The sequence below is a fragment of the Artemia sp. Qi Xiang Cuo genome, chromosome 4 (genome assembly GCF_049724085.1).
Source record: "Artemia sp. Qi Xiang Cuo chromosome 4, ASM4972408v1, whole genome shotgun sequence".
In the NCBI taxonomy this organism is placed as follows: domain Eukaryota; kingdom Metazoa; phylum Arthropoda; class Branchiopoda; order Anostraca; family Artemiidae; genus Artemia; species Artemia sp. Qi Xiang Cuo.
Window position 1 is genome coordinate 40,282,345 of NC_142797.1, and position 288,358 is coordinate 40,570,702.

General features: G+C 35.5%; 2 protein-coding genes across 4 annotated transcripts in view; both read left to right on the forward strand.

The window, feature by feature from the left end:
* The first annotated feature begins 18,959 nt into the window (after positions 1 to 18,959).
* Positions 18,960 to 159,932, forward strand: LOC148953107 (fibroblast growth factor receptor 4-like). The gene is given in 17 exon segments (XM_089087869.1): positions 18,960 to 19,089; positions 41,943 to 42,045; positions 93,401 to 93,628; positions 102,502 to 102,690; positions 105,818 to 106,026; positions 107,788 to 107,800; positions 111,664 to 111,836; positions 129,710 to 129,845; positions 132,832 to 132,964; positions 140,264 to 140,372; positions 141,444 to 141,660; positions 144,686 to 144,863; positions 145,866 to 146,025; positions 149,116 to 149,309; positions 150,890 to 151,030; positions 157,455 to 157,779; positions 159,837 to 159,932. Coding segments are annotated over 16 exon segments (2,580 nt in total). The 5' UTR covers positions 18,960 to 19,089; positions 41,943 to 41,966.
* A 33,076-nt stretch (positions 159,933 to 193,008) lies between these two features.
* LOC148953108 (uncharacterized) overlaps positions 193,009 to 288,358 on the forward strand; it is a 270,457-nt gene continuing 175,107 nt past the window's right edge. For all 3 annotated transcript variants that reach the window (XM_089087532.1, XM_089087531.1, XM_089087533.1), the window contains exon 1: positions 193,009 to 193,143. The gene's annotated coding sequence lies outside the window, so the exon portion shown is untranslated. The remainder of the gene's footprint in view (positions 193,144 to 288,358) is intronic.

Consider the following 288,358-nt stretch of genomic DNA (forward strand, 5'->3'; position numbering starts at 1 on the left):
ATTTTTTGGTTGGAAGATAGAAAAAGTAATACCCTACTTGTGAATATTTTCATGGAAGATAAAAAGTTCTAGTTCAATTTAAAATTTTCTCAACGAAGTCAAGGAAAATTCAAGTTCTCTTCTGAATTTTACCAAAGAACAAACTTCAATTCTAATTTCGCCAGAGAAAACAAAAATCTTCCACTTGAGTTGTTTATGTCACAAAGACATAAAGAAATTTAAAGTTCAATTCTAAATTTTTTTCGATGGAAGATAGAAAAAGCAATACCATACTTATGATTATTTTCACGGAAAATAAAAAGTTCTAGTTTAATTTAAAATCTTCTCAACGAAGTGAAGAAAAGTTAAATTTCTCTTCTGAACTTTACCAAAGAACACGCTTAAATTCTAATTTCACCCAGAGAAAAAATAAAACTTCCAATCCATTTTTAATTTCACCAAGACATGAAAAATTTAAAGTTCAATTCTAATTTTTCGGTGTCAGATAGGAAAAGTTATGCTATGATTTTGACTATTTTCTATGAAGGTAAAAAGCTCTAGTTCATTTTAAATTTTCTCAACGAAGTGAAGAAAAGTTCAAGTTCTCTTCTGAATTTTACCAAAGAACACACTTTAATTCTAATTTCTCAGAGACAGCAAAAATCTTCAGCTTCAGGTGTTTATTTCACAAAGACATAAAGAAATTTAATGTTCAATTCTAAATTTTTCGATGGTAGATAGGAAAAGCAATACCGTACTCGTGAAATATTTTCACTGAAGATAAAAAGTTCTAGTTCAATTTAAAATTTTCTCAACGAAGTCAAGAAAAGTTCAAGTTTTCTCTTCTGAATTTTACGAAATAACACGCTACAATTCTAATTTCTCCAGAGAAAACAAATATCTTCCACTTCAGTTCTTTATTTCACAAAGACATAGAGAAATTTAAAGCTCAATTATAATTTTTCGCTGGTAGATAGGAAAAGCAATACCATACTTGTGAATATTTTCATGGAAGATAAAAAGTTCCAATTCAATTTAAAATTTTCTCAACGAAGTCAAGGAAAGTTCAAGTTCTCTTCGGAATTTTACCAAATAACACACTACAATTCTAATTTCTCAAGAGAAAACAAAATCTTCCACTTCAGTTCTTTATTTCACAAAGACATAAAGAAATTTAAAGTTCAATTCTAATTTTTCGGTTGGAAGATAGAAAAAGCAATACCATACTTGTGAATATTTTCATGAAAAATAAAAATTTCTAGTTTAATTTAAAATTTTCTCAACAAAGTGAAGAAAAATTCAAGTTCTCTTCTGAATTTTACCAAAGAACGCATTTCAATTCTAATTTCGACAGAGAAAACATAAATCTTCCACGTCATTTTTTAAGTTCACCAAGAGATAAAGAAATTTAAAGTTCAATTCTAATTTTTAGGTGACAGATAGGAAAAGTTATAATATGATTTTGATTATTTTCTATGAAGGTAAAAAGTTCTAGTCCATTTTTTTAATTTTCTCAACGAAGTGAAGAAAAGTTCAAGTTCTCTTCGGAATTTTACCAAAGAACACACTTTAATTCTAATTTATCCAGAGAAAACAAAAATCTTCCGCTTCAGTTGTTTATTTCACAAAGACATAAAGAAATTTAAAGTTCAATTCTAAATTTTTCAGTGGTAGATAGGAAAAGCAATACCATACTTGTGAAATATTTTCACGGAAGATAAAAAGTTCTAGTTCAATTTAAAATTTTCTCAATGAAGTCATGGAAAGTTCAAGTTTTCTACTGAATTTTACCAAAGAACACAATACAACTCTAATTTCTCCAGAGAAAATAAAAATCTTCCACATAAGTTCTTTATTTCACAATGACATAAAGAAATTTAAATTTCAATTCTAAATTTTTCGGTGGCAGATGGAAAAAGTAATACCACACTTGTGAATATTTTCACGGAAGATAAGAAGTTCTAGTTCAATATAAAATTTTCTCAACGAAGTGAAGAAAAATTCAAGTTCTCTTCTGAATTTTACCAAAGAACACAATTCATTTCTAATTTAGCCAGAGAAAATAAAAATCAACCAATTCAGTTCTTGATTTCACAAAGAAATAAAGAGATTTAAAGTTCTCGTATAAATTATTCGGTGGATGATAGAAACAGTAATACCATACTTGTTAATATTTTCCCGGAAGATAAAAAGTTATGGTTAAATTTAAAATTTTCTCAACGAAGTGACGAAAAGTTAAAGTTCTACTCTGAATTCTACCAAAGAACACCCCTCAATTCTAATTTCTCCAGAGAAAACAAAATCTTCCATTTCAGTTCTTTACTTCACAAAGGCATAAAGAAATTTAAAGTTCAATTCTAAATTTTTCGGTGAGAGATAGGAAAATTAATATCATACTCGTGAATATTTTCACAGAAGATAAATACCATACAGGTGAATATTTCCCCAGAAGATAAAAAGTTCAAGTTCAATTTTAAATTTGCTCAACGAAGTCAAGGAAAGTTCAAGTTCTCTACTGAATTTTACCAAAGAACACGCTTCAATTCCAATTCCACCAGAGAAAACAAAAATCTTCCACTTCAGTTCTTTATTTCACAAAGACATAAAGAAATTTAAAGTTCAATTCTAATTTTTCGGTGGAATATAGAAAAAGTAATACCATACTTGTGAATATTTTCATAGAAGATAAATACCATACATGTAAATATTTTCCCGGAAGATAAAAAATTCTAGTTCAATTTTAAATTTTCACAACGAAGTGAAGAAAAGCTCAAGTTCTCTTCTGAATTTTCTTAAAGAAGTGAAAAAGTTTGCCCAATTCTGAATTTTACCAATGAAAATGAAAAAGCTCCCACTTCAGTTCTTAATTTCTCAAACTATGTTAAGTTAGGTTAGGTTAGCCCACGTACGCGTCACTTAGGTTAGCTTAGGTTAGGTGAGAGACAGGCAAAAAGTTAGGTGTATGATTAGGTTAGGTTAGGTTAGATTAAGTTAGCTTAGGTTAGATTTAGTTAGGTTAGGTTAAGTTAGGTTAGGCTAGTTTAACCTACGTACGCGCGCGTACGTAGGCTAACCTAGCCTAACCTAACTTAACCTAACCTAACTTAATCTAACCTAAGCTAACTTAATATAACCTAATCTAACCTAATCAAACACCTAACTGTTTGCCTGTCTCTCACCTAACCTAAGCTAACCTAAGTGACACGTACGTGGGCTAACCTAACCTAACTTAACCTAGTTTGAGAAATTAAGAACTGAAGTGGGAGCTTTTTCATTTTCATTGGTAAAATTCAGAATTGGGCAAACTTTTTTCACTTCTGTAAGAAAATTCAGAAGAGAACTTGAGCTTTTCTTCACTTCGTTGTGAAAATTTAAAATTGAACTAGAAATTTTTATCTTCCGAGAAAATATTTACATGTATGGTATTTATCTTCTGTGAAAATATTCGCAAGTATGGTATTACTTTTTCTATATTAAACCGAAAAATTAGAATTGAACTTTAAATTTCTTTATGTCTTTGTGAAATAAAGAACTGAAGTGGAATATTTTTGTTTTATCTGGGGAAATTAGAATTGAAGCGTGTTATTTGGTAAAATTCAGTAGAGAACTTGAACTTTCCTTGACTTCGTTGAGCAAATTTAAAATTGAACTAGAACTTTTTATCTTCCGGGAAAATATTCACCTGTATGGTATTTATCTTCTTTGAAAATATTCACGAGTATGATATTAATTTTTCTATCTCTCACCGAAAAATTTAGAATTGAACTTTAAATTTCTTTATGCCTTTGTGAAATAAAGAACTGAAGTGGTTGATTTTGTTTTCTCTGGAGAACTTAGAATTGAAGTGTGTTCTTTGGTAGATTTCAGAGGAGAACTTGAACTTTTCTTCACTTCGTTGAGAAAATTTTAAATTGAACTATAACTTTTTATCTTCCGTGAAAATATTCACAAGTGTGGTATTACTTTTTCTATCTTCCACAGAAAAATTTATAATTGAACTTTAAATTTCTTTATGTCTTTGTTAAATAAAGAAGTGAAGTTGTAGATTTTTTTTGTCTCTGGCGAAATTAGACTTGAATTGCGTTCTTTTTTGAAATTCAGACGAGAACTTTAATTTTTCTTCATTTCGTTGAGAAAATTTTAAATTGAACTAGAACTTTTTATCTTCTGGGAAATTTTTAACACGTGTGGTATCACTTTTTCTATCTGCCACCGAAAAATATAGAATTGAACTTTAAATTTCTTTATGTCATTGTGAAATAAAGAACTTATGTGGAAGATTTTTATTTTCTCTGGAGAAATTAGAGTTGTAGTGTGTTCTTTGGTAAAATTCAGTAGAAAACTTGAACTTTCCATGACTTCATTGAGAAAATTTTAAATTGAACTAGAACTTTTTATCGTCCGTGAAAATATTTAACAAGTATGGTATTGCTTATCCTATCTACCACTGAAAAATTTAGAATTGAACTTTAAATTTCTTTATGTCTTTGTGAAATAAACAACTGAAGCGGAAGATTTTTGTTTTCTCTTGATAAATTAGAATTAAAGTGTGTTATTATGTAAAATTCAGAAGAGAAATTGAACATTTATTAACTTATTTGATAAAATTACAAAATGAACTATAATTTTTTACCTTCATAGAAAATAATAAAAATCATAGTATAACTTTTCCTATCTGCCACCACAAAATTAGAATTGAACTTTAAATTTCTTTATCTCTTGGTGAACTTAAAAATGACATGGAAGATTTATGTTTTCTCTGTCGAAATTAGAATTGAAATGCGTTCTTTGGTAAAATTCAGAAGAGAACTTGAATTTTTCTTCACTTTGTTGAGAAAATTTTAAATTAAACTAGAAATTTTTATTTTCCGTGAAAATATTCACAAGTATGGTATTGCTTTTTCTATCTTCCAACCGATAAATTAGAATTGAACTTTAAATTTCTTTATGTCTTTGTGAAATAAATAACTGAAGTGGAAGATTTTTGTTTTCTCTGGAGACATTATAATTGTAGTGTGTTCTTTGGTAAAATTCAGAAGAGAACTTGAACTTTACTTGACTTCGTTGAGAAAATTTTAAATTGAATTGGAACTTTTTATCTTCCATGAAAATATTCACAAGTATGGTATTGCTTTTCCTAACTCCCAGCGAAAAATTAGAATTGAGCTTTAAATTTCTCTATGTCTTTGTGAAATAAAGAACTGAAGTGGAAGATTTTTGTTTTCTCTGGAGAAATTAGAATTGTAGCGTGTTATTTCGTAAATTTCAGAAGAGAAAACTCGAACTTTTCTTGACTTAGTTGAGAAAATTTTAAATTGAACTAGAACTTTTTATCTTCCATGAAAATATTTCACAAGTAAGTTATTGCTTTTCCTATCTACCACCGAAAAATTTAGAATTGAACTTTAAATTTCTTTATGTCTTTGTGAAATAAACAACTGAAGAGGAAGATTTTTGTTTTCTCTGGAGAAATTAGAATTAAAGTGTGTTCTTTTGTAAAATTCAGAAGAGAACTTGAACTTTTCTTCACTTCGTTGAGAAAATTAAAAATGAACTAGAACTTTTTACCTTCATAGAAAATAGTCATAATCATAGCATAACTTTTCCTATCTGTCACCGAAAAATTAGAATTGAACTTTAAATTTTTCATGTCTTGGTGACCTTAAAAATGACGTGGAAGATTTATGTGTTCTCTGGGGGAAATGAGAATTGAAGCGTGTTCTTTGGTAAAGTTCAGAAGAGAACTTGAACTTTTCTTCACTTCGTTGAGAAAATTTTAAATTAAACTAAAACTTTTTATTTTCCGTGAAAATAATCATAAGTATGGTATTGCTTTTTTTATCTTCCATCTAAAAAAATTTAGAATTGAACTTTAAATTTCTTTATGTCTTTGTGAAATAAACAACTCAAGTGGAAGATTTTTGTTTTCTCTGGCGAAATTAGAATTGAAGTTTGTTCTTTGGTAAAATTCAGAAGAGAACTTGAATTTTCCTTCACTTTGTTGAGAAAATTTTAAATTGAACTAGAACTTTTTATCTTCCGTGAAAATATTCACAAGTATGGTATTACTTTTTCTATCTTCCAACCGAAAAATTAGAATAGAACTTTAAATTTCTTTATGTCTTTGTGAAATAAAGAACTGAAGTGAAAGATTTTTGTTTTCTCTGGAGAAATTAGATTTGTAGCGTGTTCTTTGGTAAAATTCAAAAGAGAACTTGAACTTTTCTTGACTTCGTTGAGAAAATTTTAAATTGAACTAGAGCTTTTTATCTTCCATGAAAATATTCACAAGTAGGGTATTGCTTTTCCTATCTACCACCGAAAAATTTAGAATTGAACTTTAAATTTCTTTATGTCTTTGTGAAATAAAGAACTGAAGTGGAAGATTTTTGTTTTCACTGTCGAAATTAGAATTGAAGTGCATTCATTGGTAAAATTCAGAAGAGAACTGGAATTTTTCTTCACTTTGTTGAGAAAATTTTAAATTGAATTAGAACTTTTTATCTTCCATGAAAATATTCACAAGGATGGTATTACTTTTTCTATCTTCCAACCAAAAAATTAGAATAGAACTTTAAATTTCTTTATGTCTTTGTGAAATAAAGAACTGAAGTGAAAGATTTTTGTTTTCTCTGGAGAAATTAGAATTGTAGCGTGTTCTTTGGTAAAATTCCGAAGAGAACTTGAACTTTCCTTGACTTCGTTGAGAAAATTTTAAATTGAACTAGAACTTTTTATCTTCCATGAAAATATTCACAAGTAGGGTATTGCTTTTCCTATCTACCACCGAAAAATTAGAATAGAACTTTAAATTTCTTTATGTCTTTGTGAAATAAAGAACTGAAGTGGAAGATTTTTGTTTTCTCTGTCGAAATTAGAATTGAAGTACGTTCTTTGGTAGAATTCAGAAGAGAACTGGAATTTTTCTTCACTTTGTTGAGAAAATTTTAAATTGAATTAGAACTTTTTATCTTCCATGAAAATATTCATAAGTATGGTATTACTTTTTCTATCTTCCAACCGAAAAATTAGAATTGTACTTTAAATTTATTTATCTCTTTGTGAAATAAAGAACTGAAGTGGAAGATTTTAGCTTTCTCTGTAGAAATTAGAATTAAAGTGTGTTCTTTGGTAAAATTCCGAAGAGAACTTGAAGTTTTCTTCACTTCGTTGAGAAAATTTAAAAATGAACTAGAACTTTTTACCTTCATAGAAAATAATCAAACTCATAGCATAACTTTTCCTATCTGACACCGAAAAATTAGAATTGAACTTTAAATTTCTTTATGTCTTTGTGAAATAAAGAACTGAAGTGGAAGATTTTTGTTTTCTCTGTGGAAATTAGAATTGAAGCGTGTTCTTTGGTAAAGTTCAGAACAGAACTTGAACTTTTCTTCACTTCGTTGAGAAAATTTTAAATTGAACTAGAACTTTTTATCTTCCATGAAAATATTCACAAGTATGGTATTACTTTTTCTATCTTCCACCGAAAAATTTAGAATTGAACTTTAAATTTCTTTATGTCTTTGTGAAATAAAGAACTGAAGTGTAAGATTTTTATTTTCTCTGTAGAAATTAGAAATGAAGTGTGTTCTTTGATAAAATTCCGACGAGAACTTGAACTTTTTTATCTTCCGTGAAAAATTGAGTCTGCTAGTAGCATCTCTATCTCTAAAAATTCTTTTTCTTTCATCTCTGACCTTTTTAATAGATATTCTGAACGTTAACTTTCTACCAAACCCTAAAAATAATGAATACTTAACAAAATAATGTATAAAATATTTTTAATGAAATGATGACATGTAGAATATTAATATAAAAATAAGTTAAATACATTATTACACATTATTAGTACACTTGTGCTTCACTTTCAGTCAATTCATCTTTATATTCATTGATGATATTGTCTGCTAATGTCCTTTTTATTCTGCCTGCGATTTCACTGTCTATTGTCACATTATTTTTACATAGCTGGCAGTTTTGACACATTGACAAGATATGATTTATGATGATGGTGCAGGAGTATGCTTGTCTTCTTCTTGTTCTCTTTAAAATACTAATACCGGAAAGATGATGATAGGATTTAACAACAGGTAATGTGTTACCAGAAGCCGTAGCAAGGAGTTGTCCCCGATCATCGACAATTATTTTTAAGTTTGCATTCTCTTTGAGCACTAATTTCTCTGGTAATGATACTCTTGAATATCCACCGTTTACACGATTGAAATTCTTGGGGACTCCAAAGAAATCTAACTTCTCGCTGTCATGACAACGCATGCATACATCTCCAATAGTGTTACCGCTTGCACTCGTTTCATAGTTCAGGTATTTCTCCTTGTCAGCATTCAATACGACAATGATTTTTTCATGTGCACATACGTTCGTCGAATAATTCATCCTCACTTTTTTACAGATATGAATTGTGTGTTTATCCTTACACTGCGTAAAAAATACTGATTTAATGCATGCAATAAACTAGGTAGTGTCGATAACCTGCCATAGAGTACCAGTGGGAAAGCCAAGTCGTGTCCATGAACAAGCGCAGAGTATGATTGGTAGAGCCGTAAGCATATTTCATGTCATTTTAAGATACGTAAACATAAAATAAATCGAACAACACACATATCCATCCATGAAAACAACCATAAATGCGACAAAATTCATGTTTTTCCAAGTGAGAAAATTCCTGTTTTTTCATTCTCAGTGAGAAAACCATAAACCACGTGGTCATGTCACGAGCTCATGACCCCTCTCTACTTCCATTTTATTAAACGTAGTTTTAAGTTTGGGAAATTAGTTCTTTGAGGATGAAAACTTCCTCCAACCCCTCAGGGCAAGGGTTGTAATTTAAGGATTTTCCGAATACTTCATATTATTTCTTATGGAAGGGATGCTTGTATAAACTTCAGAGAAGGCTCATTTGATTGGAAATTGAAAGTTCTTGTTCACTTTTTAAGAGTCAAAAGAGACTCTTTTACAATGTTTTATTATTTATTTATTTTTTTTCCCCAGAGGCACTTCATATGGAAGGGGTCGTCGTAGAAACTTCAAAGGGGGCTCATTTAATTGGAAATTGAGAGTTCTAGTGCCCTTTTTAATAGTCAAAAATGATTGGAGGGCAACTAGCCCCCCCCCCATGCTCGTATAAACTTTAGAGAGGGCTCATTTGATTTGAAATTGAAAGTTCTTGTTCACTTTTTAAGAGTCAAAAGAGATTGGAGGGTGACTAGCCCCCCCCCTCCTCCCCGCCCTAAATGCATCAGATAAAAATTTTGAGATAGACATTTTGTTAAAATAGTTCAAAGTCAATGATAGTAAAAAACTCCGGTGTCGACACAGCCCACCAGGGCCCGAGGGTAGGCGTTGTAAGTTATGCCCTGGGGGTATATAAAGAATCAAACAATCATTAAATAAACAATCAATGCAAACAAAAATACAATAGATATTAATGTAAATTAATAAATATATTTAGTGCTGATATTAATGTAAATTAATAAATAAATTTTTGCTGGGTGGAATTTAACGCGGGGGAATTATCAACATGAAAAGAAAATGTTCTTTGAGGGGGGAGGAATTTCCCAGGGGTGGGTTTTCCAAATGTGAATTCTTCAGGGAGAGACGCCTAAATCCATTCGATAATATTCTAAATTTGACATCTGAAAGTAACGGGAATAAAGAATCAACGGAAATGTCAGAGATAACACTTCAGGTTCCTTTAGACGATTTTGTTCGTATCTTTTGAAAAAAGACATTTTCAAAAGATATTTTCAGCTGTATTATTTTCTCTCTGACTTCTCAATTACGCATATGAGGGGAGAGACTTCCCCCACCACTGTTTACGCTAAAGTTCCAGTTTTTATCACAAGGCTTAAAAATGAACGCAATGCGATAAAAGTATACGTCAAAATAACTCCCATAAAATAATATATGCATATATCAAGGAGCAATTAATCAAAATTGCATATTATGTGTTGAGGCACACCCAAATGATGGCCCAGACGGCTCACCATTCCACAATCTATGAAATCAATCCTGCAGTAACTGAAAATATAAAGTATTTTTGAGTATTTTAACGTCTTCCACAACTCAAACGGTCCAACATTCTACAGTCAAATGAATCTGTCTAATCTCCTAAATCGGAAACGGAGAAGATAAGTGAAGTTCCGCCCGGTATTGGATGAGTCTCCAACCTCACCCTCACCCTCTCCTACTGTCTAGGCTAAAGTTTTCTTCTTTATGCCAAGTACGACGCCCCCACCCCAAAGACTTTAATAAGGTAAAGTTTTGTATGGGAAGAACACATAGTGAATCTATTATAATTATCCAATTATAAGGTTAAAATGTATACTCTGTGATAGATGCAAAAATGCTTTGGCACACAAATCCTATTAATGTCAATTCCAAACAGTCGTGATCCCTTTGTGTCAGCAAGTGAAATGGTGTAAAACTGTAAACCCCCTTATTGGAGTTATTTTTTCAATCCATTCATTTTTGTCAATCGCTGTCCACAAGTTATGCAAGCTGTCTATTGTTCATATATAACGTTTTTATCAAAGAGGTAATCGTATAGACTTTGATAAAAGCCTCATTCGATTTAAATTGAAAGTTCTAGATCCCGTTTTTAAAGTCAACAATAATGGGACAGTAAGCAAACCCCCACCCCCCATGCTATAAAAACTTGAAAGTTTTTGCAATCAAAAATGAACAAAATTTAATTAAAAAAACTTTCCGAAAAATAAGTTTTTCAAAGATAAGTAAAGGCCATATTAAACTTAAGATCAGTAGGTATAAATACATGTTAAAATTCAAGCTCAAAACGACCAGTAAGTACCATTAAAGAATAAATGAAACATAAAACGAACAGAAATTAAATAAACAATCATAGCAAAGAACATACAACAAGTAATAATATAAATGAATAAATAGATCTTAAAGCGAGTAATGTTTAGATTGAATTTGAAAATCAAGCTTAAAACAAAAAAATTATTTTGCTATTAAAGTATAAATGAAACTTAAAACAAACAGAAATTAAATAAACAATCAATGTGAACGAACATACAATATATATAATCATGTAAATGAATAAATAAATCTTAAAACGAGTGAAACTTAAATTGAATATGCAAATTAAGTTTGAATCGAATAAAAATAACTACAAACAAGAGTTTGGGTATCACCTCACTGCAGAAGCCTACAACATACTGCGTCATTGGCGCTTTACTGAAAACGAATTTTACTACAAATATTTTCTTTTGTACTTAATATTGAATATAAATATTAAAGTTACAGTAAAATTTTGAACTGATGAGTCTTCAGCAATTAATATCATTATACATCAAATATTCAGTTTAATTTATTAGTTCTTTCCAAGATTGGTCAAGACAAATATAGTTTCACCACAAACAAAATTTGGATACTGCCCCCTTCTTTAGCTGTAAAAACCTAAAGCCTTCTGCGCCATTGGCGCTTCAGTGAAAACGAAATATTTGTATATTACAAATTTATTATTTTCCAATTCTTACAGCATTTAAAATGAATATGAAAATTCTAGTGAAAAAAAATCTTTAACTGATGGATCTTTCAACAATTAATATCATTATATATCTAATATTCAACTTGATTTTGTTTATACTTTCCAAGACTGTTCAAGACTCATATAGTTTCCAGTAAGGCGCCAATGACGCAGTAGGTTTTAGGCTTCTGCAGTGAGGCGATACTCAAACTCTTGTTTGTAGTTATTTTTATTCGATTCGAATTTGGTTTGCATATTCAATTTAAGTTTTACTTGTTTTAAGATTTATTTACTCATTTACATTAATATATATTGTATGTTTGTTCGCATTGTTTGTTTATTTAATTTCTGTTCGTTTTAAGTTTCATTTATACTTCAATAGCAAAACATTTTTTTTTGTTTTAAGCTTGATTTTCATAATCAATCTAAGCATTACTCGCTTTAAGATCTATTTATTCATTTATATTATTACTTGTTATATGTTTTTTGCTATGATTGTTTATTTAATTTCTGTTAGTTTTTGGTTTCATTTGTTCTTTAATAGTAATTTCTGGTCATTTTTAGTTTGAATTTTAACAGGTATTTGTATCTCCTGAGCTTAAGTTTAAAATGGCCTTTACTTTTCTTCGAAAAACTTATTTTTCGGAAAGTTTTTTTTTTAATTAATTAAGAAAAAAATCCAGTTCTTCCGGGTACTAAAATTTTTTAATTAATTTTGTATAAATCGTTAAAACTTCCATTTGAAATTCTAAAATACCATTAAAAAAAATTTTGTTTGCTCGAAAATTTGATTTTCTTTTTCAAAGTAATAGAACGTTACTATTATTCTATTATTCAACGTTACTATAAATAACTCTACTGATGATGATGACCGACTGTGTCATCGAAATATTTAGAGTCTTTGTTTTATATTTTCGTTTCACTGTCTAATAAAAGGACCTATCCCTATTTGGAATTCTTATTGTTTTCGTCAAAGTAATACAAAAAGGTAGATTAGAAAAACATCGAACAAATCAACTTTTTTTTCTGTGAAAAAGTCCTGCTTGAACCAAATATTTAGTGCTTGAGCAAAAAATTTATTTTATTCTCAGGAATAAAAAAAAATGTGTTTCCTTTTCTTTTTTCTTATATTACTAATTACCTTTTGATGGCCATAAGTCCTAAATTTATCGCATTCAACCATAGTTTCTTCAGTAAAAAAATTTAAATAAATCGAATGGCGGATGTAGGATCGTAACTTTTTTCCGAATGATAGTATTTCTTCTGAAGAGAATTTCCGCTTAGAGAAGACATTCGTTTTTCAGGGGCTCAAATTGCCCAAAAAAGATCCATGAGGATCTAAAAAATTCCCTAGAATACAGACCATACAAGACTTTGAGATTTCAAAGAAAGCCAGATGATACAGCTAAAAAAGTTTGCTTAAATTTTGTGGACCAGCGGCGCTACGTGTGTTGAGCATAGAGCAAACTTTACCGACGAATACAATCTCGCACGCAGGGTAGAGAGTGGTAGTCGGATAAAGAGTATTCCTCCTTTTCAAACATTTGCTGAAAATACCAAAAATAGTTTTATTTTATTTTACTTATTTGTACCATTCATGTAAAAGAAATTGCAAATTGGGGCTCAGGCCAGTTCTGGAAAAATCTGGCTATATTAAAAGTGAATCTAAACTGGTAGTGTAAAAATAATACAAAGGTTTCAAAACTTTTAAATTGTTTGATGAACACATTAATTTTTCTGAAAACTATGTAGTATTAATCAAATTGATTAAAACAAAATTTTTTTTTTCATTAAGATGCCTAATATGTTGTAAGGTTCCTTCCTGATTTAAATTATGTGAATAGTTTAACCTAGCTGTCAATATTTTTGTTACAACTTCCGCTTGTCACGGAATCCAAAGGTTTTCCTTGAATATGTGTTTAACCAGAATAATGTGAAAAGTGATTAGATTCCTAGAAAATATTCATAAACCGATAGTAAGATACGTATATATTGGTGTGTTGAGCCTTTGGAGGGGGAGAGTCGAACGTATGCATTGTACGTGATAAGTATCTATGGCTTTGATATAAATAAAGACTGTTTATTTGAAACATCTATGGACTTGAATATCTAGCTCTGCAAAATGGTATATTAGTTTGTAAGCACCATTGAATGGACTCGCCCAACTCTTTAACATTAAAGATAAAGCTTACAACATGGTGTCAGAAGTGCTGTAATTTTTCGAGCCCAGTCCATCCACAGCAGAGCCAGTCCGATGCCATACTGGCCAGTCATATTGTTACACAGGGTCGTCTCAACTTCCAAATGTTTCTCAAACACCGCAGTTTTTTTTATCAACCGAAGGTGACCGAAGCTTACCAATCTACGCACATCTCCTGTCGTGAAATCTCCAGCCATCGAAGAAGAACCCTTGGAGGGATCGGCATCCAGTGAAAAACAAAGAGTAAGTGTGAGCCCTAAAGTTTTGTGCGCATAGGAAACAGTTAGGAGTGCTTAGGCTAGCTATTTTCTTGTATCAATTTTTAGTTGTTTTTTTTAACTATGAATATCCCAGAATTAAATCCTGAAAGTGATAATTTTGATGAGGTAAAAGCGAAAGCCTTCGTTGCACAGCAAGAATTACGAAACATAGAAATACCCCCTACCTTTGACCCAAGTAGCGATGATTATGACGCAGAAATAGTCACTAAGTTTTATTCTGAGATAAGTCTCTGGGAAGCAGCGGCAATGGCCCATTATCTACAAATTTCATCTAACCCCAAAAGTAAAAATTCACAGCAACCGCATCCAACAAATAATCCACCGTCGAGTGATAACCTTTCAATCAGAGCAACAACAGATTTAGCTTCCTTAATAGCACCATTAACAGAAGTCTCACAAATAAATGAATTTATTAGCCAACTAAAAAGAATTCAGGATACCTTAACTTGGTCGGAAAAGCAAGCTGTTGCCACAGCAGGGATGTTAATGAAAGGGGAATTTTCCTTTTTTTTTGATGATTTAAATAAGGTGAATTTAACACTTGATACATTGCGGAAAAATCTGTTGAAGGCTTTTGTTCCTCAACGCAGCCCCGGGCAAATCTTACAGGATCTTGTGGGATGTAAACAATTTCCGGATGAAACAGTATATCAGTTCTTAAAACGAGTTGAAAGAGCCGCTAAGTCTTACTCGAATTCAATGGGCTATTGGGATGGGCTAAGAAACCCGGCAGTTCAACCATTGGCACTAAACACTTTTAGGGAAGGTGCACGCATAACTTTTAAAAGGGTACTGATGGAACAAGAGGATCAAATAACTAACCTAGAAGATGCTTTTAAAGTTGCGACCAAGTATGAAAAAATTGAAATTGCGACAAAACCGGCGGATGAGTTTTTTTCGGCTGCCGTGTCAATTGAAAATAGGTTCCGCCTCCCCCAGAGAAAGACATGCTACGTTTGCGGTAACCGAAACCACGATAGTTCCGAATACTGGTATAGAAAAGACCCAGACTCTGAACAAGTATCGGAAAACTAAATAGCCAGTCTAGACAGAGGGCTACGACTGGTACAGAAAAAGAAAACCCTCAATCTGAAACTAAGTATATTAGCATTAACAGTAACAAGGGAGAAGATAGAGTATCATTAGTACTAAAAGACAGGGATGAGATGCCGGGTGAAAATTTGAAAGTGCTGGACATTTCTATGAGATACCACACAAAGTGTACCTGTGTTGAAGAGGCATCTACAGAATTAGCCTCACGTGATGGTAAGTGGGCCAGGTACGGAGATGCCCAGCAGTTCGTTCCGCAAAGTGCAATGAGATCTGCTAATCCGGGGGACGTAGCTCGGTTTTATGTGGAACGGTTAAAGGAATACAGGGACGGGGCGATAGACGGGGCCTTGGAAGTTGCATGTATATGTAGATATATATTACGTAAAGAAGTGTGTGATGATGAGAAATCGGAATACAACATTCCTGTTTTTAATAGATATTCTATTTTTTACAAAGGCGAGTTTGAGAAGTTGGTGGGGATTGACGAACACGAGATATCTGTGTTGCAGGATTACTTTCGTACCAACACGCGTCCTAGTAGCGGGTGTAAAACGGCTAAGACGGGTCGGATAGGAGCGACAGGACTTGCGCCAACCAAGGGGAAGGTCCCATCAAAGAAACCTAAAGAGACAGTCCCTTCGATGTCTGAAGAGGAGAGGAAGCAGCGTGTTGCAAAACGGAAAGCAGCTATACGCAGGATTAAAGAGAAGTTAGCTAAAACCGCTAACTCATATGGGTTATTACCTGCATCGGGTTTTTTCCTGCAACAACCTTCATCGTCGATAGTTAACCAGATGATGGAAAAAACGTGTACTGCGTCCGCTCGAGCTTTGGATGCTAACTCTTCTAGTCTGTTGGACTGGTTGCTGTATTGTCGTAGGGTGGGGTTATCGAAAAAACGGGCATTGTGGGTAACATTGCATTATATCATAGCGGACGTGGACTTATCCGCATTACCCGACAGTTGCTGGGTGAGAAGCCTAGTGGACGACGGAGACGTAGAGTATAACCCTGGGCCTATTTGCAATTATATGGTTGTTGTTCGTTGGGCTTTGCCGCGCGGTTTTGTGCCAAAAAAAAAAAAAAAAAGGATCAATCCCACCATTTTGGAATATTTCAGCAGGGATTTAAAATTACTAATATAAAGACATACTTATGAAGTAACCAAAATTCAGATCTTAAAATATTTTAAGTTTAAGCCGTGTGTATAAATATTTTACTAAACATTCAATGTAATTTTTTTTAATATCCCCTAAAAATAGTGCATTAATTTGGTTAATAGAAATTATATATATATGGGTAACATTGCTGCTGTTACCAAGATTTTTCTCTCAATAAGGAGAGTAATCATAATAAAAATTATGTTTAATTTTATAGCAGATTTTTTAAAGAAAATTGGAATTATGTCCAATCCTCATTTCTAATTTTCCTTTTCTCCTCGCAAAGATAGGCTTTCGCTACGTTAAAACGCGATAAGATTTATTGATAAGTATATGTTTATATGTTTACGTGTAGGGGAAATAGTGACTGCGCACCTAGTGAACAAAAAGGCTTTCACGTATAAACAGTGTCAACATTGCCAGTTTTGTGGCCGAGAAGGGAAGCAGAGTTTAAAGACTTATCCTGCCAAAGTGATTCCCCGTCAAAACATAACACTTTTATTTTCAGTGTATTTTTTTAAGTGCACACTTTAATTTAGTATTTGCTGTTTGTTCTTTTATTTTTTTTTTTTGTTTAATTTTTACGTTATGGTAGGAAATTTTTTTTAAAATAACGCAAAAATCTGAAGGAAAATAATAAAAACTTTGGTTCTCTTTAAGAGGGGGGTGGATTGTAAAGTTCCTTCCTGATTTAAATTATGTGAATAGTTTAACCTAGCTGTCAATATTTATGTTACAACTTCCGCTTGTCACGGAATCCAAAGGATTTCCTTGAATATGTGTTTAACCAGAATAATGTGAAAAGTGATTAGATTCCTAGAAAATATTCATAAACCGATAGTAAGATACGTATATATTGGTGTGTTGACCCTTTGGAGAGAGAGAGTCGAACGTATGCATTGTACGTGATAAGTATCTATGGCTTTGATATAAATAAAGACTGTTTATTTGAAACATCTATGGACTTGAATATCTAGCTCTGCAAAATGGTATATTAGTTTGTAAGCACCATTGAATGGACTCGCCCAACTCTTTAACATTAAAGATAAAGCTTACAATGTAGTGTTTTTAAGGAACTCTAAATATCTCTGAAGTGATGCAATCCAGTGGCGGATCCAGGATTTTTTACGAGGGGGGTAAAATAGGTTGATCCGATAAACTTGCGTTAAGAGCAAGTTTAATAACCGCAAACTTGCGTTAATTAAGTAAATTACACTGCTTTACACTATGTTAGGGGGCGCGTGCCTCCTCGCCCCCTGGACCCGCCACTGATGCACTGATGCAATCTTGATTGAATTCTAATCAAAACAGTTGAAAGGTCCTAAACATGATCCCTCGCGAGTGACAAAATACGTTTTACCTTAAAGAGACATAACAAGTTTAGCCCTAAAGATAAGGGCCCCAAACTACACAAATGGCCTGCATGAAACAAGTGCTTCATTAGCACATTCTAAATGAAAACAAAAATAGACATGTTGCACATATCTGAAATCAGAGTTATGCAACAACTATTAATCCTAAAGATCGAAACCATGGAACATAATTGAGGCTGGAAATGGGAGGAGGGTGTACGGACCCTTTTGTCTGAATTTAGGCCCTTTAACTCTTCAAAATATATATATATATATATATATATATATATATATATATATATATATATATATATATATATATATATATATATATATATATATATATATATATATATATATATAACTATAAACAAGCTCGTTACTTTTGAGTTTAACACTGCACGTTGACTAGTCGGATCTTTCAACCCTCTGACCATTCCCTAAAAAAAAAAATCTGGCTAGGCTACTTCTATGGCTGTTGAACTCAGTTGCGCAGGGAGGGCGGGAGGACTTCTAGCCTCCCCCACCTGTTAACCAACTCAAATATATAAATTTCCCATTCCCACCTAAGTTAGATGGGAATTAGATGCCGTGTTGCATCAAATATTCTATTTTGCATGGGATCTATTTCGTTTAGAGGGGGGAGGAGGCTCGATCGAAAGAAATTTCTTTATATAGCCATTATAATTTTGGTAATTGCTTGAAATTCGGTCCAAATATTGGTGAGTCTCCACATATATATGGCTTCAAGGGTATGTACCTACGGCGCTCAAGTACATATCTTGGTACTTGTTAATTATACGACACACCCAAGAAGTGAAGTTGGGTTAGTCCTAATGAAAAATACCAAAACTTGATAATATAATACTTAAGAAAAAAACTATGGAAACTACGACAAAGAATTATGGAAAGCAGACCGCGCAGAAAACATTGTATTAAATACCTAACCTTATTCAACCTAACCTAGCCCCTTACCACCTCTATATGTTAAAAATTTGATAAAAATATATCTATATCGTAGTTTTTCTTACTAAAAATAAGCAAATCATACCCGACTGCAGAGAGACAAACTGGTTTTTGTCAGATCTTAGAGAGCAAAATTCTTCAGTGTGTTTTGAATAATTAACAAGGACCCATATCTTAAGCTCAGACCTGACTTCATCATTATCAAATAAATTTTATTATTTCGACATTAATTACTCGAGAGTCGTTATATTTAAAATTTTATAAATGATCTTGAGTTTTGTCGTCTTTGGAATGAAACATCCTATTTTTTTAATAATGATTAACCTGAGCTAATCAAAAAATTCAAGCCTAAAGCAAGCTAAAGAATCTTAACTCCGAGCGCGGCAATTATTGGATGCAAGAATCTTTCTGTGCGGTGAACAACGTAAACGTGTGTGTTTCTATCTGTGTGTGAGAAATTCTTATCAGTTTAAATCGGAATTTTGTTCAGAGAAGAGTGCTCAAATCTGGTAGAGTTAATTCCCTCAAAAGTGTAGTTGGATTATAAGCGCTAGGAGGAGATATTGATGAAATTACAGGATTAAAGGTATTTTTCTTCGTCTCAATGAATGGAATGCTATATTTTAAATTTAAAAAATAACTACGCACGCTTTCAATCTACTCAAAGCCTCTCTCTTTACACCTTCCCAGGAAGTTCCCAGTTCCGTATATATATATATATATAAAATACGGAATACCTCTATAACCAGCCATTTAATAATGGTTGGTTATATCTAATGGTTGGAATAACTCTAATATATATATATATATATATATATATATATATATATATATATATATATATATATATATATATATATACCTATTACCCCCCCCCCTATATATACCTAACCCTGAATTGGCATATATAGGGGGGGGGGCTGAAATTCATTTCCGACAGAAATGATTATTATATTCGTAATCAGTATAAAAAAAGGCATCAAATGGTGTAGGCTATTCACTTTTGGGTAAAATTCTACTTTAGCTACTTTTGGCTATCTTGGAAAGGGGTTATGTTATGAAAATGAAACTTTCAGGGATGGGTCTACAGGCTAAAGTATGTCCCGGGAAGGTATTTTGAAGTACCTATCTCTACTCCTTCTCCCTCTTGAGGGCCCTGAAATTTGCCTACACGACATGTCTATATCTTTGGAAATTTTTACAAAACAGCATTTTACCTTAATTTTCAGTTATCAGTTTCTGTTTCTCTAGGTTTAGTTCTGAAAATGCAATTCCTGTTACTTGAGTAGAATTTTAAGCCATATGATTTTTTTTTTTTTTTCACAATTTAGGAAATGTATTTGCATATCTTTAAAACCTTATAAATTAGGATTGATAAAAGTTGTGGTGCTGAAAACAATTCTGTTGCAATTTATTTAAGCAGAAAAGCTATTTTACAAGGCTTCACTTTCACAACACACAAATTTTGAATGCTTATCAATGGTCAGGACCTTCTAGAGGGAGAAGGAGTTGAGGTAGGTACTTCAAAATACATTCCCAGGACATACTTTAGACTGTAGACCCATCCCTGAAAGTTTCATTTTCCTAACCTAACCCCTTTCCAAGATAACCAAAAGTAGCAATAGTAGAATTTTACCCACTTTTGTCCTAACTCAATAATATGATTTGGTAGAACTTTACCCAATCATTTCTATCGGAAATGAATTTTAGCCCCCCCCCACCTATATATGTCAATTCAAGATAGGCTATATATTTGCACATATGGGGGTGGGGGTAAATATTTACCAAATCATATTATTGAGTTATGACTAAAGTGAGTATACCACTCGATGCCTTTTTTTATGCTCTTTACAAATATAATAATAATTTTTGTCGGAAATGAATTTTAGCCCCCATCCCTATATATACCAATTCAGGGTATGTATAGGCGGGGGGGGGGGGGGGCTGAAATTCATTTCCGATAGAAATAATTATTATATTCGTAAACAGCATAAAAAAGGCATCGAATGGTGTATTCACTTTATTCCTAACTCAATAATATGATTTGGTAAAAATTTACCGACTTATAAATAAAGTAAACATACCACTCGATGCCTTTTTTATGCTCTTTCCAAATATAATAATCATTTTTGTCGGAAAAGAAATTTTACACCCTACCCCTATATATACCAATTCAGGGTATATATTTGCAAATTAGCGGGGGTGAGGGTGGGCGGGGTAAAGTTTAAACTTAACTCTCATTTACAGCAGAAATTAAATTTACCCCCACCCCCTAATGTGCAAACATATACCCTGAATTGGTGTATATAGGGGTGGGGGTAAAATGCATTTCCGACAAATATGATTATTATATTTTGAAAGAGCATAACAAAACATCGAGTGGTATATTTACTTTATTTATAAGTCAATAGTATGAATAACGAAAAATTTACCCTAAGCTCTCCTTTTCTATGATAGTTAATGGAAACAATCATTAAATTGATTAGATAGTCGTTCTTAACTGTCTTTCACAACAATATTCATTTTTGTTCTGATCAGTTTCTAAGTATATAGCTTTATGTAAGTTTGCTTTGACATTTAAGTTTTAGTGTTCATAAATAGGTAATAATTTCAATGAAGTCAACTGACGCCGAAATTTGGATCTAAAATCTAATTAATTTCTAGTATTCATAACTTTTGACAGTATAAGATGTTTATAGGGAGGTTTCATGTAGCGTGATAGTTTAAAGTGAAGACCTGTATAACAAAAGATCCATTATAAGGTTTCGATGATAATTAAGTGCTAGGATATGTAAAGGATAGACCCAAAGACCTTAATCTCAGCGAGACCAATCTCAGTTGTGGGACTATGAAAGCGAATTGGAGGAGTGCCATAGGAACTAACCCCCCCCCCTTCTCTCTGTTGCCTAATTACGACTTTTCTGTAATGTTGGATTACCACAGGGAATTTCTCAGCTCTTAGCTCCGTAAGCACTAGCGTGGCAAGGGGATCTAACCTGGCTTAACTTGAGCAGCAATTTCTGTAGACGGTTGTATTTGAACTCCTTTCCCCCTAAAATAATCGAAGTTAATCAGCTATAAAAAATAATTAACCCTAAAATGTGTCGTTTTGGCTCAAAAATGCGCCTTTTTTATGCAGGGACCCTAGTGTCCGTGATGAATTTTACAACAAAGTATGAGCTAACGCAAATCTGAATACAAACACGGTGTTACTATTAAAAAAAATAGTCTGCGTGTATATGATATTGAGCAAAAGGGCCTATAAGTCTGGATAAAAAGATAAAAAGAAAGGAACGAGTGAATAAAGAACCTACTTGTAAGAATTGAGAGAAAAAAGTGAAAACCTATCCAGTGTGTCACTGATAGCCTACTACTACGAACAACTCACTGCAGCACTAAGCCGCCTGAGGCCAGCACAGTTGAGCACGCTCCTCCTCCAGCCCAAATTATTCAAAGCTCCTCTCTTTTAATCTTCCCAAGAAGGTCCAATTTCTTTTTAATCCTTCCATATTGACTCCCCCCGTCCCATTTGGGGGCGAGCTGTTTTTCGCAAAAATTACAATAATTTGCTGAAAAGTCTTTGACATATCTGTCATCATTCATCTGTAAAATGTGTCCTAGCCATTACCACTTTTTTATCATTATAGCCCTTGAAAGCGGGAACCACATTTTTCGTTTAATTTGTTGTTTGACATACAGTCAGTCAAACGTTACCTAGAACACGTACTCGTTTTAACGAGTATCTAGACAATTCCTCTGGAAAACATTTATTAAATCTTCCTGTACCTTTCGAAGCGCCCACATTTCAGAACCCTACCCTATCACCGTAATTACCGTAGCTTCCAATATTCTAATACCTTGTTCTCAACCTTGTCCTCCTATTCTTCCAAACTTTTTTCGACTGCGAGAAAAGACTCCGAGCCTTAATTATTCTACTTTTTATATCTTCACTGCATTCACCATCTTCTCTAACAACACTACCCAGATAAGTGAAACTATCCACTTGATCAATCTTCTTGTTACCCAACATCATCTCTTCGCCTTTATTTATTCCTAGTCTAAGCGGCTTAGCCTTCTTAACATTAATTTTCAAGCCTATTCTTGCACCCTGAACTTTCAAAACCTCCAAAAATTCATTTATTTGTCTAACATTTTTATGTGTGACACTCAAATCATCTACTCAGGGCTGTATCTAGGTTTTTTTCGGGGGGGGGGGGGGGTACAAATTTTTTTTTAAAAACGGATAAAAAATTAGTTTATATCCATTTTTGTTACGTTTTTATTAGTCCGACAAATATTTGGGGGGCGGGGTTCACCCCCCCCCCCCGGAGACGGCTTTGTATCTACATAATCTAAGTCTAGGAGAGTTTTACCTTCCCGTTTGATTCCATGCTCTCCCATAGCATTCGCTGTGTTTAGGGCAAAGCCCTTCATAATCTCCAATATGATCGAGGATAGGATACAACCCTACTGAACCCCTTATTCAACACCAAACTCACTACTAGCCTTACTTACTACCTTAACTGCAGCGATATTGTTCTTGTACATAGCTCTAATCATTTTGATATACTCACACAAGGACATTATCACTAATTTAGGCACCGTTTATATTTTTCACTGGAACAAGTCGAGACTGACTTCTTCCTCTTAATTTGTTAATATGCCAAAACAATATTTTACAGTTATGTCGTCTGGTCGCATCTTCCATATCCTTGGCAATTTGATCTATGGCCTCCATTTCCCAACTCCTTAGTTAATATTTTCATACATTCTCAACATCCCTTACCATATTCTCGTATTATTTATCAGTCAAAAACCTTCTGTGCAAAAACCCTCCTCTTTTCTACAGCGTTTTTGGTTTAAAGCGATTTTGGTAATATTCCTAGCTGCATTTCTAACGCTCCTTCCCAATGCACCTTCTTCCACTTCACAAACTATTTTTCTAAAATGATTTCATCCATCAATCTTCTAAATTGCCAAATTTGAAACACTCTAGTTTCATATTCAACTGTTCCTGGAAAGCTCCACCCAAGTTCACATCTGGAGTCTACCAACGTCGTAACTTCCCGGAAGGTAATTACCCTCCCTAAGTTTTTCGTTTTTAGATTAATTTTAGACACATGGTGACATGACTTTTAACATCATTAGCATCATTCTTTTATGTCCTAGTGTCTTGCATTGATCCTGGCAGTCTTTGATTTACAATAACACAATCAATAAGGTTGGCCGTCCTACCGCCGTGTGGGTACCATATTAAGTTATGGGCCATTTTATGACAAAACACCGTATCGGTTATAACTAGATTGTTTCACCTACAGAATGGCAGCATTCTATAAAGTTGCAATTTTCATATTGTTTAAATCATTAAAATTATAATGGCCTCAAGTTGTGTTGTGAGGTCATTGTCTGATTTGCTAATCGTTGGATTTGTGATGTCTACTAACTGCAATGCCAGTCAAATCTAACTTTCAGGCTGCTTAAAAGGCTGTCAGAATCTGAAGGTTCCCGTTTACGATTCTCGTATTTCATTGCCAGACACAAAAAACATATCTCTTTAAATTCTAAAACCGTTGAATGATATCCGATATCCTTCCTCATCTATAGGCGATAATCATAATGAGGGAAAAGAGCTTACTTGGGTAGTTTTAAGTACTAAACCCAGCTTTCTTTTGTAGCTAAGAACTTCCCGTGTTGAATGTTCAAATCTGACAAATTGTGCTGCATGGGTGAGAAAAGTTTAAACTTAATGGACAATTATGCGATTCAATTCTGGGCTCGAATAAAAAAGGATTCAATTCACTTTACTCTAAAGAAAAAAAAAACTACAATGCGGAAACTTTCAAAAAAAAAAAAATTTTTAATTGTTTGATGATTTTGACCAAAAAAATGAAACTAACACATTACTTTACGAGCTTAGTGTTTTCAGGAGTCCTTTTTTCTTGTAAAAGCTAATGGCATACGGATAATGGCTCTAGTATTTTTTTAAGGACAGTAGCATTCTTTCTTTAGATGTTCCCCAAAACTACCAAATCCAACTTTTTCCATGGGTTACACTTGCCTATGTGCATTGTCAAAAGTGTTAAAATTCGATTTATTTTTCTCCGTGGCGTTAATAATCGGGAACTGGGTTAGACTGTAGGAGGACATTGAAGTTTTACTTATCGGTTCGCAAGAAAAATCAAAACAACGAATTCTACTTTGAAAAAAAACAAAAACAAACAGACAAATCAAAACTTCCCTGGCGGGAACCTTTCAAAAATCTCAAAACCTGCTTGATAATTTAGTGAAAAAAGCCAAATGAAGACAAAGCTTTGGTTTGCTCGCATTGTTGTTTATCTTTTCTTTTGCCTGATGGTTCTTGGAGTACGTCTTCTTGAGCAAGAGATAACCATGTTCTAGACCTTTCCCAAGACTAATCCAAAGCTAAAGTTTGATCTCTGTATTGTCTTCCTTTGCTAAAATCGTATAATGCTTCTCTACCAACTTTTCTAGAACGTTCGTCCACAGAACAAGGGATCAAGATGTTTTAGATTTAGAAGAGAGTCAGAGACCGTATGCCCAATTCCTCTAATAATTTCTTTGAACACCCCCGTGGTAACCATTCTCTCTATTTCTTTTTTTTTTTTTTCATTGCCGCAAAAGATCACTTACCTGCCAGTATTCTGGTTTGACAGTATTCATTAACACGTGAAACAGCAAGTTTCGTTTGGTCTTAGCGCCGTAGCGGTGAAATCCACGCTATAATTATCATAGTAATGTTAATCAGCTATTTTTGATTGTTCAAATTTTAGCTATCCTACCCCATGGCCATTTCCCACGTTTAAAGACTGGCACAGTAAAGGAATGGTGTGTATGTGTGCATATTTAATTATTGTCAGTCGTATTTTATATATGATTATTGCGCCTCCTATAAGACTTATGCAAGGGTGCTAACACTCGAGTATTGTTTCTTAGTGCATGCTTTGATATTACCTACGCGACATCTGTTAGCTTGTTTTTTTAATTCATTTTTCGAGGTTATAAATCACACACCTGGAAGAAATGATCTTCTGAAGCTTAAAGCAACAATTAGCAGTGGAATAAAAGGTCTTGCACAGTTGTTGCGTCCTTCTATTTTATGAATACATCATACATCTACATTATGTATACAAAATATGAATACATTTTATGAGCACACAGCTGGGAGGATTGGGTTGAATACTCCTTCATTGAAGACTTGATAGCGAAGTTGGGGCAAAAGAGGGAACGTACGCTAGGGGGGGGTCAATCTTACCCCTGAGGTGTTTTGATTCTTAGACTGGCTCATATAATTCACCTGTGTTCGAGGTTTGATGCCCTTCATCCCCTCCTCCGAGATAAACTTCATAGTGCATGTCTTTTGAAAAACCTTCAAACGGGTTTTCCCCTAGTCTTTTACTCTATAGCTGGTGACTACACAGGTATAATGTTTAATGTTACACAGGTAAAAAAATATAAATGTTTTTACTTTTATAACTTTAATAAATTTTATGGGTTTTTCTCAGTAAAGTGCAAATTATGTTCTGGCCTTGGGAAGGCTTACGGGTTTTGAGCCCTACTCATGTTAATTTCTGCTCTTTTTGAGTTTGACTCGGTTATTTATTGTAATTTCTGTTCTTTTTGGGTTTCATTTATTAATTGATGCTGAGTTGTGGTAGTTTCACGCTTGGTAGATTATTTGATTTTATTTTTGCTCATTTTTGGTTTAATGGAGTTCTTTACTTTTCTTTGAAAAACTTATATTGCGGAAAAAGTTGTTTTAATTAAATTTCTGTTCGTTTTATATTGACATGGTCTTTTCAGGGAAAAAGAAAATTAAAGTTTAAATATTTTCTTTTTTAAAGACTTTATAGTTTAGCCTGCTATTTGTATGCCGGAGAAAATTTTTCAGCAATTTTTAACAACATACACCCTTTTAAAGATCTGGACACAAATAATAGTGTTTAATTTAGTTTCATACCTCCTCTAGTTGACCTGAAATAGAAAACTTTATGCTATTCGCAAAAAATCTGTTTACTTTCTTTGATAGCTTGGATACACTTACGCTATTTTGATTTGGTTAAAATTTAAGAGCAGAAGTAGCCTCGAAAGTTTGAACATAATACCCTCAGTCGTTCTTGGGATACTGCTGAGATGCCTTATTGGGAATTAGCATTAACACAGTACATTTTTATTTGATCTTAAGGCAACTATTAAAAAGGGCATAAGCCCTTTCTATTTTGAATCGAATGCACCCTTTTTGAAGTTTCTGCGACAACTCCTTCGATACGAAGTGCCCTGGTCTAAACAAAAAACATAATAATACATTGTACCCATATAGGTTTTTACTATAATAATGTCAAGCCTTCCAATCACTTTCGACTGTGAAAAAGGGCACTAGCCCTCTCAGTTTCCAATCGAATGAGCCCATTTTGAGTTTCTACGTCAACGCTTTCTACAAAAACTTTATATGCCCCCAGGGCACAAATTACAACCCTTGCCTTGAGGGCTGGGGCGGGTTTCATCCTCAAAGACCTAATTTCCAGAACTTCTCTACTACGTTAAACAAAATTGCTATCTCAAAATTTTGATTGGATATGTTTGGGGAAATAGTGGGCGTGAGAGCGTGTTAGTTGCCCTCCAATCACTTCCTATTATCCAAACGGGCACTGGCCCTTTCAATTTCCAATCGAATGAGCCCTTATTGAAGTTTCTACGACAATGCTTTCTATAAAAACCTTATATGCCCCCAGGGCATAACTTACAACCCCTGACCTGAGGGCTGTGTGAGAGTTGTCATCCCCGAAGACCTAATTTTCGGACCCTGCAATTACATTGAAAAAAATTGATGTCGCATAATGTTGTTAGGATGTCTTCAGGGAACTGGTGGGCGTGGGAGGGGGGTTAGGTACCCTCCAATCACTTTCGACTATTAAAAAGGGCACTAGCCCTTACAATTTTCAATTGAATGAGCCCTTTTTGAACTTTTTATGACAGTGCTTTCTATATAAAAACCTTATATGCCCCCAGGGCATAACTTCCAACCCTTGCCCTGAGGGCTGTGGTGGGACTGTCATCCTCAAAAACATAATTTCTGGACTTCTTAATTACTTCGAACAAAATGGCTATCTCAAAATTTTGATTGGATGTGTTTGGGGAAATGGTGGGTGTGAGAGGGGTGTTACTTATCACTTTCGACTATAATTTCCAATCGAATGAGCCTCTTTTCAAGTTTTTACGACAACGCTTCCTATAAAAACCTTATGTGTCCCCAGGGCGTAACTTACAACCCTTGCCCTGAAGACTGGGGGGGATTGTCCAGATCAAAGATATAATTTCTGGACCATTCAACTGCGTTGAACAAAATGGCTATCTCAAAATTTTTACTGGATGTGTTTTGGGAAATGGTGGGCGTGGAAGGAGTGTTAGTTGCCTTCCAATCACTTTCTACTATTAAAAAGGGCACTAGCCATTTCAATTTTCAATCGAATAAGCCTTTTTTGAAGTTTCTACGACAACACTTTCTATATAAACCTTATATACCCCCAGGGCATAACTTACAACCCTTGCCCTGAGGGCTGCGAGGGGGGTTGTTATCCTCAATGACCTAGTTTTCAGAACTTTCAACTAGGTGAACGAAATGGCTATCTCAAAATTTTGATTGGGTGTGTTTGGGGAAAAGGTGGTGATGAGAGGGGATTTAGTTGCTCTCAAATCACTTTCGACTATTAGAAAGGGCACTAGCCCTTTGAATTTCCTGCCGAATGAGCCTTTTTGAAGTTTCTACGACAACGGTTTCTATAAAAATCTTATATGCCCCCTGAGCATAACTTACAACCCTTGCCCTGAGGGCTGTGGGGGAGTATCCTCCTCAAAAACATAGGTTCTATCTGGACATCAACTACGCTAAACAAAGTGGCTGTCCCAAAATTTGGATTGGATATTTTTGGGGGAAATAGTGGGCGTGGAAGGGGTGTTAGTTGCCAATCAATCACTTTCGACTATTAAAAAGGGCACGAGCCATTCCAATTTCCAATCGAATCAGCCCTTTTCGAAGTTTCTACGACAATTCCGTGATTGCACTGCCTATGATTAACTGTGCTGTAAGTCTGTATGGTAAATGCTTCGAGCTTTCTTCCTCTTAGCCTATCAAAATCGAAAGTTTGTTTCACTAATATGCAATGGCGTCGTTTAGAAGGCAAGGGGGGCAGTTACCCCCCCCCCCCATTATTTCGGAGAAAAAAATTTAATTTAGCCAATACACCTTAGCTATTCGGATGTAAACCCCTCTTGCCCTCCCCCTCTCCCCAATAAAAACGCTGGAGCTACACCACTGCTAATAGGAACTAAAACCACACCGATAAATCAATTGAAAAATAGCTGTGAAATGCACCTTTACGGGTTTTAACCCTTTCCGTTTCTAGGACAACTTCGAACCCCTCCTCCCTCTTAGGATTGGTTTACCCATTATATGTTAATGATATACGAAGTCTCATGTATGTTGTCAATACTGGGTAGTCTTCAATGTTAAGTGGTGTCAAGGATATATATCCTTAAATGAAAAATAACATATTTTTTTATGGCGGCTGGTTCATTCAGAAGTAACAAAGCTTCGTGTTTTAGCTTAAACAGACGTTTTGAAACTTTTATTTTTAAAAGCCTTTGTGAACTACAATACAAAAGGCGGTGTTTATGATCATTACAACTTCTTGTGGAATCCGATAAAAAGTCTGCTATTTGATGGACGAGCTTCTGTGCAGTTTCTGTGCGAGCTTCTTATAAATTTTCCAAAAAAAGAATAAATGTTTTTACTTTTTTAACTTTAATAAATCAAATAATATTAACATTTTGATTACTAAATATTAGTATATGTATATTAAACTGACAATGCACATTCATTTGTATTTTTTCAGTCAGTGCAAATTATGTTCTGGCCTTGGGAAGGCATAGGGGTTTTGTGCCCAACTTATGTTAATTTGTGCTCGTTTTGAGTTTGACTCGGTTAATTATTGTAATTTCTGTTCGTTTTGTGTTTCATTTTTATATCGATACTGATTTGTGGTAGTTTCACGCTTGATTGATCATTTAATTGTAATTCAGTTAATTTTTGTTTAACGGAATTCTTTACTTTTCTTTGAAAAACTTATTTTGCGGAAAAAGTTTTTATAATTAATTTCTGTTCGTTTTATATTGACATAATCTTTTCAGAGAAAAAGCAAATAATACTTTAAATCTTTTCGTTTTTTAAGACTTTATCGTTTGGCCTGCTATTTGTATGCTGGAGAAAAATTTTCAGCAATTTTTAAAAACATACACCCTTTTAAAAATCTGGACATAAATAGTACTGTTTAATTTAGTTTCATACCTCCTCTAGTTGACCTGAAATGGAAAACTTGATACCATTCGCAAAAAAAAATCTGTTTACTTTCTTTGATAGCTTGGATACACTTACACTATTTTGATTTGGTTAAATTTTAAGAGCAGAAATGGGAGGGTTGGCGTGGGAGTATGGGAGTGGAAGGGGAATTAGTTGCCCTGAAATCACTTTCGACTATTAAATTGGGCATTAGCCCTTTCTATTTTCAATCGAATGAGCCCTTTTAGAAGTTCCCACGACAACTCCTTCGATACGAAGTGCCGTGGTCTAAACAACAACAACAACAAAAAATAATACATTATGCCCACTTCGATCTTTGCTATAAAAATATCAAGCCTTCCAATCATTTTCGAATATTAAAAAGGGCACTAGGCCTTACAATTTCTAATTGAATGAGCCCTTTTGGAACCGACAACGCTTTCTATAAACACTTTATATGCCCCCAGGGCATAAATTACAACCCTTACCCTAAGGTCTGTTAGGGTGGTCATCCTCTAAGACCGAATTTCCAGAACTTTCAACTACGTTAAACAACATGGCTATCTCAAAATTTTAATTGGATGTGTTTGGGGAAATGGTGGGCGTGAGAGGGGTGTTAGTCGCCTTCCAATCACTTTCGACTATTAAAAAGGGCACAAGCCACTCCAATTTCCAATTGAATGAGCGCTTTTCGAAGTTTCTACGACAACTTCGATACGAAGTTCCCTGCTTTAAAGGAAAAAATTAATAAATAACACATTGTGCCAACATCGTTCTTATGTGCCCCCATGGCATAACTTAAAACCCTTGCCCTGAGGGTTGTGGGGGTGTCTCCTCCTCTTTACTTAGTCCCCGTTTCTTGTCTCGTTCACGAGTGTCCCCGTTCTTTACTTAGGCAGCGCGATTATGCTGCTTATGATTTATGCTACAACTTTCTATATAAACCTTATATGCCCCCAGGGCATAACTTACAACCTTTGCACTGAGGGCTTTGAGGGGACTATCATCCTACAATACACAAGTTTCGGAACGTTCAACTACGTTGAACAAAATGGATATATCAAACTTTAGATTGGATGTGTTTTGGAAAATGGTGGGTGTGAGGAGGCGTTAGTTGCTATCCAATCACTTTCAACTATTAAAAAAGGCACTAGCCCTTTCAATTTCCAATTGAATGAGCCCTTTTGAATTTTATACGACAACGCTTTCAATAAAACTTTATATGACCCAGGGCATAACTTACAACCCTTGCCCTGAGGTCTGTGGGGGGAGGGGGTGTCATCCTTAAAGACCTAATTTCCAAAACTTTCAACTACATTGAATAAAATGGCTATCTAAAAATTTGGATTGGATGTGTTTGGGGAAACGGTGGGCGTGAGAGGGGGATTAGTTGCCCTCAAATTACTTTCAACTATCAACGAGAGTATTAGACGTTTGAATTTCAATTCAAATGAGCCCTTTTTCAAGTTTCTACGACCAACATTTTAATAAAAAAAACCTTATATGCCCCCCAGGACGTAAATTATAATCCTTACTCTGTGGGTTGTGGGGGAGTGTCCTCCTCAAAAATATATTTTCTATCTGGAAAACAACTACGCTGAAACAAATGGCTATCTCCAAATTTGTATTGGATGTGTTTGGGGGAATGCTGGGCGGGGGGGGGGGCTAGTTTCCCTCCAATCACTTTCGACTATTAAAAAGGGCACTAGCCATTCCAATTTGCAATCGAATGAGCTTTTTCGAAGTTTCTACGACAACGCCTTCTTTAAAAACTTTATATGCCCCCAGGGCATAACTTAAAACCCTTGCCCTGAGGGCTGTGGGGGAGTGTCTTCCTCAAAAACATATTTTCTATCTGCAAATCAACTACGCTGAACAAAATTGCTATCTCAAAATTTTTATTGGATGTGTTTGGGGGAATGATGGGCGTGGGGGGGGGCCTAGTTGCCCTCCAATCACTTTCGACTATTAAAAAGGGCACTAGCCCTTTGAATTTCCAATCGAATGAGCCTGTTTTGAAGTTTCTAGGACAGCGCCTTCATTAAAAACCTTATATGCCCCCAGGGCATAACTTAAAACCCTTGCCCTGAGGGTTGTGGGGGAGTGTCCTCCTCAAAAATATATTTTCTATCTGGAAATAAGCTACGCTGAACAAAATGGCTATTTAAAAATTTGATTGGATGTGTTTGTGCGAATGATGGGCGTGGGTGGGGGGGGGGGCTAGTTGCCCTCCAATCACTTTCGACTATTAAAAAGGGCACTAGCTCCTCGAATTTCCAATCGAATGAGCCTGTTTTGAAGTTTCTACGACCACGCCTTCTATAAAGACCTTATATGCCCCCAGGGCATAACTTAAAACCCTTTCCCTGAGGGTCGTTGGGTAGTGTCCTCCGCAAAAACAGATTTCTATCTGGAAATCAACTACACTGAGCAAAATGGTTATCTCAAGATTTTGATTGGATGTGTTTGGGGGAATGATAGGCGTGAGGGGCTAGTTGCCCTCCAATCACTTTCGACTATTAAAAAGGGCACTAGAACTCTCAATTTCGAATCGAATGAGCCCCTTCTGAAGTTTCTGTGATGACCCCTTCCAAAGGAAGTGCCCTGCTCTAAAAGAAAAAAAATAATACATAGCACATTGTGCCAACATCGTTCTTATATGCCCTCAGGGCATAACTTAAAACCCTTGCCCCGAGGGTTGTGGGGGAGTTTTCTCCTCAAAAACATATTTTCTATCTAGAAATCAACTACGCTGAACAAAATGGCTATCTCAAAATTTTGATTGTATGTGTTTTGGGGAATGATAGGCGTGGGGGGGGGTGGCAGTTGCCCTCCAATCACTTTCGACTATTAAAAAGGGCATTAACCACTCAAATTTCCAATCGAATGAGCCCTTTTAGAAGTTTCTACGACAACTCCTTCGATACGAAGTGCCCGGCTGAAGAAAAAAAAACACATTTTGCCCACATCGTTCTTTACTTAGGCAGCGCTAGCGCGCTGCCTATTATCTTAGTTCTAAGTTGTTGCGCTTCATAATACCAGCAGATAAGCAATGAAGGTACTTTTTCGTAAAAAGAAATATTTCTGCTTGTTTAATATATCTTAGGTCTTCTAATCTTAGGTCTTCTAAAGTATGAAGGTAACCCTGGCTTTTCTTGAACTTAAAACCGAGTCTTGGCAGGGCCATCCTTCTGGCTGGGAAGTATGAACGTGCTTAAGGGAGGGGGGGGTTAAGAAGGCACCTACTCCCTTTCTCGTTCCCTGTCCCATATTCACATTTCTGAAATGTTTTTATTTACACCAGTCAGGTTTCCACTTTTTTGTGAGGCTCGGCGGACGGAAAAAAATCCATGTTTTAGAGAGAATTTTATCTGCATTTCTTCAAACATATATATATATATAATATAATATATATATATATATAATATATATATATATATATAATATATATATATATATAATATATATATATAAACATATATATATGTTTATATATATGTTTCACCCGCCCACGAAGTTCCAATTTCCTTTAAATCTTTCTTTATGACGTCCTCCCACCCCAGACGGGGACGACCTGCTTTCCGTTTAGCCCTAGATGGTTGGCCGAAAAGAACAATCTTCGGCAATCTGTCATCCTTCATCCGTACAACGTGCCCTAACCGCCTCAACCTTTCTTTCATTATAGCCCTAGAGAGCGGTATTGAATCACATTTTTCGTATAGCCTATTGTTTGAAATACGGTCAGTTAGCCGGCTATCCAGAACAATCCTTAAGTAATTTCTCTGGTAAACATCTGGAAAATCTTCATCCACTTGTCGGAGCGTCCATGCTTCAGAGCCATATTTTACCACTGTCATCAATGTAGCTTCTAATATTCTAATCTTGGTTTGCAGACGTATCTTCCTATTCTTCCAGACTTTTTTTTAACTGTGAAAAAACACCCTGAGCCTTGGCTATTCTATTTTTAACATCTTCACTGCTCCCACCATCTTTACTACTAATGCTATCAAGGTAAGTGAAGCTGCCCACCTGATCAATCTTTTCATTACCCAACGTCACCTTTTCATCTTCACTTATTCCTAGCCTTAGTGGCTTAGTCCTCCTAACATTAATTTTCAAACCAATTCTAGCACCCTGAACTTGCAAAACCTCTAAACCGTCATTCATTTTGCTCACACTTTCATCTAGGATGCTTAAATCATCAGCATAATCCAAGTCCAGGAGGCTTTTTCCTCCCCATTTGATTCCGTGGTGCATCTTACACATCTTGGAGATCAAGATGAAACTTGTAGAGTAATTGGAGGACGCAAAGGAACTTCAACTTTTGGCCAAAAAAGTAACAAAAAAAAAAAAAAATATCGTCAGAAGACGGATCTTTTTTTGTCAGGATATGGTTAGGAATTCGGTAGATCTCTCGAAAAATCGGTATAAGTGGAAGCACTTGTTCAAGATTTTGAAAAAAAAACGCGGATGTGGTAAAAAAAAATATTGTGTTAACCGCGTTGTTTTCACATTTACTCAACATCGTCAGGCATTCTTTTCAAATGTTGCCTGAGTTGCGTCAAATGCCTTTTGTAAGTCAGTTTTCCGTTTTTTTGGATTTTTTCAAATGGCTTATTTAATGAAAAACTTAATGCGGGGAACCTAAATAACATAATTTAGATATTCAAAGAGCTTCACTTGGAGTTTCTTGCTTGTCCTAAAACTAATGAAAATTTTGTTATTGAATATACAACAGTGGATTAGGCATTCAGATGGACATTTATATGTGAAAATTTACACGCATTAAAGCATAGTGATCGGTAAGTATCAAGATTATCGAAAGAAAGAAAATTTAGTGTTGAAACGGATGCTTTTCAAAATATGCTTTTCGATAATTTTCTAGTGCTACTTCTAAGACTGCATTTTTTTTTTGCAATACCCCTAAAAACAGAATTTCTAGATTCACAATCTCAATCGTAGATTATTGAATTTTTTAAAAAGTTTTTTTTATGAAAACTTGCCTTCATTTGTGACTACTTTCACAATTCAGTGCCCCAAAACGCAAGGTTAGCAGTTGAACATTTTCTCCTTTCAAAATGAATTGCCTACAGACATATAAGTACAGATTCAAATTTAGATAGATTCATGTCAACTTTAAGGATAACCTGTCGCACTGGTGCTTAAATTAATAAAAATGTAAACTTGTTTCTGATTGGTGGATTGTTTGTATCTCAACAATCATTGATCACTTTACATAGTCCATAATGTAAGATACTTAACGGAAGAGGGAATTTGAAACCTCTATTACAAATTAGATATATAAATCAATTACACAAGCAAGAACATATACTAAATACATAGACTCTATACCATGCTTGGCTTCCAGAAAGAAAAGTGATTCGTTGGAGTACCAAAAAAGTGAGATAATTTTTTTGAAAGCCTTGAACTCTATTTTTTAAAAATATATTATTGATAGCCCGCTACTGGTAAGCTTTCTGAAATTGGTTCTGCTGTTCCTGCATCACCGACATTAGTTTTCTCAGTGTGTCTTCGCTTTTTTAGATTAATACCAGCTGGGAGTAAATGGAAATCAATAGTAATTGAGGTTCACCCAATGCTCACTCAAGGAGCGAGTCTTAAGCTCCATTCGTAATTGAAACTGTAATTAAATATTATGAATAGTTTCTTGGCATGAGTGAAATTCAAATAAGTTTTGTTAAGGAGACTAGATTTGCCACACCCTAATATAAATTTGCTTCTGAAATTTTTATTGGTGTCAGATTGTGTGCTGGTGACGACAAAAACAGTTTGATTTCTTTTCATTTTCTTTTTTTTTACGAAGCTTTAAATTGAGAACTGTAACAATAAATTTACCTAAACAAGGGTGGTTGCAGCTTTTTTCCCCTGTGGGTGCAAAAAAGAGGCTTTATTGAAGCGTAAAATTTAAGTTATAACAGCCTATTGCAGAAATTTGCTTGGTTCCATGTGACAGCGTTTGATCTTGCGCGATACCTAATGAGGCCAGTTGATCGCGTGTTCAAGTCAAGAAATCTTCTATATTGTCGTCAGTGCTACATTATATATATTGAATTTGCTTGAATTTTAAGGAGTGCATCTCTGATTAAGGGTGTTTGACTATGGCGGTCTCCATGATAAACTTTTTTTCCATCAAACGCCATTTTCTGATTTCGGACTTCTGTTTGAAATAGTTGGAAATTTATTTTTCTGTTTTAAGAAGTTATTAGAAGTATTGGTTTCCATTTTCAACAGGTAATATTGTTATTAAGATATCGTTAAAACACCATCTCTAAATAAATTTGATTAGATATTTGTTCTCAACTGACCAAAAACACATATTTTTTTTTACACAATTGACCCTGGTTTGCTCTTTACTGGGCTGCAGCTACAGGGTGGCTATCTGAAAGCAAGGAACCATTGACAAAAAATGAAGAACTGCCATAAAATTATGAAAAAATTGATGCTGATTTACCAAAAAAAAATCACTATTTCATCAGGATAGTAGTTCAAGTTGAAGAGTAGCTGTCCAGTTTCTTGAATAGTGGTTCCAGTGCCACTTTGTAGAGAATAGTGATCCCAAATAGTGAGAAGGATGTGTTACGCAAGAGAGTGGTATGGACCACGTTGGCTAGCCTGAGCTATCGCCGCAGCCGTAATGATAACCTTTATATTTTGATTGTTCTTTTTTCCCATCAATTAATTCCATGAAAACAAACAAACAAGAAAGATTTGGTTAAGAACATATCCAGATTTCTGCATGTGCTTGCTTAAGCGTTTTAACAGCTTATTGACATACATGGTCACACATCCAACCCCAAGTTCTCTGTCATTAGTTTTGTATTTTTTATTCAGGGACGGGGTTCTTTGGACCATTCTTGAAGTTAAGAGTCAGTTTCTTCCTCTGTGTGCAGTATATGAATGATGTATTTTTACTCTAAAAACAGAGTTTCGATAATACATCGAAAGAGTCGAGTTTTTATGCTAATTCAAAATATATAAAGTTCATTAGGTTTAATATTACTTATCAAAAGTTACGAGCCTGAGAAGTATCGTACGATAATTCTTTTTATTTGTCTAACTTTGTCTTTGGTGAGTAAATTTAACATGTGGAGATGTTCCAGGGGAAATTTTCAGCTGGTTTTGATTTGTCTGGAGGATTTTTCCGTGGAGGGGGGATTCTCCTCTCGAGAAATTTTCTATCCGATGGAGAAACTTTACACTGGGAGTGGGGGTGATTTCCGGGAAAAATGTTCCTCGTTGGGTGGATTTCCGACATGATTTGGAAAACGGAATTTAAGTTTTTTGTCAAATGAAAGTATGCTAAGGAGAGTTTTTCAAGCGGAATCGTCCGTAAGAAATTTTCCTGGGGGATTTTCAGCGAGGGTAGCATTGTCTGAAGGGGGAGGTATTTTACGTGGGAGGAACTTTGCTTCGAGGACTTTCCTCTGATGGGAGGGAATTCTCCATAGAGCTGGAGTTCCCGGCATTTTTTGAAAAATGATCAGAAATTAAATAAAAAAAACAAGTTTTTTAAACTGAAAGTAAGGAGCAAAATTAAAACTTAAAACGAAATTTTTTTTTTGTAAATGAGAGGGTTTACCCCCTCCTCAATACCTCGCTCTTTACTCAAAAGTTTGACTTTTTGTCCTAACTCTTTAAGAACGGCTCCTGAAATGCAACACAGTGACCGTTTAACTAGCATAAGAAGCTTTTTTAAAATTTCTAAAATACTTTAGCGTAAAGAGCCAGGTACTGAGGAGGGAGCAACCCTCTCATATACAGAAAAATTACTGTTCGTTTTGTCTTATTTAACAATACACCCAGACGAAGTGGTGTTCTATAAAAGAAAGATAATGACGGATTTTTTTTGTCCTTCAGGAGGCTAATGTTGATTTTTATGTAGTATTTTTTTTTTTTGAACAAACACTGTTATTAGACAATCTAGTGCTTTGATGCTCAAAAGGCAGAAATCCAATTCGCAAAGAATCTAAAGAATAAGAATTTGTTAAAGATGATATAGCTAACCACATTATGATTATTATTTTTTTTTTTTTGAAAATAGGTATCGGTACCACTTCAACTTATTCAGTGCTCAAGCTTAATAGAAAGTATTTTTCATAGAAACATGTACCCAAATGGGAGAGGAGTGTTGGTATCCCCCTGAGATTGATTCGAGGGGCCTCTGGAAAAAGATGAAAATTAGCCACTTAAAGATGCACTTTTTTGTAAATAAATAAAAGGGGAGTAAATCATTTCGACTCGCTAAAGGCTAAATTATTAAATTTAAGACACGGAGAAAACTTATTTTATAAGTAATCTATTAATAATGGTCAGGGACTTGGCTTTATGCCTTTTGAAGACCTTTTTGGAAATCCACTAGATGATCGCAAAGGTTAGGAGTTTTACTTGTATAATATTTCTCGTCTCAAACTGTTTTATTTTCTAACCGTTTTTTATTTCGGCGCAATTTCTGTTTTCCATGTCACTGTAGACCATTGGGTTCTTGCAAGATGTAAATATGTTTGTCTGCTCAATGCGAGTTAGCAGAAACCGCCCTCGAGGGGTATAATATATCTTTTGGAATTTTCCCAGAGGGTAACTTCCAGGATGACAATTTCCAGATGATAGCCGATTTTCTGTAGCATGTGGTTGAAATATTTCACAAAGGTTCCTTGTTTCTAGCTCAATCCAAGGTCAATCTTAGAAGAGAGCTTCTAAGATTGGCCTAGTTGCGACGAGAATTCTGATATCGTAATAATAGTTTAAGCCTACCCGTGCGAAATAATCAGAGGCTTCAATTGGGGGGGGGGGTTGTGGATTTTCACCCTTCTTAGATTTAACTCTTGATATTGAAAAATACCTTTTTTATAGTATTTTTATTGGAAAAAAAATTGACACAAAACGCACACCCCCCCCCCCTCGATTTTGAGAAGCACATTCCCCATTCCTACATTTGCGCGAATTTGCTGCTTGACGTAGTACTTCGCTCAAGAATATTGCTTTGTGCTTCTGAAGCAAATTTCTACGTTTAATTATACGACCAGAATTATTCTATCGTCAATAGTTAGCGTAGTAACTTTCATTTTGTTTCTTTTCCCCTAAAAATCCGGGTGTTTTGCAATAAAATGTAGCTTTCAGTTGTTTAGGAAATGTTTTCAATATAATTCTATTTGGTTCATAAATAATTCATAAACATACAAACTCAATAAATTCATGTATTTGGGGACCAAAAAACAAAAAGAATTCGAGACATAGGCTAATTGCCGGAAAATTTGGGACTACAAGGAATCAGATTACGCATTTAAATTTATTATTCAAAACCGACTTGGATATTTCCATAAACACCACAAAAACAAAGAAAGAGAAAAACGAATAGCACAAAGTTGAGAAAAAAAAACGCTTGCAAATATTTATTCAGAAAGAAGAAAAGGGGACAATGATAAAATAATGATTGTATAATCGAACCAGCTTTGAAGGTTCTGTTTGATTCAAATGTTTTAGTTGTTGAGAAAAAAAAACACTCAAGTTTTTTTTTCGTCAATAATCTTCATATATGGAAACCTGAAAGGAAAAACTTAAATTTTCGAAGCGTGTGCTAACGATAGAATGATTTAGCAGAGTATCCTTTCTCATGCCTTCACTGTTGACTCGTCTCCTTCAACTTCAGATTTTATTTGTTTTACATTGCTTTACATGGAAAAATAAAACAATTGTTTGTGATGCGAATTAGACTGTCGGAATCTTGATACTTTCTATCGCACAGCTGAATCACTGAACAATAAGGTAAGGCAACAGTTGCTAGAGAAAGTGACAAATTTCCTCCTTTAAAGTGACCCTTTTCCAACTGGTACAACTTCAATTTATACAGTCAAGCCATCGTTTCTTTGCGAATACAAAACCAAATGTTTTCTTTAACCCAGTTTTGGTTGAACTCCAAGCAGTCGTCAACGCTATTCTAAATTTATATTGTTTGTAGTGATATTTAGTTCATGTTTTGTTAATTAATTTAAGTTGTGTGGTGACGTAAAATGTGACTTGAGCTTTTGTGTATCCTGCGATAATCGCTTTTAAATAAAATGTTATCTCTCACATTACTTCAGGTTTATTTTTTAAGATAAGACCATGAAAAATATAGTACATGACATTGTACATTGTCACTTATTTAGGAGACAAAATCCCTCGGTTTATGGACTCATCCTGGGAGGGGAAAAAAGGACTCCTTTATTCAAAGCCACTGGCTCCTTTTCCCTTGTGCATCTGTTTCCGGAGCCATGCCTGGACTCATCCTGGGAGGGGGAAAAAGGACTCCTTTATTCAAAGCCACTGGCTCCTTTTCCCTTGTGCATCTGTTTCCGGAATTGCCATGCCTGGAATTGCCTTTTCATTCAAAATTTTCGTTTATCCCTGGAAAACGCATTATTTCATTAGTTTTGTTGAAAAGTGTTTCATTCAAGAATCTTCGCCATGGTCTCCTAGTTAAAAAAAAATATGCAATTAGTTCTTTGTGATTATGTTTTTTTTGTGTTTGATTTTAGCATCATATTTTGGTCAGAAAGCTGAAATTTGTCTGGGTTTTGGACTATTAAACTTTAGGTACTACCTTCTGATTTGTTTCCTAATCTTCAAAATCTATCTAGCCTATCTTAAGAGCTTAATTCAATCTAGCCATGACCAGATATTGACAAGCCAGTAACTGACATTAAAAGTTCTAAAGCGGTTTTTAACTTTTTAGTGGTAAAATTTGTTTTTGTAGTCTTGAAAGAATCCCTAAAACGCAGACATAGCTCACTGACAGCAAGCAAATTGTGGAACATAGGGTCAGGAGCTTTTTTTGTCCTGGGTATACAAAATGTTGTGCAACTTGTTTTGTATCCGCCTAAGCCGCTGACCCTGGGTGGTATGACCAGAAATCCCAGTCCTAAAAATTTGAATGTCGTGACCTCTTTCCCAATAATTTCCAGGTATTTTACTATATCTCGCCTGTTTTTGTTGTATTTAACAAATTTGTTTCTCACCCCGTGTAATCTAGAACTCCTACTTAAAATCATATGTGCATACAAGTAGGCTACCGACTTGTTTTGACTCCAAAACATTTTATTGGACGAATTGCTTGCTTTTCTTAATTCCCTTTTCGCGTCTCTAAGAAACTGTATTAAATTTTGAAACAGAAAATTTTTAAAATGAAGACTTAAAACATGCAAAAATTATTGCTCTGCAGCCTATTCAACATAGATCTTGTGCAAATTGACAAAATACTGAAACCATAAAATAATATAGGATTTTTTGTACCGTAGAACACATAAGTGCTTTTGAATGTTTATACGGTATAGAATTAGAGCATTCTTGTTTCTAATGCGAGGGTTTTGTGTTTTCAGTAAAGCGCTAGTTTGGCGCTATCCTACGAAGATAGGAAATATCCTCATGCGGTTTGTTTGCATAGTTTTTGATATGATTATGTTGCGTAGGCTGCAAAGTAGTAATTTTTGTTCATTTTGTGTTTAATTTTCGCTCTTTACCACCGCCATAAAAACTAGTGTAAAAATTATCTGATTATAAAGGGAACAGTGGAGGGGTTAATGGAAAATTGTTCAACCATGTGGTGGGGTTAGATGATTATGTTAGGAGGTAAGGGGCTAAACAATTAAAAGGGGCAAATATTCTTTAAATTTTTCTTGGATACTCTTTCGGACCAGTCTTGAGGTCATGTCCTTTAGTCGTTCTCCCTTTGTGTAAGGTATGGTAAATGAGCTATTGAAATTATGAATAAACTCAATAATATTCCAGAATTTAAGTTAGGTCTTAAAATCTTAAATATTATAGGTACACAAGAGGTTTTATTGGCGCACCTTGCTCCTCCTCACGAGTAAATATTCATATCCCTTCTTTATGTTTTGGCTATGCTTATTGATAGGAGCTGTACATATTATTTTTTGACTCGACACGCTTTAAGTCAATACCTTTTAAATTGCTTATTTTAAAAGACCCACACTTATGGAGTGAATAAAAATTAAATATCTGAGTGATTGATTTTGACTAGCCATTTTTCATTCTTTGTCGCTCTATGATTGAAATATTGCTTATTTCAGGTGGTTGATATTTTCACGTCAAAAATGCGTCCAAGGTCTATATTATTCTTGGTCATGTTGCTGATGATATCGAGAAACATTTCTGCCGCCAAAAAGCATAAAGGTGAGTTAAGTGTTTTCGTAAATTGTAAGAATAATATGTTTACACTGGGGAACAGAGATTTTACCGGAGGGACAGCTGAGTTCGGAGACAAATTAGACAAGGTTACCATTGGTCACTATTTTGGTACAAAATATAGACTTCTATTCTTAGCTTTAAAAATATTTAATTTCATATTGCAAGAAATATGGTTTCAAGTTAGGTTTTCAAATATAACCTGGGTTTACGAATTTGATAATGCATAAACAGAATTTAACTTCTTGACATTTAGGTGGATATTTTTTGGTGAAATTTAAAACAGTTTTGTAGAACATTTTCTATACATTTTATATTTTACATTTGCATTTGAATTCATTTTAAATTAAAGTTCGTTTAAGTGTACTTGCTATTTGTGTTCCCAAGTGTTAAAGGCCATGAGCCTTTTGCAAGAAGGGTTAAAAGAATTTATTTGTTGAAATAAAACAATGTTGAACATGAGTGAATTTGCAAAGTGAGGAAGTTTTCATTGTAAAAACCTTTAATATTTGATTACCATTCTTGTGTCCCTACAAAATTTCAATGAATATTGGCTACTAATAAAAAATTAAATGTTATAAGGATTTAATAGGAACTTAGCATATTAAGAACGTGATAATCTAGATAACAATATAAAAACATATTAAGAAAGTACTAGTTCTAGTTTATTTATTTAATTTTGATATTTTACAATATCACCTGAAACTGTTTATAGTTTGAAGTTGTGTGCATTTTTGCTGTTCTGATACGTTCATATTATATCGAAGACTTTATACCAATACCTTAAAATGGTATTGGGAGAAAGTGTTCTGTAAAAAATTTAATTACTGTTAGTTTTTATTAGCAAAAAGTTAGATATTTTCGTAAATATCTTATCAACTAAAATTTTACTATGACAACACTCCAAATATTTCAGTAAGTACGAAGTCCTCATGTGAGATCGATTTTGCCGTATATACGCTCGAGATCTTTGCAAATCTTTCCAGATGTATTGCTCTTCCAGGCTCTATACACACAAATAAAAGAAGGAAAAGCATGGATCGACGTCTTCCGCGAAAGATGCTTTGAACCAATTTTAATTGGAACATCCTTGGCAGCGTTTTTACTTTAGAGTAAGGGGCTCCATAGTGCTGCAAGAAATCCTACGGTTTCTTGGCGGTTCAAAAACTTGTCATTTGTTTGAGAACGTAAGGATGGTGCTTTCCTTCCTAGAGTATTTCTTTAATCGAACCAAAGGGAGACTGTATCTCTTTGTTCAGTAGATTTATCTATTTTGCACTGTTTGTTGCATCTACTTCTTGAATAAATTTCATTCTCATTTTTCCATCTGTGGACTACATGTGTAGCAAATCCTGCATAGCAAAACTAATAATGATATTTTCTGTTTGGCTTAAACACAAATCAAAAGTTTGATGATATTTAGGTAAGTATCTAGGGCTTTTGATGGGATTGTAACCAAGGCACTGGCTATTTCTTTTGTTCGATGGCCTGCTTCGGACTGACTAAACACAAAAGAAGATATCATTGGTTGGACACATCTATTCATGATTTGGCAACTCTCTATGTTTGAATTTACAGATTGACATTGTTCCATGGTCTGTACGCTTCTCCTGGTACAACTTATACATTTTCGCTACCCTTAGACGGGGTCCAAGGGCATTCCATTTAGTTCTAGCCGTGCAATAATGCCACCTAATATAAGAAAATGATTCCATACGCTTTTTCAAAGCATCAAGGGCCTTCGTGCTTGTCTTTTCGGATGGTTACTATGTAGAAAAATAGAACTGAGCTCTGGAAGCTCAGTGGTCTTTTCCTTTTTGAGTGGATAATATACGACGCTTTAAGAAATGTCAAGAGTACCAATGAAGTCTGTTTGCACACTGTAAACTTCGGTTCAACACTAACGTAATAACAGTTTGTGGTCCGTCGTTTTGCTTGCTGTTTTTGTTGATGTTACGCTTTGTTGGAAGACTTTGTAAACTTCAGGACATCCTCTTTCCTTCTTTAGTTAATGATCGATAACTCTTTTGGACTAGTCCTCTCTTTTCTTAGGTCATATTTATTTCATGCTTGTGAATACAATCCTCGTCATAGATACAATCATTTGTTTACTTTTGCGTTCTTTACCATGAGTCTTACCAGCTATAGGATTCACCGAAATTGCACATGATGTAACTTTGACTTATGCCCTAGACACCCTCGTGGGTCACGTTGGGGCCATCTTCGGATGTTCATGGACGAGTCAGATGTTCATCTTTATAAGATGCTCGGTTGTCAGCTCGTTTGAGAAGGCATAGAAGGTCACCTCCAAAGTTGTCACGCCACCTCTTCCCAGGTCTTGCAGGTGGACGGCTACCGTAGACCCTTCCTTCAAAGGTAACTTTTGGTAGGCGTTATTTTCCCATTTCGCGCATATGACCCAGCTGCCTAAGTTGCTGTAATCATAGTTTCTGGGGAATTGTAGTTTCCCGCTTTAATCGCCTTCGGAGGTCTTCGTTGTAGATTCTATCTTTGATAAGTCACGCCTATACACAGCTATACGACCTATAGTCACAGCTATATGGCGGAGACATTTCGTTTCGAAACCCGAAAGTCTGCGTTCGGAGGCTTGTTCGGAAGTTCGGAGGTTTGGCCCTGTAGGCTTGTTTATGCTCGTTGTCAGAAACAACGTCCTCGGCATAAGCTAGGTTGTTGATGTTAACACCGTTATTGGTTAATCTTACATCGTTCTCAGAGACAGCATGCCATGCAAGAAGAGCTTAAAAAGTTGTGGAGAATGAGTGCAGCTTTGCAGAACGCCTGCAGTTGTTGCAAGCTCTTTTCTTCGGTCTTCTCGGGTCCTAACGTAGCTATGGTAATTTCTGTACACGTTTTTATTATGCTGACTATATTTTCAGGAACATCGTAGTGGGCCAATGTATGCCATTGTCCATCTCGCCATACTACATCGACGGCCTGCTTGAAATCAAGGAATAGCTAGAGGATTTCTTTACCTAATTCAAGGTACTTTTCAGCGACTTGCCTTACCACAAAAATCAGGTCAATGGTAGACCGCCCAGGGCAGAAACCACCTGGATAATCATAGATGATCTGACCTGTTATGGCTCTGACTCGGTTCAGGAGAATCCTTACTATGATTTTAACTGGGTGACTTCTAAAGCTTATGGGCCAATTGTTTTCGAAATCATTTTAAGGGCTTTTCTTATGGAGCGGGACAATGACTGCCTTCTCCCACGTTTTTGGGAAATGGCCTGTCTACCACACGGCAGCATCTCCCTTGTGTATTATATCCACTTGTAGAGGGGACCCAACTTTGAGCAGGTCATCTAGGTCAACAGGGTTTGGAGATTGCGAATGGCCTATTTTACATCAATTATTAAAGGCGGGGAGCAGGGGTCGCTTTTCAGCTTGGGGATCTTGGTATCACAGTAGGGTTGCAGGTAACTAGCTGATTCAATTTTTCTTCGAAGTGTTTTTTCCATCTTTCTTTAATAGCCTCGCTGTCACTCGGGGGCCTACCACCCTTGTCCAAGACGTAAGTGGCGGCGGTGGTCTTTTTTTGTGGAGAGTTCGTTGAATGTTTAATGCAGCTTGTGACTGTTTCCTGATTTAAAGTCATTCTCGGAGGATTCGCACTTCTCCCTGTTGTGTTCTCTGAGGGGTATTTGGATATTTTTCTTCACCATCCGTTGTATCCACTTATACATGTCACAACTGTCCCGCTTTCGACGTATTCTTTCTAAGAAACTACACCAGATATGATAAAATCCCTCTCACATGGCGTAAAACTTCGTTTCGACCTTTTTTAAAGTTTGAAAAACTGTCGATTCACTACTTTGGGATTGGGCAACCAAATAGAACCCAAGATTTTCATAAGAATAACCAATCAAAATTGTCTTCGCTCTGGAAGAAACAGAGGCACTTTCCCATTACATGGTCACCTCGGCTATAGACAGTCGAATGAATGCAGTGATGGAGACTCGTAAAGCAGGTAATTGTTATCTAAATTGATCGAAGAGCGTGGTTTCTCATTGAATTTACAATATTTAAACTGTTGTTTTTTGGAGTTTAGGGAGAGAAAAGGTACCAAGGTTAGGTTACGTATTTAATATATGCAATGTTTTGCCCCCACCCCTACTGTGCAAATATATAGCCCAAATTTGTTTATAAATTATTATATATTCATCCTATTTTATTTCATTAGCATTAACCAAACTTGACTTTTTAGAAGTGCCCATATAATGGGAAAGTACCGAAACAGATTTATAAGAACAATTAAGTCGATTGAACAAGTCTGTCTCGCTTCAGCAGCTCTTTGTTCAACACGTGCGATGTTCAAAATGTTAAGGGGGCAAGAGTTACACGCCTATCGAGGGTAACAAAGCTCCAAACTACCTGAATAGTTTTGCCTGACACCTTTTTAAATCTTTAGGAGGAAGGTAATCATAACGCAGGTACAAAGGTATCTCTAAACTAATTTGCTGTCCCACTATTTGCTTCCATTCACCGGTATGTATAGACGAAAGGTTTGAAAGATGTATGTTAGGATTTTTGTTTTGTTTTGTTTAATTTCGAACTTTTTTTTATCTATTGTTCGTAACCTATACCAGAACTAGTTTTGTCAAATAGCAGAATTTATTAATTGTAATTCAAGTGTTGGAAATAAATATAAAAATCAAAGATCCTATTGCATAAACAAGTGTACAAAATCAATACCATGCAGGCACACAGAGATGAGACCGGATGAGGAGGCCTCACCTTAAAGGAATTCAAACTTTTGACCGAAAGTTTTAAAAAAAAAACTTGGAAAATAGTATTCTTAAGTCAGAAATATTTTAATTCCCAGAGACTGATTGGCAATTTCTAGCATGAATCTTAAAGTTTTGTCTGGTCTATTAGATATTATCGAGGAACCTGCTGGGGCTAGAGTATCTGCTGTTTTTTATCGAGGGGGGCCTAAAAAGAATATGTGCACACTAGGTAAAGTGCCCCACGTGTGGTAGAAGTGCCTTGTATGACATAACGAGGCGCAACGTGGCGAAATGTATTTTGTGTGGCCGAATACGTTCCGCTTTGATGTGTACACCAGGCGACAGAGAGTAGATGACCCCTCAGTTTTATAACGCAATACAGACATCGAAATTGCATCGAACAACTCCCAGGAAGAAACCCAAGCATAATAAATCGCATATGGTTTGGTCAGTCTCTATACAACTAGAAATTAGGCTGCACATAGAAACAAGTATAGGTTTAAGAACTTGGAGGTTGGATCCTTTTTTCATACGGAAATCCAATTGCATTTCTATTTTTGAATGCCAGACATCTGAACTTAATTTAGTAAAAGCTGGTTTCAACCCGCCAGTTCCCCCTTACTGGTTCGTGGTCATTCAGGACGGACCTGACTAAATTAAGAAATGTATGCTTTTTTCCAATTACGGTGCCGTGAGTCATGAAAGCTAATTAGACTCATTCTATCATTAAATTTTGAACCCTGGCCTTTTGTGGATATGAAGGTAAAGATGCAGTCCGCATTACAAGATTATACCCATTTCTCTTTAGCCACGCTCTTTTAATTTATGAGCAGAGCGTTTTGCAAGGTACATTTTCTCGGTATGCCGTTTATTATTTGACGAACAGATATGGATATTCCTAGATGCAAAAGGAACCTTGCGTAGGCCAAAAGGGTTAAGTTGATTTTACTTGAATCCTTGGCTTTGCCCCCGAAGTAATTAACTAAAGCTTATTTTTCTATCACGCATTTCTAATGTTTTTTTTGTCACTAGTGGGGGCCAACTATGACATTTCTATCTGTTTCTAGACATTCCCTGTAAAATTGTTTGAATTTTATTTATTTTTCTATTATTTGAGTATGTACGGCATTTCTGTGCATAGGATGTTCAAAAAAAAAGAGACAGACAGAAGAAAAAAAGAAGCCATAAAGCTGCCAGGAAAAGGAAGGTAGAAATATATATATATATATATATATATATATATATATATATATATATATATATATATATATATATATATATATATATATATATATATATATATATATATATATATATATATATATATATACAGAGGTGTACTCAAGGTGGGCTAGGGGATAGAAGCCCTCCTCCCCCTTAAGAGTTGTCGTGTTAAAAAAAAAAATATCATGAATGTTACTGAAAATTCTGTATTTTGATAAACTTAATTGTCTATTTTGTCAAGAAAAGTTTGGAATAACTGCAAATTTACGCGTTTAAACTACGTGTTTGAGTAGCTACTGTGAATTTAAAGAAATTTTTTTTGGCACTTTCGTGGAAAAGTCCCCTCTCTTAAGAAATAATAGAGTTCAAAGTTTATTTTAGTTTATGAACGGTATTAACAAATCTTTACTTAGTGACGAATAGAGAGTCAAGGCCCTTCCCCTAGATAATTCCTCTATATATATATGTACGTCTATATATACACATAGATACTTACCCTGAGGGAAGTTACCCAGAAAAAAAATAAAAAAGAGAAGAAATAGTGTACTAATTTCGGCGACCCGCCTTTGAGCATACCAACAAACTTTGAATTTACAAGTGCATACCCATACACGGCAGTGTTGATGAATCACCCAACTTCTAATTAATGGTTAATAGAAGTAAGCACAGTCATTTTTATTTTGATTGTTAATTTATGTTAATGCCGAGAAAAGGGCCGAATGTTCAATAACTGAAAGCTTAGCTAGGGCTTAACTGCAGACAATGCTTCTTTATCTTATTGGGGGCGGATGCTGCATAGACGCGTACGAAGAAATATCTTTCTGGAGGGGGCAAAAACTATGTATTCTATAAAGATTTTAAGAAACTATGGTTACAAGAAGTAATAATCTCAAAATTTTGCTTATAAATGCTGATTTCACCCTTTACTTTTGTCAGACTTTTTTTTTTGGTGTTAATCAGCAACAGGGCCACACACAGGTTTTCTGTTTAAGAGAGGGATGTCAAATAAAGAAAAATACATGTTTTGTTCTTTATCGGCAATTCTTTAGTTGAGTCTAGGCTATTATATTATTTCCAACAGTTTAATTAGGGGGAGGAGTGGATACGATACCCCTAGGTATGTCTATGAACATAAAAAACTATCTAAATAGTGGATTTGGTACTTACGTGTTATAGCGACCACACCTTGTTCTTCAACTTTTTATATTATTATTATTATTATTAATTTAGGATGCCTTTAGGATTGTTTATATAGTTAATCACTACGTGTTAGCAAAATGTAAATTTGTCCCTAGCGTAGTGATTTCGATCTGTAATAAATAAAAAAAACAAGTTTTTTAAACTGAAAGTAAGGAGCGACATTAAAACTTAAAACGAACAGAAATTATTCCGTATATGAAAGGGGCTGTCCCCTCCTCAACGCCTCGCTCTTTATTCCGTATATGAAAGGGGCTGTTCCCTCCTCAACGCTTGGCTCTTTAAGTTAAAGTTTGACTGTCTCACAACTTTTTTTTTAAACAATAAAAAACTTTAGCGGAAAGAGCGAGGCGTTCAGGACGGGACAGCCCCTTTCATATACGGAATAAAGAGCGAGGCGTTGAGGAGGGGACAGCCCCTTTCATATACGGAATAATTTCTGTTCGTTTTAAGTTTTAATGTCGCTCCTTACTTTCAGTTTAAAAAACTTGTTTTTTTTATTTAATTTCTGATCGTTTTTTAGTTAATGCAGCTTTTATTTGCATAAAAATTTTACTTTTCTTTTGCTAAATGAATGTCTTTACAAATTAACTTACGTAACTAACTTCTATATTCGTATATTTTTCTTCTGGCAAAAATTCAAAGTTGCAGATTTTTGCAGATATGAGCTTGAAACCTATGTAATAGGGTTTTCTGATACGCTGAATCTGACGTTGTGATTTTCATTAAAATTCTTTCACTTGTAGGGGATTTTTCCCCCCTCTTTAAAAAATCGAGTAAATTTCCTCAGGCTTGTAGCCTTTGATGAGTAATACTAAACTTAATAAAATTTATATATTTAGAATCAACATTATAAACCCAGTCTTTTGATACATTAATTGACATCAAAATTCCGTTTTTAAAAGTTTCGATTACTATTGAGCCGTATCACTTGTTTTTTTTATTGTTTTTTTATTATGTATATGTTATTACGTATATGAGGGGGTTGTGCCCGTAGTGAATAACACGCTGGTTTAGTTAAAAGTTAAAAAAAAAATTGATTAAAAAAACCCTGAATCACAAAAGCCGTTTAATTAGAATAGATAGCTTTTTTGAAAGCACTAAAAAAAACTGTAGCGTAAAGAGCGAGATATTGACTTGGGGCAGAACCCCCTCACATACGTTATAATTTCTGTTCGTTTTAAGTTCTAATATTCGTTCTTACATTTCATTTGAGAAAACTTGTTTTTTTTTTATTTAATTTCTGATCGTTTTTTAAATAATGCTTGGAAATCCGGCGCCCCCTTCATAGAAATGTCCCTTACCCCAAAGAAACATCCTCCACGGAAATATTCTCCAGAGTAACTCCCTCCTCTAGCCCCCCTCCAGAAAAAATCCTTCCTGAAAATGGTTGTATACTTCCCAATAACCAATAAATAATGCTGGCAAGTCCGGCGCCCCCTTCATGGCGATTTCCCTTCCCCCATGAAAACTTCCTTCATGAACAGATCCTCCAACATAACCCTCGACCCACCCTTCCCTCCCACTAGCAGAAAAAAACCTCCTGAAAACTTCTGTATACTTCCGAATAACCAATACTATATGTTAACATTGGGTAAAGTTCATATCTTTTAGCCCTCCCTCTGGGTACTTCGGGGGATTAAGTCATCCCAAAAGACATATTTATAATATTTTCGACCATGCTGAACAAAATGGCTATCTCAAAATTTTGATCGGGGGACTTTGGAAAAAAAATAAGCGTGGGAGGGGGCCTAGTTGCCCTCGATTTTTTTTGGTCACTTAAAAAGGGCACTAGAACTTTTAATTCCCGTTCAAATAAGCCCTCCCACGATATTCTAGGTCCACTGGGTCGATACGATCACCCCTGGGGAAAAAAAAAACAACAAACAAACAAACAAACAAAAACACGCATCCGTGATCTTTCTTCTGGCAAAAAATGCAAAATTCCACATTTTTGTAGATAGGAGCTTGAAACCTCTACAGTAGGGTTCTCTGATACGCTGAATATGATGGTGTGATTTTCATTAAGGTTCTATAACTTTTAGGGGGTCTTTCCCCCTTTTTTTGAAAATCATTCAAATTTTCTCAGGCGCGTAACTTTTGATGGGTAGCTCTAAACTTGATGAAAGTTATATATTTGAAATCAGCATTGAAATCTGATTCTTTTGATATATCTATTGGTATCAGAAACCCGTTTTCTAGAGTTTTGGTTACCATTGAGCCGGGTCGCTTCTTACTTACAGTTCGTTACCACGAACTGTTTGATAGTTTATATTTTTGTGTATTACGTAAATAGAAGTAAAAATAAGTCAAATCAGTAATGAAACCGGTTTTATGTATCCACTCGGAGGTACTCAGCTTTGCCTGAGCGAGATAAAATACTATGCAGGTATATTTCAATTAAATATCGTGTTTAATAAATAGAGGTGGTTAGGTTATGTATTTAATATAATGCGTTCTGGGTAGCCTGCTTTCCATAATTCTCTGTTGTAGTTTCCATAAGTTTGTTACTAAAGCATTATATTTTCCGAACCTGTAATCTATTTTGCAAGAATCACTTCTTAAAGAGATGTAAACTTTGTGATGTTGTCTAAATCTGTCCTTGGCGACGCCAGATCATGATCAAGTTATCCACCGGACCATATTTCAAACTTTCAGCCTTGTCACTTAAACGATACAAATTATGCGGAATAATTTCCTAAGGACCGACTTCTTCTTGGATGAGTGCTTCACGTCATATCTTTTCAGATTATGTTTGAAAAATATATTTCGTTTGTTGGGTATCAACAGGCTATGTCTCACTACTTTAAATTTTGCTGCAGAGAAAATCATTTTTTATATACTCCTGAAGTGCTTATTTGTGTAGATGACTTGACACAGATATGAGTTATTTTGTAGATGCCCAATTATTTTTTTGCAAAGAATAAATTTAAGAAAATAGTGAAGTTGTAAAATAATGTGAAGAAAAAGCTCATAAATATCCTATTCGCTTTTTTGGACTGTTGAGTATTTTCGAAGTTATAAGCTTACGAAAATTTCGGAGATTCTGTACACTTGTAACTAGGAATCCATTTTCTTGGTTCTCAACAGATACGGAATTTACAATCGCGATGGCAATTTCACATTAAGCTGCCAAATTGCCACCAATCTTTATAAAATTTTATCGTACGCAATGAATTTTCTCATGCTGTAAAAGAGTTTTCAACTCTTTTACAGCATATTTTATAGGATTATAAAGTTGAGGATCTACTTTTGAAAAATTCGGAAAAGCAAGCCTTTAGTTTCTCAGGCAAAACACAGATCTATTCTTCCATCCGAATTAATTTGTTAGTAAAAAAATAGTTGCTTCTAAAAATTAATAGAAGTGTAAAAATCGGGTGGAGTGTTTATTTCGAACTTCAAACAAGTATAAAATGCGGAAGCGTAAAGCACAGATGTTTTCCACAACTATTTCTTAAATGAAGAAATTTTCAAATTTTATTTCTGTTCTTGGGATATTCTGGATTTGCGGATAAAATCCATTTGTAATATATTCCGATAAGGTTTGAGTTGTTAGAGAATTCCACTAAACACTGTTAGTAACAATTTTCTTTTAGGTCCCTCACACCTTAATTGTTAATAAAAGCATTTTAAAGAAATTTTAGGGTTGCTGAAGCATGCCTTAAAAGAATTAAATTTTTTTTCTTAGGGTAGCTGAATCATGCCTTATATGACATCTTATGCTAAATGCAAAAAATGTAGAGTTGAAGCATAAAACGCTTTCGGACGTGTTTTACGGTATAACAATAAAACATTTATGCGTGATTTTTTTTTTTAGTAAAGAACTAGTTTTGTATTATCCTACTAACATGGAGAAATATTATCATTTAGTTAATTTACGCTGGTTTTATATGTATGTGTTGCATAGGCTGCGAAGCAATAATTTTTGTTCGTTTCGAGTTTCAACTTTGCTGTTTACCTTCATTAGAAAAAGTTTGATTTAATTTTAAAAAAAAGAACGATGTAGAAATTTCAAAATGTCATGATTATAACTGCTATACCCCGTATTTGCGCTTTTGATAAGTATTTAGATTCATTAATAAAGAGTTGGAATGTTATCTGTACGAAGCGAAACGTAGCCAAGGACAACGAAGAGATTTACACTCCAATTTTATACTCTTGTAGAGCAGAAAGAATAATCAGTTTTCGAGGAATCTGTTTATTTATGAATAATAAAGATTTTAGATCCCTATAAATCTGAAAATACCAGCCAGCCCCAAAAACTGAATATACAGTTTTAAAGGTTTTCTATTTAATATTTTGAATTTTCATATATAATGAAAATATCAAAATATTTTGAATATTTTGAATTTTCATATACATATATATATATATATATATATATATATATATATATATATATATATATATATATATATATATATATACAAACAGCAATAAACCGGTCATTGTCTAATTTTATAGATCCAAATTCTCGAGTGTGTCCTGGCTAAGAGATAAGTACCCTTATTGCCTCAAACCCATCCTTTTATCACACTTCCTGTATCTTCTAGTAGAGTGCTACGTCAAAATACTTTGTAATCTACATTCCTGCTTTACAAACAAAGTTGCTTGGTGTATGCCCTCTTGGCTCAAAGTTCCCTCCCTTTATTTCTCTTTTCATATTTAAAAATCAGGGTTCCAGTTGCTAGCCTATTGTTTTTTTCTGTTGGGTGCTATCAATATAATATTTATTTTGCATTAGCAAAAAGCAGGGTTTTCCCGCTTTTCTATGCAGAAACACCACTTGACAAGCCTTTGGTCGCCTCAAATATGCTCACTACGACCGGCAGGTGGAGTCCCTTACATGGTGTCATTCTAAGTTGAGTTTTCTTTAACAGTTCAGGGATTTTTTATTATTATTATTTTTTTTAATTTCTTTGGATTAGGCTACAACCATTCTCATGGACCAAAGACAAATTGCCAAGACAAATACTATATTTTAGAGATCACACTTCAGTGTGAAATATGGCAAGTCATACAAGCATAAGCAACTGGTTCCATAATCTTCCGACCTAGAAATCAAAAGTTTTTCCTTAAAAAAACATTTTTCAGAGAAAAGTAAAGAGCAATATCCAACAGTTTGTGGCAATGAACTGTAGGTAAAAAGTGACCAGTGCCGATAGAAACAGAAACTTACAAAAGGAGAATATCATGACAAATACATCAAAGAATATACTTTTCATGGTGACTCTAAATATGTACAATTCGTTAAGTTTAAAGTGACTCATAAAGTTATTAGCATAAGAAAATTGGCACAATCTTAGTAAAAGAACGAAGTAGGGTATCCACAAAAGGGTAAGTGATCTTGCTGAAAATTGCACTATAGAATTCAGAATATCAGAGAACCTTTAGCTAAGCTTTCAAGTCCCTTTCTACCAAAATATGAATTTTAGTGATTTTCTTGCGAAGCTCGTGCTTATTTAATGCTATTCGACAAGGGCGTATTCAATATTTTTGTTGGGGGGGTTATTTTTTGGGAGGGGGGAAGGGGGTAAAAATGTTTAAAATGTTTCAAAAATTTGTTTATATGCATTTTTGTCACGTTTTTACGAGTCGGACAAAAATTTCATGGGGGGGGGGGTCAAATCCGGTACCCCCTCCCCCTGGGTACAGCCTTGCTATCCGAACGCACCGTTTCCAAATGTATGGCCGAACACTAAAACTCTAAAAAAGTAACCCGTTGTAACTATTTTCTGTTTCCAGCAAAGCAAAAATGACAAATGACATTTGCTATTCAGCAAAAAGTCACGTTTCTAGATTTAAAAGTTTGACAGTTCATTCGTTCTTCATTCAGTGCAAGGACACACAAATGCTTAGGCTAATGCTACGAGTAAGAGCTTTGCTTTGCCCGCTCTTTAGCTAGTGCATTGTTGTCTCGCTCCTCTCGTTCTCCTCGTGACGGGCTCTCTCTTACGTTTGCTAACATAACTTGATATTTTAAGGGTTTTTTTTAGATCTCTGGGCGTATATATTTCCGGTTTTATATCGTCAGTTTGGTATCAAAAGGACTTATCTCAATAATTGTAAATTTTCAGAGGAGTAGAAAAAAAACCTCACCACTTTTATCTTTACCCTCTGATAACCGTAAAATAAAAACAGAGTGATTTGATTGATTTTACATATCGATCTGTTTTTTGTTTCACGACTATCAGAGGGGAAATAAAAAAAAGTTGTGAGGTTTTTTTCCTCTTCTGAAAATTTACAATTATGTAGATACGTCCTTTTGATACCCGACTGACGATATATTGCCTTTTTCGTAGCTTTGCAAAAGATTTCACGTTTCTAGCTGGACATAGGCCTATATGTAGATAAAGTCATCGGATGTCAGTTCAAGTATAGACAAACCTGAGGGCGGAAATCTGGATTTTTGTTCCACTAATTGATCCTGAGACATGTAGACTTTCATTCTGAAGAAGATTAAAAGCAATATCTGTAGGATGTCACTTTGATTTCCTTGCAGCTGGTCAACATTCCAAATTTTAATCATGGTCATCTGTGTCTTCAACAAAAGGGACCAAAAGTCCAGTCTCTGGACTCTAATTTAAAATTCCATCCGCTCCTCTTCTGTATCAAATTTCTTCTTGAAATATCTGTTCTGTCTTAGCGGGCTTTTTGAGGCAACATGACAAGTTCAGAAATAATCCCACATTTTGACTATGATCAAGGGACTTTGTACTACATATTTAAGTTACACATTTGTTTCAGCTGTGTTTGAAGCACAGTTTATAGAATTAGCAGTATGATCATTCTCTATCTCTCCCATTATAAAAACCCGGACAGGGGTGCGAGTGCTCCGGAGAACGTTTTTGCAGATAGAAACATAGGCGTTATCAGATCTTTTCGCGGGTAGACAAGTCAGATTTCTCTTGGACACGAAACAAGTGGAAACCCTCTATTACGAATAATACACTTGGTAACCATTTCTCGGTGATTGACGATAACAAACTAATCCGCTAAGGCAGAAACAAGTGGGAGGAGCTATTTGTTCGCACCGAGACCGAAGACCAGAAATTATCTGCGATAAGCTTACTGTCTATAAACTGTGGTTTCAAGATTGTTTAAATCATTCGCGTTATATCTTTTAATTTACTCCTCTAAAGTAAATTCCGAAATTGCTAGAGATGTTTCCTAAACTGTTTGCAGATTCACACCCAAATGTGTTTCAGTGTTTCATTTTGCCCTGTCCCCCCCCAAGAATAATCTATTAGCTTTTAAGCTGAATTTCTTTCTATTGTGTATATTTAGGTTGGTACTTGTGCATTATAACTAAACCAGCGCTATATACGAAAACGCTATATATATGAATATATAATAGTTTAGAAACAAATCTGGGCTATATGTTTGCACATTAGGGGGTTGGGTTGGGGAAAAAAATGGCATATATTAAATAAGTAACCTAACCTAGCCTAGGTACCTCCCCCCCTAAACCCCAAAAAACAATCGTTTAAATGTTGTAAACTCAATGAGAAACCACGCTTTGCCATGAATTTATCTAGCAAATACCCGTTTGTCTGATATCGTGTCTGGTTTCCTTGCACAGTCTATAGCGCTGGTTTAGTTATAAAGCACAAGTACCTATATTTTCTTATGAAACATACAAAAATTCCTAGTTTCGAAGCTTGAGCTTCGAACCTTCATTCTAATATTCTTAGATATGTCATACTTGATGGGGTTATTTTCATTCAAGATGGTTCTACTACTGAAAACGTTTCCTCTTTTTTTTTAAATTTGCGCTAATTTTCTCATTTTAATGACTTTTGATGTGTAACACTAAACTTACTGCCTTCTGCGTATTGAAATCAACGTAAAAAATTCTTTAAGTGTATGCTTCTATCAATTATAGTTACGGTTGTCAAACAGTTCGTGGTAACAAACTGTAAGTAAGAAGCGAGCAGGGCCAATAGTAACCGACACTCTAAAAAAGGGATTTCGATAACAATTTATAAATCAAAAGAACCGATTTTTATGAGAATTGCAAATGCATAAAATTCATTATGTTTAAGGATACCCATCCTAAACTACAAGCCTGGGACAATTCGTCTGATTTTTGAAAGAGAGGGGGAGCACCCCTAAAAGTTAAACGATCTTAATGAAAATCACACCTTCATCAAATCACACCTTAATGAAAATCACACCTTCATCGTATCAGAGAACCCTGTTGTAGAAGTTTCAAGCTCCAATGTACAAAAATGTGCAATCTGGATTTTTTTTTTTTTTTCTCAGAAGAAAGATCACGTGTTTGATTGTTGTTTTTTCTAGGGGTGATTGTATCAAACTAAGAGTCCTAAAAAATCGGGAGATGGGTCATTTGAGCAGAAATTTAAAGTTCTAGTTCCCTTTTGAAGTGACCAAAAAGACTGTGCCGCGGGAAAGTGGCGTTTTCTGCCAGTTTGTGGCATCAACCTTAGATTTTGTCCCAAAGAGGAAAAAGTTGCTTTTAATTGAAAATTCTTAGACGGACAATCGATTTAAAGTATAAAAAAAAACTTTGGACTGGGCTTCCCATTTGCAGATGAAGTAATACCGCATGGTGGCGCATTTTTCCTGAAAAGTGACATAGTCTATATAAAATAAATGGTTAATGTGGATAATTATCTTGATTAAATAAGAATAAGTTTGGCAACTTAGTAAGGAGCAACATTGAAACTTAAACGAGCAGAAGTTATTCCGTATATGAGGGAGGCTACCTTCCTCAATCCTCGCTCTTTACGCTAAAATCTTGAAGTTCTTTAAAAATACTTCTCATTCAAATTCGACGGTCTTTGTGTTTGAGCAGTCTTTCTTAAAGAATTGGGACAAAAAGTCAAGGTTTAGATGGATTTGTCTCCAAATCCATCTAAAATGTCCGTGAAAAGATCACGTCATTAAATTTGATCAAATTTAAAGTAAAAGCAGGTTACTTCAACAATATAAAGTGGAATAAAACCGCGTTTAAGAATTGGCCAAACTACTGCTTCTAAGAACTTCTACACATGGTTAAGCATCCCTGCAATCAGGGCCAGATTTCAAGCTTTGACGCTCCTAGGCCCAAGCGTTTTTGCCGCTTTGTTTTTGCGATATTTTCGGAAAGGCCCTCAAAAATTCGGAGATAGTGGAAGCAGTGAACGGAATGCCACTGATGAGCCAAAGGTAATGAAAGAGAGGTGTTACCGAACAATATTGTGTCATATTATCATATTGTATCTCAGTATTCATTACTGGGATAAATAGGACATTTCACAAGTGGCCACGGAAGTCCTGTGTTGTTTTAAAGTCACTTTTCTGTGAAAAGGCTGCGAGGTGGCGGAGTGCACCTGGCACTTTGACGATAAATCACATTGGTCCAGTTTTGTTAAGAAAAAAATCAGTCAGTGATTTTTTGCGCCCCACGGCAGGTCCGGGCCTAGTGGGCCTATTGGTATATCGTGTAATAAAATCTTATCACACAAATGCGGATTGGAACTTTTGAACGGTTCTCTAAACAATAACTTTAAGAAGGATTGGGGTTAGCTTTGGAATGCAAGAAAGTTAGGTTCGTTGCAGCCAATTTTGAAATTTCAATTCTCGTTGCGTAAATATGCTTAGAATGGCGATGACGAAGAGATTATAAAACGTAAGAAGTGAGTGATTATTACTTAAAATTACCGTGGAAAAGCAATTTTATCACACGGCCTCGTGGCAAAACCTGTCCCCCTCCCTAGTGACGAAAGCATGGCAAGCTACAACCCATATTCACATAGATTACGGGTCCAAACTTTGTGCCTACGAAAAGAGCCAGCCAAGACTGGGGTATAAAGGAAGGAGATTTTTTGGACGCTCTACAACCGCATAGAAAACTTAATTGAGGATAAACAGGAGGTTCTGCAATTAGAAACTTGGAAGCGTTATTTTAGAAAAAAGAGAAGACAAAACTGTGACTCAAGCAGTTACATCACTGGTGGGGTTCTTCAGGTCTGAGCTCCCCATCCCCAATTCTTAGGATTTTTACGATTTCCTGGGGAAATTATTTGTTAATCTCCATATGATTTACTTATTTTTTCCCTATTTTCGAAGTTTTGCCCCCTCTCCTGGAAAAAATGCATACGCGCGTACTGTAACTATACATAGCTAATCACCAAAATCTAGGTTATTGGACTACAGACCTTTAGGTTAGGTTGGTAGGCTAGCCAACAAATAGAAATAAATGTTCGATAGGGTCCGTGTCAGAGACAGGGGTAGAGGTTCCAAAACCCTGCGTGTGGTAAAGGGAAACAAAGAGATGTAACAACACCAGGAAAGCACCTAAAGACGTAACCAAACTTTGGCCCAAATTTGAAAACAATCTAGTACTACTTTCAAAAAAGTACCATTTTCCGCTGTAGAAAGAATATTAACAATAGCTGCAATATACAAGTGTTTGGAAAGAACGTGTATACCAATTTAGGAAAAATACTTTCCAGCGGTAAAAGTAATTTCTATTTAATTGTATACGGGTTCTAATCCTGGGCTGAGCACTTTATTCGAGTCGCCCAGCCTAAATTATACATAGCAAATTACAAATATAAAATGGAAAAAACAGTTCGGTTGATAGGATAATTACAAGAGGATCGAGTCAGATGATTAGAGACCTTTCGAGATTAGAATGGCGCCAAACCAGAAAAGGGCAGGGTTAGCACCCAAAATTAATGAGAAGTTTCTTTTTTTTTTTATAGCACAATGTCTTCCACGCAGAGACACATAAAAAATTCACTCATGAAGCATACCAGTGCGCCCTCTGCTCAAAACTTAACTGTTTTTCATCCGACATCCTGAATCGGTTTACTTTTAAAAATATATTTCTAGGAAAAAATGACCTAGATGGCCTTATCAGAAATCATTATATATCTTGAAGTAGGGCTTCATAGGAAGGGTGGTCTTGGCTCTCAGCCAGAGGTAAATACCCCTCCCCCAGGAATTTTATAAGCGATTTCTGGAGTTGGCTTTGGAAATATGTAGGCTATCTAGAATAAGCAAATAGAACAGATAACCTAAAGGTAGGCTACTTGTGCTTTATAACTAAACCAGCGCTACAGACTGTACAAGGAAACCTGACACGAAAGCAGACAAACGGGTATTTGCTAAATAAATTGATGGCAAAGCGTGGTTTCTCATTGAGTTTACAATTTTTAAACGATTGTTTTTTGGGGGTTTGGGGGCGATAAGCTACCTAGGTTAGGTTATGTATTTAATATATGCTCTGCTTTACCCCCCCCCCCTCTCTAATGTACAAATATATAGCCCAAATTTGTTTCTAAACTATTATATATTCATCCTATATTATTTTATTTCATTAGCATTAGCCAAACTTGACTTCTTTCGTATATAGCGCTGGTTTAGCTATAATGCACAAGTAACAAAATATATTCTCCCCTGTTTTACTGTTAATGTTTCATTAGTTTTTTTTTACCAGGGGTGACTCTGTCGAACCAGTGGCTGTGGAGTATTCCTAGAAAGCTGATTTGCATGGATATTTAAAATTCTAGTGCCCTTTTCAAGGAACGAAGACCTTGTGTCACATAAGAAGTGCTGATTAATGTCGTTTTGCGCGGCAAAACAATAATTATGGCCGAAATTAGGTTAAAATGCTATCAAACAAAAATTCGTAGATAGTCAATCGTTTTAGAACTCGGGAAAAATAATTATCCAACTTTCTAGTTCGTGGATAGGTAGGGTTCCCAACCTTTTTTTAATTGTGACCACTTTTAGATTTTTAAAAGATGTTTGCTTTTTTTTATCCGCAATAATTGATCAATAAAATACAAAATAAATGATTTGACAATATATTTCTGGACTGAACAAACGTGGCGATATAATCAACTATTAATGTGACAATTGAGCTTGTTTATGCTCAGCAAGTGTTGTAATTCTTGGTTGAGTTTTTGTCAAGGCTAGTGCCATGTCATCTTGAACATGGGTTTAGTCTCGATCTACAAAGGAGTTAAAAAATCTACTTTCACAGAGGTGATACGAAGCAAATGGGACCAATATTCGAAAATAAAACATGGAGATATTACAATATGACTGGAGCACTCAGTGCTTCCATTTCTATTATATTTTAGAGAAGACTACTTAATTTTGAATGTTTCTCGTCTAATATTTTTAGACCTACTTTATTACTTTATTTCTACTTTAATTTTGGATTTTCCACTTTTTTCCTTGCCGAGCCTATGGATTTTTGTTACGGAAATAAGAATTTTGGATACAACGGCGGGATTTCGGCAAAAACGATTGACAAACGTTTTAGTTTTTGTCGGACTTGGATAGACCTGCAAAATTTGAAACAAAATAACCAACTGGGAAGGACTGAAGGTTTGATTTTTGGAATCGGGTGGCATCCATCAAGACTCCAAGTGGAGTTCTAAAGTTCATTAGGGTTCTTCATGTCATTCGGTTTACTTTTGGACTTCCCTGCTCAAATGTCATTTTGGAAAGACTTCATCATTCTGAAAACAGTAAAAAATAAAAAGAGGAATGGGCTCAAAAACGTAACTTTGGCTGCGACGATTTCTGTCAAGTATGGGATGAAGCGTGAAGGGGCCCCCCTACGTTCACCAAATAAAAAAATGAAGTCCGTGAAATCCGATGCTACTGCGTCCGAATGCGTCGCTTTTTTAAGTATTGGGAAAGACGATGGGGATGGCGGCGACAACGCTGACTCGGGGTATGATCTTAGTATTTGGGGTCTGGGACCCAGGTAGCAGTCTACACTAGTTAAAATCGAATAATTCAAAAGATCAAAGCTGTCCTTGAATCAAACTTTATGCGATTTGTTTTTGCTAATATTCTCTGCTTCAAATTAAAAACTCAATATAAAAAAAGTCAAAACAAAAATAATGCTTCAAAAAGCGAACGGTTGTATATCGTTCATGCCAATCCTTCAAACCAATTCAAATAAAAACGAGGGTGTTGCAAAAGAAGTAATAGAGAAGGAAAAAATAATGGCAAAGAAAAACAAATAAATAAATATATTCCTATGGTCTAGAATCTGAGATCTGGACCCGGAATCTGTAAATCAAAATTGAACTTAACTAGTCGATAAATACAGAGCATTGTTTTAAACCTCAAAAGAAGATATTTTGGTGCACGTAAAAGGTCTTGAGTTGCAAAATAAGTCATCTTGAACAAATTCTATTATAAGTCAGCCTAATAGGTCTTTACTTCTAACTTGGAAAGAAGTCTGAAAATGGAGGAACTCTGAGGGATTTTGGTATTGGAAATAGGGATTTTCCACCAGCCTTTAAGGGATTGAAAAAATTTTAAGTTAAAACACTGGTAATACAGCGTTAGAATCAATTTTGTTAACGTTCCTGTTCAAATAGTAAGCATAATAGGATAGTTACTTCCTGGTTGTGTCCTACTATAATTCTACTCTTTTTTTGACACTTAAATACTTTATTCCCACATTAGTGGAATGGAAGCACTGGGAGTACTGCTTACAATTATTTGTTGACTGAGCGTATTTCAAACAGTAGGGTCTACGAAAATTGTGGTTCAATACAACTTTCTAGGGTTTTCGGTTGAGATGAGAGAAAGGTTGAGGTGGCCAGGCCACGTTCTGAGGATGAAGGATGACAGATTGCCAAGGATTGTCCTTTTCAGCCAACTTTCTAGGGCTAAACAGAAAGTAGGTCGTACAGGGTGGTCCTCCCACCCCAAACAGGTTGGGGTGGGAGGATGTCGTAAAGAAAGACTTAAGGGAAATGGGAACTTCCTGGGAAGGTGTAAACAGGGAGGCTTTGAACATATCGGGATGGAGGAGGGGTGTTCGTAGCTTTGTTGGCCTCAAGTGGCTTGGTACTGCGGTGAGTTGCTACTAGTAGTAGTAGTATTTTTCCTTCGTCATGTATATCACACGTTGAGAAGGCAATGTGTTTTTGTTCCTGTACTTCAATTAGAAATCCTCATGTACTTAATGAGGAATATAGGCAACATCCGAGGATACATTAAACGGCTTTCGAACTAAAGCAGTTTCTTATTCAGAGCTTCAAGGGCTCAAAAGCGATTCCAGGGCTTAGAGGGTGGTTACTGATTTCCTCCCTTAGATTATCTACGATTTCTTGTTTTAATTCATCTCAGTTTCTGTGTAAATATGTTCAATCAAGTTAAAGTTTCCGAGATTTGCTCTGCGGCATGAATTTTGTAGCTTTAACATGAAAGTCAGGAAATTATCTTTGTAGTAAATAATGGAATGTTTTAAACGTTGTAGTTTTAAACATAAAGAAAAGAGAAGAGCTTCATGATCAGAGCGCTATATTTTACATTATTGACATGTGTCAACAAAGGGTCAAGTCAGTGTCAAATCCCATGAATGAGTAATGCTGAGCTGGCATCCCCCCAGAAATTCCCCTCTCCCCCGCGGAAAATTCACCCGGATAATTCTCCCATACGGGAAATTGAGCAGCCACAGAGAAAGTACAAAATAGGTACCTCAGAATGTCGATCAGATATCCTAATGGATAACAAATAGATCAGATATCAAAAACAGTTTTAGGACAAGGACTGGTTAGTCTCCAATCACTTTCGGCTTATAAAAAAGGACTAGAAGTTTCAATTTCCGGTGGAATGGACATCCTTCAAAGTTTCTACGACCACGAGGGGGAGGCTGGGGATGAGGAAGGAGCAGCCCCCTCCTATACGGAATAAATTCTGCTAATTTTCGGGTCTAATATTACTCTTTACTTTCATAACAGCGTAAACTAGAAATATTCCCAGAAATCAAGTGGGATTAAATATCCATTTCTTACTCCCCCTCCCTCTTCCTTCTGTATTTAACTTTATTTAACTAATTCTGTATTTAACTGAAGGCTCAGTGAGAGTTAGGATGTTTTAGCATTAAGTTGCACCCTTTGTGGCATCTGTCCCCTCCCTATTAAGAGTGCAAAAAGGCGTGGGAGGGGATGGTTGCCCTCTGAGCACTTTTGGAACTTGAAAAGGGCACTGGAACTTTGGATATCCGATTTCCAATTGAATCAGCCTCCTCAAAAGTTTATACGACCACCCTTCCCATAAAAACCTTATATCTTAACAATGGACTACTTGCATAGCTTACAGCCATTGCCCCGGGGGCTCGAACATTCAGTTAAACTTTACGTTAAAAGGACACCTTTTGGTAAAAAAAATTCCTTTTGATTCAAACATTTCATTCAAACATGTAGAAAATTGATACCTGGCTAAAATTTTAAAACGAACATCGCGTATGTGCCGCATAGTTTTGCCACACTTGGCACCATCCCCATGAGGCTCGATACAGTTTCGCCACGCTTGGCACAGATCAGCCACGCTTCGCATGCTTGGAATGTACCGCGTGGTGTAAGTGATTTCTGAAAGCTGGTGACTCCTAGGACAGATCAATAAATGATCTAACAACTGATTTTGTTTACATTTAAAAGAACTTCTTTAAAAGGTAGAAAATGTGGATAAAAATTCACAGCACATAAGGCTAATGAAAATAGATTGATTGTTCAAAATTGATCGGAAAGTATTAATATCGGGAAGTCTTGTCAATTTTTGGTGTTTCAATGCTGTAATTATTTTTTGAACCCTGACATGCCTTATGGTATCATTTTATTGTTTTGTTGATATTACGAAAAATAGAAAACAACACAGTGATCATAGCGCAAATTGTCTTCAATGCAGCGCATATCACGCTCTAGCCTTTAAGGAGTTTCGAGGGGCGGGGTGTGTAATTTAGTTTCTGTCCGTTTTATATTGCATATATTCATCCATTGCAGTGTCTTATATTTATATTTGATGTGATTATTCATTTAATTTCTGTCTATTCTGGGTTTCAATTATTCTGTCAGAATAATTTCTGTTCGTTTTATTATGTGACTATTTCTGCTCTTTGTGGTTTTAATTTGGCTTTTAACTTTTCTGTGAAAAATGAATTTTTTGTAAAATATTTCTTTAAAATTGATCGAATGAAGAGGCACAATATTTTAAGCAGTATGGGGCTCAACGAAACTAGTTTTTGCCAATTCTACTAATGGTAATAATTCAATGCAGCACGGAGCCACCCAAGGCAGAGATATAGTATTGCAAAGGTGAAATAGGGGAAAAGCCTAAAAACTACATTGAATTCACTAAGCCGTCATACATTAGCCATTCAAACCTTCAAAAAGTACAAACATGATAATGTTCGTACCTAAAATTTTACATGGACGACCCTGCTATCTAGATAATACAATCAATTCATCTACATCCCAGTCAAAGAAGTCAGAGCTATGCAAAACAGCCTAGTATCGTCAACCGATCTGATTTGATGCATTATTAGAAGCAGGAGCTTCATTTAAGATTCTATCTAAACCTTTGCCACTTTCACTGTCCGTGCCACCACCATAGTTCTACCCATGGTTCTGCAAGAAAAGGGTTATCAATATTTAATTACCAGCATGGGTTTCTGCATAAATACACCAGCCTCTGTGAGCACCCATGAAGAGTTGGCAATTTTTGTCGTTGCTGGAGGGTGGCCAGCACTATAAAAAGCAGTCAGCTCAAATTCTTGTTTGGAATTATTAACGAATGGCCAGCTTGGGCTTATCCTAGTATTGTTTTGACTTGCTAATTTTTCATCAGTCTCTAAATTTATTTTGCGGCTATATAAATCTTACGAGCAGGAGGTTGTTTCCTGCTGCGATTTCTTAACAAAGACTTTCATCTGAACTTTATATAATAAAATCTTGCTACAATTAGTCCTGAATTTGAATTCAAGGTCTATTTGCACAGACACTTTAGGACAAAATTTACCAAAGGTAATACCTCTAAGAACGTGTTTACAAACACAGCAATAACACATCCCAATGATCCTTAGAGCTTCGACAATCTTTGAGCTGAGATCGAAGCAACAATCAACATGCTAAAATCTTAAAAGATTGGCTACTTTCAGGCTTCATCCCACATCACCCCCTTCCAGTTATTTGATATATTGATCAATTTCCTCACAACCCGAAATATATTCATGCGTATAATCATTTAGGGTATTATTATTATATAATCTTTGTAAGAACGTTTCACGAGTACTTTCCTTTAAGCAGTTTAGTGCCGAAGAAATACAAGTCAGCTGGCAATCGCAAGCCCGTTGTTGAATTTACTTTTTTTTTTTTTTTTTTTAATACAAATATTTAACGACTATGATTTTTTACGGTTATTCTTAATAATTTTTCGAAATTTTCTGACATGTTTTTGTTCGCTTTCATTTTTCAGCAGTTAGAAAGGTTAGTGTAAAAATGATCGAATTAGAGGTTTAAAATGGAAATGAAAAACCTTGTGTATGATAAAGTACATTGTTGTGTGAATTAAGGTTGAGACGAGGTTTTGCATTGGGGTGAGCTTTTGGTATTAGTGAGTTAATTGGAGGCTACTGAATTTGAGGTGAACAGAGAGATTTGGAAGCAAAAAGGTAAATTTGTTGAATTTTGTAATTTTGGTTTAAGCGTGAAAGGGTGCTTTATGACGTATGGGCATCCTGCAAAACAGCTGGGCAGGTTTCGGATATGGGTAACTAATGGTAGAATGCTCCAAACTTAATCTGTTTAATTTCAACCGGTTGATTTTAATAATTCATTGAATTGGTAATACTTTTAATTTTATTCCTATTTTTAGTTGGAAGATAAATGCAGTTATTAGTTTTGTAAAATACAGGTGCTAGTACCAATGAAATGAGAGGAGATGGAATAAAAAAAAAGAGCTGAATATTTTATTGCTTCAAGCAAATGCCGAATCCCGTCATTACCGAAACATTATGGTTATAAATTTGATCCTTTTTTTACAATGTCCTTGTGTTGGATCATTCATTCTCGAAACGTTAGAATTTAACTTAGGGCAAAGATCGGTTGCTTGGAGAGGAACGTAAACCCCTCACATGTAGGCGAATTTTTGCTTGTTTCCATATTTTAGCGTTTTTTCGTACTTTGTTTAGAGAAAATTGTTGTTTTTGATTTTTTTTAATTCAGCAGTATCGAAAATATGCACCAGGCTCCTACCCTCATTAAGGCCCTAATCTTTACGCAAAGGTATAATGTTTCATCCCATTACTTCGACAAAAAAAAAAAAAAAATCCATTGAAAATTATCGTTTCCACAATAACAGGAGGTCTCCCACCCTTTAGCACCCATTTGCACGCTTAATCCAAATACTTTCCTCCACATGAACGGAGGTTAGGGGAGAATTTATCCTCCACATATACCTGTAAACTTTGGAAGGGGGTGTTTCTGGGTTGAAACTTATAATTAAAATTCCTAGTATATGCCAAAAGGTACATTTCCTAGTCAAATCCCATTTCCTTGATAACTAAATTAATTCTGAATATTTGCTGTAATTCCTAGAAGTTGACAGATTAAAACTAGAGCAGTTCCGTCAAATGTCCGGATGTATTATTTTTCTTCAAAAATTCCTTGTCCTCACTAAGGTAACTTGGAATTAATACAGCCGAAATTAATTTCAAATTTTGGTTTTTATAAGTAAGGTTTGAATTCTTTAAATAAAATCGTGTTTCAAACGCTTACTGTATCGCTTTTTTTTGAATGGCCAAGACTTAAGACTGAAAGTCGGGAATAACTTGAGTTTTTCATCGTTAGGTAAAAATTCAAATTATCGCTGCCTGACGTTATCTTATTTCTGCACCGTTGTAGAATTTTATAGCTTTCATTGAAGTAAAGAACAAACTTGTTCAAGAACAAGTCATACTTGACCATACACACGATATCACAGTTTATATAATTAGCAGTATGATCTTTCCATATCTCACCCATTATAAAAACCCGGACCGAGGTGCGAGTGCTCCAGAGAACGTATAAATATAAGCGACATTAGATCTTTTCACGGGTAGACAAAGTATAATCACCTACGGAACAAGTACTGACAAAACCACTTGGCCGGCTCACCAATAAGTGCGCAAATAAGTGGGAGGAGCTTTTTGTTCGCATCGAGAATGAAGAGCCAGAAATCATCTGCGGTAAACTTACTGCTAATTATATAAACTGTGCACGATGTATTGTGTTGGGTTATCGGCTATAAAACAGAAATAAATAAAAAACAAATTACGCTGTTTTCTGACGTCAAGAATCAACACAACGCGATTCTTTCGTTTTTGTCTGCATTATGGCTCTTTTGGCCAAGTCTGTCGTAACTTTAAAGCCAATCAGAAACTAATTTGTGGTTTTCCAGACCTGCGTTCCCAATAAAAGTTTTGTCCTGTTTTGGGCCCCACGCTGCCCAACGCATTTATCTGTGTATTACGTTCTCCTTGGTCCAGGGGCTTACCGATGAATGTTTCAGACTGATCAAGGACAACAAGTTTTTCCCCATTTCTGGAGCCCGTTGCGCACTTTCCCCTCCCAACAAATATATGTGGTCCCCGAAGCCCAACAAAGATCCTCGAAATTTCCAAGCCAATCGAACTAATCTTTTTATCTTTTTTGGATTCTATTCTAGAGGTGGGACCTGGCCCCCAAACTAAAATTATTCTTTTACATTGGGGTCCACTTGGCCTTGGGATAGTTTTTAAATTTCAATCTGTTGAGAAAAAAAAGAGATAGTTGGCCCTTTGTAAGGTCAATTTTCAGGCGAACTAGTATTTTTCTTTTTTTTTTGTGAATCTGGTTCTTCATGGCCTAAGAAATTTGATAAATATAAATGTCAAGCCAATAAAAAAGTTTTTTTGCTCATTTTTAGGCTCACCGTGCCTCCGGCCCATTTTTAATATTAGGACCCCCTCGGCCCGTTCGGGGAAAAAAGTTTTAGCCCTTTTCGGGAGAACCCTTTTTTCTATTAGTTCATGTACATTGAAGTTCTCTTGGCTTGAGGACTTATGAATATACGTTTTGAGCTGATCAAGCTAAACATTTTTGGCCTTTTCGGACCCCGCTTTTAGGGGGACTTTGCCCCTAGACTAAAGTCCTCTTGGCTTGAGGACTTACGGATATAAGTTTTGAGCTGATCAGGCAAAACATTTTCGGCCCTTTTTGGACCCCGATTTTAGAGGGACTATGCCCCTAAACTTAATTTATATATTAGGTTACTCTTGGGCCGAGGGCTAGCGACTGCAATTTTCAAACTTTTCAGGACAGTAGAGTGTTTGGCCCTTTGCCAGGCTCTCTCAACATCCTTTATTCTCCCAGAAAAATATTCGGTTTCCATAGTTAAGTTTCCTTGAAAGTTTTAAGCCCATTGATAAAAAAAAAAGTTTTTAGGCTTGACCCAAAAACTTACTGACTGTAGTTTCAAACCGTTGGCAGTTCTAAACGAATATTTTTTCTCTCTTTTTTTTCTTGTGCGAAGGGGTCCTCTCGACCCAAGAACCATAGGATATAAATTTTCAGCCTAGCAGAAAAAACGCTTGACTCTTTTGGACTCCATTTGGTCCCCCAAGTTATTTTCTCACATTAGGTCCCGCTTGGTCAGGGGAAATACGGAGTTAAGTTTTAAAATGATCAGCTGTTGCAAGTTTTTTGGCCCAATTCTGGGCCCTCCAGCATCCTTGTCCCTCCCAAGTAAGTGTCTGGTCCCCCTAGCCCGGGTAACAATATTGAAAGTTTCAATCCAATCGAAAAATAAAGTCTGTTGAGCCGGTTTCGGCCTCGTATTTGGGTAATTTGTGTCCCAACTAAAAAAGTTTATGGCTCTTTTCGGGGCTCCTGTTTGAGTTTAATCGAATTTTCTTTTTCTATTGGGGTCCCCATGTCATAAGTTCCTAAGGATATAATTTTGAAGGCAATCGGAAAAAAACCTTTTCGGCACTCTTTTTTCTTGAGGTGGGGGGGGGGGGTCTAAATCGCCAAACTAAATTATTTAGTGCCATAGGGCCTCTCGGCCCAGAAACTGGCGGTTTTGAGTTTCAAGCTGTCAAAAGAAAGTTTTTATGCCTCTTTTGGGCCTTTTGTTTTCTTTGAAACGAATATGTTTTTCTCTTTTCCCGTCTGCATTGGGGTTCTCCAAGGACTTCATGATGCAAGTTTCGAGCCACTCAGAAAAGAAATGTATTTGTCTGTTTTTAACCCCATTTTCAAGGGTCGTGCCCCCAAACATTTTTTGGTATATTAGGTTTCTCTTGGTCCAAGGACATGCTGCTGTAAGTTTCAAAAGAATCAGGGTCAATAATATTTCGGCCCATATCTGGGCTCCCTAACACCCTACCTAAAAAAAAAAACAAAAAAAAACTGATCTATTTGACCGAAAGAACGCTTTCCCTGAAAATCTCAGGGTAAGTGGACGCTCAAGATCAAACATGCAACACAATTCCACTATGAAATCTATCTGTAAACCAGAGGTGGTTTTAGGGGGAGACAGAGGGGGGCACTTTCCTGGGTGCTGAAATTTCGGGGGTGACCAATTTCAAATAAATAATCTAACGGTTATTATCATTTTGCAATTTTTGGAATTTTATTTTTATTAGAATAAAGTAGAGGGTGGAGTTAATAAATTAAAATGATTAATTAATGGATAAAATAAAATTTAAAAAAAAAACAAAAATTGATTAAGAAATAGAAATAATCCAGTAATAAAAAATAATACTTTAATAATAACTGAGATAATTAAATTAAAATAATAATTAAATAATCTAAATAATGAATTGAAGAATAGATTATTAGTTAATTAATAAATAGAAAATAAGTCTGTTAATAAGTTAAAATTTTGTTAAGATTTGGCTTGAAAATTTTGCGGGAGATAGAGGAGGTTCTAATCAAAATTTTCTCCGATCAACCCTTCCACAGAAGTGGTTGAATAAAAAAAGATAATAATAATAATGCATTGGCAATTGTATTAGTTCTATTCGAACACAAGTTACTATGGGAATAAGTTGTATTCTCCTTCTTTTTATGTCATGTTTAATGTTTTTTTCCAAAGTCAAATGTTCTCTCAAGATCTGGCCTTTTGTTAAATCCGAGCATTTATTAAAAAGGGATATTTGACTCAAAAATCTAGTGTTATGAAATTTCGAAACACTCTTGTCCTCGGACACTTTAACCCCCGATTTTTCTGTTAATTTTAAGTCTGAGCGTCGTTATTTGGTTTAATTTGAAGGAAATGGTTTAGAATCTAAATTTCTGTTCGTTTTGATTTGAATTCCAGTTCTTCCCAAACGTTGATAAGTAACTTGTATAAAAACTAGAGAAGATCATGGGGAAGTGTATAAATAATGAAATATTTGAGTTGTCCCCCCCCCCTCATCCAATGAACATGCTTTTATTTAAGATAAAACAAGCTAGTTTCAAACTTTTAGTTCTACATGTTTTTTCTCCTTAAGTTCACGTATTAAAAAAAATATTGCAACTTTTAAGCAATCTATTTAGTCAAAAAGCCGGCATGTATGTATTTCGTCGGAATTAGCCCAAAAATACACTTAAAACTACCTCTTAAACTAGCCGACCTTACTTTGCCGCACGGATTATCCTTGTTGAACTGGACACTGGAGAGCAAAGGTATGGATTTTCAATTTTCCAAAAGAACCATCCTTTTCGCAGACCTAAAGCAGAAAATTACCCTCAAAGGCTACTGTGCAATATGAATAACTTGGCTTCATTTTGTTATATTTTACATTATATTATGTTTGGTGATCTTAGAGCTTGATATGATTTTAAATAGTATCTTATACCACACCTCCTTTCTATTTATAATTAAAATTAAATAAATGGTATAATAATCGATAAATCTTTTAGTTTAAATCATGAATATTGAAAAAAATATTTATGCCAAAAGCTTGAATATTTAGACTTCTTGTCCAGAAGCCGTTATTAACGAAATAACATCTTTTTTTCATTGACGTGAAGCGGAAACGCTCAGTTTTATACATATTTGTCCGTATTAATTAAACGTTTTACCCATTATTATATATTTTATTTTACCTTATTATTTACCCATTATTTTACCCATTATTATATATTATATATTTTTGTCTCATTTTGATTAAATTTCGAGATATTGAGATATCTTTTGTCCTTATCATCTCCTTTCTCACATACCTCCTATAAAATAGATAATATCCCTCTGCAAATGCAACCAATGGACAAAAAATACACCGGAGGATTCTTCTTGAATTCTAGCTCATGCTTGAAGAATTTTTAAGATGCGCTCTTTCATCTTGGGTGCGACTATATATTTTAAAGCCTCAATATACGAAGCGAGTTTAAAAGCTTAAAAGCCAGCTCGTAAACATCGACGAGTCTGCGAGGGCACTAATAGTCGAGCACATGCAAATTTCCCACTTGCTCAGTAGTCAACGAGGGTTGCCACCCCCTACTGATTTTTCACTATTTCTAGTGAATTTTTATATCGTCAAAAAACAAAAATCACCAAGTGAGCATATAAATCACTAGATTATTGAAGAAAATCACTAAATGAACCAAACAATGACTAAAATCTAGGGATTTTTCTTCACCGAGTGGCAACCCTGTGGCCAACTAACTGGCGCGTGGAAACCACGTCTTGTTGTCTGCTGCTAAGGCTAATGTCCCTAAATCCAATGTTTCTAGCCACTTGTGCGCAAGCTAACGTGAGTGCACGTGGCTAGTGTACAAGCTAACTCATTCAAAGGCCGGTTGTGTTTTAAGTCACCTGAATTTTGACTTTTTGCAGTGTTTTTCACAAGCAGCTAACGGAGCGAGTGTATCAATCACACTTAGTCCGATACCGAGTGCATCGGACTAGTTTTTGATCTGTTTGTGAAAAAGCCGGCTCGTAGCTTTTAAACTCGCCTCGTATACTTTACACTTAGTGACAATTCATTTGGCATCATCGGAACTTCTGATTGCTAATATCTTACAGCAAATTGTGTCTGCTGTAACCGAAATGGTAGCTTTGATCAAACTCGCAAAAATTAAATATCTTTTGAAACAATTATTGAAACGACTGAAATTTACCCTGGATATTATACTCTCTGTTACTTAATAAATCGTGTTTTTCTTCATGACATTCTGTATAATTCGTTTTTTTTTTTTTTTTATTGCAAAGCTACTAACCCATGAGTATATTAAATTGAGAAATTAATAGGAGAATATTAAATCGCAGTTCACGTCATACAGGTGCGCTGAAGGTATGTTACAAGTTGTCAGCATTGGGAAGGAACGTTGTGAAATAATTTTCGCTCACATAACAATTCATTCATTTAGCCTTTGAAGTTATCAGGTGGGTTCTAGCAATTGAAATTCAGATCAAGGCCTTTTTCGATCGATATAATTCGTTAAATTTATGATTAAGGCTCATTTAAAGTATTTGGACAGTTTGAAGTTATAAAACAATTCTTACTTTATAATATGCAGAATAATTGTACCTAACACATTTTGCATGCAGACCCACTGTACTTTACCCCTCCCCCCTAATGTGCAAATATATAGCCCGAATTTGTTTCTAACATATCATATTTTTATCATATTTTGTGATATTTCATTAAGATTGAGCGTCAAAGAAAAAGGTTCTAATTAAATGAAGCACTTGAGTGGCGTATAATACACAAGTACCATTAGCTTATACATTTCCAAAGCTGTATCCAAGATTTTTTTTCGGGGGGGGGGGGGGTACAATAAAACTAAACAATGTATCAAAACTTTGTTTTGCCAGAAGAAATCACGGGTGCGTTTTTTTTTTTTTAAGATGTGATTGTATCGAACCAGTAACCTCTAGAAGATCGGGAAAAGGCTCATTTGATCGAAAATCAAAAGTTCTAGTGGCCTTTTTAAGTTAAAAAAAGATTGGACAGCAGCTAACCCCCCCCCCCCCCACGTTCCTTTTTTCCCCAGAGTCGTCCGATCGAAGTGTTGAGATAGCCATTTTGTCCAGCATAGTTGAAAAGGTCCTATGCCGAATTTGTTTCTAACATATCATATTTTTATCATATTTTGTGATATTTCATTAAGATTGAGCGTCAAAGAAACAGGTTCTAGTCAAATGAAGCACTTGAGTGGCATATAATACACAAGTACCATTAGCTTATACATTTCCAAAGCTGTATCCAGGATTTTTTTTCGGGGGGGGGGGGTACAATAAAACTAAACAATGCATCAAAACTTTGTTTTGCCAGAAGAAATCACGGGTGCGTTTTTTTTTTTTTAAGATGTGATTGTATCGAACCAGTAACCTCTAGAAGATCGGGAAAAGGCTCATTTGATCGAAAATCAAAAGTTCTAGTGGCCTTTTTAAGTGACAAAAAGATTGGACAGCAGCTAACCCCCCCCCCCCCCACGTTCCTTTTTTCCCCAGAGTCGTCCGATCGAAGTGTTGAGATAGCCATTTTGTCCAGCATAGTTGAAAAGGTCCTATGCTGTGCAAAGTTTGTCCCATTTCTATAAGAACGACTCCTGAAACACAAGGGTCGTCGTTTAATTAGAATAAGAAGCTTTCTAAAAGTTATAAAGAGCAAGGTATTGAGGAGGGGGACAAACCCCCTTATACTGCCTTATGTTGCTCCTTACTTTTAGTTGAAATAACTTGTTTTTTTTTTATTTAATAAATACCAGAAATTCATGATTTAATGTAACCAATTTATTTTCTGTGCGTTTGTACAAATGGATCTAAGAATAACAAAACATAAATGAAAACTTACTCTTTTTCAGTTTATCGGTGTTAGATTAGTTTTACAAATATATTGATATCGAAATAAAAGAACTTCTGAAAGTTTAAGCAGTAATTAATTGTTTAATGTTATATTAAAAAAAACTTTGTATAGGAAGTTTCTCTAAAAAAACTTATTCCTAAATTTGTGGCGCCAGGTATAATTAAATATTTAATTTGCTGCTAGTCTTTTATTGGGGTTTTAGATGACTGTTGAATATTATATAAGGTTAAAAAAGCATATATTGCTTTCAGTAAAGCACAGATGAAACTACCATTCGGTGGGTTTAAGGAGTGATTACAACTTCATACACTTTTAACACTGGGAAAGGGGGATAGAAATAAAATAGAAAGGCAAATTTCAAATTATTTTCCAAGTTCTTGAATTGTGGAATTTATTGCATCTTATGTACAAAATAGTTTTGCTCAAAATTATGTTCGTTTGGGGGTGGGGAATAGGGACTAACGATTGAAAGATACATCTTTCGGTGTATTTTTTGGAAAAAGTCAGTCAGTTTTTTTTTGGAAAAAGTCAGTTCAGTTTTGTCGAACTGTTTGTATTTACGAAAAAGATTTTGATCCTTAAAATATTTGAGGTCACTATTTCCCAGTTTCTGCTACTCCTAAAAAGATCAAAGTAATTAAATGCTTATTCAAAAATAAACCTAAAATTAGAAATAAGCAAGTTCAGTGGTGCAGCTGGATTTGGTTGCGCTATCCTGCTGCTGTAGCCTGTACGTTGTGTCCCGTTTCCTGGTACCGAAATTTTAGATTATAAATCTTTTCTTACCCTTCTAGTTACTGAGTCTTGATTCGCTACATCCACCGCTATATTTAGAACAAATACAGTGTCTTTTCAAGTTAGTCTTCTTGCAAGCAGGCACGTACGCAAGAATTAATTCTAGGGAGAAGAATAACTTCGAAAAAAGGCAAATTATATATATATATATATATATATATATATATATATATATATATATATATATATATATATATATATATATATATATATATATATATATATATATATAAATGTGTGTGTGTAAATATGGGAAAGTTGCAAAAATATCGAAATTCAAAGGGGACCCACTGTCTACGTGTCTCCTTGCAAGATGAGACTGTTAGATGTTAGAATTGTAATGTTCTAATCATGCATATACACAAGGGGCTGGACTCAGGACCCGACTCTCCTTAAATCTAAAACATTTCCGAATTTCTTGGCCCTCCTTATTCACATTGTCAAATAATTTTTTTTTTTTTTTAAGAGTTGGTCCCCATGACAAAAAACTCCGCCTGGTTCTAATAAAAAAAAAGTGTAATGTTTGAATAATTAGATTTATCTCTGCTTTCGTTTAGAGAGTAATCTAAGAAAATCCGAATGCCACAAATGTGTACTAGTGGGAACAGACGACCTCGAATCGACTTATTAATGATGTTTAGTAATACTTATCCATTCCGCTCAAGTGCCCTCCTTTAACAAATAAATATTCACATCTTTGATATCACGTTTCTGTTCAAATATAAAACATTAGACAGAAATAGTCAGTGCCCGAACATATCAAGTCTACTGATAGATACATTTAAATTTATTTGGCGCCACCTATGTTTAACTTTTCAGTTGAGAGTTTCAATGGATTAGCAAAAGTAAACACGAAAGGGTTTTTAATGTTTATTCTAAGATGGTCTAAAGTTCTTGTGTATTTATGGTTCTCCATCCACTATGCCAACAGAAGGAGTTCATGGCGTATCAGCTAGTCACACCTGCAAAAGGGTTGCTTGAATAAAATAAAAAGATTAAGGAGTTGGTGCCAAGAATAACGAAGGGTGATGCTTTCTGTAGATAGGCTTTGGTTGGCGTTTGTTGGATAACACTTTATTAGTATTAGATTAAAAAAAAGTGTTTCTGATTTTCTAATTTAACTTACAGGGCTTGTTGTTGCAGAAGAGTCACAATATCCTTTATTTTCGCGTTGTAAAAATAACCAAAAAATCTAGTTTTGTAGAAATATAAACGGATTTTGACACGAGTTTTTTCGCCTGACAAGGAATTATTTTTCAAACAATTCATTGCCGAAGTCTCCTTTAAATAAATGGTAATATTATTTGTATGTATCGTGATTTTTGGCCGGAAGTTTTGCTTAGAAGAAAAATTTCCTGTGTACAAAAAATCTCCAGTGCATTGGAAGTCTAGTGCATTCACTCCAAGTTTTAAGCGGATGAAAAACTGGTGTATCGCCAAAAGCATAATTCATTCTAAAAATTGTCGTTTGACGTTGCTACTAATATGCCAGGCTTTCTTTGATATAGAACCATTCAAGGATTAAAAAATATACATAATCGTTTCCAAAACCAAAGGACTTATCTCATCCACGTGCATACAAATCCATTAAAGTAATGGGACAAAAAAAAAAAAAAAAAAACGGAACAAGCAGATCGTATGGAAAATTTGTTAAGGATTTGCAGGAATTTTAGGAATTGGATTTAAAAGCCTTGCCCCTACCTAACTGTATGATATATCCCACGTTTTCTTAGTGTTACAGGAAAGTATAATATAATATAAAATATACTATCATATAAAATACTTTTTTAAATATAAATTATTATATTTTAGTATTATTTTATTATATTTTGTATTATAATTATACATTAATTTATTGTTTTATAAAAGTTTGACTTTGTCAGGGTCGTATCCAGGGGGGTAGGGGGTTTGACCCCCGAAATGTTTGTCCGACTCGTGAAAAACGTAACAAAAATGAATATAAACAAATTTGTTATGCGTTGTTTGAAGTTTTTGTACCCCCTCCTCCAAAAAAATCCTTTTGTAACCTCCCCCCCCCCCCTAAAAAAGTTTTGGATACAGCCCTGTTGTTTAAAATAAAAGCTTGACTGTTTGTCAGGACCGTATCCAGGGGGTAGGGGGTTTGACCCCCCCCCCCAAATGTTTGTATTACTCATAAAAACATAACACAAATGAATATAAACAAATTTTTATGTGTTTTTTTTAAGTTTTTTGTATTCCCCCCCCCCGCCTCTCGCCCAAAAATAAAATCCTGGATACGGCCCTGCGGTTTGCCCCAATTTTTTATGAACGACTACTGAATTTTTCTTTTTTTTTAATTAGAACAGGAAGCTTTTTTAAGAAGTGCTAACAGCTTCAGCGTAAAGAGCAAGGTATTGAGGAGGGGGCAACCCTTCATATACGTAATAATTTATTAAATAATTAAATAAATTCATTATTTGAAAAATAAAAAAATAAATTACGTTTTGGGGTTTTATGGGAACAGTTTGTTTGCTGGTGAATTTAATAAAAGTTTTTTTTAGTATTTGTAACAAGTAGCTTAAAAGCGCGGCTTCAATGTGGTATATAGTACATAATATCCTGCACACATGGAAAGGAAGAGTGAAGTAAAAGGGAATCCCACCCTGATATCGGTCTCATGGATCCCTTTCCCGGAAAAATTTATGACGGGAAATTTTGTTGTTTGTGTTTGATTCTAAGAAATAATCCTCTGGCACAATCTCTTTTAAGGACGAACCTGTGGTCACCTATGGTACTAAAATGGTGTTTGGTATTGTCGAAGGGTTCTAGGCGTTTGCCCCCCCCCCCGCGTGAATACCCCGGAAAATACCCCCCCCCACCCCCGCGGAAAGTATTCGCCGGGGGGGGGGGGTAAACACCGGCCACCTGTCTAAGCTAGATGTGCTAAAAATATATTTTCCATAATCACGGCGGGTATCCCCTGCCTTCCAATGAATGATTAAAAGGGGATTAAAACTCTTTAGAGTAATCTAAGTTAGTAAAAAAAAGGTTGTTTTGGCCATGAAGATACGAACTTTTGTCATTTCGTTAGACCGGGATTCAGAGTATTAGGTTGTATATAGTGGCTGCATTGTTTATGGTAAAACTAAACGCTCAAATATGTAATTTTAGTCGCAGAGTATGCTAATTTTGTTAATGATTGGGTGAGGAAAGTTTTCCATAAACTGTTTGATTCAATCTATTCTTTTTTCTTACTGCTAATTTTTAGTGTACATATTGTGCCACAGGGGTACTTGGTGGACGCTTGTGTATACTGGAACCATGAGGCAATGAGAAATACATGTTGCAGGACTGGATACTGGATGGCGATATAGGACGTTTTAATAAGGATTGGGCTAAGAACATTGCCTAATCTAAAACTTCCCTTCCTTTTAATTTTAAAATTACACAAACACAATTCCACTCGCCCTAAACACGTGAAAGAATAAGAATTAACAGAAAATATAAAGAATAGAAAAAAGAGGATGAATAAGAGGAGATACAAAAAAGGACATTTCTAAATAAATAAGAATAAACTTACGAATGTTGCTATTAATGCCAAAAGTAATGTTTATTATTTAAAGAAATCACTAGCGTCATTCTAGAACTGGGTTTAAACTAATAGGCACGATGTTAGAATTGAATTCCACGACTGAAGTACTTTATAGATTAGAGAAAAAAAGTGACCTTGCAGCGAATCAATTTGTGCATAATAATTTGCCATACTATATCGCTCGAAAAATGAATTTTGATCAAGTAAAAGAAACATCTTAGCCAACCTGCTATGGGATTGCGTCTACTGAGGACTCGTGTTAATAACACGAAATCGTGTTATTGGAGTGGACCCTCTTATTCTGCGGAAACCCATGTGACACCATTAACCATGATTATTCATAATACACTTTACGGTTGATATTATCACATACTATAGTCTGGAAGAATCAAACCTCCGAATGATATCTTCTTAGCTGCCATTTAACATTAAAGGTTAGATCAGATTAAATGAAATAAGCTGTGGAAAGTTTTGGGAAATTATGTTCTAGCCTACTGAAAAGAATAATGAAGTTTCTTGATAATGCTTATCACAATTTGCACGAACTTTAAATGATATCAAATGAATGCAGAGAGGTATAGGGGGCACGGAGGCTGGGTATGAGGCACAGTGACTTGCACACCTTGTGGCAACGGTGATTACCTCCTAGGATTAAACTTATAATTCTCCCTGAGAATGGAAGGCCCCTCGGGATGACACTGGGGCGAGAGAATGGGTCTTGGTTTTAGGCCCCCTAAAATATCGAGATGGTTATTATATTATGTATGTAAGTTTTTTGTTTCGGTGGTTTACTGCTCTGCGTGAATTACCCCCCCCCCTCACCCACAAAAAAGTCCCTGTGCTAGTGTCTTGTATTACGTTAATTTAAAGGGGAAACAATTCTGATGGAATTAAGGATTGAAGATTAAACTTAAAAAGAACAAAAATGATTGCTTCGCAACGTATGCAGTGTTGATCTGGTACTTTAGTAGTAGCCGGGCAACAAGTGAGATGTTATGCAGGGAAGATGCTTAAGAAACTAGTCAAACGGGTTTCTTTCAACAGAGAATTGGATTGCAAACCTTGGTTTGTCACTGCGTTTACAATATTTAAACTATTGTTTTTTGGGGTTTAGGGGGGGGGAGGTACCTAGGTTAGGTTCCGTATTTAATATATGCTATGCTTTACCCCCCCCCCCCCCACCCCGTAGTTTGCAAATATATAGCCGAAATTTGTTTCTATTCTATTATATTTTCATCATAGTTTGTTTTATAATTCATTAGTATTAACCAAACTTCACTCATCGCATGTTGCCCGGCTACCACTATAGTACCGTTTGTCTACCTATAAATCTACCTATAAGTAGATTTATATAACTACCTATAAATCTAGATAAAATAAAGTGACTCCTAATACTTACCTATATTTGTGGAATCTTGAAAAGAATTGCTTTAAAGAAAAAAGAATTATGTGATTTGACTTTGCGTAGTTTATCCAAAGCTTAATTTGCTTTGCTACCAGTGCAAAAATGAGATAATCCTTGTTCTTCAAAATGGAGGAATGTAATATCAAGTGAATGGTCATCGACATAATGAAGTTTTCAGTGGTGTACTTTTATTTCAATTGTCATGTTTGGACGTTTGAGATTCTTTCAAAGTTCTCAAAAACTTCTTCTCCTTATTACAAGTTACTGTTCGGCTGATTCTCAATGAAAATTAGGTACTTGTATGATATAGCCTACCCACTACCTAATATTCTTCGAATGTTTCTTGAACGCTCAGTCCTAGTGAAATATACCAAAGTAAGATAACAATATAATACTTTAACCCTTTCCGGCACGAATTATGAAATCGTCAGAAAATTCCCCTTTTTTGCGTTTCCTATGTCCCTGGACTTCGAAACCGACAAATACTGAAGTAAAAAAAATATTATTCCAACCATGAAATGAAATATAAGGTAGTCTCTGGTAGATACCACTTTGACACATGTCAAGAAAAAACCTCACTTCTGGTGAAAAGAACTAAAGCAGTTCTTCGTGTAGTTCATGGACAATGGAACTTTGCAAACTGAACATTGCCATTTTGTGCAATCTTTGTACAATATTGAGCATGTCTTCTTGAAGTACCCTGAACAGGTAAGTGTTTTGATTGATCCAATCTCTTTTCTTGAGGATCTTAAGGCTTGAATTTGGGATTACTTCCGATTTTCTGGATGGCTAACCTCTCTCACCCGTGCACGAATAACTTCAAACGAAACCAGTGACAATATGACATCTAAAGTCCTTCAACGTCATCCTGTTAGCATCTGGTATAGTGGACAACCTGACCAAGACAAAGGCATTGACCACTGTAATGTTGATGAAGTACCACAGTATGCAGTACCACTCCTTTCTGCTTTTCCTGTCTATCGCATAGAGACTTGAACATATCAGCTTTATTCATGCAGCCCGTGAACTTGTTGTACTCGACGACCAAGATTGGGCATGTAACTTGAGTAACAGATCCATCTTTGTCCTTCCTAATGATCTGTGTCACTTCTCCTGCTTTATGAATCGTCGAATAAAGCTGTATACATCGTTTGTCCTTTCAGCGTAAACAGTGGATTCCATCTGACCTCACAGCATAGTCTGAATCACCTTGTCTCAGCTCTTTTTCGGCTTTGAGTTTGGGTAGACCTTTACGGTTGGCACGAACTGTACCACAACAGTAGAGCTCGTTGTTCTTCATTTTTTCTATGAGGTTTCTTTGACTTCAAATGCCTTACTCTACTTCTTCTCTATGACTCGAAGGGGAAGATAATCTTTGTCGTTACTTGATTCTGGCTTGTCGTTTGCTGGTTACTCAAGTGGTTACTCCGTCCATTTGATTAGCGGTTTCGTCGTCACTTGATGATAGCTCTCCAGCCAGTAAGTTGCTCAGTGATTCAGCATTTTAAACTGGAAGGTCCGGCAACCAATCATCAGCATTATCGTCTCATGACATGTCAAGTTCTGATTTTAGATCTGAGGGTATCTCATCAAATAACTTTGAGATATCCTGTGTCTGCAAAGGACGGCCTGCCATAACGATTTAGCTGAAAAAGAGCAAATTTAATTTGAGATTTTAGATACTAGACTCAGTCTTTTGGAAATTGCCTGAGTTTAATTTTGTTGTTGTTGTTGAGCTGGTGAAGTGGTCTCGAGCTCAAATTGCTCCAAAAAAAAAACAAGAAACAACTTTTTAGCATATGCTGCAAGGTGGTCTTCGGGGATGACCAGCCTCTCATGTCCAATATCTTCTTATCAGGCTTTTTTCTGAAACTGTGATGCTACTAACTAGTACTCTATTGCTCAAACAACAAATTGGCAGGAAAACAATATTAAAGATATTACAATTACCAGGTATATTGAACTTTCTTACTTTTTGTTAAAAAAACAGCATGTGGTCCCATCGAGTTACTGAGCTATGCCTCACTAGGTGTCAATTAGGATGCCCATAAAATTTTGCATGTCAGATAGCGTTGCTAGGCATATGCTAGATCAAAGGTTTGTTATTCTAACCACCTATGGTTTATGGCAAAAAAAAAATATGAAAAGGTGGTTTCATTGAGGAATCACTTCGTCAGAAAGGGTTAAAAATAAATTTGGGCTATATATTTGCAAATTGGGGGGGGATAAAGTATAGCGGGTCTGAATGCCTAATGTGTTAGGTACAATTATTCTGCATATTGTGTAATAAGAATTGCTTTCTAACTTCACACTGTCCAAATACTTCACCCCCGACCCTAATGTGCAAACATATAGCCCATATATATATTTTTCATCTATTTCCATCTATTTTCCATCACTTCTCTTGGTCTTCTCTCATGCTAAGCTGAAAGAAACTAACGAAAAAACCGGTTCTATAATGCGTCAATGAATGAGAAACTTGAGCGGTAGTGGGTTTATCATACATATGCCGAAAATTACTATTTCAAACTAATGTTACCCAGAAAATATTTGCCAGTAGACCCTGTTTTTGAATTTGGGCTATGCAGTTACTGCTGCACTCGTTTTCAGTATTATCTTCAAGGGAAATTGTGCGCCTTCTTGCCTCGTTCTGTGTGATTGTAGGAGCCTTCCAAGTCTTTTTTCCCCCTTTTTATATACTAATTTTATTGTTTTTCAAGCTCAAAACTACTCTCTTTTGATATTGTTTGCTACTGGTTCGAATCCAGAGTCGCTTCTAAAAATTCGCGTTCAAATTTATTTGCATGTCAAAAATTAGATCCATAAACAATCTATAATATTTTTTTCTGACCTTAGTTATGGCACTTGAAGTCTAAATATTGCAAATAAATATAATCGTTCCCAGGCTGAGAAATGACGAAGGACATTGCGCTTGCTATATTTAGATGAGAAGCGAGACATCCCTTTGACCTGCGAGTGTGTCTGGATACATGATCGATGCGGAGCTTCCAGCCTAGGCACGGGTTATATACTCTGTTGGGCTTAATGCTTAGTGGGCTATCTATATTTTAATTCGGTAATATAGACCGTTTCCTGGTCGTCAAACTACTAAAATATACTAACCTGGTGACAAAATACTGATTTTATGCTCATAAGAGGACAAACAAACTCTAGTACCGTATTTTGAATTTAATCATATCTGCACCAAAAGAGAGGGGCTTTATAGGGCAATTCCCTCCTGGGGTGGATCCAAATGATACCTTACTCCTGGAATAATTGAAAACGGTAACGTAAGATGTACCTTTTTTATTTTTGCCCCCGCTCCCAATTTATCCAATATGCCTTATCCTCCCCGACTAAGGGGTGGATCTGTGTACACCAATGCCTATGGTAATCAAAGTTCTGTCTTGTCTGATCCTATTAGTAATGTGTTTGATGGGAGTATCATCAGATTCCTCGTCCAGATCCTTTTCTATTTCCGAAAAATATAAGAAGTAGGAATCAAACAGTTCGTTGTAACGAACAGCAAGTAAGGAGCGACCCGGCTCATTAGTAACCAAAACTCCAAAAAACCGAACTTTGATACCAATAGATACCTCAATCGAATCAGATTTTTATGCTTTTATTTTCAAATATATGAGTTTCATCAAGTTTAGTTTTACCCTTCAAAAGTTACGTGCCTGAGAAACTTTGCCTTATTTTTGAAAAAGAAGGGAAACACCCCATAAAAGTCATAGAACTTTAATGAAAATCACATCATCAGATACAGCGTATCAGAGAACCCTACTATTGTAGTTTCAAGGTCATATCTGCAAAAATGTGGAATTTGTATTTTTTGCCAGAAGAAAGATCACGGATATTTTTTTCCCCAGGGGCGATCGTATAGACACAGTGGTCCTAAAATATCGCGAGAGGGCTCATTTGAATGGAAATTAAAAGTTCTAGTGCCCTTTTTAAGTGATCAAGAAAAATGGAGGGCAACTAGGCCCCCTCCTACGCTCATTCTTTTCCCCAGTCACTCGATCAAAATTTTAAGATAGCCATTTTGTTCAGCATGGTTGAAAAATACAATAATTATTTCTTTGAGGATGACTTAATCCTCCAGTCCCAGGGGGAAGGTCTACAAGTTATGAACTTTGCCCAATGTTTACAAATAGTATTGGTTATTGGGAAGTATACAGAAGTTTTCAGGGGGTATTTTTTCTGGTAGTTGGGAGGGGGCGGGTCTGTCGGGTTTTACGTGGGAGGATCTTTCCTTGGAGGAAGTTTTCATGGGGGAAGGAACATGGGGCAAGAGCTACACCTCTTGCCTTCTACATCGTGTATTAATTTAATTCAATCTTGAATATTTGGTAGTCGTTATTGTTTTTTTTTCTACTGGACAAAATCTACTATTCGACTAATAGGTATTATCCCGAGTTCAGATTTTTTTTTTTTTTTTTTTTTTTTTGCAATGTAGAAAGCATATGTTTTTGAGGAGACGTCCAACTGCTCTTTGGCTAGGTTTTACGAACCCTTCTTTAGGCTCTCAATCTATTTCCTTGTCACGTTGTGACATTTTCAATCCATCATTTTCGAGTGTCATTTGATCAATTGTCGAAGCAAGATATCTCTCCAGGCGCCATGCCATGTGCCATATGCCAGCAATGAGATTAGAGCGCACGAAGTAGCAATCACACTTGAATTTTTTATTATTGCAATAATAAGGATATTAAGACAACTGTTCTTATGAATAATTCCATTTATGTCAGTAATCGGTCGTGTTTTTGGTCAGCTCGTAATAAGTTCAAATTAATAAAAAGGTCAAATTTTCAACTTGTCTGAATATGCGCATGTCTATGTTACGATGAAAGATCCGATATCTGGTGAATGTTGACATTCACTGACATTCCCTTTTCTCTGCTTGGATTTAGTCAGCTTTGTCAATCTTGTGCAAGGTTCGATGGTGAAAGTTAAAGGTACTAACCGGTCACCATCAAACCTAAACTAACTGGCAAAGCTGACTAAATCCAACAGAAAAAAGGAATTTCGGACGTTCACCAGATTTCGGTCTTTTACGGTAACATCTGTACTCCGTTTAATAATGGGATCTACTGCTTTATTCTCCCATGTATTTCAGCTACAAGGCCATAATGTATGATTATTTCACAACAAAGCCTTCGAGGTCCCTGTCTTTTTTTTGTTTTAAATAATTAAAAGTGGAACAATATTCTTGAATATATTGGCTGAAATAATTCTAAAGGTACTATGCAGCCTTTTTCTGTCGAACTATGGTTTATGCCCTTGCCCCAATATATTTTTCCATACCTGCTTCGCAAGCTAAAGGAGTATGTTCTTTTTTGAAAATGTACTTTTTTGATTATTAAATGGCTGTATAAATAGCCGGTCTTTTGTTTGACACCCCTTTCCTACCACCTACCGAAAATGAATTATGGCTACGCCCGTGTCTTGGCTAACTAATCATGTTACGCTAAAGGAATTTGAGAAAGAAAAAAATCAATCCGTGCCTTTGACATATTTAAACACATCTAGTAATGGTGTTATTTTCCCCTCCTAATTTTTTTTTTGAAGATTTTTCTATTTATTCAAGTTTTTGCATTCTCGCAATGTTTTGAAGATTAACGACTTTCAATATTTCGTTATCCATCAGATCCTGACAAGAAAAAATTGATTAACTGACTGGTTTGATCATCTTCAGCAACGTACGGCATATGTCAGCTATTCTTTTCTACTTTAGGTTTACTCTTTATGAATCTTTGAAAAACTTCGTTTTTAAATGTAATTCCTAGGAAGTGGTAGACCATAGCGTGAAAAGACAAAAAAAAGCTCAAGAGCTAGACAGCTAGGAAAGAAACATATGGTTAAGTTTCGCTATGCCATGCACTACTTGGCAGAATGTATCGACTGGCCAGTTTCATTTCCGGTACTTAATCTTTGATTCTAAGTTCTAAGACTGAAGATCATGTTTTTAAGAGAAGCCTTGAATTGGCACGAACTTGTTCCCAGCAAATCATAAACAAAGAATTTGATTGGCTGTACATTTTTTGGGTAGGCTACTTAGTAAGCTCGTTTTGCGTCTCTGAACTAAAATCGCTGGAAAACGGATATCCGTTCCAAATTTAAAACTTGGCTTCTATATCCTAAGTAAATATTTACATCCAGGCCGAAAAAAAAAATCCAAAACAAAGACTAGTAACATAACTCTTTTTGAATTTAAAGCCGTATTTGGAGTTACCGTGGTACTAAATTCAACTCGTGGAGAACTAGGATCTAAATTAATACCCATAATTAAACTTGTAAATAATTTACTTTTCTTATTTACTTTGAGGGAATAAAGCTTTGGTTTATAAAGGTGGCAATTTACTGGTCTTCGTTTTTTCGAAATTCTAGAAATGATTAGCTTTGGTAACTATTTTAACGTATAAAAAAAGATGAATAAAAAAAAGTTTTATTGGTGAAAGTAAAGAGTAAAGATTGGTGAAAACTTAAAACGAAAAAAAATTTAGCTACTTCGCAGTTTATGCTATACATTTTTGAAAAAAAAAACTGTTTCAAATACTGTCAAGTGATATTTCCCAATATTTGTAGAATTGTGAAAAACTTGCGTTTTTCTGAAAACTAAGCTTTCCCTAGTTTTTTAGAGAGTTTAAATTGTGTCGTAAAAGTTATTAATTTCGTGGCCAGTAAAAGACTTATGAGAGCTTTATGAATTATTCTTTCATTTTCTGTATACCACTTATGGATGTTTCCCTTTCTAGTCCATTGTTGTTCGGTCGGTTTTGTGTTTCCAGGTGTTACCAAGTCAAATTTACAAAAAGTGATTAGATATAAAAAAAAAAATTAGCTTTCAAATGAGCCCTTAAACATCTCTATGATGTTACTGTGTCCCGCCAGTGGCGAAGAAAAAAAAAAGAGGGTCCATCAGTGCTACCTATGCAAAAATGTGATTCTCCTTGTTGTTCAATATGGGGGCTGTAATTTTCCAGTATAGGGGTTTCGACAATGACAATTCTAATGGTATACTTTTCATTTTGATGCCGTTTATGAAAGTTTTCAAGCTCTATTGAAATTTCTGTAAATGTGTTGTTAAAACACGTTTTTAAATTTCTTGTTACTATGGGGCGGGGTTCGCTCTGTACTAGGTTACAGCTATTGCTGCAAGAATGAAATAGCAAAAGGTTTCAAGAATTAAATTAAGGAAATCTTTTCCTTTCGTCAGACATATCACAAGTTAAAACAAATTTTCCAATACCAGTTAAATTTTATTAGTTGATTTTTGATATGTCGCCCTTTTTTATTTTTTGCTTTTTTGTGTCTTATCTTCTTGTTATCTCATCAATAATTACGTGATTTTCTTTTTACAATGTAACATGCAAAAAAAAACATGCTGGTGAAAAACTGTTTAAATAAAATGAATATAAAATCATATTCCTCGCTGTCTTACATGAAAAATTGTAGCTATGTTTTGTAATATCTTTTTAAGCGTAAAAAAAAAACAAAAAAAAATACATGTTAAAAACTGACGTAAGATCAGCCCATTAGGATACTTTTTCCGGGCACCTATATTTATATGCTTGAATATGATACAATGACAACATTGTATTTGTCTTGCCATATTGCAAACACCTTTATTATATGCTATCCTATGGTTATGTATAATGTTTCGCAATTTTCCGCTGCGATTTGACTTTCTTATCTTCTTTTCAAGTCCAACTATATTTGCTTGTTTATAACTTCGCTGATATCATTGCGCACTCTCAGACGACGAATTATTATATCCTACGAGTGTTTATACTGGCAGTAAAATGAACAAATAAACTACCATACCAACATGCGATTCGAGAACATAAAAAGCGAAGAAAAAGTTTATTGCAACTTTTTGTGTTTTTATCTTTCCTATTTTCCGTGTAATGTATCTGTGTAGTGGCGTAATCTTGTCAAAATCCCGAGGGGAGTGGGGCAAAGTTTTAGCCAATTTTCCCAAGTCAAGTGAAAATGACGGTGAAAAATGAAAAAGAGCCAAATAGTACCATAAAAGCAAAGGTATACTAATGAAAACGGATCTGTTTCTGTGGGTGCTTGAATTATGTAGGCCTAGCTTTGTTCATGACAAGATTTTTTAAGACACTAAATTTCAGCTGGAGATACAAACTGGGGTCTAGGGGGGGCATTACTCCGTCCCATAACAAATTACTTCCCCGTTTTTTCTGACTTTCGGTTAATATCTTTCAACTATAGTTTTATTTTTTTTTTGTGTATGGCAAATTAACTGGGCGTTGAGAGAGTGAAGGTGTTGCATGAACTGTTCAGGCCACTCGTTCCTTGTGGGGTTGACAAAAATTGATCCAAAAAGGCTGTTTTTCATGTTTACTTGTCAGGCTGTTATCTTCACAAAAGGTTGCTTTCAAAATTGTTTTATTACCATGTCCTTTTTTTTTAACATGACTCACAGGGGAAATAGCTTGAATTAGCTATTTCTTTTTAATACACATCTTTTAATAAATAATTAATGACTTTACCACATATAAAGATCGTAGAGAATTATTATAATACTGATCTTATAATAATATGAATGGGACTACTATGTTTAAAAATATTGTATTTTGGTTATACTCTATTTCGTATTTAGTTATTTACGTTAAAATTTTTACATGCCAATTTTTTTAAAACGCACAATTCTTTTCCTTTCGTTTCTTTGTTTCCATAATGTGTACACTATAAATGATTTTTGTTAATTCTATGTTTAACAGTTTTGGAGAAAAGATCTTCAAAAAAGGGGATACAAATTGAAATTCCACCCGGGTGTCAGAAGATTTTTTTTTACGCCACTGCCTGAACAAGTTATGCTATTTGTAATGAGAGTAAGTATGTTAGTTGACACAAAGGTGGAAATCCGATTTTCAGCTTGTGAAAAGTCAAATTTCTCAAACTGACTGCTTTGGTTTTGACTAACTAACCATATCCTTCAGTAACTATATTATATCCTTGAAATTAAGTTTCCAAATCCTTAAGTAACCCTTCCTCTGATCCCTTCCAAAAAAAATCGTATTCTCGTAGAAGGCATCGATCCTTACGACGGTTCGTGCCTTCACTGTCAGACATAAATAAGAAAAAACAAGTTTTTTAAACTGAAAGTAAGGAGCGACATTAAAACTTAAAACGAACAGAAATTATTCCGTATATGAAAGGGGCTGTCCCCTCTTCAACGCCTCGCTCTTTACGCTAAAGTTGTTTATTGTTTAAAAAAAATAGACTTGTGAGAGAGTCAAACTTTAGCGTAAAGAGTGAAGCTTTGAGGAGGGGAAACCCCCTTTCATATACGCAATAATTTCTGTTCGTTTTAAGTTTTAATGACGCTCCTAACTTTCAGTTTAAAAAACTTGTTTTTTTTATTTAATTTCCGATTATTTTTTAGTTAATCCAGCTTTTATTTTGGCTCACCGTCATTGAATAAGTAAACAAAATTTGCATAAAAATTTTGCTTTTCTTTTGCTAAATGGATGTCTCTAAATTTGGTTATGACGTAATTTACAAATTAACTTACGTAACTAACTTCTGTATTCGTAAATTTTTCTTTTGGCAAAAAATACAAAAATTCAGATTTTTGTAGATATGAGCTGGAAACCTATGTAATAGGGTTTTCTGATACGGTGAATCTGACGATGTGATTTTCATTAAAATTCTTTCACTTGTAGGGGATGTTTCTGCCCTCTTTAAAAAATCAGGTAAATTTTCTCAGGCTCGTAGCCTTTGATGAGTAATACTAAACTTAATAAAATATATATATTTAGAATCAGCATTATAAACATATTCTTTTGATACATTTATTGACATCAAATTCCGTTTTTAAAAGTTTCGATTACTATTGAGCCGTATCGCTTGTTTTTTTTATTGTTTTTTTTTATTACGTATATGAGGGGGTTCTCCCCTTAGTCAATACCACGCTCTTCACGTTAAAAGTTAAAAAAAAATTGATTAACAAACCACTTAATCACAAAGGCCTTTTAATTATAATATATAGATATTTTTAAAGAAAAAAAAAAATATTTAGCTTAAAGCCCGTGTTTTTGAGTTGGGGGACAACCCCCTCACATACGTTATAATTTCTGTTCGTTTTAAGTTCTAATGTTGCTTCTGTATACTTCCCAATAACCAATACTTTATGTTAACATTGGGTAAAGATCATAACTTTTAGCCCTCCCCTGGGGACTTCGGGGGATTAAGTCATCCTAAAAGACATATTTATCATATTTCCGACCATGTTGAACAAAATGGCTATCTCAAAATTTTGATCGGGTGACTTTGGGAAAAAAATAAGCGTGGGAGGGGGCCTAGTTGCCCTGCATTTATTTTGGTCACTTAAGAAGGGCACCCCACCCCCCACTCCCCGAAAAAATTCCCCCTGAAATCAGCTGTTTTCTTCTCAATAACCAACACTATATGTTAACATTGGGTCAGGTTCACATCTGTAAGCCCCCCCCCGGCGGGCTTTGAGGGATTAATTCATCCTAAAAGACATAGTTGTCATATTTTCGACCATGCTGAACAAAATGGCCATCTCAAAGTTTTGATCGGTTGACTTTGGGAAAAAAATGAGCGTCGGAAGGGGCCTAGTTGCCCTCCATTTCTTTTTGTCACTTAAGAAGGGCTCTAGAACTTTTAATTTCCGTTCCAATGAACCCTCCCACGATATTCTAGGACCACTGGGTTGATATGATCACCCCTGGGATAAAGAAAAAAAAAAACAAATAAACACGCATTCGTGATCGTTCTTCTGGCAAAAAATGTAAAATTCCACATTTTTGTAGATAGGAGCTTGAAGCTACTACATTAGGGTTCTCTGATACGCTGAATACGATGGTGGGATTTTCATTAAGGTTCTATAACTTTTATGGGGTCTTTCCCCTTTTTTTCGAAAATAAGCCAAATTTTCCCAGGCGCGTAACTTTTGATATGTAGGACTAAACTTGATGAAAGTTATATATTTGAAATCAGCATTAAAATCTGATTCTTTTTATGTATCTATTGGTATCAAATTGGTATCCTTTTTCTAGAGTTTCGGTTACCATTGAGCCGGATCGCTCCTTACCTACAGTTCGTTACCACGAACTGTTTGAAATGACTTTTACTGGCGAGGTTTTTATTGCAGTGTATGTTAAAAATTATACCCGAAAGTTTTAAAGGGTTTTCTTAGACAACATTTAAATTCTATATTGGAGAGGGCCAAATGTCAATCATCTTCTTAGCGGGATGGAAGCAGAAATCAATTTTTGTAGCCTATTTACTGAAAATCCCATTTTAAATTGGATTGTTATGTTTTTGAGCAATAGGGACAGGAACGTCCCTGACCCTGCGTTGATGAAATTATCGTCCAGTTTGCCACTTGATATCGTTGTAAAAGGATATACAAAATAGAACACAACGTAAAAGTATCATAGAAAAAGGAACAGAAAGAAAACATTTCTTCATTGACAGAATCGACATGAACAATAGCTTTGCTTGTTTTCATTATCTAACATCAGTGTCACGTTGACAGCAAAATGCCAAGGTGGTTCCCTGGTGAAAATGAACTGGCAGATATGCTTGTTCTACGCAATTTGACCCTGGCAATATTCAAAAGATCTAAACATTTCGAACCAAGGACTGGTCTGTAGCTATCATTAAAAGCACATGAAAGATGAAGAAAAAGAAATAAACATTGCCTATTGGCAGGTATCTGCCAAACGTTTTCCGACAGCGCCTGCAAGGTGTCTGTTCATTTTCTTCTATTTTTTTTTTTATAATCCTTAAAGTAAAAGGATTTATAAAATAGGACTAAGATTATGATTTTTGAAAGCACATGTATATTTTGGGATTGCATTTTGTCTCTTCTTTCATTCACACAATTTATTCTTTTGAGTTTTTTTTTTTGTTAGGATCAAATAAATTTTTGAAATGGATGATCCGAATTTCATTTTCACGGGGAAAAAGTATGGATAAAGAGAGATATGTGAGAGGTGGTGGGTCCGATACAAAAAAAGCATTGTCACAACCAAACATTTATTGATAGATTTTTGGAAGTTTTAGTGGGCACGTTCGACCAATGTTCAATGGGAAGAGAAGCTTCCTTTTAACCGAGAAAAAAAAGAAGAAATTTGTGAGAGGAGCTGGGTTCGACATAAAAAAAAGAAGAAAAAATGTATTCTCACAACCAATATCAATTGATAGATATTTGGAAGTTTCGCATGGATATTGGACGAAGGTTGAATATGAAGACTGTGTCCCCGCCCCCGTAGTGTATAGATATCATGATTTACTTAAATGTGTCTTTGACATCTTATTTTTTTCTCTTTTGGTTTATATGCTCTTAGGGGCGAATATAGAGCAAAATCTTGGGGGAGGCCCAATGTGACAAGGGCGCCAATGAGCAAAATATTGGGGGGGGGTGTGACAGAGATGCCAATAATTGACCAAATTTACAAATTTATACTAAAAAAAAGTAAAAAAAGAAAAAAAAACAGGAAAAGAGGGCGGTATAAAAAATCCGGGGGGGCCAGAGTCCCCCCGCCCCCTGGATCCACCAGTGTATGCACTAATCAATTAGCTTGGTATATTTGTTGCAGATTATTCTCTGATGCAGCTACCAATTATTTTATCTGGCTAGCTTATTACTTCTAGTTTTTGAATCTCAAATTGGTAAGTTTCTGGTTTGAGATGGGATAGTGAAATATAAAGAACCTGTGTCATATAAATCTGGCAGTAAATGCTAAAAGTCATTACCATCTTGTCTTCAATTACCTTCAGTAAAATTTAAAAGTAAAATATGTAGAAATATTAATTAATTGAATTTTCAGGGAAACACAAGAAGCTATCATCCCTTTCAGTTTCTTCACACCCAGAAGCATTAACAGACCTAGGATATGTCAGCGATGCGGACTATGAAGAAGAAGACGCATTAGAGGCAACGAACGGGAAACATTTTGGAACTCCGCCAACTTTCAGAAATATTGCTAAAATGAAAAGCAAGATTTTGAATGTCTTGCCTGCAGGAAATTATGTTCATTTTAATTGTCCAGCTCAAGGTAAGTTTTAATGCTATTATCCAACAAATGAGCTCTTTCAGAGTCAATTAAAATAATTTATAATATGTTCCAGAGTAAAAAATGTTGTCAACCTCTTCTTTGGGTGTATTAAAAAGAGAGTTTACTAATGAAACTAACATCCTCAAGCTTATTGGCCTTCACAAATTTGGCAGTATTTCAAAAAGTTGTATGGCTAGTAAGTAATAAGATGAAACAATGTTATATATTACAAACTCGTTCCACGGAAAGGAAAGTAATTGGCTGTGACCAGGGGTCACTTTTGCCCTACGTATGTGTAAAAAATAAAAAGGTCGTAGTCTTCTTCTTTGACATTATGCAGACATTGGCGAAAACTATATACTTGGGCAGGGAGGACAAGGGAGTTGCTCCTGGGGATGGGTCCGATAGTAATAATATCTATTAGACCCCACGTTTTGGATATTAAAAAATCATCCCATAAAAGCAATTTTTTTGTTCAGGGGTTGGAGTTTATACATTAGGGATAATCCTCCCTATTTTTTTAGTTTTTTAGGGTCAGTCCACGCATAGTCATCCAATCGGGTCAGCGTGTAAAATTCTGATTTTGTTTGAAAAATTGTAAGCCGTTTTCTACCTTGGAAGTTCACGCTGATATTTGTTTCAGATTCTTTTTTGTAGCCAGTTTTTTTTTTTTTTTTTTTTTTTTTTTGTAACAGTTCTCACAGTGTCAAAAAAGCAAACAACTAGTTTTTTCAAGAAAATCAAAGAGTATAGATTTTATTTTGACATTGTGACCAAGTGTTCTACTCAGGGCTTTGTCCAGGATTCTTTTTTTTTTGGGGGGGGGGGGCTGGTACACAAGAACTTTAAAAACGCATCAAAATTTGTTTATTTGCATTTTCTTGGGTTTTTTTACGAGTTGGAAAAATATTTGTGAAAACAACTTGAGAAAAAAACCCATCTAAAACATATAATTAAGATAGTCTGATATTCCGAAAAGACGTGATAGGCCCATTAAACTTTGAGAATTCAGCGCATTTTGTCCTGTTACTTTTAATTTTGGAGTTTTTTATATTATATGCTATTTAGATAAATTGTACTTATTTGGATGTATTATATTATACAGATATCACACTGCCTGATTTTAATAGTCAATATTTGTGCTCAGCGGTATTATGGATCACACCCAAATTAAAGACTGCACATTTTTATTGTCGTACCTTAAACGAAATATAAGTATTTTTTTTCCTTCGAAAAAGGTTTGAATTAAGTTCAAACCTATTTCGAAATAGGAAAATTTCCCATTGGGTCGTAATTTGCCAGTATTATTTCCTGAAAGGTGTTTACTCCATATAAAGTATTGTCCGGCCATATATGATTGGGGCAAAAATACTTCAGTAGCTCTAGCTCAAAGACTTCCTAACATAATATTTTCAAACATTTGTGTTTAAGCTCCATTAGGTAGCTACATACTGTAATTTGTAAAAATTTTCTAATTTAAATCTTTGAACAAAAATTATTATCGTACAAAGCTCAAACACTTTATTTTCGCACTGAAGGAAAATTATGAAAAGGTGAAATCAGGGTTGCTAGCTGTAGCACGAAAGTTCTATTTTATTACCATTTTAATACTATCATAGACAGTTTTTTGACTGTGACACTAAAAATCGCTGTGTAGCAGGCAAATTAGGGCAATTGTAGCACTTTTGGAACTGACTGTGGTGGCAACCATGCATGAGATGCGTCCTTTCATTTTTAGATTGAGGATATCCTAGAAAAACATATGCTCTCTTTTAACACAAGGTTTAATTAAGTAAACACAGATTAACACAGGCATACAGTAAACACAGGCATAGGGGGCCAAGGAATTTTCCTTTGTGGGGTAGGTCAAAAGACGAAAGAGTGTGTCCAATCTGGGATTTGTAGATGTGTTAAAAGAAATCCTCGAATAAGACCCGAAGAGAGAACCTCGTAGACTCATTTTGAAAAAAAGTAAATATGGACATCTGAATGCAAGGCTGCACAGGGGGAGGGTTTGAGATTGACACCCCCAAATGTGAAAATTGCACAAAATGAACTGTCGGGTTTTGAAACAGCAAAAAAAAAAAAAAAAAAAAAAAAAAAAAAAAAAAAAAAACGTGGTCAACCATCTTCCTCCGAACCAAATTTCTCGGCTATGACGCTCAATAAAAACCAACCCCCTTTTTTTAACAGGCTACTAGACTCGTCATAAAAATTTTTTGATCCCCCAAAGATTTGGTTTCTATGCATGGCTGTTAATAACTACGTGGATAACTGGCAGTTTAAGATAAGATAACGTTTATTGAAAGCCAGAAAAGAGGCCATGTACACAAAGACTTTAGGAATCCAATGTGGCAATGAATTAACAACGGCATCTTCACTATACTATGATTAGAACAACAACCTTAAACTGACGAGCGAAGATTTTCTTTGAACAAGCACATGTTCTTGATATTTCTCTAAAGGACACCCTAGACGGGTCAGTCATTTTGATAAAAAGCTTCCGTCAATCAATTGATTAAAGCATGTTTGGCCGTCTAGGAACCGATTCAGTCGTTCAAACTTTCTATCAATCACCGCCAGAGCTTGACTCAAGCACCAAACAGATTCCTAGATGGTCAATCATGCTTTAATCAATTGATTGACGGAACCTTTTGATCAAAATGATTGACTGTCTAGGGTGTCCTTAATGTTCAAATGAATTGTTCTAACGAACTTTTTTTTTAATATCTGACAGTAGCCACTCAGTATTTCTTAAAATACTTTCCTTTAATGTAGAATTTTATTCTCTCCAAATTGCTTTCAAATTTACAAACATCAAATGCAATTTGATGCAATACCCTTTTCCATTGGTATATATATATATATATATATATATATATATATATATATATATATATATATATATATATATATATATATATATATATATATATATATATATATATATATATATATATATATATGAATTGAAAATGGTAGTTTCCGAATTCGATGTATTTGACGCGTTTCAATTCAAGATTTTCAGTTCTATTACCCCCGTCTGTGTAATAATTTTTAGAGATTTCTAATTGGGACTTTTTTTTAATTACTCTGAGCCGTATAAACGAAGAGGGTTTGAATTTTACAACCCAACTCAGATGCCAAGCCAAGGTTTATTTTCGGCTTTAGTATGTGGATGGACACGCCATATTACAGTGTCACTGTTGTTTTTTCTCAGACGGGTGTTGCAACAACTCCTGACTTTCAACTAAGGCAAATAAAGTCAAAGTCTAAAATTTATTCGCTAAGTTTTACTCCGGCTTTGTAGAATTATACTAATTTCATCCTTGCTTATTGCGATTTTGGTACTGGTGCATTATAACGACACTTCTAAAGAAGGCAACTTTGGTTAATGCTAATGAAATAAAATAGGATGTATATATAATAGTTTAGAAACAAATTTGGGCCATATATATTTGCACATTGGAGGGGGGGGGGTAAAGCCTAGCATATATATTGAATACGTAACCTAACCTAGGTTCCCCCCCCCTAAACCCCAAAAACAACTATTTAAATATCGTAAGCGCAATGAAAACTACGCTTTGCATTCCATTTCTCAATAGCGGTCTCCTGAAAATAACCCGTATGGCGGGTTTTGTCTCTCATTAGTATATAGAAGTGTCGTTATTATGCATCAGTACCGTGATTTTTATATTCTTGTCTTTACAAATTTGTAGGTACTATCCAATTATAATGTATTAGTAACAAAAATAAATTTACTCTGCTTTTCCGAAATTTGTTTATTTTAAACATTTTTTTTTCAAATCAGAACTAGAGCGCCCACAATATTTACATTGGAGGACTAGGAACAGTCTTAGAAGCGCTTCTCATGAATATTTATTTTGAAGGTAGCCTACGCCTAGGTAGTTTGATTTGAAATAAATTTCGAATTCGATTGCTCACGATTGCTCATATTGTTTTAATGTACTAATGTTTAGTCTCCTAAACTGTTTTCTTCAAACAAGATCGATTTTTCAACTAATACAAGTAAATCTCGTCTTTGATCATATTTCTCGATTTTATTAGTTGTGTTTAATGCTTGAATAGGGATTATCGGGAAAAAGTAAAGAAGATTAACAGAAATTAATCTGCATTTCGGCACTGATCTGGAATATAGGCTAGCCAATTTAGGCAGCTTGTATTAAATTATTTTTTCCAGTTTTTTGGTTTAATTTGACAGAAAATGGTAAATTTTCAGAATAGCGGCTCTCTAGAAGGAGAGATGCTAAAACAAAAGGAGAGGCAGTTTCAGATTGCTACTTTTATGCTCTATCTTATGGTTAAAGTCGCGTTTGTGACAATTCATCCCCTTAACCCTTATGGTCCCGTATATTGCCTTAGGATATACGGGCAATCAAAAAATGAATAAATACTAAGGCAATGCAATTTTTATTTTCTTAATCCTGTTTCCTTTTATTATCATTCTCATTTTTAACTAATTTATATTAGTGCTTTATCTAATACTAAACACTATCACTTAGTCTAAAGTGGATATCTAAAGTCTACGCAGAGTAACCGTTTTTCATAACGGATCCAACAATGGATAGAAAAACAAACAAATATATTATTAGGGCTATATATGGGTCTATAAGGGGGGAGGGTGCGTTTTCAGGGTAATGACTATTATGTCGAAAATGAGCATACAGTAAGGAATCCAATGGCACCATTTTTCATTTTATATTAGTTTCGTTTATAGCTCAGTGCGTGCTATATACGGAGTCATCAGGGGGATGGGGTCAATTGTCACAAACACGACTTTAACCATAAAAAGAGCATAAAATTATCCAGATAAAAATGGCTCTGGTTTTGTTCCGCAACATCACATTTTCACCTTAGCTTATCCCTAGTCTTCGCGACTTATTCGAATTAACATAAATTTTAAAACCTATTCTCGCACCCTGAACTCGCAAAACCTCTAAAAATTCAGTCATTTTGATTGAATTCCATCTAGGATGCTTAAATAATCAGCATAATCTAAGTCAAGGAAAGTCTTAGTTCCCCATTCGATTCTGTGTTCTCCCATTGCCTTTGCCGTGCTCCTTAGACCTTAGGACGAAGTCTGACAAAATAATCTACATAAATGGGGATAGAGCGCAACCTGACTCAACTCCTGATTTAATACGAAAACAGTTACTAACCCAATTTCCTAACTTAAACCGCAGCAACGTTATTCTCGTACATTGCACTAGTCGCTTTAATGCATTGAATAAAAAAAATGTTCAACTGAAAGTAAGGAGCAACATCAAATTTTAAAACGAATAAAACATAATTTCGTATATGAGGGGGACTGCCCCCTCATCAATACCTCTCTTTACGCTAAAGTTTTTTTTTTAGAACTTTTAAAAAAGCTTATTGTTCTAATTAAACGGCTTTTGTGTTTCAGGAGTCGTTCTTAAAGAATTGGGACAAAAAGTCAAACTTTAGCGTAAAGAGTGAGGCATTGAGGAGGGGAAATCGACCTCATATACGAAATAATTTCTGTTCGTTTTAAGTTTTGATGTTGCTTCTTACTTTCAGTAGGAAAAACTTGTTTTTTTTTACTTAATTTCTGAAGGTTTTATTATAGTGTCGGGAAATCAGGCTCTCCCTCCGTGAAAAATTCCTTCTCCCCACGGAACATCCCTCCATGGAAAGTTATTCTCACGTAAAATACCCCCCCCCCACACACACACACACACTAGGAAAATTTGGTACTTATATAGAATCGGGTGGTCACGCGAGAAGTGTAGTTTCATTAATGCTGAAGAAATAAAACAAAATATGATGAAAATATAATAGTTTAGAAAGAAATTTGGGCTCTATATTTGCACATTAGGGGGGGGGGGTAAAGCATAGCATACATTAAATACGTAACCTAACCCAACCTAGGTACCTTTTAGTCCCCCTAAACCCCAAAAAACTAAAGTTTAAATCTTTGTCACGGAGTCAGCAACACCTCACAAGCCAGAGAAAACCTGTTTTTCATGTAACATCTCGGTCTTTCTCGATGTGGTCTTTCTTGAGTGACTACCGGATTCTAAATAAGTGCCGAAAATTCTTCCCAGACAATTTCATTCTGGTTGAAAATTCCCTCCGAAAAATTGTTTGGTGAAAATTTTTTCTTAGCGCACTTTTGCTTGGAAAGATTGTTTTTTAAAATCATGCCGGAAATCCCATCCTCTGTGGAAAAGCTTTCCCGTAAATACCCCGCCCCCTAGTAGAAAGTTGCCCCCGCAGAAAATTTCCTCTGGAAAAATTGTTCCGTTGAAAAATTTCCCACGGAGAATTTCGGCCGTGAAAAGCCCCCCCCCCCCGACGGCAAGATACTCTAGATAGCTCCAACCCGGTAAAAATCGTCACCCCTCGGACAATTACCCTTAACGTCTCCACGGAAAAAATTGAGTCGGCAAAGAGAAAGTAAGACTAATAAAACGAAATTCGTCTAGGAATTCTGGCAAATTCCCTTTGTTTAAATTTTTCCCTGGAAAATTCATCCCCGGAAACTTCCCTCTCCATGGAAAATTCTCCCGTTGAAAACCCCAAGCAGAAAATTCGCACACGCTCTCTCCCACCCGAAAAACGTATGCATATTTCCCAATAAGAAATACTACACGTAAACACTGGACAAATTTTATAACTTAAAGACCTTTCCCCAGGGCTGTGGAGGGCCATGCTATCTCCAAAGGCATAATTATTGGGCCTTTCAATTATGCTGAACAAAATGGCAACATAAAAATTTTGATCGGACGATTTTCAGGAAAAAAGGGGGCTCTGAGTTGCCCTCCAATCTTTTTGGTGACTTAATAGGGCACTAGAACTTTTAATTTCCGTTCAAATGAGCCCCTTTGCGATATTCTCGGACTAGTGGTTCGATGCGATCACCCCAGGAAAAACAAACAAACAAGTAAATACGCGTCCGTAATCTTTCTTCTGGCAAAAAATACAAAATTCCACATTTTTGCAGATGGGAGCTTGAAACTTTTACAATAGGGTTCCCGGATACGCTGAATCTGATGATGTGATTTTCATTAAGATCTCTTGACTTTTAGGGGGTGTTTCCCCTCTTTTTTGAAAATCAGGCAAATTTCCTTAGGCTCATAGGTTTTGATTAATAACACTAAATTTAGTGAACCTTGTATTTTGGAATCAGCATAACAAGCCGACTCTTTTGATGTATCTACTGATATCAAAATTCCGTTTTTTAGAGTTTCGGTTACTATCGAGCCGCGTCGCTCCTTACTTTCAGTTCGTTACCACGAACTGTTTGATTTATCTGATATACCCTAGAAGTATAAGACCTTCGATAATGCTGTCCTATCAGCTGAAGTAAACACTTGCTCTTGATTGATAAAACTGAGGACTGCAGGCGTTTGATGGGTCAGGCACTTCTCAATTATTAATCTAAGAGTAAAATGTTGGCTGGCACATCCTCTACCCTGCCTAAAACTACATTATTCTTCTCTTAAAACTTTATCTACAGCATCTCTAAGTAAAAAAAAGTATCATCATGCTAAGTAATTTGCTTCCTACAGAAACCAGGCTAATGCCTCCATCATTACCACAGTCACTCTTATCACCTCTCTTATAGAGGGGTTTAATTAAAGTTTTCCTAAAATTTCTAGGTACTTCCGCTTATTAAAAAAAAATTATGTTCATAATCTTTAGTAACTTATCTCTAACATCATAGCCACCACATTGAAAAAAAAACTCATCCACCATACTATCAGCACCTGGGGACTTATTATTTTTTAATCCTTTCAGTACTGTCACTAATTCTTCCTCACAAAACAAATCGTCCTGTTCCTTCACAGCCAAAGTGTTACAAACTTTTTCATTCTTTTCTATATCTCTTCCTGTAACTCCATCACGGTATGGCAATTCTCAAAATGTTCTGCCCATCTCTCTTTAACTCTTCCCTTATCACTATTAATTGCGACCCCGTTTCTATCTTTAACTGGTACAGGTTCAGATCGACTATTCCCTCTCAATTTATTAACATACCAGTACAATATTTTACTATTATGCCCTCTGGCTGCATCTTCAAGATCTTCAGCAATTTTGTCCATGGACTCCACCTCACACCTCCTCAATTCACATTTTAATGCTTTCTCCGCTTTCTTTCCATTCCTCTTATTTTCATATGATCTACCATTCAAATAATTCTTGTATGAGCCATCCTCCTCTCTATTTAAATATGGACGTTATTCAATTTTGTTCTTTATCACTTTCATAAAAGAACCATCTTTGGATGCATTTGCTAGCTCTCTAAAAAGCTTGAAGTACTAAGGCAAGCGACAATGAAATCTGATTTCCTGAATTGGTAATGTCAAAATTTACGCAACCATTTAATTCTCAAAAATAAGAAAAGTCAGGATTACAATTTTTGATGAAAAATGTCTCCATTTGCAGTTAAGGAGCTTTCAGTTTGAGCGGACGTCAAATTTAAAAACGAAACATGAGCGAAACACCGCCGAATAATGAGGTATAAACTTATGGCACGAAACAGCTGAAGAAGGTGTTACTTTCCTTTGAAGTTGTCTCAGCAATCGAAAGATTACTGTTTGAATTGTTTCGAAACAAAGTGTTGTCAAATAAGCAAAACGGATTTGGCTTTGCTTATGTTTTTCACGGATCAATGCGGCAACACTGGCATAAATGTAATACTGCCCTAAAAATTACATAATTTTGAAACAACCAAAGAAAAATCGTAGAAAGTTGTGTTTTTCAGGTATGTATAGACCTAAGAGAGGCTCAGGGGGGAGGGGCAAATATTGTTTTTATTTTGATGTCCTTGGTACATTAAGAATTTATTTTCATTATTTTGTTTTATAGAAAGAATGATCTCATTTCAGGAGATCCAAAGCCGCAGATAACCTGGACAAAAGATGGCGGCAACATAATTCGCCAACTAGCCACTGCTATCACATCCAAATGGCATTTGAAGATGTCGGATTTGATTGAATCTGACTCCGGAAATTATACTTGTACTGTTTTCAATGAGCATGGATCAATTAACTTTACCTACCAGTTAAGTGTCAAAGGTTAGTCCAGAAGTTCTTTCGTTTTTGCTTGAAATTTTGTGCATGTTTTGGGTTAAGCCACTTTTTTTAATTATTACTTTCGCATGTTTGAATAAAATCAGATACTTTATAGACTAGACTATCTATCAAAGTTTTTTTTTCTCCAAATGGATCGTATTGCTCGTTACTCCAAATTTTAGCTAAGGTTGTTTCATCTCCACATTTTATGGCTCGGTACAAACGTTAAGTTTATTCGTATTTTCAATAGCCTAACTTTGGAGAGAAATTATCCTCGTAGAAACGAAATACGTGATGAATTGTTCAGAAAAACCGTAAATGTAAAGTGTATCATGCGTAAACTTCTTTTTACTAAGGTTTAAAAAGCTGTGTTTCATGTTTTATGGAAATAGTCTACTAACCAAGTTGCTTAATAGGTACTATGGAAGCAATTCGTCACTACGTAGAAAAAACTGAAAAAAAATAAAATAAAGAAATAACGAATTTGATTTAACTTAAAGTACCGTATTGAAGACCATGGATAACTGCAAAAGGACATCTGCATTCTACTCCTTTGAAGATCATAAACATTTTGTGGCAAAAAAGAAACTTTTCTCAACCCTCTTGCGCCCCCCCCCCAAGAAACTGTGACGACTACTGTTGCTTAAATGTATCAAATCTTATCTTTATGGTAAACTTCAGAGTAAACTGCATTGATTTTTACTCTTTTTTATCTTGCTAAAGTGGGTGAGTTTTATTTGAACTTTATTGAGACAAGAAAGCCTGCGTCCTATGCCCAAAGAACATTCTGATATATATGAAACAAAGCTTTAGTCTATGAAGTATTTTTTAAACAAGTTGGTAGTCGTAAGCTGAACATTGATAACAGAGGTTTCTCTGTACAAGGGAAAAGTTTGACAGACCAGAACCGCTTTGAGTTCCGCCAAATTAAAGACGCCATTTTTTTGCGCGTAATCCCTGTCCAATAGACTGTCTTTGATTTGTTCCAGAGATATAGACGCAATGTCAGTCAATATTTTTTTTTCTATTTTTTTTTTTTTTTTAGGTAAAACTACAGAATCATTTAGCTATTTAGGAAAAGAATTACTTGCTTTAATTCCTTTCAAAAATACATAAGAGTTATTTTGTGTGCTATGGCCATTATACAGCCGCATGTCTCGAATTCCGTTGAAATAAGTATAGGATAGTTCAGCGTTAGTAACAGTGGAGTGAATTTCTAAAAAGAAAGGGAAATATGAAAGAAGTAAAAAATAAACCAAATCATTTACAGGTAAAAGTAAATTTTTGAGTAGGAGACGACCTTTGACCCCCAAGAAACTGTGACGACTACTGTTGCTTAAATGTATCAAATCTTATCTTTATGGTAAACTTCAGAGTAAACTGCATTGATTTTTACTCTTTTTTATCTTGCTAAAGTGGGTGAGTTTTATTTGAACTTTATTGAGACAAGAAAGCCTGCGTCATATGTCCAAAGAACATTCTGATATATATGAAACAAAGCTTTAGTCTATGAAGTATTTTTTAAACAATGTGGTAGTCGTAAGCTGAACATTGATAACAGAGGTTTCTTTGTACAAGGGAAAAGTTTGACAGACCAGAACCGCTTTGAGTTCCGCCAAATTAAAGACGCCATCTTTTTGCTCGTAATCCCTGTCCAATAGACTGTCTTTGATTTGTTCCAGAGATATAGACGCAATGTCAGTCAATATTTTTTTTTCTATTTTTTTTTTTTATAGGTAAAACTACAGAATCATTTAGCTATTTAGGAAAAGAATTACTTGCTTTAATTCCTTTCAAAAATACATAAAGAGTTATTTTGTGAGCTATGGCCGTTATACAGCCGTATGTCTCGAATTCCGTTGAAATAAGTATAGGATAGTTCAGCGTTAGTAACAGTGGAGTGAATTTCTAAAAAGAAAGGGAAATATGAAAGAAGTAAAAAATAAACCAAATCATTTACAGGTAAAAGTAAATTTTTGAGTAGGAGACGGGGGCTAATTCGGTGTGCTGGTGAACTTCGATAAGTATGTTCAATATGCATGTGTATCTTGATGGCAAATTGATTTTATCTTAGTTTTTTTTTGTTTTTTTGTCTTATATTTGAGAAAATATGATAGCCTACTTTGACCCACAAGATTCAACCCAATATTGGTGCAAAGTATCCCCCTCCCCGGCACCCAGAAAAATAAGCTGACAAGTGGCCTAAGCCTAAAAACTGTGGAAATCTTTGTTGTTGTTTTTTGCGGATGTTGTGGGAAAGGTAAGGAAAACATCTTTTTAGGCTCAAATATTATTTTTTTGCATTTTCAACTCATATACATTTTTGATTATAGAGAACGAATTGTATAGCGCTTCCCGTCTTCTAGTTCTTTTTGTATGGGAGTTTGTTTCAACATCAGCTTTCAGATTTAAATAATTAAAATCTTTCTCAGGAATATATAAAGAGATAAATTTATCTATCTCTTCGTTTTCACGAAAAAGGAAGAAAAGGTTTAAACTTAATCGTCAATGAGTTATGTACTTCAATATGTAGCTAAATTATATATTTGAAGTGTCGTGGAATTGTTGAAATAACAAAAATGCCATAATGACGATCAAAGATGTGCGCATCCTTCTGCATAAGATGTGCCGTGGCATTTCTATGTTAAATATTTACTCTTTTACCCGGTAGTAGGTTTCTATTTGCATTTCTAGCCGTATTGCATGATTAGTAACTTGGTTTATGCTGTAAGTCCAGTTTTGAAAATTTCCGAGATTCTGGCAACCACTTCATCGATTCATAATTTTCTGAAATCATAGAAATTGTCTAAATCCTTTAATATAAATTTAAATAAGTTTAATCAAGTGATTAATTAATTTAAATAGTTTCATCTAATTAATTAAAATAAAATAAACGGCACTGAACTTTGGTAGCTGAGTTCTAAGTAATATTTTTGTGACCCAATTTGGAAAGCTTTTGTTAGAATGTACTAAATTCAATTGTCTTGTCAATGTCTGTGATTTTTCTACCCAGAGAACATAAACTCCTACTAAATATCTGCAGTCAAGTGGCCGACCGTAACGTAAGTATTCTTGCATCTTGTTCTGTTTTTGCATGGTTTTGATCTGCATGATTTTCTTGGCTTTTTAGAACGTTACCCGCATCGTCCTTTGATAGATGCCTATTCGATGCAAAATCGTACAGTGCTCATTGGGCAAGAAGCTAGGTTCCAGTGTTCATACGGGTCCGACTACGCTGCTTATCACGTGTTTGTTAAAGTTGACTTAGATAAGCTCAATATCAGTGATTTTAGTAATGTTACAAATGATGAACATTTTGAGACTCTTCAGGAATTACAGGTAGGTGCAACAATAAGACAGTGCTTTGAATAACAAATATGATTTTCAGATTCCACGGTTGGTTAGACTTTTATGGTGAAATAAGTTCAATTTGCTTTTGTATTTCCTTCAGGGCTACTATTTCATTTGGGAAGCCGCGACCAGAAAGGTCACTTAAAGAAAAATGTACCAATGTGTTTTGAGCAGTCGGTAAAAAAAATATATTAATCTCTAAAGTTGAGAGGCAAAATGCTTTAACTGCAATCTTACTAAGTCTCGACATTGATTGGTAAATAGGTACTTACGTATTGTATCGACCACGCACAAGAAGTAAAGTTAGGTTAGTCATAAGGAAGTATACCAAAATACGATGAAAAAATGATACTTTAGTAATAAAATTATGGAAGCTACAACGGAGAATTATGGAAAGCAGGCAGGGCGCCCAGAATGCGTTATATTAAATACCTAACCTAAATAACCAACTCTATATATTAAAAGCTAATTGAAATATACCTACACCGTAGTTTATCCTACTCAGGCTAAGCTGATTATCTCCGAGTGCACACAGAGAAACCGGTTTTACAACAGATCAATGACAACAGCGTGGTCGTTATAATACCTAAATGCCGGCAAATGTAATGGTTCTAACGTCTGAAAAGGACTAAGAATATTCTCACTATGTTTAAAAAATCAGATGTACAAAATCTATGTCTTGGATTTTCAGGATATATCCACCCCAAATATCTAGGCATGCAGTGTCGGACTTGATCCCTTGTTTCGGAAGATTGGCTGTAAAACATTTGAAAAAAAGTTGTGTTAGAAAATATGTTGTCAGTTTGGTTCCGGTTAATTCAAATATGTTATGATACGGATTATACTGGGGTGAAAAGTTAATAAAAAGAATAGTTTTTTTTCTAAGAATCCAACCGTTTGCTTGAACCAGTTTTTTTTCTAAAATTTATCCAAGCAAGAAAGGTCGACAGTTTTTTGCATGAAAAATAAAAAAAAATCTTCACAGTATCTTTTAAATCTTTAGACCTAAAAGAGATAGTCAAAAAACAAATCGAGTCCGTAGATCTGGTCCCCAGCCCCCCATTGTTCTGATCCCCAGGCCCCCATTGCACTTCCTGGCTGAAGGGCCACGAAACGGAGATCAGCACCGCCGGTTTGGACCTTAAGGGTCTAGTGCCGCATCCTTTACCTTTTTTTTTTTTACTCATTTAATAAGATAATGGCATTTTAGCCTTATTTTGTCTAACAATGTCACACGCTGTCTTTTCAGACACTGCAGCCAAACTTCATATACTTTAGGATTTATGTGCTTTAGTCTAATCTTTTTAACAACGCTTAAAATTGGGAATTTTCATTTATGTTCAGTTTTCAGCTCTCCGAGCATTTTGTTTTAGTTTGTGCATTGTATCTTAGCAGTGTACCTAAAAAAAATAAATAGTGAATAGAAACCGAAACGTAGTTATTTTGCTTCCTTTGATTTTTTTTTGTAAAGTCAGTTAAGAGAACTGAAGCCAAAACTTTATTTAAAAGTTTTTTTTAAGTTGAGTACTTGGCAAGTGGTGGATCTAAAAGGTGGGATAACCCGTTTGCCTTGGATGTCGTTTAATTTTGTTCAGGGTTACTTACTGTTATGTGAACTCGTCGAATATCAAAGAGGCTGGTGACCGTCCCTTGGCATGGGTGTAGTTTATTTTTTGCAGTGTCTATGCAAATTCGTCAAGTATACTGGATTCGCAACTTTTTTGGATTCTAGATGTTTCTAATTCACAGTTGCACGATTTTCGTGAGTTGCATACTTTTATCTTCTTTTTTATTTACTGAATTTCTTTAGACGTTGTGTACCTATATTTTTTTTTTGGCTGAGCTATTAATTGAACAAAAATAACTAGTTAAACCTTGTTAAAAATGATTGAGACCAAAAATGTTTCCTTCATAAGTTGTCTTCCATAACGAAAGGAAAATGAGGTAGTGCAAGCGAACTAAAGGAATTCTGACTTCGCCCAAATACTTTCAAAGCTTTCCTATCTCCTTCTTAGTTAACGTTTGGGCTGGAAAATTCATGTAAGATACAGTAATTTGCTTTCTTTTTTAATGATTATATTGTTAGGCGAACTTTTGTATGGAACAACGACTTCTGTGTCCCACAAATTTATATCAATTAAGATTAAATACAGAATTCAAGCTTCTGTGAATGAGGGCTTTGATGCGAGAAGTGCTGAGATGGCTAGGACACGTTCTGTGGATGAAGGATGACAGATTGCAATAATTCGTCCTTGTCAGCCAATCATCTAGGGCCAAAGAAAAAGTAGTTCGTCCCCGAATGGGATGGGAGGAGGTCGTAAAAAAATATTGAAGGGAAATTAAAGCTTGCTAAGAAGCTGTAAAGAGGGAGGCTTTGAATAGGTTGGGATTGAGGGGGAGCGCGTGCAACTGTGTTGTTTAGCAGTAGTAATAGTAGTAGGGACATGATACTTTTCACCTCAGTTTCAAACAATTTGAAGATTTTCCAAAAGGATTTTAAAGTTTTTTCTTTTTGCCAATTATTTAGTCTTCAAACGTAGATTTTCATAGGACTGTGTTTATTCCTTCCTAGCTTAGTTATTTACTCTTATTTTATCTTTATTAATCAGACGTAGTTACCGAATCTTTGTTAATAAGATATAGTTACCGAAGACCTTAATTACATGTAATCTCAAACCTCACACTTTAAGCTGTTTGATTTTTTTGAAATCTAGTTAATTTTTCAGATTATATCGCATCTATCCTTGAATGAATGCAATTCCTTCTAAAATCAACCTAAATATAAAAAATGGCGATACAGCTACGTTTGCCTATTTCCTACCAATTGGGATTGTACTATTTTTCAACCAAACTTCTTAAAATATCCATGGTCATACAACAAATTCCTTATTTTTATAGTTTTGGCTGAGCGTTATTTTGACAAATTTACACCCCAGATTCGAATTTTACTAGATTACTTGCTGACATATGTCCAGTTAGGAATTAGCATTAAGTGCTATTATTCGTCATTATAGCAATCTTTAGCCAAAAAATACTGTACAATTAACGATTCCTAAAATTCCAGTAAAAGTAACCTTAAAACCTCCAAATGCTTGGCAAAAAAGGTTTGAGAAATATTGAATATAAATGAAAGTGAGCAAATAATTTCTCTTTTTCGTCTATTTTAATGCTTATTCAGACGTTAATTCTCTTTTTCTTCTGCATTTTCAGCTTTTAATTGCCATTTCAGGGTTTTACGATTTCAGCAAAACTGTTTTTGATCAGCTCTTAATCTATTCGTTATTTATTATTTTGGAACCATCTGTATTCTAAAATTTCAAGGGCTTTTCTATGGGCTCTTTTGAAACATCCAAATTTCTACTCCTGAAGCCTCCCGAAAGTAGAACAAACTTTATCAGCCGTTTTTACATTATCAATCGTGTCACCAAATGTGCTTGAAGCATTTGTCCTTCTCTCACGTTCTAATTGCCAAAACTTAATGTCAAGGAAGACAAAACAGTGCCGGTGGAACACCTGTAGCCTCAAATATTTGCTTGCTCAACATTTCTTTTTCTTCTTCTTTCTGCTCATTATATGATGTTCAAGCATGATCTTGGTAGTGGGCACTGCTTAACGTTGTACAGTTTGTTAAAAAGTAAATGCCCTTCTAATTTTAGTATATATAAACCACTGTATATAAATGTATACACTATAATCAAACTCAGTAATTTTTGGATACTACATTACCGGCGCATACTAACATCTCCTCCCATTTAATTTGTCATCAGCGGTCCAGTGTATATTACTCTGGAACACGTATTTTGGCAGAAACTTTCCCAAAATGCCTTTGAAACCAACTTGTAATTTCTAAAAACATCTAATAATAACATTGCACTACTAATTGCTGATTTTTATGTATGTATTGGAATAAATTAATTTAAAATTAGGTTCTTTAAAATTGGTGTTACAAAGGTGAAGCCAAGTTTTTCGTTCAAGAGAAATCTAACTTGTCTACCCGTGAAAAAATCTAATATCGCTTATGTTTCTACTTGTTTAAATGTTCTCCGAAGCACTTGAATCTCGGTCCGGTTTAAGATGGGGAATGATTGTGCTGCCTGAATTTATATACATTGATACAAACGATACCTGTCACCAGACACCACAATTTTGCGTTTTATTCTTCAGTGAAGCGCCTCAAATCTAATCGAGTAATTCGTAATTTCGTACCTCGGCTATCGAAAATCAAAATGTATTAACCTTATGATATTTTTTTTACGTAAACTATTTAAAATTAAAAAAGACAAATAACTTAAGTAAATAGATTATGTGTGGGCCTACGTGTTAGTTAAGAATAATTGGAATTTCCGACCAAACAGGAGTTAATGTATTTTTTTTTCAACCTTATTATTGATTCTGACTATTAAAGAAATATAATTAATTGCATGACTTAAAAAAGAGCTAAAATTACTTCGTGAATTTATATAATAACCTTGAAACTGTTCATTTTCTTCACAGAGCTTTTTTGAGTGTACGGACTATTCAAGTTTTATTTGTATTTTTAACGTTTATGCTATTTAAAATTCGTTGCACAGCTTATTTGTAATGATATATGCAGAAGCATAAATATTATGTTTTCTTATCTATTACTTAAATGGTATTCATTTGTGAGTGGTATCCAAAAGCTCTCAAAATCACATCAAAATATTCGAGCAAACAAAACAATTCTGTATCAGAGTAAGTGTAAATCCTCATTTACCACACGTGCACATCTAAATCAATTTTTTGTTAGGGGGGGGGGGGAGGCCGCAAGTTAAAAAACGACAAAGAAACATGGAAATTCTATGGAGAAGGGAAAAAAATACTTGAAAAATTGTAAGAATCTTGACATCTTTGAGCCAAGTCTATGCCCGAATTACGCGAAAAAATCATAAGAATTTTCAGATTTAGTACTCTTTGTGCACTTGCCTGCATGGCACAAAAGTATATGACATACTATGAAACAAGTCGTGTTTGCTCAACTATTTTGGTACGATTCTGAGAACTTTCAGGTACGCTCTCGTAGATACCGCGTTATAAATGGCACAGTGCGCTGTCGACTAGCTCTTCTAGCTTTGGAATTTAGACTATTCTTCTTGCCCTTTATCTGAATTAACGAAACCAAAAACCCCGCTTCCAGTATAAAGGATTAACAATAATGAGAAACCATTTCAGCATCAAGATCAGCAACTGGAAAATCTTCTAAATAAAAGAAATTGCGTTTTATATACAAGAAATTGGTTTTGTTTCCAAATTTTACGATAAGGTGCAATTCTTAAGAAGTTTATCTCTTAGCTCCTTGTAATTAATGATAGTGAAGATCGTGAATACTTGTAGGATTGATCAATAAGCTTCTTCTAAACACGAAGAGAGTTCGTTTATTTTGTCGGATTTTGAATTCATTTGAATTCATTTAAAAATAAGTTTGCTTTAAGTTTTGACCTTCTGTATTATTCAGTCAAACTGTAGAACAAATGAATATCCAAAAAAAAATTGATTTTTACTAGTTAATGTTGTCTATACAGGGTTCAAAAAGCTGACATGAATGGCATTCTGGATACTTTTATTCTTTAATGCCTATTAATTGTTGTATAAACCACATCTTTTCAGCCGTGAATCTTCACAAACCTGTTATAGAAGAGGGTCCTCATAATTTGAGCGTGGTAGTGGGTGATACTGCCATGTTCAGGTGTCGTGCATTCTCAGACTTAGAAACTCATGTTCTCTGGTGGAGGGTTTATCACAATGTTGAAAACGATACATTTCGGGAAGAAGAAATACAGGTTCGAATGCATGGATTGCATTGCGAATGGTTTTTTACTGCATGCTTAAATGGGTTAAAAAAACAACTTAGAGTTGATGATTGTTTGTCTTTTATTCACAGGAAGGTTTGTACTTTAAATTTTTGTATTAAGGATTTCAGTGCCTGTTAGTTGGCTGCTGCTGTTTTGTGAAAGCCATATTTGTTAAGAAGTAATCATTGTAGTCTGAATGACGGAGTCGATAAAATTGGAAAGTATTGCTATGGACCGAAAATTTCTGCCAGGGGTGCCAGGATTTTAAGATGGCTGTATTTTTGCAAAAAAAAATTAATAAAAAAAAAATCCTATGCTTGGAATCTAGACTTGAATCTCAACAGTAAACAAAAAATGGTTCTCACTCACTCTGAAATTCACTTCTAGAAATCGGTTGTTTACTGAACAGTGAAAAATTTACAACAATTGATATTTACCCGCAGTAGTCTATCAGAATACCTATCTTCAAATTCTTTTACTCTTATTGGATCTTACCTATAAAACCGAATAACTTTTTATTGGAAAACTTGCAATCGATGAGGAGTCCGTAACGAATTATTGGACATGGGCAACGTGAATTTGAAAATCGGGAGTAACCATAGAGTATTAGTAAGGAACGAATATTCATTACATTAAACGAGAATCAAGCCAAAGGTCTTTTCAAATAGAAGCATATAAAAATTTATTCTGCCTCTTAAGATTCAAATTAGCTCCAAGGATAACATTTAAATTTTTTCCGGAGTGGACAAGAGTCAAGAACTCTTTTAAGCGCGGGAAAGAACTCCTCTTTTGGCATTTATTTTATCCCTCCCCGACGTCTCTGAATAGAAGTGAATTGCAATGTACAGAGTGAGAATTGTTCAGATGGTTATTGGATAGATTACATCTTTAACAGCAGTGGCGTCGTTTCGGGGGGGGGGGGGGGCAGTTGCCTTCCCCCCAAAAATTTGGGGAAAATTAGTATATAGCCCATGCCCCTTGACTCCGGATGGAGACCCCTCTTGCCCCCCAATAAAAGATTGGAGCTACGCCCCATGTTAAACACCTTGCCGCATAATTTCACGTGGTCATCATGAACGGTCCTGTAAAATATCAACACCAGACTAGATAACTTTTATTTAGATTTCTCAATCTAAATTTTACGTTGAAACCATTGACCCAACAACTTTGCCTCTTCCGTGTAAACTTTAGTTTTTGTATTTATGGTAGCCTACCAATTTTTTTATTTTAATATGTTTGCATGGATTGTTGCTATGTGTTAGATTTAGCCGTAGAACTATATAGACAAAATAAAAATCTAATTTTCTATTGTTATATACTAGGAGGTATCAAGTCCTACGTTTTTTATCGTTTTTTGCATGCTTTAGTGGGTGCTATAATAGTTCTCAAACAAAGCGTTCCATATATTATGTTAGCTGCATGCTTGGCGAGTGGGTTATTTCACAATATGAATAAAGTAATATACGACTAGTGTTTTAATGATGTAGGCAATACTTTTTTTGGTGGGGAAGGGGTGTGTGTGTCTTCTATGGCTAAATGTTTAAGTAGCCGAAACATCATAGAAGAACTAATTATTTACACATTTTTTCTTATATTTTGGGTTGGTTGTCTAAGCATCCTGTCTGCTAACCTTGTCACTGAATTGCAGTTAGGCTATGATTTTTTTTTATTAAATATCAATATTATTGTTATTTATTTACTTTTATTCTCAGTAAATATAAACTGAAGTCTTTATGAGTAGAATCCACCTTGTCTTGAATAGAAATATTTTTCGACTGAGAAGTAAATAGCAAACTGAAGAAAGTCTGGTCTCAGCTATATCTTACCTCTATATCGTAGCTCGATTATTATAAAAAATAATTATTATGAATAGCGCCTCAGGCAGAATAGTTTAATCTAGTCTAGTTAGAAATTATATAAAAAAGCTTTGATCTCTGGATTTTTTTAAGAACTGGAAGTTAATTTCCAGGGGTAGTCATGATATTCCCTATCTATTTAAGAACAACTTTTATGTCAGCTCTGTCCCGTTTTCCTTGGTTGCAAAAAAAAGAAAATTGTTTTCTAGTTTTTGGTATGTTCTGAGGTTAAAACATTTTTGAATATTTGTGTTTTGCTCTTAAGGTTATTGCAATTCTTATAATAATTCTCTCATGCAGTCATCTTAATAGTTTGATTTTTATGACGATAAAATTAATCTTTATTTTTAATACTACCACATATGAATAATTTATACTTACAAATTACATTATTTTCTGAATCTTCATGGTTTTGTTTACAGTTAAAATAAAATATTCAGGCTCTAAATATTCAGTAAATTTTTGGAATTGCTTGAAGACAACTTTAAGATTTTCCTTGGTAAGGATAGATGGAATTTAGTGTTTTTTTTTCTCATAGACCACTTTAAGGTTCCCTTCTTACTAATCATTCCCTCCAGACTAAAATTCGACCGATTGGATGAATTATAAATAAACGATTATTAAGGCTTTTGCAAGCTAATGCTCAGTCTTGAGTAACAGGATCGAAAGCTTAGCGCTTATTGCGTATATCCTCCTCCTTGACTGGTTCTAACTTCTGAAGATGTGCCATTGGGGGGGGGGGGGTTCGATACTAGGTTAGAAATGCGTCACAATATGATCAATATCTGTATTTTTGTTATTAGCTTTTTCAGCGTTTGACTCTTCTAATCTGTAATTAAGTGATGCCTTGTTTTCGCTGAATTTACAGCGACTGACCTAGTTCGAATATAAATTGAAATAACAGCTTCACTTTTGAAATTAGTTAAAATACTTAAAAAGGGATTATCCCAAATTAAGGTGGCTGCTAGAGTTGTGCTTTATATTGGATAACTTGTGTTCATGTCTTCTCCATGTTTATAATCTGCATAAAATATTATGTTATATTAGAACAAAATATAAAAAATAATAGTTAGAGAACAAGCGTAAATGAACCAAACCATCTGACTGAAAGGACTGAAAGGGTTAACAGAAACTAAGCATACGGTAAAATAATGAAACAACAACATATACAAGAGCCAAAATAAAACTAACATTTTCTTGTACGATCGATATGTTGTTTATTTGAGCGATTTTTTTTAACGGTGAACAAAAAAGGCAATTGAATTTCTCCTTAGATAAGAAACATTACTAATGATATTATGAAACATTACTACTGTATAGCCTGGAGAAGTTCGAATGACCACTACTGTTGGTACAAAATAATTTTAAGTTAAACTTGGATTGAATAATTATTACGTACATGTGTTGGATCGACTCGTAGATTTGAATAGTGGTGACATCTTCTTTTAATTTTCATAAATCACCTCTGAATTCTAAAAAACCTATTGTCATTTTCCTTGTCAGTTTCTCCCCATGGTTCCTAATGTTGTGACAGGCTAATAGTGAATTTATAGTGTGAAAAATTGATCCTCTTTTTCATCTTTTGTAATATACCAACTAATGTAAATAGTTGTCGTCAAATAATATAACATGTTTTCTTTGGTTCATACAGACAGAAATTGTAGCCATTTTCATTATAGTCCAGGACTTCTAGGGTTTGACCCGGACAAAATTGCAATATAAACGAAAATGGTACCAAAATGATCAGAAAAAAATTCTGTACAATATACTAAAAGTCCCCATAAATCCGAGTGGGGTGAGTACCCGAAAAACAGGGGAAAAGGGGGAAATGCGGGGGAAATTGGGAAAAATGCCGAACATGCCCAGAAGATAGTTCAAAGTGAGTTTTCTTGGGCTTTCCCATACGCTGATCACGAAACTGACATCTAAAATTCAGTATAGAGTAAAAGTACTACGGAAAACGGGGGGAACAGGGGGAAGAGGGGAAAAAATTTAAAAATACAGGGTAGGGATGGAAAGCACTTTGAAATATGTTTTCTGGGGTCTTTCTATCTGCTGATCCCGAAACTGACATCTAAAATGAAATAAAGAACATGAGCCCCACCATAACGGGGGAAAGGGGGAAAGAGGGGAAGAAAAGGGACAATTGAAGTCAGGGGTAGAAATCAGTTTGAAATGTGTTTTCTGGGGTTTTCCTATCTGCTGATCACGAAACTGACACCTAAAATGAAGGAAAGAAAACGAGAACCATGAAAACCGAACAAAACTGGAGGAAAAACGGAAAAGGGGAAGGGAAGCCTGACTCCTGAGCCAGCTGCTAATGGCTAATAAGTGGGCCTATGGACAAAATAACTCGCTTAAGTATAAAACTTTTACTTTCTTGAATCACAAACATTTCTTACAACCATTTGAATTACTAAACATAAAGAAAACAACCGCTTGGCAGTGATCAGAGTATAAAACTTCCGATATTATACGTAAAATTTGCAATTTCGAAGGCAATATCGTTGAATAAAAAACTAAAAAAAGAACTTCAGTAACTATAGGTAAAATCTGCACTTTTTAAGGCAGTAGAGTTGACTTGAAAAACACAGCATTGATGTCACTAGTCGAGCTCCTCGTCTTCGACAGTCTCGTTGTCCCTGTTCAAACAGTTGATACACTGACATTCTCCGCACGCGAACGTACACACCATTCCAATTTTCTTGCAGCTGCATCGCGAGTTCTCGCAGCATGTCTTACAGTTACATCTCACAACACTCAAAAGAGTTTGAGGTGCGGGCAACAATTTGGTGATCACAGGTGAGTGTTTATGGTCTCTGAGGACCCAACCCCAGTCAGCCGGGTCGAGGTCAGCTGGTTCCCCTTTCTAACGGCATACCTGGAGGCGCATACGCTGGGAGTGGAATGAAGCTGCAGCTTCGGTTGGCGGAAGCCTTTCAGGCTTAACAAACGCCGTAGTATTTGACGAAGAAACTTTTTCCAAGAAAATTCGATGTCGCAGCTTAGTGAGATCTTCGTTTGGTCGTGCTTTATACAAGCTGAGGAGAAGATCCGCTTTTACAATTTCATCTTTAGACGATGATTCATCCAGAAACACTTCACATTTTTTTCTGAACACTTCGCTCTTCTTCAAAAGAGGTAGCACAGCTTGCTTTCCAAGTCCGAAAACTCGTGAGGTCGTGTCACATCCCAAGAGTGCGTGCCCTACCAGAAGTAGCCTGGATACTTCTCCCATTTTTTTTTAACTTCGTTGAGGCACCAGAACCGTGTTATCGCTTCTTTTGCGTTCGTTGACGATTCGAAGTAAAGTGTTTTTGCATTAGGCGGGAGGTGATACAAGAGTAGAATCAGAAGGTCAGTGTCGTTGCCAAGAACTATTGTTTCAGAGTTTTCTGCTTTCGTTACGGCAGTCTTCACGATTAGATAGTCAGCATCGTCCTTCGCATGGACGACTTCAAATCCTTTGGCTCTGAGTTTTTCCCCGATGTAGGAAAAACTCAGAACTCCGCGGTGACTAGTCTACCTTGCTTCTCTCAATGAATGTCGAATTAGAACAGGAATATGTTGACGAACCCAAGCGCTTGTTGATAACGGCGAGGAATACGGAATAATGTATTTCAGTATCTTTCCGTATTTCATTCTCAAGTTTTTTTTTTTTTTGCCTTTTCCGAAACTATTGGGTAGCCGAACCACTAAAGATCTCCTTTATTAACAATTTTAAAAAATTCCACATGTATTCTACCCCTACCCGGTATATTTCCCTTTTTCCTCTCCCTTCCCCCCCAGTTCCGCGTTTTATGTTAATCAATTTTTTTATATCATTTTAGTTCTCAATTTCGTAATCACCAGATAGGAATACCCCAGAAAATATCTTTCAAACCGCTTTCTACCCCAACCCAGTATTCTTCTCTTTTCTCCCCTCTTTCCCCTGTTCCCCCGTTTTCCGTAGTACTCTTTTTCTATACTGAATTTTAGATGTCAATTTCGTAATCAGCGTATTTGAAAACCTCAGAAAACTCACTTTAAACTATTTTTTGGGCATGTTCGGCATTTTTCCCATTTTCCCCCGCATTTCCCCCTTTTCCCCTGTTTTTCGGGTACTCGCCACACTCGGATTTATGGGGACTTTTAGTATGTTGTACAGAATTTTTTCCTGATCATTTTGGTACCATATTTTCGTTTATATTGCAATTTTGTCCAGGTTCGACACTTTTTTGAGCTAAAAGTCCTGGACTATTATGAAAAAATTAAATAAAATTTGAAGGTTTGAACGAAAAGTAAGAATAATTAATGATTGGTTTTGCTACTAATATTAAGCTTGGCCTTTTTTTTCTGACAAAAACGAAAAGAGAATCCAATATTTGGTTTATTAACGTTGCACTTAAAAATGAATACCGCTTTTTCATAATGTTTCCCACATCTACAGTTGTCCCCACATATAAGAACATACTTGAATTTGAAACAGTAGTAAGATCACAAACAAACAGAAGAGCTCAAATGTTTTACTAGAAAACGTTAGATGTTGTTGATTTTTTTTTTCTTCAGAGACTAGCCTAACACATGTTTCTTATTCTTTAGTTTGCACAACTTCTTTGATCACTATAGAAATCAGGAGTATATTCTTGTGACTTACTATTTTATTACACGCTTTTAATGTTAGCTCCAAAGCAGGGCCCCAACTCATTTGGGTTTTGTAATAGAGATTGTTGTTTTCCCCATGCATTCTAGTTTTGATTTACCTTGTGTTCCTCTGTTGTATTGCTTATAACCATGGACGAAAACTTATCATGTATTTAGTTTTAATTATGCAGTCTGGGTTGGTTTGAGCTTCTATATGGGTATTTATAAAATAAAACTAAAAAAGGTTGAATCCCAAATCAGCCTAAAAGGTGAAAAAACTACATATTTTTTCTTCTTTCATAGTCATAAATACAACTGGATGTTGAAAACACTGTTATACCGTATCGTTGAAGACTAGACTACCTAAAAAAAAAAAAAAAAAAAAAAAAAAAAAAAAAAACCACATAGATTTGTGTTTTAAAAGCTGGATGCGTGAGCCTTTCGCTCAACGTCTGACATCCGAATTTTCGTTAATAGCCTCTTTCTTTCTTTAATAATCTGTATCTCCATTTTCCATATGCATTAAAAATTGAAAAGCCGAAGTTTCTGTATCAAAACTGTGTCTGTTGTAGCCTATCTCAGATTACTGAAAAACGCTTTCTCGCCTTAACACCTGTACGTTAGAATATAGTGAACGAAAACCTGGAGTGTATTTTTAACTTTTCCCACTCTTCCGAAGAATTTATGCCGTGTGAGATTAAGCTTGCTTAATCGAAGCAATTAATCATATTGGTGGAACGTACTTAATCATATTGTCGCAGCCGCGTCTGAAGTTCGTCTCTTTTTTTACACTTTTAAGATAATTGCCAAAGACCGTTTGCTAACCTATTCTCAGATCAGCAGGGCAGTGTAGACCTGGAACTTCAAAGTTTGACTTTGAAGAAACTTCAATATATTGAACTTTTTCAGTTTTGCTCCTAATGGAACATCCTGTTTTTTTGTTTGTTTTTTGTTGTTGTTTTTTTTTTTGGGGGGGGGGGTTATTTTGTGTTTTCAGTAAAGCCCTAGTTTTTAAAATTCTACATATATCGGAAAATATTACGAGTCAGTTCAGTAATTTTGTAGATATATCTTGTAATCTGCGAGAGAATAATTTCTGTTTGTCTTAAGTTTCAACTTCGCTGTTTACTTGTGCATGAAAAACTCTGTTTTTTAATTCTTGGGAAGGAACAAAGAGGGATTTGGGGAGCTTCAGGCTTTCTTAAAAAAAAATAATCAAAACGTCAGTGACTTCAAGCAATTGTCCTCTCTTTGGTCCTCTCTTTGAGAACTGCTTGGAAAACGGTTTTGCCGTTTGTCACAAAATTGTCAAAAAAAACCGTGATAATGTCAGTTTCTACGCTTTAAGTTTGACGTTATTGTTGGCATGAACAGTTGTGGACGAATACCCCACTAGAAGATTGGTAGGCCCAAGTTATAATAAAAATAAGCAGTATATATTCTTTACCACTTCTCTGTGATCCTTTTTATCTTAAATTAATAATTGTGGCAACTGAGCTGTTCATATATTGTTCTTCCCAGAACATGAGTCTGCATCTCACGTTTAATTAATTTCACTGGGGTGCAAAAATAAGGTTTGTTTTGGGGAGATAGTTGTTTGTTCAAGAGTTTCAGTACAACAGGATCCCTTTTAATTATAGTTTATAGCGGAATGCCGAGGCTTTATTTTGGCTCATAGGATAGGGCCGTTTTATCACTCATCAATGTGGTAAGATCTTACATCTTTTGTCAGAAAACGCTTAAAAGTGAAATCTTTGAACCAATATCTTCAATCTTTTGTCGTTTTTATGCAAACATCTTTCATCATTCTGCTTTGATCAGCGGTCTTGAGTATATCATCAAAGTTCTCTCATCATTGTTCTATACGGCAGAAAAATGGCGTCCTTCACACTTTTTGCTAATTTCAGTGAGCTGTAAGATCTTAGAACAAAGATGAGTTAAAAAACGATAATCTTTGCAGAAAGATGCAAGATCTTAGATGTAAGATCTTAGTGCTAAAATACGGGCCTTATATTAAGTTATTTTTGGTAGTCTTCGAGCTAAAGATCCTGACATATATTTTCTTTCAATAATGATGGATCTACCCTGATTTCTCTAAGGGGTAGATGGATAGATAGATAGATAGATCTATTCACACGAAAGCCCTATTGGGCATGGCGAAACACAACAACAAGCAAAAAATGCAACATCAAAACCCAAACACAACCGGACAAACCGCTAGAACTGATTATTCAAGATAATTTTCACGATGCATCTTACCTACCTGGACGAACCTTCCAATATTTTTGTAGCTAAATAACGCCTACTTTTCGAAATTTCCAAAATCCAATTTCTCTCCCTCCCCCCCCCCAACCTCCCTATATACCTGTGCAAATACGAATCTTTTCTCAATTTTGTTTACTAGTTTGTTGTTGTTTTTTTTTAGAAAAAAGGGTACTCATGTGTTATAGCGACCACACCCAAGAAGTGAAGTTAGGTTAATCCTAATGAAATGTACCAAAATATGATGAAAATATAAAACTTTAGAAACAAAATTATGGACACTACAACAAAAAGTTATTGAAAGCAGGCCGTCCAGAACGTATTATATTAAATACCTAACCTAATCAACTCTATATATGAAATATCTAATTAAAATATTTAATTAAAAGATACCTACATAGTAGGCTAGTTTATCTTACTGAGACTAATCTAATTATATCCAAATGCAGTCAGAGAAACCAGTTTTACTCAGATCAAGAACAACAGCATGGTTGCTATAACACGTAAGTAAAAAAAACATGTCAGGCGAAGCCTTAGTCTTGGGCATGACGGTATGTATTTCTCCTCCTCCCTCCTCTCTAAAAATGCAATAATCAACATGTACATTAGCCTGTGTACTAATTTTGTAGTAAAGAAAGTAGAATCAGTCATATAAATGATTATCGTTATTTTCTTTTTGTTACCCATCGATGGTACAAAACTTAAGTGTCATGATCAGTTCAGACACGATGCTATTCGGCTTAATTTCAACTGAATTTCATGTTCATATGTTATTTTGCCGAATTCTTTGAGCGCTGTAATAAACCGGTAATTCCTGACCCCATGCTTTTAAATCTATGTATACCGGTGATAATTATTTTTGATTTGTATGTCTCTGTGTATAGTTGATATAATTTCAGTTATTATATTGCAGTGATAGTGTACTTATTAAACCGAATGCAACTCGATGCTTATATACATTCCTCTTCTCGATAAAAACGTAATTGATCGCAACCGTACAAGAACTATTAATGGCAGAAAATTATAGTTGTTGCATTTTCTTAAAAAAAAAAAAAATGAATGACACCTTACGCGCTTCAGTTCAATAAAATGATTTGCATGGCAATTGTTATTCTAAAAAGGGGTCTGCGAGGAACAAAAAAGAGAACCTTTTGATTTAAAAGATTTATAATTACTCGATTCCGAATGGTTCAAATTTTACCCTGGGTTTGGATGTTTAAAACTTTGTTGAGCCTAATATTTTCAGTTTCTTAACTAAATATCATGTTTTGAAATCGGATCTGCATTTCTGTATGGTTTCAGTAGCTACAACCTAGTATGGAGCAAACACCAGCCGATTATAACAGAAAAAGGATTTTAATATATATATATATATATATATATATATATATATATATATATATATATATATATATATATATATATATATATATATATATATATATATATGCATATATATATATATATATTATATATGCATATATATGTATATTATATATGTATATATATATATATAGTACTACTAGTGCTACTCCTAAAAACCCACTGCAGCACCAAGCTGTCTGACGCCAACACAGTTACGCACGCTCCTCCTCCATCCCAATCTGTTCAAAGCCTCCCTCTTTACACCCTCCCAGGATGTTTTCATTTTCCTTAAATCTTTCCTTACGACATCCTGCCACCCCAACTAAGGACGGCCTGCTTTTCGCTTAGCCCTAAACGGTAGACGGTTGGTCAAAAAGGACGATCTTCGGCAATCTGTCATTCTTCATCCGCAGAACGGGCCCTAGCCATCTCAACCTTTTTTTCATTATACTCCTAAAAAGCAGGATTGAACCACATACTTTCGTAAAGACTGTTGATACGGTCAGTCAGTCGGTTACCCAAAACAATCCCTAGACCATCACTCTCTGGAAAACATCTAGCAAATCTTCCTGCGGTTTTCGGAGCGTTCATGCTTCAAGACTATACTTGACCACTGTCATCACCGCAGCTTCAAATATTCTAATCATGGTTCGCGGTCTTATCTTCCTATTCTTCCAAACTCTTTTTCAACTGTGAACAAACACCTCGGGCCTTGGCTATTCTAATTTTAACATCTTCACTGCACCCACCGTATTTACTAATAATGCTATTTAGCTAAGTGAAGCTGTCCGCTTGATCGATCTTTTCGTTATCCAACCTTACCTTTTCGTCTTCACTTATTCCTAGCCTTAGCGACTTAGTCTTCTTAACATTAATTTTAAACCTATTCTTGCACCCTGAACTCGCAAAATCTCTAAAAGTTCATTCATTTTGCCTACACTTTCATCTAAGATGCTTAAATCATCAGGATAATCAAAGTCCATGAAATTTTACTTCCCAATTTGATTCCGTGCTCTCCCATTGCCTTTGCTGTGCTCCTTAAGAAAAAGTCCATTGAAATAATCCATATGAATGGGGATAGAACGCAACCCTGCTCAAGACCTGATTTAATACGACACCAGTTACTAACCTCATTTCCTACCTTAACCGCAGTGTTATTCTCGTACACGGCATTAATCACTTTAATGTATTTGTACGGTATACCATACAAGGATAAAACCTTTGCTAAAAATTTTCGATGAGCTGACCCAAACGCTTACTGATAATACATAAAACTGAGGACTAAAGGTGTTTGATTACTCAGGCACTTCTCAATTACTAATCTAAGAGAGAAAATTTGATCAATACATCCTCTACCCTTCCTAGAACTGCACTGTTCTTCTCTTAAAACTTTGTTTAAAGCATCTCCAAGTCTAAAAAGTATCATCATACTAAATAATCTTCTACCTTCAGAATCCATGCAAATGCCTCTATAACTATCACGCTTACTCTTGTCACCTTTCTTATACAGGAGTTTAGTTAGGGTTTTCCTAAAATCGGTAGGTACTTCCCTTTTTTCAAAAATCATAGTCATACTTATCAGTAACTTATTTCTGAAATCATAACCACCACATTTAAGAAACTCATTTACCGCACTATCAGCACCTGTGGCCCTATTATTTTTTAATCATTTTAGTACTGTTACTAATTCTACCTTACAAAATATATCTTCCTTCACATCCAAGGTGTCACAAACATTTTCATTCTCCTCTATATTTTTTGGGAACTCCATCACGGTTTAGTACATTTTCCAAATGTTCTGCCCATCTCTCTTTGACTCTTTCCTCATCACTAATTGTGGCCTTGTTCCTATCTTTAACTGGGACATGTCCAGATAGACTACTCCTTCTCAATTTGTTAACAGGCCAGAACAATATTTTACTGTTATGCCGTCTATCTTTATCTTCCAGATCTTCCGTGTATCCAGGGCCTTCACTTCACACCCCCTTAGTTCATATTTTAATGCTTGCTCCAATTTCTTCACATTACTCTTGTTTTCATATAATCCATTACTCAGATAATTCTTGTACAAGCCCCTCCTCCTCTATTAAATATAAAGCATTTTCACTGATATTCCTAGCTGCTTTTCTAACTTTCTTCCCTAAGACACCATCAGCGAGCTCACAAACTCTTTTCCTAAAAGCATTCCATCCATCTTCTACATTGTCAAATTTTAAGTTCTCCAGTGAAGTATTCAACTGTTTCTGGAAATCTATTCTCACATTTTCACCCCAAAGTCTACCAATGTCATAGCTTCCCGGAAGGTAGTTATCTTTCCTAAATTTCAGCTTTAAATTAACCCTAGACACTACTGTATGGTGATCTTCAATGACAGCACTCCCTAGCATCTTGTATTGATCCTGCCAGTCTTCGGTTTACAATAAAATAATAAGGTTGGCTGTCTTACCATCCTGTGAATACCATGTTAACTTATGGGCTATTTTATGACAAAATACTGTATTAATTATAACTAGGTTGTTATACCTGCAAAATTGCAGCAGCCTGTTGCCATTGTTGTTTTCTTTTCCTACACCAAATTTACCTAGACTAGGATACCATCTATCCATATTTCTAGGTGGGACCCTATCTATTTGTTCCTGTAGCTGTAAGTAAAATTCTTCGGAGTCACCACTATCTCCGTCAGTCCGCTCTACAGTGGTATATAATACTATGACTAATAACCCTGCAGTTTTTAGTTATAAAATGAGCGACTAGCATTCTATTATTAATACCTTCTCAACCTAAACAAGACTTAGCAGCTTCCTTATTCATCATACATTCATAGGAACAAAAAAAAAAAAAAAAACAACAACAAACAAATCAATAAGACCCCATTTTTTCCTGGAAAGGAATAGCTTCATCTGATAGAATCTACACCAATGCGGTACACCAAGAAGGAATTATTCAGAGCTCTTGTTGCATAGGATACGAAAGCTAGAAGATAACTTTAGTAATTATCTAGTTTTGGCCATCTACAGGGGATCTGCAACCGATTATTAGAAATAGGCAACCAGAATTTTATGTTGGTGGATTGGGATCTTCAGGTCCCAAATTTTGGATCTTCACGAAGGGCTGAGGGGGTAAAGAAAAAGGATTCAAGTTGTAGAAACCCAATACTACACGGTGAATGTTTATGTGCAAATAATTCAGAGCTTCACCCAATTTATCATTTTGAGGTTAGTTTAGGGCTCCCACCTCTCGGTACCTTTGAAAAACTTATTGTTCTCTCTCAAAATTTCAAATTTTGAGATAAAAAATTCTCATAATTAGGAACCATTGTTTATTTATATTAGTTTAGGTAAATAAACTCCTGTGAGATAAATTTGCCAATTGTACCCCTTCTCACTAAATAAGAAACTAACATTTCTAAGATTGGTAATGTTGATTTTCTCGATGTTTGGTTATTTGATTCTTAACAAAAAAATACTAGGCGACATTGTCTATTTCTAATAGAACCCAAGTGTTTTGACGCCAGTTGACTGAAATTCCGAGAGGGGTGTTGAAGCCCAATGTGGTATAAATTACTGGATGGGTGCCAACCTTGCACCAAAGTTTCTATAAGAGCCATATTCGCCACCCAGTCTTGTTCTTCGGCCTTGCTTTCGTTTCCTGTCGTCGTGGAAAGGGGAACAAAGTGGTAAAAAAAAATTTCCTGACCGGCTTTCCTTATGTGACACCCATTTGTGTCACATCACATCAAAAATTCCATTGAAGCATCAGCTGAACTTGGTGTTTATCTATGTCCTTGTCCCTTGGCTGATACATATTAGTGGTGGTCAGACTGGCTTATTTCTCTTGAGTTTTCAAACACCAGTGCTTTCAGCAGAGGAAAGTGTGCTGACCTTGATATTTATTTTTAAGTGGGAAATATATCAAGACAAACATGTATGTTGGAATTTATTTAAGGGGGAGAGGCTATTCTGTCATTTTTCTTTGTTTTTCTCACGCTAAGCGGAAAGATACTAACGAAGAAACCGGTTCTACTTAGCTTCTATATACATAGGCGCTATAACATGCAAGTACCAAAGAAACATATTTTGAAATGAGAAACAAACCCGTTTCCAACCTCTATAAGCGAATCAAGTCTATGAGTAGTAAGCTGTATTAGTTGGCCATCTATATGGCTCTCTAATCTAACTCAATTCTCTGAATAGGTTCCAATTATCTCGCCCTTCGTCGGAAATCTAGAAATAATTACACAGATTTTGGATTTTTTTCCAATGAGAAACACATTCGAGAGCTCGTATTATATTTCGTGATTAGAAATATTCTTCTTCGTGTCATTTATTAATTCCTATCCATTTATCATGTGTCGAAAACCCCGCCTTTTGAGCGATGAGATAGGTTATTATTATACGATAGCTATCTGAAAATTTTTACTCGAAATTAAGCATGCTCGTTTGTTGGGGTTATTTATAGTTAATAACAATGAATGGTGGCCTTTTGCTGCTTCTTTTTGTATGTGCTTGGGCACTAAATGAATCAACTTAGATTCTAAAGCTGATTACGCATCTTTCGAATAAAAAAAAAAGAAGTAAATGATAAATAAAGAAAAATATTACAATCACTGAAACAAAGCCAAAGGAAAAAATAAACTGCAAATAGTACTGTGACGCCTTAGAAAATAAATGCTTCGCACGTGAACAGCGTTGTTTTCAGGATTTGAAAGAATATGTTTTTTGTGCTTGGGTTTCCGTACGTATGGATTTGATGTTACTCACGTTTCTTCCTGTGTACACACAGAGAAGACAACGAAATTTCCCCTGAAAAAAGTGACATATGGTGGCTTAAAAACTTATCATATTTTATCTTTTAAACCTCTCTCTCTGGTGTAGGAAAGGAATATTAAATGACTCTTTCTTCACCCGTCAAGGAGTTGACTCCTGAGCTCCTATTCACGTGTACATGACGTTCAAATAATGTTTGTTTTTGTACCCTCTGAGGTTTTTTGGGGAATTTTTGTTGCCTCATTTGTCTTTCTTCGGAGACCACCTTCTCGAAATTCAAAATCCTAAGGATTTTAAAGACTTCCGTCTGACAATTTTTCCGCCTTTTCTTGCAGGAGTCTAACTTTGGGAATCATAAACTCATAATCTCTCTTTTACACTTTTTAGCATTTCTTGGCGCTCATGCACTCTTGTTGTGTCTCATAAAAGCAAATTACCAAAGAACAGCTTCTTTTGTGTTCACAACTGTCTAGAATTATGATATATTGTATTCTAAATTCGAAATAATTATTTCAGGGTTTCAATTTTGGTTGTTTTTCCTACAGGCCTTTCTTTTTAAATGGGAGTGAATATATCATTTTTAGTGTAACTTAATCATAGAGGCAACACTCTTGCGTTGTCTTTAAAAAAAAGCGGATGCCTGCCTTGTATTATTTCTTTCTTTCTTTTCTTCCAACCACTTTGTTTGGAAGGGATTCGTAAAAACTTTGGAGGGAGTTCACTGGATCGCAAATTGAAAGTTCAAAGACCGTTTTAAGAGACGAAAATGATTGGAGGTTAATAAGCCCCCCCCCCCCCCGCATTCCCCGTTTTACTTTCTGATTTTTTGGAACCCCGGCAAAAAAAAGAAACGGGAAATAAAATATTAGTTCCACTCACATCGGGGCCCGACATAGAGGCTAAAAGGGGCAATAATAATTTTTTCTTAACGGTTTGGATCTCAAAACAGTATTTCCCTGGGCCAAGGGGATCCTGATGCGTAAAAGTTTATTCAATTTGGGGGTATGAACATGGGGCCCAAAAAGGGCCAAGTTTTTTCCGACTGGCTGAAGTCTGTGGATTAACAGGACCCCAGCATACAAGAAAAAAGAGAAAAAAATATTATTCCCCCCGAAGGATGGGTGCAAGTATCGTTTCAAGACTTTAGAAGACTAACAATTAAACATATTTTCGATTCATATGAATCAAAATCTCCCTCCCTCTCCACCTGATGATTTGCAGGCCCTGTTGAAAAACACATTGCAAATTATTGCACGAAAGAATTGTTTTCTGTCTTTGATGTTTTGACAAATAAAAACAACACTTCCAAGATACATATCGTATTAAGAAATGTGCGAATGACACTCAAGTTGTTTAGACGGTTGGTGGGGGGGGGGAGGCAGTCCTTCTATTAGTTTTGGTATCTCCGAGTTGTGAGCCTTTTCAAATAGGTCATAAGAATTTCAATATTCTTGGGCCCGGCCGAATGTCGGGATTTTCTATACTGGCCCTGTCATAAAAGTTTGATGTGTCACTATCGTTTTATCGGTAACCCTGGTTAGCTCAACTAGCCAGGTGAACCATATATTGAATCATATATCTGGCAAGGCCGTGCCCAGGATTTTTTTTTTTTTTTGGGGGGGGGGGTTACTCAAAGAATTTTTTTCGGGGGTGGTTTTACACAAAAAGCTCAAAAACGCACAAGAAATTTGTTTATATCCATTTTTGTTACGTTTTTACGTGTCAGAAAAACATTTCGAGGGGGGTACAAACCCCCCTAACCCCTCCCCCTTGGTACGGCCTTGATATCTGGTTAACTCAGATATTCAATATGGCTATGAAAATAGGCCAACAGGCAGAAGTGATTAATTAGTTTTAGCAGGTTTCTTTTTCATAGTTTAGATCGTCCATTTGAAATTTCTAGTTAAACCATGAAAGCATTATTAGGTCTGTGACAAGTTCTGATTCAGGTCTCACTAAAAAAAAGTGCTTAAAAAGATTATAAAAACTCCAAGATAATCTGATAGCCTCTCTTTGATGGTAGTGCCTGATATGGAGACCTCAGATGTAGTTATCATTTTACGCTTCTTGAAACTAAAATCAAGTGAACAGCCTTACTCAGAATTGTATAACATAATTTTGTGTTAACACAACAAAATTACTGCAAAAAGTAATATTCGTGCGTTGCATCAATAAACAATTGTCGCTATGATAACATCGATTGGATTGTCTCTTCTATTGCCATTTTTTATTGCTTGAGAAAAAAGAAATTAAAACATGGCTATTGCTCCTATATAGAAAAAAAAAATTGCCTAGTTGCCCTAAGAAATTTATCAATCCGAAAAATTGCTTGATAGAAAACTAAAATTCCTGAAAGGGTGCTTCTGTATTATACCAAACACACTCGAGAAGTGAAGTCAGGGCCACCCAGAACGCATCTTATTAAATGCCTAAAACAATCTAATTTAACCAAAATACCAACTCTGTACATTAAATATTGAATTAAAATATACCTACATCGTAGTTTTTCAACTGAGCGTAAGCTAATTGTCTCTAAATTCAGACAGATAAAACCGGTTTTCGCACATCTAAGAGAGCTAATTTGAGTGTGCTTGGTATAATACAAAGTGTCCCTGAAAGCAGTGTCGTTACTGGCCAAAATGTTTGGGGGGGGGGGAGCAAGAGATTTTACCGACTGGCTGGCCATTTTACCGACTGTTTTTTGTCAATATAATTGGCATAATGTCCGTTTCGAATACAATACGTAAAATCACTGCATGAGTCGGTAAAACCGCTGCATTTACCAACCGATTCCAATTCTTGTTTTTACCGAGTGACCAAACACATAGGGGGGGGGGGGCGTCCCACCTCCCCCATACGTGACGGCCCTGCCTGAAAGTCGGCGACTAAATGACCGTAGTAAGCAAAAATTGTCCCTGTATGAACATTTGTCTAAACCCAGAGTAAATATGCCTGCGTATGGTTAGTAAAATATTAAAAAAAATTGCAGAGTGAAACAAGCGAAACAGGTCACGATGAGCTCGTAATAAGGAACGCTACGCTAGAGGATGCTGGGTGGTATACTTGCATTGCTGGCAACACGTTGGGTTCTTCTACAAAGGCAGCATATCTTAACGTTATTGAAGGTAAGAGTAATTTTAAATTACGACCTTTAGCTTTTTTTGACGTTTTCTTTTATTACGAAGGGTACAAAAATATAGAATAATTTGGGAAATGAAATGAAGAAGATAGAAAATTTTAGTGATTTTAAAGGAAAATTGAAAGAAAAATTATTAATTAAGTCAGTAAATTCGATTTAAATAAAGTTGTAATTGTTTGTTGGTTGCTGAGTATGGCCCCATGGTATGGACATGGTAGCCTATGTAGGCCTAGTTGCTGCTCCGTAGTATTATTATTATTATTTTGTGTATTTTATATATTTTTCTTTCTTTTAATCTTATTAAAGTGAATTTAAATGATGTTATGTGTAATTTTTTTTTTTACCTGATTCACCCCACGTCAACCAATTGGTTTTTGGTGAATCAAATTGATTTTTGTATGTAAATTGTTGTTAGGAAATCTTTTTATATAATTTGCTGCTCAATTTTCATGTCTTCTATTTCTCTGCCCTCCACCCCATGCAGCTGATATCGACGCAGTTTTGTTCTATGTGGTTTTAAAGTTTAGTGCTGATTGGCGAGCAGTCTTTTTTGTGTTTTAACATACTAGTGTTTCAGTAAGCGCATTGTGTATCTACTTTATCTAGTGATAGCTGTTTTACTCTGATACTTCTATACTCTTTAAAGGAAATTGGCTTTGGGATTGTTCTCTCATAAGAGGGTGACAGTAAATGGACTTCTAGTTTTTCTAAAAAATCAGGAATGAGGAATATACTCAAAAACCCTTTAAGGTGAACCATAATTCAAAAAAAAAAAAAATCTGAAAATAGACCCATGTCTCTTTTTCTAATGTTCACAGATAGTCCTACGTTACCCCGTGATGTAACTGTTTAATGGGATAGAAGGTGCTTGTATATTGTGGCAGTTCTTAATGGCACAAGTCTTGAAGGATTTGAAAAAGTCGTAATATTCCATCGAATTTTTTATTTCTCTAACGGAAAGTTCTTTTGAGACACTGAAATAGACCATAAAATTAACAACCCATAAAAAAGGAGCGCAAAAATTTGTTACGAAATAAACTATATAATGAAAAACAAGACAAAAAAAAGGAAAGGAAATAATGCAAAACTAGTGAAACATTCGATATAAAAGAAGAAGAAAATGAAGGTTTGTTCAACGTAAATCGACGTAGCCCATGTTTTTCTTTATTTTAATAATTATTTATCAAAAAGGACGCTGAATGATATGATTTTTGCTCTGCTTCTATTTATGTGACTTAAATCCCCTCTAAAGAGCAATTTTTCCCCTCAAACTGTTAACTTAATTACTGTTTTTTTACGCCCTTTTCTTCATTCTCTTCTTTTAATATTTTCTTACATTTCTATGGTAATTTAAAATATAAAAAAAAACAAATGAAAAAAGATCATATTTATAGTAAGGGAGAGTGGTCCACACTGGATGTAGCTACCACTGTAGTGGTAGTCTTAACTACCATTGAATATAACATGGTGGATCCCCGGATCCACTTTTTGATGTGAGTTAATTTCCATTTCCTTTTTCCTACCAAATCTCAGGTTATAGGTCTCTTAAAGACCTTTTGGAGATGGTAGGATAGCTGTTGATAAAGTAATTTCACAAAAGTGGTCCTCCAGTTACAATTTTTGCAACAACGGCTATAAGCGGAAATTTCTTACCGCCTTATTATGTCTTTCCCAGAAAGAAGTATCAGCTTTATGTTCAAGTGGGAGATCCAATAAATTGGTTCCTGGAGCAGAATTGTTGTGTGATTACTTTCAGTATTTTGTAATGCATTCATGAGCTTCTCCTGAACAAAAAAGCTGCTGATCCTGGATGCTCACTGGGTATATATTTCCCAAAATCCTGTGAACATTTTCAAGGATATTGCAAAAAATTATCCTTCTCACCATCCCCCTCATACTAGCCAAATTCTACAACCCCTAGAAGTCACCGTTTTTTCACTTTTTCAAAGCCCACGAAAGCCCGCTGAAGAACGTAGGAAAAGCAGTTACCATCTAGGATATCCTACAGAAGAGGGTTCTTGTTGCTGAGGTGGACTTTATTGAAGTGGTGTATGATGGGGTTATGTCTCAGATGTTGTCCGGGTGAAGTTTTTACTTTTTCAAAGTCCAAAAAATCCCGCTGAAGAACGAAGGAAAATCAGTTACCATCTAGGATATCCTACAGAAGAGGGTTCTTGTTGCAGAGGTGGATTTTATTGAAGTGGTGTATGATTGGGTTATGTCTCAGATGTTGTCCGGGTGAAGTTTTTTACTTTTTCAAAGTCCAAAAAATCCCGCTGAAGAACGTAGGAAAAGCAGTTACCATCTAGGATATCCTACAGAAGAGGGTTCTTGTTGCTGAGGTGGATTTTATTGAAGTGGTGTATGATTGGGTTATGTCTCAGATGTTGTCCGGGTGAAGTTTTTCACTTTTTCAAAGTAAAAAAAAAATCCCGCTGAAGAACGTAGGAAAAGCAGTTACCATCTAGGATATCCTACAGAAGAGGGTTCTTGTTGCTGAGGTGGAATTTATTGAAGTGGTGTATGATTGGGTTATGTCTCAGATGTTGTCCGGGTGAAGAACCTCACTCAGTCAAGCATCGCAGGCAATAGGGAATGGTAAGTGCAGGAATGCCCAGATATCTATTCCCATGAGGACACTTTGAGAAAGATCTCCCACCCAGTCCCTGCAGAAGAAGGGACAGGGTTTAGAATATCTCTTTCGTCATTTTTAAAAACAGGTAGTATTGCCAGAGTCTTTTTAAGTTTTAGTTTTATACTTTGTACTTTAGTTTTTGCTGCCCTACAATAGATCTAACAAATTACATTTGCCCCTGCCTTTAAGTGGCCAAATATGGCTTGCCACTGACCACTCCTGGTCTTTTCTGGGCTAGGTGATACGTAGTAGCCCATAAGAATCTTTTACTAGTTAACGCGATGATTGAAATTTCTCCATAATCTCCTAAAAGAATCAATTTAAATTTCTTTTTTAGAATGGCCTGAAGTGGGACCAGTTGTACAAGGCCACAGCAGTATGGTCATTGGTTCTATAATTGCTATCGCCGTGTTGGTCGTATTCATTTTATTTACGGTCTTCGCTTGCTTCGTGTGTTCGAATAAAAGGAGGTAAGAGTAATATTCAGCCTTTTGGCTTTCAGGGATCAGCAAGGGCAAGAACTACTCAGATTTGTCAGGTATTCACAAGGTCTTCAAGTGTTGTCCTTTAGTTCAAATATGGATACTATAAAATCAAGGCACTTCTGAGTAGTGGATCTTGTCCGAATCCGATTAAGAGAAATTTCAAGGATGCTCGGGTGTTCTTGATATTATTTATTGTTGAATATGATATCACTTTTTTTCGATAGGATATCGCTACTTTAGTTAAAATTTAAGTAATAAATAATTGTAAACTTGAGTTGGAGCTGCCACGGAAGAAAGTGTAAGATGTATTAAGTTTCTGTTTCTGGCTCAATTTGAGCACCGCTCTTTCTTGTTTTTTTTAACACATTAATTCATTTTCTCTTCAAATATAATTAGAGTAATTAGTGCTATATATGAGAATACTATTGTTGCGGTTAAGGAAAGGAAGTGAAGTCAGGGAGGCACACTTGTGCCTCTTTAAAGAGGCACACCCACCACAACCCACCACAATGTTAAGTGATTTCCGATCTTAGCGGTCGCAGAGAGACGGCAGTGATCGCATTTTGTAGCCTAAGCTCAAACTAAGAAACATGCAAAATTTCACCCCCCTCCGACTTTATCTTCATGGGGGAAAGTGGGCCAGAAGTTTCAACCCTCCCACCACAGCCCCCTTTAACGTTGTCCGATCGGGCTGAAATTTGGAGGATAACCTTTCCTAGGGCTTTGGAGCTTATCCTCTAAATTTTAGCTCAATCCGATCACTCCTTCCCTGTTTTCCAAAAACCAAATATACCCACTTAATGTTCATCAAATTTTTTTTTTTTTTTTTGTTAGCCACGCCTACAGGCCACAGTTGGCAAAAAAACGTGCAGAAATTATTTGAAAAAAACTACGTTTTCTAAAGAGTTAAAGAGGCTGAGTCATAAGTTCGAACCTTAAAACGTACAGGGATTAGGAGGTACAGCTGCGGGGGGGGCCCCCCCCAACACCCCCGCTTTTGCAGTCTCTTTTGTTCAGGTTTTTATTTTGGGGGTCTTCCGCCCACCTCAACCCCCGCTTTTTCCCTTGCAAAGAAATGCTTTGCAACACGAACGAAGTCTGCTTGAATTTTTTACCGTAAGAACATACTATTGCATCTCTTTGTTTAGAAACAGTTCTGAGCCTGTTTGCTGGATTTTTTACTGGAGATTTTTCCCTAACCGATAACAAGCTATAATGTGATGAACTTGGTACGACCAACTGATTGCAGGCTACAGGACTTAAAAAAACCTTAACAAAAGAGGCTGCAAAAGCGGGGGGTTTGGGGGCGGCAGCCCCCAACTGCACCTCCTAATCCCTGTACGTTTTAAGGTTCGAACTTGTGACTCAGCCTCTTTAAACTCTTTAGAAAACGTAGTTTTTTTCAATTAATTAGTAGTAGAATCAGCGTGGAATCAGGAGTTTAGCAGGGCTGTGTTCTATACCCGTTTATAGGGATTTTCTCGATGTACTTGTCCCAAAGAGCACAGCAAAGGCTATATGAGAACATAGTATCGAATGGAAAGGCATAAGTCTCCTAAAGCTAAATTATACTGATTATTCAAGTTTCATGGATGAAAATGTTGGCGAAATGAATGAATTTTTTAGATTTTGTCAGTCGAGGATGCAAAAATAGATTTGAAAAAAAAATGTTAAGAAGACTAAGTTGCTTGGACTAGTCATAAAATTAAGACGAAGAGGTGATTTTAGGTAGCAAGAAAATCGATCAATTAGTAACTTTACCTACCTGGGTAGCATTATTAGTAAAAATAGTGGATGCGGTGAAGATGTTAAAAGAGGAATAGCGTAGCCACGGGGTATTTTCTGTCAGTTGAAACAAGTTTGGAAGAATAAGAAGATAAGTCTTCAAACTAACGTTAGAATATTGGAAGCCACGGTGATGACAGTGGTCAAGTATAGCTCTGGAACTTTTGGCGCTTAGAACGGTTGAGGAAGACATATTTGTCTTCTAGGGGTATTGTCTAAGGAGAGTTTTAGGTACTCGTTGGAATAACATCGAACAACAAGCCGCACGAATAATATGGTTCGTTTCCACATTTTCAAAATAGGTTTTTTGTATGATTAAAGTAAATTTAATCAAGTAAATATAAAATAAAATAGAAGAGTATATAATAAAAATATTATAAAAAAATATAAATATAATCTTATAGCATCCATTTTAACATTTTAAATTTTCCAATTTTTTACGTTCTGTACAAATATATCAAACAACAAGCTGGGCGAAAAATATGAATCGGTCTTAAATTTTTGCTCTATAAGTAATAAAAGTTAAGCTGCTACAAATGAAGGATGATACATTGCTAAAAAAGTGTTTTGTGACCATTTCCACGAGACCACACAAAAAGCAGCTCGTCTCCGAAAGGGCTTGGGAGAGGTCACAAGAAAAGATTGAAAAAAATTGGAAGTTCATGGGAGGAAGTAAAGGACACCCTAGACGGTCAATCATTTTGATCAAAAGCTTCCGTCAATCAACTGATTAAAGCATCATTGACCATCTAGGAACCGATTGATTCATTCAAACTTTCTATCAATCACCGTTAACGCTTGACTCAAGCGTCAAACAGGTTTCTAGATGGTCATTCATGCTTTAATCAGTTGATTGAGGGAAGCTTTTTATCAAAATGATGGACTGTCTAGTGTGTCCTAAAAGAGTGATGCTTATGAACAGATTGAAGAGGAGGAGTGCGCACAGCTATTTCAGCACCAGACGGCTTGGTACTGCGATGAGCCGCTTGTAGTATTAGTAGCAATATGCTTAATAACAGTTTTTGATGTAGTAATAAATGAGGCTAAGGCCCTTCCTAGAAAATCTGTTGCTACCCATCCCACCCTAGAAAAATCTCTAACTTTCCTCGTTACAATGCAAAAAAAAATTACTTGTTCTTTACCTAATTTGAAAGCCAATAGATTTAAAAGCCATGTTGGTTTTCCATAAAATACCGACAGTTTTTTATGTAGTACCCGGGTAATACAAACACATCTCTTGTTTTTGAACATGGGTGGTCTTTTAAATATGAGAAGCTCAATCGTGATTACGGGGAAATGATGAACTGTACTTGCAATATTTAAACTCAATATATTTTGAGTAATTTATTCAGATTTAGTAAAGTTCAATATATCATCAATAAAATGGTTGAAATAGCTGCTTTGCACTCATCGTTTGGACAATCCTAATGCTTTGTTGATTTAAAGTGCTGGTACCTAGAATAGGCGTTCTAGCCATTGGAATAAACTCCATTGAAATATTATAAATGAAAACAGCAGCTAACAAATAGCTTCAAGGATTTTTAAATTATCTCATGGTATTTTGTACTGTTATTCTTTTCACTGTGCACCCCATCTTTAAAGCACCCCACGGGGCCATAGGGTGCTCTTAATGAAACTAGGAATTTCTTTTTTGCGAATGAGTGTCTTGAAAGTAGTTTAAAAACTTCACTTAATTACATTTTTCCAACCTGCATGGAAGCTTTAACCAAAACTATACAGCGAAATTGAGTAGAGGCGATGTGGATATACAGGGTAGTGAAATGTGTGCCGCCTATTTTTTTTATTTGTTGGTGAATTCAACTCGGCTTCACTGGGGGATAAAAAGGGCTGTGTAAAAACCGAGTCTCCTTTTGGCTGTATCATGCCATGGCTGCCTAGTATTTCAGCTCCTCGTTATTTCTTCTTGTACATCCCTTTACTGCGTAAAAAATCTAGAATATTCAAAATATTGCACCGTATTTCCTTTTCTTTTTTAAACAGAGGCTGTTTTAGGGTGACAGAGTGGGCAATTGCCCCGGGCACAGAAATTTAAGGGGCACAAAATTTTAAATTAATGATCTAAATTAACGGTTATAATTATTTTGTAATTTTCAGGTTTTATTTCTATTTAAATAAAATAGAGGGCGAATTTAATAAATGAAAAATAAGAAATAAATTATTAATTAATAAAATAAAAATATATCGACCAAAAAAATAGTTAAATAATCATAATCAAAGAATTAAATATAAGAATTAAAATGATTTTAATGCTAATCAAGATTTCGCCCCGGTTGTAAGAGAGGCTAGAACCGCCACTGTTTTTAAAATGATTTCTCAGAACAAAATATTTCGCTGAGCAGTATAAGTCTACTTACAAATAAAAAAGAGCTCTTACGTAGAAAGGGAGCTTGTACAATCAATTAATGTTTTTTCCAGCGAAACTGAAGAGTCTAAGGACCTTATAGTATCTTAAATGGCAGACGTTTAGTAAAGAATAAATTTCTTTTTCTTAGTAACATAATGCGGAACTTCTCAAAGAATATATATATATATATATATATATATATATATATATATATATATATATATATATATATATATATATATATATATATATATATATATATATATATATATATATATATATATATATATATATATATATATATATTGTACGGATTATCACTGTCACGAGTGTAAATAAGATGTATTCAAGACCTCCAGGTAAAAAGTCTTCAAGGCCTTCATGAAGTTAATGAAAGTATAGGTCTTCGCTAAAGGGTTTTTAAAATACCAAAGATATCAAAATCCAAAATACTATTTGCCCTCCATATCCTTATCCAAATCCTTAGATTTATTCATACATGAAACCCAAAATTTACTAAGGTTTTTCTTTTTGTTGTTTTAAAGTTTTTAGTCTTCTCCAATTTTATTCTAAATCATGCTTTAGGACAGTACCACATTTTCGTCGGTGTTGCCACGTTCAACCGTAAAAAAAAACAATAATGAAAAATTAATCGGTTAAATTTGACAACAATTTTCGTCCGTAAAAACTCAAACATTAACATTGCGTTGACTCCCAAAGACACTACATATTAATGAAAGCGACACCTTTTTAAAGCTGTTTAGTGCCACATGTCTTTAGCTTGTTTGTTGCACATTTTACGCCAGATTTTTCTTTATTTGACGTCCATAGCTACCAAAACTGTATGACTGGATATAGAGGGCTTTTTCGTCGATTCTTTTTTTTTAAGTTTAAAATGTTTATGGTTGTGTAAATTTCCACTTAACCAATCAAACCGCCCTTTTTCATTTTTACTATCCTTGGTTACTTTAAAGATTTGTGTCTGACTTGTAGACCAACTTCGCATTTGTGATTGTTAAGTGAGGATATTCTCAGATTAGACGCTAAAAGACTTGTATGCAAATTGTGGAATATGCAATAGTTACCACACTTAATAAATAACAAATAATTTTCTGGTAACCAGGCGAGTACCCAAGTATTTTTTTTTTCGAGGGTAGAGAAAAAAAATGGAAGGACAATAATTTTTTTTTGACAATTTGAATAAAAAGTGCAAAAAAATTCAAGAAAATTTAGGACTTCAGGGAGGCGGGGTGGTCCCTGAGGCCCCCTTCCCACGTGTGTCCGTGCTATAATGACTCTTTAAAAAGAAAAAAGATTAAAGTTCATGCTCATAAACACACTTTTTTTAGAAGGCCCTTTTAGATAGGACTCTAGCATATTCTTTCTCTAGAAGTTTAAACCAAACATGCCTACGTATTTATAAGTCGAACCTTCTGCTCACATAAAAAAAAAGTTTCGTATCAGAACTTGTTCTGTGGGTGCTGATTTGCTTCTTAAATTATAAAGTTTTCTGGGATTGTGATAAATTCTTGAGCTAAGTGCACATTTTTTTTGATTTTTACCCGACTCCCTCGAAAAAGTGCTTTGACCCTCCGCGCGTTGGACCTATTTTGTACATAGAATTAGGGAGGATTGAGAATTTTCTTATGGGTTTAGTGCCTTCAAAAGTGTCTTCGGCCGCTCCATTCTCCCTGCCCCTCCCCATTTTTTAAACATATCCATTTAAACCAATATTGAAGAGAATTATTTCAAGACATAAAACGGGTTTTATTCTATTTACGCATGTATGCGAATCTTTTCTATTCCGTATTTATGATGAAACTTCATTATTTTTTTATCATATAATATAAGCACCCTCTCGTAAATAGTATAATGCTATTGTTTAAATAGTAGCTCTTTTTGCACTAATCCTTCAAACGTTCAGCCGCATTCAGTTGATTGTCTAAAATGATAGAAAAAAGTCAGGTGAGGGGTTTTTTTCTTGGCTCCCATAAAAATTGAAACTTGTGTTTTGGGAAGAAAATGAATTCAAAAGCGGGTATTTTCAGTAAAGAGAAAAAAGGAGAAGGTAGGTGTGCAGGTTATCTTGTTATTTCCACAATTTAATATTTACTACGTAGGAGAAGTGGGAATCAAAAATGATGAAGTAGCTTGCACAATTCATGATTTTCGTCTTGGCCAAAATTGATACAAGTGTATTCGTACTTTTTTCAAGCGGACTTTAAGTTATTTTAAACAGATGTTGTTTCAACGTTTTTGTCTATACATGAAATTTGGCATAAGAATTTTGGCAGAGAATTTTACTGGGGGGACCCAAGATTTAATGACGATGCACTTTTAACGAGAATTTTTTTAAAAATATTTTTGAAAGAATATAAGGAGCATTCAGCACATCGTCTGAATTTTTTAGTAAAATTTGGGAGATGGGAAGATACTTCCGTAGGGATTAATTTTTGGCAGAATTATTGAATTCTGAGGGGAGGGACATATTGCTCGAACAGGAAAAAAAGTGAATCATGCGTAAATAATCGATTGTTTTCGTTAAATAACGACATTACCTTGTGGAGGGGAGTGTCAAAGCTAGTTCTTTCATCGCATGTGTAATTGAGGTTGCTCACAACTTAGGATTTTATTTAAAGATTTTGCGCTTACTCCTAGTATTTCTTTTTTTCTACTAAATCAATTACCCGGTGGGTCTCAGGCAGGGTTGACTTTTTAGGAAATGGGGGATAGTGCTATGAATTAATTAAGATAATGGTATAAATTAATGAACCTATGTGGCATGGAACAGCCTCAAACAAGTAAATCAATTCAAAATCTCTTCTATTCTGAAGAAAAGTTTATCGTTTGGTGGAATTGAGATAGGCCTAAATTATATGATAGCCAGGGTCGTATCCATAATTTTTTTTTTTGGGGGGGGGGGGTACAAAAGGATTTTTTCGAGGTGGGTTTTACTCACACAAAAACTAAACAAACACATAAAAGATTTCTTTATATTCATTTATGTTACGTTTTTACGAGTCGGACACACGTTTCGGGGGGAGGGGGGTTTAAAGCCCTTAACTTCCCCCCCTGGATGCTGCCTTGGTGATAGCTTTACTTAACCACTGTTCTTATTATTTTCTATTTTTCAGAATAAAAAGAGAAACAATTATATCACTAGAACGAGGAAAGATGTGTATTGCTCCAGTTACGAAAAAAATCACTATAGACTACGAAAGAACTGGCTCTTGTGAATCCTTGGTAAGATACTTGAGAATCATTTGAGAAACATGGCATTCCTAATTTACAAGTGTTTGTTTTATTTAGTTTTAGGATTTGGATCAAAGAGTAGGGGTGGTTTTGAAGAGTGGAAACTGGCACTAGTGTTGCCCATCCACCCCATCTAGTGTTTGGTGTTTCTCTGCATTTTCTCAGTGTAACAATAAGAATAATTCAGTTCCTGACAGAAAAAAACGATTACAAAGCCTGAAAAAATGCCAAGAGACGCCAAACGCTAGATAGCGTTGATTTTTTTTGCCGACCCTACCGCCAGTTTTCACTCTTATTCCACTCCTATGAGGAATTATTAAGTATAATGAAAAATATGCTTTGGCCATTCCGTATTAAAAAGCTGCTTGATGGGACAGGCTTTTCGTATTTATGGAATGATGGTATGGGTCCAAGAGATGATATAAATCGTCTGTTGGGACTGAATAGAGTAAGACTAGAAGAGCAAGAAATCCAAAATGGTGGTGTGAACTAGGTCGATCCAAGAGTTTGGTATTATATAGATAAGTTAAATCCATATATGAAATGGAAGTTTTCCGGTTAGCTTTCTAAGGTTATGGATCCAATTGAGAGCAAACTGTCTGCCAGCGGGGAAACAACTTTTTAAAAATTAAGGGAATTACTGAAGCAAAGGAATAATTGCCCTCCCTGCGATGCGGAGGAGGATGGGTTGGGCCATTTTCTTCTGAGTTGCTGCGAGCTATCTCAAATTAGGGGTAAATTGGCTGGAGCTACTTCTTCTTTTTAATGAGCTACTTCTTGGCATTCTTACATCAACGCATCCACAAACGATTGTTATGGTGGGGAATTTTGTGTCGAAGGCGATGGAGGTGAGACACAAATGTCGCGAATAGAAGTAGATATTATTTGGTTTTGATTTTGATGTGTTTGTACGAGCTAGTTAGATGTGTAATCATGACTTTTGTATATGGCCCTCGGGTTTTCCAATACAAATAATTATTGTTATTATTAGTTACCCATACTCTTTGTTTTATATTTTTGTATGGCTAGTATACTGAAGATAATCATGATATTTTTGTTTAGCTAATGCCTGTCATAAAAATCGAGAGAAAAGTGGCAGATGACTTCAGTGCCTCAGAATATGAATTACCACGGGACGCCAAATGGGAATTTCCCCGGAACAGGCTTTTCCTTGGAAAAACACTAGGCGAAGGAGCATTTGGCCACGTGGTTCAAGCTGTTGCAGAAGGTGTTCCACAGCCTTGCACGGAGTCAACAGTTGCAGTAAAAATGTTAAAAGGTGAGTGAGTGGTGAGGGGTTAAAAGTGGAGTATTGAAGGTGAGTGGGTTGCTAAAAGGTGAATGGTGGTCGTAAGGTCAAATAGTGATAAAAAACACCGATTGTCTTGGATAATGCCCTGTATGTATTCTAGTCATATCTACAGAGAAACAATCCTTCTGTGTTAAAGTCAACGTTTTTAAGTGTCTAGGGTAAAACTAGAGAAGAGGTGCTTCTCATTAACTTGGAAAGTATTCTTGCGAAGATAGGTATATTTCCTGTCTTCCTGTAAATTAGACCTAGAGTGTACATCTGTTAGACTGTAGGTCTTGGTAAGGTGGTTTCTACGATTAGACCTGGATTCAATGCAAAATTTCAGTGTGTTTCCATTATAATGACCTATTTTATAGAGTTTTCCAAGCTTTACAAACAGAGAGGTAAGAGATTAAACATTTTATAAAAACAACTCTGTGGTTTAGATCTGTTTCTATTCTGCAAAATTATACAAATTTACTGCTTTGAAAGAAAGGGGATGCTATTGGATGCTTGAGAAGACCTTCTCTAGCCCTAATTAGGGCGTACATCCGCTACTGAAAGCTTCAATTACCAGGAACTACTGCTTTCTAAGCTCGTGAAGTTCTCCTTTTCTATTTTTTTGCCCTTTCCAGCTCAAATTAATTCTAGTAGCTTTTAATAAAAAAGAAATCTTGCAAAATTTATTCGTTACAGTCCTGGCGTTGTTTAATTTTGTTACTAATATAATTTTTAATGTACATAAAAAAAAACGGGTCTATAGGAGAATGATATATATTTATGTTTCTTACTTTTTACTTTAAACTATACTGAATAATATATCACCATCTAGTTGGAATTACTTATTTTGAAAAGAACCGCAATTAAAGTTTTATTGTATTATAAGTCAAACTGATTATTTATTGAATATGTACTCTGGGTTATTTCATTGGTTAAATTTGAGAATAAAAAATTGTTTGGTAGTAAATGTAAATTTAATACCATACTTTCTGAAGATTGAAATAGCTTTTTCAGGTTAAAATACCTATAAATTGCTTGGAAATAATCAAATAAAGTAAATCCGTCCTCAAAAGATGATGCATTTTTGTCTCTTGTTTCGAACATAAGCAGATGTCTTGCTGTCTTGAACTTGTCTTGTAATATGCTGCAAGGTATTCGATTTCCCGTGCCTGATAAGGCACCCTCCACTACGGTAAGCTGAACTGTGTCATCTGTGTCGATTTATGTGTAAACTAATGTAATCTTATCAGACTGCTAAAATCCTACTTATCTTGTCAATTTTTTTCAAATTGTCAAAAAAGATAATTGTCAAAAATTGTCAAATGGTCATATTGTCAAAAAAGATAATTATTCATCAGAATAATAGCTCTTCTGTGAGCTCTTGATATTATTTTTAGTCCATGCTACTGTCAGAACTACTTATAGTTTTTTCTCTATAAAAAAAGAAAAGGATTTTTGATGACTTCCTTGGACTTCAGAAAAGAATAGTATGCACCGGATTTTGTGTGAAAAAAGTATCTTACCCTATACAGCCACCTAATAAACAAGAAGAAGAAGAAACGAAGACTTGCCTTGCACATTTTGTCATTTCCAGACTTATTTACTATGGGCATTACCATAAAGAACAAATATACAAAAAATGAGCCCCTCTCATTGGTTTGTTAAATCAGATTCATTAATTAGTGAGTGTCCAGCTTTACTGTAGGCCGTTTTTAAAATCATTGACCGCTTTAAACTGGGAGAGAAAATTTTCGCCACAATTTCTTGGAATATTCAAAAGTTGCAGTATACACAGGCTACTTTTACGACATTGTTCTAATGCTTGTGTAAGGGACGATTAGTCGTTTTGCCAAACGCGGTATGTCAGAAATATTTTTCTGGCACCTAGAACAGAAAATGGGTAATATCAAAAGCAAAAAGTATAGGCATATTAATGGTATTCATTATATCGTGTTTATGCGGCAGAGCGTTAAACATTTGCTTGTGTAACCCATAAAACCTATTTAAAATATTTGCGGAATAATACATTCGAATTTTACTTAGTCAGTTACCTATAAATGAAGTATTATTTAGTTTATTTAATATTCTGGATAACCATAGGCCTATAACAGTTGGTTGTCATATGCAACGGACTTGAGCAAAATAAGAGTAAGCTAGCTTTGGCATGTGGGGGTTGAAAAGGTTCCCCAACTTAGGATAATTTTGTACATAACTTGTTTGTTTCTTTATTTTCGCATTTGGCGTTTCTCCCCCCCCCCCCCCAAAAAAAATAAAGAAAGAAAAAATTACTTGTAACATCAATATCTATACAATCAAATAACTTGTTGTCTGAACAAAAGATCCACCAATGGAATGTTTGCATAAAAAAAAAAAAAAAATCAAATGATTCAAAAAATCAAAGGTTCGCAAGAAAAGATGATTGTACTTGATTAACCGCATTAGAACAGCACAAAAGAAATAAAAAAAAGAAGAGCCACAAAAGTCCACAGTTGTACAAAAGAGTTTACGTTTAAGTTCATCTCTATGCTTGTTTCACACCAATTGAGTTTGAAAAAAGATGATCTTGTTCTGTTTTTACCGCGCATGTTTGTGCAAAATGTAATATCATCAGTGCAAGCGAATTGTGATATGTCCAGGAGACAGTATAAATATATATACGAACAGTAGAGAAAAGTCCTATACTCTCCATTATTACACATCAATCTAGACCTGTCTTCTTGACTCCGCATCTTCGCGCACGCGCAATAACAAATTTTTAGCGCTTTTATCCGATGGAAAACCAAGTAGCAACTAAAATTACTGCTCTGATGTACTGGGGACTTCCCAGTCAGCGTGCTATGATGTGTGTCATTTTTGAAGAAGGTTTCGCTACTGTTCCTATATTTACTTATGCTGTGGTCCAGGCTTCTGTGCAAGACTGCTGAACCAGAGCTATGTATAGTATTTGATAATAAATTGTGGTTTTGTTATATGACATGTTTGATATCATTTAGAAAACAAAATTTTCTTGCAGAGGGCCATACGGATGCAGAGCTTCTTGACTTAGTTCAAGAAATGGAGCTGCTCAAAATGATTGGTCGCCACATAAACATAATTAATCTGATCGGCGCTTGTACTCAGGATGGTCCGCTATATGTTATCGTCGAATTCGCAGAACATGGAAATTTAAGGGACTTTCTAAGAAAACATAGGTTTGTAAAACTTTCCTATGTAAAAGAGTAATATAAGGAAAAGTATATCTGTCTGTCTTCGAAACATAGCACACAAACCTTTAATAAACCTGACTGAACTATTGGTAGGACTATCTTTGTTCTTTTTTTAAAAGTCGACTTCGGTACACGAAACTGTGGATAGGGACCGAAAAGCAACAGCTTTTGCAAAGATCCTCTAAAATACAATCTTATTTTCCCACTTTCTGTAGACTGGTTATATTGAAATCAGGATGGACTGCTTATACAAAATACGCCAAGCCGTGGTTGTGCTGATGACTACCATAACAGCGACGGGTCCACTGGGCTCAATTTACGGAAGTTATGGGGAAGGGGACAAAGTTTGTTTTTCAAAATATAGTGGGGGGAGGGGCAAAAATAATCTTGATAGGCCTCGTTTTTTCTCATAACATCCCAAAATGAGGATAAGAAAGAAGTCATTAACCCAAGCCACGTCTTATTTTCGTTTTTGAACACATTGAGCTAAATGACGTGAGAATCAACTGCCGACCATAACACATCGTCGATTAAATAGATTGCACGCACATGATCTTTGGGTTGATGTTTTTGCGAGGGGGGGGGTGTATGTTCAAACTTAATAAAAAATTCCAGTTATATCAACTATAAGAATTACATGATAATATGGAACACACCTTAACGGTACGGGAATTGAACACACACCCCACGGAAATTTTACCCTACTCATAAAAACGTAACAAAATGTATATATAAACCAATTTTAATGCATTTTTTAAGCTTTTGTACCCCCGCCCCCTCCCTGAAAAAATCCTGGATGCAGCCTTGGTTCTTATGTTGTTATTCCTGTCAATATTCTCTATTTACGTATAACGGCGTCAATTTATGGAAATTAAGGGGTGTGTGTGTGTAAAAATGTATTTTTCAAATTCTAAGGAGGCTTTTGTAACCCCTCTCTCCCCCGAAAAAAAAGATACCACTGTTTATATATTTATTTTATTTTTACAGACCAGCTTCAGGATATGAGCACGCCATCGGACAGCCATTTGTCATGGGCGGGGGCGTCGATTCCTACCTAGCCAATAAATATAAGCCTTTGTCATAACGGGACTTAGTTTCTTTTGCAAATCAAGTGGCATGCGGCATGGAATACCTCTCTTTAGAAAAGGTATGCACATTCAATTAAAGAAGCTGAGAACCAATTAGCAAACTAAGGAATAATGAGACTCTTTACTAATCATGCCTATGTCATACAAACTAAATTAGTTACCCCAGTATTAAATAAAGCTAAATAATATTTGAAGAAGTGCTAATTTCTCGTTTCATAATGCACAAACATATTTATTACAGACGTTTGACTCATAATCGCCTTTATTCATAATAGTACTTACAGCTAGTTTTACTTTGGATACTGTTTAATCATAAATTTAGACATCCTAAGTATGCAGGAAAGAAATTAGAATGTTTTTTTCCAGTATGAGGGGAGGGGCCTGATACCTTGAGTCAACTATAGTTTTGAATATTTCTCAATATTATTTGTCTCTGTCAATATTGTCTTGGTTATTGGAATCTTTCAGGGGAAATTTCTCCTATCTCCCTTCCCCTGTGTGTAGATATGGTTTTCAGGGACATAAATTTGGCAGGAGAGGTCTAACATAAGTTTTGTTTGTAAGTTTCTTTGTAGTCTAACGTAAGTTTTGTCCCCGGGGGTGGGGATTTTGACTTATTTTGAAGTAATATTCCCTTACTTTCTTTTGAATTTGCCGAGTAAAACAAACATCATGTAATTCAGAATTATATATTACGCAGACATGTAATTTTCGCAATTACTGTCATGTAATTACACAATTATGTATTATAATGTAGAAATTTGGTAATTTTTAAACTTATTATTTCGAACTTGAAGTTAGACTACTACAATCAGCAAATTTTAAGCTTTTTTGTGGTCTTTAGGAAGCTTTTTTGTAGCATGAGTGTTCTCTAGAGGCAGGTGAGGGGGTTATTATCTTCGAATTTCACGTTCAAAACTACTTTTCTTTGTGTTCTGGCAAAACAGGATCTTATAATTTAGCGCCAAAATCAAAATTTGAATTTCAGCTTGGAAACATTTAACATTGTTTATAATTTATACTTTTATGAAAAAAAAGAAATATTTGCACCAAATTTGACTTTATTATTGTGGAAGGATCGTGTCATTTTGTAATATATATTATACCTTTGGTTTTATCGTTTTGTTACACTGCAAGCTCTTTGCTTTCCCTAAGTATTAGTATGGTTTGTTTAGAATTATAGCCAGGATTGTCATATTTTTTCTTTTTATGATGGCTGATGTAAGCTTATTATATTTGTGCTTTTTTTGGCCTTTATTTTCTGGTACGCTATACACGACCGTATTTCCAAGTATTAAGTACTAGTATTATGTAAATGTAGGGTTTCATTTTAGTGTTTTAAGATGGTCGCTTATCTAGGTTAATTTTATTTGTGCCTTTTTGTATTCATGGCCGTATGCTTAGCTTTAAAATACACTTATCAATCTGTCTATTTATAGCTGAATGGTTAGCACGTGACACTCAAAAACCCTTTGTCCGTGAGGACAAGGATTTGAGGTCTGGTTATTTGGTTTAAAAAAAAAAAAGGGTCAGTGGCATGACTGTGTAAGCTCAGCCAGGGTCGACCCAGCTCTAAATGAGTACCTGGAAAAATTTGGGGAAGTTAAACAGGAAGGGTTTGCCAAAGCACAGGACGCCCCCCTCCATTGCACCTCCTTGCCAACGGACCATGAAACTGAGATCAGCACCTTTGGTAGGGATTGCTAAGTCCAATGCCGTATTCTTTACCTTTTTGTCATTTAGGATTGACAGACAGAAATAATTACCCTACCTAGCTCTCAGAACGTTTCTAAGGCTTGCAGAATGACCATTTAAGAATATTTAGGAGATGGGATGCTTGCTGCCTAAGGTATTCGACCGGTTCCCCTTCGCTCGCCCAATGGCACACCTAATTCCAGCAACGTTTCTCGCACCTGCACAGTTTAGAGTCAATGCATAAAGTCGATTTATATATTTTTCCTACCATAAAATTTTATCTCTTTATGGGCTTGATGGTAACATCGAATTCCGAATTTTTAGTATTTGTACAAATTCGAGATACGAGACAATGTCGAACTAATTAACTGGGACTAAACTCCCGTAAAAACAAGAAAGGAAAATAAGCAAAATAGGGTTCATTTAAGTTTGATCGAACCTAGCATTTAAATCTAGTTAAGTAATAGTTCCACAGTCTTCTTTTTTCTTTCTTTTAACTAATGTATGTTTCAGGGATCACAAAAGAGTTAGCCGTCTTAGAACTTGTTGCAACAGAGGCATTACCAGAATTCCTATTTGAAGGAGTTTCAGGTCAGTTGGGGGGGGCGGGGGCGTCCAATTTGGGGAAATGGTTCGGAGTTTATATGTTCAAAGAGACGAGCCCCATGATATTAAATTTTTTGTTTGGGATGGTGAAAAAAGCGCTTCCGTTATATATTAGCTTGAGTTTTTATTTTAATCAATCTTTGGTTTCATAGTTGGAATCCATTTGTGTTTTAACGTACCTACAAACACGGATCAGGAGTGCTAATTCACAAAAATGTAGAAATGGGAGATGGGGGCAAGAATGTTTTGCTTCTAAAAAAAAATTAAGTCACAAAAGGTATTTTTTCAGAATCTGGGATGGGGGTTGTATTTTTTTTTTCAATGGAAATACCAACTGACTTTTTTTTCAAAATTCAGAAGGGGTAATTGCCCCCTGCTTCCACCCCTCAATTGGTGCCCTTGGAATGAATGGGTTGAGTTAATTGACTGATGGTGCTCTCAAGGCAGAAATGTAGTTTGGGTTTTCAGCGCCTGGGGACAATGTCGGTTTTTTTGCCCCCTCTTACCATCTCTACCACAATATATGTAAACAAAATCTGGTTTGTTTTAGGCTATAAAAAAACCAGTTTGCCCCCGCCCCCCCCCCCTCAGAGGCTGTGCCTATATACAGACCGTGCTCCCTTTCCCCCCTTCTAGTTACCCCACTGTCTGAAGGCCTCTCTGAACAATATTGAAAAATTACGGTCTAAAGCATACTTTTCATCTCTTCCGAATCCCCTACCCCAAGATCCTTAAATAACCCCTGCCTCCAAGCTCCGACCTATGTTTGTGAACTAACGCATAAGCTTGTTGTTATAAGGTCAATAAAATTGCAAAAAACCTTACTATAACCAGATTGTTTGTTTTAGTGCATACATCGAGACTTAGCTGCGAGAAACGTACTGGTCTCTGAAGATTATGTTATAAAAATTGCTGATTTTGGATTAGCGCGTGATATCCACTACCATGATTACTATAGAAAGACTACAGATGGTAGGCTGCCTGTGAAGTGGATGGCCCCCGAAGCACTCTTCAAAAGAGTATATACTTCACAATCTGACGTGTAAGCTTTTTTTAATATTAACTTATGGTGCAATTGAGTATGGTGCAATTGTTTATGGTGCAATTGAGTTTTGGTTTGTGTGTATGTTCTTTTCTGAGTGCTTATTTCTTCATGATTTCAACTCAAACCGGATTAGTCAGGGTTTTTTATTTCGTATAGCTAGTATTTTTATGCAACTATTAACTGTAGAAGTATAAGAAACGTAAAAAATATCAAAAACACAAACCTTCTATTTCCTTTATTTTACTAGGTTTTCTTAAAAATGGAAGAATATTTATTTTCTGCACTAATGACTACTTCTTTATATCATAAAAAACAAATTAATTAAATTAATTTAGAAAAAAACAATAGTAATAATTTTACCATGTCCAAAACGAAAGAGCCTATCTGACATGTTCCCCCCAAAAATTCCCACGATGTCTCAACATTGTGTTTTTGAGTATCATCCTGTGGGTTCAGATTCCCATTTTTTTCCTTCAGATAGCCCCTATTTTTCAGATTCACCACGCGCAACTGGGTGTATCTGAAAATAGTGATCAGAACGAAAACGTATATTTGAAGTTTGAAATCTTTCTGGAATAATTCGAGACACTTCAATAAATGTTATGTCTAACAGCCAAAATATGGCAGGAAAAATATATATATAAAAAAGAAGCAAAAATACATTCTCATTTGTTCAGACTGTTCTTGATTCTTTGTTTATTCTTTATCTCTTATTAAGTACTACTTGAATAATAATTATTATTCAAGTATTACTTTGTCCTATCTGCTGGAATTGGCTTTGAGGGACGAGAATTAAAGGGTTTATCTGAAGTTTCCAATTTCTTATAATTTCGAACATTATCATGTTTACCAGATATTTATTGTAGAAAAGAGCTAGAAGTACTATGCGGTTTTCATAAAAAACAAAAAATGGGAGTATTCAAGGCCATATCAGGGACTTTTGTTTGGGGGGGGGGGTTAAAAAAACTGACGAACGTATAAAAAATGTGTATATTTTGGTTAATTTTTTAAGAATCGGACACAAATATGGGGAGGGGGATACGGCCTTGCGCAAGCAATTTCTAAAAGGTTATTTTAGTTTCATTAACAAATTTGATAATGGCCAGCTAGCTTTGGTATGACAATTTATGCATGTCCATTGGTAATTTACATTCAAAAGCGGGGATAAAAAAAGAAGATTAATAGACTCCTACACTGATAGCTGTATTTACTAAGTATCTAAAAGAACTATCTTTAGCCATTATTTTCTTTATTTCGTATAAATCCAAATTACCACTTGAATTCCCGCTTGTGATTTACAATTAGTAGCAGCTTTGAAGTTTTAATTATACTACTAATTACCTAGTAATGAACTTACATTATAATTCTTCCTATTTAATTATACACAAACAAAAAGGGGTATATTATTATTAAAATGAGCCTTGCTTTTCTGCTAAGGTATTATATGGCTTTTCCAGACAGTGATTGAACTAATTGTATATTTTTAAGGATAAATGTCACATGCTTACGGGTGGTCGTCTGTTCTAACGCATGTCTTGTTTAATTGGGGAACAATTATTCTTTTTCCCTTATTGTAGGTGGTCATTTGGAGTACTTATGTGGGAAATCATGACGCTAGGTGGCACTCCGTATCCAACAATTCCAAATATGGAAAGGTTATTTCAACTGCTTAGAGAGGGACATAGAATGGAGAAGCCAACTGCCTGTTCGCTTGAATTGTAAGTTTTGTTTATTTTTCTGCTCACCAGGTCCATCCATGATGCATATAATTAAAATAGTTATAATTTTATAACAATAGAAAAAAAAGAGGTTTGATCAAAAAAGCAAAAAAGTACTATTTGAATTTAATCTAGATAATATTTATATGTTGCTTTTTTGGGAGAGGGAGGATTCACAAAGTCGTGGCTCAAGTCATAAAGGCCCATTGGCACCACACTAAAAACAAAACAAATAATAATGTAATACCAATGGTTGCTTGGCTATTAGTTTCTCCTCGGGTGTGGTGTTATTATATAGGGTATGCTCTTTTTATCGTTTATAGAAGAGAATCTCTTTGTAGTGTCGAGTTGTCCACCATAATCCCCCCCCCCACTATCCCCAGAACCTCACCAGTCAGCTTCAGGCCAGCTTAGACAGGTAACATTCGTCCAGCTTAGGCAGGTAAAAGTCGTAAAAGAGAAGGGAGAGTCAATCAACCTTTCGCCAGCCATCAATGGCAAGTGGCGCTAGATCCTCAGAACTGATAAGGGCAAGGGAACTTCTTTTTCTTGCTTTAGGCTGCTCCTCAAGCATCAGGTCTTGCACCACGGTTGGCAGAAGTAAAAAAGTTTAAAAAAAATTTTTCACAAGTATTTGCAAAATTTGGCAAAAAAGGCATAAATGGCATGGATTTAAAGGATTCATGAAGAGTGAATCCATCAAATAATTTTACTATATGCTTGCAAGAGGAAAGAGAGAGTAGGGCGCTCTTGTTTATTCAGGGATGAATTTAAAATAACATACATTCTTACAGTATTTTGGAACGTTGACGCTGTACCAGTCTCAAATAGTTCTTTGCTGCAATTTAGTTCCATACAGACTGACCCACTAAGTTTGAACGCTTTCCTTTCTCTTCCCTCAGAAATTCTGAACTTCATAACACATCCAGAGAGGGATCACTGGGTCTCGACTCCCTCTCTACCCCTGAAAAGTGAAAGAAATTTGATAAGAGGGTCTTACGCAATTTCGTCATGTAGTTGCCCAAATAAAAATATGTGTTGTAGACCCCAATGAAATATTTAGACTGTTACGGTTTTTCAATATATTCGTCCATTTTTTCTTCGTTAATTTTTTCCTTCGATTTTCTGCCGCCCCTGTCCCAATAAAATTCCCGTAGATGTCTCTGATTCTAGACCTCACCCCTTCCCAGTCTCGAATTTTGGCACTGCTTTACGTCGTGATCTTCAATGAGCTTATAAGCTTTTGATTAGACTAGACAAAACAAAATAGTTCTTACGTAATTTAATTTTCGTTCTGCTTAAAGATAAGCTCTCTGGAGATATTCGGTTAATCACACTAATATTGCAAAGAATAAAAAAAATAATCTATCCTATTTTATTGCCTGTAACCTCAAGGTTAACAACAAACTGAAGAATGGTGCCATGAATTGCCTTTTCGCTTTTCAATATTTCGTGACAAATGTAAATTCTTGTTACTTAAACGCGAAATTACAGAATTACATCATTACTATTTTTATGTGAGATAATTAACTTTTGAAAAAGACAAATTAAGATTCGTTTTGACATTCTTTTCACTAAAATTTGGACGCCATTTTGAATACGGTGAAATTTTATTTAACCTTTTGAGCTTTTAATGAAGTCTATTTTATAGTTTTTAGGCTCTTTAAGAGTTTGGAATAACCGTTGATCTTTTTAAGTTAAGAAAAATTGTTGGAACTCTAAAGGCCAGAAAGTTTTTTTTCTAGTAAAATAGGACGAAATTATTTTGTACCTGTTTCCAACTGTTCGCTTTTTGTTATTTTGTTTGAAGAGTGTACGGAGTATACTTTTAAATTCTTAAAAATATATAAAAAATTAATGAAAATCTTCTGGCTCACTTTGAACTTTTGGTTACCTATTCCAGATCATTATTTATTTATCAAGGGACTAAGCCACCTAACAAGTAGCTGTGAATAAAACCACTCTCTTTAATTCTCTCTCTCTCACTCTTCCTTTCTATCATTTTCTCTCTCTCCTCTCCCCGCTCCCCCTCTCTCTCCCCTCTCTTTCCCCCTCTCCCCTCTCTTGTCTCTCCCCCTTTTTTCTCTTCTCCCCCTTTCTCTCCTCTCCCTCTTTCTCTCCTCTCTCTCCCCTTCTCTCCTCTCCCCTTTCTCTTCCCTCTCTCCCTTTCTCTCCTCTCCCCCTTTCTCTCCTTTCTCTACCCCTTCCTCTCCTCTCACTCTCCCCTTTTCTCTCTTCTCTCATCACCTGCATTTGGTCTAATTTTTAATGTTATGAGAAAACCAACTCAGCAAGGGAAAAATATAATCTTTAACATTTACCGTTGATATTTCACATACATAAAAATTTTTGTTTGTTTTGATGTTTTTACTGAAAATGGTGCCCATTATGTGCTTACCTCTGTCTGAAAAAAAAAAATACTAGCGTAATTGACTATCTGTTGTTTGGCTTGGGGCTAGTGAAGCAAACGGTAGGCATTGAGGTTCCACGAATTACCGAGTCAGATCATTTTCCTGCGGAGAGTAAACTAAGGCTTATAATGGCAATTTCAAGAAAAATGATGTAGGTAATTTTGAAGACCAGACTGCCTTTACATGACAATAAATAAAAGTTCGAATAGACGTAAATCCTTTTATTAGACACTGACAATAACAATCACAAAATATACTGGATTTATCGGTCAAATGTATAGTGACCGTCATCAGCAGAGTATTTCTACTGATGACAGGCATTGTACATGTGACCGAAATGTCCAATAGAGAGAAATACTCTGCTGATGACGGTCACTGTAGATGTAACCGAAATATCCAGTATATTTTGTGATTGTTATTGTCACTGTCTGATAAAAGGATTTATCCCTATTCGAAATTTTATTTATCCTAAAAAAATGGAAGTAGAGAAAAAGAGAAGTGATAGAAAGGAAAATAGGATTATTATAGAAAGCCTGTAAAGACCAAGTGGAGTGGTGGGGAATTGGAATTGATGGGAAATACATTTTGAAGGGCCGAGGTAATTGAGACATTTGAAAACATGTACATCATCGATTGACGTTGATATTACATTGAGTGAATTGGGTTCAATTATTTATCAATGTGCCCAAAAGTCTGAAACGATAAATAAGACAACTAAGTTCAATTTGTTTATAATGAGTGCAATATAAAAAAATATTTAGGAGATCGTTTAGAGTCAGTTAATAATTGTTCTTTAAATAAGGAAAAGGAAGGCTTAATGTTGAAGGTTATAAGAATAGAGAATCTAATAGGTTCTAAGGTGAGAGAATCCAATAGGTTGATCAGAGGAAAAAAGCAAGAGATGTTTGGAGAAGAACAGACGGAGTTTGAGCAAGTATTTGATTTGAGTAATAAAACGGATTTCGTGGTTGCAGCGGCAGCTGCAACTTAGTAAAAGACGAACCTTGGCCAATAGTAACCCAAAATAAATTATGAAACCAAGTCGTATCAAAATAACAAGTGTACCATTTGAATCGCCATGGTCGAAAATCCTATACATGAAACTTACGGTTCCCTGGTTTGAACAACAAGGAAAATCAATTTTTTCATGGAAGCACTTACGTGTTCTCTTTTTTTTTCCCATTTTTTCCTTCTCCTCTGCTAGAGGGGCACTGGAATATAATAGAGAGCTGATTAAGGGCTCATGTTAAAGATAATTGCTATATCTAGTGCCTTTATAATTAGCAAAATACAATATTTAAAATAAAGTTAATTTTTTGACAAAAAACTGCATCTTCGAAGACAAGATGAACGAAGTCATAATCTTCTAGTCAAAAATGAAGTGAAAAGATGATAAAAGAGTAGTTCTATGAGATATCCCCAAGGTCGTATCTGCGGTGGGGGTTAGGGGGTTTGAATCCACCCTGGAAATGTTTATCCGACTCGTAAAACGTGGCAAAATGAATATAAACAAAGTTTTGATGTGTTTAAAAAAAATTGTACCCCCCCCCCCAAAAAAAAAACAAAACAAAAACAAACCTGAATACGTTCTTTTTTATCCCAGCAGCTGATACTTAGCCAAGTTGTTTAGAGAGTATTGAGGGTGAAAGCATAGAATTAAGCATTCTAAATTGTTTTGTGTTTTCATGAGAGAAAAGGATTGTGATTTGGTAAGGGAAACCACGTCTGAGGAGATTAGGAGGGTTGTTAAGTATATGAAAGAAGGGTCCGAACCAGGAGCAGAGGGGGTGCCTGCAGTTGTGGTAAATATATATCTTGTTAAATAATTGCCAGTGTTAGTGATTATGTTTGATAGAATTATTAGTAATGGAGTATGGCCTTTTCTAGAATAATATTAAATGAAAAAGCAAGTTTTTTCAACTGAAAGTAAGGGGCAACATTTAAACTTAAAACGAACAGAAATTATTACGTATATGAGGGGGTTTGCCCCTCTTCAATATCTCGCTCTTGCTGGGAAATCAGGCGCCCATTTAAGGAAAATTCCCTTCCCCCATGAAAAATGCCTTCATGGAAATATCCTACCATGTAACCGCTTCCCAAACCCCCCCCCCCCCCCCAGAAAAAAATACTCCTGAAAACGTCTGTATACTTCCCAATAACCGATACTATATGTAAACAATGGGCAAAGTTCATAACTTGCAGCCCTTCCCCCCGGCACTGTGGGGGATTAAGTCATCCTCAGAAACATAGTTGTTAAGATTTTTGACTAGGCTGAACAAAATGACTATATCAAAGTTAACGGGTGACTTTGGGTAAAAAATGTGAGTGTGAGGGGGCCTATTGTCCCTCCAATTTTTTGATTACTTAAAAAGGCCACTAGACCTTTTAATTTTTGTTCAAATGAGCCCTCTCGAGATATTCTAGGACCACTGGGTCGATACGATTACCCCTGGGAAAAAAAAAACAAAAAACAAAAAAACAAATGAACACGCATCCGTTATCTTTCTTCTGGCAAAAATACAAAATTCCACATTTTTCCATATACGAGCTTGAAACCGCTACAGTAGGGTTCTCTGATTCGCTGAATCTGATGGTGTGATTTTCAATAAAGTTCTATGTCTTTTAGGGGTTGTATCCCCCTTTTTTTGAAAATAAGACACATTTTTTCAAGCTCGTAGCTTTTGATGGGTATCTATTGGTATCAAAATTCCGTGTTTTAGAGTTTTGGTTACTATGGAGCCGGGTCGCTTCTTACTTACAGTTCGTTACTACGAACTCTTTGATAACGGGTATTAAGAATTTTCCGCTGCATAAAAGGGTTTTTCTATCGAAAATCCTGCCAATTCTACATTATGGAGCAGGGATTTGGGAACATGAGAAAGCTGCTCAGATTGAATGTATTCAATTAGTTTACTTTAAGAGATTGTATAGGCTGCATAGGACGACTCCTTCCCAGTATTTGAATGGTGAACTAGGTAAATGGCCACCAAAAAATTGCAGACTAGCCTCAGTGATAAAATATTGCTAAAAGTGGTTTAGTTACCGAGTGATAGGTTGCTTAAAGCAGCCTATGAAGAATTACTTTCCCAGGGAAATGACAGTTTAAAATGAAAGATATTTTAGATTAAACGAGGTTTTCTTTTGTTTAGAATGAAGTTAGATAACCTATGGATATATATGTGAATTTGGCAAATGAGATTATGATTGTGCTAGAAAATGAAAGGATCAAGAAACGGAGTGAGGAGGCAAAGAACCCTGGAAGCGTTAAAGGATGTTTAGGTAGTTTATGGGTAGGAGTTCTACCTTCAGATGAATTTACCTGGTAGATATCTCACTTACTGGGTGCACCTCACAACTGGCCTTCAAATTGGAGCAATATTTAAAACGTTTACAAAAGAAAAAAGTTGTAAAGAAGACGGACATAATTTCCCGCTTTAAGAAGATGAGGAGGAGGATTTGGTACATTTCTTGATCGGGTGTCAGGGAATTTCACGCTAATGGAAGGTATACTAGGGGAAAAAAATTGCTACTTCCAGATGTCTTAAAAATTAGTCTCCACAATTTGTCTGTAGAATAGCGAGGTATCTTGAAAATGTGTTTATTAAAAGGAAGTCTTAGGTTATTAATTAAATGAACGGTTTCATTCATTTGATTCATTTATGTATTATCTATGGGATAGGAATTTGGAAGAGTAGAGATCGCTGATGCGCGTTCATATCTCTTTTTTTGTACATGACCTTTTTTTTTTACTTTAAATACACTTTACTTCTTTATTTCTATGCAAATTTACCTGGATTGTTCGAATGGGTATGAAATATCACCCCTCCCCCGATTTATATTCCTACGTCCGTGCAATATTTGACCTTCAGGAAATAATATATTTTTTCAGTATGATAGGTTGACAAAGCTGCAACTTATGCACAGATTCAAAATAATTTCATAAGGGGAATTTGGACTGATCTTTCGGAAAAAGCACCTTTAATCTATTCAATACATTACTATATTTATTTCAGGTATTTACTTATGAGAGATTGTTGGCAATTTGAGCCTGATAAGAGGCCAACATTTACAGAGCTAGTGGAGGACTTGGATAGGATTATGTCCCTCTCCTCGACCGACGTAAGTTTGTTTTTTTATTATATATCTCTCTATTTAAATCACAGCATAAATATTATACAATATGGAAAATTTGGTTCAGAAATGGGACATGTCACAGCGCGCGGAAATGGAGGTTTCCCTTTGTGTCACAGTAATAGCTTCAGTTACTTCTTGGCATTCCCACCGCAATGTGCTAAAAATTTGTCAGTGCACACGCGCGAAAGTGGAGTCATGAGAAATGTGCGAGACTGATCTGTCCCAAAAATCTTAACGATGAAGATAGGAATTTTTTATACTGTATAATATTTATGTTGTGATTTAAACCCGTCAATAATTGAGTTGCTTTAATTTTCGAAGACTGATACAGTAACTTTTATGTATCGTCAATATTCTTTTTACTCTAAAAAGTTTTTTTAATATTTGGTGAACTGTTCAAAAATTTGAGTGGAATTGGCTCTTGAAGGGGGAAGTTAGGTAAAGTTCTCTTTTTTTAGATTTTAGTGTTACCTTTGAGTAGGGGCTGGGCAACAAGTCCATTCCAAAATATCCTTGATTTGAAAGTCCGATTTCTATTGAAAAACAAGTCCCAAATATACAAGTCCGCAGTTTCTTCAATAAACTTTGCTTCTCCCCTAAATGGTACAATAATGTGTTCTAACTTTAAAACACAAGAAGCCAAGATATTTCTATGGATATATTACAGTTTTTATTTTCTGCGATTTCAATCGGTTCATTTATTACAAATTTGATCGTCTACAAAAAACCTTCTGAAGGCTATATTTTTTCACAAGCAAAACTCATCCGCGTCTTTCTTCCCCCCTTTAATCGCTATCCTAATAGTCAATGGTATACGTTAAGAGTTTATGGAAGATACACTTGTTTTTTCTAAATTTTTAAAAGGCTTTTGTCGATAAAATTTTCCATGCAGAGTCGCTGTTTTTTCAAAGTCAAAAAGATATACTTCATTTTAATCTGAAATGTCAGCGTTCTTTTGTGGTACTAAGTCAACTGGAGACACACTCACCCCATTATTCACATTAACCTTTCTATCTCTTTTCTTTTTTTTCTCCCTTTATATACCTGGGATTTCATCCTATTTGCCTCTCTTTCCCTCTTCTTCTCTAACCCTGTATCTCGTCTTATTTTTGAGAATATTTTTTTTGTCGGATTTTTGCTTATTAATTTCTTGAAGGTTAATAGATTAGAGCTACGGAAGAGCTTGATAGCTTAAGAGAAGAGGGAAACATTTTCCCATTTTCCCAAACAAAATTCGATTCTAAATGAAGTTATAAGTCTAGCAAGCCAAAATCCTCCCGAATTTTGATCTGAAGAACCCCTCTACTACTACTAACAAATCACTGCAGTACCAAGCTTTCTGTGGCCAACACAGCTACAGACGCTCCTCCTTTATCCCAATCTAATCACAGCCTCCCTCTTTGCACCCTCCAAAGAAGTTGCTATTTCCCATAAATCTTTCCTTACGACATCCACTCGCCTTAGCAATTTGAAAAAACAGGAGTTCCAATAAATAAATACAATATATGTTCTATATAATAAAGGAGAAATATGTTGACATATAAACCGGCCAACAGTGCTACCAGGCCCATGTTTACAATAGGCCCGGGCATAGAGGCGTACAATGCAAGGGGATGCGATAAGTTATCACTGAGCGATTTTTTTTCTTGACAAAAGCTGAATTGATGCGATTTATGGGCAAAGTGCCAGGCGCACTTTGCTGCTGTGCTGCCTGTTCACATAAAAGGGATTTTAAAACAACGCAGGGATTCCATAGCCGCTTATAAACTGTTAGATGTCTCCCAAGAATGGCACCTGTGAGTTCAGTATCACCTCTCTCTTTCATTAATTTTGGCTCATAATTTGCAAAATGTTATGTACTTCCACTACCCCTGAATTTTCGGAGATTTCCAAGAAATCTCGCAAAAAACGGGGCGGCAAAAACGCTTGGGCCTAAAAGCGCCAAAGCTTTAAATCCGGCCCTGAGTGCCGCACATTCGGCAAGCAAAAATGAGCCCAGAATATGTGTGTATAGCAACAAGGAAGTGTGCGACTTTAATTTAGTAACTATATAAAACAAATCCTGTATTTAATTTTAAGTTGTTCGGTTTATATGGAAAGTCTACTATAAAATACTATGAAAACGTTGATAGGTACATGGCTCCGGATTAACATCCAGTTCTAACTGTGAAATTTTTGAGAACCTTCTATTCTTTATCTATCTCTATGGTTGCAATATACTTCTTTAGATCTTCAGTAAAGAATTATTTTTTTTTTTTTAGGAATACTTGGATATGGGTTTTTGTAGTGCAGACACTCCATTATCTGGTTGTCCTGATGAGTGTGATCCTAGTTCACATTTTTTGATGAGCAACTGAATTTTGAAGCTAACTAATGAAACATACTAGTCGATAATTTACAATTATAAGGTGCTATTTTCTGTGTCATTGTGCTCTTATCCCACTAGAAAGTACAAAAGTGAAGAACACATCAATGGAGTGTGCGATTTTGCCGTAAGCTGCTGTGATGCTTGCCTTCATGTTTTGATTACGATTTCAAAATTATTCTGAGCCGTGATTCAAGGCCCTCGCCGGGATGGGGGGGGATATCGGGTTTGTGGCTCCCCCCCCGGGTATATTTGTGAAACAACTGTAAATGTACAAAAAAATGCCTTTAAACCACTTTCTGATTTGTTTTTTAAAGTGTTCTTTGTACCCTCCCCCCCGAAAAGAATATCCTGGATACGCCCGTGTCGTCACCTTGCTCGAGATTACCGAGCCTCTATAATCTGTAGCCTCTTGTTACACAGATTCAAAATTTCGTTATGTTGTTACATGTTTGCATTTACGGTGCTATATCTGTATTTGATATTGTAAATTCATCGTTAACATTGTTGCTGTGGAATCAAAAGCATATTGATTAATGATTATAATCGCTTTTATTTGTTATGTCTATATGTTTTTACTTAAATTCTTGTACAAACTAATACAAAATGATAGTGGTTTCTAGTACTTGTGTGTTGACAATACCAAATAATTGCATTTTACCCGTGCAACGGCTCTACCCGTATGACGGAGGGGGGGGGGCTTTTACCCTATCCCTAATAAAACATTTTCTTCTACGTTTTCCTTTATTTTCGTGTTTATTAAATTTAAAAAGCACATTTTTGCGTTATTTTGTGCTTGCCGAAACTCTAAATACGTGTCTGTCTATGATAGACCTCGTCCAGATTAATTCGTTATAATATGTTTAATGATGTGCTATTATTTGTATGCGTAAAATTAATAGATGCCCTCTTCCATTTTTTTGTGTAACACTCAAATGCTTTTTGGTTTATCTTGTTTTTCTAAACAGCGGAAAGTAAACAACGACATAAGATATTAGTCTAAAAAGAATTTCCGCTGTACTAGTGTCTGGATCTTATTTTTCTGTTGTTATGGACGAGCCCTTTGCAAGCAAAGACTACATTTTTGAAAAGAATTTGAAAAGAACATTTTCGAAGTTACTATATAAATTCCGCTTTGAAGGCTTGGGTTCCAATGTTTAGCACTCCTCTGCACCTGTCCACCCTTCTAAATGGTTCTGATAGGAGATAACTTCCATATATCAAAGTACGTTATGGGTTTCCTGGAAGTTATTCGACAATATTTCATCGATGCCATCTATATACTTTTTGCCTTTAAAGCTAAGAGTTATGGGCAATGTCATTTGTTGATTCACCAGCAACTCTAAATGGATCTTAGTTGACCCTGTTTGATGCTAATAATTTTTGTATATGTACGGGCACAGAAATATGGACTCAAGGATATTAGCCAACATTCGGGGAAATAGACTTTTTGGGGAAATTCAAGGTATGATAATGGGCAATAAGTGAAGGAAAAACTGCAGTCTCATCTTGGCAAACATCCAAGAGGAGACAGTTGATTTTCATCATTTTGTAAGAAAAAATTATGAATAGTCACATTTAAAAAAAGAGAAATAAAATCATGAAATGTAATAAAAGTGACTTTGAGATTTGAAGATACAAAGCTCACGAGTACGATCCATTGCCAAAAGTCAGATTCTAATATCGCTTGAACTCAATCTCTTCTGTTTGATTTTTTTTTTCTGGAACTTGTGAGTGAAGTAAAAACAGGTGATGAAGAGGGAATTAATGGTCACAGATTATGTCAACATCTTTAAACTATAATTTTGATTAATTTTTGAAAATAAGGAACTTTTAGCTACTTAATGTAATAGATTCGAGCTGGAGACCCCAAAGTGTTACATTTTGCAACATCCTTCTTTTTTTACCGTCTAGATTTTCTGCAAACAAATTTTTGAAAGAAGCTGGAAGCTATATTTTGTTGAAGATGGAAACGAATAATCAGAAATTGATTTAGTTGACATGAGCAATTTTGAATATAATACAGAAATAGTCTTATGAAATCCATGAATTAGGTTAAGCCTTAGAGAAGGGAAGAGGAGTCCTAACTATCTGTAACCTTTTTTGCATTTTGCTTCTAACCCTCCTTTCTAGAATGTTCTTTATTATTTAGAAGATAACTATCACTAGTCATAGCTTAAAAAATAGTTTCAGATAGTTGTGGTGTAATATTGTAGAAGTTCCTTTACACTAAGTTGTTTGATTCGGTAGACCATACTGTGGTACTGAGGAAGGTAGCCGTCTTTGTTTTATTCATATCTTAAAATTATAAATTGATGAATGAACTACACTCCCCTCCCCTTCTCTATCCTCCTGAAAATTTAACGAAATAATAAATATAATTGTATCAATTATTGAGGTGCCATTTTAACTTAGTCCATATAGAACTGCGTATAACAATTCAAAAAGAATATCCACTGGCGACTTTGATTTAATTGATCATGCTATGTCCTGTATTATTTCAAGAGTGTTGATGTTATCTATGGCTCTTTACTTCATCTTTTAAAACATTGAATGTCTGGGAGTTTTTGGGTTGTTACTCTTACATTTGAATATGGGAAGTTTCTTCGAGTCAATTTGGCATTAATTGGGTCAAATTAGTAGCCAAAACAATTATCTTATGTTCGGTGGCATAAAATATTTCATTTCCAGAGTCAATGATTATGTTCAGATTTCTGGCTAAATTCCAAAATCAACCGTCTATTTTTGAATTAAAATCAACTCCGTGAAAGTAAAAAAAAACCTGCTATTCATGCAAAAAGTTATTTTCCTTGTCTTTAAGAGTGAAGTTAGCAAGTAACACGTGTTATTAAAATTATATCCTGAAAAGAATTTGCTAAAACTACGTACTTTTTACGAAAAGGGAAGAAGGCCTGTACTAAATGGGACGTATTACAGCTCGTATTTGATGAATTTATTTTTTAAGTTTTATAAATCGGAGTCTGTGATGGTGTGGTTATATTCAAAATGTATGTAATCGGTTTTGTAGTCATATTAATTATAAATTATAACCGACTCCAAAGCACTGTACAAAATAATTAATTAATAAGAAATTGAAACTTTTTGCGAAGCCACAACTAAATAAAGCGGAAATCAAAACATAACTCGTCCTTTAAAAGAGACATGGATTACTTGACATTTAATCCTATGAACAGGAATTAGAAAAAACAAATGCCCGGGAGTTTTCTTTGCAAAATACCCGGGGGTTTTCTTTGCAAATGTCCGCGAGTTTTGAGTCCTTACTCTTGTGTTTGTATATGGAAAGTTTCAAGTCAATTTTGCTTTAATTGGGTCAAATTGATAACAAAAAAAGTTATTTTATTGTTGGTGGCATAAAATTTGTCATTTCTCAAAGGCTAAAAGTCAATAATTATTTTCATATTTCTGACTAATTTTATGGAAGGTTCTGAACCCCATCCTCCACCCCTTGTCCTGTGTACAGCTGTACTTGGAACGATTTCTTTTTTTGCTTTCACTTTGTTGCTCATACGGTTGCCTTTCTTAGATGGTACAGTATAAGTCTATCATAATTGAAACCTAAATCAAGTAGATTAGAAGATTACAAGTGTTCTTGCCCAATTTCTATACCAATAATTGTGTTAAATGTATGTGCCTTATATGATTAGCCTTCTAGAAGGATTTGATGATTGTATATAGGAAATAAGTACAAAGTATAATGCTATTCTTAGAAATTTTGTAGATTTTCTAGTGTTATTTTATTTCATTCTTGCTATATATCTATAAATGTATATTATATATATATATATATATATATATATATATATATATATATATATATATATATATATATATATATATATATATATATATATATATATATATATATATATATATATATATATATATGTATATATATATATATATTATTATATTGATTTGTCTTCTTCTGTATATTGCACATGTTCTTCTTTCCGATCTCACTTGTTTCCACACTGTTGCAGTTATTATTATTTTTTTCTAAGTAAACCAGTTTCCAAAGATTTTTTGGAAACTGGCCTGCGATATCTGATGTATAAATACAATGTACTTAATACATCGTGAAGCACTTTCTTTATATCTTTGATATAAAAGTATTTCCGCAAAGACAGTTCTGAAGTTGCCCTTGTGGCACTTAAACATGGCCATTATCAAGCCTCTATTATACTTGTTATTTATACTATTATAAATACAAGCATTCTAAGATTTTTTTTTTTTTTTTTTTTTTTTTTTTTTTTTTTTTTTATATCCATTGTGTCTTTTCTTGAGCACTCCGGCCGCTAGATTCGGCCTATGTTAATTTTGTTGCTGAAATTTCCTTAAGCAAATTTGGAAACAGAAATTTGTTTATCCCAAGTGATACTCGAATACTCTTTGGGGAATGTGTAATACCTCAATGAGCTAACTATTTGATTGAAGCCTGTATGCGAACATGTATGCTGCTTTTGTTTTCTATAAATAAAGCCTTGTAATTTATCTTGTACTTGTATTCATGGTGGAAATAAAATTTAATTTGATCCAGTGGGTATGTGTTTCTTTTTTCCAATAGGCATTTCACCCAGGCCATATTATAGCAACACTTTTCGATAAGTCAAAAACACGCACGTTTTCAAAGCGAATTGAATGCACGGTAGCCATCGGTAGCACGAAAGTGGTATTTTAGCAATATTTCATGTGTAGCACTGTAGCACGTACTACATTGAATGACCAAATAGTAGCACGTTCGTGCTACATTTCTTCTTTTGTCTTAGACGAATTAATGAAGACTTTGAAAAAAAGGCAGGGGAACTAACAAAAAGCGCGAAACGCCTTTTTTCTGTATTTGTTTCGAAAGATTGGCGAAAAGTTGATATAACCGAGATTGACTTTTTTTTGTGTTCGTTTCGAAAGATAGGTCCTAATTTTGAAATAACCGGACATAAAAAAAAATGGAAAAATTTACCTAAAACTAATCTAAATACACTTAAACGGACCATGTGCGTTTGCGCCGCGACACTTGCAAGTATTTTTTGACTGTAGCACCGAAAATCGTTGTGTAGCACGCAAACCTGGACAATTTTAGCACTTTAGGAACAGACCGTGGTGGCAATCCTGATTGAATACGCCTCCCCCTCATTTCAATGTATTACAATGAAGTATTACTTCAATATTTCATTTTTAATCATCGTCATCCATTTTATGATGAAAATTTTGACTGCAGTACAGCAGTACAGTATGGGCGTTGTTTTCTACTTTTACTCTTTAAATGTACAGACTGTACTTTATTCTAGTTCAATGATTGCTATGGTGCATACAGTGGTGTCAACCGAAGGAGGGGGGGGGGGCATTTGCCTCTGGATTTTCAAAAATACCTTTGGAGGGTGTTTTCACTAAAAAATAACTTAATTGATATGTTCGGTGAAAGATCGAAAAAAAATAGCCCCCCCCCCCTCTAATTTCGAAAATACATTTTGCAAGTACATTAGTAAGCAAATCTGGTAGAATTGCAGAAGATCTAACTCGCATAAAGTGCTATGCGAGTCGAACGACACAAAGGAATGGATCTAAGGTCCAAATTAGAATTTGGAGCATGTTTTGAACTTCTGATCTTCGCCAAATGGGGGGAAGGCGTCCAGGGAGAAACATGAAAATACCTTCCCAGTTCTTATTGATGTAATATACATTTCTGAAAGTTTTATTGACGTAGCACTATAACTTGCTAAGTTAATGAAAAGTTGCTTTTTGACACTTTTACCGCTTATTTTTCCGCTTATTATATTTTCAGCGGTTTTTATCGGCTTTAATATATTTTCTTAATTATATTTTATATAATTTATTAAAACAGTTTAATATTTCTTATTAAAATATTTAATAATCAAATTTATTTTTATTAGTAATAACAATTTAAAAGTAATTTAATATTTCTTAAAACATTAATTATATTTACCGCTTATTATATTTATATTTTAACAGATTACTTTTTTTCCTGTTTTTCCGCTTATTATATTTTAAATATCAATTTTTAGAGCCTGCTGCTTTAAACGAAGATTCAGGTCTTGACTAAAGCTTATACAGTTTTGCAATGAAATGAATCAGCCAAATGACCTTTCAGAAGTGGAAATAAGCTCTCAAATTCCCGTCTTCATTAGGCAATTTTAATAAAACTTTTGTTAAGAAATTTGATGTTGCATTATTTAAAATTACCTATATTTGAAGATAAAAAAAATGATCATCAGGGTCGCTTTTCAAAGGAAAGTTACCGGAGGGTCGCGTTTTTCAAAGGAAAATTTACCAAAGGTAACTTGTAAGTTAGAGGTAATTTTTCTTGCAAAATGGAAGTGTTGTAATAAAACAGATTGGGGTCAAAATGAACGGGGCTCCACTGCAACATAAGCTTATCCCCCCCCCCCCCAAAAAAAAAAATATAATAGCTTAATACCTGATCAAAAATAAAATGAAAAGAAAACTGCTCAAATACAGTTTCGGTAATGATAAAATAAGTTTCAATGTCCGTCAAGCAAGGGCGAATCCAGTATTTCTGTTAGGGGGTTGAAGGAGGGATTCTTTTCGACGAGAATTTTACAAAACAAAACTTAAAAATACAGCAAAATTTGTTCATGTCTATTTTCGTTACGTTTTTATGAGTCGGGCAAAAAATTTTCTGGGGGGTTGCTCAAACCCGGTACCCCCCCCCCCCCTGGATAGGGTCTTGATGTCAAGTGTTATTTTTAATTGTTGACTGAAATAGTAATTTTGTATTTACTGATCTGTGTTGATTTATATGTATATATATATATCTTTTTTAATTTAGCTCTCTTTTTTAGCAATATTATTTAATTGGACTGGAATGCCTGAATCTTCCAAAAGTTTACAGTATTTACCGCTCAAGGCTATACCCACGGAGCGGTGTTCCTAGTTTTAGATCCCCCCCCCACAAAAAAAATGAAAATTTCATGACAATACACACTCATTGGTTATTTAATATCAACAAAAAGAAAGTTGAACACCTTCTTGTCCACAACTCTAAAATTTTTAATTTGACGTACTATGTGGAAAGTCTTATTCTTTTCTTGGTGCTCAATAATACAAACATTATGAAACATATATATTACTTGTGAGTTATCCAACAATACTTTGGGAATAAAAATGTCCGATTTTGACGGAAGACGTCATTCAAATTACTTATTACTAATAAAACAAGCTTAGTGATATTTCCATTTTAGATCTAGAAGTGGTACAAACTAACTAAACATCTTATACGCAATAATAATACCCTGTTAACAAAGGCCGTACCCAGGGGGGTGTGACGAAGGCACCCCCCCCCCCGCAAATGTTTGTCTGACTCGTAGAAACTTAACAAAAATGGATATAGACAAATTTGTTATGCGTTTTTTGAGTTTTTTTTGTGTGTAAAACTCCCCCGAAAAAAATTTTGAGTAACTTCCCCCCCCAAAAAAAAAAAAATCCTGGGTACGGCCTTGTTGTTAAATTGTCAGCAAAAATAATTGCTTTCAAAACAATTTTTTCTAAAAAGTAGTAGTTCTGTACCTAAATAATATACTATATGGTTTTTGAGAGGCGAGGAAGCTAGTTTATCAGATGTTACTGAGCAGTACGTATAAAAAATTTTTGGTCGAAGAAGTCAGATGAAGAAGTAAGCAGACGATGTACTCAGTCAGATAAAGTTTGTGAGACTATAAATGAAAAAAAAAATCGTAAAATTCTTGGTTCCAGAATGGGTTGTTGTCTGAGTATTATTTGCCTGTGACCTATCAACTCTTTTGGGATCGGTAACCCAGGGAAAGAATATATGGTCAACGTACAAAGAATGCCTGAAGATTTTGGGAGGCGACCGAGAATATGACCAAAGTTGTTTTAGTGGGCAGGACCAAGACTCTACTAACGTCAAAAATAATGGTAGAAAGTAAACACAATAAATCATTTACTGTTACTTATTCATTTCCACAAATTTCGTTAACTATCGTTCTTCAACTTATAATGTGCTATATTGTATCCCAGCGTTTTAGTCAGTGATAGATCGAATCACTTTGGGATTCTAGTGTGTTGAAACTAAATAAAAAACGAAGTCTTTTTTTCAAATAAAAGTAGGCTAAGGAAAACTTTCCAGGCAGAATTGTCCACACGATTTTTTCTTTTTTTTGGAGAGGGGAGGGGGGATTTTCAGCGAGGTAAATGCCAGGGAAGTTTATTAAATATTCAAGAAACACTTTTTATACACAAGTCAATATTTACCGGCAGCTAGCCTTCGGGGATAATGCACTATGCATTAACGTTTATGTATATATATCACAAATTTCAGCTACCTAACTGTTTCTTGGGTGCATTTCACCTAGGATGGATGTCCACTTGCATGATATATGCCTAAAGGACAGCCGTCACCCCCCTTGGGCTGTCAAAACAGATCAAGACTTTCTTTTATTCACAGAGGAGTCAAGCAAGGAGTAGTATTTGGATGAGGAAATAATAATTTGTCGTGTTTTGGTTCGGTTTAAGCAAAAGTTTAAGAAACATCAAGTTCAAAATGCGAGTTTAGATTCTTCTTGGGTTTTTTGAGAGTTAGTTGTTTTTTGTATTGTTTATTTACGATTAGGTTTTGGAGGAACTATCTTTTCTTCTTCTTTTTTAATAGCCTCATTGTGTCATTTTGGAAGTCTGGGCTCAGTCCAACCTCTGCTGGGGCAGGGGAAGAAAATTTTCCAATTCTTGTTATCAGCAAATCCACAAGAAGTAACCAAACTTGGATGCTTCTACGTTGAAATATTTGTTTATCATAGGCAGCGCGTTAGCGCTGCCTAAGTAAAAAACGATGTGGGCACAATGTTTTGTTTTTTGTTTTTTCTCCATACCCGGGCACTTCGTAATGAAGGAGTTGTCGTAGAAAGTTCGAAAAGGGCTCATTCAATTGCAAATTGGAGTGGCTAGTGCCCTTTTTAATAGTCGATAGTGATTGGAGGGCAACTAGCCCCCCCCCACGCCCATCATTCCCCCAAACACATCCAATCCAAAGTTTGAGATAGCCAGTTTGTTCAGCGTAGTTGCTTTGCAGATAAAAAATATCTTTTTGTGGAGGACACTCCCCCACAACCCTCGGGGCAAGGGTTTTAAGTTATTCCCTGAGGACATATAAGGTTTTTATAGAAGGCGTTGTTGTAGAAACTTCAAAAAAGGCTCATTCGATTGGAAAATCACACCATCATATTCAGCGTATCAGAGAACCCTACTGTAGAGGTTTCAAGCTCCTATCTACAAAAATGTGGAACTTTGCATTTTTTGTCAGAAGAAAGATCACGGCTGCTGTTTATTTTATTTTATTTTTTTTTTTTTTCCAGGGGTGATCGTATCGACCCAGTGGTCCTAGAATATTGTGGGAGGGCTCATTGGAACGTAAATTAAAAGTTCTAGTGCCCTTTTTAAGTGACCAAAAAATAAATGGTGGGCAACTAGGCCCCCTCTCGCGCTTATTTCTTTCCCAATGTAACCCAATCAAAATTTTGAGATAGCCATTTTGTTCAGCATGATCGAAAATATGATAAATATGTCTTTAGAATGACTTAATACCCCGAAGTCCCCGAGGATAGGGCTGTAAGTTATGAACTTTACCCAATGTCAATATATGGTATTGGTTATCGGGAAGTATACAGACGTTTTCAGGGGGGATTTTTTCTGATAGTAGGGGGGGGTGAGTCGGCGGTTATGTGGGAGTATCTTTCCATGAAGGAGTTTTTCATGGGGGAAGGGACATTGCTATGAAGGGGGCGCCGGATTTCCCAGCATTATTTAAAAAAAGATTAGAAATTAAATTAAAAAAAAAACAAGTTTTTCAACTAAAGGTAAGGAGCGACACCAAAAGTTAAAATAAACAGATAATATCAGGTTTATAAATTGGGTCATCCACTAGTCAGTACTTCGCTCTTTAAGCCAAAGATTTTTTATTACTTTCGTAAGAGCTATTTATTCTAAATAACGGTCTTTGTGATTAAGGGGTCATTTATAAAGAATTCCAGCAAAATTCGAAATTTAGCTTTAAGAGCAAGGTGTTGAATAGGGGGCGAACCCTCTAATATATTTATTAAAATATATGAATATAGAAGTTCGTTACGTAAGATAATTCGTTAAGTTACGTATATTTATTACTTATAAAAAAGTTCGTAAATAAAATTAAACAAGTTTCGAGAAAGTCATTTAACCAAATAAAAGTAAAATTAATATGTAAATTTTTTTTTAATTATTCATGTACGGTGAGCCAAAATAAAAACCTGCATTAATTCAAAAACGTTCAAAAATTAAATAAAAAAGTTTTTTTTTTTTTTACTGAAAGTACGGAACGACTTTAAAACTTAAAACGAACAGAAATTATTCCGTATATGAAAGGGGCTGTCCCCTCCTCAACGGTTCGCTCTTAACGCTAAAGTTTGACTTTCTCACAACTCTGTTTTTTTAAATAAAAAAATTTAGCGTAAAGAGGGAGGCGTAGAGGAGGGGACAGCCCCTTTCATATACGGAATAATTTCTGTTCGTTTTAAGTTTTAATGTCGCTCCTTACTTTCAGTAAAAAAAACTTTTTTTTTATTTAATAACCATTCAGAGCAAATGCCTCTACCAAATTTTGATAAGATGTGTCGGGGGCTATGGGTGTAGTGAGCAAAAAGGGTACAAGGAGGGTCGGTTGTCCCGTTGGTAATTCCAACACTTGTAGGGAAAAGCAACTTTCGGTTTCTAGTCGAATAAGCCCCTTCTCAAATTTCTATTTGATGAATTCTACGTAAGAATTCTACGTGATGTGGGGTGGGGATATAAATAACACATTCAGGGCATATGGCTCAAGATAGCGCTACCGAGTTGCCTCTGAATTTTCACAGAATGGGTTCAACCTTTTGCTACTTAAAGAATTGCAGTCAGATGAAGTATAAAACGCTGCCGAATTGCATTTCTACTTACGCAATAGCTTTTATATCCAATTCAGAAGAAAGTATTATTCTTTTTATGCACGGTTTTTGCATTAAAAGAAGGTCAGTTTCTTCTGCTTAAACCCTGTAGCACGCCAATGAATTGTTAAACGGTTATAATAGTTATCTGAAGTAATAACTCTTAAAATAGTTGAAATGAATTTGTTGAGAACTTAACATTGATACTTGATAAATATTTTCAAGAACATATCTATGAGAAAAAAATATTCTTAAAAAAAATGATGGATTTTCTGTAAGTAGGATCAAAATCCAATCAGCAGTAAAGTATCTCTCTCCTACAATAAAAGTTTTTACAGTAAGAAGTCATCAAGGATCTTCCCTATTGATCCATCGATTCTTCCTTCTCCAACGGCTGTTTTGTGAATTGGTACATCTCTTCTGCTCTAATTCTTACTGTGATTTTTTCCCCTCACATCATTAGGCCCAAGGAATCGAATGCTATTTCTTGTTCTTTTTGTTTTTCTCCAACGAAGAAAATAATATACATTTTTATTTTACGGTCTTTCAGCAAAACGGATATGCCAAAGAGGATGTATTAATTATGTATCACATTAATATTGCAGAAGTAGCTTTCTGAGTCAGCTCTACAATATCTTGGGGTTTTGTTCCACTTTTATATAAGTCAGAGAGAACTAAATCTGGTGGTCCCAAATAAAGGAAAGGTTTGGTGAAGGAATATTATTTTAATTAAGCATGGACACCAAAGAGCGCCAAGTTTCGTTCCAAGTATGTTTGACTTGTCTCCCTTCTCCACGATTAAAAAAAAGATTTCGACTAAGGATGGGTCGGTATCAGGTACGGATCTAATTTACTCATTTTGTAGGAGAAGATATTTTCTTTGAGTAACAGTAGTGCTTCCAATGCTTGCATAAAATAGTAAGATGGATAACGCGACATGAAATGTTACTACAAAATCAAGATATTTGTCTCAACAGCCTAACATATCGTGCTAACATTAATTACTGTTGGCGTTGTAATTCCAGTCTTCACTTCGTGTTCCTAGTAAACGTGTTACGGTTGGATATTGCCTCAGACATTGTTTTAGGTTTGGTCAAAGTAGACTTTCCCAGCTCGCCCAAATTGCTGATGATCCAATTGCTGATTCGCTGTTTTCATCGTCATATTAAAAAGACGTTGTTGTACTATATGCTATTTTTTGTTCTTCTGTCCGGTATAGTGTAGTAGAATATTATCTAGACTGTTTAGCACATCTAAAAATTGCACTGTCGAATAAAATTCTCTTCGGCTTCTCTGGTTTAGTCGGGTCCACTTCTGCCTGCACGCTCAATTGCTGACGTGATGCTTTCACTGGTTTGTTTTATAGCATGCATGTTTCCAAATCGTTTTGTGATACTTGCTTGCACATGACCGATCCGTATTAGTGTGTTTGAACTAATAATCATGCGAAGTCTTTTATCTATAATTAATTTAAAAAATTTTTTAAACAAAACAAGCTTTTAAAAAAAAGCAAAGAACTCCACTAAACCAAAATGAACAAAAATAGAATCAAATAATCTACCAAAATACAACTACCACAAATCAGTATCAATAAATAAACGAAACCCCAAATAAACAGAAATTAAAATAAATAAGAGTCAAACTCGAAACGAGCAGAAATTAATATGAGTAGGGTTCTAAAACCCAAGTTTTATAAAAGTCAGAATAAAATTTTTAATTTACTGAAAAAAATTCAAATGTATTTACTGAAAAAATCTGCATTGTCAGTTTAATATACATATACTGATATTTATTCCTTAAGATCTTAATTGATTTTTGATTTCTTAAAGTTATAAAAGTGAAAACACTTAAAAGAATGTTTTTATTGGAAGTGGTGGGCGTGAGAAGGGTGTTAGTCGCCATTCAATCACTATCACCATTAAAAAGGGCACTAGCCCTTTCAATTTCCAATCGAATGAACGCTTTTTGAAGTTTCTACAGCATCGCTTTCTATAGAAACCTTATATACTCCCAGGACACAGCTGACAACCCTTGCCCTGAGGGCTGTGGGAGGGGAGTTGTCATCCTCAAAGACATAATTTCCAGAACTTTGAACTATGTTGAAAAAAAAACGGCTATCTCAAAATTTTGATTGTACATTTTTGGGGAGATGGTGGGCATGAAAGGGGGTTAGTTGCCCTCCAATCATTTTCAACTATTAAAAAAGGCACTAGCCATTTCAATTTCTAATCGAATGAGCCTCTTTTGAAGTTTCTACTGCAACGCTTTCTATAAAAATCTTATATGCCTCCAGGGCATAACTTATAACCCTTGCCCTGGCTGTGGGCTGTGGGGGGTTGTCATCCTCAAAGACCTAATTTCCATAATTTTCAACTACGTTGAACAGAATGGTTATCTCAAAATTTTGATTGGATGTGTTTGGGAAAAAAGTGGACGTGAAAGGGGGGTTAGTTGCCCTCCAATAACTGTCAACTATTAAAAAGGGCACTAGCGCTTTGAATTTCAAATCGAATAAGTCCTTTTTCAAGTTTCTACGACAAAGCTTTCAATAAGAACTTTAAATGCCCCCAGGGAGTAAATTCTTGCCTTGAAGACTGTAGCTGGAGTGTCTTGCTCAAAGTTATTATGTCCACAACTTTCAGCTACTGAGAACAAAAGGGATATCTAAAAATTTAGATTGGATGTGTCTGGGGAAATGGTGGGCGTGTTAGGGGGGTTAATTGCCCTCCAATCAGTTTCAACAATTAAAAAGGGCACTAGTACTTGGAATTTCAAATCGAATCAGTCCTTTTTCAAGTTTCTACGAAAAAGTTTTCAATAAGAACCTTAAATGCCCCCCGGGCGTAACTGAGAACCATAGCCCTGAAGACTGTCGCGGGAGTTTCTTGCTCAAAGATGTAATGTCTTGATCTTTCAACAACGGTGAATAAAATGGCTTTTTCAAATTTTGATTCGATGTGTTTGGGGAAATGGTGGGTGTGGAAGGGGTGTTATTTGCCTTCCAATCGATTTCGACTATTAAAAAGCCATTTCAATTTCCAATCAAATGAGTCCTTTTTGAAGTTTCTACGACACAGATTTCAACAAAAACCTTATATGCCCCCAGGGCATAACTTTCAAACCTTGCGCTGAGGGCTGTGAGGGTGTCACCCTCAAAGACCTAATTTCCAGAGCTTTGAACTACGTTGAACAAAATGTCTATCTCGAAATTTGGATTTGATCTGTTTGGGAAAAAGTTGGGCGTGAGAGGGGGGTTAGTTGCCCTCCAATCACTTTCGACTATTAAAAAGGGCACTAGCCCTTTGAATTTCCAATCGAATGAGCCCTGTTTGAAGTTTCTACGACAAAGCTTTCTACAAAAACCTTATATGCCCCCAGGGCTTAACTTACAATCCTTGCTCTGAGGGCTGTGGTGGGTAGGTTCTTACTCAAAAACATAATTTCCATCTGGAAATCAACTGCGTTGAACAAAATGGTGATCTCAAAATTTTGATTTGATGTGTCTTAGCAAATGGTGGGCGTGGAACGGGTGTTAGTTACCTTCCAATCACTTTCGAATATTAAAAAGGGCACTAGCCATTCCAATTTCCACTCAAATGAGCGCTTTTTGAAGTTTTTAGTTTAGGTAAAGTTGGTATAGGGAAGGAAAATAGCAACGGTAATAGAATTCTATAACTTCGCAGATACAGTAATTTATTTATAAACAATATGGTACTTGGCTATTAAATGGCTCATAAGTTAACAGAACAAGGTTCTCATTTTCATAAGACGGTCAGCCATATCAAACAGCAAACAGTTTACGGTCACGAACTGTAAGTAAGGAGTGACCCGGCCCAATAGTGACCGAAACTCTAAAAAACAGAATTTTGGTAACAAAAGATGCATCAAAAGGATTGGTTATTTACGCTAATTCCAAACATTTAAAATTCATTAAGTTTAATGTTACCCATCAAAAGCCTTGAGCATGAGAAAATTTTTCTGATTTTCAGAAAAGGAGAACAACACCTTCAAAAAGTCAAGTGTTCTTTATGAAAATCACACCATAAGATAGAGCATATCATAGAACCCTACTGTAAAGATTCCAAGGTCCTATCTGTATAAATGTGGAATTTGGTATTTTCTGTTTACACACGATTTTTTTGTTTATTTTTTTTTTTTATTCCTATATTCACGATATTCCCCAGGAAGAGCGTTCCAGATAGAAGGGTAACGCCGAATGAAGCTCTTCCTTAAGTGGGCTACTCGATTCTTGGCGTGCCCTCCATTAAATGATCGGACCGACTTGTGTGCCTTTACGTCTTCCGTGTCGGTTTGACAAAGGGGATAAGTGTTTATTTGTTTTGTTGTTGTACTTTTTTCTTGTTTCCCGTTATGATCGTATCGAAAGAATGGTCGTAAAAGATCTGACTCATTCGAACGGAAATCAAAAGTTCTAGCGCCCTTTTTAAGTGACCAAAATATCTGACCAAAAGACCCCAAAGACTGGGAATGGTGTAACTGCCCCACTCCCGCCATCCTTTATTCTTGCAAAGATATCTTGTAAAATTTTGAGATTGCCATTCGATTCGGCATAGTTGAATAATAACAATGCCTTTGGGGATGATACGTTCCTCACTGATGTGACTGATGTCTGAATGCCTCTTGATTCCCGGAAATATTTTTGATCTACGCCGTTATTATTGGTTCTAAAGGGGGGGGGATAATACTGCTAACCTCCTCCAATGTTCAAATGTATTTGAACACCCGAGAAGCCTAATGTAGAGGTCGTGATGTCTTCAGCAGAGTAAAAAATTAAAAGTTTATTTAGAATTTGCATCCATATGGACAATAATATCAGTATCCTTTCACTCAAGATTCTGTGATGAAAATATTATTAAGAACTTATTCAACAAAACTACTGTTCTTCAAAAAAGAATTTTAGATATTCAAATTTTATCTAAATTTTAATTCTCAAATAGCAAAAGGAAAAAGCGGGATGCTACCAATCAATTTACGATTATCGATAGCCTATATACAATTCAACAGCAAGAAATTGGGTGTTAATGGGGCCGGTATCCAAATCATATCTTGATTAGGCCTAGACATGATTTGAATAGCCATCAGAAATTAACAAGTGTTTTCACCTGAAAGTAAGGAGTAACGTTAAAACTTAAAAATAAAGAAATCAGACCGAGACTATGTAACAAGTCACTAAAGCGGCGTTCACGTGCGTGTCTAGCTAGAATCCCATGTCTAGACTATGTGTCAGTAGTAAGAATCTATGGAATTCTATAGAAGCTATAGGAAAACATTTCTATAGAAGCTCTACACCTTTTCAAAGAGAGTGAGTATCCTCTCACATGGCCTTATACTTCTATAGAAGCTATACGAATTACCATGTTATTCTATAGAAGCTCTACACCTTTTCAAAGAGAGTGAAAAAAAGGGTTAAATGGATTAGCAATTACGAGCGGGGATTCCCCATCTGTTCCTAAACATTTCAAAAAAGATAGCAGGATGAACGCGGATTCCCCACACAAATTTGTTTCAACACCAAGTTTTTCAACCAGACTGTTTTTTTCGAGCTGACACCTGTTTTTTAGGGGGCCAATCAGAGACAACGGAGATATTTACTCCTCTCTCACTATCTCCGACAATTTTTGTTGTTGCTAGCTCAGTTTCATTGTGGCAGTGAGAGTGTCAACACATGAAAAATGTTCCATACATGTCCACTATGTATGTACACACTGGGCAGCTGGTCATCATGTGAGAATTGCACAATGATTGACGAGTATGATGAAAAGTTTAGATTATATAACCCGTGTAAATTGCATAAAGGATATGCTGTGCAAATTAAAGATTGTAATTCCTGTCTTGAAGAGGTGTTTGACTCTCATCCTAGAGGGCATCTATGCTCCGACTGTCATTCTGATAAATGTAATGAATGGGAGAATACATATCCTGGTATGATTCGAAAGAGTCCGAAGCGTGATTTTAGTTTACTGCTAAGAGATTGGTATCGTTGTGGTTTTAGATTGTTCTGGAGGAGGAACCGGGTCAGCGATTCAACTGTTGGAACAACAAAAGAATTTGGTTTCTACGTCATCGTTGTAAAGACAATGACTACTATGATTATAAGCCCACTGATTTTTATTTGGCTGTGACGGAATGTGATTCGACACTTGAGGACACTATTTGTGACATTACTTCAAATAAACAATTTGAAGCGTGTGAATTCTATAGAATGGATGAGAACAGTATCATTGACTATACAAAGAGATGTGACAAGATTGAAGTCACACTCCATTATAGAAAGTGTGAGTCTAACATTATGGTACATCAGAATTAGTATCCGGTGAATTTGGATAATTGAAATGCATTAGTTTTATTAACGAGTACTTATGTCTAATAAAAGAAGAAATCTAATGAGTGGAACCGACGTTATATTATGTGTATAAATTTTTTTTATCATTTATTAATAAACAATTTTACATACATTTATAGAAAATTTTATTCGTAGGGCACTAAAATCAATATTAAACACGCTTGTAAGTATATTTTCCACTAGAAAGGCGTTCAATCGAGGTAAGTCAACGTAGATGTCGAGAAACTGCTTGTAGGTGTAGCCACGACATCTGAACATGAAAAAAGAGTAGTACGTGGAAGCCACATGTCTTAGTCGTTAAATCCTGTACTCTTCGTTGATTTTGAATAATGGTTTTCCCACTACTTTCAATAAAGTTGCTGATGTATGGAGTGTAGAATTTATACGGTAGGCCAAGAAGATCAAAAAATTCAATATTCTTCACTGTTTGAAAGATGCATAGCCAATGGCCGGTCTTCAAAGTTGATGGACTGCTATTAACAATGATAAGGGTATTGTCAACACTTGGAATTTTTTCAATGAAGTCTGAAGGTATGCAATGGGACTTGTTCTGGGACATGTATGGATCCATACTGAATACATTGATTATTTAGTTTGTGTTCATGGTGCTAGGTCTAGTAGAACACTGCCGTGTGGTTTGATTTCCCAATAGGTTTCAAATTGACTCAGTGATATTAGCGTGACACACTCGGTCAAAGTATCAGCCGATGTACACTCTAAACCCACATTCCCTGTTCGCACTATGCTCATATCCTGAGTACCCGACAAGTCCAAAACAATTAACCAATGATTTTTTGAAAACATTGAATCGGTTATTCCATTTTCAAATAGTTGAGTCATGATCTAGGGATTGCATGGTCAACTCGTACAGAGTTCTATAGGATTTTTTGTCAAATGATAGAGTGTACAGTGGAATACCATTCACTTTGCACACAAGGCTAGATAGACCGAAACAATTAAAATCATGAGGCGATTATGTCCAGGATCCAACGGCACTGCTACTCTTCTCAAAGGCCAAAGCCAATTTTGATGGTATTTCTCCATTGATAAATGATGAATCGCTATAGCTACGAGAGCCGGTGGCAATGTGACGTTGATTGGTGATCCACTGCCAATGCAACAGAACTCATAACCTGTTGTTTAGGACGTGGAGAATTGCCGATGTGATAATGACATTTGCATCGGGTGCTGCTGGAAGTGTTTTTCTCAAAATGAAATTCGATGGGGCCAGCTGTAACTTTATGTCAATCTTGACATTGGGGGGTAGCCATTGGGATATATTGAATATCTCATGATTTAATTTTCCAACCAGATGATACTCTTGGGCCACTGCAGTAGTCAATTAACCAGCAGTAACAATACCTTATCGATATTCATAACCCACTGATTTTCCTCTCCGCTTCTTGAATGCCTGTGGTATGTTCATCATAAATTGTATGTAACTTTCATAGTTTGATAGATTTTTGCTTGTGCTCCCCAATGTTCCATTAACAAATACATTAATTTGCTTGAACAGGTTGTGTAGAATACAGTTCTCGTAGGAGAGACCGTCGGCAGCAGTTGGAGTTGTATTATCTGACTTTTTCTTCGCCGCAACATTTAAATCAATAAATGTTGATGACAAATCAATGAAATAGTCTTCATTGGAAAATATTTGAAAGTGTATATTTTCCGAGAGGGGTTGTTGGGGATGAAATTGTTCATAGTAGCCATACTTGACACTGACATCAACATTTTGAGCATTGAATAGATTCAATGAGGAACTGATTGATGGATATGATTCCTTGTGGGGAGATAAGTCATCTTAAGAGAAGAAATCCTTCTTTGATCTAACAATCTTTTTCTTCTTCTTCTGCTTATTGGTCTTCCTTGTTTTATTCCTCAAAGTTCTTTTTGATGTCCTTCGCTTCCCGCCTGGTAAAGATGACGCTTCCCGCCTGATGAGTGAATGACGCGCACGCATCCTTTTCAATCCCTCCCCATTTTGCCGAGATTTTAATTGCTCACCAACGGCTCTTGCTGAAGATCTAATATTTTCCTTAACACTCTCCTTGAAATTCTTGCCCGACCCCCAGTACTGTAGTGTTGAGGCAGCAAAGTCGATGCAGCAGGCACAAGATATTTTCTGGCAAGGGGTAGGGCAGAACGAAATTGCCTAGCAAACCAGCTACCAAGACCATAGCCAGACATTGTAGTAGGCCCCTTTTAGTAGTCCAATCCATTGCCTATTTGACGTGGACTCAAAGCATCAACATAGCAATCGATATCGGGACAGACAAATGGAATTCTTTTATTGTTCATTTTAGGTGATTGTTCTATCGCCGACTATGGGTCGAAAATTACAATTAGTCACTTCTAAACCTTTTGTTATTGCAAGAGAATCGCCCAATTTACTTCTTATTACTAACTGACAGAGTTCTAAATACGAAGTCTTTACAGGAACATACTGCAGATGCTTTATATTACAGTGATGAATATGTTCTTGATAGGTTTTTCGTTCAAGAACACGTAGGAGGGGGACATTTGAATTACCGACTCTCGATGTTTCCACAAAGGATGCATAGGTAAATATGCAAGAGTCCGAGGCAAAACTAGGTGGATAATCAGCAAAAATAACTTGATTCATCCCGAAAACGGCGCCAGCATTTTTCCCATTGATCGTATTATGTTTAAAGCCAAGAACGTGTCTCAGATTATCATTGAGAATAATTATTTCAGTGTCAACAGGTGAGGTAATGCAAATAATATCGTGTTCCAATGAATAATTAAAATGGAATTTACCATTCCTACGATATGAGATTTTTCTATTGATTGTACGACACAAATCTGTCATATTATCGTATTCAATATATTTAAATTTGGCATGTGGATATTCGCTAGATTTAAGTGCTTCAACCCATTCATAGTCGACAAAGAGTGTCCAATCAAATGGTATAACTTTTATAGTTCATTTTAAATTTCTGTCGTGAAATGCAAGAGTTGGAATATTTCAGTAGTGTTTTGTTGTGCATTACCTTGTCACAGTTACATTCTGTTGATTTTCATAGTTCATATTGAATTTCTTTCATTGAAATGCTAGAGTTGGAATATTTCAGTAGTGTTTTGTTGTGCTTTACCTTGTCACAGTTACATTCTGTTGATTTTCATAGTTCATTTTGAATTTCTTTCATTGAAATGCAAGAATTGGAATATTTCAGTAGTGTTTTGTTGTGCTTTACCTTGTCACAGTTACATTCTCTTAATTTTTCAAAGTTCATTTTGAATTTTATCCGTGAAATGCAAGAATTGGAATATTTCAGTAGGGTCTTGTAGTGGTTTACCTTGTCACAGCTACATTCTCATTATTTTTCTAAGTTCATTTTGAATTTCTGTCGTGAAATGCAAGAGTTGTAATATTTCAGTAGTGACTTGTTGTGCTTTACCTTGACACAGTTACATTCTCTTGATTTTTCGAAGTTCATTTTGAATTTCTGTCGTGAAATGCAAGAGTTGGAATATTTCAGTAGTGTATTGTTATGCTTTACATTGTAACAGTTAAATTCTCTTTATTTTTAATAGTTAATTTTGAATTTCTTTCGTGAAATTCAAGAATATGAATATTTCATTAGTGTATTTTATTGGTTTAACTTCTCACATATACACTCTTATTATTTTTCAAAATTCATTTTGGATTTCTTTCATTGAAATGCAAGAGTTGGAATATTTCAGTAGTGACGTGTTGTGCTTTACCTTGTCACAGTTACATTATGTTGATTTTTCGAAGTTCATTTTGAATTTCTGTCGTAAAATGCAAAAGTTGGAATATTTCAGTAGTGTTTTGTTGTGCTTTACCTTGTCACAGTTACATTCTGTTGATTTTCATAGTTCATTTTGAATTTCTGTCTTTGAAATGGAAGAGTTGGAATATTTCAGTAGTGTTTTGTTGTGCTTTACCTTGTCACAGTTACATTATATTAATTTTTCAAAGTTCATTTTAAATTTCTTTCGTGAAATGCAATAATTGTAATATTTTAGTATTGTCATGTAGTGGTTTACCTGGTAAAAGATACATTCTCATGATTTTCAAAAGTTCATTTTTAATTTATGTCGTAAAATGCAAGAGTTTGAATATTTCAGTAGTGACTTGTTGTGCTTTACCTTGTCACAGTTACATTCTCTTGATTTTTCGAAGTTCATTATGAATTTCTGTCGTGAAATGCAAGAGTTGGAATATTTCAGTAGTGTTTTGTTGTGCTTTGCCTTGTCACAGTTACATTTTCTTAATTTTTCAAAGTTCATTTTGAATTTCTTTCATGAAATGCAAGAATTGGAATATCGTTTCTTCAACTGAAAGTAAGGAGCAACATCAAAACTTAAAAACGGACAGAAAATAGAGGCTGTTAAAAGCATATTGAGCCCGTTCATGAGACACCAGTAAAAATTGTGTATGATTCAAAATGGAATAATGATTATTCTACTTATTACGAACTAAGAGAAGACAATAACTCCATTATCAAGAGATAATATGGTGAACTATTTTATGGAACAGATTCAAAATTTCCAAAGTTAATCATTGATATTAATAATGTATCATAATATATTTTTGTATTACTATTCTACATAGCATTATTTCATTAAAAATATTACATTGTTATGTGTTCATTATTTTTTAGAGTAACCTAGCATATCAAGCGTTTAGAATGTCCATTAAAATATCAGAGATGTAAGAAAAGGAATTTGCGTACATCTATTGTCAGACACACTATTTCCGTAAAATCTGAGCTATTAAGGGTTTTTGACCGTAAACTCTAGTTTTTTGTAAGAAAATTATGGAAAATACAATTCTCTGGTTCAAATGTGAAACTTAAGTCTATTTTTGGATTGAAAAATAAAACTATTTCCTTAAAATCTGAGCTAATAAGGGTTTTTTGACCGTAAACTCTAGTTTCTTGTAAGAAAATTATGGAAAATACAATTCTCTAGTTCAAATGTGAAACTTAAGTCCAGATTTGGATACTCATAATGATGAGGACTGATGGTTCTAATTCAATAATTTTTTTTTTCATAAAACAAACTATTTTTTTTTTAAACTTCGAAATTATTCAACTTTATTTATTTTTTATCTTTTTCTTTTGTACATATCTTAAAATGACAAAATATCTTTCTTGAATTCACCTCTTGGATACACAATATAGAAATTAATAAAAAAAATGTAATTTCCAGACTTCATTTGCATGCAAGAGATACCGAGAGTTCTATGACTCCTAAACCGATAAATTCTGTGTCATAGAGTCCTATCATCTTGGAAGGTATTAATATACTTGTTAAGAAGAGAAATACATCATCAAATACTTATACCTTCGCTCAAGGTCGAATGGAGTTATGGATAAGGGGGATGATTCCTAAAAGCATCTGAATTCATTTTGGGGAGGAGTCATAAAACCCTTAGAATTCAGTGCGGGGAGGAGTCATAGAACTCTCGGTATCTCTTGCATGCAAATGAAGTCTGGAAATTACATTTTTTTTTATAATTTCTATATTGTGTATCCAAGAGGTGAATTCAAGAAAGATATTTTGTCATTTTAAGATATGTACAAAAGAAAAAGATAAAAAATAAATAAAGTTGAATAATTTCGAAGTTTAAAAAAAATATTTTGTTTTATGAAAAAAATTAATTGAATTAGAACCATCAGTCCTCATCATTATGAGTATCCAAAACTGGACTTAAGTTTCACATTTGAACTAGAGAATTGTATTTTCCATAATTTTCTTACAAGAAACTAGAGTTTACGGTCAAAAAACCCTTATTAGCTAAGATTTTACGGAAATAGTTTTATTTTTGAATCCAAAAATAGACTTAAGTTTCACATTTGAACCAGAGAATTTTATTTTCCATAATTTTCTTACAAAAAACTAGAGTTTGCGGTTAAAAACCCTTAATAGCTCAGATTTTACGGAAATTGTGTGTCTGACAATACATGTACGCAAATTCCTTTTCTTAAATCTCTGATGTTTAAATGGACATTCTAAACGCTTGATATGCTAGCTTACTCTAAAAAATAATGAACAGATAACAATGTAATATTTTTAATGAAATAATGCTATGTAGAATATTAATACAAAAATATATTATGATGCATTATTAATATCAATGATTAACTTTGGAAATTTTAATATGTTCCGTAAAATAGCTCACCATGTTCTCTCTTGATAATGGAGTTATTGTCTTCTCTTAGTTCGTAACCAGTAGAATAATCATTATTCCATTTTGAATTATACACAATTTTTACTGGTGTCTCATGAGTAGGCTCAATATGCTTTTAACAGCCTCTATTTTCTGTCCCTTTTGAAGTTTTGATGTTGCTACTTACTTTCAGTTGAATAAACAATAATCCAATTCTTGGATTTCACAACATAAATTCAAAATGAACTTTGAAAAATTAAGAGAATGTAACTGTGACAAGGTAAAGCACAACAAAAACTACTGAAATATTCCAACTCTTGCATTTCAATGAAAGAAATTCAAAATGAATTATGAAAATCAACAGAATGTAACTGAGGCAAGGTAAAGCACAACAAAACACTACTGAAATATTCCAACTCTTGCATTTCACGACAGAAATTCAAAATGAACTTTGAAAAATCATGAGAATGTAGCTGTGACAAGGTAAACAACGACAAGACACTACTGAAATATTCCACTTCTTGCATTTCACGAAAGAGATTCAAAATGAACTTTGAAAAATTAAGAGAATGTAACTGTGACAAGGTAAAGCACAACAAAACACTACTGAAATATTCCAAATCTTGCATTTCAATGAAAGAAATTCAAAATGAATTATGAAAATCAACAGAATCTAACTGTGACACGGTAAAGAACAACATAACACTAGTCAAATAATCCGACTCTTGCATGTCACGAGAGAAATTCAAAATGAACTTCGAAAAATCAAGAGAATGTAACTGTGACAAGGTAAAGCACAACAAGTCACTAATGAAATATTCCAACTCTTGCATTTCAACGAAAGAAATCCAAAATGAACTTTGAAAAATCATGAGAATGTAGCTGTGAGAAGGTAAACAACGACAAGACACTACTGAAATATTCCAATTCTTGCATTTCACGAACGAAATTCAAAATGAACTTTGAAAAATAAAGAGAATGTAACTGTGACAAGGTAAAGCACAACAAAACACTACTGAAATATTCCAACTCCTGCATTTCAATGAAAGAAATTCAAAATGAAGTATGAAAATCAACAGAATGTAACTGTGACAAGGTAAAGCAAAACAAAACACTACTGAAATATTCCAACTCTTGCATTTCACGACAGAAATTCAAAATGAACTTCGAAAAATCAACAGAATGTAACTGTGACAAGGTAAAGCACAAGAAGTCACTACTGAAATATTCCAACTCTTGCATTTCACGACAGAAATTCAAGATGAACATTGAAAAATCATGAGAATTTAGCTCTAACAAGGTAAACCACGACAAGACACTAGTGAAATATTCCAATTCTTGCATTTCACGAAAGAAATTCAAAATGAACTTTGAAAAATTAAGATAATGTAACTGTGACAAGGTAAAGCCCAACAAAACCCTACTGAAATATTCCAACTCTTGCATTTCAATGAAAGAAATCCAAAATGAACTATGAAAATCAACAGAATGTAACTGTGACAAGGTAAAGCACAACAAAACACTACTGAAATATTCCAACTCTTGCATTTCAATGAAAGAAATTCAAAATGAACTATGAAAATCAACAGAATGTAACTGTGACAAGGTAATGCACAACAAAACACTACTGAAATATTCCAACTTTTACATTTCACGACATAAATTCAAAATAAACTATAAAAGTTATACCATTCGATTGGACACTCTTTGTCGACTATGAATGGGTTGAAGCACATAAATCTAGCGAATATCCACATGCCAAATTGAAATATATTGAATACGATAATATGACAGATTTGTGTCGTACAATCAATAGAAAAATCTCATATCGTAGTAATGGTAAATTCCATTTTAATTATTCATTTTAACACGATAGGATTTACATTACCTCACCTTTCGACACTGAAATAATTATTCTCAATGATAATCTGACAGACGTTCTTGGTTTTAAACATAATACGATCAATGGGAAAAATGCTGGCGCCATTTACGGGATGGATCCTGTTATTTTTTCAGATTACCCACCTGGTTTCGCCTCGGACTCTTGTATGTTTTTTTTTGCATCCTTTGTGGAAACATCGAGAGTCGGTAATTCAAATGTCCCCCTCCTACGTCTTCTTGAATAAAAAAATCCATGATCATGTTCATCACTATAATATAAAGCATCTTCAGTATGTTCCTATAAATACTTCGTATTTGGAACTCTGTCAGTTAACACTAAGAAGTGAATTGGGCGATCCTCTAGCAATAACAAAAGGCTTAGCAGTGATTACATGTCATTTTCGACCCATTGTTGGCGACAGCACAATCACCTAAAATGAACAATAGAAGAATTCCATTTGTCTGCCCCGATATCGATTGCTATGTTGGTGCTTTGAGTCCACGTCAAATAGGCAATGTATTGGACTACTACAAGGGTCGTACTACAATGTCTGGCTATGGTCTTGGTAGCTGGTTTGCTAGGCTATTTCGTTCTGCACTACCCCTTGCCAGAAAATATCTTGTGCCTGCTGCATCAAATTTTGCTGCCTTTACACTACAGGACTGGGGGTCGGGCAAGAATTTCAAGGAGAGTGTTAAGGAAAATATTAGATCTTCAGCAAGAGCCGTTGGTGAGCAATTAAAATCTCGGCAAAATGGGGAGGGATTGAAAAAGATGCGTGCGCGTCATTCACTCATCAGTCTTCACCCAGGCGGGAAGCGAAGGACATCAACAAGGACTTTGAGGAATAAAACAAGGAAGACCAATAAGCAGAAGAAGAAAAAGAAAAAGACTGTTAGATCAAAGTAGGATTTCTCCTCTTAAGATGACTTATCTCCCCCAACATCAAGCATACTCCTTGATCAATTCCTCATTAAATCTATTCAATGCTGAAAATGCTTATGTCAATTTCAAGAATGAGTACTATGAATAATTTCATTCCCAGCAACACCCCTCGGAAAATATACACTTTGAAATATTTTCCAATGAAAACTATTTCATTGATTTGTCATCAAAATTTTTTGATTTGAATGTTGTGTTAAAGAAAAAGTCATATAGTACAACTTTAACTGCTCCCGACGGTCTCTCCTACGAGAACTGTATTCTACTCAACCTGTTCAAGCAAATTAATGTATTTGTTAATGGTACATTGGTGAGCACTAGCAATAATTTATCAAACTATGCAAGCTACATACAATTTATGATGAACACAAGAAAGACATACAAGGAGTTGAGAGGACAATCATTGGGCTATGAATATCGATAAGGTGTTGATAGCGACGGTAAGTTGACTACTGCAGTGACCCAAGAGTACCATCTGGTTGTAAAATTAAATCATGAGATATTCAATATATCCCAATGGCTACCCCCCAATGTCAAGATTGACATAAAGTAAAAGCTGACCTCATTAAATTTTATTTTGAGAAAAACACTTCCTGCAGCACCCGATGCAGATGCAGTTATCAAAGCGACAATTCTCCAGGTACGAAAAACAACAGTTTATTAGCTCTGTTGCATTGGCAGTTGTATAGCTAAGAGCCAATGGCACTAACATTAAACTTCTTGTCCCCCATACAATCACCAATAAACGTCACATTGCCACCGGCTCTCGTAAATATAGCGATTCATAATTTATGAATGGAGAAATACCATCAAAATTGGCTTTGGCCTTTGAGAAGAGTGGCAGTGCCGTTGGATCCTGGACTTAATCCCCTCATGACTTTAATTTTTTCGGTCTATCTAGTCTTGTGTGCAAAGTGAATGGTATTCCATTATACACTCTATCATTTGATAAAAAATCCTATAGAACTCTGTATGAGTTGACCATGCAATCCCTAGATCATAACTCTAAACTATTTGAAAATGGAAAAACCGATTCATTATTTTCAGAACATCAAGGGGTATTTGTTTTGGACATGTCGGGGACTCAGGACATGAGCATAGTACGAACAGGGAATGTACGTTTCGAGTGTACATTTGCTGTTGCTTTGACTGAGAGTATCACGCTAATAACATTGAGTCAATTTGAAACCTATTGGGAAATCACACCCGACGGCAGTATTCTACTAGACCTAGCACCATGAACACAAACCAAATAATCAACGTATTTAGTATGGATCCATACATGTCCCAGTACATGTCCTATTGCATACCTTCGGACTTCATTGAAAAAATTCCAAGTGTTAACAATACCCTAATCATTGTTAATAGCAGTCCATCGACTTTGAAGACCGGCCATTGGCTGTGCATCTTTCAAACATCGAAGAATATTGAATTTTTTTATCCTCTTGGCCTATTGTATTAATTTTACACGCCCTACATCAGCAACTTCATTGAAAGCAGGGGGAAAATTCTTTTTCCAAATCAACATAGAGTACAAGATTTAACGACCAAGACCTGTGGCTTTTATGCACTACTTTCTTTCATGTTCAGATTCCGTGGCTATACCTACAAGCAGTTTCTCAATATCTACGTTGACTTACCTAGATTAAACGACTTTCTAGTTGAAAATATACTTACAAGCGTATTTAATATTGATTTTAGTGCCCTACGAATAAAATGTTATAAAAATGTATGTGAAATTGTTTATTAATAAATGATAAAAAAATTTTATATACATGATAAACCGACTTTTCTACTCTTTAGATTTCATCTTCTACTAGGTATAGGTATTTGTTAACAATAACTAGTTCAGGTAGATCATCTGAATTCACAGGGTACTGATCCTGATGTACTGCAATGTCAGAGTCACATTTTTTACAAGAGAGTGTGACTTCACTTTTGCTATATCTCTTTGTATAGTCAATGATACTATTCTCACTCTTTCTATAGAATTAACATGTTTCAATTTGTTTATTTGAAGTAATGTCACAAATAGTGTCCTCAAGCGGTAAATCACATTCCGTCACAGCCAAGTAAAAATCAGTGGACTTATAATCATAGTAGTCATTGTCTTCACAACGATGACACAGAAACCAAATTATTTTGTTGTTCCAACAGTTGAATCGCTGACCCGGTTCCTCCTCCCAGAACAATCTAAAACCACGACGATACCAATCTCTTAGCAATAAACTAAAATCACGCTTAGGATTCTTTCCAATCATACCAGGATATGTATTCTCCCACTGATTACATTTATCATAGTGGCAATTGGAGCATAAGTGACCTCTAGGATGAGAATCACACACGTCTTCAAGACAGGAATTACAACCTTTAATTTGTACAGCATATCTTTTATGCAATTTACACGGGTTGCATAATCTACACTTTTCATCATACTCATCAATCATTGTGCAGCTGCCTAGTGTGTACATGCATAGTGGATATGTATGGAACATTATTTCATATGTTGACACTCTCACTTCCACAATGAAACGGAGCTACCAACAACAAAAATTGTCGGAGATAGTGAGAGAGGAGTAAATATCTGGGTTGTCTCTGATTTGTCTCCTAAAAAACAGATGTCAGCTTGAAAACCAGTCTGGTTGAAAAACTTGGAGTTGAAACAAACTTGTGTGGGGAATCCCCGTTCATCCTGCTATCTTTTTTTGCAATGTTTAGGAACAGATGGGGAATCCCCGCTCGTAATTGCTAATCACTTTAACCCTTTTTTTTTCACTCTCTTTGAAAAGGTGTAGAGCGTCTATAGAATAACATGGTAATTCGTATAGCTTCTATAGAAGTATAAGGACATGTGAGAGGATACTCACTCTCTTTGAAAAGGTGTAGAGCTTCTAGAGAAATATTTTCCTATAGCTTCTATAGAATTCAATAGTTACTTACTACTTGTGTCTAGCCAGATATCAGTGTCTAGACAACTACCGTCCACAAGTAAAATTCGGTGCTTGGCTAGACAAGTTACAGCTAAGCACCCAGTTCTAGACTCTAGAACTCAAAGTTTAGGATTTTCAATTACAGCCAATCAGAATGTGTCAAGTTCCACTATTTTCATCATCTATTTTTACATTTTTAAACTGAAATTTAATTTTTGTATTCCCATTAATTGTTCTTTTTCATTTTAGGTAAATATGCAACACCATACAAAATAGTGAAGCAAAATAAGGCAATTGTTTGGCTTGTTTCATCCACTATTTTATGAGAGTAAAAATAGGGATTACAATTTGGAAAGTTTTGCCCACATAACCTCTCTTGACTGACTAAAAGTGACTCTATTTAAATTGTAATGTATTTGAAACTAAATTTGTAGTTTTAGCTAAATACTGAATTCTTCTTGTGAATGGTAATTTCTTAGACATTGACTTCCGGCCAGACACGTGTCTAGACATACGATTCTAGCTAGACACGTACGTGAACGCCGCTTAAGACTAGGAAAAATGAGAGTGAAGAGAGGATGCTAGTTAACGAGAAAATCGATCAAGTGGGTAGCTTCACTTACCTGGGTAGCATTATTAGATGCAGTACAGATGTTAGATGCAGAGCAAACATAAAATATTAGATGGGGCGCAGATATAAAAATTAGAACAGTCGAGGCGAAGGGTATTTTTACAGTTGAAATAAGCTTGAAAGGATAGGAAAATAAATCTGAGAGCTAAGATTAGACTACATGAAGTCACGGTAATTGTTGACCATTGTTGACAATTGACCGGAGAGTGGTCAATTGAATGCTTTTGAATCCTGGATACTTCGAAAGGCCGATGAGGGTTTGTTAAGTGTTTTCCAGAGGAATGGTCAAGGAACAATTTAAGGTACTCTCTTGACTGACCATATATTAATCAATAAGTTTTACAAAAACTCTGATCCGATATCACTATCTAAGGCTTTAATCAAGTAAGGGTTAAGGTGGCATTTTTATGGATGGTATATTTCAAAGGTGGCACTTCATGGTCACATTTTATGAATGAAGGATGGCAGATTGCAAAAGATTGTGTTTTTTGACCACCCTTCGGGGACCAATCAAAAAGTAAATCATATCTAAATGAGATCAGTGGAGGTGATTAAAAAGAATTTAAAGAAAATTAGACTGTTATGGGAGGGAATGAAAAGAGAAGCTTTGTCTAGATTTGGAGGGAGGATTAGGAGCATGCGCAGCTGTGTTTGTCTCGATGCCTCAGAGCTGTTAGCAGTAGTATTAGTGGTTTTAGTCAGAAATTTCCTCCTTTCGTGTCTCAATCATGTTTTTTTTCCTTTACCTTTTTTGTTTTTCTTTTTAATCCTTTCTGTTAGTTCTTGTTTTTCCCTGTATTTAAGACCAATGGGGTAAATATTGTAATTATTTAATTACAGTAGACTTATTTTACAAGAAGAAGTATATAAAATTTTCCTCTTAAAATCTCATACAAGGCACTTAGGAAGGTTTTTTGGCGGGGAGAAGATAAATACGAAGAAAACTCTTCTTATTTGATAATTTGTATAAGAAGTATCCAAATAAGCAGAAATAACTATCAATGAATAAAAAGAACCCAAAACAAGCAGGAATTAAAACCACTAATCACGGTAAGCATAAAAACTAAAAATTCTGCTAAATATGGATAAACAGATCTTAAACGAACCGAAATTAAAATTTATAGTAAAGTTAAAGTTACAGCAAAAATAAATCAACACAAAGAGAGTGGGACCATGGGCGTAGGGAGGGGGGCAGGGGGTGGGGGTATCTGCCCCCCCCCCTAGACCTTCAAATTTACATTAGATATGGCTGAAAAAGCCGATGGTTTGGAAAAAGCAGTTGATAAAACTCCATCACACTATCGACTGCCCCCCCCCTAGACAATATGCTGCCTAATCCTGCCTACGCCCAAGAGTGGGACTACATCCTCCAGCCTTCTTAAGCGTTATAGCGTCATTTACCCTTTGCTGAAAATCATTTGAATTCTGAGCGGTGTGCTTTTATTTGTCGTAACATCAACAAATTATACCACAAAACCAATCAAGGTTTACAAATACGATAATAAAAATTACGACTAACAATTGAATATAGTTGAAAATGTGAAAACGGAATAAATGTGGCACAATTTTATAGATTTTATATTCATATTTTATAATCTGTTTTGTTAAGGAATTAGTTGTAAATGAATAGTGAAATACATTAATTTGCCAATTTGGGACTCTATCTCTCTCTCTCTCAAATAAAAAATAAAGAAGAAGAAAACTCAGAAACTATCCGTTTTTCAACTAATTATTACCCTGTTGTTGATAATAATGTAGTGCTACTCCCTCTAACATATTGTGCTATTCCTTCTTAAATTTACAGGTGATGCTACCCCCTTTTCCTCCTCAATCCCTCTAAACAGCTTGAGGGTCATTTGAGTTTTATTGAAAACAATATGCATTTTAAACAGTGTGGATTTTCTTCGCCAAAACATCAACAAAATAAATTACTATTAATCAAGATGACTTGAAAGAAGGGGAGTAATTTGCTCTGGAGCAGGGCTATTCCTGCCCCTCCCAGGCCCCAGTTAACCCCCACCCCCAGCTGAAATTTGGTTTCTCCAAAAATCTTTTAAAAACTAAGATAAGTTTGCATAATCATAGCATCCACAGAAACGGGTCAGTTTTCTTCAGTAAATCTTTGTCTTTATGGCACTTTATGGCTCATTTGGGGTAAATAGCTTAAACTTTGCCCCCCCGCCAGGATTTTGACAAAATTATGCCACTGCTGGAAAGAACTTTGATACATAATGACATTAATTCCTGGAAATTCCAGCAAATTTGCATTCTTCAGTACTATGATTATAAAACGGAGAATTTTCAAACTATATTTTGTTTTGAATAAGACACAAATGACGCTGTAGCCTTTAAAAGGTTTGGAGGCAGTGGCCCTACTCTGTTTGTGGTAATTTATGTTCGTTTTAAGTCTAAGTAGAGTATCTATTTTAGTCTACGCTCATTTTAGGATTCATTCATTCATCTATAGCACTGTCTGTTGTTTTTACATTTGTGTCTTCTTATTGTTAATTTTACTTGTTTTGGGTTTCAAATATCCATGGATAGTAATTTGTGTTTGTTTTAAGCTTGGATTATTACAATATTATATCTTTGCTCGTCTGAGTTTTTATATGGCCCTTTACTTTTCATCGATTTTTTTTTCATCAATTTTTTTTTAAGTAATATGTATCAGAAACCACTCTGAATGTCTTTTGCCGGTTAAAACGAATTTGCACCTTCAACTGTGAATCTAACCTCACCTCTTGTGTACCCAATCTGTCTTCAGCACCTCCAATCATACATCTGGTGTCTGACACTAATATTCCCAGTGCACGCGAAGCAACCCATTGGATCAGCCTTGGCTTATATTCTGTATTAGCATTCTGAAATCCTTTTATGGACCATAAAAGATTCATCTTTCAACACTGTCTTGCATAGTTGAAAATAAATATTCGTTTAGCGACTCTTTCGCGATTAGAATCCTGATGGTGTGTCTTTTATATGGAAACACGGGTGCAAAGCATCATTCAAGTATTTTGCAACTTCTTTTGCTTTCTCACCAGAAAATATAATGACAGGAAATTCTTTGGAAAGTTCTAAGCATGCGTTCCAGTTCCGAATACAAGGGATGCTGAGAAATAGCCCCCAGTAATGCGCTATATCTCCTTAGAAATATTTGCTTGATTATAATGGGGTCGGAAAAAGGATATCCACAGTTTTTGGAAAATGGAGTTTTGGACTGAAAGCCTAGTTGGCAAAATGCCAGTCAGGCGAGAATAGTTTATACAAGAAAATGCCAGGTATTTGCAATAAAGGCAGACAATTTAAAGGAATAGATTTGCATTGATTGAAGTAAGTACAATATAATACAATTCAAATATATGCAGAAAACGCAGAAATATATAAGGAAATGCGTTACTAGAATCATCTTATGATTTTTCTATTGGACCCTTTTATGTAACTTATCTCGTTTCATCATAATCAGTGAATAATCAATATAGATTATATGAGTGTTTGTTTGTGTTTTTGACGATCTTAATAAATAGGTTATACAACTAGGTCTTCATATATTTGTTAAGAAGATATATACTTTAGAACAGGGAATGCTAACAAAGGTGCTAACAAAGGTGCGTCACTATGAATCATAAGATGTGCTACTTTACTTAGGCTCTTCACTTGCTATGAATGGAGGTTGCAGGGAAGACGTAGAAGAAGCACTAGGTAGTTTTGGTTAATTACAGAACTCAGAGACAAGATAAGATTTATTTCAAAAAATGGCTAATCCTGGCTGGGCCGAATTCGTATTTTTGGAGTAAATAAAAAAGAAAAGAAACAAAGTAACATAAAAAAAAGGTTTAAAACAATCAAACACATGAAAATTGACAACCGAAGGCACTGTCAATTCCTTAAAATTGTCAAAGGATAAAAAGAAACAAATCAATAAAAAAGAAATTTTGTATAAACATACATAAATTTATGAACCATTCCTGAAAAAAAAAGCAACGAAAATAAAACGACTTTAACTAGTAAATTAAAAGGGTCAATAAGAGCATAAAAAGGGAGAGAAAAGCAAACATATACAAATAGAAAGTAGTAACTCAATTGTTAAATTAAACTAATGGAAGACCAAAAGGAACTGGATAAGGTCAAAATCTAAAGTATTTGAGGAACATAGTCAAAGCCATATCTAGGGAGGAGGGTTGGGTGGTTTGACCCCCCCCCCCTTCTCTCTAAATTTTTCCCTGGCTGGTAAAAACGTAGCAAAAGTGCATATAAACAAATTTCGATCCGTTTTTCAAATTTTTTTGTAACTCCCTCTCCTGAACCTCCCCCCCCCAAACGAAAATACTGGATACAAACTTGGTAATAGTGATAAGTTTGTCTATGTGTATCTTAGAAATGAGGGCACTAAATAAAATCAGGCTTACCAGAATCTGCTAAAAAAATATATCGACAAATATTTAGCAAAAATTATTATTTATTTACTTGATTTAAAAACTAGAGCGCCCTTTTTTTTCTTTTTTCAGTGTCGTATTCCTTTTCAAATCGTATAAGCCAATGGTCTACACACCAGTAGTATCCTATTATAAGGTCCTGACTCTGATTGCGTAATATGCCTTACCAGGTTCATTTGCCTATTACAATGAACTCTACATGGGTTGCTAGACAGATTTTCTATTATGACACCCATTTTTGGAGGTCAAACAGAGAAAGAGAGAGTGGCGGTCACACTAACTTGTTTAGTAGTTGGATTCGGATATAAGGAGTAATTTTTATTGTAGTTCATATTAGTAGGAGAATTGAATTCAGAGAGAGAGAATAGTTTATTTGAGAGGATATTAGTGGAGAAAAAATGAGTGGTGCATTTACACTATTGGAGATTAATGATGGAACCGACAGCAGCAGCAGCAACGATATACGAGTACCCAATGCAGCTGTGGAAATAACCTCTGTATGTACATCGTGCCTTCAATTGGACATATTATAAACCATATACGTAATATCCTTAAGCAAGTTAAAGCAGGAGAACCAACTAGGTTTTGTTGCAAAAGTAAATAGTTTCAATAAAAATAAATTCCCGTCAGCACTAAATGTCCTATCGAACAAGCAAGTTTAAGCAGGAGGAGCAACTATGTTTTGCTGGAAAAGTGAATATTCTCCATATAAATAAACTTCGGTCAGAATTAGATGTCCTATCGAACAAAATGTCCTTGAGAACAAAATGCATCACTGAATATTATTATTATTATTGTAGTTAGGATACGTTGAATTGTTTCTAAAACTAAGATATTTTTTCTTTCTATAGGGCACGAGCGCTTATTTATGCGGTAACAAAAAGAAATTCTAGTTGGTACTACGATATCAGTGAGAGAGTGGAGGCTCTAAAAAATGGGTTTGGTTGTGTCCTAGCGTCTCACAAGGGATCCAGTTATCATGGACAAACGTTTGATTCTAGATGATGATTTTCTAGAGTTGTCTGTTCAAAGGAAGATATTTTCTCGGGAAATACTTGTTGATATAATGAAAACTGATTCTTTAACATTAGACTATTGTATGAAGCTTCTGCATCGTGGTCCAAATGCATTTACACAATTTATTGATATATTGATCGCGACACAGCAAAGTGATATTGTGGAAATGCTTTTAAACATTAGTTATGAAATTTAGGACTTTTTCATGAGAAAGATGATGCTCAAGGATGATTTACTCCTATCTCTCTCTCCATCTCAGACAATTTTTTGTTGTTGCTAGCTCTGTTTCATTGTGCTAGTGAGAGTGTTAACATATAACAAACCGTTCAATATATGTTCGTTATGTATGTAATCAATGGACAGCTGGTCCTCAACACGCGAAACTTGTAAAATGGAAGAGGAGTATAATGAAAAGTATCGATTGTGCAACATGTGAAAATTGCATAGAGGATATGCTGTACAAATTAAAGGTTTTAATTGCTTTCTTGAAGAGTTGTGTGACTCTCATCCTAAAGGTCACCTATGCACCAATTGTCATTAGGATAAATGCAATCAGTGGGAGAGTACATATCCCGGTATGCTTGGAAAGAATCCTGATCGTGATTTTAGTTTATTGCTACGAGATTGGTATCGTCGTGGTTTTAGATTGTTCTGGGAGGAGGAACCGGGTCAACGATTCAACTGCTGGAACAACAAAAGAATATGGTTTCTACGTATCGTTGTGAAGACATTGGATGTTATGATTATAAGCCCACTGATTTTTATTTGGCAGTGACGGAATGTGATTCGACACTTGAGGACACTGTTTGTGAAATTGCTTCAAATAAGCAAATTGAAACATGTGAATTCTATAGAATGAATGAGAATAGTATCATTGACTATACAAAGAGATATGACAAGAGTGAAGTCACACTCTACTGTAGAAAATGTGACCCTGACATTGCACTACATCAGGATCAGTACACTGTGAATTCAGATAATCTACCTGCACTAGTTGTTGTTGACAAATACCTAGTAGTGGATGAGATCTAAAGAGTAGAAAAGTCGTTTTTATCATGTATATAAATTTTTTTTTTATTAATAAACAATTTCACATACATCTTTAGAACATTTTATTCTCAGGGCACTAAAATCGATATTAAATACACTTGTAAGTATGTTCTCCACTAGAAAGTCGTTCAATCGAGGTAAGTCAACGTAGATATCGAGAAACTGCTTGTAGGTGTAGCCACGACATCTGAACATGAAAAAGAGTAGTGCATGAAAGCCATATGTCTTAGTTGCTAAATCCTGTACTCTTCGTTGATTTTGAATAATGGTCTTCCCCCTGCTTTCAATAAAGTTGCTGATGTATGGAACGTAGAATTTATACGATAGGCCAAGAGGGTAAAAAAATTCAATATTCATCGCTGTTTGAAAGATGCATAGCCAATGACCGGTTTCAAAGTCGATGGACTGCTATTAACAATGATTAGGGTGTTGTTAACCCTCGGAATTTCTTCAATGAAGTCCGAAGGTATACAGTAGGAGTTGTACCGGGACATGTATGGATCCATACTAAATACGTTGCTCATTTGGTTTGTGTTCATGGTGCTAGGTCTAGTAGAACACTGCCGTCGGGCGGGATTTCCCAATAGGTTTCAAATTGACTCAGTGATATTAGCGTGATACTCTCGGTCAGAGCATTGACAAATCCACACTCTAAACGTACATTCCCTGTTCGTACTATGGTCATATCCTGTGTGCCAGACAAATCCAAAACAATAACCCCATGATTTTTTGAAAACATTGAATCGGTTATTCCATTTTCAAATAGTTGAGAGTCATGATCTAGAGATTGCATAGTCAACTCGTACAGAGTTCTATAGGATTTTTTGTCAAATGATAAAGTGTACAGTGGAATACCAGTCACTTTGCACACGAGGCAAGAGAGTTCAAAAAAACGTAAAGCGTGGGGAGATTTAGTCCTGGATCCAACAGCACTCCCACTCTTTACACAGGCCAAAGCCAATTTTGAAGGGATCACCCCCTTGATGAATGATGTATCGCTATAGACACGAGAGTCAGTGACACTGTGACGTTGATTGGTGATCGTATGAGGAACAAGAGGTTTAAAGTTATTTCTATGGGCTCTTAGCTTTTTCAATGTCAATGGAATAGAGCTCATGACCCGTTGTTTTCAGACGTGGAGAATTGCCGAAGTGATAATGACATTTGCATTGGGTGCTGCAGGAAGTGTTTTTCTCAAAATGAAATTTGATGGGGCCAACTGTAGCTTTATGTCAATCTTGACATTGGGGGGTAGCCATTGGGATATATTGAATATCTCATGATTTAATATTTCAACTAGATGATACTCCTGGGTCACTGCAGTAGTCAACTCACCGACAGTACCAACACCTGACCGATATTCATAGCCTAATGATTGTCCTCTCAATTCCTTGTAAGCCTTTGGTTTCATCATCATAAATTGTATGTAGCTTGCATAGTTTGATAAATTATCGCTAGTGCTCACCAATGTTCCATTAATAAATACATTAATTTGTTTGAATAGGTTGTGTAGAATACAGTTTTCATAGGAGTGACCATCGCCGGCATTTGGAGTTGTATTATCTGACTTTTTCTTCATAACGACATTTAAATCAATAAATGTTGACGACAAATCAATGAAATAGTCTTTATTGGAAAATATTTGAAAGTGTATATTTTCTGAGAGGGGTTGATGGGGGGTGAAACTGTTCATAGTAGCTATACCTCACACTGACATCACCATTTTCAGCATTGAATAGATTCAATGAGGAACTAATTGATGGATATGATTCCTTGTGGGGGAGATAAGTCATCTTAAGAGAAGAAGAAATCCTTCTTTGATCTAGCAATCTTTTTTTTTTTATCCTGCGGTTGGGTCTTCGTTTTTCTATTCCCAAAAGTCCTTGTTGATGTTCTTCGATTTCCACCTTGGTGAGGACTACTATGTGAACGATATAAACGCAATCATTCCAGCAACTTCCCGATATGCCAAGTTCTTAGTTGCTCTCCAACGGTTTTCGATGAAGGCCAAGTATGTTTCTTTTCACTCGCCTGAAAATTCTGAATTCAACCCCAGATCTGTCGTGTGGATGTAGCGAAACACAACATAACTGGTACAAGATAATTTTTGGGGACGCGTATTGTAGAATGAAGTAGCCAGGTAAACCAGCTACCAAGATCATAACCAGACATTTTAGAACGCCCCTCGTAATACTCCAATCCATGCCCTATTTGACGTGGACTCAAAGCCCCAACATAGCAATCGATATTGGGGCAGACAAATAGAATTCTCCTATTGTTCATTTTAGGTGATTTTACACTCATTGGTAGTGGATCAAAAATGACATGTACTCATTGTGCGGACTATTGCTATTGCTAGAAGTTCACCCAATTCCCTTTTAGTGTTAACTGACAGAGTTCCAAATACGAAGTGTTTACAGGAACATACTGAAGATGCTTTATATTATAGTGATGAACAAGTTCATGAGTTTTTTTTCTCTCAAGAACACGTATGAGGGGAACATTTGAATTACCGACTTCCGGTGTTTCCATTAAGAATATATAAATAAATATGCAAGATTCCAAGGCAACAACAGGTGGATAATCACCCAAGATAACTTGATCCATCCGATAAACGATGCCACCGTTTTTCCCATTGATCATATTTTGTTTAAAGCCAAGAACGTTTCTCAGATTATCATTGAGAATAATTGTTTCAGTGTCAACAGGTGAGGTAATGTAAATCCTATCTTGTTCCAATGAATAATTAAAATAGAATGTACCATTCCTACGATATGATATTTTTCTATTGATTGCACGACACAAATCCCCCATATTATCATATTCAATGTATTTCAATCTGACATGTGGATATTCACTAGGTTTAGTGCTTCAACCCATTCATAGTCGACATAGCCCAACCCATTCATAGTCCAATCGAATGGTATAACTTTTATATCATACACACAATCCCTTCTCAGGATGTCATAGGTATTTTTGAGAATACATTCGACAAGAGCCACTTCATAAGCACCGTCAAATTCGATGGCAGGGGATAGTTTTGTTCCAAAATCACTTCTCGTATTCAAGTCATTGTAGAGAGGATCGGAAACGTTTTACATGAAAGTTACATAGAAATCATTGAACATTGTCAATATCTTCAACACCGATCCAAGAATAAAAATCAGAGTTGTATCCTAGCCACCGAACAAGTAACTGTTTCTTACCCTTGCTAGTACATGCCTTTAATATCTTTTCAATTTTATAGATTTTACTAGCATTTTTAAATTTTTGTAGTTCATAGTCATAAAAGCCGCCGAGACTCTCTTCATCTTTGGTATCACACAGGCGATATGTTATGGGTTTAGTGTCTAGGATTTTTGCCACTTTAAAAAGTTCTGTGGATCACAAGTAATTCCCCTTTTCAAAAACATTAGTTGTTCTATCAATTCGAACACTATCACCAACATTCAATTTGTTTGTCATCTTCATCTTGACAGCCGACCATTCACTGTAAGGTTTTTTAGGAAAAGTGTCAATTATGTCATGTTCGGACTGATCAACTTCCGTTTGTGTAGAGTTGGACAATAATCGATGAGGTTTTTGAATATAAATCAACATGATTTTAACTATATCACGAGTAAAACTCAGTATATTTTCCAATGTACAATATCTTGAAATTAAAAGTCGAATCGTTCTTATCAATCTTTCGGCCAATGCAGCCTTTATAGGACTGTGACTATGATCGAGCAGTGTACTATATTTCTCTAGTACTTTTGCAACATGGGGATTAACAAATTCACTACCGCGATCCGTTTGAATTTTTTTATACGAATCCTGTTGGAGAATACTTTCAATGGCCTGAGCAACTTCAAAACCTTTCTTTGATCGCAATGGAATTGCATATGCATAGCGACTATAAACACTGATTGCAAGTAGAATTTACTTGTACGGTGTATCATGACGTCTTTGAAGCTCATCAAGAGTCAGGAGATATGCCTGTATTATATGCAATGGGTAAAATTCTTTATGTTTATAATATTGATTGGCACAGATTTTATGAATTCTATGCAGAGTGTAACTCGGTTCATTCTGTGGATAGTCTTGTACACATTTAGTGTGAAAACTAGTGACTTTGAAAATAGTAGTGGGGGAACTTAAACTCCCCGCCTCACCAATATTTTCATAAACACCTTTCAGAACTTCAACCATTTTGAACGTAAACACGTTGTGTAACGAGCGCTACTCTTTTGTATACTGGGCGTTGATGGTGGTGGTGATGATGACATTGACTTGATTCGTCTTCACTTTTGTCTAGCTATCCGTGGTGTGCTAGTATTTTCCAAAATTGATTTAAAATCTTCTTCTTCAAGTTCATTTTTTAATGGTGTCAATGTTCTTGTTGTTGATGATGATGACGATGATGCATGCTCATTTGATTTTTTTAAAATTTGTCTATTGCCAATAAGACTTTTGGGGGAAGTTTAATGTATTTAGAAAGTTGTATAGAAGAGCGTCAAATTATAATAGTCTTTTACGATTTGTAACCATATCATAGATTAAATCAAGTAGATTATAACTCTTGCCCTAAATTATAACCCCTTTTCCATTGCTCTCAACTTAAATGTTATCTTGACCACTTTCCAAGAGATAGGTTAGGAGTCGTTTACATTGTTCACGATATTTGTTGGGCCTTAGATTTACAAATTTAGATAAAAATTAATCCAATTCCTCCTTCTTCAGTTGTGTTCCAGAAGCAGAATCCTGAGGAGATGATTCTTTTTTGGGATCAGCAGCAGCAGTGGGCTTCGAGCGATAGGACTTGTGTTTGTCCACTCGGCGAAGTGCGTCTTGAAGTAAAAGCAGTTTTTTATCATCCTCAATATTTTCATTGTCAAGGAATTTACTCAGATTGTTCTCAAAGTGTTCGACGGGTGAGAGAGCGAGCTCTATTGGAGTCAATTTATAGGGTTTTGCAATTCTCTCTCTCTCTCTTTAGATAAAAATGTTTACAAGTCCTTCAAATATTCGCAGTAAAAGTTTTGAAAAAGCTACCGCCCGCCTGAAGAAGTCGTTTCCTTTTAAAAATCTTTTCTTTCTTTTTAGAAGCCAATGTAGCCTACGTAAATTGGAACGATGTTGCTTTGCCTGCTGCTGAACTACTTCTGGCACTTGAACATTACCCTCGATCAGGTTTAAACAAAGTTCGGATATTAGATTAATGAAATTGTTGTAAAGACCGTGTTTGAGTATTGCTCTTCTGAGTAGAGGTTTTCAAGTGCTTAAAACTGAAAACAAATGTCTATTTTCATGTAGTTTCTTCAGTGTCATGATAGAAACTAATAGGTCTTTTTAGTGTTCACGGGGAGATATACTGTAATTTCATTGTCAAAAATATCTGTGACTACAAGCAGATCCTCGGTTGTATTTTGATTAAGATCCAATAGGATGTAGCCGTAGGGTTTATTAGTTTCCTGATTGTATGCTGAGAGCAGAAATTTGGGGGCTCCTGGATAGATTTATTCATTGAGAGTTATTAGCGAGCTAGAATCACGAACAACGCTGTAGATGATATAGTAGGTGTAGTTCAATGCAAGTGTTCGCATACATTTTCTCTGATGAAAGAGATTGTGTAGAACCAGAGAAACAGAAATCTGTTCGTGATGAGGGCGAACAGTAAACAGCTGTAGCATTTCCTGGGACCATTGTTCAATAGATTCAGCCAGATCGTCCATGATCAACCAAGAGTTTTGTTCAATAATGCTGAAAACGTCAAGTCCCTGTATGAATTGTATCTGCACCAACCCCGTCGTGGCAGCAATTGCTTTTATTTTATCATATGACTCCTGCCAAATACTGTAACAATAGTAGATTTTTTTCGGCTTTTCCACAAACATTTTATCGCAATTTTAATTATTTTAGTTAAGTGTTGTTTTGCCCGACATTGACGGTCCACACAGAACCGATCTGAATGGTGTTTAAAATTGATACATGTTCCTTTCAACAGTTCACCTAGACAACTAACTGTAGACTACGGTTGTCTAATGACTAAATAATTTCCCTATTACTACTACTACTACTACTCTCTTCAAGAATAATAACGAGAAGAAGAAGAAGAGGAATAATATTTTCTTTTATTATATACATAAAAAAAGTGACAATACTATTTAAAAAATACTACATTGAAAAAGGCACATTAAACATGAAAAAAAAATACACTTTTTTTTAAAATTTATTTATAATAAAAAAAATACAACATTTACATAACCAATAGAAAAAAAACAAACACTTAAATAAATAAGCTTTTTTTTTTATTTATAAAAAAAATACAACATTTATTGGACTAATGTGCACACTTGTGAAATAATATCATACACTTTTACTTAAAACATTTTAAATTTTGAGGTCCCCCCTCCCCCGGGGGTGGCCGCTGCGGTGGCCGGGGCTGGGAAGTGCCGGGCGCCGGGGGCCCGCTGTGGCGGGCCCGGGCCGGGGCTGGCATTAAATACTGGAAATTGATCTGCCTTGCACACACACACACACACACACACACACACACACACACACACACACACACACACACACACACACACACACACACACACACACACACACACACACACACACACACACACACACACACACACACACACACACACACACACACACACACACACACACACACACACACACACACACACACACACACACACACACACACACACACACACACACACACACACACACACACACACACACACACACACACACACACACACACACACACACACACACACACACACACACACACACACACACACACACACACACACACACACACACACACACACACACACACACACACACACACACACACACACACACACACACACACACACACACACACACACACACACACACACACACACACACACACACACACACACACACACACACACACACACACACACACACACACACACACACACACACACACACACACACACACACACACACACACACACACACACACACACACACACACACACACACACACACACACACACACACACACACACACACACACACACACACACACACACACACACACACACACACACACACACACACACACACACACACACACACACACACACACACACACACACACACACACACACACACACACACACACACACACACACACACACACACACACACACACACACACACACACACACACACACACACACACACACACACACACACACACACACACACACACACACACACACACACACACACACACACACACACACACACACACACACACACACACACACACACACACACACACACACACACACACACACACACACACACACACACACACACACACACACACACACACACACACACACACACACACACACACACACACACACACACACACACACACACACACACACACACACACACACACACACACACACACACACACACACACACACACACACACACACACACACACACACACACACACACACACACACACACACACACACACACACACACACACACACACACACACACACACACACACACACACACACACACACACACACACACACACACACACACACACACACACACACACACACACACACACACACACACACACACACACACACACACACACACACACACACACACACACACACACACACACACACACACACACACACACACACACACACACACACACACACACACACACACACACACACACACACACACACACACACACACACACACACACACACACACACACACACACACACACACACACACACACACACACACACACACACACACACACACACACACACACACACACACACACACACACACACACACACACACACACACACACACATTTAAAATTTTTTGTGATATAGGAAAAAAAATTAAAAAAAAATCTAATTACCCAAAAATCCCTCCCACCCAAATTATACTTTTTTTTAGTGAATTTAAGTTAATTTTTATAGACCGAGTTGTTTTCTGTACACTGTACATTCAACTCGGTCTGAAATTAAATAAAGACCGTGTGGTAGCACCTTCACACCATCCTCAAGTACATAGACTATGTCCGATATAGCAGACATAGCGTTTTTCTCAACTCTAATTGTGCAGTTTCTAAATTGCAAAGATCAAAACGCCCTGACGTTCACCCTCGATACTAGAATACATTTCACAGATTTTCTATAAACATAAGTGTCAACATTATTTTTTAAAAAGTGTTTAGAAACCCCCTTGCAAACTTGTTTGATATCCTTGCTGTGCTTTTCTACACAGTATACTTTTAGACTAGGAAACACACCACTGGATATCAGATTGCTGCCCGTTTCAGTTTTTAACATTAACAATTGATTTGGGGCCTGGCGTTTCACTAGCTCTGGGTAGAGGGATTCGTCTCAGTTAGTGTAGTCCATTCGTGAGCTAATGTACTCGCCATTTTCCAAATCATTCAATAGATTTTCAGTTTTGACTTTTAACAGGAGTGATTCAGTGTCCCCGCAATACACTGGAACTTTTCCAACGATCAGCCAATGTACTTTACTCACATCGTATACCACTTGAAACATATTCTTCATGGATATTTCGGCTATTGCACTTTCGCCTGTAGTATTTTTATTTAATACGATATTTATTTTCTTGTGTTTCAAAAACACCCACTCAGAATCTCTGATTATGAATTATGTGAAGTTTAGATCCGCAATGATTCGAGCACAATCATTGGGGCTGGTTACGATGTCACATAAACTTCTGTGTCCTACGCTCTCGCATATTACCAAAAGCTGAGTTCAAAATGAGTTTATAGACTTCTTTTTCAACTTTCGTTTTCGCTTGTGAACGCTTAGTGACAAAGGTATCAATAAAAGTTTTATGTAAGGCTTTTGATCAAATTGGAGGGCTCTATGAGTCTTTGTGACCTTGAAACCATTGGACACCATCCATGTCAATAGCACGTGATGAACAACGATATTCTGTTTCGGGTTGAGATCGGCAATTAGTTTTTGTTTTGAAGGTACCCAGTGCATACTCCCATCCTCTACTAAAGATAAATTGTAGGGGCTCAGAGAGTCCCTACCCACCGGTCTATTTATGCACGGAAAAACAAAGTCTTTTACCGAGTCATGGATTTCCATGGGTATTTCACCGTCAATTTAAAAAAACCACCCCTGTGCCCCATTCTCCGGAACATTAGCAATGTCAGGGAAATTCAAAGCATATGAATTGTTAAGCCATTTATAATTGCCACACGGCAAACAGTAGTGAGACAGTGCCGATGGGTAAAGAGAGTTCATATCCAAAAAAACTGTGTCCAACTTTTTATCGGTGCGCTATCCAGTCGAATATGTTTTCATTATATAATCTCCATAAAAAATATGTCCACCTTAAATTTATGGCGCTACCAGCAGATGCTGATACCCATCGATACTACGGTAAAACTGTTCTTTGCTGATTTTAGGCATAAATTCCATCACCAAATGGGGAGTGGAAAATAATAACCTAAACCAACCCAAATTCCCCATAGATTTTATCCGTATTTTTGAACACAATATCCAGAAGAGGGATTAAGTCACTGGCCAAGTATAGTTTACAATAATACTACCTATTTTTACATCCACTCTTTGCCCAAACCCTCTTAGCAAATTCGTTGTCACTAGTGGCGCACTCACTCTCAGTAAGAGAATTGTAGAAAGCTTCAATGGGTGGTAATGACACCTCATCTACTCTCGAGGCAGAGTTGTAATAATCATATTTATATATACCCTTACACGTTAGTAACTCAAACGTTTCCTCATCGGGGACGCGCTGTTTGAGGACGGGGAAGCTATCGAAATTGTCACTTTTCTGTACCTGAATGAACTGACTCAAATATATGGAGAAGAAGCTTCAAGAGTCTAAAAAACGGATTTTATTCAGGCACGTGTTACCCTTGTAAACTGTTTTCCACATGAATTCTAGCAGCAGTAGCTTCTCCGATATTTTGGGTATGATATTATATGAAAAAGAACCATCTATCCATGCGTTATTTACAACCCCCCCTTGGAAATGCGAGCCAACGCCAGAAGAACAAACTTTAAGTCGTAATTGGAATTGTGTATAAAAACAGGTACGAAGTATTGTTGTCTAACGTTTAAATTGCATGACTGGTGTGCTAACCCTCTAAATTTACTCCCTCCCGATGTAAATTCCTGCCACAAATGATCATGGTTGATCACCTTCCTCCCCCCCCATTCCCAACACCATCATCAAATTCTCCCTTGCAAACCCAACACTGTTTACGATTCTTATTGGACAATATGTCATATGGTAATAGGACCATAGGATAGTTTGTGAAACGAAGTTGCAACATTTCATTGTGAACTATTTTTATTTGACTGGCAAATTCTAATCGCATTCAGTCCTCACATACACTCAACATCTCAACTATATCCAAAACTTGCATGGTATTATTGGAATCTCGTTGTGCGTGAGTGTAAGAGACCCCTATGGCTTCATGTATTTTAACACGATTTGAATTTGACGGATCGCACACGTCTGTCAGCTTAGCCTCGCAGTCCAAAGCGATCTTATTGCTATGCAGGAGCGTGTTTTGAAAATTTTTAAAACGTAAGATCGCTCTATCTCCGCTTACCGTCTCCACAGCCTGGTATCCATGACATTTACAGTGTTTCATGTGATGCTTTAACTTTAAATCAGAGCGAAATCTTGAGAGGCATGTTGGACAGTAATAGCATACATTCCCCTTTTTACCCTCACTTAGAACCCTACTAATATCCGTAATCGGATTGAAATGACCAATTGAATTGGAGTCTGTGGGTGGGGTGTATAGAAGCCACACCCAATGTTGTAGTGATTCAATTGAAGAAGACCGCAATGGAAATAAGACACCTTTCTTATTGGAACGCTGGCCCTCGTCAAATTCTGGTTCACACTGTAACACCGTGACACAAATTTTTAAATGTGCATTAGCCCGCTCAAAAATATCTATTCCTTTTAGTGTCACGGGGAATTGACCATTTAAACAATTAAAATTTACTTTGGGGAACTTTGAGCCCTCCCTGCCATTAACTGCCATTTTGTCTAATTTTTTCTTAGATGAATCTATTTGAAGTGGTCTGTATTCCGTAATTAAAAACTCATACCTTAAACACTGCAGCCTCGTATCGAAACAGATTCGTTGTATCCCCTTACACCCCTCTAAATCTGAATGGTATTTTAACTCAATATACCCTACTCCCCCTCTTACAATAAAATCTTTTTTAAACCTAAATATATTAACATCTAAACTTTCAATAAATAAAATCACTGATCCACTACCCCCTCTCGTCATAATTTCCTCACTTACTTTGAATACTATTAGTCCAATTTAGAAAAACATCCCTGTACTTTAATAAATGCAGATGTATTGCCAACATATCTGTCTGCAAGTATTTTGAATACATGTCAACTTCACTTTCATTATAAAAAAATATTTTTAGCGCTATTGATGCTTTTAAACTGACCCCCACTCCCCAAAGCCTTCGTTGTTGTTCAAGAATGGCTCGACTCTTATCACTATATGAATGTAGAATGGCCAGGTAATGTGTTCTTATATCCCCCGACACTAAAGAATTGAACGGGTCACCGAATTTGTCGCTGTAGACCAATGTGTGATGTAAGGCAGAGTTGGACAGACAAAAATCCGGAAGAGGGGATACTGTTGCTGTTGTGTTACTTCTTCTATCTATAGCATTAAGTGGAAAAGTGGGAGGTGACAGGGAATTGTCAATAACACCACCACCACTCCCAGTCTGTTCAATCACATTGGGGGATGTGACATAAGGTTCCCTAGTACATATTCCAAGGTGTTTGGGGACAATTGGTCGAGCCAGCCTGTATTGTCCTCTGATGGAATTTCGTTATGAGGACCCGGTTCAGATGCACTTGTAACATCACCTAAATGTTCACGCATAAAACTATCTGTCCACACCGGATCCTCAAGCATGTCAATATCACAGCTTAAGTCATCCAGGCTAGCCATTTCCCCAAAAACATCATTAAGGAACCCCCTATGCCACTCCAAATTCTCTAGAACTATTGTAGCTTTATCCGTGAACTCTGCTGGTTGTGACAAAATTGTTTCAGTAAATGAACTTGCTTCATCACTCAACGGTGTCGGTGCTGGTGCTATACCTTTAATCTGTAGAAAAAAAAGTTTTATTTTTTATGTAAAATAACCTTTATTTTTATAAAGTTAATAAACTATGTCAATTTCTCATAGTCATTGTCCCACCTCCCCCTGAACAATTAAAAGAAGAAGAAAAAAGTTAAATTGCCACATGTCTTTCATTATGACAACAGAACATGTTAAAAAATATCTATATTGTTTTAGTCAGGAAAATGTAGTCTTATTCTTAGAAGGGTAAGTTAGAACAAGAGAATGATAAAAAAAACTAATGGTTTTATTCCAAAAACTTTCAGACTAAAAATGCAAAATATGGGTCCAATTATACTGCTTGATTCTCCTCATTATAGTTCTCAATAAAATTTAACCCTCGTTTACCTGACGCGGTATGCTGTATGAACACTTGCTCCTCAGCTTTAGTTAATGGACAAGAATCCCATATGTAGGCAGTTGGTGGTGTAACTCTCTCAACAATCCGAATTTTCCTCTGTCTTTTGGCAACGGATTTGTTTGAAGCTGTAGACATAGTTGACCTGGGCTAAATAAATGATTGTAAGAGAGAAGAACTTTTTTTTTCTCCATCCATATCAACAAATAAAGTGCAATTAAAATGTTGGATGGTCCTTTTTAGAGCCCCCCCCCCTGGGAGCACCCTTAGGAACCGGGAGCTTCCTTCGAGGTAGAATGGTTGATACCCTTTCGAGTTGGGATATCTGACTTCACAACACTATTCAAACAGCACAGCCTCAAATTCTTTCTCAAAAACACCTAAGTGTTTCAATGAAATGAGTTCGCCCCAAATAATGTTTCCTGACAACACTGTGAAGACATAATTGGAGATTACTAAAAACCTTCTTCCTATGTGTTAATATATCTTATCGGAAATACACATCCTGTCACAAGAAGCCCACTTAGAATTCAAATTATAGCTATCGAGCGGATTAAAATTCAAATTTAACGATGGGAGATCTGATAAGGAGCGGATGCGCGCAAAAGCCTACTGCAAAACATACTCCAGTTTATGAATGCATGTCATCTGTGAAATAGCAAATTGTATGTTTTCATATAGTTAGTTTGTTTAAAAGGAATATTGGATTATTGCATTAGAAAACGTCTAGGCTAGAAGTTACAAGGTAAGGTTTTTTAGAAATGTATGTTAAGCTATTTCAGTGTTATAAGCATTCCTTTATATACCACTAATTTGGTTAATGAAAGAAAATGAAATAGAATTATTATTATTATAGTTTAGAAACACATTTAAGTTTTACTCATCAAAAGCTATGCGCCTGAGAAAATTTACCTTATTTTTGAAAATAGGGATAGAAAAAATTATGTATATACATACAAATTCTGACTGGGCTTCCACATCTCAACCCCATGGCAAAACATGAAGGGGGTCAAGCTCATGATCTTCAATAGGCTGAGCTGAGACATTATGAGAAGCAGTCCATTCCCTTTTCAACTTCCTTCCAGCTTGCGTGGAGCTAACACTGGGGTTAGAGGGCTCTGTCACTATAAGTTGGGTGCTCGTTGGATGGTCCAGGTCATGTGTAATTCTACCAGCGTATTTGATAATTGATGGCCTTGCAGCTTGCATTAGTGTAGGTTCGCTCCATCTTGCTTTCTTTTCAGAAGGGGGTTATTCCACGTATCCGCTTCCTTGAAAAAAAAGGCAAAATTTAGCATTAAAAAAACACCCCCTTTTTCCATTTTGTTGGATAAATGGTTAAGAGGTCAAGTTTTGCCCTCATCCTCCTCTTGTTTATTGCTCATTAAGGTGCTCCTATTATTAATTTCATACTGCTAAATAAAAACGAACATAAATTATAATGTATATGAGGGGGGGGGGGTTCTCTCCCAAGTCAATACCTCGCTCTTTACGCTACAATTTTTTTTAGTGCTTTCAAAAGAGCTATCTATTCTAATTAAAAAAATGGCCTTTGTGATTAAGGAGGCTGTGAATAAATATTTTTTTTATAATTTTAACTTATAGTGTGTGGTTTTGAATAAGAGGATAACCCTCCCCCTAATATACTTAATAAAATAAACTTATTATAAAAAAAACAATAAAAAAAAACAAGCGACACGGCTCAATAGTAATCCACACTTTTAAAAACGGAATTTTGATGTTAATCAATGTATCAAAATAATGTGTTTATAATGCTGATTCTAAATATATATAAATTTTATTACGTTTATTATTACTTATCAAACGGTACGAGCCTAAGAAAAATTTACCCGATTTTTTTTTTTTTTTTTTTTAAAGAGGGGGGTAACACCCCCAAAAATTGAATTAATTTAAATTAAAATAACACCGTCATATTAAGCGTATCAGAAAACTATATTTCACAGCTTTCAAGATCATATCTGCAAAAATCTGCAACTTTGTATTTTTTGCCAGAAGAAAAATACAGGAATATAGAAGTTAGTTATGTAAGTTAATTTGTAAAGAGATCTATTTAGCAAAAGAAAAGTAAAATTTTTATGCAAATAGAAGCTGCATTAACTAAAAAACGATCAGAAATTAAATAAAAAAAGAAAAAAGTTTTTTTAAACTGAAAGTAATAAGCGATATTAAAACGAACAGAAATTATTCCCTATATGAAGGGGAGTGTCCCTCTCCTCATCGCATTGCTCTTTACGCTAAAGTTTGACCTTGTCTCAAAACTTTATTTTTTTTTTAACCATAAAAAACTTTAGCGTAAAGAATGAATCCTTATGATTTCAAATATATCAGTTTCATCAAGTTTAGCTATACCGATCAAAAGTTACGCGCCTGAGGAAAATTGCCTTGTTTTCGAAAAAGGGGGAAAACACCCTCTAAAACTCATAGAACTTTAATGAAAAACACACCATCAGAGAACCCTACTATAGAAGTTAAAAGCTCCTATCTGGAGCCTCATTCGAACGGAAATTAAAAGTTCGAATGTCCTTTTTAAGTAAGCCAAAAAAAAAATGGAGGGCAACTAGGCCCCCTCCCGCGCTAATTTTTTTCCCAAAGTCATCCACCATGACATCGGAATTAGATAAACCCCGTTTATAGCAAGAGCCGGTGAAATTTACCCCCCCCCCCCCCAAACTCTCAAACTCTTTGTAACACGCAAGCTTTTCATTCAAAGCAGAAAAATATATCATGTTAGGAAAAAGCTTGTTTCCGAATGATAAAGAAGTGTTTTGCAAAACAATTAAAACCTGTAAACATACCTATGATGGAGAGATTTTATTTACATAATAGAAAAAAGCGTGCTTTGACGTTTCTATCGAATATACTCGTCATATTCTTAAGATTTTGTATTGTTGGAGGGGAGGGGGGCTAAGTCCCTCTGATATTTGACTTTACGAGTAAAATGTTTTTATTTATTTTTTTTGGGGGGGGGGGGAATAAAATAATTAAAATTTTAATAACTTTTAAAATTTAAAAATCCATTTTTTTCAAAATTTAAAAATATATGGTGTTCTATAAACAATGTCTTAAAACATAATGAAAATTGGAATGCAGTGTAGGGACATTATATCGGGTTTTTTTTTCTTTTTTTTTTATAAAACCCACCAATAAAGTTATTATATTGGAATAACCACCAGCTTTCTCTAATCGACTGACACACAAAAAATCGATTTCATAATAAAAAACATGTCTGCCAACCCACATAGGGTTCATTGTAATAGGCAAATGACCCGTGGTAAGGCATATTACGCAATCAGAGTCAGGACCTTATAATAGGATACTACTCACACCATATTTTTATTGCTATGCACTTGAGTTATGACAATACCGTTATCAGCCAGCTTTCCCTACCCCAACCACCCTATTTATAAAGCTCTGGAATGATTTCAATTCTAAGAAAAATGATTTAATTTATAATATATTGTATTTTAGTTGCATCTCTTGATCCAGTCAATGAAGAAAAAAAAAAAAAAAAAAAAAAATCAGTTGCATCCACTTGAGAAACAAGAATATCAGAAAAATTGATTTCGTCCGATCGGCTTGCAAACTTACTGGGCATATGGACGGAATAAAATGGACTTCAGACGTCAAAACCTTTGGCAAAAATGGATTGTGTCAATTTGCGCTACCCTGAAATCAGCCAAAAGCCATTTTCCTCCGATTAGCTTGAAACTTTTGATAAATGAAGAGGGGATCAGTGGGGCCTCAATGAGGACAAAAAATTTCAGAAAAAAATTTGGTTGTAATGATTCGTGATGTGTAAATTTTTTAAGGCGACAAGACGAAACCCTTTTCATAAATGATCTTGAGATGCATTTGTGAAACAAAATGAAAGTTAAAACAAAATGAAGCTTGAGGAAATTCTTTTAATGAAATGGTTTTTTAAGATACATTTACATTCAAAGATTTTATCCACTGGGGGTCAGAATGGCTTCACTCTATAGAATTTCAAAAACTATGTATATTTTCAAGCCCTGTAAAGGAACATCTCCTCTGCGTCCACGCAAATATAAGTTAAAAATTATTTTACAAAACGACAGGGGATTCAACATTTTGACTAAAGTTCCAAATTTTTATTAAAATCAAAATTTTAAGACATTATTTTATTTCTTCAGCAAAAAATGTAAAAAAATACTTTACAAATATCCCTACATTTAACCTACAATAAAACTGTAACAATTAAACACCGAACAAAAATTAAATTCGGAAAATATCTTTCAAGAAAAGAAAACAGCAAAAGCTAAAACCTGGAAGAGCGGAAATGTAGTCTCATAACAAGTCCATAGAACTAATAAAGATTACTATAAGTGGAATAGACAAAATCATAACGAAAAGATATTAAAATAGATAATTACGTCAAAGTTACAAATGACTGAGAATTACCACGTAAAAAAATAAATAAGTTGAAAAGAATGTGATGGAAGCTGAAAATTCAAAAGGGATTGGGATTATTAGTTTGAGGAAAACATTAATTTGAGGAAGCAGGAAAAAAAAAGAAAAAAAAATTGTAAAAAATATAAACATCTGTACATCTGTAACAGTGAGGCTAAAATTACAGTTGAAGTGTAAGCAATCTTATACCCTTTAATATAATATTGTTTTAGCTAATCTTTAGTTACTTGATCTTGTACCTCTTTTACTCTCAAATTGATTAGATTCATGTGGCCAAGGTACGCAACACTCAAATGGGAATCATAAAATGTTGACAATTTTTAATCCAGAAATTTGTCTAAGAAAGAGAAAATTGCCCAAACCGATGGTGCCGAAACCAATAGTGAAAATGCCCAAATCAATAGTGGCGGAAACCCTGATTTAAAATTTTACATCTGTTCATTCATTCCACTTCCCTAGCAGTAACTGCTACGCTGATCTTCAAAACATGGTCCAAGAGTACTGACGCAGATATTTTTGTGGGGTAATTTCATGAGTGAGGGGGAGAGTGCATAAATAAGAAAAACTAAGGAGAAACAAATGGGAAATTTCATAGAAAAAACAAAAAGTTACCTTAAAGATTGTAAAAATTTTGAGACTTCAATAAAAAATAGGACTAAAATCCCCCTCCTTTTTTCACACATGTCTCTTGAATCATATTGGAATTATTATAACTTTATACACATTGGGGCTATGCAGGGTCGATTTCAAGTCGAGTATATGATACATAAGAAACTTCACCAAACTTGTGGATCTTAGTAGCAAAAAATGGATGGCTACTATGTCGGTGAGTGTACACGCAGGCAAGACATTTAAGGTGCTTAACTAGCTCTGATTCAAGGATGACGTGTTTAATGAACTAACCGTTGGTGCCATAACCACGAAACGTGGTAGACGCCCTTCAAAGGAATCAGCACTTCCTCCATCCTCGAAGAATCGAACATTAGATTTGCTACCTGCCGACTGTATCCTGTTTGATTGTCAGAGCTATTAGGCTACACTACCTGACAATCAAAGAAATTTTGCTGCCAACAGAGTTTCAATACCCATACCACGTTGATATGTACAAAATATGGAATAGGACTATTTTCCGCTTTTCGAAGAAATTTCTTCATAAGGGTGGCATGGTAAGAGATTGAACATTACTACCACATGATTCCATATAGCACTATAATGCTGTTTCATAAGTAGTAATCAATGTTATACTTTGCCGAGACATATAGCAATCTGTATGTTATTTGCCGAGACGTATACACCTTTTCAAAGAGATTCAGAGCTCCCTCACATGGCCTTATACTTCTATAGAAGCTATAAGAATTACCATCTTGCGCTAGTTGGGAATTGCGTAATATGTTATGAAGGACAAGTTTTCTGACATAATTTACGTAGACTAGATTTCTACTTCATGATATATATGATATACATGCCTTTTAGGGTAAATCCGTGTCAGAAAACCAGTGTGTCTTGTTTAGGTGTTAATATATTCAGTTATTTTTTTTGTATATATTCAAGTTTCAGATTAGAATTTTCTACAGCTTGAATAGTTCATTCATTCTAACAGTATCTATATTTTGCAATCATTTACATTGATAGAGATATGGAATATTCTAAGCGACTTCTGGTGAGTAAAATTTTCTTATATTATAATAAAAAAAAATTCGTTTTTGTCTCGCCATTAAGTTAAGGAAGAATTTCCTTTACCTTCCTGACTTACTTACGCTTTTTTTCACCGTGCTGTTAGCTCTTTTAAAAATCTTCCTATGTTAATTAAACAGTCCATGTGTTTAAATTTTAGTAAATATTCAAAAAAAAGAGAGGCAGGTTCACTTTGATTTTGGCTCATTGTATATGAAAAATTAAAATAGAATTTGCATATTAGTTTCGGCAGATATGACAGGTCGCCCCCCTCCTCAATATCATGCTCTTTACACTAAAGTTCTAATTTTGTTCGAATCACAAACTCTTGAATCACAAAGGTCGGTTAATTAGAATAGATACCTCTTTTGAAAGTGCTAAAAAAAACTTAAGCGTTAAGGGCGAGGTATTGGCTAGAGGGCGAACTCCTTTATATACTTAATAATTTTTTTTTGGTTTAGGCCATTTGTCTCGCCATTAAGTTAAGGAAGAATTTCCTTTACCTTCCTTACTTATTTACGCTTTTTTTCACCGTGCTGTTAGCTCTTTTAAAAAGCTTCCTATGTTAATTAAACTGTCCATGTATTTCAATTTTAGTAAATATTCAAAAAAAAGAGAGGCAGGTTCACTTTGATTTTGGCTCATTGTATATGAAAAATTAAAATAGAATTTGCATATTAGTTTCGGCAGATATGAAAGGTCACCCCCCTCCTCAATATCATACTCTTTACACTAAAGTTCGAATTTTGTTCAAATCACAAGCTCTTGAATCACAAAGGTCGGTTAATTAGAATAGATACCTCTTTTGAAAGTGCTAAAAAAAAAACTTAAGCGTAAAGGGTGAGGTATTGGCTAGAGGGCGAACTCCTTTATATACTTAATAATTTTTTTTTTAGGTCCAATGCCCTCCATTAATATTCTGAATAAGTAATAATTGAGCTAGCTAATTAAGTTGTGTCATTTTTTTTTCAAACGTTGGGAGTTTGGTACTGTGATATTCGCAATTTTAGTATATAAGTTTTAAATGCTTGGCATATACAATTGAAAAAGATCTAAAATAGTCAACTTTATGTGTTTGATACTATAGAATTGAAAGACTAATGCTCTCCGTTAATATTCTAAATAAATAAGAATTGAGCTAGCTAACTAAACTGTGTCATTTTTCAGATTTTGGGAGTTTGGTACTGTGGTATTGAAGGGGCAGTGCCCACCCGTAAGCTAAAGGGATTCAGTTGTATGGGGTTTCAGTTATACAAGGGTTCAGTTACATGGGGGGTTCAGTTGCACAGGGGTTTAGTTAAATGGAGTTGAGTTGCACGGGAGTTGAGTTGCACGAGGGTTCAGTTGCACGGGGGGTTCAGTTACATGTGGATTCAGTTACACGGGGTTTAGTTAAATATGGTTGAGTTGCACGGGGGGGGTTGATTTGCACGAGGGTTCAGTTAAAGGGGGTTCAGTTGCACGGGGGATTGAGCCATTTTTAAACGGGCATCGCAAGCTTGTGTTATCTTAGAGATTAATGCATAAGTCGAGACATCTTGGCAAAGTTTTTAATAGAGGCTGTTTCCAAAGAGAAATTATGAAAAAATTGTAAGTAAGGGTTCAGTTGTAATCAATAGGCTCATCAAAAGAATGGGTTTCTTATGCTGATTCCAAAGATCTAGGATTCATTAACTTTAGTGTTGTCAATCAAAAGCTATGAGCTTGAGAAAATTGCCTAATTATCGAAAAATGGGGAAACCCCTCCAAAAGTCGACTGGAATGGAGCAAAAATGGGATGAACTACATTAGTTTATAAGACGGATCGTGAAAATCCCAGGGTTTTGTGTACCAAGAATGGACCGGAGGTAGCCTCCTCTACATACACGAATGGATATCGATGGAATGTTTTAAGACGGAGGCTTTGTTATTTAAAAAAAATTGGACGCTACAATAAGAATTCTTTGATTGACATTTGCAAAAAAGGGGTAATAGATTTGTGAATTGGAGTGTAGGTTTGACATCACCAAGCACGTGCGAGGGAAATTTTTGTTGGGGGGGGGGGCTTAAAAAGGAAAAAATGGGGTGAAATATGTTAGTTTATAAGACGGATCGTGAAAATCCCAAGGTTTTGTGTACCAAGAATGGACCGGAGGTAGCCTTCCCTACATACACGAATGGATATCGCTAGAATATTTTAAAACGGGGGCTTTGTTATTTAAAAAAAATTGGATGCTACAATCAGAATTCTTTGATTGACATTTGCAAAAAATGGGTAATAGATTTATGAATTGGAGTGTAGGTTTGACATCACCAGGCATTTGCGAGGGAAATTTTTTGTTGGGGTGGGGGGCTTAAAAAGGCAAAAATGGGGTGAACTACATTAGTTTATAAGACGGATCGTGAAAATCTCAAGGTTTTGTGTACCAAGAATGGACCGGAGGTAGCCCCCCCCCTACATACACGAATGGATATCGCTAGAATATTTTAAGCCGGGGGGCTTTGTTATTTAAAAAAAAATGGATGCTACAATCAGAATTCTTGATTGACATTTGCAAAAAAGGGGTAATAGATTTGTGAATTGGAGTGTAGGTTTGACATCACCAGGCACGTTCGAGGGAAATTTTCGTTGGGGTGGGGGGCTTAAAAAGGCAAAAATGGGGTGAACTACATTAGTTTATAAGACGGATTGTGAAAATTCCGAGGTTTTGTGTACCAAGAATGGACTGGAGGTAGCCTCCCCTACATACACGAATGGATATCGCTAGAATATTTTAAGACGGGGGGCTTAGTTATTTAAAAAAAATTGGATGCTACAATCAGAATTCTTTGATTGACATTTGCAAAAAAGGTCAGTAAGGACACTCGATATCCTAAAAGTGTTTGATTCAAACTTTTACCTTGAGAATCGATGTTGTTAGCAGAATTTCAAAAAGGATTGTTAATGAGTGTTGGTGTATCTGATGATATAATTTAGGTTGTATGATCAATTTATTTTTTTAATTCAGTAGTTTTTCAGTAAGGACACTCAATATCCTAAAAGTGTTTGATTCAAACTTTTACCTTGTGCATTGATGTTGTTAGCAGAATCTCAAAAAGGATGGTTTATGAGTGCTGGCCTATCTGATGAAATAATATAGGTTGTATGATCAATTTAATTTATTTTTTAATTCAGTAGTTTTTCAGTAAGGACACTTGATATCCTAAAAGTGTTTGATTCAAACTTTTACCTTGAGCATCAATGTTGTTAGCAGAATTTCAAAAAGGATCGTTTATGAGTGTTGGTGTATTGGTTTTATTTCATTGAAATGCAAGAGTTGGAATATTTCAGTAGTGTTCTGTCGTGGTTTACCTTGTCACAGATACATCTCAGATCTTTCAAAGTTCACTTTGGTTTTATTTCATTGAAATGCAAGAGTTGGAATATTTCAGTAGTGTTCTGTCGTGGTTTACCTTGTCACAGAATGGTTTACCATGTCACAGTTATATTCTCTTGATTTTTCAAAGTTTATTTTGAATTTCTTTCGTTGAAATTCAAGAGATGAAATATTTCAGTAGTGTTTTGTTGCAGTTTACCTTGTCACAGTTACATTCTCTTCTTTTTTCAAAGTTCATTTTGAATTTCTATCATTGAAATGCAGGAGTTGGAATATTTCAGTAGTGTTTTGTCGTGATTACCTTGTCAGAGTTACATTCTCTTAATTTTTCAAAGTTCATTTTGAATTTCTTTCCAGGAAATGTAAGAGTTGGAATATTTCAATAGTGTTTTGTCATGGTTTACCTTGTCACAGTTACATTGTCTGGATTTTTAAAAGTTCATTTTGAATTTCTTTCATTGAAATGAAAGAGTTGGAATATTTCAGTAGTGTTTTGTTATGGTTTACCTTGTCAGAGTTACATTTTCATGATTTTTTCAATGTTAATTTAGAATTTCATTCATTAAAATTCAAGAGTTGGAATATTTCAGTAGTGTTCTGTCATGATTTACCTTGTCACAGTTATATTATCTTGATCTTTCAAAGTTAACTTTGGTTTTATTTCATTGAAATGCAAGAGTTGGAATATTTCAGTAGTGTTCTATCGTGGTAAACCTTGTCACAGATATATTCTTTTGATTGTTCAAAGTTCATTTCGAATTTCTTTCATTGAAATGCAAGAGTCGGAATATTTCAGTAGTGTTTTGTTGTGGTTTACCTTATCACAGTTACATTCTCTTAATTTTTCAAAGTTCATTTTGGATTTCTTTCGATGAAATGCAAGAGTTGGAATATTTCAATAGTGTTGTGTCGTGGTTTACCTAGTCACAGTTACATTCTCTTAATTTTTCAAAGTTCATTTTGGATTTTTGTTGTTCAAATGCAAGAGTTGGAATATTTCAGTATTGTTTTGTTGCTGTTTACCTTATCACAGTTACATTTTCTTGATTTTTAAAAGTTCATTTTGAATTTCTTTCGTTGAAATGCAAGAGTTAGAATATTTGAGTAGTGTTTTGTTGTGGTTTACTTTATCAGAATTACATTCTTTTGGTTTTTCAAAGTTCATTTTGAATTTCTTTCTTTGAAATGCATGAGTTGGAATATTTCAGTAGTGTTTTGTCATGGTTTACCTTCTCAAACTTACATTCTCTTGATTTTTAAAAGTTAAGTTTGCATTTCTTTCTTTTAAATGCAAGAGTTGGATCACTACAGCAATCTTGGTTTGTAGTTTAACATGTCACAGTTACATTCTTTTGATTTTTCAATATTCATTTTGGATTTCTTTCATTGAAATGCACGAGTTGGAATATTTCAGGATTGTTTTGTTACGGTGTACCTTGTCAAAGTTACATTCTCTTGATTTTTCAAAGTTAATTTTGAATTTCTTTCTTTGAAATGAAAGAGTTGGAATATTTTAGTAGTGTTCTGTTGTGGTTTAGATTGTCACAGTTAAATTTTCTTGATTTTTCAAAGTTCACTTTGAATTTCTTTCATTGAAATGCAAAAGTTGGAATATTTTAGTAGTGTTTTTTTGTGGTTTACCTTGTCATAGTTACATTCTCTTGATTTTTCAAAGTTCATTTTGAATTTCTGTCGTTGAAATGCAAGAGTTGGAATATTTCAGTAGTGTTTCGTCATGGTTTACCATGTCACAGTTAAATTCTCTTTATTTTTCAAAGTTCATATGAATTTCTTTCATTGAAATGCAAGAGTTGGATTATTTCAGTAAAGTTTTGTTGCGGTTTACCTTGTCACAGTTACATTCTCTTAATTTTTCAAAGTTCACTTGTAATTTCTATCATTGAAATGCAAGAGTTGGAATATTTCAGTAGTGTTTTGTCGTGGTTTACCTTATCACAGTTACATTCTCTTAATTTTTCAAAGTTCATTTTGAATTTCTTTCCTGGAAACGCAAGAGTTGGAATATTTTACTAGTGTTTTATCGTGGTTTACCTTGTCACAGTTACATTTTCTTAATTTTTCAAAGTTCATTTTGAATTTCTTTCATTGAAATGCAAGAATTGGAATATTTCAGTAGTGTTTTGTTGTGGTTTACCTTAACACAATTACATTCTATTGATTTTTAAAAGTTCATTTTGAATTTCTTTCGTTGAAATGCAAGAGTTGGAATATTTCAGTAGTGTTTTGTTGTGGTTTACCTTGTCACAGTTACATTCTCTTGATTTTTCAAAGTTCATTTTGAATTTCTATCATTGAAATGCAAGAGTTTGAATATTTCAGCAGTGTTTTTTCGTGGTTTACCTTGTCACAGTTACATTCTCTTAATTTTTCAAACTTTATTTTGAATTTATTTCAATGAAATGCAAGAGTTGGGATATTTCAATAGTGTTTTGTCGTGGTTTACCTTGTCACAGTTACATTTTCTTGATTTTTTTCAAAGTTCATTTTGAATTTCTTTCATTGAAATGCAAGAGTTGGAATATTTCATTAGTGTTTTGTTGTGGTTTACCTTGTCAGAGTTACATTCTCTTGATTGTTCAAAGCTCATTTCGAATTTCTTTCATTGAAATGCAAGAGTTGGAATATTTCAGTAGTGTTCTGTCGTGGTTTACCATGTCACAGTTACATTCTCTTGATTCTTCAAAGTTCACTTTTGTTTTATTTCGGTGAAATGCAAGAGTTGGAATATTTCAGTAGTGTTTTGCTGTGGTTTACCTTGTCACATTTACATTCTCTTCATTTTTCAAAGTTCATTTTGAATTTCTTTCGATGAAATGCATGAGTTGGAATATTTCAATAGTGTTTTGTCGTGGTTTACCTAGTCACAGATACATTCTCTTGATTTTTCAAAGCTCACTTTGGTTTTATTTCGGTGAAATGCAAGAGACCTAAAATAATGTCGTGAAATCAACATGCAACGTCGATATAGCATTATTTCATTTTTTTAAGGTTAATTTAGACGAGGTTATGTGCGCGCACGTAACTTCGTCTAAATTAACCTTAAAAAAATGAAATAAAGCTATGTCGACTTTGCATGTTGATTTCACGACATTATTTTAGGTCTCTTGCATTTCACCGAAATAAAACCAAAGTGAACTTTGAAAAATCAAGAGAATGTAGCTGTGACTAGGTAAACCACGACAAAACACTTGAAATATTCCAACTCATGCATTTCATCGAAAGAAATTCAAAATGAACTTTGAAAAATTAAGAGAATGTAAATGTGACAAGGTAAACCACAGCAAAACACTACTGAAATATTCCATCTCTTGCATTTCACTGAAATAAAAGCAAAGTGAACTTTGAAAAATCAATAGAATGTAACTGTGACAAGGTAAACCACGACAGAACACTACTGAAATATTCCAACTCTTGCATTTCAATGAAAGAAATTCGAAATGAACTTTGAACAATCAAGAGAATGTAACTCTGATATGGTAAACCAAAACAAAACACTACTGAAATATTCCAACTCATGCATTTCATCGAAAGAAATTCAAAATGAACTTTGAAAAATGAAGAGAATGTAAATATGACAAGGTAAACCACAGCAAAACACTACTGAAATATTCCATCTCTTGCATTTCACCGAAATAAAACCAAAGTGAACTTTGAAAAATCAAGAGAATATAACTGTGACATGGTAAACCACGACAGGACACTACTGAAATATTCCAACTCTTGCATTTCAATGAAAGAAATTCAAAATGAACTTTGAAAAAAATCAAGAAAATGTAACTGTGACAAATTAAACCATGACAAAACACTATTTAATCCAACTTTTGCATTTCATTGAAAGAAATTCATAAATAACTTTGAAATATTAAGAGAATGTAACTGTGACAAGGTAAATCATGACAAAACACTGCTGAAATATTCCAACTCTTGCATTTGAATGAAAGAAATTCAAAATGAACTTTGAAAAATCGAGAGAATGTAACTGTGACAAGGTAAACCACAACAAAACACTACTGAAATATTCCAACTCTTGCATTTCAATGAAAGAAAAACGAAAGAAATTCAAAATGAACTTTTAAAAATCAATAGAATGTAATTGTGTTAAGGTAAACCACAACAAAACACTACTGAAATATTCCAATTCTTGCATTTCAATAATAGAAATTCAAAATGAACTTTGAAAAATTAAGAAAATGTAACAGTGACAAGGTAAACCACGATAAAACACTTTTGAAATGTTCCAACTCTTGCATTTCCAGGAAAGAAATTCAAAATGAACTATGAAAAATCAAGAGAATGTAACTGTGACATGGTAAACCATGACAAAACACTACTGAAATATTCCAACTCTTGCATTTCAATGTTAGAAATTCAAAGTGAACTTTGAAAAATTAAGAGAATGTAACTGTGACCAGGTAAACCGCAACAAAACACTACTGAAATAATCCATCTCTTGCATTTCAATGAAAGAAATTCATATGAACTTTGAAAAATCAGGAGAATGTAACTGTGACTTGGTAAAGCATGACAAAACACTACTGAAATATTCCAACTCTTGCATTTCAATGACAGAAATTCAAAATGAACTTTGAAAAATCAAGAGAATGTAACTATGACAAGGTAAACCACCACAGAACACTACTGAAATATTCCAACTCTTGCATTTCAACGAAAGAAATTCAAAGTGAACTTTGAAAAATCAAGAAAATTTAACTGTGACAAGGTAAACCACAACAGAACACTACTGAAATATTCCAACTCTTGCATTTCATCGAAAGAAATCCAAAATGAACTTTGAAAAATCAAGAGAATGTAACTGTGACATGGTAAACTACGACAAAACACTACTGGAATATTCCAACTCTTGCATTTCAATGAAAGAAATTCAAAATGAACATTGAAAAATCAAGAGAATGTAACTGTGACAAGGTAAACCATGACAAAACACTACTGAAATATTCCAACTCTTACATTTCAACGAAAGAAATTCAAAATGAACTTGGAAAATTAAGAGAATGTAACTGTGATAAGGTAAACCACAACAAAACACTACTGAAATATTCCGACTCTTGCATTTCAATGAAATAAATTCGAAATGAACTTTGAACAATCAAGAGAATATATCTGTGACAAGGTAAACCACGATAGAAAACTACTGAAATATTCCAACTCTTGCATTTCAATGAAAAAAAACCAAAGTGAACTTTGAAAGATCAAGAGAATGTAACTGTGACAAGGTAAATCATGACAGAACACTACTGAAATATTCAAACTCTTGCATTTCAATGAAAGAAATTCGAATAGAACTTTAAAAGATCTGGAAAATGTAACTCTGACAAGGCAAACCATGAGAAAACACTACTGAAATATTTCAACTCTTGCATTTCAAACAAATAAATTCAAAATAAACTTTGAAAAATCAAGAAAATGTAACTGTGACAAGGTAAACCATGACAAAACACTATTGAAATATTCCAACTCTTGCAATTCCAGGAAAGAAATTCAAAATGAACTTTGAAAAATTAAGAGAATGTAACTGTGACAAGGTAAACCGCAACAAAACACTACTGAAATATTCCAACTCTTGCATTTCAACGTAAGAAATTCAAAATGAACTTTGAAAAATCAAGAGAATGTAACTGTGACATGGTAAACCATTCTGAGACAAGGTAAACCACGACAGAACACTACTGAAATATTCCAACTCTTGCATTTCAATGAAATAAAACCAAAGTGAACTTCGAAAGATCAAGATAATGAAACTGTGACAAGGTAAATCATGACAAAACACTACTAAAATATTCAAACTCTTGAATTTCAATAAAATAAATTTTAAATTATCTTTGAAAAATCAAGATAATGTATCTGTGACAAGGTAAGCCACAACATAAAACTATTAAAATATTCCAACTCTTGAAATTCAATGAAATAAAACCAATACTACTTGTTACTTGAATACACCAACACTCATAAATAATCTTTGAAATTCTGCTAACAACATCGATGCTAAAGGTAAAAGTTTGAATAAAACACTTTTAGGATATCGAGTGTCCTTACTGAAAAACTACTGAATTAAAAAATAAATTAAATTGATCATACGACCTGAATTATTTCATCAGATACACCAACACTCATGAACGATACTTTTTGAAATTCTGCTAACAACATCGATGCTCAAGGTAAAAGTTTGAATCAAACACTTTTAGGATATCTAGTGTCCTTACAGAAAAACAACTGAATTAAGAAAAAAATTAAATTGATCATACTACCTAAATTATTTCATCAGATAGTCCATCACTCATAAATGATCCTTTTTGATATTCTGCTAACAACATCAATGCACAAAGTAAAAGGTTTGAATCAAACACTTTTAGGATATTGAGTGTCCTTACTGAAAAACTACTGAATTAAAAAAAATAAATTAAATTGATCATACGACCTAAATTATTTCATCAGATACACCAACACTCATTAACGATCCTTTTTGAAATTCTGCTAACAACATCAATTCTCAAGGTAAAAGTTTGAATCAAACACTTTTAGGATATCGAGTGTCCTTACTGAACTTTTTTGCAAATGTCGATCAAAGAATTCTGATTGTAGCATCCAATTTTTTTTAAATAACCAAGCCCCCCGTCTTAAAATATTCTAGCGATATCCATTCGTGTATGTAGGGGAGGCTACCTCCAGTCCATTCTTGGTACACAAAACCTCGGGATTTTCACGATCCGTCTTATGAACTAATGTAGTTCACCCCCTTTTTGCCTTTTTAAGCCCCCCCCCCCAACGAAAAGGTCACTCGAACGTGCCTGGTGATTTCAAACCAACACTCCAATTCACAAATCTATTACCCCTTTTTTTCAAATGTCAATCAAGAATTCTTTTTGTAGCATCCATTTTTTTTAAATAACAAAGCCCCCCATCTTAAAACATTCCAGCGATATCCATTTGTGTATGTCGGGGAGGCTACCTCCGGTCCGTTTTTGGTACACACAACCTTGGGATTTTCACGATCCGTCTTATAAACTAATGTAGTTCACCCCATTTTGGCCTTTTTAAGCCCCCCACCCCAACCAAAAATTTCCCTCGCAAATGCCTGGTGATGTCAAACCTACACTCCAATTCATAAATCTATTACCCCTTTTTTGAAAATGTCAATCAAAGAATTCTGATTGTAGCATCCAATTTTTTTTAAATAACAAAGCCCCCGTTTTAAAATATTCTAGCGACATCCATTTGTGTATGTAGGGAAGGCTATCTCTTGTACATTCTTGGTACTAAAAACCTTTTAATTTTAGCGAACAGTCTTATAAACTAGCCGAGTTCACCCTCGTTTTTCCTGTATTATACCCCCCAACCAACACATTTCACGTGCCCGTGCTTGGTGATGTCACAACTACACTCCAATACACAAATCTATTACCCCTTTTTTGCAAATGTCAATCAAGAATTCTGATTGTAGCATCCAATTTTTTAAATAACAAAGCCTCCGTCTTAAAATATTCTAGCGATATCCATTCGTGTATGTAGAGGAGGCTACCTCCGGTCCATTCTTAGTACACAAAACCTTGGGATTTTCACGAGCCGTCTTATAAACTAATGTAATTCACCCCATTTTTGCTCCATTCCTGTCGACTTTTGGAGGGTGTTTCCCCATTTTTCGATAATTAGGCAATTTTCTCAAGCTCATAACTTTTGATTGGCAACACTAAAGTTAATGAATCCTAGATCTTTGGAATCAGCATAAGAAACCCATTCTTTTGATGAGCCTATTGATTACAACTGAACCCTTAATTACAATTTTTTCATAATTTCTCTTTGGAAACAGCCTCTATTAAAAACTTTGCCAAGATGTCTCGAGTTACGCATTAATCTCTAAGATAACACAAGCTTGCGATGCCCGTTTAAAAATGACTCAAACCCCCGTGCAACTGAACCCCCTTTAACTGAACCCTCGTGCAACTCAACCCCCCCCCCGTGCAACTCAACCATATTTAACTAAACCCTGTGTAACTGAATCCGCATGTAACTGAACCCCCGTGCAACTGAACCCTCGTGCAACTCAACTCCCGTGCAACTCAACTCCATTTAACTAAACCCCTGTGCAACTGAACCCCCCATGTAACTGAACCCTTGTATAACCGAAACCCCATACAACTGAATCCCCTTAGCTTACGGGAGGGTACTGCCCCTTCAATACCACAGTACCAAACTCCCAAAAGTTGAAAAATGACACAATTTAATTAGCTAGCTCAATTTTTAATTATTTAGAATATTAACGGAGGGCATTAGGCCTTCAATTCCATATTATCAAATACATAAAGTTGACAATTTTAGATATTTTTTTTATATTAAAATCTTTTAAAACATATATACTAAAATTGCAAATATCACAGTACCAAAATCCCAACAATTGAAAAAAAATGACACAATTTAATTAGATAGCTCAATTCTTAATTATTAAGAATATTAATGTAGTGCATTGGACCTTCAATTCCATAGTATCAAACGCAAAAAGTTGACAATTATAGATTTTTTTTTATATGCAAAGCTATTAAAACTTAAATACCTAAATTACGAAATACTTAAAATCACATAAAAAGGAAGAAAAAGACTCCTGGACATGGCCTACACCAAAAAAAAATTTATTAAGTATATAAAGGGGTTCGCCCTCTAGCCAATACCTCACCCTTTACGCTAAAGTTTTTTTTAGCACTTTCAAAAGAGGTATCTATTCTAAATAACCAACCTTTGTGATTCAAAAGAGTGTGATTCAAGAAAAATTTGAACTTTAGCGTAAAGAGTATGCTATTGACGAGGGGGGCGACCTGCAATATGTGCTAAAAATAATATGAAAATTATATTTTAATTTGTAATACACAATGAGCCAAAATCAAAATGGACCTACCTCTCTTTTTTTTTGAATATTTACTAAAATTGAAACACATGGAATGTTAAATTAACATAGGAAGCTTTTTAAAAGAGCTAACATTACGGTGAAAAAAAGCGTAAATAAGTAAGAAAGGTAAAGGAAATTCTTCCTTAACTTAATGGCGAGACAAATGGCCTAAACCCAAAAAAAATATTAAGTATATAAGGGGGTTCGCCCTCTAGCCAATACCTCACCCTTTACGCTTAAGTTTTTTTTAGCACTTTCAAAAGAGGTATCTATTCTAATTAACCGACCTTTGTGATTCAAGAGTTTGTGATTCGAACAAAATTCGAACTTTAGTGTAAAGAGCATGATATTGAGGAGGGAGGCGACCTTTAATATCTGCCGAAACTATTATGCAAATTCTATTTTAATTTGTCATATACAATGAGCCAAAATCGAAGTGGACCTGCCTCTCTTTTTTTTTTGAATACTTACTAAAATTGAAACATAGGGATCGTTTAATTAACATAGGAAACTTTTTAAAAGAGCTAACAGCACAGTGAAAAAAAAGCGTAAGTAAGTAAGGAAGGTAAAGGAAATTCTTCCTTAACTTAATGACGAGACAAAAACGGATTTTTTTTATTATAATATAAGAAAATTTTACTCACCAGAAGTCACTTAGAATATTCCATATCTCTATCAATGTAAATGATTGTAAAATATAAATATTGATAGAATGAATGAACTATTCAAACTGTAGAAAATTCTAATCTGAAACTTGAATATATACAAACAAAAAATAATTGAATATATTAACACCTAAACAAGACACACTGGTTTTCTGACACGGATTTACCCTAAAAGGCATGTATATCATATATATCATGAAGTAGAAATCTAGTCTACGTAAATTATGTCAGAAAACTTGTCCTTCATAACATACTACGCAATTCCCAACTAGCGCAAGATGGTAGTTCGTATAGCTTCTATAGGAGTATAAGGCCATGTGAGGGAGTTCTGAATCTCTTTGAAAAGGTGTATACGTCTCGGCAAATAACATACAGATTGCTATATGTCTCGGCAATGTATAACATTGATTACTACTTTCATACACAAATTGAAAAACAGCTTTTTTTCGTCTCTCTGTTTCATTTGAATCAGAAAAAATTGTTCTTAAGCATTGAATAAATGTTACGAATCCTTTTTTGATAATTCAGGTATGAAAGGAAAGTAATAGCCGAAAGATTCACGAAAGGTTTTTGTGTGAGTCACTAGTCCCTAGGCTACCTTCACAAGTGTCGTGACTGTGAAGCACTTACGAATCAACAATTATCAAACCTCACAAGTAAAGAGATCCCCTTTTGCTACCATGAATTATGCCTTAATCGTTATCATCTCTGAAGTGACATTATTATCAACAACAGGGTAATTATTAGTTGAAAAACGGATAGTGTCTAAGTTTCCTTCTTCTTTGTTTTTTATTTGAGAGAGAGAGAGATAGGGGTTGAGTCCCAAATTAATGTATTTCACAATTCATTTACTACTAATTCTTTAACAAAATAGATTATAAAATATACAGATTTGTGCCATATTGATTCCGTTTTCACATTTTCAACTATGTTCAACTTTTAGTCGTAATTTTTATTATTGACCAAAAACGATGAAGATTTAAGACACAATTTTTGAGATTGGGAAAGATGAAAGCTTAGAACAGCATTTTTGCTATCTGCATGACGAATTTGCTATCTGTAAGACAAAAGAAGAACACAAAAGAAGACAAAAGAAGAGACTTTTCCTAAACCTTGGCTTTTCTTATCGACAGGTGTGACTACAGCGTGGCTGGGGCATAACTATCAAGATCTTTTCTGGTATTCTATTTACAATATCTAGCCTAAGACTGGCAGTGACAATGTAGGCTCATGAAGGGAAACCTATTTAGGGCTGAAAAAATTCGGGGAAAGGTTCGATAAAAAAAAAAATTAATAATTGTTAGTAGATATGTATATAGACACATTTGGTGACACCGAAGACTAACCGTAAAGGACAAAAGTGTTAACATCTATAATATAAGAGGGGAGAGAACTGAAGCCTGCGGAACTCTCTTTGCCAGAGCATCATTTATTATTTGTTTTATGTCTTAATACAGCAGTTTAATCTTTTTCTTTCTTACTCGTGACGAAATTTTATTAAGTAGCTATGGTATGTAAAACCATGCGAAATTTCTGGATGGGGAAAACAACTGCATAATGTGCCCCATCAACAAATTTACTGCTGTTTCTCATCTCTGTATTATCTAAAATAATATAAGAATTTTTTTTTTATTTTGTTGAATTGAGACCACCACATTCAGCTGAATGTTCTACCTACTTTAACTAAATTCAATGATAGTAAATGCATACATAATTTTTGAATATTTTGTGACATTCTATTATTACTGTGTGTTATGTAAAAAAACAAAACAAAAAAACACGGGACCACAGAAAAGAGAATTTGGTTTGGATGGCCAATGTGTTTTCTGGTTTATATTCTCAGTCCATCTGAGCTCGTATGTACTGCCTTAATTGCCCGCGATGAGCTTTTGCTTCAACTAGTGTGTGGGTTTGTGTCAAGAGTACTTATGTTATCAATTAAATTATCTATACACAACAGGATCCTCAATGCCCAAGCTCATTATAGTAACATCTGCTAATAAAATGAATATTTCGTAGGACTAATGTGCCGATTGTTTATCCCGTTTATATTTTCTTAAGCTGAATGATGAACAAATTTCAAGCATAAATTTGCGATCGACTAATCAGGTTTAATCTGACTGAAATTAGAAAAGATGGAAACTTGGAGCAATAGTCTGTAAGACGTATCTGTATCTGTAAGACAATTGTATCTGTAAGACGAATGCGGCAAAAGATGTAAAGATAGGTTATTAAGTAATAATTGGGAACAAATTAGTTTTGATACAGCATTTTTAAATCAGTTTTATGACATTTCAATTTTCTGATTCTGTTTTATTAGTGATTTTATTTTAGTGTGAAGATAAAACTAAGAAAAAAACTTATGCCATATGTAGACCCCGGCGCCGCGCCGATGAGGGAAGACCGGCGGCGGCGGGGCCAAAAACACTGCGCCACGCCGCGCCGCCGGTAAGACGTCGGCGGCGGCCCGCCGGTAAGATGTCGGCGGCGCGCCGCTGGCGCGATCAATGTTGACCGCAAACATTAATGTTGTCATCAGTCTTTCTCAAATCACAGCTTAAATTTACAACAGATTCGAGCCTATTCATGAGTTCAAAAATTCACTAGTCGCTGGCTGGAAACTGGTCTTCTTCGTTATTCATCAAGAGAAGTAGAAACCTGGTAGAAACGAAATGGCTGTGGTGTTTCAGAACCCTTGCATAATATGAGTAGTTGAAGTATCTATTAGCTGTGTATTCTTAACATAAATAATTATCATAATTAGTAGTTTTTTCATCGAGCATTACTGCATATAAAACTTCAAATACCGTATCACAAAATTCGTCAGTTATCTGGGTAAAAACTTTGAATATAACTTCGAACTTAGAAACTTAATTTTTTCAAAATGCCCTTTGCCTATATCTGTTTTGTCACCTTTAAAACAGTTGAAATGGGCGACTTTGATATTGACTGTTTTTTTTGTTTTTTTTTTTGCTCTTTTGGATTCCTAATAAGCCATTTTGTATTAAAAACCGGTTTTTAATAACAATTTAAAAAAATGCATTTTAAAGTTTCTTTGGGCTTCTTTATAGAATATATGTCATGTAGGCTAAGGCTGAACTGCTGCTTTTTTATTGCTTTTGGCTGCTCTTTTGGATATTATTCATTTTTTCTTTTGGGGATTTATTCCAAATTATAAACTGATAAATACCTAATATCTGTCAAATTATAAACTGCATCTAAAAGGAGTAAATTTATCAAACTGAGAAATACACGATGAGCACTTCACATGAGAACACTTCAATTACAATGACACAAAAAACACTTAGAAGTTTATTCGCTATGAAGAAAAATGAAGTGCCAGCTATTTTCTTAGGTAAAAAATGAAAAGCTCATGCGTTTTAAGTATAATTAAATGAAATAATATGCCGACAGAAGTAGCTCCAGGAAGATGTTGAAATTTTCATCCTAGTTCGTCACTTTTAATCCAAGCAAAATGTTAGGACACTTAGTATCAGTTACTGAGTTTAAGCTTGGACTTCCAAATGCTCACAAAAATTACCACATTTAAGAAAGTCGGAACAATAAGTCACCTATGGTCAAAATACTCAAAGACTCCTCTTTGATCCCCACCCAGGCTCAAAGCTTCTGCTATGGTCATTTCCATGGAAATCTCCAAAGAGTTTCTTTTTAAAATAGCTTTCAAGTGTAGTTAGAGGTATTTAGCCTTTTTTGCTTTTCTTCAAAGTTTTGAAAAAAGTGTTATAATATTCCAAATATTACATTTGTGCATATGTTTGGTAATCATTTGTGGGGGGATCGAATTTTCTAAACCACCGTAGATACGCAAGAACGTTGCAATATCTAGTACCCTGAGGTTATAAGACTGTCAAATACTCCTCCTTGAACCTCACAAATTGAAAGCTTTTATTATGACCTGGGCTTTTAATGTAACTTGGGCACTGGACCAAAGGTGCCATTTTTACTCGTGCGCAACGTTAGGTGGGGATGTCGATATCGCTTTCGTCACACCAATTCGCTTTACTGTGAATCTGCCTGGTACTTATGAATGAATGTTTTCAAAGTAAACTGTTTCATCAATAAGAAAAAAACGGATTGGACGCATATGTCCCTTTCCCTTTGGACGATAAAACCATGCAAGTGCTGTATCAAGTATAACTCCCGAAAATCTTGATGATTTTGGTCAACTTTTCAACTTTTTGGCATCCCAGCTTTCAATAAAAAAAAAATTAAGGTACTATCACTTAAATATAATAACTCCCTATGCCCCCCCCCCTTCTGGAAACCATCTTGATAGGATACTGTCTCTGCTTTAAATAAAAAATAATTAACTTATTGACACCCCCGCTTTTAAAAAAAGAGGTATTATCATTTATATATGATAGCTCAATACCCCCCTTTCCCCTCTGGATACCACCTTGATAGGCTGCAGTCTTTGCTTTAAATTAAAAAAAAATCAACTTTTTGGGATCCCTGCTTTCAATAAATAAAATTTCGAGCTATTATCATTTAAATGTAATACCTCCCTACCCCTCCCCCCTCTGGATACCACCTTGATATAATACCGTCTCAGCTTTCATTAGAAACATAATTTACTTAATAATTAACTGGGTGACTGACGATATGTTTTAAACAAACATGTGAAAAACTTTATGCAGCGTAGTGTTCCTCTAAAAAAAATTTTGAGGGTATGAATAAAGAGGTACAATGAAAACAACAAAAATGTCGAAATTATTCGTATATACCTCGAATTATTGAAAAACTGAGTGATAGATTCGCCATGGCATTCCATAAGATCCAAAGAATCTAGTTAAAAGGAAGCACACACAAAAGCCAAATAAGGCCAGTAGCCTATGAGAAATCGCAAAATACCCAAGACAAGGAACAAGTCCTAATGGGAGCCCTGGGTCTATCAAAATATTTCAATGGTTTCTCAGGTAATTTGATATCATTTCCTTCTGTCTCCGCTTTAAATGAAAAATATAATTATCTTTTTGGCATCCCTGCTTTCAATAAAAAAAATGAGGTATTATCATGTAAAAATGATAGCCCCCTATCCCCCCCTATAGGCAATAATTTACAATTCATTTATGAATTATATTTTTGGGGTAACTTCCGGTTCAATCTTTAATTTCCCAACCTTTTACATAGCTTAGTCTATAGCTAAATTTCGTCTCAATCGATGGTCGTTTTTTTTTTTGGGGGGGGGGGGGGTAAAAAAGTTAAAGAAAGAAGATTGCATATTCCATCTTGTATTCAACAACTGTGCTTTAAAATATAATAACATATCGTATAAAACAGCAAAAAAAAAAAATCTGCAAACTTACAATTCAGCTTCATAAACAAGCTGTAAACTGTCGGTTTAGAAACAAAATAAAAGACTGAGGCTGTAAACTAGTGATTATGTTCTATAATTCTATTCAAATTTAAAATAAAATTTTTGACTACGAATGATGTAAGAAATAGCGATTGGGAAAATGCATTCGAAATGATTTAAACTCATTTCATAAAGATTATACTTTTTTTTTGTCAACATATGAAGAACTGTGCATATTGCAATATTTGCAATAGTATATTCCATCCGTCTGGTTTTTATGCAAAGTAACAAAAGAGACGAAAATTAATGAACAAGAGAGTAGTGAAGAATTGTGGTATGCAAAGTAATATTTGGCAGGGAAAGTCACAGGTGATAAATCGCTAGAGTTGACACCGTGATTGCGTGATTTTCGGGGAATCGGGGAACCAAATTTTTTTTCGGGGTGACGCATAGATTTTTGGGGAAATACCCGAAAACTCGTGGATAGTGCAAGCCCTGCTTGATTTCTAATCAGGAAAATCGAAATTCTAAACCACACGAGAAGGAAAAGCTCCGACTTTGCGGTTGACACAATAAAGAATTGCCGCAAAAATAATTTGAAGTCGACCGAACGCCGCCGCCTCTGCTAGCGGCAGCGTGCCTGCGGCGCGCTAGCGGCGTTACGACACTTCGGCGGCGTTCGACCAGGCCTCTCGTCGGCGGCGTTTGGTTGATCCGCCGGCGCGGCGCCGGGGTCTAGCCATATGCATAAACCTTGGCTTTTTTTATCGACATGCATGATTTTATCCAAAAAAACAGTCTGTAAATGCTTTCTTGACAGAAAAATAATAATTATCTACTGAATAATTTGTGAGGCATTGTAAGGAAGTTGGAATTTACTGAGAAAAGAAACGAAGATAAACCGACCTGAGTATTCCAGCTATGGCAACGACCCAAGTCATAGAAATTACTTGGAAGGAACAGAAAGCAGTAAACTTACTTTTACAGATAAAAAATATGAGGAAAATTAAGAATTAATAAATTAAAGGTATCTGAGTCCAACTGAAATGAAATTAATATTGACAGCATTTAAAATTATGAATCAATTACCCTATCACTGAACATTTGCTCAATAAGCAAAATTGGTACTTGTGTAATATATCTAACCCACCGCTATACATGAAAGAAGTCAAGTTGGGTTAAAGCTAATGAAATAAAATAAAATAGGATGAAAATATAATAGTTTAAAAACAAATTTGGGCTATATATTTGCACATTAGGGGGGGGGGGGGGTAAAGCAGTGCATATATTAAATACATAATCTAGGTACCTCCCCCTCCTAAACCCCCAAAAACAACAGTTTAAATATTGTAAACGCAATAAGAAATCACGCTTTACGATCGATTTATCTAGAAAATACCCGTTTGTCTGGTTTCGTTGTACAGTCTATAGCGGTGGGTTAAATATAATGCACAAGTACCGCAAAATTAAATGTTATTAACTAGAAAACATAAACTTACAGGAAAAAATACAGAAAAATAAAATTAAGTAGGAAAGTTCCAGTTAAATTATAACATTTATTATTTTATGTACATCCATATAGTCCATCATGGTTGCAGCGGTAGCTCCAACCTAGTAAAGAGTGAGCCTCAGCCCATAGTACCCGAAAGTTAAAAAACGAGTTTTGGAAAAAATACCTAGTGAAAAACAATTTCCATCTGACACTGATTCAGGAATGGTAACTATTATTTCGGTTTGTCTTAAAAGTAAAAGTTTATTGTGAAAAGAAATTTATGGCGATTTCACAAAAAAGCCTGAAACCCAGGGCCGCACCCAGGATTTTTTTCTGAGGGGGTTTTACTCAAAGATATTTTTTCAGTGGGGGGGGGGAGGGGTTACACAAAAACACCTCGAAAACACATACCAAATTTTTTATATCCATTTCTGTTAAGTTTTTACGAGTCAAACAAACATTTCGGGGGGGGGGGCGGGAGGTTCAAACCCCCCTAAACCCCCCTCTGGGTACGGCCTTGATGAAACCCCTTGAACATGGTGTCAGATCAAAATGAAAATTGTACCATTGGAATCAGCATTGTCGAAAACCTTGAAAAGGGTTTCCCCCTCCAGTCTCCCTCCTTGAACAACAAGGGAAATCACTCTTTTGTATGGGTAGCACTGATCTGTCTCCCGTTTTTTGTTATTTTTTTTTCTAGAAGGGCTATGGGGTGACCAGAACATCATAGAGAGGTGTGTAATAGCTCGTGCGAACGGAAATTGAATTTACTAGTGCCCCTTTTTAAGTGACCGAAAAGATTGGAGGACAACTAGACCCCATCCCTAAAGGTCCCTCCTCCAAAAGTCATCCAATCACAATTTTGAGATAGCCATTTTGTTCAACATAGTTCAAAGGTCAAAATCTTTGGTTTTGGTGATGACATGACCTTTTATAACCTATAGGAAAAGGGCTGTACGCTGTATCGGTGTCGAACGTTTTGATTCGATATTTATCAGTTTGAGCGTGTTGCTGTTTAGTGTATTGGTTTCGCAGGTATCTAGACAGATATTTAATATTTCACATAAAATATATTGATTATATGGACGCCCAGTGCCGTAATTTCGTCACAATCCTAGGGGGTGGGGGGCAAAGTTTTAGCCAATATTCCCAAATCAAGTGAAAATGATAGTGAAAACTGAAAAATGAGCCATATTTTACCATAGAGGCATAGCTATACTAAAGAAAATTGATCTGTTTCTCTGGATACTTGAACTATGCAGGCTTATCTTAATTTTCACAAGATTTTTTGCAGAAAATAAATTTCTGCTGGGAGGAAAAAGGAGATGAGGGGGGAGGAACTTGGGTCTGGAGGAAGCAGTTGCCCCCCCCTACCCCATAACAAATTACGCCCCTTCCTACGTCCTTTTTATAAATTCCACCATCAGCAAGTTCCATATGGCACTATAAACGGCCCTTTGGGTGCCATGTCTCAAGTGGAAAAGCTGGGATGAGTGGGCTACCAGTACTTTTTAGAGTGATGTTTAATGGCTCATTTGAAAGCTATTTTTCATATCTACGTGATGTTTATCAATTCTACTATCCGTAAGTGTGATATAGCACTAAAAAAAACACTTTTGGTGTCACTTCTTAAGTAGAAAAGCTTGGAAGTATAAAACGATATCATCCTTATAATAATTATGGTCCAAAACCCTTAACCGGAGGTTTTCAAAAACACCTTCCATATGTTCCTCTTCCAAGCCCCCTTAATAAGCTAGGCAATTAAGGTACAAGCACTAATATATCAAATTAGATAGATAGAGATTTGGTTCTGTTGATAAAGCATTCTACTTCGAATTAGAGTCGCTTGCAATCGACTCCTGCTTGTTTTTTTTTTCAATCATGGTCTTTTCCCTTCTATACGATAATTTTCAGATAATTTCACTGTTTTTGTAAATATGATGCACTCTTTTTTTAACGCATGTCCCAGGAAAGTATTTGGTCAAGTATTATGATTCAAAAGGGAATAGGGGTCATCCAGTCCATGTTTTCAACGGCATTCTGAGTAGATTAATAAATCCAAACCCCAACGAGTGGTATAATTTTGTCAAAATCCCGTGGGGGCGGGGTCAACGTTGAAGATAATTTTCCCAAAGTAAGTGAAAATGACAGAGAAAACTGAAAAACGAGCGGTATAGTAATAAAAAAGGTAAAGATTTACTAAAGAAAAATGACCCGTTTCAGTGGATACTTGAATTATGCAGGCTTATCTTAGTTTTGAAAGCATTTTTGGAGATACTAAATTTAAGCTGGGAGGGGGGGGGGGGGGTAAACTGGGGTCTGGAGGAAAACTGAAGTCTGGGAAGGGATAGAATATAATATAGAATATAGCATAGAATATACTAGTAAAGCATAGCATATATTAAATACGTAACCTAACTGAACCTAGGTACCTCCCCCCCCTAAACCCCAAAAACAACACCTTAAATATCAGAAACGCAATTAAAACTACTCTATATTACATTTCTTAATAGCGATATCTTTGAAAATAACCGGTCTCTGGCGGGTTTCGTCAGTCATTGCATGACTGATTTCCTTGCATAGTATATAAAAGTGACCATCTAATGCACTAGTACCAAATAAAGTATTGGGGTGCATGAATATATTCGACAAAGACTATTATAAACGGATCAATGCCATCTTTCACAAAAATAACGAGTCCAAAAGGATTTTAGCTGCCGAGAAGGTTGTTTGAAACTCGTTTGCCACATAAGCAACCAAAAGAATTAAATTGACCCTGCATTACTGCCAAACTTTATAAAAGTTTTTACAAGAAAAGGATAGCACAAGCAAATAGGTGCTTTTGTTTCAAATAGTACAAGTAAATTAGACTTTGCCTCCAAACAATTTACAATAGGAATTGTCTTTACACGATTTTTTAGAGAAAAAAAGCTGAACAACATGTTCAAAGCTGCGTATTTTAAGCTGACGCAAAACTAGTTTTTTTTTTGCGTATCGTGTCAGTTTTCTCACTTTCCTTGGAAAAAAAAAATTAAGTTCCGACAATTGTTTATTTTCTTGACCTGAATTATTATTACGATGTAAAAAGCCGAGACGAGTGCGAAAATGGAGTCAAATTTGTGTACGGTATATAAAAATGTTTCATAATAATCAATATGAGATTTTTACGCTTCTTGTTATCATGGCCCTTCTTTTTTTTACCAGACCATCATTCACTGGATAAATTGTCAGTTTTGAGATCTAATAATTAGTTAGCCTGAATTTGATCGTTGCTAGCTCCTTCACCTGATGGGTCGGCCTAAAAAAAGTGATTGAAAGAAGTTTATTAAAACATGAAAAATATTAGAAAAGGGAAATCATCTATGAAACTAGTTTTCAGCGGCCGACATTTAAAATCCCTCTTAGAATAAACTATTATCAACACACTGACTAGTCTTCACAACTGATAAAATTATCGAATCAACTTCATGAACATTTGAAAGACAGAATCAAATTCCAACTGCTATTACAACTTATTCTTTTGCTTCTGATATGAAAGCTTCGACGTTCTCCTCATCGATATAGCTTTTAATTATTTGAGAGTTAGAACATGCTGTCCCTTTGAATGTTGTATACGCTGTAGTGCAAGCTAAGCCGTTTTTAAAGCAGCTACATCTCGTTGAGCTACATTTCAGTTGACAGGAGCGCTTCAAGATTTTCTGAAGCCGACGAGGGGCTGGTGGGACGTCAGTGATTAATGGATACAAGAAGTCATATTTCTGTTTCCAACCCCATTCCTCGGCCTTAAGTCCAGAATCAGGATCTCCACTCCATACCTGAACTTGGTAGAAAACCCTATAACTGTGGAATTTAGCCGCATTAGAAGTTGGTGGTAACTGTTCTTGGTGGATGAACGTGCTAGCAGTAGTCACCTTTTTTTTAAACTTCTTGCAAAGTTCATTCAGATTTCCTCTTTTTGATGAGCCATATATCATGAGCAGAGTATCTTTCCCAGCAATCCTTACTTCCTCCTTCGAAGCAGACTTCAGCATGAAAACTGCAGCTGATGTACGAAAAGCGGCATCTTGCATTAGCCTCTTCAGAGCAAAGCCTTTTCCCACACAGTGGATCCGTTAAGTAGAGTCACAGCCTAAGATGGCGTGAACAAAAAGAATCAGATGGCATGTCTCTTGGCCCAGCTTTTCTTTCAATTTGTGAATATCTTATATTCGGGGAGCTTTGTTCGACTTTGGCTCAGGTGCAAAGAATAGTTTCTTGCTTGGTAGGTCAAGATGATAACGCAATAGAACCAAAAGATCAATATAATCTCCAATGACGGCACTGTCATGATAACGGGAAGAATCAACAGCAGCTTGCATAATTGGGAAATCTGCATCAACTGGTGCCTGGACTACGACGAAGCCCTTTGATCGGAGAGAAACAGCCAACGCGCAGATAAACCTGGCCTTGTATTTCTGGCAGGACAAGAACTCATCCTTTTTTTACCTTCAACTGCATATGTGCTGTGAAGAAGATCTCACGGCCGATTATACAACTTCTCTTCGACTGGGCCATAGCCTTTATGGTAGCTCCCCCGTCATAGCCGTCGAACACAAAAGTGGGAGAAGGATACTTTTGGGTCATGTAAATAGCATAATGGTAAAGGATTTCGGAATATCGTTTGTTTTTGGCCCATGGAATTCTGTGCAGAAGAGCTCCACCGTCGATGATGTATCAGATACCTTTGGATAGGGGAGTAGAGCGCTCCTCAAAATTGTAAGCCTGTGCTATAGCTTTGGCAAACTCTGGCTTGTTCGGAGACCGGAGTATGCAAGAACTGTCAAACAATGATGAAGGGTAGGAACACAGTTCGTGTTGAAAGTACTCAGAATCCGTGAGATTGATCCTCTTTGTTAGCGTGAGGAACCTCTGAAAAAGGCAGTCGGGGTCTAGTTTTTCGCAATCTCCACCTGGGTTCTGCTTTGCAGTAATTTGAACTGCCTGTTGTTTTCGTCGAAACGCAAAATCAGTGACCAGCTTTACAGACATGGAGTCAACGTTTTTTAGGCCTAATTCTCTAGCAGAATCAACGTTGCCAGTTCCATAGGCAGTCAGACCGTTGGTGATGTTTCTTCGTTGAAGATCCCAATTAAATGGTGATCCTTTTTCTAGAAAATCGATAACGATCTGGGTGTCTTTACAGTCTTTTAGCTGCCTCGTCTTGGATGTTTCCTTATGTAGTTCCACAGAAAACCTGTGACTTGCCCTCCATCAGAAGATTTAGTGCAGAGAAGACAAGTCAAGACAGAACCAATAAGGACCTTCGAACCTCTGTCATACCACTTCCATCGGTAAGGCCATCAGCCGTTTTGAGAAAACTCATGAGCTCCTGCTCAATGACAAGATCCGTGGAGAGCCCAGCCCAGAATCTATCAGAACGTCTGATCAACGTCATGCATCCCATTTTGGAAGGCTTGATGAACGGCAGGATGGGTTTCTTGAAGCTTGACCATGCTCTAGGAATAAAGCTGACAGGATTTTGTGAAATTGTTGTGCCCAGATGCCGTCAGATAAGGTAGCATGTTAGAGGTGGATTTTAACTGGAGATCCCATGACCCAGATCGTTCTGCTGTAAAGAAATTTCGCAGTTCGGATACCATATCGGAGTATTGGAACCACAGTTTCGAGGTTCTGTACTGGAGCAGTTCCAGTCTCTTCCTATCGATGAATCCCACTATTTTTTCCAGGCAAAAGTTTCCTTCTATATCCGCAAAGGCCACTTCTTTGCTCATAAGCTTTGTGTACAGGTTTCTGAGTTCTAATATTTCTTCAGTACTAAAAGAAACATGTCAAATGAACATAAAAAAGTGCATATATATGAATATGAACGGGTTTTCTAGTAGACACTACATCAGATTAATTTGATTTTTGTGCTCAGCTCATCATTTTATGTCAGGATAGTTGCTTTCTGATAGTATGGTGAAAAAGAGGTCACAACGATGATAAGGGTAAAATCACATATTGATGACTATGAAACCTTTTTTTGGTACATTGTACATCAAATTTGCTTTCATTTTCAGGCTCAGCTTTTCATTTTACATCGGGAGGGTACTTCATATACCGAAAAAAGAGCATTTGCTGACAGTTCATTTCAAAAGAAAAAAACTGAAAAAATTGACACGAAAAACAAAAAAAAACTAGTTTGGTGTCGACCAGGAAAGTGCAACTTCGGATACCATATTGGAGTATTGGAACCACAGTTTCGAGGTTCTGTACTGGAGCAGTTCCAGTCTCTTCCTATCGATGAATCCTACTATTTTTTCCAGGCAAAAGTTTCCTTCTATATCCGCAAAGGCCACTTCTTTGCTCATAAGCTTTGTGTACAGGTTTCTGAGTTCTAATATTTCTTCAGTACTAAAAGAAACATGTCAAATGAAATAAAAAAGTGCATATATATGAATATGGAACGGGTTTTATAGCAGACACTACAACAGATTAATTCGATTTTTGGGCTCAGCTCATCATTTTATGTCAGAATAGTTGCCTTCTGATAGTATGGTGAAAAAGTGGTCACAACGATGAGAAGGGTGAAATCACATATTGATGACTATGAAACCTTTTTCTGGTACATTGTACATCAAATTTGCTTTCATTTTCAGGCTCAGCTTTTCATTTTACATCGGGAGGGTACTTCATATACCGAAAAACGAACATTTACCGACAGTTCATTTTTCATTTGTACAGTTCATGACAGTTCATTTTTTTTATAAGAAAACTGAAAAAATTGACACGAAAAGCAAAAAAAAACTAGTTTGGTGTCGACCAGGAAAGTGCAACTTTGGATATATTCTTGAGCTTTTTTTTTCTCTACAACCTGGTATAAGAATTGTTTCTGTTGCAAAGTTTTTAAAGCTGACCCATATTTTTTGCTAGTTTGCTTGTAGAAAATCTATGATTACGCAAGCAATATGTCTGGTAATCGAAAAGGCGTGCAGGAACACATTTCAGCCAAACTGGGAAGACAAGTACGTAAATTCGATTCATAGAGACAATCTCATTGTGAAATACGCCTGCAGCAACACCTCCGTAGTCTGAAAAATGTTTGGAATCTTGCATGAACTGTACATCTTCTTTATGGGTGGAATGAAACGAGTTATTGCCTATAAACAAGCAGTTGAGAATGCTGAAATGACGCTGAAGCTTAAGAATCTGTTAATGACAAGAAGACATCCAGGTCAGAGATTTTGACAGTGTTATGGACCAGCTTTTACACTTTGGTTGAAGTTCTCAAAGAGCTGATAAAACAGAATGATGACAAGGTAAAAAAACAAAAAGCCCAACTTCTGCATCGCTATATTACCTGATTTGATTTTGTTCTGATGCTTATATTCATATGCAAAGTCCTGTTTAGGACGAAAGTGCTTTCAGAAAATCTTCAGACTAGACAGCTTGATCTGGTGATTGCGACCACATAGCTCAGGGTGAAACTCGACATCTTATACGCTCTTCTCTAAGACTGATTAGATAGAGAGGTAAAAATTGAGCCATCAACGGCATTAGTGGAAAAATGGGGTTCACTAGCCATAGACAAGTTCCAACTTAAACAGCCTCCTAGGCGTCTACCGCCTTGCTATATAGAGGTAATTTATAATCCTGGAGCCGATCTACTGGATGACTGGAAATTGTTCTATGCTAAGGAACTCTGTGGCGTCTTCAGAGCCCTAGTGAACGGCTTAAACGATACAATTTATAATAACTCTTCTTTTCTGGAACCAGCGTATCGAAGTCTACTGGGAAAAATGGCCGACAGCTATGAAAGCCAGTAGTATGTCCCGTCCGGATTTGGGTGGAGCTATAGTTCTTTCATAGAAAGTAAGTAGCCCCGCGCTTGTCAAGGTCATCCCCTAGGGCACTTAGAAGAGCAATGAACTATTGCGCAATCGATTTCTCTAGCCCTGAGTTACTTGTAGGTCATTCTCTAAGGCACTTGGAGGATCAATGAACTCAGAGTACGGGTTATAGCTAAGTTGTGTTACAATTTCCACGCTTTATTTGCATGAAATAGATACCGAGAGTTTTATGACTCCTCCCCAAAATGAATTCTACGGGTTTCATGACTACTCCTCGCAATGAATACAGACGGTTTTATGACTGATCTCCCTAGCCATAGGGAAAAAACCGGCTGTGTAACTATTGGAGTTAATGAAGTGTAACATGCGTGATAGCGTCACAGCTTCATGTTGATTAACTAGCTGTGCAACTACAATTGCTTCCGATTGGGTGTGGTCTTTTTTTTTCGCCGTGTTAGTTGCGCCATCGATATCTCTAGCCTTCAGTTACTTGTAGGTTATTGCCTAAGGTACTCCTGCGTAACTGATTTCTCGGATCTTGAGTGAACAAACTTACTAATGATGATTTCCTAAGGCGCTCTTGAGAAACAATGAACTCTGAACAAACCCGGACAAGTCGATTCTATTGGTGTACTGGAAGACCAATAAAATATGAACAAACTCGGTAATGGCAATTTCGTAAGAAACCCTTGTGGAACAATGAATCCTGAACAAACCTGGACAAGGCGATTCTACTTTTCTTAATGCTCTTGGAAAACAGATTGCGTTATGCTTTAAGATGATGGCTAAGCAGTCTCTGATTGTTTCAGAAATATTTGACTGGTGTAGAAATTGAAATGGGGACTCCTAAGAATGAAGGGATGACGTGCTAGTCAACTGAACTAGCAATTCGATGTTGATAGATTGCTATTGGAAATAAATTGACAAAAGCCCTCACATATTACCTTATGCATTAACAATTAAATAATAAATAAATAGTATCCTATTAATTCTTCCGACCATAGGCACTTATCATTTATTTCTTAGTGGCTTTAGATCACGAAGAAATTTTAATGGTGATCTCCCAAGTGCTGCTATCTACCTCACAAAAGTCATTGATGGCAATATTTTGAATGTATAAATTATTTGTCTGGTGAAGGACGCGAACGTGAGACCTGAGAACATATTACTATGTTCTTAGAAATACATTCTAAGCAATAGATTTCATGCAGTTGCTACAGCATTGAATTTTATGTGTTTGTATATCATAAATCATCCTTAGTTTTAAAAAATCCCCTCCCTACTAGCCATTTTTGAGCTTTTGAATTCAATCTATGGATTATTTTTAACCCTGGCCCCTCGGGAGGGGGGGGGGAGTAAAGAGCAATATCAAGGCTTAAAAGAGTATAAACACTGCCATCGGATGGCTTACGAACACACTGCCATCGGATGGCTTGCGCCCTTGAGGCGAATCTTAATTATTTTTTATTTTGAATTTTTTTAACAGGTATTTTTAAACTTTCTTTTGCATGTCTTAAAATCATATTAAATATATTTACATAAAAAGAGATTCACTTGTGATACTTTCGAAAGACGAATTGAAACGGATATACTTGTGCTGTTTGTGATTTTACCTTTTAGAAAAATTATATATATAGCGACATTTTTTTGAAATTAGAAATTCTTCTATTTGAACTTATAATATTTTTTTAAACATGAACTTTTTTTTTTAACTTACAATTTTGGTTTTAAACTTTTTAAACTTTTTTTCATGTCTTAAAATAACATATAGTCTTAGGTGAACATGGTTTTTTTATTATTTTTTTATGCGGCCACCCCCGTGGTACTCTGTGGTCAGTCATCGACAGTAGTTAGTTTATTAATGTTATTTATCAATATTAATTTTGCACTAAAAGGATAAGCACTTACCCTACATTTAAAGAAGTGAAGATGAAGTATTTCAAGAAAGTGTGAATACATGATAGTGCTACAAATATATAATAATAATTTATTTATTACCCACTATAAAAAAGAAGCGGAGTACATCAAGAACAAAAAAAAAGCAAACTCGCACACTTAACAATTATTTACATAAAATGACGTAAATTATGGTGCGCAGTGAGACCTGCAGATAACGACAGCTTTCCCGCAAGCACAGTCAGTTCTTTCCGTAGATCAGGGAGGCCGAATCGCAATATTAGATGCCGGTTCCGGAACCATGGAGGGAGGCACAAAAGATACCGAGAAAATTTAAAATAGTAAGTCCTGATAGATTTCAGATCTTTAGGCTTCAGAATTGGAAGAAAACCAGATAAAAAAAAATAATAGAATGATCGCAAAATGAAGAATATAATTTCCCAAGCGCTTTTCTATTGTACCTTCCTCTATTTGCAACAGTTTTTGGATATCCTATCTGAATTTTTTTTTTTTCATTAGAAACTGTCAGAGCCCAAAGTGTTTTGAGATTATAAGTAATGTGAAGACCAAGCCACCGAAAGCAAGAGACACAGGGAATAGAGAAAAACCACAGTTAAGAGGGAGACTGGGACTCGAATTAAGTGAATCAAATTCGCACTTATCAACGTTCAACATAAGCCCAATCCATCTGAACTGGTCTGAGATCCAGCTGACATAATGTGAGAGCCCGGCCCTAGAACGACTGACAAGGAGAACATCGTCTGCATAAACAAGATGCGAGACATCAACTCCATTAGAAATGAAAGTCGAAGGCAAAGATGAAAAGATAGGAGCAACACATAACTTAAAAAAAGTTGGAGAAAGCACACCACCTTGACGGACCTAACGCCGAAGACACACCTTTCAATCAGAAACTACTCCATTACATTTTACACGAATAAAAGAGTTAGAATACCAGTACCGTAACAAAACAACAATAGAAAGGTTGATATTGTTGGAAAAAGTGAATAGAGTGCATGTGAGTGGACTCTACTATTGAAAGCTTTCGAAAGATCAAGAGCACAGATATGAAGATGAGATTTATTATTAACAGATTGCAACAGGAGGGAAGCTAGAACACGATGGGCGTGCTGACATCCTAGCCTTTTTTGAAAGCCCAACTGTTTTTCACCAAAATAAACATTTTCTGAAAGGAAAGGGAGAAGAATATTTTCAAAAATTTTGCTTAGATTGCACGAAACAGTAACTGGTCGATAAGAACTACACTCTGACGAAGTTTTTTCAGGCTTCAAAACCGAGGTGACTGTGCCACAGAGAAAACTGTCGGGATCCATAGAAGTAGATAAACACATCTGAAACAGTAGCTGAAGGTGATCTATCAAAGTTGGGCAAACTAATTTAAGATGATATGAAGAAATTCCGTCTTGATCAACAGAGCTCGATTGCATGTTCTTAATAGCTTGACCAATATCAACTTTAGAAGCTGGTAATACATTATTCTGAGAAATACGATTAGGGAAACACGATTCAAGAAGATTACTAAAAATCTTTTCAACTTCCCGGTTCACCAGGCCGAAAATATCATTATAATACGACACCCAAGTATGAACGGCTATAGGACTTTCAGAAAACTCACTACTAAGCTTATTCGAATTCAGAACATGAAACCACTCCTTTCTCGACTAAGGAAAATCAAAACCAGGTACCCTAGACAGCCGTAAACGTTTTTTATAAGCACGCTTGGTACTTTGCTTCAGATCGAAGACAACTCCTCTATTTGGCCGACCGCAAGACACCCACATTAGTAGCCAAAACTTAGCTTTATTCTTTACAAATTTTAATTCTGGGTCTAAAACCCATTCTAGTTTTCTAGTTTTAACTTTAATCTTTTCTAGAGGAACAGCAGTCACATCTGCTTGTTTTAAGCACCAACTTATTTTATCATAATATTCATTTAGAGACTGCTTATCATTTGAGAAACGGTCAGTTACTTGAAGCAAATGGTAAGGAACTTTTATAGAACCCAATAACGTGGACAACGTAGTAATATAAAGTGCAAAATTAGCTCTGCTCCAGTTATTCCTGTAAAACCACTTAGAACTTTGTGTAAATGGTACAGTAGAACGGAAAGCGTCTAGTGAAGCAGAGAACGAAACCGGGAGGTGGTCAATATCACGATCGTCTTCATGAACAAGAACAGTCGATAAATTAATATTTGGCGAGGAGCCTACATGGTCAATATTAGACAAACTTCCAGATTGGTGAGTATATGAATAATCAACACTTTTCTCGACTATTTTATAAGCAGAAAATGCATCAAGGAATATATTGGATCGAACTGACTGACTTGTATTATCTGTGTTGAAGTCACCAACTACTATGGAATCATAACTGGTCAACACAACAGACGCAAGAGTAGCCTTAAGATTTGCCGAGGCTTTCATAAACGCATATTTATCACTCTGAAAACACACTGGAGAGAGCCAACTCAGGTTATTCTTAACAATGCAGGCGAGGCCTCCAGAAGGTCTACCAAAAGTGACCTCAGCATTAGTTGTAAAAACGGAGTGCTTACGACTTCTTTTTAACACGTTAATACTAGTAGAAGTCAGGAGGTGTTCTTGAAGGCATACTATGTCAAACCGGTCACACAATTTATCAATCATATGCTCCTTTAAACGAGTACAATTTATATTAAGCGAAAGAATCGAAACAGGCAAAGTAATTTCTTCTTGGCAATGATATCTCTCAGCACTTTGCATCCAAGACTAAAGGAGGCATGATTTTCACCACAATTGGCACATCTTGTATCAAGCTGGCAGGGAGAATCCTTGGTGGAAATATGAGGGCCTGCACAGTGTGCACACTTCGCAACCAAACTTATTCAATCAGCTACTCTATGGTCTGGCGAACGTTATTTGAGACACCACCGAGGTACCAACAGATAATTTTTCACAGATAAGTATTCACATCCAAGTTTAGCACCATTTTGCATATCCTTGGCTTTTGACATGGAGTCCGAAAACTCAAGCTTAACTGGGCCAGTGTCACTGAGCCGCATAGCTTCCACCATGCGTATCGTAGCATTGAATACTGACAAATGTATATATTTGAACTACGAGACAAGTACTAGTGGTGAAACTATTTGAAATGTATGCGTGCATTGTCATGACAGTGCGAGATTAAATTTCTTCGGAATATTGAAAAATTCAACCCTTATGAAGGTGGATATGTGAAAGTAAGGTCTCCACAAATGATAACACTGAAAGAGAATGCAAGCATAAAAATAATAGTTGACAACAAAAGGCAGCTTCTTGCTAGTACTTGTGGTAACACGTTAGCCATTGATAAACCCTATCACCATCTATTATTAGTATTGAACGGAAGGTATAAGTAAGAAAAGTGTACTCTTCTACCAATATCATAAATCATATCTTGCCGACGTGCAGGAACGATTACCTTTGCAAAACTAACGTGGTAATAGACAGTGAAATCGCAGGCTAAGTAAAAAGGGCATTAGCAGTTCAACTTCTGGTCTGAATTTCTCCAAAGATGAAAAAAAAATTACACTTCAGTTCAAAATTTTTCAAAAGAAGAGAAAAAAAGATCAACTGCTGTCCTGAATTTTCCCAACAAAGAAAAAAAAGTCACACTTCTGTTCTGAATTTTTCCCAAAGAAGAGAAAAAAGTTCCACTTTAGTTCTGAATTTCACAAAGAAGAGAAAAGGTTAAACTTTACTCCTGAATTTTCCCAAAAAAAGAGCAAAAAAGTTCAAATTCTGTTCTGAATTTTTCAAAGAAGAGAAAAAAGAACTTCTATTCTGAACTTTCTCAAAGAAGAAAAGTTACACCTCCGTTCTGAATTTTCCCAAAGAAGAGAAAAGAAAAAGTTCAACTTTTGGTCGGAATTTTTCCTAAGAAGAAAAAAAGTTCAAATCAAGTTCTGGATTTTTCCAAAGAAGAGAAAAACACACTTCTAATCTGAATTTCCCCTAAACAGTGTAAAAAGTTCAAGTTCTGTTCTGAATTTTTCCATAAAAGAGAAAAACTTACAATTCAGTTCCGAATTTTTCCAAAGAAGAGAAAAAAAGTTAAATTTTCGTTCTGAATTTCCCTACCTGTACTGCTAAAGTTACCATCTGGTCTTATTTCTAAGCCTTGAGATTTTAGTTTCCGTGAATTTATCGGGACCATTCCCACAACAAGCATTGATTTGACGTGTTTACTAGACAGTTTTCAATGATATGCCGGGGAATAGTTTCAATGATATTTCCGGGGAAATTCTTGGCACCGTTCCGACAAATTTTGGTTTCCGAGAATTTCTTTGCCTGGTTTCTCTCAGTGCTGTCTGTATTATACGACTACTACTACTGCTACTAACAACTCATCACAGCACCAAGCTGCCTGAGGCCAAAACGGCTATGCACGCTCCTCCTCCATCCCAATCTTCATCCCAATCTTTTCAAAGCCTGCCTCTGTACACCCTCCCAGAAAGTTTCCATTTCCTTTAAACATTTCTTTATGACATCCTCCCATCCCAAACGAGGACGACCTGCTTTCCGTTTAGCCCTAGATGGTTGGCAAAAAAGGACAGTCTTCGGCAATCTGTTATCCTTCATCCGCAGAAAATACCCTAGCCATCTCTAGAAGCCATCTCATTATTTCCCTAGAAAGCAGAATAAAACCACACTCTTCGTACCGCCTACTGTTTGAAATACGGTCCGTCAGCCGGGTACCCAGAACAATCCGTAGGCAATTTTTCTGGAAAACATCTAACAAATATTCATCCAGTTCTCGGAGCGCCGATTCTCCAGAGCCATATTTTACCATTGTCATCACTGTAGCATCCAGTATTCTAATCCTGGTTTGCAGATTTATCTTTTTATTCTTCCAATTTTTCTTAAATGTGAAGAAACACTCTAAGCCTTGGATATTTTAATTTTAACATCTTGACTGCTTCTACTGTTCTTACTAATTATACTACCAAGGTAAGTAAAGCTGCACACCTGATCAATCTTTTCGTTATTCACCGTCACCTTTTCATCTTCATTTATTCTTAACTTTTGTGACTTATTCCTTTTAATAATAATTTTCGAACCTATTCTAGCACCCTGAACTAGCAAAATATATAAAAGTTCCTTCATTTTGCTCACACTTTCGTCTAGGATGCTTAAATGATCAGCATAATGTAAGTCCTGAATAGTTTTTCCTCTCCTTTTGATTCCGTGGTTTCCCATTGCTTTTCCTGTGCTACTTAAGACGAAGTCCATCAAAACGATTCACATAAATGGGGATAGAACCCAACCCTACTCAACTCTTATTTAATACAAAACCAGCTGCTAACCTTATATCCTACCTTAACTGCATCAGTGTTATTCTAGTCCTTAGCACTAATCACTTTAATGTATTTGTCTGGTATACCATACAAGGACAAGACCTTTGCTAAAGTTCTTCCATCAACAGAATCGAACTTTTACGCATAATCTATAAAACTGAGGACCAAAGGTTTTTGACTACTCAGACACTTCTCAAATATTAAATTAAGAGTGAAAATTTGGTCGACAACTCCTCCACCTTTTCTAAAACCGTACTGTTCTTCTCTTAAAACTTTGTCAACAGCATCTCTCAGTCTAAAAAGTATCATATTACTAATTAATTTGCTACCTACAGATACCAGACTAATGCCTCGATAATTACTAAACTCACTATTATCACCTTTCTTATACAGTGGTTTAATTAAGGTTTTCCTGATTACTTTAGGTACTTCCGCCTTTTCAAAATCATATTCATAATCACTATCAGCAGCGACACTGAATGCGACACTATCAGCACTGGGAGCCTTATTATTTTTGAATCCTTTTAGTACGCTCACTAATTCTACCTCACAAAAAAAAATCTTCCTTCACATCCGAGGTCTCACAAACTTTTTCTTTTTCCTCTATATCTTTGCCTGCAACTCTATCTCGGTTCAACACATTCTCAAAACTTTTTGCCCATCTCTCTTTAACTTTTTCCTTATTACTAATTGTGGCTCCATTCCTATCTTTAACTGGGACAAGTCTAGATTGACTGCTTCCTCTCAATATATTATTATACCAGTACAATATTTTACTATAATGCCGTGTAGCTGCTTCTTCCAGATCCTTGGCAATTTTATCAATGTTCTGTGTGCTAGTTCGTTTGTAATCAGCAGTTTGAGTTTCAATTTCAACGTGGTGCCCCACGCTGACTGAACTCAAATGAAATTAAATTAAAAGAAGCTATCTCAATGTAACCTAGCTTAAAATTCAGTTCTGCCACCAACTATATCAAAATTGGAATAGATGGATGTCCGTGAGGTAGTCAAAACCTGTTGCCATCTATAACTGAAAATGAATGGATGGCTGCAGTAGGAATGTGACCGAGAGAAATATTTGAAAATCCTGTAATTCAAGTTCATGTGTCTCTGACTTTGAAAAAAATTCCAAAGTAGCAAGACTTCGCAAGATTTTTTTATTTTTCCGCTTTATTCATTTTAAATTGACTCTCACTTTGCTGATTACAAATGAACTAGCAGTCGTGTAATACAGACTACACTGAGAGGTACCAGGGAAAGAAATTCTCGGAAACCAACCATGAAATTCTTGGAAACAAAGAGCTGCCAGAATGGTGCCAAAAAAATTCCCAGAAACAAAGATCTCAATAGCATTGCAACTGGTTTCTCCTTTCTCTGAGCACCTGTTATAGAATTCCATTATCTGTCCAGGTGCTTTGATTATCATGGGACCAATTATGACATATCATTGAAAACTATCTAGCAAACATGTCAAATCACTGTGTGTTGTCGGAATTATGCCGAGAAACTTCCGGAAACGAAGATCTCAAGGTACAGCAACGAGACCAGATGGTGACTTCTGCAATACAGATAGGAAAACTCAGAACAGAAGTGTAATCTTTTTCCTTTCTTTGGAAAATTCAGAATTGATGTATAAGTTTTTTCTCTTCTATGGAAAAATTCAGAAGAGAACTTTAACTTTTTTCACTTTTTTAGTGGAAATCAGATCAGAAGTGTAAGTTTTTCTCTTCTTTGGAAAAATCAAGAACCGACCTTGAAATTTATTCTCTTCTTTAGAAAAAATTCCGAACTAAAGTTGAAATTTTTCTTTCCTCTTTCTTGGGAAAATTCAGAACTGAGGTGTGACTTTTCTCTTCTTTAGGTGAATTAAAAACAGAAGTTCTTTTTTCTCTTCTTTGGAAAAAATTCAGAACAGAAGTTGAACTTTTTTCCTCTTATTTGTGAAAACTTGGAGCTGTTGCATGACTTTTTTTCTTCTCTGGAAAAATTTTGAACAGAAATTAATTTTTTTTCTCTTCTTTGGCATAATTCCTAGCTGTAGCATGATTTTGTTTTTCGTCTTTGGAAAACTTCAAAACAGAAGTTGAACTTTTCTCTTCTTAGGAAAATTTAGAACAGAACTTGAACTTTTTTCTCTTCTTTCGGAAAATTCAGGACTGAAGTTTAACTTTTTCTCTTCTTTGGGAAGCTCAGAACTGAAGTGGAACTTGTTTTCTCTTCTATTGAAAAAAATCACAAGAGAAGTTAAACGTTTTATCTCTTTTTTTGTGAAAATTCAGAACAGAAGTGTAAATTTATCCCTCCTCTATGGAAAAGTTCAAAACTGAGGTGTAATTTTTTCTCTTTTTTCGGGAAACTCAGAACAAAATTGTGACTTTTTTCTCTTCTTGGGAGAAATTCGGAACTGAAGTATAGCTTTTGTTTCTTCTATGGAAAAAAATCAAGAAGTTGAACTTTTTTCTCTGTTTCGGGAAAAATCAGAAAAGAATTGTAAATTGTTTCTCTTTTTTGGGAAAAATCAGAATCGAAGTTGGAATTTTTTTCTTCTTCGGAAAAATTCAGGGCAGAAGTGGAACTTTTTTCTCTTCTTTGAGAAAACTTGGGACAGAAGTTGAACTTTTTTCTTTTCTTTGGGAAAATTCAGAACAAAGTTGTAACTTTTTTCTCTTCTTTGGAAAAATTTAGTACAGAACTTCAACACTTTTTTCACTGTTTTTGGGGAAACCAGAACTGAAGTGTAGCTTCTTCTCTCTTATGAGAAAATTATAAAAAGATAACAGTTCCGTCACGTCGACAAAATACGGTTTATGATACTGGTAGAAGAGTAGAATTTTCTTACTTTTACCTTCCGTTCAATGCTAATACGCGATAGATGGTGAAAGGGTTTATCAAAGAGTAACATGTTACCACAAGCACTAGCAAGAAGTTACCCTTCATCATCAAATATTTTTTTGCTTGCATTCTTTTTAAGTGGTATCATTTCTGGAGATCTCACGCATTCTCTTTGAGTGGTACCATTTCTGGAGATTTCAGTCTCGCACATCCACCGTCATAAGAGTTGATTTTTTCGATACTTCGAAGAAAATTAAGCTCTTACTGTCATGACAATCGACGCATATATTTTCAATAGTGTCACCATTAGTACTTGTCTCGTAGTTCAAATATTTACATTTGTCAGCATTCAATGCTACAATAACACTATCATTTATATACACTTTCTTGAAATATTACATCTTCGCTTTTTACAAATATGATATAAGTGCTTATCCTTCCAGTGCATAATTAATATTGATAAAAAGCATAATAAACCAACTACTGTCGTTGACTAACCACAGAATAAGACGGGGGCGGCCGCATAAAACAGTCCAAAAACTATGTTCACCAAAGATTACAAGTCATTTTAAGACATGAAAGAAAAGTTGTAAAAGTTCCGAAAAATACTATGTTAAAAAAAATCTAAGTTGAAAAAAATGGAAGAATTTCGAAGTTCAAAAAAAGTGTCACTAAATATATTATTTTTCTGAAAGGAAAAGTTACGGCTAAAATATGCATATCAGTTTCATTTCGTATTTCGAAAATATCATCAGTAAATTTCTTTTGAAGTAAGTAGGCTATATTTAATGTCCTATTAAGACATGAAAAAAAAGTTAAAAAATATGTGTTCAAAAAATATGTTAAAAAAAAATGAAGATTCGCCTCAAGAGCTAAGTTCGTAAGCCATCTGAATGCAGTGTGTATTCCTCTTTTTAGTTTTGATATTGCTCTTTACTACCCCTGAGGTTTCAGGTTCAAAAATAATCCATGGATGGAATTCAAAAGTTCAAGAATGGCTAGTATGGAGGTGTGCTTTTAAACTAAGGATGATATATGATATAGAACCACATAAAATTCAATGGCATAGCAATTGCATGAAACATATTGTTTAGAACGTATTTCTAAGAACATAGTAACATCATTGACTTGTTGGTTCAGTGGAATAACGCATCGTTCGTTTACCATAGTAAATATCAGGTGTCCTGTTCGATTCCCACGCCAGACAAATAATTTATAAATTCAAAATATCGCCATCAATGACTTTAGTTGGGTAGATAGCAGCACTTGTGGAATTGTTGTTATACCTTCTTCGTGATCTTACGCAGCTAAGGAAGAAAAGAGTAGTGCCTTTGGGCGTGGTCGGAAGTATTAATTGGATACTACTCATTTTTTTTAGTTGTTAATTCATAAGGTGATTTCTGAGGGCTTTTGTCAAGATATTTCTAAGAACAATTTACTAGCATCGGCTTGTTACTTCACTTGATTAGCATAGTATTGCTTCATCCTTAGGAGTCTTCAATTCAAATCCTACACCAGTCAAATATTTCTGAAATCATCGGAAACTGCTTAGCCATTATCTTAAATCATTACGCAACCACTTTCGCAATAGTATCAATTAAGTTAGAACCACCTTGTCCGGTTTGTTCAGATTTCAGTGTTCCTCAAGAGCGCCATTCATAGTTCCTCAAGGAAATCGCCATTACCGGTTTTTTTCACATTTGATTGGTCTTCCAGTATACCAATAGAATCGCTTCGTCTGGGTTTGTTCAGAGTTCATTGGTCCTCAAGATCACCTTAGGAAATTATCATTAGCGGGTTTGTTTACTCAAGGTCAGAAAAATCAGTTACGTAATAGTTTATTGCTCCTCCCATTACCTTAAGCGATAACCTACAAGTAACTCAAGGCTAGAGAAACAGACTAAGCAATTAACATGGTGAGCAAAAAAAGACCAAAGGTAGAACTACTTTGTCCATATTTTTTCAGATTTCATTGATCTTCTAGTACCCATTAGAATCTCCTTGTCCGGCTTTGTTCAGATGTCATTGTTCCTCAAGAGCGCCTTAGGAAATCATCATTAGCTGGCTTGTTCACTCAAGGCAGAGAAATGAGTTCCGCAAGAGTTTATTGCTCCGCCAAGTGCCCTAGGCAATTACTTACAAGTAACTCAAGGCTATAGAAATCGATTAAGCAATTAACATGGCGAGCAAAAAAAAAGACCATACCCAGTCGGAAGCATTTACAGTTGCACAACTAGTTAATCCACATGAAGGTGCTACAGAATTGCGCAAGTAACAGTTCATTGACTCCAATAGTTACACACCCGGTTTTTTCCTATGGCTAGGAGGAGGAGTCGTAAAACCGTCTGAATTCCTTGCGGGAAGGAGTCATAAAAGCCTCGGTATCTATTAAATGCAAATGAAGCGTGAAAATTGTTACGCAACTTAGCTATAACCCGTACTCTGAGTTCATTGATCCCCCAGGTGCCTTAGGGAATGACCTACAAGTTATTCAAGGCTGGAGAAAACGATTTCGCAAGAGTTCATTGCTCTTCCAAGTGCCCTAGGGGATGACCTTGACAAGCGAGGAGCTACCTTCTTTCTATGAAATGGGTATAGCTCCACCCAAATCCAGACGATACCTAGTCCTAGAGCCTTTCTTAAGTCACGAAGACATTTCCAAGAAAATACCAGAATTAAGATTGAAAGCCATAAAGTCATTGATCGCATCAACTTTGAGGCCCTATTCCGTGAAATTTATGCAGTTAAATTGGTATTCCCGAGTGTCTGGTAAGTCTACCGCAGGATTTTAACATTATCACCAACTATAGTCATGGTGAAAAGAAGTTTCAGCAAACTAAAACTGATTATAACACGTTTACGTAAAACAATGGACGATGATTGTTGCGGCCACCTCCTCATGATGTGCTTTGAGACTGCCGAACCAAGACGTTTAATTTTTATCTGAAATTTTGTAGTTACACTTTCTTCATTCTGTTTATAATCTATATGTTTTAATTGAATTTGTCAATTTTTCACTTCTGTTTTTTTCCTGTATGTAAATCATATTATCGCTTTTTTGTTCTTGAATTACTCCTTTTCCCACTAGATCACCAGCTAATTGTACGCAAACTTTTTACACTACTAAACAAAGGAGATATTCTTTTTCAAGCTATACCCTTCTTTGGACTGAACTGTACTCTTATGTTTTCTGCTCGAAACAGAAATTATGCTAGTTGTTGGTAAGGAACAGCCTGTAAAAATGACCAGCCAGTTGGTAAAATCCCCCCCCCCCAAAAAAAAAACATTTTGGGTAGTAACATCCTTGGATGGAATAAAATATTTCAGGATTCTTGCTGCTATATTTTGAAATTTTAAAATCTGATTCATATGGTTTTTAAATACTGAAAAATAAACTAATAAATAGTAATCAATATTAGAATGAATCAGAGTTAAGTAACTTGTACTTGAGTCAATAAGTGGCAAATAATGTTTCAGACTTCGTGGCAAACTATCAGTAGAAGTGACCCTATAACTCCGAACGGGACTCCTTATATGGGCATAGAATACTGACAGGGCACCAAATATGGGCATGGAATCCCCAGGGAGAATGATTGCGTAATCGGTCAATGACCTAAATTTCCAAGGTTGATGTTGTTGTTGTTGTAAGTGCACGCTCTCAGCGAATGCTATGCCGTCCAGGAATTTGGAACACCTGTGCTGTCGATTCCCCTATCGTGAATCAATAATTCCCCTTAGAAACAACAAATTAATTCCCCTTTCTTGACAGATCAATCAACCAATGACATCATCTGTCAGACTTTAAAAATTTTCACCTAGAAACGATTCTCCAGGAATAGATCTCAGTCATTAATGTCATTGCCTCGGAAACAACTCTTTTGGTCGAACTCCAAAGGATATTAATAACCAAAGGCCATGGAAACAATTCTCCAAGAAACATCTTAGAGATGAATTATTTTAGCGCGGGAATCAGGTTTCTTATTAATTTGAAATGCATTAGCGCAGAGATGCCAAAAACAAATGGAACACGCTGAAATTACGTTTAGGGATTATTTGGGCGAAACCGTTTTAGACAGGCTATGGAACTATTTCGGCGAAACAGTTAGAGACATTTTGAAAGAAGATTTTAGGAAAGGTTTTAGAAGAGAATTTGAGGGTGAAACTCTGTGGTCGTTATAATACACAAGTTCCATTTGAACAGTGTTGTGAGGTCCTCTACCCCAACCCCAAAGGGTTCCGATCCCCCACCCCAACCCCGAAGGAAGCCCCCGGTACTCAAAGGTCCCCCAAGCTCCCAAAGAGCCCCAGCCCCCCAAACGCCCCTCCTCAGACCCTCAAAGGTCCTCCTCTGGTCCTCCCCGGGCCCCGAGGCTCCCAACGGGTCCCCCGGACCCAAGAGATCCACTCCCCCGACCTCACCGGTCCCCCGGGCCCGAGACTCACCTATGGCACGGCCAGCACCGCAGGGGGCTGTGCTATAGGGGATGTACCTCAGGTCAAGGGAAGTGCCACAGGAATATGCCGCAGGGGATGCACTACTGGGATGAGCCGCAGGGATGCGCCACAAGGATGCGCCGCAGGGATGCGCCGCCGGAATGCGCCGCAGGAATGCGCCGCAGGAATGCGCCGCAGGGATGCGCCGCAGGGATGCGCCGCAGGGATGCGCCGCAGGGATGCGCCACAGGAATGCGCCGCAGGAATGCGCCGCAGGGATGCGCCGCAAAAAGTAAACTAAAAAGTAAAAATTTCAAAATGTTATCCCCCAAACGCCCTCCTCAGACCCCCAAAGTCCCTCCCCTGGTTCTCAAAGGTCCCCCGGGTTCCCAAAGGGCCAACTGGCCCCCAAGGGTCCCCCGGGCCCCCCACAGGTCCTCCCCCGGTCCCCAAAGGTCCACTGGGCCCCCAAAAGACCACCCAATCCTCAAGGGTCCCGGATCCCCAAACGCCCTTTCTGGGCCCCAAAGGCCCTCCCCCGGTCCCCATACATGCACACAAAAACTTACACACACACAAAAACTTACACACACACAAAAACTTACACACACACACAACAACCTACACACACACACACTAAAAATTACGCCCACGCGCAAAAACATACACACACACAAAAAAACTTACACAAACACACACACACACAAAAACTTACACAAGCACACGAAAACTTACATGCACACAAAAACTTACATGCACACAAAAACTTAAACACACACAAAACTTACACACACACACACACGAAAACACACACAAACACGTCAAAACTCACACACACACAAAAACTTACACACACACAAAAACTTACACACACTCACAAAAACTTACACACACACACAAAAAATGACACACACACACACACAAAAAAACACACACACACACAAAAAAATACACACACACACCAAAAATTACACACACACACACACACACACACAAAAACTTACACATGCAAACGAAAACTTACATTCACACACAAAATTATACACACACACACACAAAAAAAACTAACATACACAAAAACTTACACACACACACACACACACACAAACTAAGACCCACACACAAAAAACTTTCATCAACATACACAAGCTTACACACAAAAAAGCTTACACACACACACACACACAAAAACTTACACACACAAACAAAAACTAACAACCACAAAAAAACTTACATGCACACACAAACTGACACACACACAAAAACTTACACACACGCACAAAAACTTACACACACACACAAAAACTTACACACACACACACATGAAAACTTACACACACACGCCAAAACTTACACACACACACGCCAAAACTTACACACACACACACAAAAACTTACACACACACACACATACACAAAAACTTACACATGCACACGAAAACTTACATGCACACAAAAGCTTACATGCACACAAGACTTACACAAACACACACACACAAGACACACACACACACACACGAAAACTCACACACACACGCCAGAACTTACACACACACAGAAACTTACACACACACACACACACACACAAACTTACACATGTACACAAAAACTACACACACACGCACAAAGACTTACACACACACACACGCACACAACTTACACACACACACACGAAAACTCACACACACACGCAAAACTTACACACACAACACACACACACACACACACACACACACAAAAACTTACACATGACACAAGAAACTCACACACACACAAACTTACACACACACACACACACAAACTTACACACACACACACACGAAAACTTACACACACACGCCAAAACTTACACACACACAGAGACACACACACACACACACAAAAACTTACACATGCACACAAAACTTACACACACACAAAACTTACACACACGCACAAAAGCTTACACACACACACACAGAACACACACACACACACAGACTTACACGCACACACACAAAACTGACACACACACACACACTTACACACGCACACAACACAACTTACACATGCACACGACACATGCACACAAACTACATGCACACACACACACACACACGCAAAACTTACACACACACACGCACCAAAACTTACACACACACACCAAAACTTACACACACAAAACACACACACACACACACACACAAAAACTTACTTAGTCTTCATGCTTTAGCCTTCCAAAATATTTTCTTACATATTCCTAATCACTTCACCTAATTCCCCGGGATATATGTTAATTAGTACAACAATAATTTCAAACCCCTCTAAAACTCAGTAAAAGAGGATAAATAAAAATTGGGTTTATTGACTCACTGAATGTAGAAATCCATCCCTTTAATAGCATTGAAATAAACCTTATTTGCCCTTTCTATTTATTTTTTCTACTCTCAGTGAAATATTCAGCTGAAAAGCAAGGAAGGACTCATTCGGCTAAAAACTTCTATTCTTTTACTGATAAATGGTAAAAGTTTTTGTATTTTTTTTTGCGTTTGAAGAGTATCTGACACCTATAAATTACGTGTTTTAGGTCAAAATAGAAAGCTCACCATTAAAATTGTTATATTGATGCTGCTGTGAACTTCACCAGCTGTAAAAACTTGATGGGACTGATATGCTTTTTTATTATATATCGGTTTATGGCTGAGCACTTTCTTTTCTTTGAGAGCCGAGTGAAAGTTGACTTGGATGACAGTTATATCAATAACTAAAATACTAGTGAAAATTGGGTCTGCCATTATGTGGTACGGCTTTGGGCTGTCAAAGATACTTTCATAGGCAGCGCAATAGCGCTGCCTAAGTAAAGAACGTTGTTGGCACAATGTATTATTATTTTTTTATTCCTTGGTTTTAGACCAAGAAATAACTTCGTATCGTATGGAAGGAGTTGTCTTAGAAACTTCGAAAAGGGCTCATTCGATTGGAAACTGGAGTGGGTAGTGCCCTTTTTAATAGTCGACAACGATTGAAGGGCAACTAGCCCCCCCCCCACGTCCATCATTCCCCCAAACACATCCAATAAAAATTTTGACATAACCATTTTGTTCAGCGTAGTTGATTTCCAGATAGAAAATATGTTTTTGAGGAGGTCACTCCCCCGCAACCCTCAGGGCAAGGGTTTTAAGTTATGCCCTGCAGGCATATAAAAACGATGTTGGCGCAATGTATTATTTTTTTTTCCTTCGGACCAGGGCACTTAGTATCAAAGAAGTTGTCGTAGGAAATTGAAATGGCTAGTGCCCTTTTTAATAGTAGAAAGTGATTGGAAGGGAACTAACACCCCTTCCAAGCCCACCTTTCCCCCCCAAAAAATCCAATCAAAATTTTGAGATAACCATTTTGCTCCACGCAGTTAAAAGTTCAGGAAATTAGACCTTCTAGCAGGATACTCCCCCCACAGTTTTTAGGGCAAGGGTTATAAGTTATGCCTTGGGGGTATATAAGTTTTTATTGAAATCTTTGTCGTAGAAACTTGAAAAATGGCTCATTCGATAGGAAATTCAAAAGTCTAGTGCCCTTTTTAATAGTCAAAAGGGATTTGACGGCAACTAGCCCCCTCTCACGCCCACCTTTTCCCCAAACACATCCAATCAAAATTTTTAAATAGCCATTTTGTACAGCGTAGTTCAATTCCGGATAGAAATCATGTTTTTGAGGAGGCCCCTCCTCCACAGCCCTCAGGGCATGGGTTGTAAGTTATTCCCTGGGGGCATATAAGATTTTTTATAGAACGCGTTGTCGTAGAAACTTCAAAAAGGGCTCATTCGATTGGGAATTGAAGTGGCTAGTGCCCTTTTTCATAGTCGAAAGTGATTGGAAGGCAAAAAAACTTACACATGAACACAAAAAAAACTCACACACACACGCACAAAAACTTACACACACACACACACACAAAAAACTTAAACACACAAACACGAAAAAACAAACACACACTCAAAAAATAAAACAAACAAACAAACTTACACAAACACAAACAAACACACAAAAAATAAAACATCAACACAAAAAAAATCAGACACACACAAAAACTTACACACACACACACACACACACAAAAACTTACACATGCAAATGAAAACTTACATTCAAACAAAAACTTACACACACACACACAAAACTTACACACACACACACACTAAAACTTACACACACACGACAAAACATACACACACACAAAAACTTACACACACACAAACAAACACACACACACACACAAAAAAAACAAACTTACAAACACACACACACAAAAAACTTACACACACACACACGAAAACTTACACACACACTCCAAAACAAACACACACAAAAACTTACACACACACACACACACATACACAAACTTACACACACACACACACACACACACAAAAAACTAACAAACACAAAAAATTACACACACACACAAACACACACAAACTTACACACACACACAAAAAACTTACACCCACACACAAAAGCTTAGACACACAAAAACTTACACGCACACAAAAAAAATTAAACACACACGCAAAAACTTACATGCACACAAAAACTTACATGCACGCAAAAACTTACACACACCCACAAAAACTTACACACACACACAAAAACTTACACACACAAAAAAAAACTTACACACACACAAACACACACACACACAAACACACGAAAACTTACACACACACACTTAAAAACTTACACACAAAAAAGCTAATACACAAAAAAACTTTCACACACACACACACACAAAAACTTACACCCACACGCAAAAAGTTACATGCACACAAAAACTTACATGCACACAAAAACTTACACACACACTAAAACTTACACACACGCACAAAAACTTACACACAAAAACTTACACACACACACGAAAACTTACGCACACACACACACACACAAAAACAGAAAAAAAACTTACACATGCACAAGAAAACTTACATGCACATAAAAACTTACATGCACACAAAAACTTACACACACGCACAAAATCTTACACGCACACACAAAAAATACACACACACACACCAAAACTAACACACACACACGAAAACTTACACACACACACACACACAAAAACTTACACACACACATGAAAACTTGCACACACACACGAAAACTTACACACACACACACAAAACTTACACATGCACACGAAAACTTACATGCACACAAAAACTTACATGCACACAAAAACTTACACACACACACACACATATACACACAAAAACACACACACACAAACAAAACACACACACACACACACTAAAACTAACACACATACTCAAAAACTAACACACACACAAAATCTTACACACACACACACACACACATACAAACAAACACACACACACACACACCCACACACACACACACAAAAACTTACACATGAACACAACAAAAACTCACACACACACTCACAAAAACTTACAAACACACACACACACAAAACTTACACACACACACACGAAAACTCACACACACACCCCAAAACAAACACACACAAAAAATTACACACACACACACACACACACACAAACTTACACACAAACACAAAAAAAACTTTTTGTGCGTGTGTGTAATGGTGGGTAAGTTTGTGTGTGTGTGTGTGTGTGTGTGTGTGTGTGTAAGTTTTGTGTGTGTGTAAGTTTTGGCGTGTGTGTGTTAGTTTTAGTGTGTGTGTGTGTGTGTGTTTTGTGTGTGTGTGTGTGTGTGTTTGTATGTTTTTTTGTGATTGTTTTTTTTTGTGTGAATGTTATTTTTGGTGTGATTTTTTCAGTTTTTTTTTGTGTGTGTGTGTGTGTAAGTTTTTGTGTGTGTGTAAGTTTTGGCGTGTGTGTGTAAGTTTTCGTGTGTGTGTGTAAGTTTTCATGTGTGTGTGTGTAAGTGTTTGTGTGTGTGTTTGTAAGTTTTAGTGTTTGTGTTTAAGTTTTCGTGTGTGTGCGTGTAAGTTTTTGTGTTTGTGTAAGATTTTGTGAGGGCTTGTAAGTTTTTGTGTGTATGTATGTTTGTTTGTGGATTTTAGTATTCGCTTTCATTTGTAAGTTTTTTGTGTGTATGTGTGTGTGTGTGTGTGTGTGCGTATTTTTTCGTGTGTGTGTGTATTAGTGAGTGTGTGTGTGTAAATTTTTGTGTGTGTGTGTAAGTTTTAGTGTGCGTGTAAGTTTTTGTGTTCATGTAAGTTTTTGTGTGCATGTAAGTTTTTGCGTGTGGGTGTTAGTTTTTGTGTGGGTGTGTGTGTAATTTTTTGTGTGTCTAAGATTGTGTGTGCGTGATTTTTTAAGTGTGTGTGTGTAAGTTTGTGTGTGTGTGTGTGTGTGTAAGTGTTTGTGTGACTGTAATTTTTAGTGTGGATGTGTAATTTTTTGTGTGTGTGTGTGTGTGTAAGTTTTTGTGTGTGTGTAAGTTTTTTTGTGTGTGTTTAAGTTTTTGTGTGTGTGTGTTAGTTTTTGTGTGTGTGTGTAAGTTTTTGTGTGCATGTAAGTTTTTGTGTGCATGTAAGTTTTTGCGTGTGGGTGTAAGTTTTTGTGTGTGTGTGTGTAAGTTTTTGTGTGTCTAGCTTTGTGTGTGGGTGTAGGTTTTGTGTGTGTTTGTAAGTTTGTGAGTGTTTGTGTGTGTGTGTAAGTTTTGTGTGTGTGTGTGTGTTTTGTGTGTGTGTGTGTGTGTGTGTGTGTAAGTTTTTGTGTGTGTAAGTTTTGTGTGTAAGTTTTTGTGTGTGTGTAAGTTTTGGTGTGTGTGTGTGAGTTTTAGTGTGTGTGTGTGTAAGTTTTGTGTGTGTGTGTGTGTGTGTAAGTTTTTGTGCGTGTGTGTGTGAGTTTTTTTTGTGTTCATGTGTAAGTTTTTTTGCCTTCCAATCACTTTCGACTATGAAAAAGGGCACTAGCCACTTCAATTCCCAATCGAATGAGCCCTTTTTGAAGTTTCTACGACAACGCGTTCTATAAAAAATCTTATATGCCCCCAGGGAATAACTTACAACCCATGCCCTGAGGGCTGTGGAGGAGGGGCCTCCTCAAAAACATGATTTCTATCCGGAATTGAACTACGCTGAACAAAATGGCTATGTAAAAATTTTGATTGGATGTGTTTGGGGAAAAGGTGGGCGTGAGAGGGGGCTAGTTGCCGTCAAATCCCTTTTGACTATTAAAAAGGGCACTAGACCTTTGAATTTCCTATCGAATGAGCTATTCTTGAGCTTTCTATGACAAAGATTTCAAAAAAAACCTTAAGTACCCCCAGGGCATAATTTATAACCCTTGATCTGTCAACTATGGGGCGACTAATCTTCATAAAGGTACAGTTTCCTCACCCTTAAACTAGATGGAATAAAATGGCTATCTTAATATGTTGATTGGATGTGTGTGGGGAAATGGAAGGCAAAAAAACTTACACATGAACACAAAAAAAACTCACACACACACGCACAAAAACTTACAAACACACACACACACACAAAACTTACACACACACACACGAAAACTCACACACACACGCAAAAACTTACACACACAAAAACTTACACACACACACACACACACAAACTTACACACACACACACACAAAACTTACACACACACACAAACACACACAAACTTACAAACACACACCAAACCTTACACACTCACACAAAAGCATAGACCCACAAAAACATACACACCCACACAAAAACTAACACCCACATCCAAAAACTAACATGCACAAAAAAAATTACATTCACACAAAAACTTACACACACACACACAAAACTTACATACACTCACAAAAACTTACACACACACACAAAAACTTACACACACACAAAAACTTACACACACACACACACACACACAAAAACTTACACATGCACACGAAAACTTACATGCACACAAAAACTTACACACACACACACACACGAACACTTACACACACACACGACAAAACTTAAACACACAAAATCTTAGACACACAAAAACTTACATACACACACAAAAACTTACACCCACACTCCAAAACTTGCACCCATACGCAGAAACTTACATGCACACAAAAACGTAAATTTACACAAAAACTTACACACTCACTAAAACTTACAAAACTCATAAAAACTTACACACACACACAAAAACTTACACAAAAAAAAGAAAAATTACTAGAAAACAAAAAAAACCACATACACAAACATATCATTATACGTACCAAGAAAACTTAAATTCACATAAAATCAGACATGAACAAAAAATATTAAACACACACACAAATCATTAACGCAAGTATATAATAGTACACACTCAAAAACGATAAATTACACACACACACGAAAAATTACACACACACACACAAAAACTTACACACACACACATGTGAACATACAAACACACGTGATAAAATACACACACACGCCAAAACTTACACACACACAAAAACTTCAAACACACAACACACACACAAACTAATAAAAATTAAAACGAAAAATTAAACTATAACAAACTAATTAATGAAAAATGACACATACAAACACCCAAAACCCCCAAAAAATCACACACACACACACACACGGAAACATACACGCACACGCAACAACTTACACACACACAAAAACTAAAACAAACACACCCAACAACAAACACACAAAAACTAACACAAGAGCACAACAAAAACTCACACACACACGCACAAAAACTTACAAACACACACACACACACACAAAACTTACACACACACACACGAAAACTCACACACACACTCCAAAACTTACACACACAAAAACTTAAACACACACACACACACACACACACAAACTTACACACACACACCCAAAAAAATAAAAAAAAAAAACAAAAACAAAAAAACTTACAAAAAAACAAAAAAACTTAAATAAACAAACAAAATAATAGACAAAAAAAAACTTACACACACACAAAAAAACTTACACCCACATGCAAAAAATTACATGCACACAAAAACTTACATTCACACAAAAACTAAAACACACACAAAAGATTACACACACTCACAAAAACTAACACACACACACAAAAACAGACCCACACACAAAAACTAACACACACACACACACAAAAACTAACACAATAACACCAAAAATTACATTCACACAAAAACTTGCACACACACACACACACGAAAACTTACACACACACACGTCAAAACTTACACACACAAAAGCTTAGACACACAAAAACTTACACACAAAAACTATCGCCCACACTCAAAAACTTACACTCACACAAAAACTTACATTTACATAAAAACTTACACACACAAAAAATAAAAAACACTCACACAAACTAACACAAACACACACAAACTAACAAACACACACACACACTAAAAATAAATCGCACACATTAAAACTTACACACACACACACGCCAAAACTTAAACACACACAAAAACTTACACACTGACCATATCGCAGTTACAATTTCTTAATTTTTCAAATTTCATTTTGAATTTCTGTCGTGAAATGCAAGAGTTGGAATATTTCAGTAGTGACTTGTTGTGCTTTACCTTCTCACAGTTACATTCTCTTGATTTTTCGAAGTTCATTTTGAATTTCTGTCATGAAATGCAAGAGTTGGAAAATTGGGGTCTTAGTCCACCAGCCCGAATTTGTGGCACTTGTGGCCGGTACAGCCAGAACTTGACGAGCGTAAACTGCCACTCGCGGGATCTGATACTAGCATTGGACCTTGGGGTCCCACAGAATGCCGCAAATGGGCTTCTTCTTTGTATCTGCTGAAATAAGTTGTTTTTATAAGGGAGAACAAACCTGCACCTTTGCTATAGGGCTCCTGCGCCCTAAACTACAGGAGGAACTAAACTGTACCTCTACCCTCTTTTCTTATCAACACGGAATAACCCTCCAAAATTCTTTTCTCAAAGAAGTGGTCAAGTTATAACGTTTCAAGTCAAAGTTTAAGGCTACTTCAACTTCAGTGTGCTCTGCTAACTGTGCAAAAAAAAATGTAATTCATTTCTATAGATATATTTCTATACTAGCTCTAGATAATCTACCAAGTGGGAAACTACCACAAATCAGCATCGATAAATAAATGAAACCCAAAACGAACAGAAATTACAATAAATAACCGAGTCAAACTCAAAACGAGCAGAAATTAACATGAGTTGGGCTCAAAACCCCTATGCCTTCCCAAGGCCGGTACATGATTTTCACTAAACTGAAAAAATATAAATGTTTTTACTTTTATAACTTTAATAAATCAAATAATATTAACATTTTGATTACTAAATATCAGTATATGTGTATTCAACTGACAATGCATATTCATTTGTATTTTTTCTATAAAGTACAAATTTTGTTCTGGCCTTGGGAAGGCATAGGGGTTTTGAGCCCAACCTATGTTAATTTCTGCTCGTTTTGGGTTTGACGCGGTTATTTATTGTAATTTCTGTTTGATGAGGTGTTCATTTATTTATAAATGCTGAATTGTAGTAGTTTCAAGTTTGGTAGATTATTTTATTTTATCTTTGATATGTTTTTGTCTAATTGGGTTTTTACTTTTCTTTGAAAAAATTACTTTTCGGAAGAAGTTTTTTCATTAATTTCTGTTTGTTTTATATTGACATAGTCTTTTCAGGGAAAAAGAAAATAATACTATAAATCTTTTCGTTTTTTTAAGAATTTATAGTTTGGCCTGCTATTTGTATGCTGTAAAAAAATTTTCAGCAAAATTTAAAAACATAGACCCTTTTAAAAATCTGGACACAAATAGTAGTGTTTAATTTAGTTTCATACCTCCTCTAGTTGACCTGAAATGGAAAACTTGATAACACTCGCAAAAAAATTTGTTTACTTTCTTTGATTGGAGGAGTACACCTCCAATTTGTTTACTTGGTCAAGCTCCGATAACTGAAGTAGCCCCGAAAACTTGGACGTATCATCCTCAGTCGATTTTGAATCACTGCTGAGAAGCTTCGTTAGGGAATTAGCCCTCTCACATTTTATAGGGATGTAATCTTGTTGAAGACATTAGTTTTTAAACATAAAGGCGTAGGAGGGGGATTAGTTTCCCTCCAATCACTTCTGACTATTAAAAAGGACATCATCCCTTTCTATTTTCAATCTAAGGAGCCCTTTTCGAAGTTCCTACGACATCTCTTTCGATACGAAGTGCCCTGGTCTAAACAACAACAACAACAACAAAATTATAAATTATACCCACATCGATCTCTACTAAAAAAATGTCAAGCCTTCCAATCACTTTCGATTATTAAAAAGGGCACTAGGCTTTTCAATTTCCAATCGAATGATCCCTTTTTGAGTTTCTACGGCAACGCTTTCTATAAACTCCTTATATGCCCCCAGGGCATAAATTACAACCCTTACCCTAAGGGCTGTGAGGGTGGTTGTCATTCTCTAAGACATAATTTCCAGAACTTTCAACTACGTTAAACAAAATAGCTATCTCAAAATTTTGTTTGGATGTTTTTCGGTAAATGGTGGGCGTGGAAGGGGTGTTAGTTGCCTTCCAATCATTTTCTACTATTAAAAAGAGCACAAGCCACTCCAATCTCTAACTGAATGAGCCCTTTTCGAAGTTTCTACGACAACTTCTTCTATATGAAGTGCCCTTGTCTAAAGGAAAAACTAATAACTAATACATTGTGCCAACATCGTTCTTATATACCCCCAGGGCATAACTACAAAACCCTTGCCCTAAGGGTTGTGGGGGAGTAACCTCCTCAAAAATCATATTTTCTCTTTGGAAATCAGTCACTCTGAACAAAATGGCTATCTTAAAATTTTGATTGGATGTGTTTGGGGAAATGGTGGGCGTGGAAGGGGTGTTAGCTGCCCTCCAATCACTTTGGACTATTAAAAAGGGCACTAGCTATCCCAATTTCTAATCGAATGAGCCCTTTTCGAAGTTTCTACGACAACTCCTTCGATACGAATTGCCCTGGTATGGAAAAAACATAATACATTGTGCCAACATTGTTCTTTACTTAGGCAGCTCGATTGCGCTGCCTTTGATAACATCCTGAATTGCCTAATGCTCTTTTACCTACCTCTTTCCATCCGAAAAAATCAGAAAGAAAAATGAACAGAATATTAAAGTAGAAGGTAGAATTTTTGTTTCAAGAAAAATTTCTTCTTCTCCTTCCTACGAACCGATATACATGGCGAACCCAAGATGACAGTATTTATCTTTAAGAAACAGATTAGCCAGGATGACGGTTGAAGCCCCAAGGTCGATATCGATTACCAAAAAAGAGAGAAAAAAACAAAAAAAAAACGGCGGCGTATTAGTGGCGCCGCCACCGATAGAATTAGTGGTGGCGTCAGCGCGCGGATGCATGCTCGGGGGCGGCCCACTGTTTTTTTTTCGGTGGCACGCCGCCTACTTTTCGGCGCGGCTTCGGGGTCTAGTTTCAGAGCATGTGGTTTGAAGTAAAATTTTTACTAGTCGGAGTGATTTCACAGCGTCTTCCCAAGAAATTGGAAGAAATGCTGTGAAAAATTATTTTTGTTTATGGAAGGACCTGAATTTGACTTTATACTGTAAATTGCCGAATTTATTAGAAGTGAATTAAGAGTAATAAAATTTGACGAGCACTAGTCAGGAATTTGGCGTTGTAGATTACAAAATTAATTTTATATAGATTCTAAGCAATAAAACTTAATCAGCACTGGAAAAGAATATTAGATAGGCAGGATCAAATTCCCGATCAAGCTCTTCGTCAATTTCTATGAGAGGGAAGCTACTCTATCATCTGTGAAGTCCATATTAAGACAGGGGAATTATGATAATAATTAACATAAAATTATAAAAGGCAGATTACCAAGGACAGAACCTTGAGTTACTCCTACCTTTGAGGACTGGAGACGATCCTGAGGACTTCATATCTACGGATAGGAAGTTATCTCCATCTACCTTTTCTTATATATGTAGATAAGATTTAATCAGGTCCAATGCAGGTCCGCGCAAACCAAAGTGCTGCAGTTTAATAGCAAGGTGCTGGTATTGCATCAAATCTTATTTTTTGAAATACGAATAAATTGTCACAGAGATTTCACCTTTATTTTGATACTTATGAACTTGATGGATAAGAGAAAATATAGCGTGCTCAGTGTTTTAGCCAGATCTGAAATCAGGTTGCGAATTAGGAGAAAAACGATGCACGAGTCTGATCATTTTTAAAACCCGTTATAAATTGCTTCTCCGAACTTCTTAGGAAACACTGATAAAATAGAAAATTGCCAGTAACTAGGTCTTTTAGGAGAATCACATTTAGGAAATATAATCGTCCTTGCTTCTTTTAAAGCGAAGATGGCTCCAATGTTAGCATGAACCCTTGACAACTGGAGATTGCCAATTGTTTACAGATATGTTTCATAGGGGGAGGGAGCAAATGGGGGAGAGGTGAAATCTTATGAATACTCGATTGGCTCGAAACTTCTAGGTATCATTCTCACTTCGAAGAAGTACACTTATGTTGTTGGGAGAGGGGCCAAGAAAGAGCCAAAACCTTTTGCCCCTGATCAGCTTGAAACTTACGTCTGTAAGTCCTTGGGTTAAGAGTAATCTAATGCACAAAAATCGTCTGGGGGAGGGACGGGTCAAGTATCACCAAGGCACGGAAAATCCCCAAGAAGTGATTTTAACTGATTGGCCCAAAATATAAATCCTTAAGTCCTTGGGCTAAAGGGAGCCAAATACAGAAGTAGGGAAATGTGTTCCCCGAAAATAGGGCCCAAAACAGGGCCAATAAACGTTTTTATGAACGGGCTAAAGCTTAGATATTGCACGTCCCTGGGTCTTAGGGATCCTAAGTCAGAATAGTGATTTTATTGTAGGGGTATAGGTCCCTCAAAATTGGGGCTGGTTTGTTCCGATCAGCTCTAAACTTACAAGCTTGATTTCTTGGGCCATGAATGCCCTAATTCGCAAGAAAAATTAAAAAGAAAAATTCGGTTTTTCTTATAACGGGGCCTTAAAAACGGTAAAAAAAAAATTCACCTAGTTGGGGCACGCGGTCTCCAAACATTGGGCTCGAAAATAGTCCAAAAAGCTTGTTTTTCCGATTGACCTGCAACTCTTAAGAACAATTTTCTGAGGCGAAGAGAGGAAGTATTTTTGGAGAAGGAAGGAATGGAAAGGGCCTCAGAAATATGTTGCCCCAGTAAGTTTGAAAATTACCGGCTGTAAATCCTTGAACGAAGGAGATTCTAATATAATAAAAAAAATAGTTTAGGGGTGGAGTTTTTGCAAAAATGGGACCTAAAAAGACCCAAAAACAACTTAACAGGGAAAAGAGATATAAAAAAAAAAACTAGTCTATACATATTAACACATAACAACACATAAAACATACAAATAAAACACATACAAATAAAAACATGAAAAAAAAAACACAAACACTATACAAAAAAATAACGATAGAAACTCACATATGATCAAATATAATTGCTGTTTTAACACTAGTTCAATATGATAATTCAAGCACGAACACAAGACAGGGTGACTGCTAATCTACAAGAATCTATTCGTGATATTGCACTTTATTTATAATTTTATTATAGTATAGTACACTATTATATTATTTAACTTTAATTCTGATTGTTTTTTTATGTCATTTTTATCTCAACTTTTTCTGAAAAACTTTTCTTTTGGCAATTCTTGTCTTTTCTTTAATTAAACTGCATTTTAATTTGCGACATCTAAGTTACAAATCTTGACACGAAAGTTAGTAATTGTTTATGCTAGTTACGTTTTTGAATTTAAAATTTACACCTTGGGTTGAAGATTACCTTTTCTTACAATATCTAATGATAACATTAGTGAACAACTGCATTTTAATTAGCAACTTCTAATTTTCATACCTAGTATTAACAGCATTTATTGGTAGCTGCCTGGCATTACGTTATTTCTGACTTATGAATAAAGAAACTCCACGAACACTGACATGGCTTTGCGAAGTCCAAAAATTAGTGAATTTTTTTAATTTAGCATAGAAGTTTCTTTTTTAACTTCACTGAGCCAACTGGTTCCACTGGAATTAAAAAAAGTCTGTATTTTAGGAGAGGAGCCCTAAACTTCAGATTCAGGAATCGGCTCACTTTTTCGCCAAACTCAACTTCTTTGTCTCTTTCAAAGCCTTTGCTTTTTCCTTAGGGCAACGTCCATAAAACAAATCCATATAAAAGGTAATAGAACACATCCCTACCTTACCCACAATTTTCCACCGAGGTAGCTAGTACACTTGTTTCCTGCTTTAGCCTTCCAAAATATTTTCTTACACATTCCTAATCACTTCACCTAATTCACCGGGATATATGTTAATTAGTACAACAATAATTTCAAACCCCTCTAAAACTCAGTAAAAGAGCATAAATAAATATTGGGTTTATTGACTCACTGAATGTAGAAATCCATCCCTTTAATAGCATTGAAATAAACCTTAACTGCCCTTTCTATTTATTTTTTCTACTCTCAGTGAAATATTCAGCTGAAAAGCAAGGAAGGACTCATTCGGCTAAAAACTTCTATTCTTTTACTGATAAATGGTAAAAGTTTTTGTATTTTTTTTTTGCGTTTGAAGAGTATCTGACACCTATAAATTACGTGTTTTAGGTCAAAATAGAAAGCTCACCATTAAAATTGTTATATTGATGCTGCTGTGAACTTCACCAGCTGTAAAAACTTGATGGGACTGATATGCTTTTTTATTATATATCGGTTTATGGCTGAGCACTTTCTTTTCTTTGAGAGCCGAGTGAAAGTTGACTTGGATGACAGTTATATCAATAACTAAAATACTAGTGAAAATTGGGTCTGCCATTATGTGGTACGGCTTTGGGCTGTCAAAGATACTTTCATAGGCAGCGCAATAGCGCTGCCTAAGTAAAGAACGTTGTTGGCACAATGTATTATTATTTTTTTATTCCTTGGTTTTAGACCAAGAAATAACTTCGTATCGTATGGAAGGAGTTGTCGTAGAAACTTCGAAAAGGGCTCATTCGATTGGAAACTGGAGTGGGTAGTGCCCTTTTTAATAGTCGACAACGATTGAAGGGCAACTAGCCCCCCCCCACGTCCATCAGTCCCCCAAACACATCCAATAAAAATTTTGACATAACCATTTTGTTCAGCGTAGTTGATTTCCAGATAGAAAATATGTTTTTGAGGAGGTCACTCCCCCGCAACCCTCAGGGCAAGGGTTTTAAGTTATGCCCTGCGGGCATATAAAAACGATGTTGGCGCAATGTATTATTTTTTTTTCCTTCGGACCAGGGCACTTAGTATCAAAGAAGTTGTCGTAGGAAATTGAAATGGCTAGTGCCCTTTTTAATAGTCGAAAGTGATTGAAAGGGAACTAACACCCCTTCCACGCCCACCTTTCCCCCAAACTCATCCAATCAAAATTTTTAGATAGCCTTTTTGTTCCACACAGTTAAAAGTTCAGAAAATTATGGCTTCGAGCAAGATACTCCCCCCACAGTCTTCAGGGCAAGGGTTATAAGCTATGCCTAGGGGGCATGTAAGATTATATTGAAATATTTGTCGTAGAAACTTGAAAAAGGCCTCATTCGATTGAAAATTCAAAGGTATAGTGCCCTTTTTAATAGTCAAAAGGGATTTGACAGTAGACTAGCTCGTAGCGATTCTGCCACTTTACGTTCCTTCCGGTTTTTTCTAGTAATTCTATTCTAGAGGGGCATTACACCTTTTCAAAGAGAGTGAGTATCCTCTCACGTAGCCTTATACTTCTGCCACTTTACGTTCCTTCCGGTTTTTCTGGTAATTCTATTCTAGAGGGGCATTACACCTTTTCAAAGAGAGTGAGTATCCTCTCACATAGCCTTATGCTTCTACAATGCTCGCGTACAAACAGGTCTATAGGTCTTTACACTCTAGGAACGACGCAATTTCAAAGTTCAATGTCTTTTTTAGTCCAAAAACCGGTGTCTCTTCTTTTTTACTCGCCTATTATTTTTTGTATATATTCAGGTTCCATATTTGATTCTCCATCAGTTTCGACTCGTTTATATTCGAGATAACAAGCATTTTTTGTAAAAAAGCATTTACATGGAAAAAATGGATAATTCTAACCTTTTTCTGGTGATTAAAAAATATTCGCATTATTAAAAATAAATTGTCATTAAGTTAAGGAAGAAATTCTTTCCTTACACTAGAACTAATAGTACTTATGTACTTAGAAGCTTGTTGTTTTTATGAGTTGAAAAAACATCTAATTCTCTTATAGGTTGAAATTTTCGGTGTGATTTCTTATCAAGATCAGTGGTCTTTTTAGGGACTGTTTTTTTTGAAAAAAGTGCTTAGCTTTTCGATCTGTAATTTGGGAATCATAATAAAATTTTTATTTTTTAATTTATTAATTTTTAAAAATGCTTCATTTTATATCAATTTCAGTGGCTTTTTTTTTTATAAATATATGTGTTTTTTTTTTTAGTGGTTTTTTTTAAAATAATTACATGCAAGTGTGCATTTATTGTGTGATTTTTTATAAATATAAGTGGCCTTTTTAAGGATATGTTTTTGAAAAAAAGTGCTTAGCTTTCGATCGTTAAATTGGGATTAGAATAAAATGTTGATTGTTTTAATTTATTAATTGTTAAAAAAGAGTAATTTTTTTTTAATGTGTTATTTTTTTTTTTTATAACGATACGTTGTTTTTTTAGGGATGTTTTTTTGAAAATATTTAATTACAATTCTGAGTTTCATACTATCTGCATTACATTTACTTCATTAAAAACTCTACCCCCCCCTTTTCTCAAAAATAAAAATTGTTACCTTATAACCATATTTAATAAATAAAATTGTTAGCTATCCTTTTTATTTAACGGACCTAATTATCTCATAAGAGGGATTGACTGAGCCGTGCTAAATAACTTTTCCACTTCTTAAATTTCTATTTATGTCTACATTTGATTGAAATCTGATAGTTTTACTTGACTGTCATATGCAATTCTTCTCCATATTGTTTAATAAGGAACGCAAATACTGCTTTTTAAGTTTGAATTTACAAATACAGTCACGGAAACATGGACATAGGAGGGGGGGGGGGCAGTTGATAAAAGGTTCGCCATCCCACTATCAAAACCTCTGATTTTGAAATCAAGATGTCTAACAAAAACTGAATTATTTTCCAAAAAACCCAAAATGCATTTTTGCTACATGCTCAATTTTTTTTTCTTTTTTTAAAGGAAGAAGAGACTTGCAATAATCCTCCTTCTGGGAAAAAAGCTAGATATGGCGAACCTTCATTAATACAGCCCACAAGAGCGTCTGTTATCAAATTCGCTAGAAAAGTTACACGTGATTTGGACCATGCATCAAGCACTCAACTTATAGCGACAGAACCCTCTGACTCCTGCGTTGGCTCCATGGCAAACCCTCCTCAAGTATTACAAAGGAGTTCAGATATAGAAGTCCAATCAGAATTTGTAAGTATATACATAATTTTTTTTTTCTATCTCTATTTTCAAAAATAAGACAAAATTTTCACCGGCGCAAATCTTTTTTAAAAACTAAAATTTTTTTATAATATTTTTAATTTTATTAAATTAAAAAAAATAATTATATTTATGGAGTGGTCTAAATTCTTTTATATAACAAAAAAAAAAAAAAAAAAAAATTTTTATTATGGCATACCAAACAGGTATAGGCTATTTGGTGCTAAATTTTTCTTATTTAATTTAAATAAATATATAGTTTTTAATAATATAATTTAAAAACACTTCTCATTTAAATAAAAAGAATATAGTTAATATCTTTGGAGTTGGCTTTGGGGAGGTGGGAGGTGTGCAATCCCCAACATTAATATTCTGAATAAATAATAGATGAAATAAATAAACAAAACTGTATTTTTTTTTTCATGTATCGTATTTAAAAAATGTGTTTTATGGCATTCCATACAGGTATAGGCTATTTGGTTATAAATTTTTATTATGTACTTTACAGAAATATCTCGTTTTTAAGACTATAATTGAACAACACATCTCCTTTAAATACAAACAATATCGTTATTTTATTTGTAGTGGGCTTTGGGGTTGTGGGAGGGGTGCAATCCCCACAATAAAAATAATTAATAAAAAAGATATTAAATAAATAAACAAAACTTTATTTTTTTTTTTCATGTATAGTATTTAAAATTTTGTTCTATTGAATTAAATATAGGTATAGTCTATTTTGTCCTCTATTTTTATTATGTAATTTAAAGAAATATATCGTTTTTATTACTATAATTGAACAAAACATCTCCTTTAAACAAAAACAATATCGTTAATGTATTTGGAGTGGGCTTTGGGGTGGTGGGAGGAGTGCAACCCCCCCCCCCATTAATATTCTGTATAAATTTAAAAAGTATCTACTAGTTTAAATTTTATTTTTTATTTAAATTTTTTTTTTTCATGTATCGTATTTAAAAAATGTTTCTTATGGCATTCAATACAGGTATAGGCTGGTTAAGTGGGTATAATGTGGTTTGGTTTGCTATTGCGAGAGGAATCAAGCGATTTATTAATTTTTAAATATATTTAATTTAGGAATTACCAAGTTTTTAAAAAAAAATCATTTATTTTTTATATTTTTAAAGTGAAATTTAGGTTTTAAATATTAATTTTTTTAAAAGTAAATGACCTTGGTTTATATTTTTTTTTTTACGTTTTTTAAAAAATTTAAATGACTTCTGTTTTTGTTAATATTTTAATAAAAACAATGTATTTTGGGGGGGGGGGGTAACTTTTAATTAAAAAAAAAAAAAAAAAAAAAGTGTATTTAATTGTGTAAAAGAATTGATTCAAAAGAAAAAAAAAAACTTAATCAATTAATTTTATTTTTTAAGGGGGAAGCTGTTAAAAATTATGCCTTCCCTGGTCCTGGAATTCAAAGTATTATGGGTAATTGCCCCCTCTGGCCAGAGGTTAGTGAAGGTATGTTATTTGATATCCCCCTGGATTTTCAATTTGCAGCTGAAGAAATGGACAGTCTTATTCAAATTGTTGGCCCTAATTCTTCCGGGGACATTTTTAATGAGAACTTTATAATTAGTGAATTGAGTCCTGAACAAACAGGGTCAGGACATGAAAACAGTGCTACGTCCCCGGAATTGCCTGATTTTTATCTGTTAGAATCTGCTCTAGGTCATTTGCAAACATACAGGGTAGATTTTAGCCTTCCCGAGGAAAACGCTGGCATTATTTTAACTGACCCCGTGAAAAATCTCCATAGCTATATCGACAGAATTCGAGCACTTATTGAGATTCAGATCCAGAATTGGGGGGGTCAAGGGGGAATTAAAGCATCGGTCAACCAAAAAGTTTATCTACAAAAGGGGACATCTGGGGACATTTTTTATTTTCATTTTTCGACAGGGAACCAGACTTTCTACCCAGGTCTAAACGAATTTGAAGACAATTTTTTCAACTGTGTACATAAACTAATTTTAACTTTGGAAACATGTAGCGAGAGGGGGAGTGGTTCCACCATTTTATACATTGAACGCATGGATCTGAATCTCAGTAGTTTTAAAAAAAAACTTTATTTTCAGGGGAGCGGGTAATCTAAAAATTAAATGTCACCCGGATTTGTCGGCTACCAAAGGAGTTCAGGGTTTCTATTTTGACACTGGACTTCAATGCTTCAAATATGCATTTTTAGCGGCAGCCCATAAGACATTATATAATGAGTCAACAATGAAAAATCTCGAAAAACTTGCAATTAACGTTGTAAAAAATTTCTCTAAATTAATTTTTTAGTTTTTAGTGGGAAAATAGCCAGCGTCATTTAAATAAATAAGAATATTCGAAAAAGAAAATGAAATTATTGGGGGGGGGGTGGTTGTTCTCCAGTACGACACAGAATTTGTAGATGGGGGGAAAAACCAAATAAAAAAGGGGTTTTGTACTCAGTGAGGACACCGATGGCGGAAAATGTTAAAAATTTTGTATGGGTTATTTACGAACCTCCCAAAGATGTAAATTCTTATGGTCATTTTTTCCCCGTTACAGCGATCAGTCGGCTCTTATCTCAAGGCAAAAAATATGGGGAACGTTTCTATTGCCTCATTTGTCTCACCTCATTTAAAATTGAAAGAACGTTTTCAGATCACATGGGGCATTGCAAACTTCACGGAAATCAAAGAATAGAAATGCCGGCAGAAGGCAAAGACATTTTACAATTTAAAAATTTTCAAAATTCTCTTCTGCAATCTGATAAAGTGTCTTTGGATTGTGAAACAAGATTGGTTGAGGTATCAGACCCATCAAGGCCAAATATAGTCAAGGACCACAAACTAGTTGCGTGTTCCTCTGCGCATGCCCGTCAAAACGCCAACACTAAACTGCACGTGGAAGAGTTTTTTTTTACTATGGAGGAGGAGGGCCGTATGGACAAGTTATTGGTTTCTTTAATAAAAACAGCAAACAGGGCAATTTCACGATTACGTCATACTAATTATCCGATGACATTGTCGGATAAAAAGCAGCTGGCATTGGAAAAGTGAACAATTTTCTGGGTGTGTAGGAGTACCTTTGCCCCAAAAAACGTGGTGCAGGACCACAATCATCTTATTGACCCAAATTCACCGGGGAAAAGTAACTTTCGGGGGTGGGCTCACACTTCGCGTAATTTAAAAATTAAAAAACAACTGTTTCTACATGTTTTTATACATAACTCTAACTACGATCTGAAGTTTGTGCTACCTGCATTGGCACATCTTCAAAAAAATGGAACAGTGGATGATGATGATGCATGGGTGATAGACAGCTTTACGTAAAAAATCATACCTAAATCAGCAGAACAGGTTTTTGTTTTTGTATGCATGTGGGAATATGTTGAATGCGACGGTGGGTACATGACTAAAATTAGCTTTTTAGGTTAATATAGTTATTCTCACTACTCATTTAGTTAATTATTTAACGTGCAGAAAAAAAATTAAGATTGCAATGCTTTCCCCCTTCTCAAGCAACAATTTCCAAATGATTTATATGATTTGTTAACGGTCAAGGGCATCTATCCTTATGACTTTTATTGTTCCATGTCGAGATTCGCCGAGGAGACTAGTCCTTGTATTGAATCGTTTTACGACAGTCTTCACGATCGTAGTTGCACACCCGAGGAATAAAGTTGTGCTAAAAAAGTTTAGGCAGAGGGAGTATGTAAACATGGATTTGACTGCTTCAGGCTTGATTTGTCAAGTGACGTGTTAACTTGGTTAGACAGTATTTTTAAAAATGCGGATAAAATCGATGAGGGGTTTAATGTGTATTTGGGTTATTATTTTTCTTCGCCTCAGCTAGTGATGGAACTCATAATGACAATTAGTGGGGAAAAAATTGGGCTAATCACTTACATTGATCAGCATCTGTTCATTGAGAGGTCAATGAGGGGGGTTTTGTTTTTCACGGAGACCGTATCTTGGAAACTGATCCAACGGGGGAGAAGACGGGGACAAAATCAAATGCAGTGTTCCTCGATATGAATTCTCTCGACACCTCGGCCATGTCCCATTATGCACTACCGTGCGGCGACTATAAATGGCTCAATGACCCTCAAGCTCCCCATTTCCCCAACATTGACAATGGTGTTGAGGAGAATGGACCGGTTGGATGGTTTTTTGAAATTGATGGAGAGATACCAGTCGAGCTTCACGATTCAGTAAAGGATTTTGTTTTCCCGTGCATCAATATACCTGTGACTAAAGACTCTTTGAGTCCTCGCAATAGGCATTTAGTCGAGATGGACTGATTGCGTTGGGCGCCTTCAAAACAAAAACTTATTGCTGACCTTCTACCGAAAAAAAATATAGTTGTGCATAATGTAGCGTTAAAATGTATGTCAAAAAACGGTTTCAACGTCACAAAGGTTCACCGAGCACTCGAATTTAGTAAAAAACCCTATTTGAAAACATTTGTTGACACTTTTGTCAGCAAACGTTCTGCAGCAAAGACGAAAGCTGAAAAAGAAATTTATAAACTCATTTTGAATTTGGCTTTCGGCAAAATGTGTGAGAGTGTCCGCAATAGGAATTGTTGTGACGTTGTGACCGATCCAGAACAATGTGCTCGAATTATTGCCGATCCCAATTACACTTCCTTTACAATCATTGGCCCAGACATGGTACTTTTGAATAGGAAAAAAAGACGCATTGTCCTGAATAAAAATATTGCTGCAGGCAGTGCTATCTTGGAGATCTCAAAAAGCTCATGTTGGAATTCTACTACAATGTGGCTAGGGTACAGTGGCCGGAAAAGGGGCAAGTAGAGGTCTGCTACGGTGACACGGATTCTCTACTGCTCAAAGTAAAAACATCAAATCTGATTGATGATTTGGCGCACGGTGAAATTATCAGCTCACGAATGGACTACACCAATTGGAGTGTTGGTCTTTACCCTGAGCTAGTAAAACGTCGGGCGCCCAATCAGATTTTATTTTTAAAATATCAAACGGGTAGCGACTTGATTTCCTGTGGTATGTTTGTAGGTCCTAAGGTGTACTTTATACAGACACATGACGAGGAAATCAAGAAACGTTTCAAAGGAGTACCCACGCGCTATGTGGACAAGAATTTCAATATGGACATTTATAGGAATTGTATTACTCAAAATACAATTCCACGAGTCAAATTGTTGGCAATTCGTTCGTTGAAGTACAAGAACTATACTGTAAATGTAGAAAAAATAGCCATGAGTACCATTTCCGACAAGGTCTATGTTTGTCAAGAGGGTGTGACCACCCTCCCCCTTGGACACTATTTAACTTCAGACCGGTCCGAATGTATTGCCCACCGTGAAAGTCTCGGTTTAAATAAAGTCCTGTAACTAATTTCCTAAAAAACCTTTGGGGGGGGGGGGGGGGGGGCCTCGCGGCCCGGGGGGGGGGCCTCGCGGCCCGGGGGGGGGGGGGCCGGCCGCCGCCAGCGCGGGGAGGCGCACCGTCACCAAAGTTGTCTTTTTTTTTTGGACTTGGAGCAGATTTTTTTTTTTTTTTTTCAAGTGTCATCTCTAATTTAACTTTTTTTTCTCTGTAAAAAAAAAAAAAAATGTTTTTTCTCTCTTTACCTCTTTAAATGTTGTTGTTGTATTTTATTATTATAAATAAATTAAAAAAAAAAAAAGTATTTTTTAAATTGATCTCTCTCTAATTTAATGTTTTTTTTTTCTCTGTAAAAAAAAAAGTGTTTTTTATATGTGTGTAACTATTTAATTGTTGTCGGTGTTGTTGTATTTTTTTATTATGAATAAATTTAAAAAAAAAAGTGTATTTTTTAAATTTTTTTTTAAATTTTTATCTGCATATAATAAAAGAAAAAAATATGATTCTTTGTCTTTGTCTTCTTGAAGAACAGAGTAGTAGGGAAAAAAAAAATTATTTAGTCATTAGACAATTAGGGTCTACAGTTAGTTGTTCTCCAGGTGAACTGTTGAAAGGAACATGTATCAATTTAAAATACCATTCAGATCGTTTCTGTGTGGGCCCTCAATGTCGGGCAAAACAACACTCTTAACTAAAATAATTAAAAATTGTGATAAAATGTTTGCTTAAAAGCCGAAAAAAATCTACTATTGCTATAGTATTTGGCAGGAGTCGTACAATAAAATAAAAACAAGTGCTGCCATGGGGTCGATGCAGATACAGTTCATACAAGGAATTGATGTTTTCAGCATTATTGAACCAAGCTCTTGGCTGATCATTGACGATCTGTCTGAATCTGTGGAACAATGGTCCCCTGAAATGTTGCAAGCGTTTAATTGTTACTTTCATCACTAACGGATGGCAAATACTCTAGTTCCAAACACTCTCAGTTAGAAGAGCAAATATATTTGATCAAATGCATTCTACCGCACCTACTATATCTTCTAATAGGCTTTTCATGATTTAATGTTAATAATAGCACTCAAAAAGCAGATATATAAAAGTGACCCGAAATATCTACTCACCGCATAAAATCAGGCAACTAATAAACCCCACGGTTATATTCTGTTGGACCTTAATCAAACTACACCCCAGGATCTGCGTGTACTTACAAATATTTTTGACAATGAAATTACAGTATATCTCCCAGTGAACACTAAAAAGACCTATTAGTCGCTATCATGACACTGAGGAAACTACATGAAAATAGACATTTGTTTTCAGTTCTAAGCACTTCAAAACCTCAGCTTAGAAAAGCAATACTCAAACATGGTATTGACAATGATTTCATTAATATAATATCTGAAGTTTGTTTAAATTTGACTGTGGGTAATTTTCAACTGCCAGAAGTAGTTAAGCACCAGGAAAAGCAACATCATTCCCTTTTACGTACAGGGGCCTCTAAAAAGACAGGGAAGAATTTTAAAAGGAAACGATTTCTTCAGGCGGGTGGTAGCTTTTTCACACTTTTACTGCCAATAATTGCAGGATTTGTAAAAAGTTTTCTATAGTGAGACTGGCAAAACCCTATAAATTGACTCCAATAGAACTCGGTCTCTCACCCGTCGAACACTTTGAGGACAATCTGAGTAAATTCCTCGACAATGAAACTATTGATGATGATAAAAAACTGATTTTACTTCAAGATGCACTTCGTCGAGTGGACAAACACTATCGATCAAAGCCCACTGCTGCTGCTGCTGATCCTAAAAAAGAATCATCTTCTCAAGAGTCTCCTCCTGCTGCTGCTACTGCTGGAACGCAATTAAAGAAGGAGGAATTGGATTAATTTTTATTTAAATTTGTAAATATAAGGCCCAAATAATATGTTGAAAAACTAACACGACTCCTAATCTATCTCTTGGAAAGTGGTCAAATTCAAGTTGAGGGATATGGTGATGTTTTTGAAACCGAGGGCAATAGATATAATCAACTCTAATTATCGTATTAAATTGTTACAAACCGTAAAGGACTATTATAATTTGAAAATCATCTATACAACTTTCTAAATTCGATCAAACTTCCCAAACGTCTTCTTGGCAATAGACAAATTCTAAAAAAAATTAAATGAACGAGCATCATCAACATTAAAAGATGAACTTGAAGCAGAAGAAGATTTTAAATCAATTGTGGAAAATACTAGCACACCACTGATAGCTAGACAAAAGTGAAGACGTATCAAGTCATCGTCCCCACCACCATCACCAGCCGCAGCCCGTATACAACAGGGTAGCGGACGTTACACAACGTGTTTACGTTCAAAATGGCTGAAGTTCTGAAAGGTCTTTATGAAAATATTGACGAGGCGGGGAGTTTAAGTTCCTCCACAACTCTTTCCAAAGTCACGGGTGTTCGCCCTAAAAGTGTACAAGACTATCTACAAAATGAACCAAGTTATACTCTGCATAGAAATCATAGACTTCGTGCCAATCAATATCGAAAAACTAAATCCGTTTACCTATTGTATATAATGCAAGCAGATATCTTGACTCTAGATGAGCTTCAAAGACGTCACAATACGCCGTACAAGTACATTCTACTTCCAATCAGTTTTTTTAGTCGCTATGCGTATGTAATTCCATTGCGATCAAAGAGAGGTGTTGAAGTTGCTCTGGCCATTGAAAGTATTTTCGAACAGGATTCATATAAAAAAATTTAAACGGATCGTTGTAGTGAATTTTATAATCCCCATGTTGCAAAAGTAGTAGATTAATATATTAAGCTTCTCTATAATAGTCATAGTCAGATAACGGTTGCATTGACCTAGCGATTTATAATAAATTTTCTACTTTTAATTTCAAGATATTGTACATAGAAAAATAAGCCGGATTTTATTCATGATCTAGAAAAAATAATGTTGATTTATAATCAATGACATCATCTCTCATTGTCCAACTCTACACCAACGGAAGTTCATCATTCGGATCATGACACAATTGACATCTTTCTTGAACAATATTCAAATGAATCAACGGTAAAGAAGAAGAAGAAAAATAAATTCAATGTTGGTGATACTGTTCGAATTAATAGAACAACTAATATTTTTGAAAAGGGGAATTAATTCTGGTCCACCGAACTTTTAAAGTGGCAAAAATCCTAGACACTAAACCCATGACTTATCGCCTGCGTGATAACACAGATGAGGAGATTCTCTGTGGCTTTTATGAATATGAACTACAAAAAGTTAAAAATTTTAGTGAAATCTATCAAATTGAAAAGATATTAAAGACACGTACTCGCAGGGGTAAGAAACAGTTAGTTATTCGCTGGCTAGGATACAACTCCGGTTTTGATTCTTGGATTGGTTTTGAAGATATTGACAATGCACAATAATGTCTATGTAACTTTCATGTCCAACTTTTCCGATCCTCTCTACAATGAATTGAATAAGACAAGTGATTTTTGGACAAAACTCTCACCCGCCATCAAATTTGAAGGTGCATATGAAGTGGCCCTTGTCGACTGTATCCTCAAAAATACCTATGACCTCCTGAGAAAGGATCGCGTGTATGATATAAAAGTTATACCATTCGATTGGACTATGAACGGGTTGGGCTATGCCGACTATGAATGGGTTGAAGCACTTAAATCTAGTGACTATCCACATGCCGAATTGAATTTTATTAACTATAAAAATATGAGGGATCTTTTTCGCAAAATACATAGAAAAATCTCATCTCTTCGGAATGGTACATATCACTTTAATTATTAAATGGAACATGATAGGATTTAAATTAGCTCACCTGTTGAAACTGAAACAATTATTCTATATGATAATTTGAGAGATGTTCTTTGATTTAAACAGAATATGATCCATGGGAAAAATGCTGGCGCTGTTTACGGGATGGATCAAGTTATTTTTGCTGATTATCCACCTGGTTTTGCCTCGGACTCTTTCATATTTCTCTACGCATCCTTTGTGGAAACGTCGAGAGTCGGTAATTCAAATGTACCCCTCCTACGTGTTCTTGAACGAAAAATAACCCATGAACTTGTTCATAACTATAATATAAAGCATATTCAGTATGTTACTGTAAACACTTCGTATTTTGAAATCTGTCAGTTAACACTAATAAGTGAATTGGGTGATCCTCTAGAAATAACAAAAGGCATAGCAGTGATTACATTTAATTTTCGACCCATTGTAAACGACGGTACAATAACCTAAAATGAACAATAGAAGAATTCCATTTGTCTGTCCCGATATCGATTGTTATCTTGGTGCTTTGAGTCCACGTCAAATAGGCAATGGATTGGACTACTACAAGGGGCGTACTACAATGTCTGGCTATGGTCTTGGTAGCTGGTTTGCTAGGCTAGTTCGTTCTGCACTACCCCGTGCCAGAAAATATCTTGTACCTGCTGCATCAAATTGTGCTGCCTCCACACTACAGGACTGGGGGTCGGGCAAGAATTTCAAGGAGAGTGTTAAAGAAAATATTAGATCTTCAGCAAGAGCCGTTGGTGAGCAATTAAAATCTCGACAAAATGGGGAGGGATTGAAAGGGATGCGTTCGTGTCATTCACTCATCAGTCTCCACCCAGGCAGGAAGAAAAGGACATCAACAAGGACTTTGAGAAATAAAACCACAAAGACCAATAAGCATCAGAAGAAGAAGAAGAAGAAGATTGTTAGATCAAAGAAGGATTTCTTCTCTTAAGATGACTTATCTCCCTCACAAGGAATCATATCCATCAATCACTTCCTCATTGAATCTATTCAATGCTGAAAATGTTGATGTTAGTGTCAAGTATGGCTACTATGAACAATTTCATCCCCAACAACCCCTCTTGGAAAATATACACTTTCAAATATTTTCCAATGAAGACTATTTCATTGATTTGTCGTCAACATTTATTGATTTAAATGTTGTGGTGAAGAAAAAGTCAGATAATACAACTCCAAATGCCGGCGATGGTCTCTCCTATGAAAACTGTATTCTACACAACCTATTCAAACAAATTAATGTATTTATTAACGGTACATTGGTGAGCACCAGCAATAATTTATCCAACTACGCAAGCTACATACAATTTATGATTATGACGCCGAAGGTGTACAAGGAGATGAGAGGACAATCATCGGGCTTTGAATATCGAACAGGTGTTGATACTGACGGTGAGTTGACTACAGCAGTGACCCAGGAGTATCATCTAGTTAGAAAATTAAATCATGAGATATTCAATATATCCCAATGGCTTCCCCCCAATGTGAAGATTGACATAAAGCTGCAAATGGCCCCATAAAATTTCATTTTGAGAAAAATACTTCCAGCAGCACCCGATGCAAAAGTCGTTATCACATCGGCAATTCTTCACGTTCGAAAACAACAGGTTATGAGCTCTGTTGTATTGGCAGTGGAGAAGCTAAGAGCCAATGGTAACAACATTAAACTTCTTGTCCCCCATACAATCACCAATCAACCTCACATTGCCACCGGTTCTCGTAGCTATAGCGATTCATCATTTATCAATGGAGAAATCCCTTCAAAATTGGCTTTGGCCTTTGTGAAGAGTGGCAGTGCCGTTAGATCCTGGACTGAATCCCCCCATGATTTTAATTTTTTCGGTCTATCTAGCCTTGTGTGCAAAGTGAATGGTATTCCACTGTACACTCTATCATTCGATAAAAAATCCTATAGAACTCTGTACGAGTTGACCATGCAGTCCCTAGATCACGACTCTCAACTATTTGAAAATGGAATAATTGATTCTATTTTTTAAAAAAATTCTAGGTTTATTGTTTTAGATCCTTCGGGCACACAGGAGTTGAGTAGAGTACTAACTGTTAATGTAAGTTAAGATTGTAAAAGTGCTAATGATCTGGCACAAAGTATCACTCTCCTATCACTGATCCAATTTGAAACCTCTTGTGACATCACACCTAACGGTAGTGTTCTACTAGACCTAGCACCATGAACACAAACCAAATAATCAATGTATTTAGTATGGATCCATACATGTCCCAATACAAGTCCTATTGCACACCCTCGGACTTCATTGAAAAAATTACAAGTGTTAACAATTCCCTAATCATTGTTAATAGCAGTCCGTCAACTTTGAAGACTGGCCATTGGCTATGCATCTTTCAAACAGCGAAGAATATTGAATTTTTTGATCCTCTTGGCCTATCGTATAAATTCTACGTTCCATACATCAGCAATTTTATTGAAAGCAGTGGGAAAACCATTATTCAAAATCAACGAAGAGTACAGGATTTAACAACTAAGACATGCGGCTTTCATGCACTACTCTTTTTCATGTTCAGATGTCGTGGCTACACCTACAAGCAGTTTCTCAACATCTACGTTGACTTACCTCAATTGAATGACTTTCTAGTGTAGAATATAATTACAAGTGTTTTTAATATTGATTTTAGTGCCCTAAGAATAAAATTTTCCAAATATGTATGTGAAATTGTTTATTAATAAAAAAAAAATTATATACATGATAAAAACGACTTTTCTACTCTTTTAGATTTCATCCACTACTAGGTATTTGTCAACAACAACTAGTGCAGGTAGATTATTTGAATTAACAGTGTACTGATCATGATGTACTGCAATGTCAGGGTCACATTTTCTACAGTAGAGTGTGACTTCACTCGTGTCATATCTCTTTGTATAGTCAATGATACTATTCTCATTCATTCTATAGAATTCACATGTTTCAATTTGCGTATTTGAAGCAATTTCACAAACAGTGTCCTCAAGTGTCGAATCACATTCCGTCACAGCCAAATAAAAATCAGTGGGTTTATAATCATACCACCCATTGTCTTCACAGCACTTACGTAGAAACCATATTCTCTTGTTGTTCCAACAGTTGAATCGTTGACCTGGTTCCTCCTCCAAGAACAATCTAAAACCACGCCGACACCACTCTCGTAGCAAGAAACTAAAATCACGGTTAGGATTCTTTCCAATCATACCGGGATATGTAGTCTCCCACTGCTTACATTTATCATAATGACAATTGGAGCATAGGTGACATTAAGGATGAGAGTCACACATCTCCTCAAGACAGGAATTACAGCCTTTAATTTTTACACCATATCCTCTATGCACTTTACACGGGTTGCATAATCTACACTTTTCATCATGCTCATCAATCATTTTACAATTCTCACATGATGACCAGCTGCCCAGTGAGTACATACATAGTGGACATGTATGGAACATTTTGTCATGTGTTAACTCTCTCACTGCCACAATGAAACTGAGCTAGCAACATCAAAAAAATTGTCTGAGAGAGAGAGAGAGAGAGGAGTAAATCATCTTGAGCACCATCTTTCTTATGAAAAAAAAAGTCCTAAATTTCTAA